The sequence below is a fragment of the Gouania willdenowi genome, chromosome 9 (genome assembly GCF_900634775.1).
Source record: "Gouania willdenowi chromosome 9, fGouWil2.1, whole genome shotgun sequence".
Taxonomy (NCBI): domain Eukaryota; kingdom Metazoa; phylum Chordata; class Actinopteri; order Blenniiformes; family Gobiesocidae; genus Gouania; species Gouania willdenowi.
Genome location: NC_041052.1, coordinates 29,048,404 through 29,293,280, shown reverse-complemented (window position 1 = coordinate 29,293,280; position 244,877 = coordinate 29,048,404). Strand labels below are relative to the sequence as shown.

The 244,877-nt window shown below is 39.6% G+C and overlaps 5 protein-coding genes across 9 annotated transcripts; 2 read left to right on the top strand and 3 right to left on the bottom strand.

Moving 5' to 3' along the window:
• The first annotated feature begins 8,247 nt into the window (after window positions 1-8,247).
• Window positions 8,248-10,113, top strand: LOC114469806 (purpurin-like). Its single transcript, XM_028457625.1, has 6 exons — window positions 8,248-8,319; window positions 8,423-8,537; window positions 9,247-9,383; window positions 9,466-9,578; window positions 9,663-9,875; window positions 9,961-10,113. Exons 2-6 carry the CDS (start codon window positions 8,424-8,426, stop codon window positions 9,969-9,971), a joined length of 588 nt encoding a protein of 195 aa, XP_028313426.1. The 5' UTR covers window positions 8,248-8,319; window position 8,423; the 3' UTR covers window positions 9,972-10,113.
• Window positions 10,114-12,158: 2,045 nt separating this feature from the next.
• On the bottom strand, window positions 12,159-24,921 carry idua (alpha-L-iduronidase). Its single transcript, XM_028457475.1, has 14 exons — window positions 24,659-24,921; window positions 22,028-22,168; window positions 21,836-21,918; window positions 21,601-21,708; window positions 20,820-20,915; window positions 19,580-19,782; window positions 17,278-17,457; window positions 16,998-17,214; window positions 16,704-16,913; window positions 15,715-15,836; window positions 15,463-15,588; window positions 14,139-14,215; window positions 12,449-12,549; window positions 12,159-12,336 (listed from the first exon to the last, which is right to left on the bottom strand). The coding sequence occupies exons 1-14, from the start codon at window positions 24,793-24,795 to the stop codon at window positions 12,242-12,244; spliced, it is 1,896 nt and encodes a 631-aa protein (XP_028313276.1). The 5' UTR covers window positions 24,796-24,921; the 3' UTR covers window positions 12,159-12,241.
• A 2,266-nt stretch (window positions 24,922-27,187) lies between these two features.
• Window positions 27,188-55,176, bottom strand: LOC114470337 (poly [ADP-ribose] polymerase tankyrase-1). Of its 3 annotated transcripts, XM_028458495.1 has the most exons (29): window positions 54,658-55,176; window positions 52,418-52,642; window positions 49,201-49,296; window positions 48,874-48,910; window positions 48,392-48,467; window positions 44,879-44,899; window positions 40,870-40,964; window positions 40,708-40,774; window positions 40,187-40,373; window positions 38,487-38,608; window positions 38,255-38,346; window positions 37,984-38,062; window positions 37,731-37,902; window positions 37,524-37,603; window positions 36,541-36,686; window positions 36,271-36,436; window positions 35,880-36,099; window positions 35,614-35,723; window positions 35,240-35,428; window positions 34,795-35,041; window positions 34,622-34,704; window positions 34,387-34,507; window positions 34,179-34,276; window positions 33,902-33,976; window positions 30,629-30,734; window positions 30,329-30,515; window positions 30,062-30,218; window positions 28,230-28,261; window positions 27,188-28,062 (listed from the first exon to the last, which is right to left on the bottom strand). In XM_028458495.1, the coding sequence occupies exons 1-29, from the start codon at window positions 55,136-55,138 to the stop codon at window positions 28,047-28,049; spliced, it is 3,783 nt and encodes a 1,260-aa protein (XP_028314296.1). In that variant the 5' UTR covers window positions 55,139-55,176; the 3' UTR covers window positions 27,188-28,046. The 3 variants fall into 3 exon arrangements, with proteins under 3 accessions (XP_028314296.1, XP_028314294.1, XP_028314295.1); XM_028458493.1 differs by having other exon boundaries at window positions 27,188-28,261; window positions 54,658-55,175; XM_028458494.1 differs by lacking the exon at window positions 44,879-44,899 and having other exon boundaries at window positions 27,188-28,261; window positions 54,658-55,175.
• Window positions 55,177-86,137: 30,961 nt separating this feature from the next.
• Window positions 86,138-150,737, top strand: htr7c (5-hydroxytryptamine (serotonin) receptor 7c). The gene is made up of 2 exons (XM_028458496.1): window positions 86,138-86,908; window positions 149,318-150,737. Exons 1-2 carry the CDS (start codon window positions 86,433-86,435, stop codon window positions 150,054-150,056), a joined length of 1,215 nt encoding a protein of 404 aa, XP_028314297.1. The 5' UTR covers window positions 86,138-86,432; the 3' UTR covers window positions 150,057-150,737.
• Window positions 150,738-211,836: 61,099 nt separating this feature from the next.
• atad1a (ATPase family AAA domain containing 1a) lies at window positions 211,837-229,128 on the bottom strand. 3 transcript variants are annotated; one of them, XM_028458546.1, is made up of 10 exons: window positions 228,977-229,128; window positions 225,795-225,995; window positions 225,558-225,656; window positions 225,364-225,484; window positions 222,706-222,906; window positions 222,179-222,285; window positions 221,996-222,085; window positions 221,211-221,261; window positions 218,070-218,248; window positions 211,837-215,852 (listed from the first exon to the last, which is right to left on the bottom strand). In XM_028458546.1, the coding sequence occupies exons 2-10, from the start codon at window positions 225,966-225,968 to the stop codon at window positions 215,723-215,725; spliced, it is 1,152 nt and encodes a 383-aa protein (XP_028314347.1). In that variant the 5' UTR covers window positions 225,969-225,995; window positions 228,977-229,128; the 3' UTR covers window positions 211,837-215,722. The 3 variants fall into 3 exon arrangements, with proteins under 3 accessions (XP_028314347.1, XP_028314349.1, XP_028314348.1); XM_028458548.1 differs by having other exon boundaries at window positions 225,795-226,021; window positions 228,973-229,126; XM_028458547.1 differs by having other exon boundaries at window positions 228,973-229,126.
• Between the last annotated feature and the right edge of the window lie 15,749 nt (window positions 229,129-244,877).

Below are 244,877 nucleotides of genomic sequence, written 5' to 3'. Positions count from 1 at the left end.
ATTCAAATTTTTACTGAAACATCAATAGGAAGAGTTATTGTGTTGATGCAGTGTGATGTTAGTTTATATTTCATAATCTGTTTTAGTAATAACCGTGTTGAAAATGGTTTATCAGATATCAGCAGGTAAATGAGGACATGTAACTAAATCAGTCAATTGCCATTTTATTACATTTCATGCATTTTACATATCAAGAACAAAAAGTCTTTTATTTTTCAAGTAAACTAAATAAATGTTTAAATGACATAATTAGGTAAACTAGCATGAGAAACAGACAGATATGTAAGCACTGTGAAAGCCATGTGTACTGTGAGAAATGCATCTCTGTCTGAACAAGGACAAGAAGCGTTTCCAGGCCGACCACCATGTAAAATAAAGAGTTTGTGATCCACAAAATGAGGAAAAATAAGTAAAATATTATATGTTCTAGACCAGGGGTTCTCAACTCGTCTCACCCTGGGACCCACATTTTGCCTCGTCATCCAATCGCCTCCCAATTTTATTTATTTATTTTAATTCAACCAACCAAATTTTTTTTTTTTTTTTTTCAAAGTTAGCTGTTGAAAACAAGCATATATATATATATATATTTTTTTTTTTAAAAAAAAACATAAATCTATATCTTTTACTCTGCAACATGCATTTCACAGCATGCCTGTCAAAAGAAAAGTTTCTTTCAAAATAAAAGACAAGTCCAACATGACAGACATTAAGTAGTTCTTTTTTTGCCCAGCTTTCCTCGACCCACCCAGTACAGGTCCTTGACCCACTTTTGGGTCCCGACCCACAAGTTGAGAATCACTGTTCTAGACTTCACTGTGCCAGTTCCATTAGTCAATATCTCATTGTTGCAAGAAAACAGCACTAAAAATGTTCTTATGTATGTATGTATGTATGTATGTATGGATTTACCAATTAGTTGACATGTTGGTTATTTATTATGTTAAACTAAAACAATATTTGAGCATTGAGACCAGATGTATGAAATATGATACAAATTAAAACTCATGAATGGAAATTGATATTTGACTTTTTGGTTGTTCATAGGGACCAATAAAGGCTCCAGTTTAAAAACATTGGAATTTTTTGTCAATTATTTAATAATTCAGGCATTACAAGGTGAAGTTTTTTTGACTTGACGCTTTGATGTCTTCACTTGTCGACCAGCATGTTTGCCTTTTACAACCTTCCATATTGTTTGTACTGTGAACAACCAACATTGCATGATGATTTACTTTGTTTAAGAAGTTTATCCACAGCTCTCCACTGTGTGAGAGACATGGTGTAGTCCATTAGTGGGACATCTGTAGTGTGAGCTCAAAGACATATGTATCAATACTAGGGCTGGGCGATATGAACCAAAACTCATATCTCAATATTTTTTCTCAAAATGGTGATATATGACATAAATCTTGATCATTTTAACTCAATAAAATTTTACCAGAACGATCATGTGTTCAACACATGCTAATCACTCATTTCTTGCCACACATAAAACATGCATATTTAACCAGCACATTGGTGGTTAAATGAATCTGTTCCCACACATTTAAAATCTCTATTTTCTTCTAGAATAGTGTTTTTGTTGGTTTAGATATCTTACCAGGGATTTAAAACTTAAGGTTTGTCACAGGTGCAGGAAAGTTGATGGTTTGTAGATGTTGCAGGAGGTGAAGTAGGGAAGGTGCTGAGTCAGCACAACGTGATTTATTTTAGGTTAACAAATTGTTATATCTTGATTGTCATTAATCATTAATAGGTTCTGTAAAAAATTCCTACATCAACCATCACTGAAACCAATGAGCTGATATACTCCACAGCAGCAGTGATCCTAGAGACGCTTGGCTATCGTAAGAGCAACCATGGGATGAAATACCAACCATGGAAAAGAAGGCTGGAGGCTAACATCAAGGCAGCACTAAGGGAAGTGAGTCAATTGACAGAGGCCTTGAAAGGTGCAATGAAAAAGCACGTACCCAAAAGGTACAGCCAGATGCCCTTACCTGAAGCATTGGAAACTGCCAAACAAAGGCTCCAAGCCTTGGCCAGCCGCCTAAAGAGATACACGAGAGACAACGAAGCCAGACGAGTAAATCGTCTGTTCGCAACTCAACCAGCGAAAGTGTACGCTCAGTGGCAGGGTAACAATAACAGAGCAGACCCACCAAGGCTGGAAACTGAACAGTACTGGAAAGGCATATGGGAGAAGGAGGCAGCACACAACAGTGATGCACAGTGGCTGGTGGATCTGAGAGAGGACCACAGCAACCTCCCTGAACAGAATCCAGTTACCATCACAGTGGCAGACGTCCAAGAAAGAGCCTCAGGTATGAAAAACTGGACAGCATCAGGCCCTGACATGATACACGCCTACTGGCTTAAGAAACTCACGGCACTCCATGAGCGCTTGGCAGCACAAATGAACCAGCTGCTGAGAGATGAATGATTAACCGAACGGCGCACAATCCTGATCCTGAAGGATCCCTCAAAGGATACAGTCCCATCCAACTATCGCCCAATAACCTGCCTCTCCACAACGTGGAAGCTCATGTCTGGCACCATAGCGGCTAAGATAAGCGGGCACATGGATCAATACATGAGCACAGCTCAGAAGGGAATTGGCAAAGATACCAGAGGTGCCAAACACCAGCTCCTGGTAGACAGAACAGTCGCTCGAGACTGCAGAACCCGACATACTAACCTGAGCACTGCCTGGATTGATTACAAGAAGGCCTACGACTCAATGCCACATACTTGGATCATTGAATGCCTGGAGCTATACAACATCAACAGGACTCTAAGAACCTTCATTGCAAACTCGATGAGGTTGTGGAAAACCACCCTTGAAGCCAATGGCAAGCCACTTGCACAAGTCTCCATCAAATGTGGCATATTCCAAGAAGAAGCCCTGTCCCCACTGCTGTTCTGCATAGGCCTGAACCCCCTCAGCCAAATAATCAACAAGACTGGCTATGGATACCGACTCAGGAACAGGGCCATCATCAGTTACCTCCTCTACATGGATGACATCAACTGTACGCTAAGAATGAGCGAGACATCGACTCACTGATCCATACCACCCGGATATACAGTGCAGACATTGGGATGTCATTCGGACTAGAGAAGTGTGGTCGGATGGTGACTAAGAGAGGGAAGGTAGTCCACACAGAAGGGGTCTCACTCCCAGAAGGAACAATAGCAGACATTGAGGACAGTTACAAGTACCTCGGAATCCCACAAGCAAATGGCAACCTCGAAGAGGTGACAAGGAAAGCGGCTACGGCCAAATACCTCCAATGAGTAAGACAGGTCCTAAGAAGCCAGCTCAATGGCAAGAACAAGACCCGGGCAATAAACAGCTACGCCCTGCCAGTAATCAGATACCCTGCAGGAATAATAAGCTGGCCAAAGGATGAGATACAGACCACAGATGTTAAGACGCGAAAGCTCCTAACCATGCACGGAGGGTTCCACCCCAAATCCAGCACTCTGAGACTGTACGCTAGCTGGAAGGAAGGAGGCCGAGGACTAGTGAGTGTGAGAGCCACTCTCCAGGATGAACCATCCAAGATCCATAAGTACATCAAGGACAAGGCTCCAACAGATGACGTGCTCAGTGAATGTCTCAGACAATGGGGAACAGAAGAAGAGGTGCTGGAGGTTCCGTCATGGGAGGACAAGCCCCTACACGGGATGTACCACCGAAACATAACTGAAGTGGCGGATATCAAGAAATCCTACCAATGGCTAGACAGAGCCGGACTAAAGGACAGCACAGAGGCACTCATCATGGCTGCACAGGAGCAGGCCTTGAGCACCAGAGCAATAGAGGCCCAGATCTATCACACCAGACAACACCCCAGGTGTAGACTGTGCAAAGCGGCCAATGAGACAGTCCAGCACATAACTGCAGGGTGTAAGATACTGGCAGGGAAAGCTTGCATGGAGCGCCATAACCAAGTGACTGGTATAGTGTACAGGAACACCTGTGCAGAGTATGGGCTGGAAACCCCAAGGTCAAAGTGGGAAACACCTCCAAAGGTGGTAGAGAATGACCGAGCCAAGATCCTGTGGGACTTCCAGATACAGACGGACAGAATGGTAATGGCGAACCAACCAGACATTGTGGTGGTGGACAAAGAGCAGAGGAAAGCCGTTGTGGTTGACATAGCAATACCAAGCGACTTCAACATCAGGAAAAAGGAACACGAGAAACTAGAGAAATACCAGGGGTTCAGAGAAGAGTTGGAGAAAACCTGGAGGGTGAAGGCATCAGTGGTGCCCGTGGTCATTGGGGCACTCGGGGCAGTGACCCCCAAACTGGAGGAGTGGCTCCAGCAGATCCCAGGAAATACATCAGACATCTCGGTCCAGAAAAGTGCAGTTCTAGGAACAGCAAAGATACTGCGCAGAACCCTCAAGCTCCCAGGCCTCTGGTAGAGTACCCGAGCTTGGAGGAAAAAAGAGACCGCCCGCGGAGGGTGAGGAAGAGATTTTTTGATTTATATATATATATATATATATATATATATATAAATCAAAAAATCTTTTAGAAGTTATAGGGAGCCATTGCAAAAGAGTCAAAGAGCCACATTAGGCCCCAGAGCCGCAGGTTGCAGACCTCTGCCCTGAGAGAACCACAGCTGAACATCTGGCCTGGCATCATAGTCCATCAGTTCTGGTCCCTCCATGGCTCCCCCGAGAGGACACACTGTGCACCCACTGCACCCAGGGCCAGGTGGAGACTGAGCTGCACTTCCTCACCTCCTGCCCCAGCTACCAGGACCTCAGAGACACTTACTTCCCCCTGATCACACACACCCACAAAGACCTGTCTGACATCCACAAACTCCCCTACCTGCTCAGGGAAGTCCAGCAATGTGCAAGATCCATTGACTGCTGTGACAGGAACTCTAACGACCTCCAGCCCCCATAGACCCCACTGTCCCATTACATTTATGTATCTATAGTATGAATACATACTTATGTAGGTGTTTGTGTACATGTACTGTATATATATATGTATGTGCTTGTATAACCGGGTGCATATGTGTGTGTATATCAACATATGTAAAATTCTGTACATAACCTCGACTTGTACAACATTTATAAATTCATTGTAAATTGTGTTCTACATATATATATATATAGTGAAAGCCTATTTTATTATTTTATTTTTATTTTATTGTTTTGCACAAATTTTATAACATTTAATCAACATTTTAAAAGAGAGAGAGAGAGGTGAACTCTGTGGGAAGTGATGAAGCGCTCAGCCACTCTGTATAAAACAACGTCACCTTATATGAACTCGCACGGATGCGACCAGATTAAAATTTTCACTCGCATACACTGAAAAAACATTTGCATATGAGACCATATTGGTGGCAGTCTCGAGCCCTGTCTGGTGTCAGTTTAAACACTGATCTGAACAGATTTTATGAAAATAAAAAGCCTGTGCAGTGTCTCCAGCAGTAGAAAACACACATGCACAAAAATGTTAAAAACACAATAAGAAAAATATTGATTAAAAATCAGAAAAAAAATAAATGAAAAAAAGAAAACGATAAAAAAATTGCGATATATCGTGAAATCGATTTTTTTTTCACAACCCTAATGTAATTTGTACTGTGTCATTGTATAAATCAAAACCAGTTTAAAAAAGATATATTTCAATATAGGCAATATTGTCATTTTTGATATCGCCAAAATAGAAAAGTGGATGTATTTATACAATCTCGATATACCCGTACTGCCCTGCAGCTCTAATCAATATACACTGACCTGTCTTTGGTCACAATGAAGAAAGCCTTTGGTAAGTGGATGAACTGGAATGTGGTTTAGATGACATAGGTGTGTTAGTTCTTCCTCTGCTTTGATGTTGATAATCAAAGCTGTGGTGCCACTACTTCATCTGTTTCTAATATAAGTCAGTAAACATTAACCAACTGTTTGTGTAATGGTGCTGCTTTTGTTTGGATCTTCTTAGGATCAGTAATCTTTAGGTGTCATTTAAGACTTAGTGTTACATAAGTCAACCCAGTCACACTGAACCTATAAGGACCTTTTAGCTCTATTCCAGACCAACCCAAACAAAGAGTCCGCAACAGGATTAGTTAAACCTAGCTTTTGTTTGGCAGCACTTCCTGTCCAGCATGCGGCTTTACTTAGCTCTCACTAACTGTGATATAAAAATAGCTCCTGACAGATTAATAAGGGACATTACTTTGTTTTTGGTAGACAATAGAACATGGCTGGTTGTTCTTTCAATAGGTTCAGAATTAAGTTCAGTAAAGAAAGTTCATCAAATTCTTATTATACTTTTAAAATTTAGATTTTTTTTTAAAATTTTTATAATATTAATGTGTCTTATTATTCATGGTTTTTTTTTCTATATATTGTAATTATATGTCCAATAGCTCCTATTTGCCCATAATAACATATATTTAACTATTTCAAAGCCTCTTTTTTTGGAACAAACATCTGATTTCAACTGAATCTAAATCACACAAAAACACAACAGTGATGAGATAAATCAGATATAAATAACTGGGACATTCAAGATTATCACTAGAAACAGTTTGAGAGCAAAATGACGTCTAAATGATAAATATTAATAAATCAATCAACAAACTTAATGTGTATTGCTTTAATTAACTACAAGAACTGATACTAAAATAATACTGTTAGATATAAACTTATAAATGTATATGTTTTTATCTCTTGATGAGCTCATGTCTTTGACAATCACAAATGTTTGACGTACAATAACAAAAGCAGACACATGTCCAGCCATGTGCTGGGCCAAAGGGAGGAGGAACCAGTAAACAACATGGAATAAAAATGATTAATTTCTGTTCATCAGTTAATAAATCAATTGATTAATTCACCAAAGCAAAACCTCTGATGTCTCTCTGAATGTAATCTCAGGTATTGTATCTTCATCTACTCTAACAATGAAAAACATTATCTACTGCATATCAATTAATCATATTACAGATACCATTAATGATCTATTAAATAAAATTAAAAATGTATTATTTTTCATTAGGCCTCTGCCTTTTTCAGTGGGTTGATCATATCTATTGATACAAATATATAACTAATATTCAAAACAATGACTTAAACCTAGTTTTTTAAATTGATAGTATAATTCTTACAAAATGTTTACTGAGATAACAGGCTGTGGTTTATGAGACAGGGCGACACATTGGGAACACTGGAACCACTTCATAACTCAGCTTTTCTTCTCATAACAATCCTATAAAACAATAACTTCACTGTTTTTACTACTTTTTATTAGAGAATAAATGAAGTGTAACCCTGTAAAGCACAGCGTCCACAGTCTATGTGGGACATGTGATTATCTTCAGCACACAATGCATTTGATAGCCATGTTTTATTTAGACTTTAATAAGTGGCAGATACACTGACATTTATACACTTTCTATTTTCTATACTTCAAACGTTGCTTCCCAAGGAATGCAAAACACTTTAGAAATAACACAAATACTGGAACTTTTATCGATTAAACTTTCTTTAAAACATTCAGATCCTAAAATGTTTTTTTTTTTTTTTTTTAAATGGATCCTGAAAAATGTTAAAATGAATATAATAATTCCTTTCTATTTTTAAAAGTTATCTAACATTTACATTTTTGCATGATTCTCCCACTTGTATTTGATTTGATTATGTTTTCTATTTACAATCATACTTGTTTCCACTCCAATAAGAATGTAAAAGTCATTTTTCTACATACACTAACAGTCAAAAGTTCAGACACACTTTCCCATTGAACTCTATGGGAAAGATAAGAAATAATGTGAAACAGACATTTTTCTGCTCTATTAATAAAGGTTTACTTTTGGGTGAGGAGAACTTATAAATGTGTGTTTTAAAAAAAATACATTATAAAAAACCTTTGTATAATTTCATATGATGTCCAACTCACTTCAAACTAATATTATTGAATGTTTACATGTGACATCTAAGCCCAAAATATCCCCACCTGCTCATCTAAGCCCTGCTGAACATGGGACCAATCAGGCCACGTCTGCCATTACATTTATTCCATTATGTAGCTCTACGAACAATTACATAAAGCCTAAACACTGCTGAATACCAGAGTTCATCAGCTTACAGCAGGGATTTGGTTAACTGGATTAGCAGTAGATTTAAACCCTGCATTTAGGTTTAAGAGGTGAAAATAAGCAGTGAGCTCATGTTTGTGTCTGGTATAAAAAGACTTGAGCAACGTCTCTTCACCACAATCTGAACGGTGCAAGAACTGAGCTGAGACCTCTGAATCACTGCCCTCCTCAGGTAAGGACAGGATTCCACTGCTGGATCTATTAAAGCTGCTAGAAACACTCAGAAATATTGATTTAACGTGAGTGTAACATAGATCTACGTTGCTGTTCAACAGAATGGACTTCCAGATCTTTGCACTGCTGATGGTGTTTGTGGCCTGCGTGGAGCAGGGACTGGCCTCCTGTGTGGTGGAGAGCTTCACCGTCAAACAGGACTTTGACCCAGGAAGAGTGAGTACACAGCTTTGACTGATTCATAGATCGCTCTTTATTATCAATATGCAAACTAAGCAAAAAACAAGACGAGGAAAACCAGACAGATGAATAGTCTACAAATTAAAAGCACTTATTATTTAAGTCATTCCCCCTCCCCAAACTATAAAACTACATAAAAGGAAATTGATCTGAGTGAAGTTGTAAAACAATTCAAACATTATCATCCAATAACGCAGCGGTATCAAACTCATTTTAGTTTAGGACCAGTTTTAACTCAATCATGCCCTTATCTCTGCCGGATCTACACTTCAAAAAATCTTGATTGTATAAACTATTTTTGTGTAATTTAAAGGAATTTTGTGCAATTGTTTGTGAGAAATTGCAAGATTTTGTAAAAAAATGTAGAGTTCTTTTTTCAATTTGTAATTAAAATCATTGCATTCATGTGATACATGCAGAGGAAAACTGCCAAGTCCATAATATATTGAGGCGTTTCATTGGATTTGTGAATTTGAAATATCTACAACTGGATTATTTGGTAATTTACAGAATAATTCTTATTTTCTCTGTCAGTTTGACTGTTTCTTGTTGGCCGAATTTGATGCTCTAAAGGGTCAGATTAGGCCCCCGGGCCTTGAGTTTGACCTGTGTAATAAAACAATCCAAAGTTAAAAGCAAAAAACTAATATTATTCTAATAATGCTTTCCCCGTCTCCTCCCTCAGTATGCTGGGAAGTGGTACGCACTGCAAAAGAAAGACCCTGAGGGTCTGTTCCTCCAGGACAACATCTCTGCTGAATACACTGTAGGTGATGATGGGTCCATGGTGGCGTCCTCCAGAGGCAGAGTCACTCTCTTTGGGTGAGCTTTTATTTCTCAGTGTGGAACGTACACTATATCCCAGTGTGTATCTTTGTTATTAATATATCATGTATACATTTAGCTTTTGGGTTGTGTGTGCTGACATGGCTGCTCAGTACTCTGTGCCTGACCCTGGGAACCCAGGCAAGATGTTCATGAACTACCAGGGACTGGCCAGCTACCTGTCTAGTGGAGGTGAGCAGCTCACTGACACATGAAGTCATAAACACTGGCGTCTAACGTTGGCTGAAGCATTACATTCATCTCCTTCTCGTTCAGGGGACAATTACTGGATCATCGACACAGACTACGACAACTATGCCATCACCTACGCCTGTCGCACGCTGAAGGATGATGGAAGCTGTGAGGACGGCTACGCTCTGATCTTCTCCCGCAACCCCCGTGGCCTCCCCCCCGCCATCCAGAGAGTGGTCCGCCAGAAGCAGGAGGAGATCTGCATGGCTGGACAGTTCCAGCCTGTGCTGCAGTCTGGTACACATCAACAGTTTAAAAACAATCCATTCCAGTTTAGTCACAAATGTGGAAAATCTTACACAACTCTTCCTTGTTTTTACAGGAGCTTGTTAAACTGGCCTTCAACGAACAGGATCAAACAACGACGCCCAACATGAAACCAAAGATTATGTGATAACAATCAAAATTATCTGATGAATCCAATAAAACAGCCCAGAAATGTCTCATTGTAACGGTGAATGAAGCAAGTTTCTAACCTAATCTAATCTAATCACTGGTTCAAATCAACCTGGGTCATTATTGTCATATGTTGAGCCAGTCCCTTAACCCTGAGCTCTTGTTGTACGTCGTTTTGGGTAAAAGCGTCTGCTAAATGAAACTGTAATCTTCCAATTGTATCTGAACTATTATTTCAAAGTGGAAGTGAAATGGTTCCCATTCACACCAACAGGAAGCGTCCACACAGGATGATCAATCTGTTCTGGTGGTAATAAATTTTGTAAAGAAACTTCATATTCTTGTTGTCTTTCTGCAAACTTCAGCATCACTAACAGCCAACAGAATTATGTGGAAGTCACCTTTTAAAACAGGAACAAAACAAAACCTTGATTTGCTGTTTTGTGAACTTAAGACTGTTAGCACTATTAGCCACGTTAGCCCTTTTTACCTTTGGTTTAAAATCTGAATATCACAGAAGGATTTGTTTGACTAGAAGTTAACTAATGGAATTACCTGTTTTTAAATGTACAAGAAAAAAACGTGTGTAATATACAGATTAGTGTGGAAATGATCTAAAAGTCATTTTCAGTATTTATATATTTCTCTGTATTAGGGCTGCACGATTTTGCCAAAAACCCTAATTGCGATTTTTCCGACAGATATTGCGATTTCGATTCGATTTACGATTTAAAAAAATATTTCATACATTTAAATCCATATGCGTTTTTTCCAACTTCCACATCATTTTTTTTATTCCGTTTTTTAGAAATATTAATAATTTTTTTTCAGAAAATATTAGTTCCTGTGACTCCTGTGAGGAAACAAAATACTCATAAATAAAAAATCCATAATTAAACAAAAATGTATGTAAAAAATAAAGAAATTAAAAGGAAAATATAAGTTGTACAGCAAGGAAACAAAATAAATACCAATAAAAAAGAAAACTATAATTAAACAAAAATGTATGTCAAAAATAATGAGTAAGATATAATTAAAAGGTAGATATAAGTTGTAGTGACATGGATTATTCTGATGGCTCCTTTTTAATTATTCATGTCATATAAAGATGTATGAGAGCAGCATTAATGTCACTCAATTTCCCCTCAGGGATCAATGGTTTATTGAATCTGATCAGGTTTATTGATTACGTTTTGATCAACTTTATTTAAAATAACCTAATTTAAATGATCCTGATGACATCATTCCAGATCGTAATGATTAAATAAAAATAAATGTGTGAGACACATCACGTGTAAGAAGTGTTTTTTCACCACTAGGGGTCAGAATATTTTAAAGTATCAGAAGTTATCAATAATCTACGATGTTTCAGACTCTACTATCCTTGGTATTTATGGACTCGTCCACAACAACAGAACAACTTTATCCACAGATCTTCTGTCGTTCTGATGAGATGTTTAAACGCTCTGAGCAGGTGAAGCTGATTAAAGCTGATCATGTTCTCACGGAGCACAGCAGCGCTACATGAGGAATGGACGGAGCTTCACACACACGTTAAGTTAAGAGGTCACTGGTCTGCTCTGATTTAGGAGTCACTGATGATTTGCATAGTTTTTGGCCAGATTAGACAGTGTTTAGGTGGTGTTTGAAGTGGCCAGGATGAGAGTGGCAAGAATATTTCTGCAAAAAAAACATTCTTTTCCTCACAGTGACAGTGTTTAAACACGATTCTGTCCATTTCCGCGTTCAACAGTAGATTCCGTGTTCATTGTTCGATTTTGTGATTCTATTAACGTGGATTTTATAAGGCCCTAGTGTAGTTGTTAGCGCACTCAGAGACTCGCTGCAGCAAAAAGAGAGAGAGACTCGCTGCGGAGCATACAAGTGTGTGTTCTGTAACCATCTCTGATTGGCCAGCAGCCCAGGAAGGCAGTTCTCTGCAATTCTGATTGGTGAACATATTTATCACTCAAATGATGGAGACTGAAGAAAAAACCTCCAGCATCTGAGGTTAGGTTATCACAGTAGTGAAAGCCTTAATATGGATGTGGTTAAGGTTAATTGTTCAGCTTTATTCTATATTAAGAATGGACATCTCATGATTGAGCCCAAATAACCCAGACGTTTAAAGATAAAGTATTTATTCATATAGCTTTATAAAAAAGGATATTTACAGTGTAAAAACAACATTCCAAGGTGGAGTAGATTTATTCTGAATACCTCTCAGGCTGTGAGTATAAACCAGGCCTTCCCCAGTAATCCACAGCTCGGACTCTGTAGAGGCCGCTGACCTCCTGGTTCACTACAGCGCACACAGCACAGCATTATTATTATTAGCATTATTACAGGTGGATCTATGGAACACTTCACAATTGTAATCTGTATTTTCTGAGAGTCCTGTAATAAACAGTTACCTGGTGAGTAGACAAAGGAAGTAAAGATGATGTCCTTACGGTTGATTCTGCTGAATTTATTTTCTTCTGTGGAGAAATCCACTTCAAATGTCTTGATGCATCTGAACAGAAAAATGACATAATGTGTTTTAATACTTTCAGCAAATCTTACAAACATAGAAAAAGTTTGTAACTAAGCAGTTCTCATATTGTAGTGGGAATGCCCAATGCAGTCAGTGCATGTTTTGGTCATTGAATTTTCTGTCCAGAAAAGTAAATCAAAAAACAAAGAACGAGTGGTTATTTGATTTTTTTTTTCAAATTGAAAAACTAAAGTTGAAATTCCAGGCATATTTCTTTATTAGGATCAAGAAGGGATAAACAAACATTTAAAAATTGGTTGATTTTCAAATTTTGTTTCTAAAACCAAAAAAACAGAAATACCAGAGGACAAAAACAAACAAAAAAAACGCCCGTTTTTCAATATGGTGAGTTGCTCTTGCAAAATAAGAGCACATACTGTATGAGGACACTGCTTATGGCTATATTTTCACTGCTGCTTAAAATGTCGTTGGAACTGTAAATTAAACATGAAACCATTTTCTGTGCAAAACCTGTTGACCTTTCTTGCTGAGAAACCCCTCCCACTCCCACTTTGGTGCAACATATTTTGAAGCAATTTCTGCAGGTGAAGAGCCTTGTTTTGCAGTTTCAATAATTATTTCAGAGTACGGTTCCAAAGACATCCTTAAACAGCAGGAAAAATATAAAAATAATTCATCTGTTTTGGCACCAGAAAAACAGCCGTGTCCTCATATACTGTACGTAGGGTTGGGAACCTCTGGGTACCTCACAATACGATACGCGATACAAAGCTCACGATAACAATTATCTCATGATATGACGATACTGCGATTATCGATATATTGGTCAGAAAACAATCTACAATAATCTATGACATAACAAGAAAAAAAAAGATTAAGTAAAAAAAATACAATTTTTATTTTATATTTCTGAAAGACAATAACTTGAAAAAGTGTCCTATGAACAGTGACACTATTTTAGTGCAACATTTCTGTAAATAAATGTCAACATACCAATGTAAATGAATAAGTATCTCCAATAGTGCTTTCTGTAAACAAAAAATAGGGTCTTTCTTACCAGTGACACCAGTATAGAGCAATATTCCAGTAAACAATATTTTGGTTCCAGTGATAAAATTTCTGTGAAGACGTACCTGCACATTTAAGTGAAAAAGCAGAAAAGGTTTTGAAAATAAATAAACAAATGAATAAATACATTTTTTTTTTTTTTTAAATCGATACTTAGCGGGAGCATATCGATAATCCATTGGGCAGAAAAATATCGCGATATGTCGCCGTATCGAGATATCGTCACACTCCTACATATACGTGCTCTTGTTTTGAAACGTTCCGGGATCACCATATTGAAAAACTGGTATTTTTTTTGTTTTAGTCCTCTGGTATTTTTGCTTCAGTTTTTTTGGTTTTAGAAACAAAAATTTCAAAATGTTAAATGTTTGTTTTTCCCCTCTTGACCCTGATAAAGAAATATGCCTTTAATTTCAATTTAAAAACAAAAATAGTTTTTTGCTTTCAGGTTTCCTTTTCTAAAAGGAAAATGACCAAAACATACCCTGAGCCAACGCACAGTGTGCAGAGGAAATGAAAGGTGAGAACGTCACACTTACTTTGAATTAACACAGTGGTCAGACCAGACAATGAGGACTTGGCCATTAGTGATCTTGATGAAAAACAGTCCATTAACCTGATAAAAGACAAATCATACACAAGGTTAAAATTAAACTTAAGAAATTTTAACAAAAGTCATTATAAATGTCTTCTAACAGATTCTAAGAATGTGATTAAAATGTAATTCTCAGAGTATTTCAGATGCATTTTTTTTTTTTTACATAACTCCGTATTTTGGGAGGAGAAAAAGTCCAGTAAGTGATGGTTGTCAGACTATGTGAACAATAATGCAGTGTTGATCTCACAAGTCGGTGATTATCATTCATAGTTGTTAGAACTATATACTTTATATAGATAAATCCATAGATCAATACATTGCAGACCATTTGCTCCAAAAAAAAAATCAAAAATTTAAATTGTTTACTGACTTTTTTGTAAAAGTTTGGCACATTCCATTGTTAGATGGAGTCCAATAGATGGATGTATAGAAATATTTTTACTTAAAGAGTAACTAAACTCCAAACCCATATGTATTTGGGTATTAATCAGTGCTGTTGATATTGATCCTAGTACAACTTTTTAGTAAAAGCATTTTAATTTTGCGTATTTTGTTGTAAAAGGTCAGAGTGACTGCCCTCTAAGGGTTGAACGCCAGTTACTACATTTTAATTTTACTATTAGCTGAGAACAGATTATGCAACATCATTGGACCATCTGTTGGCCCCACCCCTCCAATAAAAGCTGGGAGGTGGGAGGAGATTTAACCAAGGGTTGTCATTGGGCAACACACTTTAACCACATTGCTTCCAATAGATTGTACATGGTTGTTGGTGGTGGTCAGAGGGGCTGTAGGAGCGAATTGGTAGTTATGCTCTTGTAACTACAATGTAGCTTACCACCACCTCTATGACTGGTGTGAATGAATAATGTTTCTCTAACGCACTTTGAATCTCATCAAGAAAAGCGCTTTATAAATGCAAGTTATTATTACTATTATTTATTATGACAACAAAAATGTACACAATAGGAAATACAAGATGACAACCAAGATACAGAAAATTAGAGCGAAATGACAACAAAAGCAGAATATGATCAAAACAAAAGCACAAAAAACTAAAATATAGGAAAGGACTACAAAAACACACAAAACCTTTGTTATTTCCTGTATTAATGCACAGATTGGTCATTAACATGAATGCTGATAATTGGCAAACTTGACAACAATTAAAAATCTATTTTTCTATCCAACCACATGGCTTAGAGGTCAAACTTTTGTACTTTGGAGGAACTTCCTGACAGTGTCTCAGACCGTTTAGCACTGACCTGGTTTGGCTCCGCCTCGGGTCGATCACACACATGCACGAGAAAGACGGAGGGCAGAGGAAGTCTGGCTTTCACAGTCAGAGTGTCTCCTGGAGGAACATCCCAGGGGCCTTCAGTGTGAGGGTCCTAATAGAATCAGTCATTATCAGCAGACCCTTCAACATTACTGAAAACCACATGACAAAACCAACACAAGTAAGAAAATCCCACACAGTCACTTTCAACACGTCCAAACCCAGTGTTCTGCTATACCTGCACGCTCCTGATGTGTCGGAACTGCTCAGCTGAAGGGAAGTCAGGGCGACCCATGCTCTGCCACAGCTGCTGTGGGTTACTCACATTATTGTCCATGTAATAAGTGGCATACACCAGGCCTGAAATGCAACAATATGAGCAGAGAAACACCAAATAAGTCCCTTTACACAATTTTTACCATAAACTGGATAACAAAAAGAATGATGAATAAAGTTTTAACATTCAGCTACAAGCACAAAGAGTGTTCACACCAGGATAGAGGGATTAGGAGGTTTACCAGGACAATTATTAAAAACAGAGATCTAAAGTGGGATGGTATTATCTTTGGATGTAGACGACACAATTCACACTGAAACAACCTGTGTGCACTACACCTAAGTGAAGTATTATACATAAAGCTGTCATTAAGAGTCGTTTGCTAAATTATGACACCTTTGGAGCTATGTTGGCATTTTTTGGGTTAGGTGAAGAGATCTAGTGGAGTCAGGGTAATGAAGGGTTAGGGTAAAGAATGACACTTAATGACAGCCTTCATGACACCTTATTTATGCCAATGACAGATGTTTTTTCATAATAATGACAGCGTAATGTTAGCCTTTATGTATGAAGGTGACCGTGCCTCAATAGTAGAGTGGGTCGTCCAATAACCAAAGGGTTGGGGGTTCGAATCCTTGGCATGGCACTTTACCCACATTGCCTCGTATGAATGGGTATGAATTATGGATGAATGTTAATGGTGGTGGTCAAAGGGGCTGTAGGTGCAAAATAGCAGCCACACGTCTGTCAGTATGCCTCAGGGCAGCTGTGGCTACATTGTAGCTTACCACCACTGGTATGACGTATGAATGAATAATGGTTTCTGGACGCGCTTTGCGTCTCCTTAAAAAAGTGCTATATAAATCTAAGCGTGTGTGTGTGTGTGTCCGTCCAAATGTGTGCATTCAACAAAAACAGGTCAGAAACCTGCTATGGTGCTCTACACGCACCCTTCTGAGCACCCAGGCCTTGGATTGAGATGGTGACATCATCAATGAGGGTGGAGGAACTGTTATCGTTGCTGTTGTAGACCAACACTGCTGCCTGCCAGCTGTCTGAGCCGCCTGGTGCCACTGGTTTGTGACTACTAGCCAGAACTCCCACTGTGTTGTTGTGGCTTCTGTCTGAGTTTATAACCTGAGCCAGGACCTGAGTGTCACCTTTAAATGACAGAGAGAGAGACTTTAAAAACACAATACAGAATTAAAGGCATCACTGGACATGTGCTTGTGTTTTGCGGTGACCCAGTAAAGCCAGAAGGCCCATGACAGTGAGGACTGGTTTCCTGATGAGCTGCACATGTGGTGGCTGCGTGTTGTTGATCTGGAAGCGGGCGGTGAGCGTGCGCTGGGTGAAAGGATGTGGGTGGTAGCTGAGGAAGGCGTTGTCATTGCTCAGCAGGGTGTAGTTGATGGTGCTGTTGGGGTTTGCTAGCAACACATCCTGGTGCTGCTTTATCACCTGTTGGGAACATGACAAACCTGGTTACTGTACACTGGTCTCTGTGTTCATGCAGCACCTCACCTTCACGACCATTGCAGCGTAAGTCACATCAGCCCTCCACTCCTGAGGCCTGGACCATCCTACCAGCGGATCGGCCTCATCGTTATAAACTGGGACCCTGCTAAATGCTGGGAATCGCTCCTGGATCTCTCCCACAGTCTGGATCTCCTGCTGCAGGATGGGCAGGGAGCTTCCTCCTCCCTAAAGAATGGGAACAGGAATGTAGCTTGTTGTTCTCAGCTCAGACTTAATCACTAAAGGACTGTTTTTAGGAACTCTAACACATTTAATCTAGGGCTGCACAATTATGGCCAAATTGATAATCACAAATATTTTGATCAATAATGTAATGAAGATTATAATCACAATTATTTATCATGTTAGGGAAAAAAATCTGTTTATATATCACACAACTTTTAAACAAACAATATGTGTACAGTTTACAGTGCAAAATGAAGCTTTAAATAAGAAAAATGATTCGAAAAAATGAACCCAAGAATTTAAAATGTACCAAAGGCTAATAAAATAAATACATTATTATTACAGAGCCCATATTTTAAATGTAATAATTGCCGACAATCAAATCTATTCAAAATCTGAATAATTGTGCAGCCCTAATTTAACCAGAAACCATGTACCAACAACTCATCCACACTTAAAAAACATAATATACACACATTGAAAATGTTCCACATATACAATGTGGCCCTTCAGTGTCTCTGAATTTTAACAATCCTATATAATAATAATAATAATAATAATAATAATAATCTGTACGCACACAAGAAAACATCTTATTCAGAATTATTACATTTATTTCAATAATTGGCCTACTGGTGAGAAACAATCTTTTTGGAAAAAGAAATCTCCCAAACATTTGTTGATTTAACATATATCAGTAATACAACATATATATCACACATACAACTCACTACCACAGGATTCACAGAACTCTGCAATGTTTGGTTGAATTTGAATTAGCGTTTAATTCGCCACGCTAATTCTAGTTCTATATTTTGTTTTCATGTTTGTCAAAGCTGAACATCCATTTTCAAATAAGTACGTGGTGGGGCATCAAACACGTCTGGCTCGCGTAAAGCATCATATTTGTGTTTTTTGATGGGATTGTTTTTCTGTCACCACTTACAGAGATCAATGTGTAATTTGTGGCAATACATGGAGGCTCCTGACTGCTGGTCTATTTATATTTGCATTTCCACAGTTGTCACACTGTTATTGACGCTTATTAATGTACCCCCTATGACAATTTGCATTCCCCACTTTGTGAACCTAGGCTCTAAGAGGTTGCAAAAGAAAAATCCATCCTAAATATATTCATCAAATAAACCTTTATAGACCAATTCCCAAGCAGAACAACTGTGGTGAGAAACTCTGTGCACACTGTGCAAAGTCTGTAAATCCTTCTTGAATGTGTGTGTGTGCAAAGCTCCATCTGGGTTTTCGCTGCCTGTAGAAAGATGAGACTGCACACCACCTGTTAGACAATCACTTAAATTAACTACGACACAATTCATCAGGTGGGGTTAAAGATTTGAGTTTACCAGAGTTTGGTCAGGAACAAAATAAATCATTTGTTGGAATGGAATGCTATATCCTAACATTGGAATCAAATATTAACCTGCACCAGTTATAACACTAACAAACTGCTCACAGATGATATTATACACCTTACTGAGATCAAATCAGACATCAGGTTTTTAAAATGAATATTTATTTACATAAAGATTGTGGGATCCACAGGTGAAAAAGACAGGCTGAATAACTAAGATTGATTTGAAAAGAAGAGATATACAGTAGTTGATCAATTTGGTGGTATACATTTTATTTCTATCTACACTCACAAAACACCTTCAATAATTTCTGTTCCAAGTTCACGACATTGTTCAAAGATGTCACACATCATCTTTCTCTGTCTGCACATGGTGATCAGTACCAGATTAATACAAACAAAACCTACCAGGAACCTGGATTGATTCATGGTACGCTGAGTCAGCTTTTTGGAATGGAAAGTCCTGCAAATTCCCAATGTTAGTCTGGTCCTAGGTTAGATTTCTATTATTATTTCTATTATTAGAACAGGGCCCAGCTTGTTTTAGCACTTTTTCTGTACTTTAAAAACAAACATGCTGTATGCACATCTACACATGACAATAAAGTATATTCTATTCTAGAACTTGATCATGATTGATCTGATCCATCATGTACTTTCTACTGCAGTATTATTCTTACAATGGACAGAACTTTTTATGAGAGGGGAAGAGGTTAGAGTTTGTAGCAGATGTGGAGAAGTTGAGGTGCAGACCTTTTTGTGCAGGGCGATGTAGTCGATCCTGATCCCCGTCTCTCCAGTGAAGAGGTTTGTGCCGTTGTAGCAGTGCTGCAGCAGGGCCCAGCAGTATGGGGACCGAGGAGGGGAGTGACACGAGTCCCCCGGACCTCCAAATCTAAGGAGGCTGCTGGCAGCACGGAGGCCTTCAGAACAGGCGTCGTAATAGTTCAGAAACCCTGAAATAAAAGAATCTGGACTGATCATAGAGTCAGTGGTTAGAAATATTGACAAAATGAGGGGGAGATCTGGATAATGAAGGTCTGCCTGCTAGACAGGGTTTCTCATACTTTTCAGCCCACGACCCCTCAAATAAAGGTGCCAGGGAACGGGGACCCCTACTGTACCTGAAGGTGGTTGAACACAGACATGAACATTGAACAGTCATGTGGACACAGGGCCATCTATAAGGGGAAAAAAGAGGAGAGCTTTTTGGGGCCCATCCATAAAGTCAGCAAAATGATGGTCCATTGTTCTATGAATCTGTGATAAACACATTTATCCAGAAAGTTTAGTATTATTTGGGCCATCATCTTAAAGATGTAAATCATTGTTTTAATCAAAAATAAAATGGGATAAAAGTGACCAAAAACGGTGGAAAAGGTGGTGAAATGTGATTTTAAAAATCACAGAAATTGGTTAAAAGTTGCAAATTAGTGTCCAAAAACGGACACAGAAAAAGTGGTAAAAAGGGTTTAAAGTGTTAATATTTGCTTATAAGTAGCAGAAAAGTAGGAACAATTAGTTTAAACTTGGAAATAATGGGCATGACAACTTGTGAATGTGGTTCAATTTGCAAAAATAACCCTGAAATATGGTGCAAAGAAGTTAAAAAGGGCAATAATGGGTAAGCATATGGGACATGAGAAAAGTGCCAAAAATGAAATTGAAAGTAGAAATACAATGTGCAGAAAAGACATTGCAAATCGATGTAGAAAGTGGCAAACATGGGAGTAATGTAGAAAAAATTCTTAGAAATAGGTTAAAATATGGCAAGTTTGGTGTAGTTGCAGAAAAGGGTAAAAATAACCAAAATGGGCTCAAATTGTTAAAAAAAAAAATCTTAGTTTCCTAAAGGCATCTGGTGACCCCCTTTCAGTGTCTCACGACCAAAAATGGGGTTTCGACCCCAAGGTTGAGAACCACTGTGCTAGGATACACACTATAGTAATATGAGGCTCCTCTTCAGGCCACCTACAGGAAAATATGAGATTACCTTGAATTGACATGGTGACATTATCAAAGTCATGGTTGTTGGGTTCATTCCATGTTTCAAAGTTCCACTGGGAGACGAATCCCAGACCGAACATATCTATGAATCCCAAAAAGTGACACAGATCAACATATATACAGGAGAACCATGCAGAACAGTTACTTTAAAAATAGTTACTTAGAGGCATGTGTAATATTTTTGTGTCATATTAGTCACATAAGATTATATGAGACCTGTGTAATAGATACTGGTGCCTTTAACAAAATGCATAATACAATAAGGGGCAGATTTACTAAAGGTTTGCATCTATAAAAAAGTGCAAACCCCCTGTTTTTCATGAGCAGATATGAACAATGTGACGGGGACTGACACAGTCTTAAATTATAAGAAATTACGTTTTTAGGTCCATTTAAGTAACAGCACCTTCATTTATATATGTTTTGTTGATTACATCAACTGAATGGTTTGTGCAGCAGACAGGGAAGTCCATTTGCTGCTCTATTGCACAATCACCTCAATTCAACTTCTTCAATGTTGAAGAATGTTCTTCAAGCTCATTTAAGGAGAGCTGTCTCAACCATGTCTGCACTGCAATCTGAGTTAATTCCCCTCAGCAGGTACGGAAACAGTACCACCTCAGCATATACTGTTGGCAACTGATTTAGCTCCCTTTATTTGAGATCTTAGTACATCTGCTTCTAAGAATTCCAACCTGTTTTTAGATTACAATGTGCATTTTCCTTAAAATTGCCAAGGTTTATTAAAAAAATAAGCATCCACTCACCAATGTACCTCCTGGATAACAAATAAATCATATTCCTCCACTTGACAACTTGTGATTTGTCCTCAAAGTCAGTGAAGTAGTTGTTAACACTGCCCATCAGTTCAAACCCTGAAAGAGAAGAGTTACATTAAAAAGTGTTTGAGCCTTATTTCTAAAGGAAAGCATTTGGGAGATAATGCTAATAAAACAGGGACCTGAAAAGATCCACAGACTGTTTACCACTGTGACACTATACCTGGTTGGAGCCCATTGACCCACAGAAGCTCTATTAGCTGATCCAGCTTAGTGAAGTCATACTGAGGCTGTGCTGCAACATCTCTGGAACAAAGCAGAAGAAAGTGTATCTAGTTCACATTATGTCTGTCCATCTACTGTTAACAACCTCCATAGAGGAGTGGTCCTGTCTGTGATGTACTGTGTGACTCACTGTGCTGAGATCAGCTCTAACATCCAGTGGATCCTGACCTGCTGGATCCCTCTGTGAGGCACTGAGCCCACATAGGCTAGATTCAGCTGCTGGTCCATGCTCAGGTCATACTGGTCAGCCTGGGTGTGAGGTAGAGGTGGACTGGACACACAACAACACACACGTAAAGGTCAAACAACATGCTAAGCCCGGACATTTTCAATAAAATGGATCTGCCAAATTCCATCAATGCCCTGGTTTTCATCATCTACTTGATGTAAAACACTTTTACTCAACAACAGAAACTTATTTTCAGCTTCCAGTTAGACTTTTAATTCTATCTAGTCTCATTCTAACCCCTTTGACCACTGCTGACACTAGTGATGGGAAGTTCTGCTCTTCTCTGAGAGCCGGCTCTCTTAACGTGGGTTTAAATGAAGAGATGGCTTTAGTATTGTTGGTAATTAGAAGTTTTATACTTAAAGGCTGACATTACACTGTCACTATTATGACATGACAGTTGACATTAGCATGAATAAGGTGTCAAGAAGGCTGCCATTAGGTGTTGTTTGTTCCCCTAACCCTAACCTAAACTAACCCCACTAGATCCCTCCACTCAGAGCTGGTGTAGTGTAAAATAATGAAAGTGTCTATTTGTACAGTTGCCGTACGGACAACCCCCGGTGCTATTGGTACAGTTACCCAAGTACAAGTACGTAGCGTCTTAGGGTTAGGTTATAACCCAATATCGCAACAATTTTTAGGGTTAGGTTTTGTCTTAGTCACATGACCTAAACTGGCCAAATAGGGGCGCTGTGTACGGATAGAATGTCGGTATATTGATACGACAAACGTACGAATAGCCACTGCCTAAAATAATCCTACGCGTGAAAGTTTCCTACGGGCGCATGCGCACTAATAGCGTAGTAAATATTTACACGTATACGTACAATATTTTGCTACCTTAAATGTTCCTCTATGATAAACCCTAATGCTAACCCTAAACCTAAACCTAACCTAAACCGGATGCACATGCCCATTGTCGACCATAGGAAACTTTCATGGTAGAGTTATTTTACACTACACCGGCCCTAACACTAAGCAGACTAAGCGACTGCTTAGGGCCCCGCGGTAACCAGGGGCCTCCCACACGATGGCTGTCCATCACACTGTTTTAAGCTGTTATTTACAGTGAAGTGTTACCTACTTGTAAAAAACCCCCATCCTTCAAAAAACACTGTCAACATCACTATCAATATCAACCATGAGGTTGGAAGGAAGATTTCCTAAGATAACATTATAAAAGCCTTTGCTTCTCAGAAAACAGGAAAATATAACATATAGTCATTAGCAAGAAGAAAGAAAATAAAAAAGTGGTTGGAGATTATATTTTTTAAGTTCTAAACAATATTTTAATTATATTTTTCATTTGGATGATAAGACTTTTTCAACATTTCTTTTGAGGCTCCTTTTTATGAACAATTACATTATTCCACAATATAAATACTACTCATTTATTTTGTTGCAATCAGTGTTTTTATTTATTTTTTCATATTTGTAATAATGTTTAACTTTACTTGTTTTTGTTTTAAAGAAAAATGTCTTTTTGCAGTTATTACCTTGTTCATTGTGTTTCTGCTAAGTTGAATAATTTAGAGCTGGAAGCGTATTTGAAGGAATCCCTTATGCAAATACATTATTATTGGCTTATTAAAATTAATCTTTTGTTGTAATTATTTATCTTCCATTAGAGTGGCTTTACATATATTTTATTTTACCCTCAAGGTTAAAGTGGTTCATGATAGTTAATATCATTTAAAATGTTTGAGGAGCAGTTAGTGAACTATGGCCTTCATGTTTGTAGAGAAAAAAAATAAGTCATTAATTTGGTTTATAATAGAATACAGTTTCTGCTTTTGTGTTCCTTAACTGTCCATAATTGGCAGTGTGGGGCCCCCAAAAGGTATCCCGCTTAGGGCCCCAAGATGTCTAGGGCCAGCCCCGCCTCCACCAACCCCAAAAAATGCCAACATAGCTCCAAAGGTGTCATAATTTAACACTTAATGACAGCTTCATGACAGATTATTAATGCTAATGACAGATAACAACAGCGTAATATCAGCCTTATGTATAAAACTTCAACTAAAATCTTACGGTATTGTTCATAGAATAAAACTGTAGCCCAACACAGCAAACACACAAGGTTTGTGTTATAATGCGACCTTTTGCATTTAATATTTAAAAAGAAACCTAATAATTGTCTCATCTTGTGCAGATACAAACGCTTTCTTACTGTATTTGAAAACTTTAATGTGCACACAAATGAACAAAACAATTCAATTCAATTCACACAAGCAAAAATGAACTAAACTCAGTAAACAAACGGTACAAATATTAATGCTATTTTGTTATTGGCAATACAAATACACATTTTATGTTCTATACGTGACTAGTACAGTGAGCCTTTAATTAATAAATACATTTTACAGAATCATATGAGCTAAAGTGATTAGCTACATCTGTTCCCGTCCTCACGTGAGCAGATGAACGAGCACAGACAGAATAAAGCGGAGAACCGGCTCTTCTCATTCACTATCAAGCATCGGCTCTATTGGGTTTGTTTTGCTAATCACACATGACAATGACACCTACCAGAAGCCAGTGCTCCTCCAGAACTGTCTTAGTTCTCCTGTTGGCTTTCCAACATCAACTGTGATGACATTAAAAGCTCCATAACTTGGTGAAATAACGAAAACCAACAAGAAAACAGCAAAAATATTCCACCGCATCACAGCTTAGCGCCTCACATGAATGTACACTTCTGAAAGAACACTTTTAACTCACTTTCTAACCAAAATACTTAGCACTTGTCAGGGTAAAAATACAACACGGCGCTTTCTCATGATGGTGTCACATGACCGCGATGACGTTGAATCACTGCGACGTTTGTAGTCATATTGAAACAAAATAAACGAGTATTATAATATGGCTCTTTTTTGTTGTCCTGCATGTTTTTTATTTCCTTCTTTTTTTCCCCTCAAGGAATTCATACCACTAATACACGAATGTTGCACACGCTTTAGGAACATTTAGCAACAAAACACGTTTAAAAAACCTGTGATTTTTTTCTTCACATTACTTCTGACCAGATTTACAGCAATATTTGTGAAATTTGTGATTTTTTTTTCTCGGAAAAAATATGTCAATGTTAAATCTAAATGTTACAATTAAATATTTAGCTAATATGCAAATTTACCGTTTAGATTTAGATCTAACATTTAGCATTTACATTTAGATTCAACATTTATATTAAATGTAACATTTAGATAGATTTAATATTTAACATTTAGATTTACGGTTTAGATTTAAAATTGACATATTTTATGAGAAAAAAAACATCACCAATTTCAAAAATATATTTTGTTTTGTAAATGTGGTTTATTCATGTGCAACTTTACAATCAGCGGCCGTTGAACAATCACCAACTTTTGCACAAAGGTTAGTTCAGTGCTATTTACCATTACGATTGCAAAAAAAAAGAAAAAAAACAATAGGTGTCGCTACAGCAAGATTCTAAAGTTACAATAAAAACTCACAACAAATCAATGTGTGCTGCAGATTTGCAACTTTTAACAGAAGTTAGCCCCAATAATGTAGAAACCTTTACGCTGTACGAGTCATGTGTAAAGGTTACTATTGCAAGTCATGAAGTCAATACTCTGTTAATGATCAAAAACAACAAAACTACTTAAACCTATCTCATCCCATACATTTTGCTAAATTGACACAAAACTAAAACTTGCTACAGTACATTTTCAGACTGTCCTACACAACAATCAACACAGATTTTTGATTTATCAAAAATCAAGGTTATAGTGCATCAAAACGTTTGACTTTAAACAGTAATGTATTTACAAGTATTTGCAAATTCTTGATAAATACATTTTAATTGTTTATTTAAAAAAATGACAAAACTGGGTCATTGTAGATGATGTTTGGAAAATATCAGAATTGTATCTCAAAAACTGAATTTTTGAAATCTGCCTTTAATCGCTAACAGCTGCTGTCTTGCACACAGGTGACTGTCTTAGTCAATTAGGGAGGCTACAGGTGACATTTTCATGAGATAATTAATTCAGTAACATAGAGGCTGCGTCCGAATAATCCCTCCTATCTCCTTTCCTATCCACTGTTCCTTCTCTCCCAGAAGTGTTTAAGTGGTAGCCATGATAAAGAGTGTCCGAGTTCTCTTTAAGCTTAGAAAAAGAGGCTAGGAAACACTGATGCATCCTATAGCCTAGGAAACACTGATGCATCCTTTACCAAAGGAGACAAGAATATGCTGACCCACAATTCCTTGCAGCGACAACGCACACCCGAGCACATATGGAAACTCATGATGATTGACAAGTAATAGATATAAGTTACCAATGCAATAATATGGCTTGAACAACTTTAAATAATCTAAAACCCATATATTATATGTAAAACATATTATCAGATTATAACTGACTGAAGAGGGATCAGAGACATTTTTAGCCACATTTATTCAACATAATTCATATTTGTGAGTGGAAGGTGAGTGTGAGCAACCGTTGTCAATGTGACGTTCTTTTAGTTTAACTTTTTTTCCTTGTAGTCTGGTAGCCTCTTTGATTTACATTCAAACCTTGTGATTTTTGAGATTATATCAGCAGAATGTGTTATAAATGTGCTTTTAGTCCATTTTTGGAAATGTGTAGTTTTTTCACTACGTAATACCTAAAAAAATAATAATTTAATGGGTTTTTGAATGTTGATCTTCTTAAATAGTTTCCGAATAACTATAACATCCATTATTTTAGGTCAGTCCCACTTCCAATCCAACAGTTGCCATCTGACTCTGCTGTCTGGAATATCAGGAGACAATCTGCTTAATTTCATTATGTAGATTCTCATTTATCAATTGTTCTAGGAACTTTTTTCTTGTAATAATTGGTTGCTTTTGACTACCGTATTTTTTCAGGTTACGTTTGTTTATAGCATATGCAATGTCTGATTTGCATGCCTGGGGTTAAAATGTTCTGGTTGTCTTTACAATTTACTGTAGTTGATTATAATGAGTAATGCTTTCTGCAGTTAAATGATGCATTCCTCATATTCAGGTGGGAAAAGCGACCACACAAAAGGCTTACAACAAAGTGTCTGCCAAGGGCTGTTAATGAAACATTTATTTAAAAAATGATAATCGAGGCATGAGCAAAAGATTTTGATGTCATTTACAGTTAAACTCAGAGACATTGTTAAACAGAAACAGTTATACACATCCATTTACACAACCTGTACAAATGTTGAATACTGCAAGCTTGCAGTTTCACACCACAATAACTTAAGTAGGCTTCTATGTAAAAGTGCAAATCCTTCGTCGTGGGATGGCTGTATAACCATGGCAACAAAAATTGTAATTTGAAGAGCTGACATGGAAAGCATTGCACATACGTGTCAATGTATACTAGATCTACTGTGTAAATATTAGTCTGTAAAACAACTTTTTAACCTGTAAATATGCCTTATATAGCACTGCTTAGCACATGCCCACTTATATACACATCAGTATCATGATTATAACAAAATAGTCTCTGGCATTGTGAATTGAGAAAAAAAAAAGAAAAAAGCATCATATCAGTCAAGTTTGTCCAGTCCTGTAAAAAAGTTTGCACAAAAAAATAAAACATACAACTTTTCATTTCATGTTTTAGTGTTCTGGGGCTAATTGTTTAAAGGTAACTATTTGAAATTCAGCATAGCAACATAGCCATATCACCACTACACTTGGTAGTGTTACAGGTAGGAACTGAAATAACAGTTTCCACAAGCTATTATCTATACAGAATGGCCTTAAGAAGGGTTGGTAGCAGTCCGCAGATGTTCTAGTTACAGAGTGATAACAAGCTTCCTCCTGAGGATTGAGAAGTGAAGGATGAGGAAGTGCTCAAAGGACCGTCCCATGCACACTACTTGGCATCACATGTTTCTGTACTAACATGCAAATAAAACCCTGTCAGTTCACTTTGAGAGTGCAACAGCATAACTATACAGCATAACTGCTAATGAAGTACTGGTCACCATGGTTACTACAAAGGGGGCCAATGGAAATGTGTTTGGAACATGAAAGGCGATGTAGGGTAACTAAGACTTCTGCTCTGCTCCTGCTGCAGACTGTGCTGCACTCTCTGGCTTGAGAATCTGGTAGGTGATGAGGTACTCTGGGAATGCCTGAAAGGAAACACATTAGCCAATCAGACACTTGGACCAAGGCACTGCCATGGAATCCATGTGCCAACCCATACGCCATGGCTGTGACATGATAATAGTACACTGTACATAAGCAACAAGAATGTATAACAACAATCCATCCACTCGATCAGTGGTTCTCAACCTTTTCAGCCCGCGACCCCCACTGTAGCTGAAGGTGGTTGAACACAGACATGAACACTGAAAAACAGTCATATAAAGGGAATAAAGGGGACAACTTTTGGGGGCAAAATGATGGTCCATTGTTCTGTGACTGTCAGAATCACATTTATTTATCCATCTAAATAATATCTCCTGTTATCCAGAAGTTCATTATTATTTGCGCCACAATATATAATCATCTTAAAGCTGATTCCTTTGAAATGCGAAAAAATACCTAACTAGTCTTTTACTATGGTGTACTGCCGGAGGTCATTCATATACATTAATGTATACAAGTCCATCCTTCATCCTATAGACCCCTATACAAATGGAAATAATCGCCGAGTGCGCACAGCCAATAGGCCTCGACTTCGTGGAGCGAGGACTGTCAAGTGAATGCTGTGTAAACTGTACACAGAAATTAGGCTGAGCAGTATAGCGTCATGGAGGAGCGCTCCAAAACTCCAAAGTTACCCATTCCACGACTGCCAACATATAAAGCTTCTACTAAAAAAAAAAAGTCCAATAGAAAGCTTGTGGATAAACGTCTTTGTGGCCGCAACAGGATTTGCTTTTCAAAGGTGGAGGGACTTGATGCTTTTAAAGAAATACAGAACAGACCAGGATTTGATAAACATTTCTCATGGACAGGTAATAAACATGTTTTAATCAAAAGTTATGACACTTTAACAATAAATGTGAAGTTATGCAACTTTATGTTTTGCAATGCGCGTGCACAAAGGTAGAGGTGTAGCTTCTGGCAGATTGGCAGATAGGCAGAGGAGGAATTAGAGCTGTTGGGGGCGGGACATTGACATCAGAAACTCCGGATAGCAGCTTTAAAGATGTGGTGGAAAAGGTGGTAAAATTGGATTTTAAAAACCACAGAAATTGTTTCAAAGTTGCAAATTAGAGTGGCCAAAAACGGACAGAAAAAGTGGTAAAAAGGGATCAAAATGTCAATATTGGCTTAAAAATGTCAGGAAAAGGTAGGAACAATTAGTTAAAACTGGCAAATATTGGGCATGTCATGAATGTAGATTGGCAAAAATAAGCATGTCATTTGGTAAAAAAAGGTTTTAAGTGACAATAATGGGTCAACATATGTGACGTTATGTGGGAAAAGATGTCAAAAGGGTTTATAAGTGCCAAAATGTCATGAAAGTGGAAAAAATGTGCAGAAAAGACATTGAAATTTGAAGTGGAAGTGGCAGAAATGGGAGTAATGTAGCAAAAATGCATTAAGAGGAGCTAAAATATGGCAAGTTTATGGAAAGTTTAGCAAACTACTCCAAAAGCAAGTTTGGTGTAGCTGCAGAAAAAGGGTAAAAATAAGCAAAAATGAGCTCAAATTGTTAAAAAAAATATTTACTTTATTAAAGGCATCTGGCGACCCCAAGGTTGAGAACCCCTGCACTAGACACTAGATTACCTTTGAGTTTATGTTGTGTACATTTAAACGTTTACTGTTGTGCATTGTGTGTATTTGTTACAGCATGCATTAGTTGTGTGTGTTTTTTTTTTGCATAGCTTTGTATGTTTGATAATGTCTGTGTCCATAGCTTATGTAGGAGGTGTGTATTGTATAAAAGCATGCATACTTAGTTATCCTTTGTTTACCTGCTCTCCTCTGTAGATGACATATTCAGCATAGGCAAGGCCATTAACACTGGGACGCCCGATCACTGAATGGTGTCCTGGGGGAGCGTGTGCCATCTTCATGGCACTGAATTGTAAGAAGGACTTGCCTAACGTCACTCGGCAGAACAGCATTTGCCTGAAAGATCATAGAGGGTACGAATGCTCAGGAATGAAAGAAAAAGCCTTTGTTCAGATAAATATTAACACCAGGTTGATATCTAACAATAAGTCATGTGATGGTCCAACCTGTGGCAGAGGTAACATGATCTGTCTTTGTGCGTTGGGCAACCTGTGCCTCCCCCGATGCCATAGACGTACTGATTACTCTTTGAGGAATTCTCTGCAAAATAGATTCCTGCTCCAAACATCCCTCCAATGTAGGCGTGGCGCTCATCAAAGCCTTTGTGGATTATTGCATTAATGAAAGGGGAACCTGAGGGATAAAAGGAATGAAATATTTCAAATATAAACAAATACTGAAAATAAACTATAAAACAAAACAAAAAAGCCTCATTGACACAAAATAAGAAATGTAGATGTGGCTACCGTGAAACAACATCCGCTCGTTGTGGTGGTTGTGGTTTTCATCAGCAATCTCCTTTTGCCGGTGTGTGTAGCGTTCTCTAAGCTTTTTATTTACCACCTTTTGAATCTGTGGATTTAAAAAAAATGAAATATTTCAAATAAGATGCTGAACTGAGGTCACACTTAGACATTTGTAACCATTTGTACTAGGGATGTCCATTTATCATGGGGCCATCATGGCTTAGTTGGTAGAGGGCTCGTTCTTTGATGGAGAGGTTGGAGGATTTGCTCCATGTATCACAGTGTCCTTGGACAAGACACTAAAACCCAAAGTTGATCCTAATGATAGATTAGCGCCTTGGATAGTAGCTCCGTTCCATTGGCGTGTAAATGTGGCTGATATTGTTAAAGTGAGTGTAAACCCCCAGGTTTCTGCTGATCTGCCACTAGGGAGGACATTTTAAAAAAATCCTTGATTATGGCCATTGCTCCATGAGTAGTTAATATACAGCCAGTCACAGCAGCCCCGCCCCCACAGTGCTGCACAGTCAATGAGGGCTGTGACAGGAGGAAGTACAGATCCCACCGACCAGGTTTAATAGGAGAGGCGGGGCCAACGGTGACAGTTAGGGACAGACGGTGGTGCAAATGATGCCATATATTCCGTCTCAGCCAATAGCTAAATTCAATTGCAATAGCTGGCGTTCAACCCCTAAAGGCAAACTAAATGCGCAAAATTAAAATATTTTTACTAAAATGTTAAAAGTTGGACTAGGATCAGAATAGTTTATTTTGCCAAGTACAGTTTAAAAAAAAAAAAAAAAAGCACATGGAATTTGACTTGGTAGTTGGTGTGCAAAACAAAAAAATAAAAACACAAGCCAGCAGCAATAATAATAATAGTGATAAATATAAAAATAAGTGATAAATAAAGGATAATGCTTCGGTGGTAAAATAAAGCACTAAAGCCTGTTTCACAGCATAGGGTAATCACGTTGTGTGTGAGCAAGCGCTACTGACAAGTTTTTTTTTTTTTTTTTATCTTTGTTCTAGCCTTACTTTAAAGCTAAAAGTTATTTGTTGAATTGGTGAAGGGTCATAATGAATGTAGTTAGAGGGTTCGTCATCCTTGGTGACTACTACTCCACTAATAAACACTCACACACACTGTAGAGACAAGAAATAACATTTTATTCAAAAGACTGATTCCAAGACACGCTTTTCAAATTTAAATGAGTTATTATGTGGGACCTGCAGTAATATTGGAACAAACACACAAAAACAGGAGGACGTGCGCGCGCACACAAGGAGGATACACACAGTAGAGTTTTAATCATTCCGGAAAAAAAAGACCTGACCTGAGAGAACAAGGCCTGAACCTGTCTGATCGGAATGAAGCCGATGTCTCTTTAAGCCCGACGGGAGCCTGTATTAAATAGAGGGTGCGGCTAATATATCGGTTTCTTGATTATGCAGATTAAAAAGAGAGTTAAAATAACCAATGAACGCCTGGAAGTCCCTTTTGTGTCCAAGTGTGCAACAATTATTACGGCGGTACCGATTAAAAAAGGGAAAAAAGAGAAACAGAAAATCCCTCCTACGTTGCTGAAAAAGGAGCGTAGGGGGCGCCGTCGCTCCATAGGGGAGCAAAATTACAACGTCAGGGGCCACAACGCTCAACAGTAGTGATGCAACGATTCACTCAACTCCCAATACGATTTGATTCATGATACGATTCTTTCACGATTTATTTTACAAAATGGGACTGTAGACAAACGATGATTGAAAAATATTCCTTTATTTTTTGGGGGAAAAAAAAAACTAGTAAATACTGTACTATTTTCCTTTTATTTTTCATTGTCAAAAAAATCCCTTGATAGACTATTAAAAACAATGCAATTTAACTAAAAAAAAATCTTGAATGAAATAAATAAAGGAATAATACAAATGAAGAAGTCTATTAATTTAAATTCTGGTTCTATAGTAAACAATCCAAAACTACATAATAGTTATTTTTCTTTTTAAAAGTGCAACTGAAAATGTATTTTGTGCCTTAACAATTGGCCTTTAAAAAAAAAAAAAAAAAAAAAAAACAGTTTGTTTGGACCAGCAGAGGGAGCTGGTTAGTCAGTTGCCATGCAGATATTCTAGCAGTGAAGAGGAGATGCTATGCTAGCAGACAGAGCTAATAGAAAAACGTGACTTTTACAGATATTCACGTAATATTACAGATATTCTTTCGGTGCTAAAAGGGTAAGGAATCATTTATGAACATATTTAAGAGTAGAAGGCTGCCAGAAAGAAAGTAGTAGCAGATTCCGCCTGCCGCCTCAGCATTTGGACAAGGATAAATATATATAGCATCCCTACTCAACAGTGCTGGAGAGAACCCTGCTGATCTTATCAATTTTTTCCAATAGGTTGGCAATTAGCATTTGGATGTGCTCGGCTGATTCTTACATGTCATTGTGACATGATCACATGCTCGATAACTTGCTATAGCAGCAACTATGGAGCATCACAGCAGAAAGATGCCGACAGTAAAAACTAAAATAAAAGGCTTAAAAGTTGAACAAATATTTGGTCTGATTTTCAGTTGGTTGACAATGTACGAGAAGCAGTTTACTCCCCCAACCCAGCGAAGACTTTGGAAAAAGACCATGTTTACAGATGCATTACACAAGGAAAGCGAGATACACAAGGATAGACTGCATTGTGACTCTTTTGCAAATGTTCTGGGATCAACATTTCATATTTGGTCAGGACACTGCACCCTCTCTTTTGCACAATTGCATCTAACGTTTGACGTCATAGAGAGACTAAGAAACATCTTCCTTCTGCAGGGACAACTTGAGGAAAAACATTTTTGGATGATTTTTCCATCATTAGTAAAATAATAAAACAACTCTCCATTGTGTAAACAATGACTGGACATCTGTGCTCCCTCTCTGATCTAAGACAATATGTCAGGAGATTAAATAACGTCTAAAAGTAATCATCCGTTATCTCTTATCCCTTTTTCAGGGAATATAAGTATTAATTATCACTAAACTATTTGACTATTGACTTAATGTGTTCATATTCTGGGAGAATTCATAAATGGAAAGTAATGCTTCTGCATCTGTGGGTTGCAGAAAAGTTTTCCAACAAAGCAATCCAATTAAAGTGTCAGATCAGGAAATACCCAAAACTGAGGATCGAAACATTAACAAAATTGGGATTGGGAAGGACACATATTTTAAGGCTTTTTCTGCAGACAACAAAAAATAGATGAATAAACAGTGATGGTCAAACCTTGATGATGTTGTATCGACTGAAGACACCACCTGCGTTGCCTCCGTCTCTGTGCTCTCTGATGGTGCTCTGCATCTAACAAAGGCAAAACAGAGAAAGAATTACAATAATGTATCAAACCTGGTTTTTAAACTCTGTTGGTCCAATATACATGGTTTGTGAATAGTTTCACAAAAAAAGGGGTGGGGGTGGGGGGGGGGGGGTTACTAATTAGGCACTCTAATTGAACACACATACACACGCACACGCGCGCACACACACAAAGAGATAATCTCACCTCCTCCTCCACAGACTGGTACTCCTTATCATCAGGGGCAAGATCTATGAGGATTGTGCCCTGATTGGCACAGTGGAATGTCAGGTAGGCGTTGGCACCTGAAAAAAAAAAAAAAATTTAAAAAAAAGAGTTCCAATGTAAGACAGTTAATTAATTTGGACAAATATGACAAGGCTTCAATGGAACCAAGTGGAGAAAAAGCCCTCACCTTGCTGGCCGCCCAGCAGCCTCTCAACACCTTTGATAAGCTTGTGTCTGTGGCCATACGCATTAATCCCAATCTCCTTTAGCTCCTCGTGACCCATGTCGGCCAGTACGTCAAGTGTGATCTGAAAAAAATGAACACAACAATATATAAAAGGTTGTTTTGCCCTGTTCTGGTAGAAACCGTTTAGCACCAAACAAAATAGTAACAAGGTCTATAAATCAAATCATCTACTGACCTGTTCCCTCTCAAAGATGTCTCTGAGGTGCTCCAAGCCCAGACTTTTCATGAACTGACTGATGTTCATGTCCAGCATTGCCACTGAAAAATCATGGAAAAAAATGTGTTATGATCAAAAATCTTCCACTGAATAGCTTTAGATGAAAAGAAATGATTCCAAACAAAACATACTCTCCCCTTCCTTGCGATCTGATCCTGTGGCTCCATCTGCCACTCCGGAGGTGCTGGCGGCAGATGCAGCAGCCAGCTCAGTGAGGGGCCCAGCCAGGTTGTCGATGCTGCTGGCGGCTGACAAACAGGATGGTGTGGAAGCAGGTGATATGACGGAGGCGCTAACGATGGTGGCCTGAGGCTTGAAGCAGCTGGGCAGGGCGTCTGGTGGCATGGCGTCCATCAGCAAAGCTCGGATGTCATCAGCCTGCCATGACAATAAAAACAAACCCTGGTTACAAAGATCAAAAAAACAGATGGCTCTGGTACAAATATGTATAGGCTTCTATAAACTAAGGTGTAGTGCTCCTGCAATATGTCAAATATAAATTAAAAGAAGGTTTTATGTTGTGTTAAACATTCTCAGTTCTTCTTTGTGTAAAGATAACCTGTTTGTTACATTTACCGTGGCCAAGTCCAGAGCTGTCTGACCCTCCTGATTCTTCATGGTGGGGTCGGCTCCATGAGCCAGCAGCAGAGCACAGAGCTGCGTGCGACCCTTTTGGGCTGCTTCATGGAGAGGTGTGAACGCCCATTTGTCTGTAGCATTCACGCAGGTATTATACTTGATGAGCAAAGCTGCGATATCCACGTGCTGAAAGAAAGATGCAACAACAGGGCACAACTCAAATTAAATTACACCCCATGACAATGTTTGATTTATCTGCTTTTTATTGTTTGATTTATCTGCTTTTTATTGCTTGTGTGTTAAAAACCTCATTCAGAAATCAATTTGCACACAAAGAATGACATGTTTGACAACATGTTATCAAAACTGACCCCATAAGATGCAGCGTTATGTAGTGGGATAAGACCTCCTTTATCCTGTGCATTGACATCAGCTCCATGCTCCAGCAAATACTCTGCTACCTCTAGGTTGTTGTATCCAGCTGTGGAGGACCAAGACAATGTCTTAACATCTGATATACCAACATCAATACATTTTACGTTGTTTACATATGTTGAGAGGAAGCCATTTTTTAAATGAGGAATAAGCTTCAGTGGAAAGTACGACAGCCTCACAGAAATGTTGGAGCAGCCCATACCTGCGAGGTGGAGTGGAGTGGAGTTACGACCCTGGGTGTCCCTGCAGTTAATGTTCTCTGGAGAACAGAGTTTCTGAACTCGGGCCAGGCAGCCCTTCTTAGCAGCATCCAGCAGAGCTGCATCACCCCTCAACAAGTCCTGGATGTCTGTGTCTCCATCCTTCACCATGTCCAGCGGCATGTTCCCATCACGGTTCTTCTTGGATGGGTCAGCCCCATGCTGAATGTTTAGGAGAGAACATTACTATTAATTCTTTTTCTAATGTACCACTGTACAATGTTGAATACGTAGAGATGTTATTCTTTTACAATGTGCCATTATAGCAACAACCAGTGTGAGACACAGTTGGACAAAAAAATAAAACCTAAGACCATTTCAAAGATTCTTTACTTTAAGCAGAAGTTTGCAGATCTCATATTTTCCTTTGGCTGCGGCCTCGTGAAGCGGTGTGAACTTCCAAAGGTCGGCAACATTCACAGATGCGCCATGCCGCACTAACAGCTCGGCTACTTCATAGTGACCATAAGAGCATGCATTGTGGAGGGGAACCAAGCCACTGGTGGAGGAGGAGAGGTGTTAGAATTTTGGTTTTAGAAATACACACACACACAAAAAAAAAACAAACCCTGAAATAGTCGTAGTAGTTATTAAGAAGCTCACCCCTTATCTTTGGCGTGAACATCTGCTCCATGATGGAGCAGGTACTCAACAACAGCCACTCGATTGTAACCAGCAGCAAAGTGGAGAGGAGTTGAGTGGCGGCCTTCTAAGTCCCGGCAGTTTACATTCTGGGGTGTGCAAAGTTGCTACCAAACAAAGACAACATGACTGATGTAAATCAACAGTCTAACAAAGCAAAAATAATGCAGTCAATTCGTAAAGTTGTAAACCATTACCCTAAGGTAACATTATTTACTGCTAGAAACCTCTCAAAAGACAAAAAGTGTGCAATACAACCCAGGGTTGGGGCCAATTATAATTGTAATTGCGTAATTGACAAATAATTACAATTATGGCGTAATTATAATTGTAATTTTAAAAAACCTGTTGCTGTCGTAATCACAATTAAATTGTAATTGAGTTTAGAAAATGTACTTTGTAATTGTCATGACAATATATATAAAAATATGTCAAATATAATTGAACGCAAAACTGGGGAACCATGTTACAGCTCTATGAACAGTTCTACACATATGTAGTGAACAATGATCAAAATATGTTTCATATTAAGCTTTCCCACATTTTACCATTAAAAAAACATTAAAACCTATAATTTCATTGATTAGGAAGCCTAACAAGGTAACCAATAGATAGGAATGAAATTAGATGATAATCGTTTTTAGTGGATTTTACAGCTGATATAGGACCCGTTATCATAAGAGATGCTAACAGGAAGCTAAAACAATGAGGAATGTTAAATTTTATTAGGTTATTTATTAAAGGCTCAGTAATTGTTATTAATTGTAATTGAACTGTAGTAAGAGAACGTAACTGTATTTGACTTTCTGAGAATAAAAAATATTTGTAATAGAATTGTAATTGACCATGGATAATTGAAAACATAATTGTAATTAAAAAATGTAATTGATCCCAAACCTAAAACAACCTCAATAGTATGTAAACTACATTCATTGTGTTCTCACCTGCACAGTGTCCAGATCTCCTGCTTTGGCTGCTTCTAGAAATCTGTAATCCACATCAGAATTTCTCATGGGAATGTTCTCTGTAGAGAAAAAAACGCAAACACTTTTACCCAATATTTAAACTAAACAATGTTCATATTCAAGGTCTAAATCTGTTGTGTGATCCAAACTGTGTCAAATTTAGGCAGAAAAAAAGCGATTGCTAACCATTAAGAATCTGTTGTACGGCTTCATTGCCCATTTGAGCAGCTGTGAATCCCTGTAATGAAATAATTGAAGGGTCGGCGCCGTAGCTCAGCAGTAATTTGCAGGTCTGTATGTGACCGGCCAGCGCCGCTCGGTGGAGAGCCGTTTGTCCCAGAGTGTCCACAGCGTTTACCTGCAATCACAAGAAAGCAGCACAAGTTTGGCTTGAGTCTCTTTTTAACTGATAAAACAACACAAATGTGCTGACACAAACCTTTGCTCCATGCTTCTGCAGCACCTCTAGGATGTCGTTGTGAGCTCTCTCAGCAGCCACGTGCAGTGGAGTCATAAAGCTAAAGAACATCAAAAGAATTTTCTGATTCAATTTGGTACTGGAAAGACACTTTTAAAAATCCCATTTTTATAGTTTACATCCTCCTCGTAGAACTCTACTTCATTCAAATACAATCATAATAGTTGTAGTGCAGATTTCCATGAAGTAGATTTCAATAATTTCACCTTTAAAAACAGAAAGTGAAACCTACTCTTTGTTCTTATCGTTGATGTTGGCACCTTTACGCAGCAACAGCTCCGTCACCTGTTTTCTCTTAGGGTGAGGCGAGGCCACCGCACAGTGCTGGAACATTGAATTAGTCATATGTTAAAGCTGTGTTAATCTCATTATACAATACATTTAAAAAGGCTGGCAGGTTAACTTAATTCACAACATTGCTGATGTGAAAAAAATCTGAGCTGGGAGGTGTAAAGAGCACTGACCAGAGCCGTCTCATTAGTTTGAGGATGTTTGAAGCTGATTATCTCCAGAACAAGTGTCTTCTTTACTTTGGCCATGTCAGCTTCTCGGGCTGCCTGCAGCAGGGAGTGACCTTTGAACTCATCTACATAAGAAAAAAAAGAATAGATGAAATGCTTACTAGCTTTCAATTCATTCTGCAGTAAAACAAACAGGATTGTCAGTTTGGCCCCGTCCACAAGGAGTCAAATCAAAAAAGCTTTCCCCTAAAATGGGTAATTATGTGTGTGCCTACATGAAAAGGCAAAAAATGGTATTGTAAACATACCAGGCCTCTATGTGGCGCTGGTCAGCACCACAAAATGTTTATGTGTCCAGATTATATACAAAGTCAATGGATAGATGCGTCCCAGAGGCGAAATCTTTCCTGTGCGGCGGTGCGGTCCGATATGCACGTCAGGAGCCTTGGCCTTGCGAGCACGCTCCCAATTTTTCGTCATAATCGCAGATTCGCAAGAGTTGAAAATATTGAACTCCTGCGACTGTTTCGCATGACGAAAGCCAATCAGAGCCTTTGTTGAAGATGACGTCAAGCCGTCAACACGGACACCGGTCTGTTCACCCATTCAACCATGAAGTAGAAGCTGTGTGTGACCACCTGGAGCTGTATGAGACGACCTTTATAACCGGGACCAGACTAGAAAGGATTTGGCGTGGAGGAGAATCAGCGAGTAGTTTTTATCTTTGAAAGTCGGCACTGAGCTAGGATAGCATTAGCAGCTAATCACACCAGCTTTTTTCACTGGTGGTTTATGTTTATGAGAGGAGAAAAAGGAGCACAGCTCCTCACTTCAGCAGGCAGTGAAACTCACCGAGTTGGATGTGTCGCTGGTGGGCGGGGCTTCACTTCAAACAAACATATGAAGTGAATGCAGCAATTTTTTGATCCTGCGAAACGTTTCGTGACGCCGACTCATCCTGTGCCGCAGAAGACGCATTTGGTGTGAATGGAGCATAACGCTGCCACAGAAATACACCGAAACAGAAAAGGGGAAACTGAGTGAACGGCAGCCTCTATTTGCAAACATGTCTGGATTAGGAGTGGATGTTTTTTCTATTTTTCTACATTTGGTCACAATGAGAACCACCAGATTATTTTTAAGGCTGTGCTGCACTTTCTGCATGACATTGGAACGTACAGGAGGATCTAGTCGTTACGACCAGTGGAGGGTAGTAATACGGCTTGTGGCGTCCACTCTGCCGTAAATACAGAGGAAGAAGAAGACACTTGAGGATACGCATAAATCAGGACATACAAAAGAAAAGAGGAAAGAGATGGAGACAAAGACATGACCGGAAATTTTCTTGTGGACCGACGACGAGGTAGAGCTGCTGCTTTGTTGCTATTATTATTATTATTGTTGTTGTTGTGGGGGATCGGACATGCAGGTTAAGAGAGAGGTGAGGCTATGGCGTCATTCTTTGCAGAGTATGCGTATACGCCGTTCGCACGGCGCCCCAGCGGGTGGCGTTCACAGACTTTCCCACTCTGGGACCTGTTTTTCAGAAGTATTTTATTCGGCTTTCAAATCGTCGTTGCTGTGTGGACACAATGCATAAGGATAGAAAACTTCACCGTTTAAACTAGAACTTGTCTCCATGTGGACGGGGTCTTATTCAATATCGGTTTCAATGCATCTACTCCGCCAGAGGGAGAACTTACATGTCAGCCTTTCTTTAAGTTCTGGGGTTGGCGCCATGTCTACTGCGCTCTTGCTGTGGCAGTTGAGCAGAGTGGGGTCTGCCCCGTGGCTCAGCAGCAAAGAACAAACCTCTACTCGGTTCTTGGATGCAGCCTCGTGAAGAGGAGTGAATTGCCACAAGTCCATTGCATTCACACAGGCTCCATGCTGTGGAGAGATAGCAAAATGTGTTTTCAAAATGTCCCAAAAAAAAAAAATTAAAAAAAATCAAAAGATCAAAACTATTCCTAACTAAATCGGAATTCAGAAAATGAGGAAAGACAAGGATATAAAATACATGTTTGAAGTCTTGGGGAGTTTTGTACAATTTTCTAAAATGTAAAATCAGAATGAAAAAAAACTAGGCTGTAAACAAAACAAATCATTGTTTCCCCCAGCCTATATTATATCCTATATTCCAATAACATGTATAACACGTTTAGACCAAGCAGTTACTTGGCTTATGAATCAAATGTAAAATAGGTTCACATTACAAGCTTACTTTTAGCAGAAGTTCAGTGACCTCAAAATGGCCATATGAGCAGGCATTGTGAAGAGGAACCAGGCCACTGTAGGAAAAAAACCCATAAGATAGTTGTGAACCATTCTTCTGGCACAAATGAAAAATTGAAGGGTAATTCTAGGAAGAATTTAAATGTCTCACCCTTTATCCTTAGCATGAACATCTGCACCATGCTGGAGAAGGAGCTGAACGATGCGAACTCTGTTGTAGCCTGCGGCCAGGTGGAGTGGTGTGGACTGAAAGAGAGGACAGCCCATCAACAAGGCCCTGAAAATTCATCGTCAAGTGCTTTCCATGGCCACAGGAGCAAGGGACTGATTAGGGGCCAAAACCATAGTGCTATAGTCAACTTTGATTGGTGAGTTGCAAAAGTGATGATGCATGATGGCTCAATGGAGGTTTTGTGAAAAATATTACAGCTAGTAGCCATCTTATATCCAACTTGAGTACCAGTAAATGATGGTAGGAAACCTCAATTTGATTACCCCCAAAATTGAAATGTGAAGCAAGCAAGCAAGAAAAAAAACAAAGCAGCATAAAAAAAATATTCAAACTGACTGGTATAGGTTAAGGTTGGGTTACAATAACATGCTTTTTATTACGGCTATTCTTAAGGCTTGTTCCAGAGGTTAACTGAACCGTTCTTTGTAGTGGAGCTGAAAGTAACATATTTTCCGGGCTATTGAACGCACCCCAATAATTTAGCAATTTTCCAAAAAAAATCCACGCAAAGGCTGCACCGTCACACTGGCCGCACTCTATGACTCGGCCAATTAGGCGGGCTGCAATACTCCCGTTCATTTTAACGGAGATTTCCATGTATTCTGATCAGTTTCAAATGATGTGTTTCCTTAACATGAAGTCACCTCCTCACTGCCCAACGTCTAAAAAAATCAGTCAATTTACAGCTTTTTATGGTCACTTTCTACTGTAACCAGACTGATACACCGCTTTCTCAGTTCTTCTTGCGGTGCACTACCACGGAGCGATCACGTCGAGCCTGAGTCAAAATATAGAAGCGATCACTTCTGAACAAACTTTGCCATGATGAGGGCATGTGCATGACAAAATGACTGATCAGAATGATTCAGTAGGAATGCGCTCAATTAACAACAATTTAATTGGTCAAATGTGTCGGAGCTCAATTTTTTGGCGGCATGAAGCTTGTAAAACTGGGAAAAATCCACAAATTAGCTGCGTCATTGTTTAAGCCGCAGGGTTCAAAGCATGGGAAAAAGCAGCGGCTTATAGTCCGGAAATAACAAGGTTAAAGTTAGGAAAAAAAAGTGAGCTCGACGGAAAATTAAGGCACAACTTTTTGTCACCAGAGCCACATGAAATAAAATGTTACAAACTTTTCCAAAACACATGAAACTGTAGCAAAGTTATATGATCGTCAGCCATCCTGGATAAGTCCCATTGGTGATTTGCCACATTAGATTAAATCAAATATAAAAGCAAAACTAATGGAGGCATCTTTGGCACAATCAGCTCATGTCCAAATGAGAGTCAGAGACAAGCTTTGAGATCACACTTTCTGCACAACACTAGATGATGATTTAGTAGGTAAAATATATAAATATATCAACTATATCACTAAGTTAATGAATTCAAAAGGGTGGAGAACAATATATTTTAAAAGTGTATACCGTACATTTAATCTCTGGCATAATCCCCTTCATTTTGGCTTTTATTTCATTGTTTTTATTTTTTATATAAAAGTTCCATTAACGGGATAGTTTGTAGAAATTCAGTTTCAAACTTTATCCTTTTTTTAATTAATTTAAATTTGGGATGTGGATTATAGTCGAGATCCACTGACCGAGAGAACATATACACTAAATATATGCAAGGCAGTTTATATATGAAACAACAATTTTTTTGTACTAACTTGACATAAGTTAAAGGAGCAGCTACTTAGCGTGGGATGCAAATACAAAACAACTAGTGGCTACATTTGGTTCATGTTAACTCGAAAGACTGCATTGTGAATAGAAATGACCATATAGTAAATCCCAACCATAACACCGCAATGAAGCTGCTTCATGAGCATTTAAGAGGCTATAGGTATGGTGTATATTTTAGAACATTCTTGGGTATCAGGAAAACATCTGTCATTTGTCAAACCAAACGGACACATATCTCAGCAAAACCTCAGTCAAACCAAACGCCGTCAAATGTCACGGCCTCAGGCTTCAAAATAAAAGTAATCAGACTCAACAGCACAAAGTTGTATTTTGAAGAAACTTGAAATACACATGACGTCATCAATATGTGCTGGTTTCGATACGAGAGTAAGTTGAAAGCTGTTATTTTCTATTTATTTTTAAAGGTTAAAGCTAATATCCGGAATTTCTGAGAAATCTATGTTTATGTATCATTCTTTTGAAATACAAAAAAATACCCAACTAGTCTTTTACTATGGTCTACTGCTGGTGGTCATTCATATACATTAATGTATAAAAGTCCCGCCTTTGTGCTATAGACCCCTATACAAATGCAAGAAAGCACCGACTTCGCCCAGCCAATAGGCTTTGACTTCCTGGAGCGGGCCACTATCAATCAATGTGAATGTGCGTGCACCGTAACAACAGCAACCAGGTATCACTGAGCAGCATCATGGAGGAGCGCTCCGAAACTCTAGTTACCCATTACACGATAACCAACGTATAAAGCTTCTACTAAAACAAAAGTCAGATACAAAACTTGTGGATAAACGTCTTTGTGACCGCAACAGAATTTATCTCGGAGCTGCTTTTCAAAGGTGGAGGGACTTGATGCTTTTAAAAGGATTTCGAACGGACCAGGATTTGGCGACATTTCTCATGGACAGGTAATAAACATGTTTTAATCAAAAGTTATGGCACTCTAACAATAAATGTGTAGTTTTTGTAGTTATACAACTTTTTTATGTTTTGCAATGCGTGTGCACAAACATAGAGGCGTAGCTTCTGGTAGAATAGCAGAGGCAGGGGAGGAAGTAGAGCTGTTGAAGGCGGGATATCAAGACGTTCTCTAAGAAACTCTGGATAGCAGCTTTAAGATATATCTTAACCTTTTTTAAAATAATAGGAAACAACGGCTTTTCATCTTACTTCTTCATGTGTACTTCTGGTTCCTTCAAAATAAAAAGCCATCCCATGTTTTGCGGCCTGAGGCTGTTGAGTCTGATGTCTTTTATTTTGAAGCCTGAGGGTGTGTCATTTGACGTTGTTTGGTTTGTCGGAGGTTTTGCTGAGATAGGAGTCTGTACCTCACTCCGAGACCAGAGTATGTCCTAATATTTACACCGTATATATACATATATATATATATATAGGAGAACTGATGAAACAGCTTCATTTCAGCCAAGAAAAATTGGTGTTAGGATGAGTAAATCTTACGAAGCTAACCTCATTGCCAATCATATTCAATTACAGACAAGCATTTCAGAGTCAAGCTTACAGTTAAGGAGGGGAACTCCTTTTGAGCTCCATGTAGTGGCTTTTTAATAAGACACCTAGGTGAGCCATCCAGCAGCAGTGACAAAACTACATCCATTCAATTTAAATCAAAGATGCATTATTCAGGTTTATGATGGAGCAAAATGTGGTAATTATTACAGCATCACCATAGAGGGTAGCAAAGCAATGGAATGACGTGGAATGTAATCCATTCAATATAGCATACCAACTGAGCAAAAAGAAGGTTTAAAATTTTATAACAAGTTCAAAATTGTTTTTAAAAAAATGTATACAGACAGGCCATCAGGCATGCATGAGCAATAATCAACATTTAAAATAAATAAAAGCCAAATCTGGTCTATGAGCAGATGATTAAAGGGGGGGAGGTGTGGGTGAGAGTGCAGACAGCTGAAGAAAGCAGGCTGTGGATATTTTCAGCTTTTGTCCGAGTCCAAAAAGATGAGTGATCACCATTAACACCAGCACCACACACTCACTTGATCCCATGCCACACTTTCACAAACACACCCTCACAACACAGGAGCATTAGGGCAGGATACATGAGTGACCCGAACACCCAGGTCCATGATGTGCAATTAACAGGTGACAGTCAGCTTATTGGTCAAATGAAAATGATGGATTATAAAAATAAACAAAAAGATCACAACAGTGCATCAATCAAGTGGCTGTTATCAAGGTAAACTTACCAGCATTTTTTGGGACGTTGACTGATCGACAAATGTTGCCAGAGTCACACGGAAAACAAAATAAAACAAAAATTACAAAATGACAGTATCTTTATACAGCAATCCCTCTTTCACTTAAAGCTAATTTCGGCACAACCACTACTACAAAAGAGACAAAAGAAATGGGAATAAGGGTAAGTAGTTCGGTGTAATGAGGGTCAGCTATCTAAAACAACTAACATAGCAGCTTTTGAGAGATTACTTGATTTTATTTTGAGCCATAAAGATTAGCAATGGTGCTTTTGCTTACATTCTTTTAACACTGGAAGAACACTTAGTTTGGATGTTTTGTCATCTTAAACTTACTTCAAATTTGTAATAATTGTAAATGCAGAAAGAATGAGATAAATAACACCTCAACCGTACAAAAACGGTGTCAGCATTGACTCGGGTCGGAAAAAGAAATAATTGTTCCTGAGGACCTTCAATTTTTGGCGTGTGCCGTTTACAACAGTAGAGGAGTAGCAGAGTCAAACACTGATCAACTAACCTTACAACTGTTAGCTACAACAGATAGAACTGTGACATGTAACCGTAACCCTGGACCAGTAGCAGTCAGAAGATAATGGGTTACAGGGTCATTGCAAAAGCACCATTGCAATCATGCAAGCAAATAAAGTCATGACATAAAAGAGAGGTACAATGTCACCTTTTTATAATACCATTCAACCCACCGTGACGTAACTAGTGCTCACCTCAACTGCATTAAGAAACATGCAGGTACATCAGCACGTCAAACAAACAGCTCAGGGTTGAGCTACATTTACATTTATAATGCAATAAGAAATAAAACTCGAGCAAGTTCCTTTACTGTACAAATCCAACTATTATTGACGGAACATATGATGCATTTGAGTCCATGGTTTAATCTAGCGATGCACCGAAATGAAAATTCTTGCCCGAAACCGAAAATGAGGGAACTAATGGCGAAATCCGAGTTATTACTCCAATTATTAGTACCATTGCATTTATGTGTACTAACCTCACTATAATCAAGGCATTGCAATAACACAAATTAATATTAATGCTTTAAAGAATAAATCAATTAAGTTATGAAAATATTAGGACCGTGAAAATTAGCACGTTAACAATTTACGTCAGTTTTTTCATATTAACGCATTAAAATCAAACTGACGCATTGATTAATTTGACCACCGCTCCTTGCCTAGGCACAGTACAGAGCAGAGTAAGTAATGTGCCGTTGTCTCACAGAAGAAGACACTTCTGTTTCCTGTAGCTAATGCTGCAACAGCCTGAGCTAGCATTGAACACTCAAAACACAAGCTTCTAAATGGATAGTTTAGCTTTAAGCTATTGCCAGAAGAGGACACACTTATGTGTGTGCAGTATTCGGGTTCAGCGGCGGTGACGTCAGGCAGACCCGGCGGGCTACGGCAAACAACTCTGGAGGAGAAGTTTGGTGCGAGAGGGGGAACGCTTTCCAAACACATTAATGACAAGTTAACCAATGCAACTTCTTGTTGGATAGCTACAAATTTCCGCCCTACAAATATTGTTGAAGAGTGGGATTGCGTCAGGTACTTCAAAATGTAAAGGGGGACACCACTTATAAACTGCCATAAAAACCATTCTTTCCAAAATCGACATGCTGTACAGCAGACCCCAGATGACAGGTGGTTATTTTGTTTGCAGAGGGTTTTATACTGCCAGTCAACACAAACTAAAATGTTTATCTTGACTCCCACTCATGAGTACATTAAATAATGTACAGGATCATAACTGACTGGGCTGTTGAAAGATGATAAAGTGAAATATGTTATCTCATAAAAACACAAGATCACAGTGAAGTCTGTTTCTGACAGTCTCTCACTGTGGGCTCTGCTCTCCTTCTCCTGCGGTCTGTGCGCTTCCCCAGGCGGGTTCTCTGCATCCTTTGCAACGTGGATTATTTCTTGTGCACGCTGCTTTATTCTCACATTCAATAAATGATAATCATAACGCTATGAAATGCCGAGGATAACAACAGATCTGGTTGAAACGTGCTGACAGACTCTAAAGCCTAATTTTCCTGTATGCTTCCGATGCAATGTTAGGATTTTTTTGGAGGCACGTGTAAGGCTCTGTAGGGTGTGTAGGGGTCTGTGTGACGCAGAATCATAAATCACATTATAGTGTGCTTCGTCTCAACCTCTGCTCAGAAGATGCTTTACTAGTCAGATCTATATACGTCCTCACCGTAGACACTATGGCAGCAAGCGAGTGCTTGCTGCAAGTTTTGCTTGCGTCATCACATTATCCTATTTCAGATGAGTGGTTTAGATGATAAAATACTCTTTTGGGCCATTTTCGGCTGAAAGTTTTCGGTGCATCACTAGTTAAATCTTTTATGATGTACATGAGTTTAAACTAAATACATAAAAAACAACAACATATAAATGTGTATACAAGGCCCTTTCATTACAATTGCACCTACAGTATTAGGTTAATGTTTCAAGCAGAAAAACAAGGGGAGAAATACTCTACAGTGCCTCTGCCATGACTGTTTTTTCTCCAGCCCAATGTGGCTCTTCACCCAAAGGAGTTTGACACCCATTGGTAAAATAATCATGCACTGACCCTCTCCTGTGCCAAAACAAACTACATCATAAACTCAGTTTTGATCAAGTCAAAATTTGTGCCATGAAAACAAGAATAATTTTATTGTACAGATAGTGAACATAATCTAACACTTCTAACCACAGCTGTCTAACAGTGCAAATATTAGCAACATTTTTGATATATTACTTTTCCTAATACTGCTAATTGTTTTGTTTGATTCTTTTCAATCTTAGTTTTACCAAATTAACCTAATCTTTTTACACAGAACAATAAGAAGAAACTAAAACTTCAAATAGAGAAAGACATTTATGTCACAGCTATTCTGCAGCATTTGAAAGATTCAGATTGAATGACCTCACCTTTCTATTTTTATTATATTTCAGCACTAACTGATATCACTTCAAGTTTTGACAAATATGGACTTCAGAAGAAAAACTGTACAGGACATGGATGCTTTTGTACATAAACCCAGTTCAGGATTAAACAAAGCTTTTTCCCAGCATCTGATATGGATAACCTATTTGAGGCATGAATAGATATCCTACTATCAGACAATGTACTTCCATAAAAAAAAACACCAAAAAACCCCAACAAGTTTTAACAATGAAACAGAGAACTCAGATTTGTAAGATAAACCTATACACATCAGTGAGAAGTAATAGGGCTTGTATGTGTAAGTTACATAATTTGAGAAAAGCAAATTATGCCTAATACTCCTAGACAAAATTCAAAGATGCAAATGTATTGTACACCCTCTAATCAAACAACATACACTAATAATTAAAACCACAACAGGCTGCTGACTAACTTCCTATCCAAGCTTGAAATCCTTTATGCTTTTCTTTGCCTGCACAATAAATTGTAATCTGAACAAGACGTCTCGTGTGACCAATGAGGAAGATGAGGATTGCTTACCTTGCGACCATCACTGGCATGACAATTTACATTTAGTGGAGTCAGCAGTGCCATCAGTTTCTCTTCATTTCCACTCCTGATATTACATGATTGGGGGAAGAAAAGTAATTCATTATGAAGCATTCCTGCCAAAATGCAGTTTCAATCAGCATGTGGAGGTATGAGAGTTAAAGTTTTTTAACCACTGCACTGTTACAAGAGATCATCAGGTATGCTGTGGAGCTTCATTTATTTTTTAGGAACACATATTCAACAATTATTGCAATCACTTTGCTAATGTCATTATTCTTTTTGTAGCATAAAAATAAAATATTCTTCTTTTATGCCAGTAAGGAAGATCAATAATGCTACAATGTGGTCAAAATTGTTGCCTGGTGTGCACTTTTTCCAATGATCATGATTGATAAAAATAAGAAAACATGTTTATCAAGGAACAAACCATATTAGACAAAGCTTAGCATTTTCCACAGAGATCAACTCACCGTGCTGCTTCCAAGAGTTCGTCCTTCTTGTATTCGCCTGGATAAAAAAATGCATGCTGACGTTAGAAACTACAATAAATGTTTGCTTGGTACATTTTTTTTTGTGAATTAGAAATAAATTAATATTTTTCCATATGCAGCTGCTTATGACAATGATGATAGTGATGAGAAACATTTTATGATGTGGTATATCCATGGTTCCATATTGTGTTAAACAAACTTAAGCATAGTTAAATGAAAGGATAATATTTTGTCAACTAAATCTATCTCTAATGATGCATTTCATCACTGGCTGTAACACATTACAAGTGTAATCGGGAGACTGACCAGTGAGCACAGCCTTGGCAGAAGGGTCTGCTAGATCCAGAGCAGATTTGCCATCAGTGTTGCGAATGTTGGGATCAGCACCATGTTGGAGTAGCACTGCATTTAAGGCAAGAAATAGTTTATTATTACTTTCCTTGTTCAACAAAATGAACTACGTAAAAAAAAACAAAAAAAAAACAAATGCTCACTGGGCTGTATTCTCCCACTGCACGTAAGTCAAAAAAGCTACACAACAGCAGCACTGTTTTTTTGCTGTGTGCAATTCTGCCCCTGGACCTAAAGCTGCAGTATGTAAATTTTTTGCCTTCATTTAGCCAAAAATCCATAATCACCATTGGGCACATTGTAATTCTAAGTGTTTTGAGTAGACAGTGGACCTCTGTACCTTCTCTTGGCTCTATAGTTAGACTTTAGAAATCCAAAGGGTGATGCTGGATTTCAGCCAATCAGAGATCTTTCTACAAACAGAGTGCCCCATTAGGCATTACCATTGGCTGCTCGACTGAAGTCAGAGCGCACTCACATACAATCGATAGTAAAAGTGCAATGGTGGACGTTCCAGCAGAAGTCCCCATCGCAGCGTAAAGCACAGCGGTAACACGGCAAAGAAAGCGGTAAAAAGATAGAGGCGTGGAGAAGCAACAGAATAAAAACTTAAACATATTCTGGATGAATGGACTCACGAAGGTCCCTCTTACTCGGTATGTGGGGCGGACTGCGCTTTCAATATGCACGCAGTCTACACCACATACCGAGTCAGAGGGAGAGTGATAACAGACGGGATAAATCGCGTGTAAACCTGAGAGAAGAATATCCAAGGTGCAGAGAACAGATGCAATTAATTTGCAGTCTGGGTGTGGAGTGTCTACTCTGCTCAGCTGGGCTCGCTGCGGCAGTGGCTGTGAGCGTCTAGTTACTGCCCTCAGAGCAGCGTGTGATATGTGCTTTCATGTCTCTAGAACATCAGAAAATTCTCCAATAACACATGATAAAGTCCCTACATTTGCCACTAGTCTATTGAAGAAAAAAGTCGCCAAGAGTTCCACAGTTGTACGTGTTCACAAGGATACCAATAAGAGACGATAGGATTTCAGACAGGGAGGGGAGGGGGGGCCGTGGTTGTTTCTCACGATGCCACATACTGCAGCTTTAAGTCGTCACTGTATGCCTTGATCCCAGTTACGCACTCTGGGTAGAATGACCCTGAAATGTGGATGTTTCCATACAAATCTGGCCTAATGTGGTTCTCCTGATGCCTTAAGTTCTTTTCCTGGAATAATTGCAGCGCCCTGGGAAGGTGAAACATATCGCACTAAAAGTTTGGACACGATTACATGATGTTTTTTAATTCTAATTTGTTATTCCGAATTAAATTATTCTGAATTAGTCTTATACTTCGTGTTTACATGGAAATAGTCATTCTGAATTGAGGTTTACATAGAAAACAGGTTTATTCAGCTTTATTCAATTCTGCTTTTGATCTGGGAGTTGGGAAGGGTTCTGATTGAGGGGGCAAACGCGACGTATCACGTCTATCGGGAAAAACACACAACAAACCTTTTCTTTTCAGCTCCAACATAGAACACCACATGATAAGAACCGTTTTCACTTTTATTTTGATTGTAGTTTTTAAGCAGCATCTGGACAATAACACTGTTTCACCTTCATCCTTGGAGCAGGAAAAGAAACATCCATGTCTACTATGGCTCTTCTTAAATAACTAGTCCCGACTCCAGTCAGGGCGGCCATCCTGGACTATGTCGTCACCACCACATCATCGCAGCAAGTTGCGCATGCACAGAAAGACCGGAATTAAGTGTTTACAAGATAGAGGAATTATTTAATTTGAAATAAACCAGCCACCTAATTCGGATTTAAGTTTAAATCAGAATTAAATTTGCATTAGGAATTAATTGTTTACATGCCAGTTTAAAGAGGATTTAACTTTTATTCTGAATTAAAGGGCCTATATCATGCTAAATCAACCTTATTTCATACCTATATCATTATTAATCAACCTAGGCCCTAGTGGTTAAGGACGCTGGGCTTGTATTCGGAGGGTTGCCGGTTCAAGCCTCACCGGGGCCGTCACTGTGGGATGTTGAGCAAGTCCCTTAACCCCGAACTGCTCCCCAGGCGCCGCAAAATGGCTGCCGACTGCTCCTCAGGGATGGGTTAAGTGCAGAAGACAAATTCCAATAATGTACTAACATTACATGGCCAATTAAAGGCGAAAGCCCGATTTAATCTTAATCTTAATCTTAATCTTATTGAGCTTGTAACCTTGTTACAATGTTAATTTGTTATCAAAAACACCCACAAAGTATTATTGGGCTTCCTTCCTGCATCTCTGAGCAATCCTCACTAATCTTGCTTTCTAAGCTACTGCTCTGCCTTCTTCTGAAAAACGAGCGGCCAGACTTTTGTGATGTCACAAAAATCTGAATCGCCCCTCCAGGAAGTGCCTGCTGCTGGCCGCGCCTCCACAGTGAACATACACGCACACTCTCTTGGAGCTAAAGGCATGCAAGCTACATACACGAAATATGTTCTCTACATTGAACCCCTACCTGAGGAGCAGTGGGCAACAACGACGTAAAACCAAGGGAGAAGTTCCATTTTTAGTATCTGTTATATCACCTCGTATCTCCTTAGACTTGATCTGACGTGATTGTGACACAATGCGACACAGCGGTTGGACAAAAAGGATTATCACCTTAGATGCACTATTCCTTTATAGTAGTTAATAAAGATAAGCAGGAGAAGAAAGTGACTTAGCAGCTTAAGACTCTGGTGTTTGAAGCAGCTGAATTATTCCGCTACTGCTGCTGCTGCGATAAACACAGCCTTAAGTGCTGCGACGGACTCACAATCACAACAGCCGCTTAAATAGCTATGCGTTTTACTGTAATGTGCAGTTTTTTTGGATGAAAACAATAACAACAGTGTGTGGATAACAAAAAGAAAATTGCTTTGGTGATCACTGGTCTGCCTCGTTAAAGCGAGGCATGAAGTCAGCGTCTACAGACACGTCTACTCATGAATATACATAAATAGGCTCCAAAACTCCAAATTTTAGAATTTGCCTTAGCAACATCTTGATTAGGTCAAGCAAGCTTTTCAGAATGAGAAGTCTTGTATTTCGTGTTTCCTAGCCTGAACATTGGCATGATTTCCATTGCTTGAGCTTCTTGAAATAAACACCAGAAACACTTACCAATGCACACATCGATCTTTCCTTTAATGGCAGCCTCGTGTAATGGGGTGTAGTTCCAGTTGTCTCTGGCATTAGGGTCTGCACCTTGACACAGAAGAAGACTGACAACTTCGGCGTGCCCGAAAGAGCAGGCGTTATGTAGGGGAATGAGACCACCGTCATCTCTGGCGTGAACATTGGCTCCTGTCTGCAGTAGGTGCTCCACCACATCTTTTCTACCAAAACCTAATGGAAAAATATCAGAAGTTAACATCTCTATGTTTAATTTGTAAGACCACTAAAACTTTATACAATAATCATCTTAATATATTACGAGTTTCTAGAATTATTTGAACTTTTGAACCTATGGATGAACATGTTATACTTTCTTAAAAAGCCATAACCATGCACATACTGTAAGTGGCAGAAATGAAAATATCATAGAAAGTACTTTTAATTAGGACCATATCGGTAAGTAAATGCTCTAAAAATTTTGGTCAGTAAACCTCAAAGTGACTCAGACCAATGTCCAAAAGCAGTTAAAGAAACAACGTAAAGAATAAGCTCAAATAAAAGATACAATTAAATCAATTTAGGCTGTCACAAGTTAATAGACCTTTTTAGGAGTGTTACGAACCCCCTCGGCACTTCTATCCAGCAGCTGACAGAACTAAATACTGACAGCAAAAAAAAAATAATAAGTGAAGTGAACTTGAATACAATTTATTTGTATTAGTTTTTATGTTTTTTTTTTCAGGATCTTGTTATTTATTCTCTTCAGTTGTAAAATATTCATGTTTAAATTAAACCAGTGGTTATTTTGCACTTTAAAAAATATTTTGTGGTTTTATTGGATTTATCAATTATATTTTTAGGGATTCCATAGAAGAAAATTCTTGTTGAAGGTTCAAATGTATGTAACACATTGGTTAATAATAAATGGGTCAGTTTTTCTCATACCCACTGTTGCTCACTATTGTTCTCTGTTTGTGCAACATCACTTGATCAAACCTCTAAGTCTTTTACTTCCACATTACAAAATAAGTAATAAAAGTATGTATGATTCATGCTGATATTGTATCGGATTGATATTGACAACCTTACTATGCAGCTCAACTCTTCCTTCTCCCTACTGGGTTTACTGGTACAATGCTGCCACTTTCCCCATAACAAATAAACTGCATCTGTGGCAGGGTTTCCCTCAAAGCCGTGGCAAGTTGACCCAACATTTTGAATTACTACATTTACTGTGTTGTCTTCATCAAAATGTAACCAGTGTCAGAAATTGTACCTGTACTACAGCACCTTTAGACCTTGTTGAGAATATTTGTGAATGACAATAACTTGTCATGAGGATTTGTTTATGTAAAATGTAAATAAAGATGCACTGTCACATTTTTGTTCTGTATACAACATAAAAAAACTGGTCTTGACAATAAGTGACATTTCTTACTAATAATTATTTGGTGAATGTGACGATACGCCCGATGTAAACAAATTGTTCAGTTATTAGATCTCAGTACATCATGAAAGGGCAATTGACTAAACATGCCGCATTGAATAATGGAACCACGATAACACAGATCAACAACTTGAAGGAAAAAGTTTCAAGAACGTGTCTATTCGTGCTATTGGTACGTTTACCAAAGTACAAATACGTAATCTTAGGTTTAGGTTATAATCCTATATAGCAACAATTTTTAGGGGTTAGGGTTAAGCTTAGTCTTAGTCACGTGACCTAAACTGGCCAATGACTGACCTATCACGTGACCTAAACTGACCAATGAGGGGCGCTGAGTACAGATAGAATGTAAATATATTGATACGGCAACCGTACGGATAGCCACTGCCAAGTTTCCAACACCTTGTTAGATCTGTGCCACGGTTAGAATACATAGAGCAGATGTAAACAGTGTTCCAAACCGAAAAGTGACGGCGTTAAATTTATCAAGTTATTTGGTTGACATAATGTCTGTTTAAGTGTGTAAAACTATTAATAGTTTAACTTCTTACAGGTTTGCTTTTGCTGTGTTGACACCCTGGGCAACTAAATGCTAAGCTAGTCTATCTAGTTGGTTAGGGGTTAAAGACAGACCATTACAGCCACACAAACTACACGTGTATTAAAATTTACCGTACGGTTTAATAATGGTAAAGGAACTAAAGAGCAAACATTGCCATTGTAAATAGAAAGCTAGTAGTAGTTTACAACGGATTTTGGTGAAAACAAAATCTGACGTGCTGTTAGCTTAGCGCTTTACCCGCAGCGAAGTGAAGCGGTGTAGATTTCCGTCCTGCCATGTCCTTCGCATTCACGTTAACGGAGTCAACTAGCCTCTTCACCCGAGATACGTCTCCGTTACGACAGGCCTCGAACAGCTCTCTGAAAGCGCCACCGTTTCCACTGCTGCCATCCGTGGGGCTGGAGGCTCCAGAGCCGGGGCTTGACACTCCGCTACCACCGCCAGACGTCGTCGTGTTGCTGGAGCTCGCACTGCTGGCGAGCACCGCGGCGGGAGGGTCCGGGGAGGCCAGCGCCGTCTCTGCGGCTCCACCGCTACATTCCCTCTCTGTCTCCGATGCTCCAGCCGCGGAGGTCAGAACCATTGATGGAGACGCCGGCGAAGCCCCCGATATTGAATTGTTTCTCGGTGGAGAATGTAACACACTCTGTTGTTGTTGTTGTTGCTGCTGCGAAGACCGTCGAGACACCGCCATTACACCAGTCCTCATCGACGGCATCAAGCAGAGCCTCGTTTCCGGCGAAATAGCTGTGGTTTCCTGTCAGCAACGAGTCTTTCCCTTATACTGTACAATGTACATAAACAATATAACTGTATATATAATGATAATAATAAAAATATATGTATATGATGTCAATAATGGTCTTCACGACAGGGGCACACTTATTTCAATTCTCCTGTTAATATATCCATCCGCAACACAAAAAGGCCCACTATTTATACCTTCAACCTCATTTTGGTTGCATTAGTTTATTGGTGTTAATTTTCGATATTCGGTATACTTTGGGGGTGGGGAACCATAATTTATTTTGTAATAACAGAAACCATTTGTCTGACCTCGGCATACTCAACGTAATATGACAAGTAAACGTAGTATATTAATATACGCAGCGACGTTTACTTATTTTACCTTTACTAATACAAGTTCTAATAGTAAAATACAATGTTTTATAACCGAATTCTTTTTATAGCGAGACACATAGTGAAATAAAAGATGACTATGCAAACTACCTTTTATTAAGCATTAAATAATTTAAGCTGCAGAATTAAAATATTAGAAATAGTGCAACCTAAAAACTCAAACTAGCAAAAATCCATGGCTTAAAGGACTTTTATATATATATATATATATATATATATATATATATATATATATATATATATATATATATAAATGCAAATATGAAATAACCTTAGGGTAGGCTGTAACCTCATCTATAGAGAGTTTTCACGGTGCGTCATCAACCTGGAAGTCGCCATATTGGAGGTACTCAACAGGTAAACAAAGCCACACACACAAGCAAATCCTGAATTTAGAGAGGAAATGGTGAATTATTGTATTTTTGGCTATACTAATCGGTCAGATCGCAAAAGATATTTGGCGTTTTATAGACTTCCAAAACTTATAACAAATCAAGGAGAACAATGTCAAAAATGATCAAAGGAGGCACTTGTGGCTAACAAAGCTAAACCAGGACTTACAAGGCAAAAATCTGAAGGCTAGGTTTGTTAGGTTAGATTATTAAGGTTAGCTTGATTAAAAACGATATTGCATTTCTTACTTTGGCTTTCACAACACATCTGTCATTGATGTTGACTTGATACTGCATCTCCCTGCATCTCACGTCACATCATTTTTTTTCAAACCTAAACTGCTGTGATCATTAGTTAATTTTTTCCAGCATTGTGTTCAAGTGCTCATTTGTCTGTGAAGTTTGTTTTGAATAAGTTATTTGAGGTTGAAAAATGGGATTTTACGTCATAAATGACGATGATTGACAGCCGCTGGTCTTGCGTAGCTCTCTTTGTGAAAAGCAGTTACATTGCGAAGGAAAGCTGAGACGCCATTTAAAGGTGCAGTCTGCAACTCTTATAAAAGTTACTTTTTGTCATATTTGCTAAAGCTGTCACTATGTAAGGACAGCTTTACATGAAAGCAGTAGTTTGTGTGAAAAACAGGCTCATTCAGTCCCCCCCGCTGCTCCTGCAGCCTTTGGCAGATTGCCAGAATGCACCGCGACTGAGCAAAAAGAACCAATCAGAGCCAGGGTTGTGTTTGATGGGCTGTCTGACAGCTGTTGCTCACAGGCCTTGCCCCTTTCCCGGCGCTAGAGAGCCGTCTTTTAATTACTGCTGCTTGATTGACATTATGTTTGTAATTGTTACACTAGAACTCTGTAGTGCATGTGTTCAAGTGCAGCCTCCATGTGGCACTGAGTTGTTGCTGCTGCTGAGGTGTGTGCACATTGAGAAAGAGAAGCGCTGCAGTAATATGCTTTTAACAGAGCATGTTATATTACTGTGATGTTGCTGTCTGGCTAACGTTAGCTTGTTAACTCCTCTGAGGGAGGGACTTTGGAAAGTTTGGAGGCAGGGCAAGAGAGCAGCAGGGAGGAAGTGGGAGAGAGGGATCTGAAAGGCGCGGACTGCACCTTTAACTAGTTATTTGAGTTGAAGTACTGTATATCATGATTTTGTACTAACCTCTACGATCTGAACAAGCAGTTGGTAGAATTTCCAGCGGGAAAGATACTTATGTTCTTGGCATAGCTGGGATTTGCGTAAGTCATCAGGGCTGTGCGCTAAATGGGCGGGGCATGTTACCAGGGCTTCTCCTGCCCGACCCTACTGCGGAGATTCTGGCTTCAAATGACATAAAATTTGCAAGATAGAAGTGCCCCTAAACGCTGTATTTTGGCTTCAAGAATATTGAGTTGGAACAGCTACAGTGCACGCCCACTGATTTAAGGTCTTTCGCTGTGTATGGGCTTGACAAAAACCAGGTAGTTGACGATACCAGGATACATAATAGATGGAGGACTCTCCGGGTCGTCATTGATTCAAGACAAGGGAGCCGACTCGTATGGATCTGCAGCACCAATAACTTTTCAAAATATCCTTCCCTGTACGCCTTTGCATCTATAATGTATTTTGAGGAGCTTTTCTGTGGTTTATCCATTGCAGAGGTTTACCTCCGAGTGCCTTCAACATGGCCGCGCATACGGCTTACTGCCCAGAACGTGACGTCGGTGAAAACCCTTTAAAGTACAAAATATCCAATTAAGTATCTTTTCAGATGTTACGGCAGAATTTACGGTTGACCTCATTTAGTGACATGATTCATTGCTCTGGTTGAATGATGGAATCCAGGAGAAGCATTGATGATTTTATATAAAAAGTTTATTCTATTGCTAAGTAAAAAGGTACAAGATGGAACAAAGTGAAACAAAATTAGCGTCCGTCCAGGCGGACGTCCGAAGGAAGTGCCGCGCCCCCGCTCCAACAGTTTCAAAGCTTAAGCTTTTTATACAGATAAGAAAAGGTCCCAACAGTGAGAGACAAAAGGGAGGGAGTCAGATGCCCATAGTGGAAATGTTGGAGGATGATGAAGATGTTATGAGAAGGTTTGGCTCCAGTCTTTATCTGTCTTGATAAGTGTGTGCGTCAGTGTATGTCTGCATGTGAGCAGAGATTCTGGCCTTGGCAGAGACTGTGCTGCACTGAGAATAATACGATCTGTACTGTTTAATCATGATTCAGCTGTTCAAAAGTGTAAAGATTAATGGAGTCGTCATGTATTAAAACATGACAAATTGTACACATGAACATACATTTGAGGATATGATGATGAATATAAAAATGACCATAACATTCCCCACTTTTGGTCGCCTCAACGACCAAATCAAGAAACAAAATTATTATATTCCACCTTTGCTGTCTGTCAGGGTTAACCATTAGCATCGTTATTGTCATACATTGGATATATTCTTCTTTTGTGAGGCACAGATATATCAAGAAAAATGTGGAAATAAACTTCTTCATCATTATTATTAATGGCATGAATCATCAAAAATCATCCTTTATTACATCTAGATAAGCAAAAATCATCATTTGCATCAAGGACATCACTCGTCTTCATCGGCTGAGTTCAGTGGTAACTGGGGTAACCAATAGCATCATGAGTGAAGAACCTTGAGTATTTTCCTCAATCGTAGCAGAAGGGTTTATGACTGTATTCCTGCAGCTAGGTGTGAGGTTGTCCTCCCTCAACCTAGCTATGAGCATTTGGTGTGGCTTATAAACAAAGCTAGGCCCTTGTTCTAGAGCGTTTTCTTGTGTGTGTCTCAGTGGCCTTGTCGGTTCCCCCTTCATTGTTCGGTCAGCCTCCGTCTCAGCATCAGCTGGTCTCGGCAATCATCTTGGATCCATGTCGCCCGCTGTGCGACCTTCACTGCCGTGTGGGTCGTTCATTTCGGTCGGCGTTGTAGATGATTGGTTGTTGTCTGAGGAAGGGTAGTCTCCACACACCTGGCAACCTCTCTTGGTATCGGCTGGTACCTGAACAGAAGGGGGGGAAAAACACCAAAACAGAACTCTTGGGATTGGCTGGTACCTGAACACATGCGCGATCCCACTACTGAGGCTTTAGCTGGTACCTGGTACCTGGTAGGCTTTAGCTGGTACCTGGACAGAAAAAAAAGGGGTGGGGGGGAAAAACACTCACCCAAAATAAAATAAAATAAAATAAAATAAAATAAAATAAAATAAAATAAAATAAAATAAAATAAAATAAAATAAAATAAAATAAAATAAAAAATAAAAAATAAAAAATAAAAAAAATAAAAGTTTAGGGGTGTTAGGTTTAGTTAACTAACTAAATGAATAGTTAGTATGGCCAGGAAGGCAGAGACAGGTCAGAGGTCAGGATCTGAGAGTTTTTCAGATCCTAAAAGGTGCTGCTGCACAATCACACAATGGTTAGGTGTGGGTTAGTGAGCTTTTAGCCATGCTAGCTCTGTAGCCCATTCGCACGCGAGTGGGAAAATATGAGGCTGAAAGAAAAGCAGGAAGTATTAATTCGATTTTCTTTTCCTGGAGTAAGAAGAAGCATAGCTGGAGTTGCAGTGATTATCTGTGGTACGTCTACTTACCTGGTGAGAAGCAACAATTTGAGAACCACTGTTTACAAGGGCATGCAAGTCGGACGGAGAAGGATATGCAAGTCAGACGGAGAAGTGTGGAGTGTGATTACATGTCTTCTCAAGATGAATACATACAATTGGGAGACATGGAGATGTGAGAAAGCTAAATGAGTTTAACCAAATAAATAAATAATGTTATTTATTTATTTAAATTGTTTGTTTCATTTTTCGTTGCTATCTCTTATTTGTGAAGGAGAAATCTTATTCTATCCTTTATTTATTCTGAATAATGTTAACACTCCACACCTATTCACATAGCCTAATTCTTTTATAGAGCTGAATTTGTCAGTTCATTTATTTCATTCATTTCCCTCATAATTATTATTTGAGATGTAATTTACTTAATTTTGAAGGTCAATTGGTGGCAAAAGTGTCTCCTATTCTGTGTCTGAACCAGAGTTCAGCGAGATTATTGGCCCTTTAAGGTTAGACAGAATTAAAGTTAAGTTGAGTCGAACAATCATATTGTCTTTTGCTCTCTGTATTTATCCCATTCGTAGGGGTGACGAGCCCCAGCACGGTTTGGAGAGCTTCCTTAAATGCTTGGAAGTTACTTAACTTTAAACTATCTCTTATTTCAATCAATTATCAAGAATTTCAGGAGGACCCTTTTTAAATCTCAGGCGACCCAGATTGGGCCACCAACCCAATGTTGAGAACACTTAATTTTTCCCTTAAAAGTGTCTAAACCCAGTGAAGGTGTTTTATGGTCTTGCACGCTAAGTGCTGTTGGAACAAGAAGAAAATGGTTGGAGGGTTTTGGGGTATATTATTTTCCTATGATAAAATATAAATCAAAAATCAGAGGGACGTTGGCCCCTCCCTTCCCTTTTTTACATAAGAATACATTTGGATTCTTAAAACCATATGATAAATATCATTGGAAAATCACTTATCTGATCATTTTGGATGTGTCTCCGTTTTCCTCTCTCTTGTGTCCGCCTGCCTTTGTGCCCTCCAACCTCCTCGACCTCCTTCTCCTCAGCCATAAAGGTCAAAGCCAGGGTCAACTGTACGCTCCTTTTGGAAATTTGAAGATCTGTCCCCACTTTTGCAGTTGGATTGGAAGTCGCTGTAGTCTCTGGAATAGATATTATGTTAGAACATCCACAATATGTCATATTGTCACGTGTCTATTTCAATCTATTTCCCCTTTGCTTCCCAGTTACAGTTATGGACAATACTTCCCTTTAATTCTCATCCTTCATCATAAGAAGCAGTGACCAGGCATGGCGGCGAAGAGGAAGGATCGGAGTCGAGAAGGCGGTGGCATTCTGTTAGGAAACACTCAGAAACAGAAAGAGAGGAAACCATTAAGACTTAACTGGATAATTTAAAATATCTCTTTTCTTTAGTTGGATCTGATTCGTCTCCTTACAGCGACCTGTATTTTGGAAAAAGCTACATAATAACAACAACTAAGACGAAGACGTAGACAAGTGCACACCACAACGAGTATACACATATAACAACAAAAAACATGGACACTGAACATAAACAGTAAGGTCAGTCAAGGTCAAAGCCAGTCATTCCACTGAAAGTGGTATCATATATAAAAACGTCGTTTGGTGTTTTTAAACACCCAGAAAAAAACCTTTAAAACCTGGTAACTTTTTAGAAGGCCCAAGGCCTAAAACCTTAATTTTTAACAAGCAGCAGTGTTTTCTGAACACCCCACTACATAATTGGCAAAAACAGGGAGAAGATCAAGTGCATCAGAACCCAGGAGGAAAAGAAGGTGAAACAGAGGAACATGTGTAGTCAAACAGCCATTCATCGGTCAATCACTCAATGACACGTCCACGGCACATTCGCACTCTCTCAGGCATACGTAACGTGTCATCATTCAGTCACTCATGCACCGCACACGTTCATGCCTCAATTTTCACGTCCATGCATTCACAAGGTTTTGCTGCATAGTGTCTAAGTGGAATATAGGTCTCATCTAACCCACCAGTGGCGATAGCCAGTCCACCTCCTCTCTCGGGGTCAATGAGCTCTTATTGCCCCCTCATGCTTGGCAACCTTTTAGTGTTAATTAATTGCTTTTTACTGGTATCGTCTGATTACTAAGAGGTACGCTCCTTTTTACTTCCGCCTTGGCGGAGTCTACACTTAGAGTATTGTCCCTTGCAGTACTGACAGTCTGCTCATCTGCTGATCAGGCAGGAATCGCATGGCCATGCCTAACAACAAACTCAACCGCGGTACCAAACCGCGGGAAACTCTCAACAGCTGCAAATTCCAGAAACTTAAAACAAATATCTGAATTAGCCGGAGACCCTCTCAACCTGGCCTTATGAAAATATAAAGTAGGGAGAATTTCCAGGGAACCTTCCAACTTCTGACTTTATGAAAAATATAAAGTTGGGAGGAGTATGGGGGAAGGGTAACCTCTCAACCTGTGACTTTATTTAAAATATAAAGCTAGGGAGAATTTCAAACTCGACCACTCGTTACTCCGGAGATTAAAAAAACCCTCCGAATTAGCAGGAGAATTATAAACCAACGCAGACTGTCAGGACTTTCTTTTGGGCACTTCTTAAGATTGAACGGAGCACGCAACCTCTAATAACCCTCACTCTAAGGGAACGTAGAAATTTGTTCAGAACGGTCTTCGGTTACCAAGCATGTATCAAATCAGGTGGACCACTATCCCCCGAAGAGTGCTTTCCCTAGCAAGGTGTATCCTTTTTCTGCACATTAAACCAGGACTTCTTGTTTGAAAAGTAATTGCCTATGTACTCATAGCAACTAATGGGACATTTTTTCTCAGGAAAAATTTGGTACCCCCCCCATGCTGTCGAGTGGCTTTGGGCCGGCCAGACAGTCCGACGCGGTTAAGGGGGAGGCGCGCAAAATGAAAACAATGAATGTTGAACTAGGCTGTCTGTCGCAAGCAGCTTCAAAAAGGGTAAGGTACAGATTGTTTACGAGGGTATCGGTCAAAAAAATGTCAAAATTTAAACTTGTTGAGGCTGCAGTCCTCAATCTCTGTCTCAATTTTCCTGAAATTGAGTAAAAAATAAAGAGAAAAAGAAGAATCGTTCAGAAATAACAAAGGAGAAAAACGTGTGAGCTCAAAAAAATCATGGCCAATAAAATAATAAAAAATTAAAACTTCAGCTCCAAAAGCTGAGGCAACAGAGGGCTCTGTCTTCAGCGGATGTAACCATATCTTGCATTGTGGGGGGCCTCCCCTCAATCAAGAAAATAAATGAAAGAAAAGCAAACAAAAACAGCCTTATCAGTAACACTATTTTCTTCCCCTTTGTTTGTTGTTTTCTCATAAAGGCCAAAGCAGTGTAAATAAATGAGCAACATAATGAATAAAAGCAAAGATAAATGATGGGCACACTTGATCTCATGTGGCAAACAGAAGGGTTCTGTGTGAAGTTCTCATAGTTATGAATGTGGGTGTGTGACTGTATGTCTGGTCTGTCTGCGTGTGAGAGAATAAATGAAAACAAAATAATCTAGTGCACAGTCAGAAGATAGAGGGGTTAGTATTGTGCGAAGGAGAAGCTTGTTGGCTATTTGCTAGTTGTCCCCCTCCATGCCAAAGTTCAAGGCTAAAGTGATTTAGCACTACCACCAAAGGCTGTGGTGGACTTCTTGTGGCTTGGTATCCTTGTGGCTTTTGAAACAGTGTCTTTTTTTGGTGAAGATATTCCATCAGACGTGTGACCAGTCTGCAGTTGCTGCCCATCATTCAGGCAGTAGTCGTGGCGTTTAACTCGCAACTCATTGGTGGGGGGAGTGTCCACTCCGACGCCCACAGGTTCTCAGTCTTTGATGATGGGGCATTGGCATGCGGCCCATTCATAGACGATGAAGAGTTGACTTGGGACTGAGCGAGTTATTTCAGCATTGCTTTGCTGAATGGGAGTTGAGTCCTTGAGTCCTGAAAGGTCACACACCTTTGATTGTCCATTTCCTTCTGATGCTTGGTCCTTTGAATGATGTTGACATTCCATTAGCGTAAGAGTTGAAGGTGATTTCATTCTTTCATTGAAGATGTCGTTTCTTCAGGGGGGCAACCACAAAGCCAACAGAAACTAACAATTTAAATAATAAAAAAATGATAATGATGGTAACAGTAATATTAAAATAAAATAAAATGAAATACTGTATTCATCTGTGTGTGTGTGTTTGAGTGTGTGTTGCTAACCCATCAAACATGAAATCAAAATAAAATTTAAAATAAAAATAAAAATAGTGTCTGTGTGTAATGGCACTATTCTATCGGCAGGGGAGAAGTGAGAAATCACAATGTTGTGTCACAAGTGTGTAGTGCACTAAACTGGCCAGTGAGGGGCGCCACCTCTCTCTTGTTTGAGTGTGTGTTGCTCATGGGTGTGGTTCTCTCTCTCTCTTTGCGTGAGCGTGCCTGTGCGTGTGCGTGCGCGCGCTTCCCTCTCTCTCTCTGTGTGTGTGTGTGTGTGTTCACACGTCCAAAAAAAAAGAAAAACACAGCAGCGACGTGTGTGTGTGTTTGGCTCTCTGTCTTTCTCTCCCTTTCTCAAAAGCTGACACTCGTCCAAATGAAAGCATTAAAGCCAGGCCAAAGGGAGAAATCTGATTCCACGTTTAAACAAAATAAAAACAAAGATAAAAAAAAAAAAAAAAAAGTAAAACTCGCCTGAAAGCATGATCTGAGTTCACATCATACCAAGATTGTATATGCGTATGCATATATTATTTGTTTATTGGGTTGTTCATCTGTTTGATTCACAGAAACACAATTTAGGTTAGATTCGGGGTTTTAATCTTTCGGTACAGAGGTGAACTCAGATCATGGCACCGCTGGGATGTTTTGGAAACCTTGTTGCCCGTCTATCTATGGTCAGGACCTCACAGGCTGTGGGTGTCCGAACAAAACCAAAGTAAATAATGACCAGCCGTATTTTATGCCTAAACAAAATATCCGAGCCCGAAGAAAACCAGAGAGAACCTACAGCATTAAAAAGCAACCACATGAGCCTTTCTCATGGCTATTCACTGCGTCAAAACACAGAACAGCTGAGGATCAAAATCAAAGCTCAAAGCTGAAAATCAATACAATGCTTGACTGGTTCCAAAAAAAAATCAACACAGAGCAAATATATATGTAAATGAAAATTTATACATATATGTTTATAAAGGCAGCTTTACCTTAGTCCGAATTGGTGTTTGAGGTTCAACCGATGGTTCGTGCTCCAGTCTCTGTCCGAGGGCGGACCACCGCGGGCCAGCCCCGGGGCTTCAAATGTGTCGACCCAGTGCTGGTCCACGGTCGACACCCCACAGAGCAGAAGATGGATTCAGTTCGTCGACGCCAATTGTTACGGCAGAATTTACGGTTGACCTCATTTAGTGACATGATTCATTGCTCTGGTTGAATGATGGAATCCAGGAGAAGCATTGATGATTTTATATAAAAAGTTTATTCTATTGCTAAGTAAAAAGGTACAAGATGGAACAAAGTGAAACAAAATTAGCGTCCGTCCAGGCGGACGTCCGAAGGAAGTGCCGCGCCCCCGCTCCAACAGTTTCAAAGCTTAAGCTTTTTATACAGATAAGAAAAGGTCCCAACAGTGAGAGACAAAAGGGAGGGAGTCAGATGCCCATAGTGGAAATGTTGGAGGATGATGAAGATGTTATGAGAAGGTTTGGCTCCAGTCTTTATCTGTCTTGATAAGTGTGTGCGTCAGTGTATGTCTGCATGTGAGCAGAGATTCTGGCCTTGGCAGAGACTGTGCTGCACTGAGAATAATACGATCTGTACTGTTTAATCATGATTCAGCTGTTCAAAAGTGTAAAGATTAATGGAGTCGTCATGTATTAAAACATGACAAATTGTACACATGAACATACATTTGAGGATATGATGATGAATATAAAAATGACCATAACACAGATTATGCAAATAATAAAAACATTCTTACAAGAGCTTTTTTTACAACATTTTTATTTCCATAATGGGTGACCGTGGCTCAGGTGGTAGAGGGTTGTCTACTGAACGAGAGGTTGGAGGTTCAATCCCAATACCTAACTATATGTCAATGTGTCCTTGGGCAAGGCACTGAACCCTAAGTTGCTCCCAGTGGTCGACTAGTGCCTTGCATGGCAGCTCTGTCCCATTGGTGTGAGAATGTGAGAGTGAATGAGCTGATATGGGACTACTTCAATGTAGGGATAAAGCGCATATAAATCAAGTCCATTTACCATAATGACCTTTGAGACGATGCATGTTTATTAGCAGGGGTGCACATACAATACATGTTTTTGGTCTGGTGCTCAAATGAGCACATAGGGTTGTTTGCGTGGTGCTCACTTTTAATTACAGTTCCCATAACCACCTCACAGGAGTGACAGAAGCATGTATGGAGAACATGACATTTCATTCAATTAAACTGAAAATTAATAGAAAAATGTTGAGTAAATGTCTGTTCTTTAAGGCTCAGAATTTTAAACTTTAAAAATCAAATGAAAAACTTTTAATCACTTTCTATAGTTGCTATTTCAAAAGGCATTGAAAGCTCCTGACTGTCTTCATCTACTTCAGACAGTAGAGGACGTGGATGTACAACAAAGTAATGCTTAATGCAGAGTGACATATTCAAGTTGTTTTGAAAATGAAAGCCCATATGATGCAGTCTTAGGACCAATCTATTAGTGATGACAATAAGAGACGACTCTTTTGGCTACCAGATGCTTGAAGCTTATATTATTACTAAATCATCTATTTACACACTTAAAATTGAAAACTTATATCAAGTATGAATTATAAGGTTTTGATATGTATAGGCTACTTAACATTGACCAGAGTGCTACAATAAAATATTAAATAAAAAATATTAACAGTTGAGTTAAATGGCACTGATGGATATAATGCCCTCATCTAAGGTTGTTTGTGGAGCCTGTGTGAGCATGTATAAAAAAAATCTCTGATTGTCTGAAAGGTTGCGTTAGGCTCCTGGATTTCAAAACTTCATATACAGGGCCAACATCTGGCTTCTTACTTGCCTAATGAAGCCAAAAAAAACCTTACATACTGCAACTTTAAGTGCAACCCTGTTTTTTGACACTAAACATAAATGTGTTTTCTGTAGTTGGCTTTGGCATGACGAAGTGGTGCCACATTTGATGTCTATATCTCTGCAAATAACTGTGAAGATTAAATAGGCTAAATATATAAATGCAGTGCTGTTTGTGGCCACAAGGTGACACTATGATATAGGAAATCACATATGCAGACGCTTAAGTTTCAGGTTGATTTCTTCTTAAGAAACATAAACAAAGAAAAACCGTAGACATGTTTTACCTTCCCTTCCTGTTTTGATAACTCCTTTGGCATTAGTAAAGGTTAATCCATAAGTGTTATCAATAGTTTTTTACTGTTAAATAATCAAAGTGAATGGATGAACCAAAATATAAACCAGATATTAGAAAGACATTGCTGGAAGTATATTTAAAACACTTGCATTTCTTTGTGGCTCAAAAAACCAATAAAAAAAATAACAAACACTAAACAAAACGACAATAAAAACTCCATCACTAAAGCAGACAAACTGTGCAGCTGTTCCTGTAGTATTCAACAGAAGTAGTTTTAGTGCCAACTATTATCTTAAATGGGTCATTGGGGGACATGTTTCATTTAATGGCATCAATAGGTTCAATTGTTGTAACGGGATAAATGGGATACAATGGATCAGACGAGTTCTTTGGTGCAATCATTGAGCTTGGAAGTTCTCCATGCTTTGCTGGTCTACAACAGGGGTCTGTAACCTTTACTCTCAAAGGAACATTTAGCCTCATCTCACCTGGATTAAAGTCCTCCTGGAGCCGAAAAAAATACCATCTCAATGAAGACAATACAGTGTTTTCAATTCTATACAGTTCAAATTATATAGAATAATGTTTGATATGATTTGTATTGATCATGTAAATGGAAACTTAAAAACAGTTTAAAATAAATTGACATCAAGAAATAAAACGGTATCTTGCATCTTCAAATTCTTACACATCTCAGTTTAAATGAACACAATGTTATATAAAGAAGATTTTTTTTAGTTAATGTATTGGAAAGGCTACAAAAAGTAACTTGAATTTGATAACACATGATCATGTGTTCAACACATGCTATTTGCTAATTTCTTGCCACACATAAAGCATGCATTTTTAACCGGTACATTGGCGGTTAAATGAATCTGTTCCCACACAATTAAAATCTCTATTTTATTCCAGAATAGTGTTTTGTTGGTTTAGTTATCTTACCAGGGATTTAAAACTTAAAGTTAGCCACAGGTGTAAGGAAAGTTGATGGTCTGTAGATGTTGCAGGAGATGAAGTAGGAAGGTGCTGAGTCAGCACAATGTGATTTATTTTAGATTGACAAATTGTTTTATCATGATTTTATTTGTCATTAATCATTAATAGGTTCTGTAAAAAAAAAAAAAACTACTTCTTTTAATAGTTTTTTTTTTTTTTTAAAGCTATAGGGAGCCATTGCATAAGAGTCAAAGAGCCACATTAGGCTTCAGAACCGGCGGTTGCAGACCCCTGGTCTACAACATGTTCCTGGAAGGTAAAAGAACACAAGTTCAGCATTTCAGCATTTGGCTTTGTTCCCTGGAGCGCACTGGAGGCATTTTATCACCAACAGTGAATCCTCCTGCTGCATGTTGAAAGTTGCTTTATTTGACTTTACCTTGACCTTGTTTGTTTGTTTGTTTTTCTTCTCTTCTCTGCTCTGGAAGGAAATGTCCGTTTGGTCATGTTGAAACATGGTGCTGCGTCACCTTTAATTGTACACACCTGCCCTGGTCAGTCATCACAGGTTACCTGATGTTGGCTGACCATAGATGCCAATTCTACATCATTGAGGGATGGGGGATGTTAACAAGTAGGTAGCAGTTTGCTGTAAATAACAGGTTGAAGAAGTGTGATGGACAGTCATCGTGTGGGGGCCCCCGGGTGGCCTCGGGGCCCTAAGCAGCCGCTTAATCCGGTTAGTGTTAGGGCGGGCTCTGAATAGCAGTGTAGTGTCTCTGCTTCAACCACATCTCCACATATTTTTTGGGCCGGAAAGGAGGCAACATCTGGTGCATTTACAGAAATGAAAAGCAGATTGTTCAGTGTGGACACATTGGCCTCTGTTTTGAGTGCACAGCACAGGCCGCATGGGCAACCTAAAGGCCGAGTTGTGTATTTATTCAAGGGGTGGACAGGAGGTGTGTCCTCCCTGCTAGAAAGGGTACCTTTCCACTCAGGATTGCTGCAACTTCATTTAGGTAGATCAAACTCTTCATTACTTAGGGCCGTGGGTTCAGTAAGATAAAGTCCGCTGCACCAGCACTGCTGCACCCATGAGTGGCTTTGGGTTAGAGGTGTTTGCAAATTCATTTTTTCTCTCACTGTCTCGCAGTCGTGGGCTGGTGCGGCCTGTGCCTCTCTGTGCTGTGTTGACTGTCAACAGTTAATGATTCCTGTCTTTAAAGCTCGGGAACTCCTTCAGGAGTATGGGACTGGTTGGGGCCTCAACAGCATGAGTCTTGTGTACGGCAAGAGGTTTTTCATCACCGTAGAGATGGCCAGTTTGAGGGATTCCAGGGAGACAAAAAAAATGCTCAAAACACCTCTGCTTTTTCGATGGCCTCCATCTGAGACACACTGACCCACTTGAAAGTGGAAAATTTTTTAAATTCCTCCCATTGGCAATTTATGTTCACACAATGGGATTTCTGAGGAAAAGTGACCTGCACAATTTCCAACACATCCATAATCAGTGCCACCTCCACCAAAAAAAATCCCCTCTCATTTTAGTGTACACTTCATGCATGATAAGGTGTGCATACCAAATCCATTATTTTAGTTAATAATGACAATGTAATGGTGAAAACAGTCTGGAGGTACGACAATAGCCAGCGAGAAAACCAGATTGCACATTCAATCACAATTCTTCCAAAAACATGGGAGTGTCCAAACATTTCAACCTACTGTATTATTATGAATGAGGATAGAACTTTCTTACAAGCCTTTAAAGTAAGAATGATCATGGTACCATGATCAGGATCACTGAGTCAGATCACTGCAAATATCTTACAAAGTGGTTATTTGGTGCTTGGATAGAGGTTTGCGCAAGTGCTCTTGTTGGAGTCTATTAAAGGACATACTAACAAAAACTCTCCTATACATAAATAGCTGGTAAATAAAATCCATATAAATTTAGTACAAACAGTAAGGATTTTTTTCTTTGGTAGATATTTTTTTGTTGTAACAAGGCTTCTTGGCAATACATATGATGCCATTGGAATACCAGTTTATATCCTTTTAAATGGTGCCACATTTGTAAGGAATGTGCATTGTGGGATGAGCAGCAGAACTGAGTTTGTGAAGTCCACCCATGAAAAATTGAGGTTTTTGATGGTGTAATGCTCCCCCCTTGCTCCCTCTCCCTTTTTTGTTTTTAAATCCCTTTGAATGTGCTTTTTGTTCTTTTATAAACCTTGATTAAAGGAGCATAAGGCAGAATTTGTGAAAAAATGAACATTCACTTTAAGCCAGTGGTGGGCCGTCACGGCCAGCACGGCCTACTCTGCTGACATCATCAGAATATAAATTTTTTTAATTATATTTTTCCACTATGTATTAAATTATTCCTCATAGTTATATGCTTTGTTTAATAGCTTTCCTCTTGGTTACACTGCTTCCAGCCTCAAGTTGAGATTTTAAACGTTGGAATATATTACCATTATCATTAGGGGGCAGAATAAATATTGTTAAATGAATATTTTACCTAAATTTCATATCTATTTCAATCTATACCAATATTTTTAACAAAATCGTTCTTCTCACACATAGACAAGTTAGTCTCATCATTTATATGGAATGGGAAAAGTGCACGCATCTCAAAAAATATTTTGCAACGACACTGGGAACATGGAGGATTCTCACTGCCCAATTTTCAATATTACTATTGGGCATCCAATATCCACGCAATGCTATATTGGCCTCATACTTTGCATAACAGTAGTTTTAAATGGTTGATACTTGAGAACATGTCATGCAGATCTACCTCTTTGCATTCTTTGCTGTGTACAAAGTTACCTCTCCCTCAAACTTTATGCGGATTTTCCACAAATACAGTTGATAAACATTCTTTCAAGATCTGGGCTCAATTCAGAAGAAGTTTTGGTCCAAATAAGTCATTTTACACTCCTGTAATGCAAAACCATATGTTTGTCCCTTCCGTTGTTGATGACTCTTTTGCAGTGTGGTTTGCCCATGGCCTGACGACACTGATGGACATGTTTGTTGAAGGACTGTTCGCCTCATTTCAACAAGCGAAAGCGATTTTTCAAATTCATGATTCTCATTTCTTCAGATATCTTCAGCTTCGCAGTTTTGTGTCTGCTTCACTTAATCACTTCCCATCACAACCACCTGAAAACATCTTGGACTTGAATGCAAACTACAAAGGACTTATTGGTAAAATCTATGCTATTATTAATTCTTATGATCTGGAACCATTGGCTCGTGTCAAAGGAAAGTGGGAGGAGGAACTTGCAACTGTAATGCCTGAAGATGTATGGCAATCTGTGATAGATATTATTTATTCTTCTTCAGTTTGTTTAAGACATAGGGTAATTCAATTTAAAACTGTTCACAGATTGCATTGGTCAAAAGCAGTGTTTGGTATAACGGCGTTTAAAATAACAGCGTTATGTAACGGCGTTTGTTTTTCAGTAACGGGGTAATCTAACTAATTACTTTTTATGCCGTTACAACGCCGTTATCGTTACTGAATGTTAAATGCGGTGCGTTACATGCATTGATTGAATAAACTGTGATCTGAAAGCATCCCTGGCTTCTTACTCAGCTGTAGTGAGGAGGTGGGTTAGAAACAAGGTGAGCGATTATGATTGGCTAAGGCGACGTCATGTTTCATGGTAGCCAATCAGAGCCAGTGTTTTTATTCACGTGCCAGCACACACACACACACACACACACACACACATTGCAGATTGGATGAAGCAGCAGAGATGGTGAGCGTGGAGCAGTCTGATGAAAAGTTGTCATTTTTAAGGTGGCGATACAAACACTACTTTAAATTAATTGTGGTCAAAAACAAGAACGTACATGTGAAGTGTACATTATATCAAGGAGTGAAGACTTTGTCGACATCCGTTGTAAGCAACTCAAATTTAATGACGCACCTCACAACGAACGACACACATCTAAAAAATCCGAATTCTTTGACATATAGCAAAGTTTTTTTTTTAACAGTAACGCAAATAGTTACTTTCCTTGGTAATGAGTTACTTTTATTATAGAGTAATTCAGTTACTAACTCAGTTACTTTTTGGAACAAGTAGGGAGTAACTATAACTACCGGTAATTACTTTTTTAAAGTAACGTTCCCAACACTGGTCAAAAGTGGAATTGACGAAATTTAGAACCCAACTGTGATCACTGTGAAACTGAACCAGCAACACTATCTCACATGTTTTGGTTTTGCTCAAAATTGACACACTTTTGGGAATCCATATTCAGATTTCTTTCTGATGTATTTCAGATTAATGTTCAACCGGACGCCACAATTGCAATATTTGGCATTGTACAATCCATCCATCCATTTCAAACCCACTTGCTCCTGTTTTACAGGGTCGCGGGGGGTCTGCCGCTGCCAATCTCCGGCTCTCATTGGGCGCTGGGCGGGGGTACACCCTGGACAGGGTGACATTGCACCACAATTTTCTAATTTTAATCAAAAGCAAAAAGAAGTGATTGCGTTTACTACACTTATTGCGCGAAGGCTTATACTGCTTAAATGGAAAGACTAATACCCTCCATCTTTTAGAATGTGGTTTGTTGATCTTTTATGTCATCTAACACTGGAGAAGATACCATATTCTACAAGAGGTTGTGCCAGTAAGTTGTTCACTCTCTGGCAACCCATCTTGGATCCAATTAAACTGGTGGATCCCTCACTTATTTTATCTATGTATTCATATTTCTATTCTATTGGCAACTTTTTTTTTTTTTTTTTAAGGTGCAACATCGTGGGAATGTTCTGTGGGAGGGGGGAGGGAGGTTCTAAGCAAAAAAAAAGACATCGTTTTTTTCTTTTCTTCTGATTTGTGTTATGTCTACAATAAAAACACTTTAAACAAAAAAAAAAAGTTAGCAAACAGTTTGCTTGTCGCGTCCATGAGGTCCCGCCACAGCCACACTGAGTAACACACAATAAAGGTCCCATATCATGCTATTTTTCTCCCATCTCCATTTGTTCTAAGAACTCTAAAAACATAGTATTTGAGATTTATTTTCCTAAACTTGCCTGTTTTCCAGAGTTTTAGCCTCTGAAAAGTCACTTTCTGAGCAACTCCACATAAACAGGCTGATTTGCGGCCTACTTATGCATATTCATGAGTGGGCGTACCTATAGATGGAACACTGAGTTCATCCTTACGGCACGGTGAGGTAGGGCCAGAGGACGGCCCGCCCTCCTCCCACCCACTCCGTAGCCGAGCTCATGCTGCTTTATAAACATGAGACAGAGCGTGGGGATGGGGCACGCTGACATGCTCACCTTCGTGGGCGTATCTGTCAATGTCAATCACGGCAGACAGCTTCTTGGAGGTGCGGCTTCTCCAGCTCAGTGCCGCGTAAAATTTGTCAACAAAGTGGGAACGTGTCATCAAATTGGAGCGAGGTGTTTGGGCTCACCCTGTAGTAAGAAAGGAGCAAATCACCCTCTAACTAACGATTGAGGGAATCAATGAAAAAAACACCATCATCTGCAAATAGATATCTCCCTATATCCCCTGGAACCCTATAGCAAAAATATCATTAATCATCATTACGTATAACAATAGACTGATGACACTCCCTTGAGGAGTTCCATTACCTACTTCAAACTGACTAGACAAGTCTAATCCAACCTGGACCTGAATCTTTCTCTCTGTGAAAAATCCCATATCCATTTAACAGACATACAAACACCAAAGGCATGAAAAACATGACCAAAAAAACATATGGTAGGGAGGTCTGATGGTAATCTCCCTAGAGACATTTTTTCATTTTAACACACAAATTAAGCAATATTGAACACTCTGAAGAGTACAATAATGCAAAATACATAACTTTCTTCAAACAAAAAAAACATGTATTCACACCACTCAAGTTGTGGTTTGTGAAAAACAATTACAATATATATGAAGAATTGTGACGTTGAAGTAAAAGTACATAACATTTGTTGTACTGTTTTTCACTTTGTTTTTTAATCATTTGTCTTGTTTCTTTCCTCTTCTGGTCTGAACAAGCCAGAGCAGCTTTCTTTGTTGATCCATGTGCCTTTTACCAGACACTCTTTCTTCCTCCACTGCTTTTGCTTTGTTCTCAGCTGCACTGATGGATGGCTGGCTTTAGTATTTCATCGTAGGGTGAAATAACTGTCAAACATCAACAGCACTTACCTAGGGCACTATAAAGTTGAATAAAATCATAAATTTTTTTCTCACATTCCATTTTGTTTGTTTTCCCAAATTCTGTTTTTCACATAAATTTTTTTTTAGAAATATTTTATAATTTTTTCTGAAAATATTGGTTTTCAACTTCTGTGAGGAAAAAAAAAGAATAATAATAAAAAAAGAAGTGTAATTCAGGACTTTGCTTTAAAATCCACACAAAATGAGTGATTTCAACATTAGGCAGTGATTACAGCATATGAGAGAAGAGCCTTTGGGACAGGTAAAGTTGGGTGCTGGGAGGGCACAAGAGTCTCAATGTGGTTTTGGGTCTCAGTTAAAGTCTAAGGTTACAGATTGAGATGTCCAGTCAGGGAGGGACACTGCTGCCTTTGGTCCGTATATAACACGCAAAGATTTTTTTTCCAGTTCGGAGGGGGAATAGCGTGAAGAACGAACATGGGAAGGTTATGAGATAACCGCAGGATTTTGACTCTGAATAGCTGAGAGTGAAATGGCTGTAACGGGTCTCAGGAAGCCATTTGGACTGTGTTGGATTACAAGTGTTTTCTACAGAAACACAAGACAAGAATACTAAAATACCCACACGTCAACCACTTACTAAATACAATTATGTGATTAGAATCTGGTAGGTCGACCTTTATGAACATTGAAATGCTGTGAACATTCCTACTAGTGCTGGGCAATATGGACCAAAACTCATATCTCAATATATTTTCTCAAAATGGTGACATATGATATAAATCTCGATAATTTTATCAAATATAGTCTGACTAGAAAGACAATTCAGGGTTAAATTTGCTGATGCAAAATGCCACACAGGGACATTTATTAAGAAACAGCTGATCAATATGTGACACTCATTAATCATCTAACTGAGCTTTACATGTTGTTCTGAGAAGTAAAAGCAGCGACTCCTAAAACTAGTATTTTGATACAATATAGAAATATTATGGTTTTCTATATCGCCAAAATAAAAAACTCGATACATCTTGAATCTCGATATATCGCCCAGCCCTAATTCCTAAATTATAAAACAGCCTAAATAAAACATAAATGTTTATATGAAGCACGTGTTTATTTAATATACTTACAGTTTATATACAGTCAACACGTTGCATATTTACTGTTAATTTCACGTTGCTTGTCTTTAAGTTAGATATTGACATTTTATTTTCATTACATATTTTCTGATAATTTTTCATGCTCACTCATGTGGTTCTCTGGTATTCACTAATGAACGGGATACTTGACAGGTATACACTAAATTATGGTTAATGATGCAAAACTAATAATAAAGATAAATACATAAATGATTAAAGAAAGGGTTTATTGGTCACTGTGGTGTCTGTGTTGTTGTTGTTGTTCCTGTGATGGCAATTGTCTGTTTGTTTTTGTGATGTTTAGGGAATAAGATAAAAAAATAAATAAATAAAAAAAATAAGGAAGACGGAAAATAATTAATTGGGAGCATTGATGATGTCAGCATAAAATATATATTAATAGATAAATTAGGAAGAGATTAAATAAGACGCTGTTAACTGTGAAAATAGCATTTACTCTGGAAAAATAAAATGTATAACTAATGTGGGGGAGCTACCATCAGTTAGAGAGTTTATGTTGGACATGAAAAATAAATAAAATAAAGATTTCAAAAAACATAAGGAATGAAAATGACACATAATGATTGCATTTTATTTTTTCATGTCTAAAATACGTTTCAGAAGAGAGTTAGGTTAAACAAGTTTACAGTTAATTTTTTTTCTAAAACAGTTTATTTTTAAGCGAAGATTAGATTGAATTTGCTATGACATTTAATAGAAGACATCAACGAGCATTCCAGTTTATTAGATGAGATATTACTGAAATTTAAAATCCTGTATGGGACAGATGACCATCTGAACAGCACGGCCAAAAATGAAGTAATCTCCTCAGTGATGATTAAATATAAGATAATACTCAAAAATATACTGTTTCTCTGTTTGTCAATGTTTGAATTCCAGAGACTGAGATCATTTGGATCAAACACACTGAACAATGTAACTTATGAGAAAGAAAACATTATTAAAAGTAAGATTAATCATCTAAGTTGTTATGGATTAGAGTGTAAAGTCTTTACACTGGCTCCCAGTCAGAATAGACTTTAAAGTTCTGCTGCTGGTGTATAAATGTGTGAATAGGTTTGGTCCAGAATACATCAGTGACATGTTAGTCAGGTATGAACCCAGCAGGTCTCTCAGATCTATGGACACAGGTCAGATAGTGGAGCCCAGACTGTACAGTAAACATGGTGATGCTGCGTTTAGTTGTTATGCTGCAATGAAGTAGAACAAACTACCAGCAGTGCTGAAGTCAGCGTCCAATGAGAACATTTTTAAATCAAAGTAAAGGCACTTTTTTTCTCTACTGTGTATGATTGAGAGAGAGATTTTTGGTCATGTTGTTGATGTAATATGTTTGTTGATGATTTGAAATGATTTTACTGATGATTTTAAATGTTCTTATTGATTTTAAACAATTGAATGTTTTGTCATATAAAGCACATTGAGTTGCCTTGTGTATGAAATGTGCTATACAAATACATTTGCCTTGCCTTGTTAGGATCTGAATAACAACATTTATTATTGGTATTAATAATAAGAAAGAAAAACACCCAATACACTAATTTTTTGCTGTTAAAAACAAGCGTGTGCAAGGACACACATTCAGCTGTAGGTCTGAAGGCCTAGTGTTAGTGTTTAAAACAAGTATGAAAAACTAGCATGTAAAACAAAACCAAACATTCTCACAGAGGTGAAAAGTGTTTCTCTCATAAATCCAATAGCGGATCCACATACAGTTCCAAGTAATACGCTTTCTGCTTCCCCGTTCTCCATCTGTTCCCTGTCCTCCTCCCATCAACGTGAGTCTTGTTTGGACTGGGCCGGGGAATCTTTCAGGTTGGAGATCTCTTCCCCCTGACTTTGAAGAACAGAATGACTTTCCACTAACCCTCTCTTCCTCCCATTCCATCTTCTTCTCTTCTCTATCTTTGTTTGAAACTTCTAGAGTAAACCTGATGTTGGAAAGCACTCCTCCTGTTTTTCGACCATGGACAATAACTTCTCCCTTTTCAGCAAACTTTCTCGCTCTTCCAAACATTTACTTAAATCCTGTTCTGATTGGTCCAGTGAAAGTATGAGTTCAGTGATGTCATCACTCTTGTTTTGAAGGATGGATTGGGTTTCCCTATTCACCATATTTGTCCGCTCTTCATCCCACTGATTGCTTTGCTGTTGGAAGTTCTTTAGCGAATGTTCTGGATCCAGTTTGAGCTGAGAGACTTCCTTCTCTTTTTGTTCCACCAGGAAAGCTTGGAAACATCTCTTCTTCTTTCTTCGTGCACAATCTTTACACTCATGATCTGCTCACCCCACTGAAGGTGTGAGTTTGTCCTCCTCCAGGTTTTGAAAAGTGAGAGATGTTTCCTGGTTCAGGATGATCTGCTCAGCCTTATTGTTTTCAGTTTAGAGATGTTAATCTGAAGCAGGATATCATCCTGTCGACATTATTCCAAGTCAAAAATAGACACAAGATGCATCAGTGATTTCACCATTAGTGACCAGAATATTTGTATTAGAAACTATCAAGTTATCATTAACCTACGATGGCATCGGTGGTTTCGTACAGATCCTCTGTAGCACTGATGAGATGTGTTGGTCAAAAAAGGCTCTGGAGTGGGAGGGTGCGAGGCAGGTTGTGCGTGAATGAACGGTCCCGGAAATATTTTGCTTCCGTTCCTTTTCGACTGTAACAGTGGACTCCATTTTTATTGGTCGATTTCATGATTCTGTTAACGTGGAAGATGGCCCTACTTACCTGATGAGCGTCTGCATGTCTTCGCGGTCAAGTAAAACCGGTCTAGTTCACAAGCAGGTCCTATGCACTCACATATTGGTCCGCGGAGTAATATGTAGAAATTAAATTTTTGTGGATGGCGGATATGTGTGGAATGAATCAAACCTCCAGTGTGCAGGGAGTGGGAAACAGCCTATGATGTCAACAACAACAACACCCCCGCCCCTTTAGAAAAAACTCTTTGGATCTATACAATTCACGTAAATGGCCTATTTTGAGTTCAAAATGGCAAATTTCGCCGATAAGCGACTGATTTGCATGTATGATTTAAACACTGTCCAAAGGCTAAAGTCAACTAAAACAAAACAGAACCTGACAGTTACATTGTAAAATGAAATGTTAAAAATTGTCATGGCAAAAAGGCTGAGTGATTTTTACTGTCTCAAACTTGTTTTTGAATGTCAAACAGTAGGAAAACAAATGCAAACTGAAGAGCTTGTTAGTCTGATGAATGCACATGCAAATGTGTCTCTTTGTTAAATGATAATCCGACATCAATAAAATTCAGTGGCAAAAGTTTGACTGTCCTAAATGCATTCATAGCCAAAGAACTTGAGTATTCAGGTCACCAGTCAGGCTTATTGCCAATTAGTCTTACTCCAATTTTACATAATCACAAAAATGCTCCCAGAGGTTTTGAGGTGACAACTTTTTGCTCAGGCTCTTTTGGAATAAATCAGTGGCACACAGCACAGGCAGAGGGTTCTTCTTCTTAAACAGTAACTACTGAAAGAGAACGTCAAGTTTTAAGGACGTCACTCAGAAAGAGTTCAAACCCTTTATGATTAAGATGTGTATCACTGGAAACTATGAGGCACATCTTGTGTTATTCATGGAAGTGAATATACTGTAAGACCCTGTTTACACAACATTTTGCTTCTGTTTGCGTTTTTGTTTCAAAAAAGTTCCGCATTCACACAGCAACATTTTCAAAACGATCTCCATTTACATGAGACCGTGGGAAACATTAAAAAACGATGTAGTATACATGCCAGGCCAATAGATGCTGGTGTGATTTTGCAATGACCCAAAATAAGAGCAGAAATTAAATGTATAAAACGTCTCGAAATTTGTGTGTAACATAAACACTAATGCAAAAACAATTAGTAACATAATTGATCATGTTTACATTGTTTAATGTTGTAAATTCATGATAAAATCAGGCCAGTGGCCACTTTCTGCTTCATTTTTGATGCAGTACCATACATGAACTGCTGAAATCCGAAATGCAGCTTGAAATGTTCAGCACCCTCTTGTAACTTAAAGTAAGAGAGAGGAAAGTTGCTCAAATTAAGCAGTGTTATTATTTATGATGTTTATGATGTTCACTCACTCAATACATGTGCTTTAACATGGGAAATACACTTTGACATGGAGGGATGTCAGTTGTAAATCACCAAGTTAGACAACAGGTAAAAAGTATTTAAAAGTCCAACAACGTAGATTATGGCATTAAAGTCTCTAACAACGTTACTCCGCCTTCGCTGAATGCTGAATGAAAGCACAGTCCCGGCAGCCCGTGGATGCCGATTTTGTCGGGGAGGGGGAAGTAGATTGGAACAGCACCATTCAATCCACCGCTTTATACCCAGACAAGTGTGCACTGATCGCCGTGTTTGCTCGTTCGCTGTTTCAGCCGCTTGTTTTCTCGGTGCATCACTACAAACATCAGACTAATGAGTCTACAGAGTATCTGCAGTGCCCGCCATGTTGTAAACAAAACATTCAGCTGCTACAGGAAGGTCAAAAGTCATTGTACTGCTAGTCCTTTAAAACTGTTTTACTTGCATTTTATTACCCCCCTTTTTTGTCACAGTGTTTTTTTTGGCACTTAAAACATTTATATATTATGTAAATTATATTAAGAATTTTGACTTTTGACAACTTTGCGCAATTTGTGTCACTTTGCACCCATTTTTATGATCATTTTTCAAAGTATTTCCACACCATTTTCACTGCTTTTCACTCATGATTGCTGCATTTTGACCATTTTCCCCCCATAACTTATTTCTATTGCCACTTTCACTCATGTTAGCTACTTTTCACCTCTTAGATTGTGGATCTTTCTCAGGTCATTCCTCAAACGCAAGTATCCATATCAGTGAAAGTGTGCGTGTCATCATTTATGAACAAGATAGACAAATGACTTTGTCATGTTTTCATTATGACACTTTCCATAGCAAAAAAGTCAGATCTTTGTGACACTACCTGAAAATGAGACAGCACTATTTGCACAGCCATTTTAAAAGGACAGTAAAAGCAAATGACTGTATTTAATGAGGTAACTGAGTACAAGTGAATTCTTACAATTTTATTTTTACTGCATAATGCTCTTTACAATTGTAATTTCTTTACCGCATTGTGCAAAAGAAAAATACTACTTTTGGATAGAGCTGCGCACAAATAACATTATCGTCCATTTGAATTGTTCAATTTAGGCAAGATTGTCTGGAAAAAACTGATAAAAAAGGTAAAAAGCTAAAGCTTGACAGATTTCGACACCTTGTTGAACAGTTTTGTATGTAATGACTCAAGCAACTAAATGAGGACTATTAGATTTATAGGGAATGACTAATCAGCATTCATAAGTATAGTTCATTTTGACTGACATGACAGATGCAAATTATAATGTGAATTGTTTGGAAGCAATTGAGGCATGTCAAAAAGCATTTGCATTTTTTTTAGAAGGAATGCCAAACTGCTGCTAAGATGTGCACAAAGGTATAAATGTTGTGGAGGTTGAACTACCAGTTATGAGACTTTTAATTCTGATCAGAGAAATGCACCAAAATAACTGAGAAAAAATCAATTTGAGAGCTTTAAAATAGCCTGAGCAATTTTACTGAAACCTCAAATTAGACAATTATTGACAATAACCATCCTTTCTAAGCATGTGAATCTCCATCACTGACAACGATTCGATACGCACCTCGATACACTACCAGCAATATGATACACTGGCAATACATTGAATCCCCTGCCAATGCAATTCACCCCTGTTCCCAATTTGATATGGTTTGATATTGATTTGATGGCGATTGAATTCTACACAATGCGATACAGTGTGATTTTGGGCGATACAATGCGATTCAACATGATGCAAAGAAATGATACCAAACATTTTAATAGTAAATAAGTAGCTGCAATTCAGTAGTACTAGAGCCAGATAATTCATTGTATTCCTTATAAGCAGCAAATTTAACAAAACAGTGCAAATTTAGCTTAGAATCTCTACTAGTACTATGCATCACTTTATGCCACTTCTTTTTGGCCTCTTAAAAAGCACAACAAAAAAAGGTCAGAAAGGTTAAGATTTGGAACCAGATTTAACACATTTAGAACCTGTTTACCACACTGTCGGAATGTAAACAGTAAAACAACATCACTCTCAATGAGACACTTTCAACAGTACAATGTCCATATTCCTGTCAGCCAGACATATACCTATATGAACTCTTCAGCAGGTATTAGGCTAATACAATTGTGAGAAACAGAAAACATTAACACATCTAATAATAACAATAATACAAATAATAAAAACCTTTCACCATTAGGTCTTTCACAACTGCTTGTGCAAACTGTTATTTGTCACTCGTCACAGCTGCTGTAAACAGACCCTCACTGAGTTTTATTTAACGCCCTTAAGACAAACAAAAGAACAAACTAAAATGAAATAAAATACACTTTTGAAAACAGATCTGGCATCAGTTTTGTCTTTATCACAGGTAGAGGGAGCTGTCAGAGTGCCACCTTGGACAAAGTCATTTCTGATACTTTTCTCACCAGTTTTACTAGAGCTCTGATTCCAATCTGCCTCAGAGGAATCTGAGTTAGGGGAGCAGCGGCGTTGTATTGATACGAGTTGACGTTTTTAGGTGCGTATAAATCTCATCTATAGATGCCGCTGCTCTCGCTGACCTCCATATTGTTGTAGCTTTGTTGTGGTAGAAATGTGATTCCCGGCTTCAGTCCGTGTTCAAAACAAAATGCGATGGATGAAAAAAATTGATACAACCATATGGATTTCACCAATGCAGGTACGTAGTGACCGATGCATCTTGATTTCACATGTAAATTGTAACGATGCACGCTGAATGAATCAATGCACTCGCATCACGCACATTCGTATCTAGATACCGATTTGCATTGATTATTCTCCACATCCTTAATCTTTTCCTATCCCATCTCTTCTTGCTGTGCACTCCAGATTAAAATTATATAAACTTTTATATGCAAACGTTATAAGTTTAGGGTTAGGTTTCTGTTTAATTCAAAATCATCAGGCAAAACTAAGGCTTTAGTCACAACATCCAAAACTGTTTAATTTTCCTGTTTTATATAACTGGATACTTTACTGAACTGTTGTACATGTATTTTCTCCATTAACAACAGTAAAAACTGACTAAATGCTACAATTTTCTCAGAAAGCTTTATGGGTCACTTCGTATCTAAAGCATTGCATGAAGAAATGTGTGCTTGACTTTATCAATACAGGGAAAATTACATTCAATGTAAAAATGTTTTTTAGTTGTTTAGGACAAAACAATAGCCTAGTCAGGCTCAGGCTAACTTTACTTACCATGTCTGCCTCCACTTGCTCGTCATCACCAGTCACGGCCTTTATCACCACCAGCTCCTGATGCTGAGTCTGCCCCCCTCCTCACTCGTTTCCAGGCACAGCATCAGCAGCACCTGTTGATGCTGATGTGGTGAAAACAGCACCAAATAGGTCATTATTTTCACACATTTTGCAGCCTCAACGTCAAAATGACTTCATCTTTTTGGCCCACTGTTTCTCAGCGTCACCTCGGCTCCACAGCCTGGTTCATGTAGTGATTGACAGTACTATCAGGGCTCTCTGAGCCTGTCAGCCCATAATTGATTCACAATGACAAACAATGGACCAATAATATGTGTCGATGGTTGCTGGCAACACACTGCTAGCCCACTGTAGCCACAGATGAGTGGCTGGCAGTGTTGGGAACGTTACTTTAAAAAAGAAATTAGTTATAGTTACTCACTACTTGTTGCAAAAACTTAGTAACTGAATTACTCTATAATAAAAGTAACTCATTAGCAAGGAAAGTAACTATTTGCGTTACTGTTAAAAAAAAAAAAAGTTGCTATATGTCAAAGAATTCAGTTTTTTTAGATGCGTGTGTCGTTGTGAGGTGCTTCATTAAATTTGAGTTGCTTACAACGGATGTGGACAAAGTCTTCACTCCTGGATATAATGAACACTTCACATGTACGTTCTTGCCTTTGACCACAATTAATTTAAAGTAGTGTTTGTATCGTCACCTAACCCTAACCCTAACCCTCACCTACAACTTTTCATCAGACTGCTCCACGCTCACCATCTCTGCTGCTTCATCCAATCTGCAGTGTGTGTGTGTGTGTGTGTGCTGGCACGTGAATAAAAACACTGGCTCTGATTGGCTACCATGAAACATGACGTCGCCTTAGCCAATCATAATCTCTCACCTTGTTTCTAACCCACCTCCTCACTACAGCTGAGTAAGAAGCCAGGGATGCTTTCGGATAACAGTTTATTCAATCAATGCATGTAACGCACCGCATTTAACGTTCAGTAACGATAAAGACGTTGTAACGGCATAAAAAGTAATTAGTTAGATTACCCCGTTACTGAAAAACAAACACCGTTATTTTAAACGCCGTTATTCCAAACACTGGTGGCTGGCCGGTCCAATTGGAGGGAACTTAGAAAATAAAGAAGCACAAAAGTCGTCTGATAGCCCATGTCAAAATAATCATTAAAAAAACAACAAAACAAGCAGACGGGTTAGGCCCACCAGGACGATGCCTAGTATGCCAGATAGCCAATCCACCCCTGCTTGGGCATCTCAAACATGCGCCAAAAAAGACACTTTTGCTGGTTGAGAAGCTCTCCTTATCCAGGATGCAGAAAAAGACAAGCAGCTCATCTTACTGGAAAGCAGGGTTGCCAATCTGGAGCATGAGAATCAATGATGTTATCATTACTCAGCTCTCATCACTCCCACCACCCCAGGACATATGCTCGGGCAGCGTCCGCCCGTGATGGAGGTGACCCCGAATATCTGGATGTTAGCTCCACGGAACAACAGGTGGCCACTTTCCTGCAATCAAAGGGGATACGTCTGCACTGCAACAACATCAAAGCTTACCACCCTCTCTCAAGGAAAACTGGCTGTCATCATGAGGTTTGTCAATAGGAACACAAGGTTGCACTGCTAAAACTAGGAAGGGAATCTAAAGGATTCAACGTTTACATCAATGAGCAAGAAGGTCCTGGGTTCAAGCCCTGGAGTGGACACTTGGGTCCTTTCTGTGTGGAGTTTGTTTGTTCTCCCCATGCTTGCGTGGGTTTTCTCGAGGTACTCCAGCTTCCTCCCACAATCTAAAAACATGACTGGTGAATTGAAGTCTATAAATTGCCTGTAGGAGTGAATGGGATTGTAAGTGGCTCTCTGTCTCTGTGTTGCCCTGTGATGGACTGGTGGCCTGTTCAGGGTGTACCCCCACCTAGTACCTGATGACAGCTGGAGATAGGCCCCAGCAGACCCCTGCAACACTGAAAAGGAGGAAGTGGGTTTATATATTTTTTCCATGATAATGTTCCTCATTACATATTTTAGCATCAGCGTATATTTATGTCACAGATCTTGATTGCAATCAAGTGGAATTCTTTTATAATATTTTTTACGTGATGACTAATGCTCAAATGGATACAGATCAGGCTTAATGATGCCCAAGAGCACCACAGTAGAGCATGAATCATTGAAGAGGCCATCAAGATCCAAATATCAAGCGTGCTTCATTTGACATATTTTCATGCTAAAGAGGAGAAACAAAATAACCACAAACCAAAAAAGTACCTAAAAAACTCAAGATTATTTAAAAAATCCTTTGCGAAAAATGAGAATAATAATTCTGTAATTTTGAGAGTAAATGATTAGTGACTTACTCTGTGCCTAAAGACTTTTTAGGTTACGCCTGTCTTCTTCTGGCCCTGGATAAACAGACTGGAGAGGTCCAGATAATGCTGATTGTTTAAAATAAATGGTTACAATTCTAACTCACAGCCTCTTCATTCAGAAACCTGAACTATATCTACATTTTTGTCCCTAGTGTAAATGGACCAACGTTCCCTGACAGCAAAAGGACCAGGAGAACATGATGGTATAGATGAATAATCTGATGTGACAATCAGCACTGACCTGTCAGTTATAGTTGCAGTTATTAGCAAGTAAAATGCCATTGCTGTAGAGTAGCATAAGATGTGGTGCAGGGGCCAGCTATGAAGTCCTTGGGGGAATTGTGTGGTGGGAAAAGGACCCGGCCCCTAAAGAGCCAGAGGGGTACAAACAGCGCAGCTGCCTGGACAATGATGCAAGAGGCTGAAGTCGTGGGAATCTCCCACATTCTGCATATCCTCAAGGTCACTCAGTAGAAATGCTTGATTTACTTTCTGCGCTTTAATTTGCCATGGCAGTATCAGCTCAGCATATGATGAGACCTTTGTTGGCATTGGTTATTTTTCTCTGGTTCTTTAGTGTTACTTTTTTAATAGTTACATTACATACAGTACTTCAAAGGCAGAAAGCTCATGCAACCGTTTCCTCATTTTCTGTGATGAATAGTCTTTTATTATGCGTGAAAACTAGAATGAAGGCCTGATTAAGTAATTGATTAACCTATCATAGACAACTATTTCATGTTCAAATTAAAAAAAAAAAAAAAAAAAAGCTTCTTTTCTGTCCCTACCCCCAAAATAATCGTAATTATTCATATGATTAATTATTCAGTTGTAGTCATTTGCTCTTTACCGGTAGTTGATTTATAAAGCACTTTAAATAGAAAGTTTACGATCCACGAATATTTGATCGTTGAAATTGCTCATAGGTTTTTCTGACTTTAGATGACCCTTGGACAATAACCCTTCGATATAGATTTTTGTTTTGTGATTGTCACCTATAGACAAAGTTAGATTTTTTTTTAAAATAGACTAAATGTAGTTCGTGGTAGAAATGCACTAAAAATAGCTGCAGTAAAAGTCATGTTTTTGCTGTCTTAGATCCTTTCAAACCTCATAAACCACTGCTACAGCCCAGAATATGACCAGTTTGTCTACATGCAGCTGTCAGCTCGTTGAGTGATGCGTCATATGGATAGGTGCGGTTTACGCAGCGCGTTTTCTTGGTGCACAGATGATATGAGCACCTCTGGAGCACTTGTATTTTCATCCTGTAACTTTCCTAACAATTCATTTACTTAACCGTTTATTCGCTTCAGTGTTGTTCTTACCGTTCATAGAGTTATTGGACAGTGAGAGCCGCGGTCCTCAACACCAGAAGAGCGGTTGGACAGCTTCAAATATGCGCGTACTTGGAGTGCGCTGGGGAGGCGTCCCTTACGTTTCTATTGGAATAACGTCGTGATGATTAATACGTCGGGAATTGAGCTTTCTTTTAACAATAAAGAGGATTCATTCGAAGTTACCAATGGCACCCTACACCTCCAGCTCTTTTACAACACCCTCGCCAGCACCAGCAGCCCCACGGCCATGGGGAACGAGTCGTGCGGGGAGCAGCTGCTGGACTTCGGGCGGCCGGAGAAGATACTTATCGGGGTAATGCTGGCAGTGATCACGGCTGTGACGGTGATGGGAAACACGCTGGTAGTGATCGCCGTGTGTGTGGTGAAGAAACTGAGACAACCTTCTAACTACCTGCTGGTGTCCCTGGCGGTGGCGGACCTGTCGGTGGCCATAGTTGTGATGCCCTTCGTGATCGTTACAGACTTAACGGGGGGCAAATGGCTGTTTGGGGATTTTTTCTGCAACATTTTCATCGGAATGGATGTAATGTGTTGCACTGCCTCCATCATGACTCTGTGCGTGATCAGCGTGGACAGGTGAGTTTAGAAAGTTAGCGGCAGGTGTCGCGGAAAATAATGTCGGCTGCACAGGATGTGGTGCCGAATGTAAAAACTCACTCATTGTTTATAGCCGTCATATTTTGAACATTTATCTCACTTTCCTTACATTTAGCTAATTTGTCTTTCATTTGAGACAAAATAATAGCATGTTTTGTGTCATTGTTAAACAACTGTAATCATGAAAAATAAATTTAAATGTAAATATTAAATCTAAATGTAAAAGTTAAATATACACGTTAAATCTAAATGTTAAATGTAAATCTAAACGTTAAATCTAAATGTAAAAGTTGAATATAAATGTTAAATGCAAATCTAAACATTAAATCTAAATGGTAATTGTAAATCTTTTTTTAAAACTTTGTTTTTATTTGCAATTTATAAATGAAAGAAAAGCCCCCCCAAAATCAAACAACAACAACAAAAAAAGAACAACAAATGAAAAGAAACATATTAAATATAACATAAAATTAATTGAATTAAAAAAATAAAATAAAATAAACAAAAATAAATAAATAAAATAAACAGAAAACAAAAACAATAATTCAACAAAAGGTAAACAATATCAGGGAAATTTTCGGGGTGTATTCTCAAGTGATCTAGGTAATTATTGTTGGCATTGTTACTTTGTAAATGGTCCACTTCTGCTAGTTCCTTTCATGGATACATTCTTTAAGCTTTAGTTGGTAAGTCAGCTTTTCCATCATATTTTATCATCAGATGTCCTGGATTATCTCAAACCAGTGCTCTTTCTCTGGGGATTCCACATTGTACCAGTTTCTGGTTATAACTTTTTTGCTTGCCATCATACCTGACATTTATTTGTACGTGTTCAATTTTTCCCAGGTACAATACAACACAGTTATTTGGAATAGCATAGCCCATTATGTCATTTATGGTTGTGTTCACCATCCTCCAGAAAGGTTAAATGTAAATCTAAATGTAAATGTTAAATCGGTCACCAAGGGTAAAGCTAAATGTTTAGAAATTATACAAAATGGGCTGGTCAGTGCATGCCAATCACGAGGCTCCGCCCATACTCCACACACCCCATCTTCAAGGTCTTCTGCATCCTCAGTGTCTTCATCATTAAAAGTGAGTTGACATACAGCATGCCGGTACTCACAGCAAATCATCTACGTCTGTTAAACTGTCTGAGGGCCGTTGTCTTCAGCTGATGTGCAGCCCGTACACCAGTCATTACCATTCTTTGAAGTTCGTCAGTTTGTCTCGCAATGTCTCGCTCTTCCACTCTCCTCACTCACTGAGCCACTTTTGATGGTGTGGGAGGGGCCCCGTGATTGACAGACACGGTCCTGCCCACTTTACATAATTTCTTAACGTTTAGCTTTACACTAGTCGGACGATTTAATATTTAGATTTAGATTTAACATGTAGATTTAGATTTAACATGTAGATTTAGATTTAACATGTAGATTTAGAGTTATATTTCACAGATTTATGTTTAACACTTACATTTATACAGTGTACACATTTTTAATGATATACAACATGTTGTTTTACATGAATTTCTGTCTCAAATGAAAGAAAAATTAGCTAAATGTTCAAAATATGTCGGCTATGAAAAAGTGACTAAGTTTTTACATTCGGCACCACATAGCACAGGTTATCTTTCTTTGTGGATTCTAGATTTAGAGGACCTGCTTTTTATGTTAAGTTCCCCCATTCATTATTAAATTCATCCTATTTCAATAAGGTGGATAAATGTAGTCTGACTATTTTATTCATCCTCATTATTATTGTAACGTTTATTAGAGTCAAAGCAGCTCCACGCGCATTCAGCTCCTGCCTTTTATTTTAAACGTGGGCTATGTCTTTTTCCACTTTTTTGTCAGTGTAAACTGAAAATGTGCTGTAGATGTTTTGTGTCTAAAATCGATTGTGGGTGGTGTTATTCATTGGTAGACATTATTTTCAATTCAGTACGACTCCTCAGCATCATGAGCAATATATTACAAATTATTACTTAAAACGTGAAAAAACCACCGCTCACTTAAAAATCATAAAGTATTTTTTGGGATCGGTAAACTTAAAATTGCCTAAATAAAATATAAGACTATATATCTGTCGGTTAGGGTTAGTTAATTTGACAATTGGACAAGCTGTTGCAGTGTATAGAGAGAGAGAGCGAGAGAGAGAGAGAACCTTTTTTTTAACAAATTAATAAAAATATGGGGTTTTCTAATGTTTATTTTTAGTTAAAAATGGTAATCATAATAATGATGATGGAAATTATCTTGTTTGGAACATTAACTGAAAATACAAGGGTTAATCTTTGACCCACACCAGGCAGGAGATGACCAGAAATGATAAAAATTATAGAAATAAATATTTTCAGGATACACTAAATACTGTTTAATTCCCCTTATTTACAAAATGAGATTGTTTAAAACATGTGTTAATACTCAGTCATCCAACATTATGCTATATAGTTGTTTTTTTTATAGAATTGAGCAAAATTCTACAGTCGGACAACGGGGGTAATTGGTAATTAGAATAGAACTCGGCCGATATATGGACTTTTTTCAAGATCGGCCATTGGCCAATTTTATTTATTTAGCACTTTAGAGTAGCCGTTAAATGAAAAAAGAAAGAAGATAAAAAAAAACATCCATTAAGATGTATAAATATACAAAAAATAATGATAATAGTAATAATAGCATGTGCATGGGAGAGGTAGAAGCCAATAGGCTTACAAATAAAAAGCCGATATAATAGAATAAGGATATAATATAATAGTGCCTGATCAACAATCCTTATCCGATTATTTCCTTATTATTGTAGTGCTTTACTGCTACTTACCCGTCCTGTACTTTTTGTTTTACCTGGTTGTGTACGAGTATATTTAAAGTTTAATAAATGTGAAGAATGCTATTGGTGTATTTAATTTATTTTCTAATATATACATTTATATCATAGTTTTTCAATTGACTTTCATAATCAATGTGCTTTAAAAAAGAAGTATATCGGCCTCAAATATCCCATATTGGTTGACCTGTAATTATTTTACCCTCTAATTAAAGTGAAACTGAAATGTAGTGATTAAGAAGTGTGTATTAAACTGGTAACTCGTCAGATGATTCAGTTGATTGCAGTTTTAGAAACGTTGGTGACCCCTGTCCTAAAGAATACCAACATGTTAAGCTAAATATCTAAGTCAGATATATCAACATGCACATTCAAACATTTTAAACTTAAAGGTTACCTGATTGTGCTTTATACAAGGTTCAGTCAGGTAACATTTGTCATGAGTCCTTGTCATAGCGACAATTACAAAGTAACTGCTTCTGCAGGAAGGCAAGGTTAGTGCCTGCCATGTTGACTCCTTCACTTACTGTTCCAGCACTGGTGTCACACACTGTGGGGAATTCACTAACATTGCAGCACAAATAACAGCGCGTATAGACGTGGTTGAGACCGCCCTATTTAAATGAATATTTTGCTAGTTCAACATGGAGAGGTGAGTGCACATAAGCACAAAATTATATTTGAAGAAGTTCAATTGGAGGCAGCTGGACTTCTCTGTCTTCTGCACAAACATTTAATAATGTAGAAAACAAAATAAACAAAGAAAAAAAAAATATACATATTTTTTTTTAAAACAACTATAAAACCTTATGATATTTTTTCCCCCTAATTTAATGTGGCTGTTCCGTCAGGTCCTGTAACTTTGCTTTAGACAGTCCATGAAAAACAGGCAGATTTGGACAGAAACCCTCCTATTGATCTGTTGATGCCATTGATCTGAGTTAATTTAGCAACAGAATCTGTCAATCAGTCGATCGGCACCATTTGAAGATGTTCTACTGAGCATCATCCAGCAGGTCTGAGCTCCAGAGCAGTGATTGTTATGCACACTCTCATATCTGAACCTTGTGCCATCACTGCGTAAATAGGGTTGGGCACCGACAAACGTTTACATCCGGTTCCGGAACCGTTACTAAGATGTTTGCTTTTTCGATTCTTTTTTTTTATTCCTAAATGCCCGCACTAGTTTGTTTCCGTGGCTTGCTATGTTTGTGTACGCGGGGTTTGTATAAGGTGCGTTCAGAACACGACTGTAGCAACTGCAGTCTGTGTGTCTGGCTGCGGAACCGCTGACCATAAGGTGACAGGGGAGAGAGAGAGAGCGCTGATCATTCCTTCTCCGGCCGTATCATAGACAGAGACGCTTCTACGGTTTAAATGATCAACTTAAGGAGTTAATAAAGGATGTGTTCACCCAGAATGTAGGCTTATTCCGGAAGTTACCAGGTTTAATTTTACCCCACTAAATGAGGAAGTGTAGGACCGTCCTCTGCTGCTGCTGTCTCTCTGTAGCGGGGGAGGGGCTGCTGCTGGAATTACAGACAGTGACGGCAGGGGGAGTTGTTGCTTTAAAAAAAAAAAAAAAGATTATTGATATGTGCACTCCATACAACTATGGTAAATGGTAAATGGACTTGATTTTATATAGTGCTTTATCACCACACTGAAGCAGTCTCAAAGCGCTTTACATATCAGCTCATTCACCCAATCACTCTCACATTCACACACCAATGGGACAGGACTGCCATGCAAGGCGCTAGTCGACCACTGGGAGCAACTTAGGGTTCAGTGTCTTGCCCAAGGACACTTCGGCACAGGTACTGGGATCGAACCCTCAACCTCTCGATCAGAAAACGACCCTCTACCACCTGAGCCACGGTTGCCCTGTGTTGTTACAATATAAACAATTCACACATTTACTCATTTATATAAAACATGTAAATTATTTACAGTCATATACATTTACATATGTACATACAGAAAAAAATACTTGGGGTACTTTTACTTTAATCAACAGATTTAAGGATTCAAAAATGTCCAAAGTTTCCACTCACTGCTTTTTTGTTTTATACTCCATGTAAAGAGGTCTTGTATTAGTCTATTTTCTTTTTAAAGTGGTGCAATTTTTGTGGCTTTAGACTCCAATTACTTTTATTTATATAATATTTTGCCTACAATATAAACAGGTTGAAAATCTAACTATTTTTTGTAGTTTCTGTTTCCATTGTATCCAGAATAATAATCATTCTCAGCTAGAACTATTGATTGATTTGTCACATGACTGTTCCAGGGTTTGAGTTTGTTTTATATTGTTTCACATCTACCTGGGCTGCCAACTTGTGTGTAGTGTTATTTCAGCAAGTTTCAGTTTTACAGTTACATTTGGAGACCTTTGTAATTGAATACCCTAGTTAGAGTACAGCAACCAAATTAAACTGTTATCAACTAAGTGAATTAATAAAAATGGCCTGTGCGAAGGCTTTTTCAAATGAAAAAATTCTCCTGTGAAATCTGTGAACTGTTGACCTGCACAACTCAAGGAATATGAATCGAGAATCGTTTAGAAGTGGAATAAAAATTGAGAATCGGAATCGTTAAAATTTGTTTCGCAGCTTTTCAACCCTAACCTACGGTAGTATGGAAGTGTTTCCCAACCTTTTTTGTTCCATCTACACCCTTTGAAATTTTGTCAAATCAGGTGTTCATGTCATAAGTACCCCTCCACAATTTCATATACTGTGTCTTGTGTATCAGCAGGCTCTCCTGAACTCCTTCTTGCATCTTGAACATGGTTCCCTAAGGGTTAATTAAGTGTGTTAATTAAGTCTGCCCCTGCGGTAATTCAAGGAATATGATTGTTCATTAAAGCATTTATAAGGTGTTTTTAAGGTGAATGAAAAAACAGTTGGTAGCTTCATAAAGTTTGGAGGTCTGTAAGCAAATGATTTTGTAGGAAGTTAGCAATCTCTGTGCAAGAAGCGCCTTAGCTGTCGCGTCACGTGACGTACTTCTTAGAGGCTGAGTTCCTGTCATTCCCAATAGCTTCTACTTTGTTAAAATACCACCCACAGTTAACTGTTGTATATGTAGTAGCAAGGAAACAGAGGGCTTCCTATTACTGTCAGGTACCATGCTGGAATTCACTGTGCTGTTATAATGGAACCAGTCCACATGCCTTGGTGATGATATTATTCACCTGAGGCTATTGAAGTGATTAGAAAACCTGCTTTGGATCAATGACAGAATACTTCTGGCAATATAATTTATATTTGGCAAAGCTACCTTTAATTTTTATGAATGTAATGACAAAATATGTTCTAAAAATAAATTCATGAATGTTGACATTGGACATTTTCAAAAAGTGTTAATGTTGCTTTTGTTGAAGAAAACAACCTAGAGCTGGATAGGGATTAATGGATTCATGATTATCTTTTAGGTCCATGTCACACTGACTGAATTACTTACAATATGCCCAATGAATTAGCTATATGGGATCATGACCACTATTATGTGCATATAGTCACATCCTTGAGGTGACACTTTTACTTCTTGTTAAAATAGTAAATGAGACGCCTGTAAAAGTTGCACAGGTCACATTGTTTCTCTTTTGTCATATAATTGGCATGAAAAAAACACATCTGATTAGATGGCCATATACGTGAGATTCCAAATAAGCTACACTTTTATTCACAATACCTCTTTGCAGGGCAATGGAACCTAGCCACACATTAAGTTAAATATCATTCTTCATCCATCATTGATAGACTAAAAACCTGGGTACTCATTCACTCCATTCAAGACCCCATTCTGTAATTCAGGTGCAGCTCTTTGGAATCCAAACTCATAAAACCTAACTTAATAGCTTATGGCAAATGAAACATTTCCACTGCTCACGCAATGAAATAAACATCAAATGATTGGTGTAACTGTTCAGCCTCAGTAACTTTAATGAAGACAGAAGCTCATTGCTGTATTGCTGATGTGATTATTTCTCTCCTGTTTTCCAGTCAGGTGTCATTACCTCAGTGCATTGCATGTATAATTGTGCATATTTCCTGTGTTCGAGAGACTCGAGTATGCCTGAGAAGTTCATTTGATCATAGCAGGAACTTGATCATTGATATTATGCTTTGATAGCTAGAATATTCCAGTCAGCAGTGGTAAATCTTTTACAAGTGTTGTTTTACTGTGTTGTCAGGTTTACTGGAATGGACACATTTAAAAGATGCAAAACAGTCCTTCACAGAAGCTGTTTAGTTCTCAGTGGATGAAGCAAAGCATCCTAGGCAGTGACGTGTCGTCAGGGTAGGCAAGGCAGTGCCTACCCAAGGGTGAATTGATATTTTAATTATTTGTTTTAATTATAATATAATTATAAATTATTTATTTTTCCATTTCCAATAGTCTACAGTACCTATAAGTTTGAAAGTGTCCGCATTTTGTTCCTTTCATAGCCCAAATTACTAAACAGCGCTATTTCCTGGAACAGCTGCACAGTCTTTTTTTTCACTCCGCTGTAAGGCAGAGGGAGGCCACGCCCCCTCCCAAAGGCACGTTGCTCCTCTGCCTCCATTCCCATAGCGTGTTTTTACGTGTTTGCGGATGCGCAGTCAGGTCCCCAAGATGAAAACCATTTACGTTCAAAGACAACGTAGAGAGCTGCCTTTGCACGTAACCGCGCTATGCTAAATGCTATACCTAAGTTCACAGTACATTAGTGAATAGATGCCACGTGACCGCTGCTGCTATGTTATCTAGCTAGTGGGCGGGATAACACTACAGGCAGGATGACAGCGCCAGAGAGACCAACACCTGAGCTACCAGACCTTCAGCAATGGTAAAGTCAGAACATGTTTCATACTTTTCACAGTGAATGGCACAAAAGGAAGGATTGGCTTTGCGGATGCTCCTCACTGAGGCTGTTCTGAGTTGTTGTCATTTTCTCTGTGTTTCCAACACAAACAACGGATGCGCTGCCATGTCATGAGATGTTGGGAGAGTATGGAGGCTACATAAAATATTTTTTTATGTTTCTTTAATGTTTATGATGTTGATTTTGTTAGATGGCTAAGTGCTTGTTCATGTGGATCTTGTTGGGTTTTTTCTTTCTTATTATGAATTATATATTTTGATAAGCACATTGAAATGACTTTGTTGGAAATTGTTTTATACAAATAAAATTGATTTGAATTGAATTAACACTTGACAGCAGAAACATATGAAATTGTCATTGGTGGTCTCGATTTGCAACGTGCCTAACCAACCCTTGTAGTCACGGCACGTCACTGATCCTAAGGCTAAAAGTGACTCTTCATGACATCATTCTAAGAAAAATCTTAGAATTCCTCTATCTCTAAGATTTTACTTAGACGTTTCCCATGATAAGATAAAAGTAATTCACAAAGCATCTTGGGCGTTGAGAGAGCACCTAAAGAGCAAAACTGCGAAGAGGAGCGAGGATGACTTTTATGAAGCCTAGGAGTTTTTTAAACAAACAAGATGGCGTGAAGACATAGAGGAAGGAGAAATATTCTCCGCATGTTTAAAGGGACCATGTTAAGCTAAATGGACTTTTATGTGCTTTAAACATCATAAAAGTTCTATTTGGGCTTCATACACATCTGTCACCGCTGCACATCGAAGGCTGTTGTTGTTTCTGCTACTGCCGCTGTTGATACGTGTGGTCGTTTTCATGTCAACTGCATCACCGTGTGGCGAGGAGAGACGGACTCACACTCAATAGCAGCTTAAATAGCCATGTGTTTTACTGTAATGTGCAGTTTTTGGCAGAAAACAATCACAACTGTGTGTGTTTAGCAAAAATAAATTGGCTTTGTTGATGACTGATCCCCCTCATAACAGAGCGACCTGTCTATAGACACGCCCACTTATGAATATGCATAAGTAGGCCGCAAATCATCCTGTTTGTAGAGTTGCTCAGAAAGTGACTTTCCAGAGGCTAAAACTCTGGAAATCAGCCAAGTTTGGCAAAAAAACCCTCAAATACTATGTTTTTGGGGTTCTTAGAACAAATGGAGATGGGTGAAAAATAGCATGATACAGGACCTTTAACGACAGTGACTTAATAACAAGCTACCAGCTTGATCGTGCAAGGTCAATATTTGTGCTTGACCTCATCAGGGATGAGCTACATTTTCTCACCCAGCGTACAAACGTATTAACGCCTGAGAGTCAAGGTCATTACAACATTGCGATACTTATACAGGAAAAATGCAACAGTGTAGCAGTGATGACGTGGGTCTTTCCCAACCCTCTGTTAGCAAAGTGCTCAGTTAGTCCATTACAGTGCTTTCAAAGCCTAAAATAATTGCACGATTTGTTTGCTCCTTGTGACCCTGAAAAGGAGCAAGCGGGTCAGAAAATGGATGATAGATGGATTTGTTTGCTTTATGCTGGATTCTTACTTGTTTCAGGTGAGCAAACGAACATTCATGGGCATAGCGGGTTTCCTTGGTGGTGTTGGTGTTATCGATGGCACTCACATCTGCATAACTGCACCATCACAAGATGAGGCCGTTTATTTCAACAGAAAGCTGGTGATCCACCAACTGAACAGTTTAGTTTTTGAGTATTTAAAATTTTAGAACATCATACAATTATTAATATCACAGTAAGCAATGTTGGCAGCCATAGCCTTAATGGTAGACTCCAACAATCACCTGTTTAAGAAGAACTTTGCAATCTCCGGTCTCGCTTTGGATTGCAGCCCATAGCAGCACTTCTCACACTCAACTACCAGGTCTTCCTCTTCCCGGAATCAATTTCCTTCTTCATACTCTTATTTTCCTCCACATGTCCACAGCAGGCACAGCTCTTCTGTCCAGTTGGGCTTTCTATTTCTTTCTTAAAGAAAGTCATTTTGGTCATTCTGCCAAATCAAATTGCTTTTTATATGAACTCTAACAATCACAGGAATTGCTGATAGCTGCATTTGTGTCCACCATTAATATCCAATACATTAAGTGGTAAAATTACCAGCATGGACATTAAACATAACAACAAGCGAATCAATATAATAATCGGCATGTGAATGAGATATGTTCAAACATTTTTAAGCTGCGTACAAATTCATTTAATTTTTCTGAGTTTCATCATCATCATAAAATAGTTTCCCGATTACATATTTCTTAATGCAGTCCAAATTATTTGATCAGTTGATTTTACTGTCCAGTCATTAATTACTAGAAGTACGATTCTTTTTTGGATCACCAATCACAGCTTTTAGAATTTTGCATCCTACCTAACGGTGTCAATCACACTTCGGTAAGATAAAAAATGTCCTGTCCCCTTCTTGACCAGAAAATTCCTACAACATTGCATCCTGACACTTGTAAAAGTAAATGGTCATTGAATAATCTCTTTGGCTCTAAACCTAAATGAATGTCAAAGCCAAGAGTGTGGTCATTGGTTGCTTGCTGACGACATATAGTTGCATCCGAATCTGAAATGTTCTGCAAAGGTTAAATTGCAAATTGAATTGATTAGGTACCGCCAGTATATATAATAATAATACATACATACATTTTATATAGCACTTTTTTGGGACACTCAAAGTCGCTTTACAGAATTAAGGCATTATTCGTTCACGTCACACTTAGTGGTGGTAAGCTACTATTGTAGCCACAGCTGCAGGAAACAGGAAACATACCATCCTGAGAGTTGCAGATGTGTTGGTTAGAAAGAATCTTTATTCTATTTGAGTTGTAATTATTGGTTTTGTTAACTATTTCTGCTGCTTTCAACTAAACACAGATGGAATTGAAAAGAGAGTGTTTGGGGTATGAGTCACAGTGTGAATTATAATGAGAATTCATGAGAAGGCAGTCAAATCTTCTCTATTGACAACCACACTTTGAGGACATACATATAAAATTGCTGTAGAAGAGTATGACCTGTAAATAAGACTCAAGACTGATCGGATGCTTTATGGAAGTTATACAGACACTAAAGTTGATGTTCTGCATGGAAGTGGTATTGATTAACTATCATCACTCCTTCAAGTTTCCCAAGGCTAATGTGCACTATGTGTTGAGAATGTGATGTAGAGGACTCTGGTGTGTGCAGCCAATTCATTTCTGATCCTGTGGGGACCTGACAGGGTTCGCTCAAAGGTCTCAGAGAAACCGCTGCCATTCTGGAGCAATATTGTATATTTGATCATTGAGCCACTTGAAATACACGTACGCTGAAATGTAGGGTTTCATAATGAATACAGAGCTGTCATATAATTTGATTTTTCTAAACCAGGGGACAACAGCAAACGTGAGGATAATTGCCACACATTACCCACTACTGAGACATTAATTATGAAACACACAAATACATCTACATATATACACTGTGTGTCTGTATTCTTTAGCAAAATATTAAGTTATTTTAAAGATATTTTATATTAAAAGAAAAGAACTATTGTGCACTGTGGACTATTTTTGCTGTGAAACGTGATGAGCAGGATGACTGGCATTTTGATGGAACTAGTGCCCTTTCTAACTAATGACTGCTGTGCACAACTGTTAACCCTCAGGCTGGTTTAAGACCACTACAGTTCTGTTTCTGGCCTAAGAAGTGTCAGAACAAAGATGATTTTCAGTGTACAGTCATTGTCAAACATTACATACACTTGTAAAGAACATAATGTCATTGCCATCTTGAGTTTCCAATACTTTCTACAACTTTTATTTTTCTGTGATAGAGTGATTGAAACACATACTTCTTTGCAACAAAAAACATTCATGAAGTTTGGTTATTTTATGTATTTATTATGGGTCAACTGAAACTGTGACCAAATCATAAAAATTCATAAAAGAACCAAACTTTATGAATTTTTTCCACAAATATGTATTAAATTATTCCTCATAGTTATACTCTTTGTTTCATAGTTTTCCTCTTGGTTGAACTGCTTCCAGCCTGAGGTCATCTTTTTTCGATGAGAGACCTCCGCGGAATCTGTTCTGCCGGAGTATGTTTGGGGGTTTAGACTACTTTTCCATGTTGTTCTATTTTTTGGCTTGCTTTGCCATGTAAGCCATTGGGCCTATTGCCACGATGGGGACTTTTCCTGCTGAAACGCCTGCTATTGCATCGTCACTACCGATAGGACGTGAACTCGCTTTTGTCGAGTAGGCAATAGTAATGCCCAAAACAGCTTATGGCTCACTTTGTTGGCAAAAAGATCTCTGATTGGCTCAAAAAGAGCTCCTTAATTTCTAAAGTTTGAACACAAAGCCAAGACGAAGTGCAGAGGTCCAGTTTCCTCCCAGAACACTTTGAAATACAATATGTTGAAATATACTGCAGCTTTAAAGGTCAGATGGCCACTGTCACTGACCTTTGTTCTTGTCATATGTACACGCCTATAGCTGATCTTGTCAACTTGTTGTTCAGGATCCAAAAGTGGGTCATTGTCATTTGCCTGGGAAAAAAAAGGAAAAAGAAAAACAGAGTATTTCTGCTCTACAGTTCAGAGTATATTCTTATCACACATGCATCGGTCCCAATCTCTTTTTTTCTGAGCATTATGGTGTGGTTAGCAAGGAGGCCCTGGGTTCGAGACCCAGGCACTGAAGGTAGTGCACCTTGGATTGTTCTATGTCTAGTTTGCATGTTCTCCAGATAGTCCGTCAGAACAGATCTAAACAGATTATTAAAACAAATAGAATTAAACTGAAAAATTCAGGTCTCTGGTCCTGAAGAGAGGGAAGGTGATCAACCGGTTCCACTTCTCTCTAGGAGGTACCCGCATACCATCAGTCACAGAGAAACCCATGAAGAGCCTCAGAAAAACCTTCCATAAGGGCAACTAATGATCAAATGGAGAGCTGGCTGACAACAGTCGACAAGTCAGGTCTTCAGGGGAAATTCAAGGCGTGGTTATACCAGCATGGCATCCTGCCTAGAATTCTGTGGCCATTGCTGGTATACGAATTTCCCATCTCTACTGTGGAAGGACACTAGAGGAGGGTTAGTATGCATCTGCTACGTTGGTTGGGCTTACCTCGAAGCCTAAGCAGCATCGCCCGCTACGTTAAGAAGAACAAACTGACGCTCCCCATCAACAGCCTTCATGGTTACCAGAGTAAGGGCGGTGCTCCAATACAGGGAATCCAAAGACCAGAAAGTATCTCAAGCGGGCATTGAGGGGAGGACTGGCAGAAAGCATACTGCATCAAGTTCATTCAGTCTGTCTTTGATGTTCTGCCCAGCCTATCAAACCTCTTCTGTTGGGGCAAGGTTGATACCCCAGCGTGCCCCTTGTGCCAAGGAATAGGAACTCTGGAGCACATCCTCAGCAGCTGTCCTAAAGCACTCAGAGATGGTTGCTATTGCTCGCACCATGACCAGGTGCTGAAGGTGGATGCCGAGTCCGTCAACAATGCCATCAACCAAAATAAGCGCTTGCAACCAGCAAGGCATGAAATTTCATTTGTGCAAGCTGAAGAACAACTACCTTCCCGACCGAAAGCCCAAACAGGCCTGCTGGGAGCAGGGAAGGACTGGCAGCTAAGGGTGGACCTGGGAAAACAGCTTTGATTTCCTGAAAACATCATAGAAACCAGCGTCAGAGCAGAAGCCAGTAAGAGGAACAGAGAGAAATACGCAGAGCTGGTGGAGGAGTGCCGCAGACGGGGATGGCATGCAAGGTGCTTTCCCGTTGAAGTAGGAGGAAGGGGCTTTGCAGGAAAGTCACTCTGTCAGACCTACAGTGTGTGACCTACGTGCTCCGGGCATCACCGGAGCACGCAAAAGAAAAGCCATCAATACAGCATCCGAGGCTGCAGAGAGAGCCTTAAGATGGCTGTGGATTATGAGGGACAAGCAGTGGGCGACAGCTTCTTGGACACAGGCTGGGAACTGATCTCTCCCGATCGGGTCGCCTGGGTGACCGTGTTAGGTTTGTTCAGGATTGATCGGTGCTCTGGACTCTGAGGCTGATGGAGACGCTTCTGTAAGGAGGACGAACAGGCGGAGCAGAGATCAGAACAGCCTGGATACAGCCTGGATCCAGGCTGTTCTGATCTCTGCTCTGTCTACAGTAAAAGTCAGCCAGTTTGTAATAGTAGCGTAACAGCATGAAGTTGCCAAATCACCACTTTGGATCTGTTCAGAAGCGATCGCGTCCGTATTCTGACTCAGAGTCTGACTCGCTGTGATCGCTCCGCGGTAGTTCACTGTAAGAAGAGCAAACGAAGCAGTGTATCAGTCTGGTTCCGGTAAAAAGTGACCATAAAAAGCTGTAAATGGACTGATATGTAGACATGGGGCAGTGACTTCATGTAGTAAAGGAAACTTATCAATTGAAACACGGACATTTCCCTGAAACCTAACTTAGTACAGCAGCCCTGTTGTGATTGGCTGAGTTATCTGAATGGCACCCTCATCATCCAATAGGGTGCGGCCTATGTTAGGCTGCGGCATTTGTGTGGATTTTTCTTTGAAAATTGCTAAATTATTGTAATGCAGCCAATAAAACAGTGCACTTTATAGCCCAGAAATTACGGTAAATAAAGAAAAATCTCAAACTCCGCCAATGATATTTTGTGTGTTCTTTAAGAAGTGAGTAATTGTTGTTTACAACATTTTCACTATTTTATATTATAGACAACAGCCTGTTGTAATATTTTTTATTTAAAATATCAGCAATGTTATTTGGGTTTATTTGTACTAGTTAGTGTCCTGCAATGGACGGGCGCCCTGTCCAGGGTGTACCGCCGCCCAGTGCCCAATGAGAGCCGGAGATTGGCAACGGCAGACCCCCGCGAGCCTGACAAACAGGAATAAGTGGGTCTGAAAATGGATGGATGGATGTACTAGTTAGCATCATAGAGTGCTAGTTAATTTTGAGTTTTGAGATCTGCACAATAAACGTTCTCAAAATCAGAATATATGTTTTAGTATTTATTTATTTAATCAATTTAGCTCTACTAAGGGACTATAGAGACCCATTCAGCAACACTTTTGGATTTTAGGTCATATAACCTACTATAGGGCGGATTCACTAAGATCTGAAATAAAGGGTAGTAAACCAGGTGCGTCCCTTCCTTTGGTGGTGCTGTTTCATCACCTGCTGTGGGGAATTCACTAACATTGTGATGCAAATAAGTGCACATGTAAATGTGGTTAAGGCCGCCAAATTTAAATGAAAATTTTGCTCATTTAACGTGGAGAAGTATGTAGAATCCTCTCTTCACTCTGTTTCAAAACCGAAACCAAAACTTACCCTCTCTTACCAGTATCTTTTGAGAACGGTCTTCGCGACTTTTTTCTCAATAGTGACTAGTGACAAATGTATGGACTTTGATATTTGAGAGTTTTTTGATGTTTTAAGCTGACATGAATGTCCGTGTCAATCAGTAGTTACTGTCCTGAACAGCGGCGGCTGCTGTCAGCTCATCCCCCACCAGAGAGCTCACACAGACGGCTGTGATCTCAGCTGGCAGCCGCTCTGAGCGGCAGCCGCTCGGTGCAGAGTGACCATCACTCCTCATCCAGACTGTAAAATGAATTCACCTTGGATAAGCTTTTCTTAGGTTTACATGCAATTCATCCCGTCTGTTCTCACTCTCTCTCTCTGATGCCAGTGTGTGTGGCGGACTTTGCACAGTCACGGGGATCCGCGATGATGCAAAGCGGTTCGTTCCTCCCAAGTATGATGAATTCATGTTGGGTGTGGGATACATATGTATGTGTATATACGTATATATGCATATGTGTGTATCCATAAAATGAAGAGTCCATCCTTAAGACTGCTCTACTGTAAAGTGCCTTGAGATACCATTGGTTATGATTTGGCGCTATACAAATAAAGATTGATTGATTGATTGATTGATTGAGATTGATTGAAGTATGTTTGTGCCTTTAAACTGTTGCTTCTCCAAAACCTCCTGCATTTTTCTGCTTGATTTGCCGTCTAACTGTTGTTCTTAAGGCCGCGATGGGGACTTCTGCTGGAATGTCCGCGATTGCACTTGGTACATGAATGCGCCTGACTTCAGTCAAGCAGCCAATAGTAATGCCCAAAACAGCTCATGGAGCACACATGTTTGTAGAAAGATCTCTGATTGGCTGAAATCCAGCGTCACGCTCCTGGATTTCTAAACTTCATTTCCAGGGCCAACAGAAAGATAAGAGAATCACTGTCCACTCAGAACAATTTGGATTACAATATGCTCAAAGCACCAAATGATGCCAAAAAAAAACCTTACATACTGCAGCTTTTAAAAGAAAAGCATTGTGTCGACTAAATGATGCCGTCGACAAATTTTAATGGTCGATGACCTCAACATATTGCAGCAGTACTAGTATAGTCAACTCTCTAAAATAGTCTGTCACAGCTTACTGGTCCACAGCCTATATATGCTAGTATGTATAGCACCCAGCACACAGAGTGGATTCTGTCAGACTGGAGAGGACCAGGAATAGCTGCTCGCCTTTCACTTCCCAGGTCCCAGCACACATTTATTGCACAAAGCTTGGTCCTTCTGAGGTGAAGAGTGAAGCTAATGGAAGACCATAGCCTTAGTGTTTGGGATTGTCTCTCTGTGGTTGGCTAACTGTGTACTTTGTGTGCTGTCACTCTAACATAATGTTACATACCATGTGTGAATGAGCTATGCAGGCAGTGTGTGTGGTCAGTCTGGTGGACTCCCAGTAACATAAAATAAAAGCTATAAAAAGCATCTCTGCCAGCATGCCACTCACAATGCTTCTGTGTGCCATATGCCAGTGGTTAATGATTATCAGCCTTTAAAGTTGCCACTGGAGGGCAATCATTTTCAGCAAATGTAATTAACCTGTGGCTTATGGCAGGGTAGATCCTGCTCTGACTAACACTCCATCATAGGGCTTAAAATGCCAAACACTCCACTTAATCACTCCTGGGCCTAAATGTGTTTGGGACCTTGAGGAGAACTGGAGTAATAGGAGAAGAAGAAAAAAAAAGGCAGCACTCCAGAATGACAAACACACACTGAAAGAAAGACCAGTGGAAGAGGAGGAGAAATTGGCCTTCTAACTGTGATTAGCACATACGTACTGTTTTAATAAATGCTCCACAAAAAAAAAAAAAAAATTCTTGCTGGAGAGTGAAGAACAAAAACAACTAGAAAAACAGCATTTACAGGAAGAAAAACAAATACAAATGAGAATGCTGGATGCTGAAATTGTCACACAAAATGTCAAATGTTTTACATAGCATTCACAAAATATTGTATCGAATGGGAATTTAATAAAACAAAATAAACTGCAGTAAAAACAACAACCCCAAAACATATATGACAAATAAATTACAAAATAAAACTCCTTTGCCTCCTTTCCACTCGGGGGCAGTAGAGAAACTTTGTCCCTCAAAAATGAAACATTAAGTGTACTAGTGCAGTGCCCGTAGGAAGTGTGTATATATTTAGCACTGTATAATAGGCTAGCATACTTCTGCAGCTTGCTGACAGAGAGAGAGAGAGAGTTCGAACTCCAAAATTAAATTTCTTCTGTTGATTCTCATTTTTTATTTTTTTATTTTGTCATTGAAAGAGGTTTTTACATCTCAAAATAACTTCACTAAATCAATCGATTCTTATTTGTTCAGCGCCAATTCATAACGCTTGTTATTGCAAGACACTTCACAGAAAGCAGGTCAAATACCTTACTGTTTGTTATCTAATTACTTCATGACTTTGATGTTTTTTTTCTTTTTCTGTTAGATATTAGAATATCAAATTCAAACAAAAGACTGTTATGTGACGTGGAATTGCTAGCTAAAGCGTCCAACCCTCCTCCTTTATCCAGGTTTGGGACTCTGAGAGAACCTATGACTTCATCATCAGCAAAGGAGCTTTCTTTATTCAAGAGAACCTGTGACATCATCAACATTTTTTTTTTTATCATTGAGCTGTTCTGCAAAGCAGCATTTAAGAAATAATTTATTAACGGTATCATTGCAGTCCAAACAAATCTGACGTTACACATCCTTGAACCAAGCAGCAGCCATGTTGAAAGTCTCAGCTCTGTCTGTCCCTGAACCGCAGAGATATTTGTGTCACAAACACACAGACAGAGATTCCTTGCTTTACGGATAGATAGATAGATAGATAGATAGATAACGAAAGCAACAGGACCTAGCTAGATTTTCCCAAGTATTCCAAATCCTGGGGTAGGAATAATGGAATGATAATAATATAAAATTAAATGATTCCAATGCTTTATAGCACTCTCACAATAATGGAAAATCTCTAGTCATGTTTTAAAGAAGCTAAACTTCAGCAAGCTAAGTCACTGCATGTTACTGCTTGGCACATGATGGACCGGGTTGTTGCCTCTTAGGTGGAGATGAGCAATTTATGATCTAAGGGCCCATTTTTTCTGTTGGTTTACTTTGGCTGTAGGCTACTCCACTTTTCTCCAACAGTCCAAAAACATGGATGCTACACACTCATTCTGTCTTGTTGCCTTTGTCAGGTCAGGTAGATTTAAACACGTCACTTAACAACAAAAGCAAGGCTCGTGTCCCCTACTGGAATCAGACTTAGTTTTCACATTGAGCTCCTGATATTTATTGCAGTTTTGTTGAAGCTAAAACATGGAGGATTGTAAATTTGAAAGGGAATATGTTTACTTGTTTTACGGAATCAAAACACATACATGCCTATGTCTTCTGGAATAATCATTGATGGTTTAGAATTTCACCTCAATAACAGCAGATAATGAGTGGATTTCAGGGATAAATTCTGCCCCCCCTGTAACCTTGGTCTCACCAAAAATGATCATATTGCTATTGATTTTATACAGTATGTGTGAAAGATAGGGTGTGCCTGTGAAAACATACTTAAAAGGGATCTCTCACGCTTCACATCCAGATCCTATATTGCGTAGTGTTGGTGAAGTTTATTTAAGTCATATACATATATTTATTTATATATGTACTGTATATTACTGAAAAAAAAAAAAAAATATATATATATATATATATATATATATATATATATATATATATATATATATATATATCACCATGTAATACAGTGATACACAAGTTTAGCAGTGTTTTGCATCCCAAAACATTTTTAACCACATTACCTTTTTTTTTTTTTTTTACCGCCAGTGCGGGTAATACATTACATTTTCAATCATTTTAAAGTAAAATAATAATGATTTATTCACAACAAGATAGAGTTCTTAGTCAGATGTCTGAGAAAAAGATGAAGCTGCAGGAATGTAGGCTATGTTGCAGTAGAGCAGAGATATGCAATGTAAATTTCCAATCTATTATACAGTATATATAGATGTGGTATTGATCAGGAGTACTAAAGTAGTAGAGTCACTGGTGTGTCACTATTGAGCGATTTCATATACAGCTCATCCCCACCTTCCCACCCAATAATAACCTTTTAGAGGTGCTGCTGGTGTGTCCCAGGAGGGGAGGCCGATGCATACACTGCAGCAGGGAAACATCAGCAGCCACAGATGACCTCACACAGGTGATGAGCTTATAGTAATGTAAAGTGACACATAAGATCCACGCTCTCAGATCAAACGGCTCACTTTTTGGCCATCTTGCTGAAATGTGGTGGACAAAACATTTCTTGTGAGCTCCGTGCGATGAGACAAAATGTGGCCTGTATGTTTTCAAAGTATGTTATGATTTCAGAAAGAGTTTTTTGTTTGCCAAATGGGACAAAACAATACATCTAAACTACTGTCCACTCTACTACCAGTATTTTGCGCAAAAGGATACAAACCCCTCATTAAATGTAAAATGCACTCCTTTAGAGCGCAACTTCTACCAACAAACATATTTTAGAGCATCATTAAATATAAATGATAGAATCTGGCATTTTTAGTTAATTATTGATAAGTGGTGTTTGTACTATCTACCGCAGCTCTGTTTCCATTCTGCTTGAAGGTTTGTTTGACTTTGACTACAGAAGCACATCAAATGAAATGTATAATTACAGTCTGATCTTGTGATAAGATTGAGTTGTGTGTGAGTCTTAACAGACTGAAATGACACAGAGCAGGAAATGATGTCTGTTGTGTTCCACATGGTTTTTCCCAAGCTATTTAGTGATTTATATGTTTTCTGATCTTTAAATTGTCTAGAGCTGAATCTTATTTTGTTTAAGGCTGATGCTACAGTTACATGGGTTTATTTGGTAGACTTTTCTTTGTATTGTGAAATAATCTGATGTGAATGATGACTTTGATATCATTTTATTGAAAGGTACTCTCAATTTATTTGGCACAATTTTCTTCAAATTATGGCATTTTCCTACTAACCCTGTAATCTGCTGTATTCCTACCCTGCCACTGGTGCAGAAAGAATGTTTGAAAGGCTCAACCCTGCACTGGTGGCTGGTAGTTTCATTCTGTCAAAAATAATTGGGAAATGGCATTGAATCGGACTGATGTTGAGAAAGAAGCCAAGAGTGACTGCTGCATTTGGACATCCTAAAAGCTCAAATAGCAAGCTTTTTCAGACTGGCCGGCCCACTGTGAATCCGTGTACCCTTCGTTCTTTGGTTATTCCAATTTAAAACCAAATCAAAATAACAAGAAAACAGTGTGGTTATTTTGTTTTACTGACTTAAAACCAAAACAGAAATACAGAAAAATCAAAAACCAGACAAGCAGCATTTTAAAATTAAATCTTGTGTGATATTTGGATATTTACGGGAAAACTATGGACAGGCGCTTCATGTTTTAAGCTCACCACACAGAGGAGACCCACAGATGGGGGCGGATTACTCTGCTGCATTTGGTAAAATGATCTTGTAGGATGTTGGCAAAAGAGGCATAATTTGTGTGTCGATGATGTATTGATGCTGGAAGTCCGAATCTGTGAATATCTGCCATCTTTACCGAAACAAAAAAGTTATTGTCCAAATAGTATCCAAATATACAGGTGACTGACTATCGACTGTGAGGCTGGTGTGAGGAACAATAAATGTTAGAACCTCTACGATTTGACACTTTTGCAAAAACAATTACAGCTTTTTTGAGGGCAATAAACTCTGGTCCTCTGAAAAATGTAGGGCTTGGTTCAGCTCAAGCGAAGCATGGTGCGGTCTTTAACCATGTGAGAAAGCAACCAGGAGCAAACGCAGGACTTTACATTGAAGCACAATTGTAACTCCATCAGTGATGGCTGTGCTGTGTGCCTGTCGTCACGGTAACAGACACAAGCACACATTCACAACCCAGTGCACCAGCAGCAGCACTCACATATCCATCTATCTATTCATCCGTCCATCCGTCTATCTATCTATTCATTTTCAGAGTGCCTTTGTCAGCAGACAAAAAAAAACAAACATGTCACTTTTCCTCACTCCCTTCCGTATTTCTTCCACATAATTAATTTATTTCACTCATCTCTGTTTTCCCAAACTGTTCACATGATCAGCGATGGCTGCACATTTGACTGCTCTGTTTTATCTGCGTATATATTGTCATATCTTCACATATTACAGATCCTTAATGATAAGTTACCAGTGATGACGGCTCTGAGCGCTGATGGATGGATGTGGCATCGTGTGATTATGGGTTATTTTGAATTATTATTAATGACTTTTCTGCTGGGATTGTTTTAGGATTTCCTTTGGAAAACATAGGAAGAGAGACCAAATATAGGACGTGATGGGTCGACTGTCAGTAGCGTCACGGCATTGGAGGTTGAAGTATTCTGTCCAATCGGAGACTGATCGTTTCGCCTGCGTGACGTTGTTCAGAAAGTTTGTTGCGCTTGGCAAATAGTATGTATGAAAGCGGACCAGAGCAAATTAAAATGCAAAAATGTTGCAGATTCACCGCCTGAATCACACCGAGTCCACCGGACTATATGTGTGGAAGCACCCTAAATCACATATCATGTTTTACGTAACATCGCGTCCTAGTTTCCTTTAAATATCCAAATATCACTCAAACAGAACTAGATTTAATTCTAAAACAGAAAAACGCTGCTTGTCTGTTTTTTGTATTTTCTGTATTTCTGTTTTGGTTTTTAAGTCAGTAAAACAAAATAACCACACTGTCTATTCATTATTTTGATTTAATTTTAAAATGGAATAACCAAAGAACGAAGGGTACACGGATTACTGAGGCACCCTGAATCAGTGTAGTATTAAAACACCAGAGGAATCCTGTCTTGTTTACAAGGTCAAAAGTTTTACAAGATAAACTCAGCATTTAGGACTCCCTCATACACTACACATTGTGGACAAGTCTTTAATTTAGCAGGAAAAACATAACAATTTTACTTCATGATGTTTGGAAAACACACACTAACAGAAAAGCCTAACTGACCAAACTCTTTAAACCAGGAATCTCATCACTGTGAGGGAACATCATTAACCTACAGTTAGTCCTGAACACGCCTGGCTGTTCCTTGTGTGACACTTGTGTGATATAAAAGAAGAGGGCAGTCATGATGCTTCCCATCATTTCCTTCACAATGAAGCATATTTTTTTTCCCTTGGAAATCGAAACTTGAATGAAACCAAGCCATTAGTTGTAGCCACTGCTAGGGCACTACTAAACTGGGTGGCTTCATGGTTAGTATGTTTGCCTCACACCAAGAAAATCCAGGGTTCGAGCCCTGGGGTGTACACTTGGGTCCTTTCTTCTTAAGTTTGCATGTTAGATTGGAGTGACTGTCTCTAAAGTGCCCATGGTAGTGTGTGTGTGTGTGTGTGTGTGTTGTACTGGCACCCTGTCCAGGGTTTACTCCGACCTAGTGCCCAAAGAGAGCTGACTCTGAAATGGAGCAAGCAGGTCGGAAAATGGACAAAGTCATAACGAAATGATATTTTTGATTTTAACCAGCTAACAGTTCATTGTCAAACAAGCCTCAGACTGTTTGAGGTGCAGGGAACATGTTCAAAAGGTAGAAATCTTCTGCTATCTGAGACAAGTGTGCTTAATGTAGGTTTCAATTAGTGACTTAACAGTAAAAAGCTCACCTACAACACAAGTAATGACTGAGACCATAGTTGAGAGACTTACGTGTAAGCATTTAAAAGCATTTATAATGCCCATACCTTCTGTGACTGCTTTAGACAGATGTCTGTCAGGTGATTGCAGAACAGTCTCTATTTAATCCTCTTCTGACACACACTGGACGCTGCACTTCAGCACTAGAGGCATAGCGCAGGCACACACCGTAATTTTCAGTCTATAAGCTGCTACGGTTTTTCCCACGCTTTTAACCCTAAAAAATGATGTGGCAAATTTGTGAATTTTTTCCGGTTTTCAAGCTTCATGCCACCAAAAAATTGAGCTCCGTCACATTAGACCAGGTGGACCAATGAATCTGTTAACATGAAATCGTTTGAGCTCCCATTGAATCTTTCTGATCAGTGATTTTGTCTTGATGCACACTTGTCATCAGAGATAGAGAGAGAAACAGCGCTGCAATAAATAAGAAACGTCAGCCAGTTTGTAATAGAAGGAAACAAACAGCATAAAGTTGTTAAATCACTGCATTAGTCTTGTTCAGGAGTGATTGGTGCTCTGGACCCTCAGGCTGATGGAGAAGCTGACTTAAGGAGGACAGACAGACGGAGACAGAGCAGAGATAGTTTGTATCCAGGCCGTTCTGATCTCCACTCCGTCTACTGTAAACGTCAACCTGTTTGTAAAAGAAGGAAACGATGTGCAGCATAAAGTTGCCAAATCACACGTTGTTTGTTCAGAAGCGATCGTGTCTCAGAATCTGGACTCAGCGTGATCACTCCACGGTAGCTTACGGTAGGCAGAACGGAGGGAGCTTCATGTGGAGAAGGAAACTTAACGGTTGAAACATGGAAACCTCTGTGAAACCTAACTTGAGTCCCGTTCTTATTGGCCGAGTCATTTGAAGGGCACCCTCATCAGTTGGGGTGGGAACCTCTGGGTACCTCATGATACGATACGCGATACAAAGCTCACAATAACGATTATGTCACGATATGACGTTACTGTGGTTATTGATATATTGGTCAGAAATCAATCTACGATAATCTGACATAACAAGAAAAAAAGATTAAGTGAAAAAATACAATTTTTATTTTACATCTCTGAAAGACAGTACATTGAAAAAGTGTCCTATGAACAGTGACACTATTTTAGTGCAACATTTCTGTAAATAAGTCTCAACATACCAATGTAAATGAATAAGTATTTCTAATAGTGCTTTCTGTAAACAAAAAATAGGGTCTTTCTTATCAGTGACACCATTATAGTGCAATATTCCAGTAAACAATATATTGGTTCCTTCAACAAACAGTGACAACATTTCTGTGAAGACGTACCTGCACATTTTAGTGAAAAAGTAGGAAAGGTTTTGAAAAAACAAATTAAAAATTGATATTTAGCGGTAGCATAACGATAATCGATCTTGCGGAAAAATATTGCGATATATCGCCGTATCGAGATATTGTCACACTCCTACTCATCAGCCAATGGAGTGCGGCCTATGTTACGCTGCGGCCTTTATGTGGATTTTTCTTAGAAAATGTACTTTGCATTGCACTGAAAGAGCAAGAACAAATGTAAAACAGACATGTTAGGCCTACATACATCTATATATTTATATACATCTACGTATTTACAGTATTTAGGTGACCCCAAGGCTGCAGTGCTATGAACGAACTTCCAATGAACCACAGATGCCTAAAAAAAGAAAATTGCTATGAATGTACGTTCAAATAAATATCGATAAGATGACATTAACTGATAAAAACATATGAACTTTGACAGCTATATATATATATATATATATATATATATATATATATATATATATATATATATATATATGTATGTCTTTTTAAGTGGGACAATTGGTGGCTGGCGAATACATTTATATTATACATACATATATATATATATATATATATATACACTACCGGTCGAAAGTTTTAGAACACCACACTTTTTTACTGAAAATTGTTCAGTGCATTGTGTCATTGCACTCTGAAATGAAAGCATAAAACTAATAAGCAATTTTACTTGAAAAAGAAATCATAGAATCCATGAACAATACTGTTCACCTGCGCTGGAACCACAGTGTGTTCCAACACTGCTTTTATGCAGAAGTAACCAAGAAAAGTTGGAACACCTGTAGGAATTAGTAGCACCAGCGTTTAAGGTGATTCAACAGTCATTGCTGCAGAACAGCTTTAAATTGTCTAAAACTTCGTGTACCCTGGAAAAGGCCTATTTATTGGCATTAAAACATGTTCACACACACCACACGCTAATAAGGTGTACAAAGCCCAAGGAATCAGGACCGCACGTCTGCAGTGCGTCAGAATGCACCTTCATTCCATTTAGCATGTTTTCCTCTAATGAATATGCATAGTAGGCCTCTTTCCAAGGAGAAGCAAAAATATAGGAGTAGGAAATGCAAATAAATGATTGCAGGGGATGCAATGCGATTCCTGAAATCTGGAATTGTTTGCGGTGATTGTTTTAGTATGAAGAAATAGTACAACGGAGAAGCAGGTGGAAACACACGTAGTTGACAGAAAACACACTGGAGATGAATAAAAGGCTCCAGTGTGTGTGTGTGTGCGTGAGAGAGAGAGAGAGAGAGAGAGAGCGAGAGAAAGCTGGACGTGTGGCCCGGGGGCACGTTGGATAGATGGATGGATATATGGATATGACCATGGATTGATGAAGCTTTGGATGCACTGCTGCAGTCTGTGTCTTTCTCTCCATATTTTGACTATCAAAGACTCGTGTCGTGTTGATGTCAAGCCAGAATCAGCGGATCAGATGTGTAATTTATGTAGTGGTGATCACTGATGGTGCATGACACAGCGCTGCTCAGACCTACTGGATTAAGGTCAGTAGATCATCTTCGACTCATAGTATTGTAGAAGAGACTCTTACCAAACTGACGCTGTCACGCTGTTCCACTGTCACTGAGTTCAATATGTTCACATTTAACAGTTCTAGAGAGGACAAAATGTGTTACATTTCATTATATTTTATCTGTGCTGTCCACTCCTTTTTCTGCAGAGACGGTCGGTGCTGCATTGTGGAGCTGATCAGCTGTGCGTCTCAGCTGCTGCTGCAGCTGCTGCTCGATAAATGAAACTCTGACAGACGTCAGACTTCTGGTCACGTTGGTCACAGTGATCTCCAACTATTTTCATACTATGTCCAAAGCCACAGTTTGGTCCACTACAGATTAAATAATAAGTGAAACAAGCTGTCATATGTGGAGGTTGGTGAAATGCGAATGAGAGAATGGATAGCAGAAACTGTTCCCACACATATTTAAATGAGACTCAGCTTCAGTTCGGACTCGCTCATATCAGCCCCATAAGGCATTAAACAATTTATATTTAAAACTGCGTATAATGTAGGAAGCTAATGGTTCTGTTTCACTGCAAACATCTTTGTCTCCTCTGTATTAAAGCAGGACACTGCGGGATTATTTCCTCAACCTTCCAGTGCATCACGCTCGGTCCCGCTTTAGTTTAGAGCTACAGGTACTGTATTGATGACAGATGATGATTATGCGCTGATCATTTCTGAATGCAAGAATGGAAGAAGTTAATAAAATCAGGCTTTCCACCCAAACAAATGTTATTTTTTGGTTAGTATGAGGGGGAAAAAAGAGATTTAAACTGTGGCTCGGATAGAAAATTGTGCCTAATCCTCACGCTGCAATAATCTGATCAAATCAACCTGTTCTATTGCTTATCAACAAAGGCGTTTCAAATTAAATGTGTGCTTTATCATTTTCACAGATTTCAATGGCATTTACAAGCATTGGGAAAACTCCAAGTTATGTGATTTCTAGACAGCCCCCCAAAAATGAGATCATGGCCCAGTCCGCCTCCTTTGCTTCAGACCGCCTTTATTGACAGACTATGCGGTCTACTTATGCATGGTGGGCGTGTCAGGAGCCTGGACTGGAGAATACACGCAGGAGTAAATTCAGGCACGTAAAAAAGCACTTATGTCCAGACCAGAGAACAGGGCCCAATACGATTAGCCATATAAAACACATTGGGATATGAATTCCAAGAACATTTTTAACAATATTTGAACTTAATTGACCTTTCGCAAAACTCCATCTATAAACAATCATTGTCCAGTCTTACGTCTGAGCCACTCTTACTATGTTAAAAAGCAGTAAAAAAGAGCAGTAGGAGGCATATGCCGGATACCAGGTACTCCAAGAATTTGGCTGGGGGAGATACAATGGACTTCAAAACATCTCAGGGATGTATGTGTCAGTATGTGTGTATGTGTAATAAATGGTAAATGGACGTGATTTATGTAGCGCTTTCTTCCTTCACTGAAGTCCAAAGTGCTTTACACATCAGCTCATTTACCCATTCACACTCACATTCACACACCTATGGGACAGAGTTGCCATGCAAGGCGCTAGTCGACCACTGGGAGCAACTTAGGGTTCAGTGTCTTGGCCAGTACATTTCGACAGGTATAGACTGGGATCGAACTCCCAACCTCTCGATCAGAAGACAACCCCCTCTTCGATAGTTGTAATGTCCCCTTTGTTGTTTATTTTAATATTTTTGAATATATCCCTCCACAGTATATTGTAACCCCTTTAGCCTGGATCTGGAGGATACGCAGGTATTGCTCCAAAAGGAGTATAATCTTTTGGAGCAAATATGACTCAGAAAAAGAAAAGAGTGAGTGGGTGGTTAAATGTTAAAAGCTGAGTTAAACACTTCATGTTCATGTGGATCTTGTTGGGTTTTTTTCTTTCTTATTATGAATTTTATATTTTGATAAGCGTATTGAGATGACTTTGCTGTAAATTGCTCTATACAAATAGAGATGAATTGAATTGAAACAGGTGAGTTTTGATAAGTGATTTGAAGAGAGGCAAACACAACCTCCTCACCTGTACACATGGGGTGCTTCTAGCGACCAAATATCACATGGTGTTTTTTATTGTGTTTGTTTACAAGATTTTTATGAATATCGCATGTTAAATCAAATCAAATCAAACTTTATTTATATAGCACATTTCATGCATGAGGCAACACAATGTGCTTCACAGTCAGAAACAAGTCATCTCAACAACAATCACTGTCTGTCTGTGTGCTTCGTGATGGGGAGGGTCATCACGGCAGCACAATGTCATATTTCAGACAATAATTTATTCATTTTCAAAAATGTTTTTTAGAACAATTGAATAATTTCCCACAGCCCACCTGGCAGTCTCTCACTAGTGTGCCACGGCACAGTGGTTGAAAAACTATGGTTTGATGCAATGTTATTACAGTTTTTTTTTTTTTTCCATTTAGTTATTCCAGTCATGTACACACTAAGAAGATTTCATCCAAAACACTAAACACTTTGAATTCCATTCGTGATAAAAGGAACTTCAGCTATGGCACAGTTGTCAAATCACCCTTGAGCAATGCATGGAACCAGAGAGCTGATAACTAATGGGGTCATTGTGAACTGCGCAGCGACCTACACTCAATGAAATACTCATGTGTATGAAACGAACAACACATCAACGCAATCTCTGGTGAACATTTGTAGTTAATTATTTATTATTGACCAAAGGAAAAGCAGCATCTGATAAAAACAAGCTCAACACAAAGGAAAATTGGTATTTGTCACTTTCTTTTAAATTGCCTATATTTTGAGGTCAAAGTCAGCAACATCAAAGGGATAAAGTTGGAAACTTACATTTGTGACCTTTTCAAAAGGTTTGGAAGTGCTCAGATTGATTTGTGGCTGTGTATTGCGTTCAAGGTTAGTGATGCTATTTATAACCACAAAGGTCTAAGTTCAATGTAATGGATGGCAGAGGCCTCTAAAGGTGGATCCTACCCTTTTTAGTGTACACTGTACAGAAAGTAGTCATCACACATTACTTGTGATTAATTAAAATGAGCAATCTATTACCTAAATTAAATGAACTTTAAAGTATATTTAAAAAACTAACATATTCGTTTTGAGCTAATAAACCTCAAACAAAAATACTAGTTGTGCATGTTGTGTAAATCTTTTAAAATCATCAGTTTGCATGACTTCATTTTTGCTGTTATTCCAACAAGTACAAAGAATCAATTTCTTATGTCCCCTCACTCGATAAAATACTGAAATCCAGAATTAGCAAAACGTTTTATCAACATTTTAACTACAGCAATTACAGCTTCATGGTGTACTGCTGCAATGATCTTTAACAGTATCACAAAAGCTCAAGAAACCTGCTGCTTAAGTTGTGAGTCAGATATAGTTTAGTCTAGTTGTGTCTGTTCAAGAAGCAAAATGTCACAATGTTAAAATGCAAAAGCTTTACTTTTGTAGTCTGTGTGCTGGATGATTACATCAAGTGTGTCCATATTGATGCTTTATCATTGGTTCAATGGCATCATTTATCAGTTTCCTTCTGAGCATATTGACACTGTTGCATGCTGCTCACCTCTGAGTTACCATATTTCTATATAATAATAATAATAAAATGTTTTATTTAAAAGTGCTTTTCGAGACAGTGAAAGATACTTTACAGCATAAAAACAACAGCAAGTACATTGATTGAAGAAAATATGACTCAGAAAAAAGAAATGAGTGAGTGGGTGGTTAAATGTTAAAAGCTGAGGGAAACAGGTGAGTTTTGTTATCTGATTTGAAAGATGGGAGGTTGGTGCAGTTGCGGATGTGGCTTGTGAGGGAGTTCCAGAGGGTGTGGGCAGTCCCCCTGGTTCTGTCCTTGGTCCTGGGGACAGTGAGGAGGTTTTTATCTGAGGAGCAGCGGCTGCGTGAGGGAGTGTAAGGGTGGAGCAGGTCTGTGAGGTAGGAGGGGGCCTGATTATTAAGGGCTTTGTGGGTGAAAAAGAGTTTGAATTTCAAGCGCTGAGGAACGGGGAGCCAGTGGAGGTTTTGGAGGACGGGGGGTGTGGGTGAGGAGGCGGGCAGCTGTGTTTTTGGATGTATTGGAGTTTATTTAGGAGTGTGGGGGTTGTACCAAAGAGGATGCTATTGCAGTAGTCGAGACGGAATGTGATATAGGCATGAATTAGAGTTTTGGCGGCGAGGAAGGAAGGTGAGGGGCGGAGACGAGAGGTGTTTTTGAGGTGAAAAAAAGCAGTTTTCATGATTTGTTTGATGTGGTGGTCAAAGGAAAGGTTATTATCAAAGATGATATCAAGGTTACAGCAGTGAGAGGCGGGACATAGGGTAGAGTTATCAATAGTGAGGTGAAAGTCTGAGGCTGTTTGGGTGAGGGAGTTTGGACCAATGAGGACTATGTTTGATTTGTTGATTTGACATTGGAGTGTGAATTTGGAGAGAGAACGAGTGGTAAGAAGGGCGGAGGCAGGTGAGGAGTGGGCAGGAGTGAGAGAAATGTTTAAGGAACTTTAGAGGGTGTTACTTTTTGATTGGAAGAATGATAGGAAGGAGTTGCATTTGTCTGTGTGAAATGAGTGGGGGATGTTGTCACAGGGTTTGAGGAGTTGGAGAAGAGAGCCTTTTGGTTATTGGAGCTGTTGTGGATAAGACAGTAGGTTAAGAAGAGAAGTAGAAAAATCATGACGAAAGATAGATTTCAGGTTTCTAAAACAAATGGTTCACTTGTCCTTGGGGTGGAGGATGGGGAGGTGAAGGTCCATGGTGATAGCCAGATGATCGGAGATGCAGAGATCAGTACTGGAAAGTTGCTGGATGGTGAGATCGGTGCAGCAGACTAAGTCCAGGGAGTGGCCATGGGTGTTTGTGGGGAAGTTGACTTGCTGAGTGAAGTTGTGGCAGTCCAGAACAAGGAATTCGGATGTGCGCGGATGAATAATCCATCACATCACATCACATCACATCGTCGTCGTCGTCGTCGTCGTCGTCGTCGTCGTCGTCGTCGTCGTCGTCGTCGTCGTCGTCGTCGTCGTCGTCGTCATCATCATCATCATCATCATCTGTCATTTATGGTTCACTTGTTATTTACTCTTGTAGTGTGAGCAAACTGTGGCTTTACATTGTGTTAAAAAAGTTTAATCAGTCTGACAGAGTTTGTAACGAGCTGCAGCAGCACACACACACACACACACACACACACACACACACACACACACACACACACACACACACACACACACACACACACACACACACACACAGCTAAAATGTGAACATATTAGTAACTCTGACCGATAAGTTTCGTTCAGGAGTTGTGGGGGGAGTGTGGAGCTTCTCGCGATTTCACAAACTGTAGCTTTAATGGAAAGGCAGTTTTGGTTAAAAAAAAAAAAAAAAAACTATTATGCAGTTTTGTATTGTTTACTATTGAACCAGAATTTAAATGAATAGGCTTCTTCATTTGTATTATTCCTTTATTTATTTCATTCAAGATTTATTTTTAGTTAAATTGCATTCTTTGAATAGCTCATCAAGGGATTCTTTTAACAATGAAAAATAAAAGGAAAATAGTACAGTATTAAATAAAGGAATATTTTTCAGTCATTTAAGTACAGTCCCATTTTGTAAAATGAATCGTGAGAGAATCGTATCGTGAACCCAGTATCGTGAATCGAATCGTATCGGGAGTTGAGTGAATCGTCACAGCCCTAATATATATATATATATATATCAGTGGCGTGCCGTGAGCACTAGGGTAGGGTAGGCAGGGCGTTCCAAATCGAGACCACCAATGTCAACTACAATGACAATTTCATATGTTTCTGCTGGTAAGTGGTAATTCAATTAAATCAAGTCAATTCAATAAAATTCAACTTTATTTGTATACCGCAATTTACAACAAAGTCATCTCAATGCACTCATCAAAATAAAAATTCATAATAAAGAAAGAACCCAACAAGATCCACATGAACAAGTATTTAGCCATCTAACAAAATCAACGTAACAAAACATCATTAAAGAAACATAAACAATTATTTAATATAACCTCCATACTCTCCCAACAAGATATATCTCATGACACGGCAGCGCATCCGTTGTTTGTGTTGGAAACACAGAAACACGGAGAAAATGACAACAACAACTCAGAACAGCCTTAACGAGGAGCGTCCACAAAGCCAATCCTTCCATTTGTTCCATTCACTGTCCAAAGGCAGCGTAGAGAGCTGCCTTTGGACATAAATAGTTGTCATCTTGGGGAATTGACTGTCCATGCGCAAACACATAAAAACACGCTATGGGAACAAAAGCAGAGCAGCAACGTGCCTTTGAGAAGGGGTGTGGCCTCCTCCTGCTTTACAGAGGTTAGGAAATAGCGATGTTTAGTGATTTGCGTTATGGCAAGCACAAAATGCTGCCACTTTCAAACTTATTGGTATTGTAGGCTATCGAAAATTGAAAAATAAATAATTTATAATTATATTATAATTAAAACAAATAATCAAAATATTAATTCACCCTTGGGAAGGCACTGTCTACCTTGTCTACCCTGACTGCACGTCACCGATATATACACACATATATATATATATATATATATATATGTATATATATATATATATATATACAGTATATATGGCAAGCCCTTCAGGAAATTATATATATATATATGAAAGACTTAATATATACATGAAAGACTGAATATATATATGAAAGACTTAATATACAGTATATATAAAAGACTTAATATATATATGAAAGACTTTATACATATATGAAAAACACCACACAGAACGACTGACAGACAGACTTTTATTCTGCTGCGTTTGATAAAAATGATCTTGTATCATGTTTTCCACCTCACACCGATAGCAGAGGTGTAATTTGTTTGTCGATGACGATTCGTTTAAAAGATTTTATAACGTGCAAAATAAACTGCCCGTAAAAATGGTTTTTGTAAAATTGTCAAATGGTAGAAGTTCTAACATTTATTGTTCCTCACACCAGCCACACAGTCGATAGTCAGTCACCAGATTATCTGGATACTATTTGGACCGTAACACCATGAAACAAAACATAAATGTGAGCAGCTTTTTATGAGCTAAAACATCCACAGACTGAATAAAAACATGAGCAGGACCAGAAAACTGCTGAAATAAATCCTAAACCATCCTTTTGTGTGAGGAGATGTATATATATATATATTACAAAAAACTTTATTTACATTGTTCCATCCTTACAAAGTTTCAAACAGTCTTTTTAAATTGGGATGATCAGGTGGTCACATTACCTGACGTATGCCTCATAGAAAACACTGGGCAATAGGCGCGTAGTATTTCTACGCCCCCAGAGGCATTTGTGCAGGAAGTCTACACATTGTGCAGTGGACAAGCATATTCATTCTACGCTTTGGAGTGAGATTGGGTTGAATAATGTGTGTCCTACATCTCTTTAGCAAATCTGCCATTGCAATATCTCAATCTGCTAAATCTCCAGACATCTGTAGCATCCAATATTCTTGAAATAAAAACATGGAGTACATACAGTATAGCAATAAACATAGGCTATAGTATGCCAGCTACAGTATATGTGACCTATTTAAAATGCCAACGAAGCAAGTTTAAAATACAAAGTTTTCTGAGTATGGATTGTTATCTATACAGGCCTTGCCTTGCCTAAAAACAAGTGACAAGATAGACATGTGCTTGTTTCATAAAGTGAGCTGTAATTGTTGGTTTTGAAGGAACCTTGTATTCAAATATCCAGTATAGAATAAAATACAGTATGACATAGATTTTTTTGTCAGGACAGGTTTTCATCAAGGTTTATGCTTAAAGGTTATAGTCACAAACCATTACTTACACAAGTCCACCGAACTGTGTCCTGTTCATCCTGTGTCTTCTTTGAACACTGTTGTCTTGTATGCTTTAATGTCCTATGCTATTTATTATCCATCGCTACAGTGGGCTAGCTCAGTTGATTCTTAACATTGTTGACACTTATTGACCCATGCTGTCATGGTAGGCTTTGCCTAGGTGACCACAGAAGGGACTGACAAAACAAGAGGACCTATAGCCATATACTATACTATGACTTTATCCTTACCCGCTTGTCACAAGGAATTTGGATGCGTGGACATATTTGTACAGTACTTAAATAACATATATAGTTTACCTCCTGCTAAACCTACTACGGTGTGTTAGTGCAGGATTTGAGAGATGTGTAGTTTTCATGGGTCCTGACTGATATCCCTTCTTGCATTACCACCTGCTTTAAAATGACCACTGTCACAGCCAGGGCCCCCTGTCAAAGCCAGGGGGCCCTGGCTTTAAAAAAAAAAAAAAGAACTGAAGCTCGTGGCGCGGGCGGCATCAGTGAAGGGTGATCTGGGGCGCCGTGGGGGGCTAGGTTGGGGTGCCTGGGGGCCGGCGGGGAGACTCCCAGCGGCCCCCTGGTGCCTTATGCGGCTTGGGGTGTGGTCGTCCTCCCTGGGCGGGCTGCTCCTGGTGCTGCATCCGTTCCGGGTCCTTCTGGCCTGGGGTCGGGCCCCTGCTGGCTCTGGGCTCGCCGGCGGGTGCCCACTGGCTGCCTGTTCGGCGCGGTTCTGGTCGTCTGCTGGGTGTGGGCTTCGGCTCCTCCGCTGGGGCCTCGGGCAGGGAGTTCTCTGGGCCCTCCCCTCGGGGGGTTAGGCGCGGGGGTGGGGTGGGGGGGTGGGGGGGTCGATGGGGTGGGGGGTCTGGGGGTTGGGGGTGGGATCGGTGGCGTGGTGCGCTGGGTCCTTGGCTCCTTGGGGCTTTCTCGGGTGTGTATGGGGGGGCGATGGCTGCCTCTCGGCTTGGGATCTTGGGGGCGTTCGGGGGACTGCTTGGCCGTGGGGTGGTCGCCGGGGGCCCTTAGGCTGCCTGCTCTTTCTGCTGGCCTGACTGCTTCTTCGGGCCCGGGGGCGGCTCTTGGGTTTTGCAGTGGCGGTACTTGGAAATACATTTGTCATGGATGCACTGGCCTTGGGCTGTGGGATAACACTCATACTGGGCTCAACCTTAGACACGTTGTTCCCAAATACCTGTTTTATGGAATTTCCACTCACCTCTTCCTCTGTTCACAGCCACCACCATTATTCCTAAACCACACACTGGTCACCAAACTGGCTTGACAACACAACAATAAACACAATATACACAACCACAATTTCACATCGCATCACTTAAAACTATTCCTCACCCATTCCATATCCTATCTTGTATCCCTCTTCCCTGCTAACTTCCCCACCCCCCTCCAACCCCTCACCTTGGTGTAACACTGCCCTCTCTTTTTTACATCCTCCCTTTAATAAAGTATTTCTTACCCTTCCCTAGGGAGGGCTGGTGACGGTCACAATTATGCAATGAAATAAATAAATTTATTTAATTGCAATAATAAAATATGCATTGCTGTCAAAAGATTGCACTTCTTGTAGTGTTAACCTTCGAAAGCATGTGCAGACAAGGTAAAAAAAAAAAAAAAAAAAAAATGACCACTGTCATTCCTCTAATTCCTCCCCAAGTACTCCTCTGTTACTTGCATGGATGACTACTGCCTTGTCGCCCTTCTGCTGTACCTGTGGTGGTCATGAAATGCTGTGACAGCCGAGTGATGAGTCACATTAGGAACATGATTCAGCCCCTCACCTGGAGAGATGATGCAGAGCCAAGAAAATCAGTGTGGGGGGATATTATATGATATATGACCCCCCATAGTTTTAGCCCTAGATATCATAGTATGTTTTATTTTGTAGGTATTTTGCTTCATAGAAGTATCAGGAGATTCTGGTAAAAACTATCATTATGTATCAATCGGCTGAGATAGAAAATGCCACCCTCACGGACATTAGTAACAATTTGGCATCATTTGATTAACAAAATACCATGCGGAGTAGAGTTATTTTCAATTTGCATGCACAGATCAAATTTGATCAAATTTCGTAATGTTTGGTCGGTTTGGTGTTATTCCTGTCTGTGGGTTTAGGCTTCTCTCTTGGTTTCTTTGGTTTCTCAGGACTCCCTTGCTTGTGTGTGTGTGTGTGTGTGTGCGTGTGCGTGTGTGTGTGTGAGTGTGTGTGCGTGTGCGTGAGAGAGAGAGAGAGAGTGAGTGAGAGCTTGGCTGTGTAGATTATATCTTAGCAAGACAATGGACTATTAGACTGGTGACCTTTACAGCATGAGCCCAGCCATGTACCCAGAGTAAGCTGGAAAAAAGAATCAAGAATCTATAATACTGTGTCAGAGGTTTCCTTTTTTTGTAATTACCCAGTGGAAAAGAGAAAACATAAGGTGGACCATGGGTGGGGGAGGGTGGCTACTGGTCAGGTTCTGGGTGGTCTCCCTAAGGAAATTTATAATGGTTTTGCTACAGTGATATACATTCCTTTCGTCTCATTCACAGGGCCAACGTTGAAAAAGTTCTGATTCCTCCCTCGCTATTCCACATTTTATAAAAAGTGAGCTCCAAAGGGGCAAGTTAGATTTTCCCCCCTTATGTGTGCGTGTGTGTGTGTGTGTGGAGCAAATATTTCCCCAACATGGTGCCTGTTCAACCTGGAACTTTGTAAAAGGCTTCCAAATGCCCCAAGTTTGTGCATCTGTTATTTTGGAGTATTTTGGTCATTTCAAAATTTTTATTTCACTTCTGGACTGCCCGAAATGAAACCTGTTCATCTTTTGACACATTTCTTCGCGACGCATGTGTGTGTGAGAACCAACGGAGGCGATTAGAGTCCCAGGTAGAGAGTCACACACACACACACACACACACACACACACACACACACACACACGCACGCACGCACGCACGCACACACACACACACACACGCCGATCAGGTGCGCTTCACTATCAGTCACCGTCTACATGACATACATGCAGGCGTGTGAGTGATGAGTGTATAACGGACCACCATTTAGTCCGGTTACAGTCTGTGTCACGACACCCGTTCATAGGGTGGTAGTGACTGTAGTGTTACGCTCTGAGTCAGATCTAAGTGTTTACATGTTACGTAGACGGTGATACATAGTGAAGGTCACCTGATTACTGCAGCTTCACTAACAACACACCTGCCACTACACCTAACTACTGAAAATAGATAAGTTTAGTGAAAATTAGGCAGGTGCACGTGGATGGACTGGTGCGCATTCATTTAGAATGGATTTCCCCCCCCAAAAAACTCACACACACACCAAACGACGACAAAAATGTGAAAATGACTCAAAATACACAAAACTAAATATTTATACAAAAAATACACAAAAGTCAACAGAAATGCAAAAAAACTACACTAAAAAAAGATAGAAAATGACTCCAGAATCAAACTACAAATGCAACAAAAAAATGCACAAATGATGTAAAACAAAAAAACTAAACAATGTTTATACAGGAAGTACACAAAACAACAACAGAAATGCACAAAAATATACAGAAAGGCTCTATAAACACAGAAAATGACTCAAAAAAACATATATTACAGAAACATACACCAAACAAAAAAAAAAATATAAAAATGAGTAAAAAAACCCAACATATTTATCATGCGCATGTCCCATAGAATTAAACCAAAGTATTCAAAAACAATGGACTATTGTCTTAAATTGACTATTTCTGTGGTTAGAAGAGATGAGGAGGAGAAGGAAGTGACTGTTATTGATTTACTGCTGCTGATGTGATAAACACACACCCTGAAGCAGCATTTGTTGGACTCACAATCACAATAGCTGCTTAAATAGCCATTTGTTTTACTGTAATGTGCAGACATGCCGACTCATGCTTATGCATGAAGGTCCCAAAACAGCCTGTTTCAGAAGCTGCCTGAAAGTGACTTTTCAGAGTTTTGGGAAATAAATCTCAAATACTATGTGTTAGGGTTTTAGAACAATTGTAGATAGGTGAAAATAACATTATATTGTACCTCTAATGAAATATACAGGATAATAGTTTATGTAATAAAAAACAAAACAAAAAAAAAAAAAACATTTAACTACCATTTATCAGCCTGGTATAGGATGATGTTATTTGTAAATACACACAGACAGATTTTATGTGTTGTTTCGCGTTATATTACTCAACAAAAATGTAACAATATTTTGACATTGTTTTGACATACAAATTTGTATTGTCTATTTTTTGTTAAGTATGCTATTGGGGTGTTAGTGTGTTTAAGAAAGCATTCAATACAATAGATCATGACATATTACCAAGAAATATAGAACAGTATGGAGTGAGAGGGGTTGTATTGGAATAGTTGTAAAGCTACATCAAAAACAGGCAGCCTTTTTGTCCAGATAGGTAATTTCAAATCATACCACTCAAACATTACTTGTGTCCTGCAGGGGTCAGTACTGGGTACAAAGCTGTTTATTTTATACATAAATAAATTATGCAAAATATCAGATGTATTCAAAACTTGTTGTTTTTGCTGATGACACAAATGTTTTTTTTTTTTGCAACAACTGTTGGATAAAAAAGTGAGTAAGCTAGAATCTTGGTTCAATAAAAACAAACTATCAATGAATTTGGAAAAAAATAAATGTATGTTATTTGGGAACCAGAAAGTAAGCATACAAGTGAAAATAATGATTGATGATGAAATAATCAAAAGAGTATTTGAAAACAAGTTCCTTGGAGTACTACTTGATCACAAACTGTTTAGAAGGCCCACATAAGATACACTAATTTATAACTGGCAAGAACCGTGGGAGTTATGGGTCGTACTAAGCACATTTTGAATAATAATGCTTTATTTATATTGTTCTGTTTGCTGGTGCTGCCCATAGGCGGAGTTTGAGATTCTTGCCAAAGGGGGTTCAAAAGGAAAAATATAATTAGATATATAGACCAGCTCGAGATTCGTGCCAACCACAATGTGTGTAAGATATACAATAATGCAGCACGCGTGAGTTCTGAGATTTGTTTAGTCGTAAATCTAGGTTAGAACACTATCAGCAATCCATCACACTGTGCTTTTCATGAGAAGTAGAGAAAGCAGCAACTCCTAAGACAGGTATTTTGAAACAAAATAAACTATGAAAATAAATATATCGATAGAGGCAATATTGTAATTTTCAAAATAGAAAACTTGATATACTGTATCTTGAATCTTGAAATGTTGCCCAGCCCTAGCTCCAGCACAGCTTGACTGATAAACAAAAAGCCTAAGCTCTGAAGCTGCAAACGTCCTCCCTGGTACCTTTTTACTATACTTGTGTTTCTATATTATTTGTTTTATTACTGTTGTATTATGTTTATATAGCACTATGTTTCTTTTATTGTATGCTGCCGACCCAGAGGAACACATTTTGCTTTTATGAAAACATTAAAATGACAATAAAAAAAACCTTGAACCTTGAAATTCATAATTTCAGTTGTGTGGATCAGGGTTATAATAGTTTTGTAATTTTCTATTATTTTCAGTTCTTATTTTGTTTTGACTTTGCAATTTTGAATTCAGTTAGTTTTTTTTTTTTTTTTAAATGCCTTTTGTAAATTTGGTTGATCATCAGGTGCAATTCTCAAAACCAATAGAACATCTAGAAAATCAATTATACAATTTGAAAGAATGTTTTCAAAAGACTGATGAACAGCTTCGCACAAATCAAATACAACAGGCCACAAGATAGCAACAAGTACAAAATGTGTGCAATACTGCTTCTGAGGCTAGTGTAGTGTGTAGGATAAAATCACCTGTTTCCACTACAAGGCAATTACTTTTTTCCTTGACTCACTCATCCATCCATCCATTTTCCAACCTGCTTGCTCGTTTTCATGGTGGTGAGGGTCTGTTGGTGTCTATCTCCAGCTGTCATTGAGCGCTAGGCGAGGAAAGACCCTAGACAGTCTATCGCATGTGACACAGTCATATTCAGAGAAATCCCAAATAGGACAAATAGTCACTTTCTCCTAACTTATGTTATAGCCATTACACAAGCTGGTGCTTATAGAAAGTCAACACCGTACAGCTGCTGACTGCTGTAACCCACAGCTGCCGTAAACCAGCAGAGCCAATAATAATAGATTAACCAAACAAGCTATAATTAAAATACACTATACAGTTTAAGTTAGTTATTATTAAAAAATCATCATTTTTTTTCAGTTGACAGAAATGTTTTTTTAAACAATTGTTTTAGCTTACTATGTTAACCCTGGTCTGGATGTAATTTTGTCATTAAGGTCATAAGAAAGGTCATAACGAAGCCCCTGCAGTATATAAGAGTTTATTGCATAAAGTCATCTCTCTTGACGTATTAGTCTTAGGGTAGATATAAAGGATGTGGAATACGCCCATTGTGCGACAGACCTTTTAACCAGAGACATTTTGCTATGAGATGTTGGGTGTGTTTTCCAGAAATAGAGTTATGTGATCCATATATAACAGCATCGTTAAGATGAAGATCAAAGATAGATGTAAGTATTTGAGTGCTCTCTAAGAAGCTGGGAAAACCATGGAGCTGAAAGACAATCTGCAGGCTGCCTATATTACAAAACTGAGGTCAAAACACCAGGGGGGGTTATGGGAGAACATCATAATGCTGTCCAAGTCCAGCGAGACAGGCATTCAAAGAGTGGACTAAAAAAAGACCTGCGGTAAATAATATGTGGAATGGGACTGGTGAGGCCCCTTTCCTTCTAAACACAAAATAAAATGCATATAGTGCACTTAGCTTTGCCTTAAGGAACAGCGAAGGATGGATGAAGCCAGATAGTCCCAGGACCCAGAAGTGAATGTTGATCAGAAACCGCAGCTGCCAGACAGAAAGTAATGTTTCAGCATTAAAATTGGACAACATGACAGGACAGCTGATGGCCAGGGAAAAGAAGTTCAAGAGTAGTCAGAACAGAGGGCACATTATCCTAGTTTTATTAAAAGGTGATGAACATCTTTTCGAAAACTTTTAATAATTTAGCTTTAAATCAACAACTTCAAATATAACTATTAGATTTACTATGTTTTGATGAAAGATGTTAAATAGTATATATACAGTACTGTGGTGTGCCTAGGCCTTCAGTGATGTCCTACACTGAATGAATCCACGTCTTTATACCATCATTATGACGCCATGTCTCTCAAAACCATACATTTATACAGAAACAAACGGCTACTTTATTTCCGGAGCATTTAAACTCAATACATCCATATTAACAAATAAGAGTAGTAAAGTAAAAGTTATGTGATCGCTTGGATACTGTCACAACTTAAAAATAAAAGGCAATTAGTCTACAAAAGTCCAGTAAACAGCACATTGTCGCACCCGTAAAGCAGTTTCATTCATTCATTTCCGACAGTGGTGAAATGGTGTAGCCTACTCCTTGAACGTTTGATATAGATTAAAGCGAAACAATTCAGTCCCTTCACTGAAGTCACAGGTGCGCCAGGTACCGGCACATTATGGGCTCTGCCTCGACAGTAAAGCGCAGGCTGCGCCCGGCGCGGCACGGCGCAGACTGCCCCGCTAGACCGTCAAGACAGCGCTTACAAAATAAAATCACAAAAATATCGAGAAAAAAAAAAGGAAGAAATAAAAGCTTTGTACTCATCAAAACGACTATCCCCGCTTATTTGAACACAAAATTCATCCTCCTTTCTTTCCTCAAGAAGACTTCAATGACTGTTGTACAGTTTATCTGTCCATCTCAGTTCCACCAATAAGTCCTTTTCTATCGACATGGAGGCTAGTGCTGAAAGCAGAGTCTCTCCTGTGAGCCAGGGATACCGCTCGTAGTTGCTGCTTTGAAAGTGGCGCACAAACCCTTTTCCTGGCTGGGATAGGTTAGCTAGCGCAGGGGTTGGATGACCCATCCTCACAATATCAAGTTTTTCTTGAAAGGTCCGTCTTGAAAATGGCGTTGCATGTGTATCAGCGACCAGGTCAATCTCTTCTCCTCCTTCAGCCATTGTGGGTTGAAAAAAAACAGCTTTACAGTTTTAGCTCGTTCGAGTGGCTAACGGGACACCAGCTTCCATTTGGTTAACATCACTCTACTTTGCATAGCGCTGCCTCTCACTAGTGCGTATCCAATCAGAGGACGTGGACGTCAGAACGTGTCACGTTCAACATGATACCTGCTAGCTGGCCTTGATGTCGCCAACTCAAAATCTGATTGGTTATCACAATCTGTCTGTTTCAGTTCATTTAAGTGTACAGGCGCCCCCACTTTTAATTCTGAAGGCCTCGGGAAGATTTTGTGGAGCCTGGCAACACGTGACAGCTCAAATATGATTGGATGAAAGCTATAAGATAAATATACAATCCTGGAAGCAGCACAACCAAGAAGAAAGCTATGAAATGAAGAGAAAAGACTATGAGGAATAATTTAATATATATTTATGAAAAAAATATATTAAAATGAAATGTATTTTCTGATTATGTTTAGGCCAGCAGAGAAGGCCTTGCTGGCCCTGATGGTCCACCACTGTATATATATGACCGTGGCTCAGGTGGTAGAGGGGTCGTCTTCTGATTGAGCTCCCAGTTAATACCTGTCTATGCTTCAAAGTGTCTTTGGACAAGACACTGAACCCTACGTTGCACCCAGTGGTGGACCAGCGCCTTGCATGGCAGCTCAGTCCCATTGGTGTGTGAATGGGTGAATGAGTTGTGTGTAGCGCTTTGGGACCACTTCAGTGTAGGCATTAAAGCACTATATACATCAAGTCCATTTACCATTTACCACTATGTGATTTGAATGCCCTGTTACTGTATGTGTAATGGATTTAAAAATTAACTCATCAAACCAAATAGGTGGATAAGCAGGAAAAGGCTATTTATCTCAATTTGTGTTAATGAGATTTGTCTTAGCCTTGTTATTAACATTTGTTCATTAATATTTCAGCAGAATATATTTAGGTGTTATACATTAATCATTTGTTAGTTGTTTGCTCATTTTTTACGTCAGTTACTTTTATTGAAAAACGGTAAAGATAAGGCAGATCAGTTCTCTGACCTTCACAAGAGAATATGAGACAAAATAGGATGAAGAAGAGCATGAATCATCACTATTTTTGATTTCAAGCATGTATACCGTAATTTGTTCTAAAAGTGTTAGACTATTCATAGTTACTCAAGAATAAGATATATTATATAAATAAACTTTGTATTGTGTGCTGAATCTGGATATGTAATGTATGGCATAATTTTACACCTGAATATTTTGCATACAAGTAGAGTTTTACTTTACTTTATTTTTTGTATTTCTATGTTGTGTGTATTCTGGTTAATGTATTATGTATGCTTTGGTTGTTGTGTGTGTGTGTGTTTTTTTGTTATATTTTATTTTCTGTGTGAATGTTGTTTGTACATCTTATCTAATCTGTTTGTTGTACTTCAGAAATGTCATGCATATATAGTCTGTGATGTAGACCCCAGGAAGAATAGCACATATGCAATATAGCTAATGGGGATCTAAATAAAACAAACAAACAAACAATAATATTTTACATGAAAATATTAATAATTAAAAGTATGGAGACCAGGTAAGGCCATATACTGGAAGACTTACTAAGCCTATATGAATTTGCTTGGAGATAAGCAATTAAAAATTGCTTATGGTCAGTCACTGTAGGTTCAAGCCCCTGCGTTAACCCTTAACCTTTCTTTTAGCTCAATGATATCCTATACAGGGGGTATATGACCTTACACCTAACCTAAGAAATACTCTAGCAGCCCCTGTGACCATGTAGAGCTGGGGCCGGGAACTTTCGGCCTCCAGGCCATATACAGCCCACAGGACCATTTCTACAGGGTAGCAAGGCAGGTTTTTACATTATATAAATGTACGTTTTCTAAGATAAAAAAGATGATTTTGTGTGTTTGAGTCAACGTCAGGGTCAAAGAATGTAGCATGTAATGCAATGCACTGGAGTGATTGACACGAATGACAAGTGATACATTATGTCAATAAAAGGAAAGTGAATGCAGAATGCAACATATTCCAGGAAAAATTGACTAATGATTTTTTTTCTTTGTTGGAGTGAATGGCTAACAAGTATGCCTCGTTTGTGCCGAGGCACTGGGAGTGATTAAAAACGCAAATTTCGAGCACCAGTACAGCTTGAACATGCTAATCTAAAAGAGTTGAGAAGAAAAATGCACTTGATAAAATGAACACGCTTCATCAGAGTTTGGGTTCCAACAGCAGCTTTCACACAACCACATATGGAGAGAGAGGATATTATTAAGGCTCAAACGATTCCTCGAGTTTTTCAAGTAATTCGATTACCCCCATGCAATAAAAAGTACAAGAACATGTTTAAAGATCAAACTAAGTTCTTTTTTTTAATTATTATTAAAGAACACCATTTCAGAATAACGTGCATGAGAACAAGACATGGTGTGGCTAACCTGGATAAATAAAATAAAATAAAATAAATGTCAAGGATGTCAATTCGATGAGGTAAGTGCTTGTGTCAATACATCCAATGTGTCAGAGCATTCAATAAAGATGCACAGTGGCTTATCTAACACTGCTGGAGGACGACGCGCACGGGAGACCAGAGTCGGCGCCATGCAGTATTAAATGAGTCGCACACAACCCCCCCCACCCACCAAAATCTGGGCAATTCTGAGCGGGTGGGTCCACAACCTCCTCAGTAAATGGACTTGATTTTATATAGCACTTTATCACCACACTGAAGCAGTCTCAAAGCGCTTTACATAACAGCTCATTCACCCAATCACTCTCACATTCACACACCAGTGGGACAGGACTACCATGCAAGGCGCTAGTCGACCACTGGGAGCAACTTAGGGTTCAGTGTCTTGCCCAAGGACACTTCGACACATAGTCAGGTACTGGGATCGAACCCCCAACCTCTCGATCAGAAGACGACCCACTACCACCTGAGCCACGGTCGCCCCAGTAGTAACGGCTATAATGTAAACAAACTTGCAAAACACGACATTAGCCTGACAGTCAAGGATACATGAGGTTTGTTTGTCACATACATATATACTACTACTGAATAGTACTTTATGACATGTAGTGAAATAGCATTAGGGTGTTCAGCTTTATGTGCACAGTGTGCAGCAGGGGTGAAAGAAATAAATAAATTGTAAATGAGCATTTAACGACAACCTAATGCTATATAAACGCAGCCACAAAAACAATGATAGCTAACACCTCTGATGAAGTGGTCGCTACAGACACGGGCATCAGCAGACTCTGATCCTCCCGACCGCAGACGTAGGTTTAAAATCCACTTTTTACGGTGTTGTTCTGTGAGCTTTTTCATTTCTCACCTTTGTGAATGACAATTTTCGGTACTCTATAAAATCTATTGTTTATCCAAAAATACTAAACATGGACAAAGCTGCATTCAATAGTTTATAGATTTACTTATGAGCAAGTTTATTGAATTTGTTGTACAAATCAATGTTATTTTATCCCCCACAGTACATCACAGTGGCACATAGACAGCTTTGTCCGTACAGGTCCCTCATGCACCATGGAGGAAGTTGCAGGTCTTATCTCATTGCAAAAGAGAGCTTGTTAAGGGATATCTCATAGCTGTCGCAGAGCTGCTTGCATTTGACAAAGTGAAATTATTTGTCCAAAAGAACCATTGCAGACAGGATTACTGATAGGGCCCAAAATATTACACTGAAGGACACTGCAAGTGACTTTGAGTATTTTTCTCTGGCCTGTAATGACTCAATAGACCTAACAAACATGGTCTATATGTATTCTAGTGGCTAATGCTATACTAGCTCAGTGCCGACTTTCAAAGATGAAAACTACACAGAGAACTTTTACCTGCTACTACCACCTCCTCACTGATTCTCCACCACGCCTTTTCCTTCCTAGTACGGTTCCGGTTATAAAGGCTGTGTCATACAGCTCCAGGTGGTCACACACAGCTTCTACTCCATGGTTGAATGGGTGAACAGACCGGTGTCCATGTTGATGGCCTGACGTTATTGTCAACAAAGACTCTGATTGGCTTTCGTCATGCGAAACAGTTGCAGGAGTTCAATATTTTCAACTCTTGCGAATGTGCGGATATGCGTAAAATCGAGAGCGCGCTCGCATCGGACTGCACCGCCACACAGGAAAGATTTCGCATCTGGGACGTATCTATCCAATGACTTTGTATGTAATCTGGACGCACAGACATTCTGTGACGCATCCGTTGTGAAAGCAGGGTAAAGTTACTGTTTGATCTTGCTGTCAAACTCAACAGTTGAATTTAGTGCTGATAGAAAGAAGATCAAGTAGGGTAGTGTAGGGGTTTTGGCCAAGATGGTAGAAAGGACATCTGATGCAAGAATTTCTGTTGGCAAGTATTTAGAAGAACTTTTGCAAAGAGAATCACTACTGGTAAATAGAACTGACTTCCACATCCTATTCTATGTTCAAAAAATCAACTGAGACAACCAATGACAATTTCATATGTTTCTGCTGTCAAATGTTAATCTAACAAAATCAACATCGTAAAACACTAAATAAACAATTATTTAATATAACCTCCATACTCTCCCAACAAGACATATCTCATGACACGGCAGCGCATCCGTTGTTTGTGTTGGAAACACAGAAACACGGTGAAAATGACAACAACAACAACTGAGAATGGAATTCTGTGACATCATTGGAACATTGTGTGTCATAAACAAGCACTGTTGGCTTCACCCCTCTTATAAGAACAAGCACCTGTGGGCTCTGTAATCTGTGGTGAGTAGGTTGAACTGAGAGAACTGTGAATAGAGAGGTGTGTTGGGTATTAAGTAGCTAGTTAGTGAGGATGCATAGCATATTCAGCCTCATTATTGTTATTAGGATAGTCTATATCAGGGGTCACCAACGCGGTGCCCGCGGGCACCAGGTCGCCCGTAAGGACCAGATGAGTCGCCCGCTGGCCTGTTCTAAAAATAGCTCAAATAGCAGCACTTACCAGTGAGCTTTTATATATATAGATTTATTTATTTAGCTATTCTTGTTTAAATCACACTTACATGTAACTTAGAAATGACAATACATATATATAAACACTTAAAATGTAAAGTGTTTTTTGTGTTTAATACATACTTGCCAACCCTCCCGATTTTCTCCTGATTTCTGCCCGACATTGTCCGGGCGGACCATCCTTCACTGAGCGTCGTTTCCAGCCGGACAATAATAACGATTACACCGCATAAGAAGAGGACGAAGACTCTTCTTCCTCTTCTTATGCGGTGTAATTATATTATTGTAATAATAATATTGTTGTAATAATAATAACGATTACACCGCATAAGAAGAGGTGTAATCGTTATTATTGTCCGGCCGGAAACGATGCTCAGTGAAGGATGGTCCGCCCGGACAATGTCAGTGAGGAAATCGGGAGAAAATCAAATCCAACCATGTGTAGGGAAGTGTTTCTGTTATGGTTATAGCCGTTGTTGTATAGGCTATGTTTAATTTTCCTTTTGTTGATTATTTTTATTTCAAGCATACATTGCATAGATTGATAATTGATAATTTATGCAATGTATACCTTTTTTTGTTTAATTTTATGTTATTTATTTTATTTATTCTACTACTACCACCATTTACCATTTGCACGGGTACTGTGGAATCTGTTCTTTACTTTATATGTGTTTTTCAAATAAAAGAACACTGTGAAATTGAATTATTTCATTTTCTCTTTAAAAAGCAAACTACCCCCCCCCCCCGCTCTTTTGAAAATCTCCCTAATTATTATTTAAGTGTGTATCAAACTGGTAGCCCTTCGCATTAATCAGTACCCAAGAAGTAGCTCTTGGTTTCAAAAAGGTTGGTGACCCCTGGTCTATATTGTTCTTTGGATATTTCATAGTATAGACTGGGCATGTCTCAACTGTTCCAGGAGCCCTAATCAAGGCATTTTTTGAATTTTCCACCTTGTGGCAGGTCAGCTAAAATCAGAGGCTTTAGTTACTCTTTGATCATGGTTACATGTTCAAACATGGCTATCCCGATGCCATTCCAGGCTGATTAGGGGAGTGTTAAAGTCTTGACACGTCAGAAAAAAAAAGTTTGACAGGTCGACCACTCATCCCACAGAAAATGACTGTCTAACTAAAATGTGAATTTTATATGCCTGATTGAGACTTTGAAGTGTGTTTCCTCCAGTGGAATATGTACGTTAGAAAAGGTAATGTGACTACTTAAACTTTTAGGAGACCCAGATCTGCTTTAAATTTCTTGCAGCTGAACCTTCTAACTCTGCTGTCTGGTCTTTAAAAGATTTAACAGATACATGGCAATGCAGTACACTGAAGGGTAGTTTTAATTATTTAATGTAGAATATTCTGTTTGCTGTAAGGTGCTGCTGCTGATAGCATCGCTCATCCATCACTCTGTCTTTTGCTGAGCACACACATTGTAGAAACTGACTGGGATCAAACCTAAGCAGCAACTGCTTTTTAATTAATTGACTTTTGTAAAATGTTTTTACTTGCTGTCATTGTGTCATTTATATTCTCTTATTGTGTTGTATAATATAATGGCCAGCAGATACTTATGTACCGGTAAATAGAAGGAATGGATTCGCATTGTGGTCATTATATACACATTTTGTATTGAGTTATTTATCATCTTATTGATTTGTTTGGGTAATTTTTAACATAATTAATTAATTAATTTTGCTTGCTTTTAATCATTCTAACAGTTCTTATCACCATCAGTTTTAGATACAGTAAACTTTGTTTTAAAAAGCAACTCTGGATGCCAAAAAAAAAAAAAAGACAACACGCATTATTTCTTGTCTGAGTTACAGCATTGTCACCAGGCAGCAGAAACTATATTGAGTTAGTTGAATGCAAAAACATTAATAAACAATATTTGATCACTGTCATTTGAGCATAAGTGGAACATTTCTGACAGTTTTGTTTGTTGTTGTTGTCCTGGTTAAACATCTCTGGGGTCAGTAAAGCCTAATTGTTTCGTGAGATTCCACTGATGTTTTTAGATTTTGCTGAAGCAGAAAACTGTGTCATGATAATCTGCACTCTGTCATTCAAACAGGCTAAGTTTGAAGGATTTTGAAAAGATGAGATTGTGTCCATGAACAGCTTTAACTACCGGATGAAAAAAGCTTGTTACAAATACACCAACATACAAAACTCTTGTGTTACAAAACACCAAAAGTAATTTCTGTATAACTAAGTAGGAATGGAATGTTGTATTGCTTGGCATTAATTATCCATACTTCCATCTTTGGAGTGCACTCGTTTCAACATCTGCCTTCTGTTTGTTTAACATTGCTTAGGCTGTGTTTAGTCCCCATTTGCCTAAGCATAAGTGCATTTCTAATGAGGGTTAAAAGCTGGTCAGCACGGCAAGAATTACAAATCCTTACTAAGCACAACTAACTTGACTCCGAAGAACTGTAGTAAATACAGGATAAAATTTTATCAAACCTGAATTCAGTATGTGTAGCTATGTAAATGCTACTTTTTTTCCATACATGAGTAAATGAAAGAATAACACAAAGAAAAAACACGTCTGTGTAAAGTTTGTTCAAAAAGTTAGAGCAGAACAGTGTTTAGATGATTTATTGTAAGCAAAGACAGGCTTTTAATAAAAGAGCAACTCCCACATAAATCCTGACAATTCAAACCTGAGATCACCTCACATGGACACACCTTGAGGGGTTATGCTACGATTATAGATTACCTCTTATCACGCTAACTTCCGGGATTTAATCAGTGTGTGCTGGACTACAACGCTCGCTGAAGCTTCATCACTATGGCAATTAATGCTTAACGGCAAACCTAGTCACGACCAGGTTTTTCTCTGTCTTGGATGTTAGCGAGTCCTAAAGCCCCGCCTCCTGACCAATCAGATATCTTAGAAAAGGACGTGCCCATTGTTAGATGATCCTGGTTGGTGCAGATCTGACAGCTCAGTTTAGGAAAGAAAATTATTAATTATAAATGCAATCCTTTCATTTACCGCTGACATTAGGGATGTAACGATTCACTCAACTCCCGATACGATTCTATTCACGATACTGGGTTCACGATACGATTCTTTCACGGTTTATTTTACAAAATGGGACTGTAGACAAGTGATGACTGAAAAATATTCCTTTCTTTTTTTTTGGGGAAAAAAATAGAAAATACTGTATTATTTTCCTTTTATTTTTAATTGTCAAAAGAATCCCTTGATAAACTATTCAAAACAATGCAATTTAACTAAAAATAAATCTTGAATGAAATAAATAAAGGAATAATACAAATGAAGAAGAAGCTTATTAATTTAAATTCTGGTTCTATAGTAAATGCAAAACTGCATAATAGTTCTTTTTTTTTTAAAGTGCAACTGAAAATGTATTTTGTGCCTTAACAATTGGACTTTTAAAGAAAAAAAACCGTCATTGCACTGATTTACGTCAGATATTTGTTTGGACCAGCAGAGGGCGCTGGTAACCCAGTGGTCGGTTGACATGCAGCTAATCTAGCAGTGAAGAAGAGAAGCTATGCTAGCAGACAGAGCTAATAGAAAAATGTGACTTTTACAGATATTCACGTAATATTAGATATTCTTTCGGTGCTAAAGGGGCAAGGAATCATTTATTAACATGTAACATTAACATGTAAGAGTAGAAGGCGGCCAAAAAGAAAATAGTAGCAGATTCCGCCCGCCGGTACACTGCTGGACAAGAGAAGGGATAAATATAGAGCGCTCTGTGCTGTTTAAAAAAAGTACTGCGATTCAATTTTCAAAGTATCGATGTCAATCGTGATACCTATGAATCGATTTTTAACTGCCTTACGATTAATCCTTACATCTCTAGATGACATCCTTTAGGGAAGATATAGATTTATATCTAATGGACTGATTTACAGTCAGCTGATGAAACCTGTTTTTCGATCCGTGTGCGTGGACGACTAAAGTCATTAATTAATTCATTAATACGCTGGGGCTGACATTAGCAGCAGGAACATGCACAATGTGCTCTCATCCCAGTGTGTGTGATAAATAGGTGTAGTTGAATAGAAACACGTGTGTGCTGTAATAAAGTTTAACTGCAGAGCGCTGTCTGTTGTCATCCAATGGATGAATATAATAAATAATTTTGCACTGTTGCACATTCACAATGTCAGCAACGTCCTGCCTGAGTTATCTCATTCCTGCCTTTTCTGTAGCAACAGGGTTGTCTTTGGTGTGAATTATGGATTTTATTTATTCATTTTAAACTTCACCAACATGGTTGGTACCAAGTTATGAAGTGGATCAGATCTGAGCTGCTGATCTGATCTGCTGTGCGCTGCACTAAATCACTGTTGCTCTTCACTGTCATCATGAATTTATATTCATTATATTTGTTTAAGATCATAATCCTCCATTCATTGTAAAGACGCTCAGTCTGCCAGTTCTCTCCATTGATTGGTCAGAAGCTGCAATCTCCAAACACGTGGCTTCAATTAGTGTGTTGTGACAGTTGTAAGACAGCTCCTGTCTAACAGGGAATGTTTGGTTAGTTGAAGCCAGCTAACGGAGACTAATCCAATTTAGATTCGTAACATAGGCCCTTAAAAACAACAGACCCAGGTGATTAACACGTCACAAGCATTTGAAATAACATTTCAGAGCTAAGATTTACAAATAATGATTTTCTTCCAGATTGTGTGTTTTTTCTTACCTGTATGGACTTATAGTGCTTTTCAAAGACACTTAACATTGATGTACATTATTATTTCTCTCCACACACAGTGGTGGTAAGCTGCTATTGTAGCACAGCTGCCCTGGGGCAGACTGACATAAGCGAGGCTGCCATAATGCGCTATCAGGCCCTTTGACTACCACCAATATTCACGCACATGTTTGAAAAGTGCCTTGCCTAAAGACACAATGACAATGACTTAGCTGGAGTGGGATCCGAACCCCCAACCCTTCGGTTATTGGAAGACCCACTCTACCCACTCATACATCCATTAACTACCATACTACTACTACTACTACATAAACTAAGGAACTTGCTCCTTGTGAGTGGTTCGTTTTTGAACCAATTTAGTAACATCTTTTATGAATGTATTATTTTTCAAGCTTAAATAAATATTACCTATGTTCATAGCCAAAGTATTTCAAACTGTAATAGATAATATTTATTCATTCTTTCACAAATAGTCTATATGTTTATTATTCTCAAACAAGCCTGAATATGTATTGTCTCTTCCTTTTATTCGACCTGAATTTTAGATATAATATTGATACATGTATCTCTCAGTATGCCCTTATTATTAAATGATCTTTTCATGAGTGTATGTGCTATTGAGGGTTGCAGCACAAACACACCAAAGGATTGACCATCTGTATTTATAATATGTTCACATTTACACATTTACCAGTTTAAGATGGGACAAAATGTATTACATTCCATTATATTTTATTTGTGCTGTCCACTTCTTTTCCTGGGAGGACGGTGGACGTGCAGGAGCTCTGCACATCGGCTGTAGCTCATTAAATAAAAGAAGTGTCCATTTGTACGGTTGCCGTATGGACAACCCCCAGTGCTATTGTTATGGTTACCGAAGTACACGTACATAGCATCTTAGGGTTAGAGTTAAGGTAATTGTTTAGGGTTAGGTTATAACCCAATATCGCAACAATTTTTAGGGTTAAGGTTAAGGTTAGGTTTAGGGTAAGGTTTAGTTTTAGTCACGCGACCTAAACTGACCAATGACTGACCTATCACGTGACCTAAACTGGCCAAATAGGGGCGCTGCGTACGGATAGAATGTTGGCATATTGATACGGCAACCGTACAGATAGCCACTGCCTTAAATAAAACTCTGATGGACCTCAGACTTCTGTTCACGCTGATCACACTGTTTTTTTACAACATAAAGCCACAGTTTGATCACACTATAAATAACAAGTTAAACAAGCCATCATCTATGCAGAGGTTGGTGAAATGCAAGTTATAGTATGGATACCTGAAACGGTTCAGACACATACTTACACATACTTAGAAATAATGCTTGTGCAGGCTTTAGAGCTCAGAGGTACCGTAATGAGACAGATGATGATGACTGATGCGTTAATCATTTCTGAATACAGGAATGTAAGAAGTTCATAAAATTGGGCTTTCCACACAAACTAACGTAAATGTGTCATTAGTATAAGGAAAAAAGAGAGAACTTAACTGTGGCTTGGGCTGAAAAAATGTGGCCGATCCTCACGCTGCAATTATTCTATTAAATAAACCTGTTACATTGTTCATCAACAAATAATGCCTTTCAAATTGAAACATTTAATGGATTTCAATGATATTTACAAGTGCTGGGAAAGCTCCATGTTTTATGATTTCCAAACAGCCCAAAAACAACTACATCATGGTGTGATAGGTATACTCTATTTACATGCGGTGGGCGTGTCAGGGGTCTAGATAGGAGATACATGCGTAATTGCAGACAGACATGTAAAAAAAACGCTTGTGTGCAAACAGGAGAATAGAGCCCTTTGTGCACAGTCAATCATTTAAAATACAAAAATGAACACAATCCAATATCAAACAAAGCCCTTTTTAAAAACATTGTTAAAACTAAGTAATAGAGTGAGTTTGTAGCAATGACTACTGCCATTGGCGACCAGTGTTGTGCTAGTTACTGAAAAAATGTTAGTTGCCATTAGTAGTTACTTAATTCACAAAGTAACATACACCAAAAACTTAGAATTAAAGAATGTCATTTGTGTCCGTACAGGAAGGTACGGGAAGTATTAGTTAATTAATTAATTTTACTCTAACTCATACACAAAATTTGTTCTCTGCATTAACCCCTCCACCAGGGAGGAGTGGCCATGGTGCAGCACCTGGGGAGCAGTTGGGGGTTGAGAGACTTGCTCAGGATCCCACAGCATTGACTCGAGTGAGACTTGAGCCTACGACCCCCTGATTACATGCTCAGTGTCCTTAACTACTAGGCCACCACTCCCTCTGGTTTGCTTATTTGTTCTCAACAAGTGGCTGTGGGAAGTACAATAACAAACAACACAATGAGACCCACGCCAAGAAGCACAGCGAGTACACAGGGCAACGTAGGACTCAAAAGCTAAATGAGCTAGCATCATCCCTACAGACACAGCAAGCCGTATTCTCCAAATGTCGAGATACACATGAAGGTTTGTTTTATTTTTATACATATCTTCTTCAACTCTTTTCAAAATTTTTTGACTGCATTGTTTCTGAAAGAAGAGTATCTCAGTTTTGTTAGAACTATACATATGATTTTATTTTAAGGGGCAGTGAAGTCAAGCTACATCATCACTTGGGAAATTTCAAAGGCATCCAAGCCTTTCTCAGAGGGTGCATTCATCAAGACCAGCATGCTAAAGGCAGCGAGCTAGTGTGTCTTCACAAGTGACAAGCTTTAGCTAACATAAGCTTATCAAGGCGTACAGTGACAGAGAAAGTTGAAGAACTTTCTGGTGATTTGAAGAGTCAACTAAAAGACAAGGTTAAGTCCTTCATCGCATTGTCTATTGCTCTCGACTGGAGTCGCACTGTCCGTGTGGCTACCGACAGTGCACCTTCTACGGTAGGGAGAAAGGCCGAACGTGTTGTGTAGTTGAGAGAAAAGGTACATTCGGCTAATCCAGTGCAAGTATTCTGGAACTTTCACTGTATACTGCACCAAGAGGCTTTGTGCTGCAAGAGTCTGAAAATGGACCATGTTATATGTGTTGTTTTTGACACTGTGAATTTTATCAGAGCCAGAGGACTTAACCATAGGCAAGTGATGCTTTTTTATTGGAAAATGACATTCAACATGGCCGAGTTCATGCAGGGTAAAGGGAAACCTGTGGTGAAATTGGACGACCCAGAATAGCCCTGGCACCTTTCCTTTTTAGTGGACATTACCGAACACCTACATGTCTTGAATGTTAATACGCAAGGCCACAACAAACTATTACAATAGTGTCCGTGCGTTTCAAAGTAAACTTGCGTTATGGAAGAAGCAGCTCTGCAAGTGCAATGTAGCCCACTTTCCCTGTCTAAAATATCTGCCTGTCAATCATCACAGTATGGATAAGTATACAAACTTGCTTTCCGGACTCATGCATGAGTTTGACATTTGATTCACGGTTTTCATTGAACTGGAAAAGGACTTTGCGATTTTTTGCTCTCCATTCACGACAGACGCTTCCGAGGTCCCAGAGGCGATACAAATGGAACAGATAGAACTGCAGTATTGTGTGCTGTTGAAGGATAAGTACGCATCTGTGGCAATCAAATCATTCTATCAATCCTTGCCACCAGAGTACCCAATTATCACAGCCTTTGCAGTTAAAATACCTTGTATGTTCGGGACAACATATTTATGTGATCAGGCCTTTTCCATGATGAATATTAATAAATTGAAAGTGCGAAATTGCCTGACGCACGGACATCTCAATGATGTTTTGAAAATAGCCACTATCCAGAATCTGTCTCCCGATATGGACAAGCTGGTGAAAGTTAAAAAGTATCTGGCTTCCACAAGTAAAATATAATTGAAGTAGGCTTGTCTTCTCATTTATCATAATCCTGTGTGATATGGGTGGGAGGGAATAAAAGGGGTTGAGGTTGACTGATGTAGGCTGTACAGTAGGCTAGTGCCATAGGCATGGGTGTGTGTAAATGTGGGTTGAAGTTTACTGGTTATGACTGGCAAAGATAATGTGCCATCTGTTATTGAGCCAATGTAATATTTTAAGATAGGTCATATTTGGCTATTTTTCCAAGAACCATTTTGTTTTTCTAATTCCTACTGGATATTCAGTCACTTGGCCTATTGTTGGATTACTTTATTCTGGCACTTACTTTCTGTGACTCGCTTTGGCCTACTTGGCCTAGCCTTCTTTTAATTGCCCTAATAATGCATTGGCATGTTTTCATGTGCAAGCCTTCAATACATTTGATCTAAGTAATTTACAGTTTACATTTGTGTTATTTATAGGAAATGTTTTGTTGGCACCTCATGTATTTTGTTGCATTTCTATTTTATACATGTAGGTTACTTGCATGGATTGGACAATGTTAAGTTTTTAGAGGGTAACTAGCTTTAAGCTGCTATGTAATTGTAGGCCTCGTTGTGAGGCCATTGTGGTGCCAATGCATTTTCTTTCTGATATGTAGGCCTTCATGAATCATTTCAAGCAGCATATGTATGTGTTGAGTCAGTGTTTGGTTTTTCAGGCAGAAAGTGTAATTCGGCCCCCTGAAGTCCCCTGACCAATTTTACCCTGGCATCCCTACCTTACAGCTTAAAGACAAAAACTATCAACAATGTACAACATAAACATAAAAAACCTTCCAAAGTAAATAAATTAAAGCAATCTGAATACATTTTCACCAACAAAATGGCTATAAAACAAAACATAAATTATGTGCATATAAAGCACAAAACAGCTGCTCCAAAATTAAAATGAGCAATTTTTCAACCTTAGCACAACTAAGAGTTGCACCTTAACATATGTAAAGTAAGCTGTGCGTATTCCAAGTGCAGATCCTGCTGTTGTATATGCTTATAAAAATAAATACGAAAAATAAAAATTGCAGCATTTTTCTGAGCCACACAATACAGTGCATAGGACATGGTATCAGGTGACACGACACAGGCTAACGAGCTGCCTGAAAGCAGGTGACTCTACAGTGGCGACAGGCTGCATATTTTCAACAATATACCATGCAATAGCTTTGCTGATCTGTCCCTGGCTAACAGTGCGGTTAAAATCTAATCAGAATCAGAATCAGAATTCCTTTATTAAACCCAGCGGGAAATTGCTTTTGTTACAGCCACTTAAGAAAAAAAAACACAAATAAAAGAATAAAATGTTTAACAAAGACAAAAGGAAGAATACACATTAAATAAGTGTATAATTAAGTAAAAGACTGTCAAACATATTACATTACAGTAGTAAAAATAAAGTAAGATAAATACTACTACTACTACTACTACTACTAATAATAATAATAATAGTAATTATACAAATATACAAATATGATACAGATATTTACAACCATCAAGCTGTTAGGTTGCAGTGATGCATTAAACATTATACATTACATTATATTTGATTGCTACAGGCAGGAATGATTCCCTGTGGCGTTCTGTTGAGCACCGTGGTTTGATCAGCCTGGTGCTGTAGGTGCTCCTGTTACTGACCAGCACATCATGGAGTGGGTAGGACTCTTTGACCAAGATGCATACCTGTCAAGTTTTGGATTTGAAAATAAGGGAAATTTTTTGGCGCCCACTACCAGCCGTCCCACCACCCCAACCAAGCTCCAGTATCCAGAGGTGGACAACAAATCTAAAATACCCACATGTCAACCACTTACTAAATACAATTATGTGATTAGAATCTGGTAGGTCAACCTTTATTAACATTGAAATGCTGTGAACATTCCTACTAGTGCTGGGCAATATGGACCAAAACTCATATCTTAATATATTTTCTCAAAATGGTAACATATGATATAAATCTAGATAATTTTATTAAATAAAGTCTGACCAGAAAAAACAATTCTGGATTAAATTTGCTGATGCTAAATGCCACACAGGGACATTTATTAACTAACAGCTGATCAATATGTGACACTCATTAATCATCTAACTGAGCTTTACATGTTGTTCTGAGAAGTAAAAGCACTCCTAAAACTCCTAAGCGACTCCTAAAACTAGTATTTTGATACATTATAAGCTATAATATATATATATATATATATATATATATATATATATATATATATACATATGAAATATTATAGTTTTCTATATCGCCAAAATAGAAAACTCGATACATCTTGAATCTCGATATATCGCCCAGCCCTAATTCCTAAATTATAAAACAGCCTAAATAAAACATAAATGTGTATATGAAGCACATGTGTTTATTTAATATTATAATATTATATATTTATTGTAATTTCTCATGCTCACTCATGTGGTTCTCTGGTATTCACTAATGACTTATTAAACACATTTGTTGCAGAATTTACATTCTTTGATACTTTTTTAAAGCAGTGAATATTTGTGGAGCTTGTGATTGGCTGATTTTTCATGGTGACTTACGTCCTTCCTTCCGCTGTGGTAGATGTTAAAATCTCAGTTATTAATCTAACAGAACGTGAAACTGTGTCACATCCTGCTGCTCTTTATGAAGATAAACTCTCTGTCACATTTTACAACGTATTTACACCAGTTCTTTGTTTTTTTTGCCAGAACATCTTCATTCATCATCTCTGTTCTGAGTTGTTTCTGGGTTTGTTGCCGCTGTCGGCACTAATCGCGCAAGAACTGCCACCAAGCCAGGCCATTTCAGGTGGCAGTTCTCGCGAGGCTAGTGACGGCGTTCAGTTTAGTAAGGTATCTTTTAATTATTACTACAGTAAAATACGGGATATTTACGGGAAAATAATAATACGGGATGATGGCGGGAAAGAGGGGTAAAATACTAGAGTTTCCCGGCCAAAACGGGATACTTGACAGGTATGTCAAGATGGCCTTCACCTTGGACAGGGTCCTCCTCTCTGTCACCAACATCAGAGAGTCCAGTTTAATCCCCACAACGTCACTGACCTTGCGGTTGAGTCTGTTGGGTCTGTTGGCATTTGCGACCCTCAGTCTGCTCCTCCAGCAAACAACAGCGTAGAGGATCGCACTCGCCACCCCTGACTCATATAACATCCTCAGTATTTTTCTGCTGATGTTGAAGGACCTCAGTCGTCTCAGAAAATAGAGGCGGCTTTGGCCCTTCCTGTAGAGGGAGTCAGTGTTCTTCTCCCAGTCCAGTTTATTGTCAATCACTACTCCCAGGTATTTGTACTCCTCCACAATGTCCACAGGGCTGACTGTCCTCTTGGTTCACCTCAGGTCCACAATCAGCTCTTTGGTCTTTGTCACATTGAGCTGTAGATGGTTCCACTCACTCCATGTGACAGAGCTGTCCACAGCAGCCCTGTACTCCACCTTGTCCCCTTCCCTAATACATCCAACCACTGCAGAGTGGTCTGAGAACTTCTGGAGATGACAGGTCTCAGTGCAGTAGCTGAAGTCTGTGGTGTAGGTGGTGAAGAGGAAGGGAGAGAGGGGCCCCGGTGCTGCTGACCACTTTGTCAGACACACAGTCGCTGTTGTTCCGGTGCAGAGGCTTCCCTCACGTCCAGTGTGTCCACCAACACAGGGTTAGTTTAGAGCTTCGCCGATTCATGTATCTTTTGGAGGCAGATTGGTAAAATAATGCACGTATTTCCACTTTGAGAAGCTCGTCTTGCTCTTGCATTGACGCGCCATGAAGCGCACGTTATAGTAAACAAAGACACATCGACAATGCTTCTTCTTCTGTTTTACTGTGGTTGGCAAAATTATATAGCTCCACTGTTAACGGAAAGTATACTGCAGCTAGCCAAGTAACAGACAAACACACCATACTATAAAAAAACAGCATTAGCATTAGCTAGCATTAGCCTAGCATTAACCTAGCATTAACATTTGCCTAGAATTAGCATTAATGTGATTGTGAGAATCAGCAGGCATGGGACTACAAATGAGGGAAATTTCATGTTTTTAGGGCAAAAGGTGTGACCAGGAGGACGATAGAAAAACATGAATGTTTTAAGATTAAGAAGGACTAGCCTGACAAATCTTTAATGCAAAAGATTCTGCAGATTTGTGGGATTAGGCCCACTTAAGGCTTGATATTTCAAAAACCAATTAACCTGTCACTAAAAATGTGAAATTGTGAGCGGCTAGACATACAGTATACATACTACTTTTGAGAAAATTAAAACTCTGGATTGAATATTTTGGAAGTTATGACAATTTGTTTGCAAAGATTTTTAGGTAAAAATTGGATCTGCTCCACTCTAAAGGTAAGTTCACCCTGAACGCAACTACAGCGACTCTGGCGACTAAATTACATTCAAAATCAATATAAATCACGCAACATCAAGTGACCCCCCATTGACTCGCTTGATTCTAGCGACTCAGTCGCTCGTCCCGAGTTACTGAAAGTCGCTCAAAGTTGAACATTTTGAACTTTTCAAGCGACTTTGAGTGACGCTGTGTTGCGACTTCCAGCCGGAAATGAGTGTCCTCCCACATCACTCCCCCAGTCGTCACTGTCTGCAGAGCCAGAGTCTGCAGCGGCTGTACACTTCAACTTACTGGATCCAAAATGAAAGTGGCATACACCTTGAATAAGCCTTTTACATCCTAAATATATCTTGAGTGAATTAAAAAAATAAAATAATGCGTCCTGCATCCTCACTAATGAATTATTGTTTATTAGTGAAAATACTTTTTATTATAAAACATACACACCTATATGTTAAAACGAGTTATTACGTGACCCAGAAGTAATACCTTCAGCTAGAAATCAGCCACTTTCTTGTTGCCAGCTCTGTCATTATCAAAATAATCATGTGTTGCTTTTCTTTGGCTTTGATTTAACTTTGCAGTTAAGCAAGAAACCAGCAATCAAACGGGCACTTCAGTGCTTTCAAACAGATGCTTGGGATGTTAGAAACATACAGATAAAATCAGGTCCAACAGGTGCTAATTTGTAAATGTCCATTTAAGCTTGTTCTGGTTGTATGCAATCATTAACACAAAACTCATTGATGAAAAATGTTTTGGTCTCTAGGGGCGATCTTTTTGGTTTGTTTTTGATTCAGTGGGTAATCAGGAGATAAAAAAAGCTTTAGGGACCACTGACCGTTCACCTCATCTATTCAGGACTTTTTCAGTAATGTGAAAAACAAATTGTTTTCAGTTCAGACTTTCAGGCTGGATCTGTCAACAGATTTTATCAACCGTTTTGTTAGATTCAGTTTGTAGAAGACAAGTACAGACTTTAAAGTGCTATTTTAAAATAAACAAAATGTTCCTTTTTTCATCTGGGATCAGCTACAGCACTCTTTGCAACCTTGCACAGTTACTGGTTGCGTACAGACTACATCTGCTCTGCCAGAGCTTTGTGTAAACCACAAACCAAAGATATGTTGGTCAGTTTTTACTTCAGTTTATCTTTGAAGTAAAATACATTTCCTGATGTAACTTATAGCTTGATTTTTGAATTATCTCTGGGTTTAAAGCTGACGGCATCAGACATTGCTCTCCTCTTGTGCACACAGGTATCTTGCCTCAGTGAATTGCCTTTCATTTTATTTGAAAATGTAAATATCAAATCAACTGTAGCTCAAGATTACTTCAATTTAGTTTCATGACTTTGTATGGCCTTCATAGTGTCTCCTTCACAAATACCTGCCCTTAGTCAATTGTTGATGATTATTACTGTGCTGTGGAAGTCAGAAGTGACAAATGTACTCAGGAGCTTGTTATCTTCTGACAACAGCTGACATGTGCAACTGATCCATGTACAAATTACTTATCCTAATAATACAATTACAACTGAAGGCTTTTAATTAAACTCCCATCCTCCTGCTGCACTCAGGTACATATCTTACACAGATCTCTTTTCATGTTTGCAGTAAGAATGAGTTTATGCTTTTTATGTTATCTTCAATGGATTACATGTATAACTAGAATATTTGCATTTCCTGAAGAAAATACAAGTAAGGATGCCAGTGCTGGTCCGTGTCATTGAACACTGTATTAGCCATGCATTAGCACTATCCTAGTATTAGCCTAGCCAATGAACCCTCTGTGAAGATATGATGAACATTGTTGAAATAGGTTGAATGATCTGAAACAATCCAAATAAAGTAGGAAAAAAAAAGCTGAAGAAAGTCGAAAATAGTTGAAAAAGCTTCAAATGTGTTGAAAGGGACAGCTGAACGTGTTAAAGGTTGAGCAATGCAAGCACTGACAGAACATGCAAACTCCACAGAAAATTGGATTGAATCATCAGAGCTTTCAGTCAATTTGTGTGTGTGTGTGTGTGTGTGTGTGTGTGTGCATGTGCGTGTGTGTAAAATGTTGACAGGCAGTATCTTGTGTCACACAAATCCCAATTGTAGGACAACTCTAAGGTCTATTGAAGATTGTGAGAATCAGCAGGTTTGAGACGACTATAGACAGAAATGTCATGGTGTGAGCAGGAGGACAAGAGACAAGTGTTTCAAATGTTAAAGTAGCAGCCTGACAAATCTGCAATGCAAAAGAGCCTGCAGATTAGTGGGATTAGGTCCATTTAAGACTTGATATTTCAAAAACCAATTTCACAAAAATGTGGAATTGTGAGCAGCTAGGCGGATATACTGTACCTACTACTTTTGAGAAAATTAGGACTCTGGGTTGAATGACAATTTGTTTGCAAAGATTTTAGGTAAAAATTGCTCCACTCTACCTTAACAAACTCTCTATTCTAAAAATGGAATCGGAGCTGAAAACTGATGGATTGCAGGTCAAACAATGTTTAAGATGGAGAAAGGTTGATGATTACAGTTGAAAGACAATGTACAGTTGAATGGTTGAAATCCTTCAACTGATTTATTGGCTGAACAGCTGAAATTCCCTATCAAAATGAATGGGGAAATTTTTTAACAAAAAAAATTAGATCGTTACTTGAGGCAGGTGACATGAATATGTGCCTATGTTGCTATGGCAATGAGTGAAGCTGTCCATGTAAAATAAACTTGTCTTATTAGATATATTATTTAAATGTCAGTGTCACTAAATTTAGAACAGAAATTGTCTTTTAAGTTTTCTTTTCAAGGTAATCTAGTTCTGCTGAAAAGCTTGAGGAAGCTCAAAGTAATGGCTTTTTTTGTCTTTTTTTCTTTCAGGTATCTGGGAATTACCAGGCCTCTTACATATCCAGCCCGGCAAAACGGTCAACTTATGGCTAAGATGATACTGGGAGTCTGGCTGGTGTCGGCATCAATCACCCTGCCACCTTTCTGTGGCTGGGCCAAAAATGTCCACACTGCCGGTGTGTGCCTCATTAGTCAGGATTTTGGCTACACCATATACTCTACAGCTGTAGCCTTCTACATCCCTATGCTGGTCATGCTGGTCATGTATTACAAGATCTTTAAGGCAGCTCGCAAGAGTGGTGCGAAGCACCGCTTCACGGACATTTCACGACGTGAGCGTCTAGAAACAGTGGCGAGTGAGGCGTTGCGAATGCAGGGCCTTAAACCGGCCGGGGTGGTAGATGAGTGTGCCGCATTATCCCGCCTGCTAAACCGTGAACGCAAAAACATCTCCATCTTTAAGAGAGAGCAGAAAGCAGCCACGACACTGGGGGTTATTGTGGGAGTCTTTGCCGTGTGCTGGCTGCCGTTCTTTATCCTTACAACTGCCCGGCCATTTATCTGTGGAGTGGAGTGCAGCTGTGTGCCCATTTGGCTGGAGCGCACCCTGCTGTGGTTAGGCTATGCCAACTCTCTAATGAACCCCTTTATCTATGCCTTCTTCAACCGAGACTTACGCTCCACTTATCGTGACCTTCTCCGCTGTCGTTATCGTAACATCAACCGTCGGCTGTCGGCTGTGGGAGTGCACGAAGCACTGAAGGTGTAAATCCAGCTCATTGATGAAGGAAAGATGGACACAGCAGGCCTGTAGAATTAAAGCAATTGGACTGACTGTCTATGGCTTCCTGGTACCATCTACAAAAGAAGAGCTTGATCACTTCACTGTGGGTGACTCAGACTTTCTATTTTTGGACAACCATAATAAAGACCAGAAATGGATTCTCGATGGGCTATTCAAGTCCACACTGCTTTTAAGGATATGTCCTGACTCACGTGGGAAAACAAGACAAAGGAAATGACTTGGAGATTTAAAACATCCTTTGAGAATTCTCTAAAATAATACAAAGAGATTCCTGCATATGAGACTTTTTCACAAAGAAATACATCTATTTTGTCTCATTAATCTTCTCACCTTGTCACATACAGTATTTGTATATACTGTAGATTATTCCCCTGGGTGTTTAAAACTTTAAATATGGTTAGTGACAGGATTTACATTATTTTATATCAAGTAAGATTGTGAGAGTTTATTAATCATTTCATAAAAGTCAATAGGATCACCCTAGAAGTTTCACTGCTGTTTAAAATTTAGGGAAGTTTAAGGGAAGAGACTTGACTGGAAAAAAGATCTGTAGCTTTACCTTGAAGGTCTCCTACACAAAGTCATAACCATCTCGCTAAAATATAAAAATGTTTTTGTTCAGCATTTGCAACACTTTTTTATCCAAGCAGCCACAAAAGTCTGTCAAGTGTGAAAGAAATGTAAAATATTCTATCATCAATAAGATACTTCTCCACATTTGACCTCTCATTTTTCTGAAGTGTTGCAACCTAAACAATTATCTGCTCTGATTTTTCACAGAACTTATATTTACTGTTTATACCAAGTGCCAGTCACTCCTACATGCTGGTTCATACTGTTAATTGATCATAGAGTCAACTGTCATATATTGAGCAGTGTGTGTATTTCTACCTCAATTTCCAAGAAAACTGTACATTACCTGAAACACACGTACGATGTGTTCATCTGTAATATGATTGTTTTTATGTTGTGTAATATTTGTCTACAATTGGGTAGGTGCAATGTGTTCTTTGTTGTTATTGAGAGAAATTATCAGGGCAAATTGATTGCCGTCGCGGCTTGGCAAAGCATTTCATCACCGTGTTAATAAAGAAACACTTCAAAACTTTACCCTGGCATACATTTGTAACTTAATAGTAGCAGCAGTAATCTCATGGATTTAAAGAGTTTAACTTTAAGCTGCAGTATGTACATTTTTTAAAAATCATTTGGTCAAACATCCATTATCATCTTTGAGCATATTGTAATCAAAGTGTGCTGAGTGGACAGTGAATCCCTGCTCCTTCTCCTGGTCCAGTAGATGAGATTTAGAAATCCTGAAGTGTGACACTGGACTTCAGCCAATCAGAGATATTTTTTACCAACAAAGCGATCCATGAGCTGGGCGTTACTATTGGCTGTTCGAGCTGCTCGAACACGGCAAAGCAAGAGGAAAAAACAGACTGAGATGGAGAAGCAACAGTCCCGCTGACTCGATGTGTGCGGCAGACTGTGTGCAATCCGCTTTCAGTCTGCTCCACGTACCGAGCCAGAGAGAGAGTGATAAGAGATGGGATAAATTGCTTGTAAGACTAAGAGAAACATTATCTAAGATGAAGGTAACAGACGCAACGAATTTGCATTGTGGACGTGGAGTGTCTTGTCTGTCTGCTCTGATCAGCTGGGCACGGCTGTGAGTGTATGGATCGGCTGTGACTGTGAACCTCCAACTGTTCCCACAGCAGTGAGTGATAGTGCTTTCATGTCTCTAAAACAACAGAAAACTCTCCAATAACACAAGATATAGTCCCTACATTTCTCACTATTCTCTATTAAGAAAAAAGTTGCTAAGAGCGCCACAGTTGTTTCCTTTTAATCACTAACGGTGGCTGCCATCTACAATGACCGGTTCAGGATAGGAGACATCTGGGAAGTGCTCTTGCTGCTTATATTGTGGTTTCACTGAACACAAAACACATGCAAAAAAGGTCATTAAAACGGGTTGGCCTCAACCACGCGTGCATGTGTACTGATTTGTGCTGCAGTCTTAGTAGATGAGGCGTAGCGGGAAGAATTTAAGAACACAAAGATTTTGCACCCTTTATTTGATATCTTAGTATAATCTGCACCAGTGCCCACAGTCAATGCCTCCCCTGGTGGCGGCTTTGACGACTTGTTCCACATCCACATTAAACCTGAAGCCTCTCTAACTCTTTGTTGTTTGTTGATGGCAGGCCACCTAACCCAGTGGTCGTCTGACTGTGGGGAGTCTTGGCACCGGGTTGGGCTCCTCCTCTTCACTAGGTACAGGACCTATGGGCTGCTCTACCTACTTCCAAGTCAGCCATTTCATTTTGACTTGATGGATCTTCATGCCATGCTGGTTTCAAGGGCTTTGAGATTCTAGGCGGCACTTTTTGCGTTACAATAAATTCCACCACACATAGAAAAAGGCACTGCACATCAGTATTAATACAACAAAATAGGATAACTGCTCAAAATAAACTTTTTTTACAATTTAGTTTTTAAACAGAGACCACTTTGTTGGTTAATTTAACTGTGAGATATTTAGAAAAGGTATATCAATGACATGAGAAGATATTTACTACAATATTTACATACATATCAACGATGGTTCACATTTTTTCACCAAAACTAAATTTTTTTATGTATGACCATGGGCCATGCATATAGCAAGCAAGCAAAATATTATCCTCCATGTATAATAAATCTGTACGACTGAGTACATTGACAGTAATAAAAAGGGACATGAACCCCCAACTGTCTCTATTCAATGCTTTAAAGAGCAGTATTACGATTTTGTTAAAGTTTTATTTGTTTTGTGGGTGATTTGAAGGCAAAGGTATCAATAGTACTTTTTTTGCCTAACAGCGTAGGCCCCTCTATTACATCCACTGACTTTATAACAAGCTGTATAAAGCTTGTATATGTAGCCTTGGGCTACAGGTCTAAAATAGATGCATGGCGTTGTCTTTGCTTGGCCTCGGTCCTTGTTTCACTTTTCCTCCTCTTCATTTCTTACTTCTTTTTTCAAAGTTTTTGCTGCTTTTACGCTGCTATTGATGGATTAATAGCACATTCTAGGCTCACTTCAAACAGCTTGCCCATACTCCCAGTGAGCAGGTCAAGTCCAATCAATGGGGGGCAAGAGGATGTACGGGAGTGGTTTTTATTTATTCATTCATTATTGTTTTAGGCTCTGCAAAGTAGTGTAGTAGTTTAATGTGGCATTAACAAATAGTACCAATTACTTTTAATATACAAATACTATAAGATAAGGGATAAAAAAAACACTTTTTTTATCCATGTTTGGTGCCCCCTGGATGGACGGCACCCTCAGCATTTGTCTATACGGTCTATGCCACAGGCCAGTAGTTTGGGGTGCTAACCTTTCTTGCCCTGGTTACTGACCCTCCAGATGTCTGTTGTCTGGACAGCTGTTATCATTCTGTTCATGGATGTCACTGACTTAACCAAATTAACTAGTTTTAACACAATTCTTGATGCAACGTAAATGGACTGGACTTGATTTTATATAGCGCTTTATCACCACACTGAAGCAGTCTCACAGCGCTTTACACATCAGCTCATTCACCCAATCACTCTCACATTCACACACCAGTGGGACAGGACTGCCATGCAAGGCGCTTGTCGACCACTGGGAGCAACTTAGGGTTCAGTGTCTTGCCCAAGGACACTTCGACACATAATCAGGTACTGGGATCGAACCCCCAACCTCTCGATCAGAAGACGACCCTCTACCACCTGAGCCACGGTCGCCCAACGTAGACACATTATCAGTGATTAGGTTGGCCAAACGTCCAGCTTTATGCCATACTGACAGAGAAGACAGAAGCTGCTGTCAAGGACTTGTTAAATAGTTTACTTAGCACTAGTCATTTTAAGGGTTAAAAATGAGACTTTTGCACTTTGTTTTGATAGCTTTTAATGGAGCAGACTACATACTGGAGCCTAATGTAAACACTTTTTTAGAGTTATCTGCCTGAAAATAGCTGATGGTTTAAGAGTAGATTTGTGCAGAAAACAACTGTTTTGTATGTGAAAAGTATTAAATACTGAAAAAAATGGACTATATTTTTTGGATCATATTTTCAGAAAAGTAGATTATATTATCGCATAAAAATATTGTACCTGTGACAATGAACGCAACTGGACTGCATGAAGGTCTACAGTGAAATAAAAATATCTGCAAACATAATTTCTTGTATTTTTTATTTTTTTTTGCCTTACATACAATGCAACTCTCAACTCTATGATATGGGTTTGCTATGGCTTTTTCCAGCACTGAAAAATTACCTTCTTTTCGGTGTTGAAATGACCACCCTATCAATGTTGTACCTGAAGTATGTTTTGGGGCAAATAAAATAATTACTGTTCCTGGTTAAGGAGTAGAACCAGGATTTTATGTTCTAAATGCAGGATTGGTTTGCTTAATATTGCAACTTCCCACAGAGTGTTGGATAGGACAACAACCTTCTTACTTGTTAGTCGCTTTATTTCGGCCGTAACCACACCACAAAACAACAAAAGGCCTAAAGGGGTTAAGGTTTATCGGCTGCTCCCTTATTCATCCACATCCAACAGCTACTCTCTCTCACACACACAGGGCATTTCCTCCTCCCTGACCCGCCCCCTCATCCACTCACAGCCGCTCACATCCCAGCTCTCCCAAAAGATGCATTCAAAGAACACACTATAATCAGAACCATCATAACAATAACATTAGAACACTACAACTCCAACACACTGCAGGGATCATGTTACAGTATGATAGTTAATACAGCTATGAATCATCTACTTAACACCGAAGGATTAATTTACAGATCTTTATAATATTGATCAAGTGGGAAACCTTACAAAATAAATAAAATGCTTGTGATGTAAAAAGTATTAGTTCTAAAAAAAAAAACACTGAGGAGGGATTATTCATATGAACAAAGTATGTTCTGTCTCGTAGGTATGATCTAAACCAACCTAGTGCTGTTCATTTAATCTTAATAAAGCTCTCTAGTGTTTACAGCAATAAATCATGGTCAAATATATCAAAAGCAGCACTACTCTAATTGGTACAAACAATTTGTTTGAGGCTTTAAAATCATTCAACCATGTTTCAACTGAAACATTTTCAAGCTAATTTATTGGAAAGTACATTTTGGAGTAGTTTAACTTAATTCAGCGGTAAATTCATAGACCACATTGCTACAGTATATAGCTGTCATTGCATTTGCTAATGAGATGCCTGATGTGTACTTAATGAGGACATTCAATTCATTTCAATTCAACTTTATTTGTATAGCGCAATTTACAACAAAGTCATTAAATGCTCCTATCAAAATATAAAATTAATAATAAGAAAGAAAAAACCCAACAAGATCCACATGAACAAGCATTTAGCGACAGTGGGACGAAACAACTCCCTTTTAACAGGAAGAAATCTCCAGCAGAACCAGGTTCAGAGGTGGCAGCCATCTGCGTCAACTGGTTGGGTTAGTGGACAGAAGGACCAACAGAACAGGATAGAGAGATAGAACATCAGAGTTTCCCAGACTCGTTTAGCCGTGAACCACATATCAGCAGCCTCACTGTTGTTATCCGTGTACTTTATTATTTGTGTTGTGTAACTATAAGTACACGTGTTTAACTTCAGCGCCTCATAAAAAAAGTGTTTTTAATCTTTCTTCTTTAAGAACCTTGAAAGGCATTAACACTCCTCTAAGCTTTATTGGCTGAAATGATCCCAAGAGACTTTGTTTAATGTGCTTAGCAGGTATAACCCCAAACACAACACTCTTTATCCAACCGTGCCCACAATTAATTTATCACTTGCTAATGGTTATTTTAAATCTTTCGTGATATGCATCGAGCTCTGCAGCCACAAGCATTCTAGATGGTTTCAGCCCATACCTCTCCTCCAATCTCCTCAATATTCTTTTGTGGTTTTTTTTTTTTTCAAGCAACATTTTACTTAGCAGATGTCTCTTTGTCTTTTGCTCACAAGAGATGATGTCATTATAACAAAAACCACGTGGGTGTTTAATGAATGTATTATTATTAGGAGAGAGCCTTTGTATGTTGACAGATGACAGGAAAAACAATGCCAATAGAAGAAAAGAAAAACTGTTTGTCATTAAAGATAAACTTTTAGCATACACACAAAAAACTAAAGATTAATTATATCTCAAGTGGTCAACAGCCACTGTACTGCCAGAGCTGATGTTGCCCCTCCCGTGCCCGAGAGGAGTGCGAATGGAAACCCTGAGAAAAGAGTACAAGGGACGGAGATGAGCTTTCCATTTGTATTGCTCTGCTGCAGGGTTTATTCTGCCCTTCTGCCCCTTGGCGTCCTAACTCCTGTTCAATGCGCCCCTTGTGGCACATCAAAGTATCGCACCATATAGTTATCTGACAATTTATTGCTTACAAAAAAATGAGTAGGGTCTGTTTTTAACTACTAAAATTAACATATGAAATGCATTCCCCCTTTAGCTGTTTTTTTAACCACTTTTTACTATTTTTTTAAATCATGTTTTAACTATGAGTCTTACACTCTCCCCTGCTTTTATAAATGTCTCCAGACATTCGTCAACAAAGCAAATTAATACACCTGTGGATAACCAACACATGGCTGAGTAAAGTAAGGAAGAACAACAGTACTTTGGAGTGGGTAACCTGGTATCAAAGAGTTCACGCTTGGAGGCCACTGGTGATAGGTCGGCTGTCCCAGTGCATCATAGGTGAACATCTCTCTGGCCCTGGCGGTCCGCTGAGATCTCCTGATGGTGATCTCCGGATGTTCCTCCTCTTGTGGCGCCTGCACCTCCGGTGGTCTCTCGGGTGATTGTTCCTCTGCTCGATGTTCTGGATCAATCGTGTCCTGTACGGTATCCATCGTTGGCGGTGCTTCTTGCCTTTGTGCCTGTATGTCTGGTGGTGGGCGAAACTCACGAGCAGTAGCATTTAGTCTTTTGTCAGAGGGATGACTTTGCTCAGGCTGTTCTCTCCTGACTAGTCTGTAGCAAGGAACACGTGTGTATGTGTAGTCTTCATCCACTGAATCACATAACGCTTCAGTGTTTTCCGGTGTCTTCGTCTTTGTTTGTTGTTTACTTGTCTGTTTGATTTGACTTTGAGCTGGAATGTTCTCAATAGGTAGGTCATTGACAGGAAGCAACAAGTTTCGGTGTAGCACACGTAGTGTTTTGGAGCCTTTTTCTGCTTGCACCTTGTACACTGGTCCCTCATCAACTCTTTCAACTACTCTGTGCACTACCTGTTCCCAGTACGAGCGCAACTTGCCAGGCCCACCTCTCTCTGATAGATTCCTGACTAACACTCTGTCCCCTGGCTGGAGAACTACACCCCTGACAGACTTGTCATATTGTTTTTTTCCTTTTGCAGAGGACTTTTCACTATTTCTCTCTGCAATATCATAAGCAGTACGCATTCTCTCTGCCCATTTTTGTGCATACGCCTGTCTGTCAGTTGTCTCTGTGTCTTTCTGAGGAGGAAACAGTAAGTCTACAGGTAAGCGCGGATGCCGTCCATATAAAAGAAAAAATGGAGAGAACCCAGTGGACTCATGCCTTGCACAGTTATATGCATGCAGTACATGGTTGAGATGGTCTTTCCACTGACTCTTTTTTTCTTCCTCCAAGGTGCGCAGCATTTGCAGTATTGTACGGTTCAGTCTCTCCACCGGATTACACTGTGGGTGATATGGCGTTGTCCGAGAGTGTCCAATACCAGCTAAATGCTCAAGCCTGCCAAATAAACTGTTCTCAAATTCTTTTCCTTGGTCGTGATGGATTTTATCAGGGTAACCAAAACGAGGAATGAAATCATGAAAGATCTTCTCAGCTGCGGTTTTCCCTGATTTGTTTCTTGTCGGATATGCTTGCGCAAATCTAGTGAAGTGATCTACAAGCACAAGTATGTACTCATAGCCTTGACTTTGTTCTAAATGAAGATAGTCTATGGACAAAAGTTCAAAAGGACTGCTAGTGGAAATGCGTCCCATTGGTGCTCGCTGCGGAAGAGTGGGCCGTTTTTGTTTAATACAGGAGCATTTTTTGTTAACATAGTCCTCTATCTCCTGTTGCATGTTCGGCCAGTAAAACCTTTCCCTCGCAAGATGAGTGACTTTTTCAGCCCCAATATGAGACATGTCATTGTGTAGTGACTTTAATATGACTATTTTCAACTTTTCAGGAATGACCAGCTGTTTGTGTTTATCTGTCTTCCTGTACAGAAGTCCATTTTCCACTTCTAACTTTGTCCATTCATATAGCAGTCTTTTTGTTTCCTTTGTCATGTTTTTTCTGTCTTTCTCGTTTGGAATCCAGTTCCTCATTTTCAATGATATCACTTCTTTTATCACTGTGTCCTTTTGTTGTGCTGTTTTCAAGTCGGCTGGCTTAAAACCTTGCACATTCCCCTGCGGTGTTTCGTCAATGCAGGTGTCATCCACTTGTAGAGCTGCGGTCCAAGGCACATCGTCTTCCTGAACTGCTTTGCTGCCTTGCCACACAGCTGTCACGATTTCGGCTGGGATGCTGCCTATGTGGTCATTCATACTTTCCTGTAGCTCTAAGGGGTAACGAGACAATGTATCGGCATCACTATTCATTTTGCCTGGCCTGTATTTAATATCAAAATGAAAATCAGCCAACTCTCCCACCCATCTGTGTCCAACAGCGTTAAGTCTAGCAGTGCTAAGAACGTATGTTAGAGGGTTGTTATCTGTATATACGGTGAATGTGGGCACGTAATACAGGTAATCTCTAAACTTGTCGCATATAGCCCACTTTAATGCCAAAAACTCAAGTTTGCCCGAGTGAAGATGGTAATTTCTCTCAGCTGGCGTTAACGTTCTTGAACCATACCCGATAACACGAAGCTTGTTGTTCTGCCTCTGATATAAAACTGCACCTAAACCTTCGTTAGATGCATCGGTGTGAAGAACAAACGGTAGGTCAAAGTTGGGGTAAGCAAGGACAGGGGGATTTATTAAAATCTCTATGAGCCTAGCTACCACCCTTTTGTGTTCGTCAGTCCATATAATAGGAGTTTTAGAAGGTAGCTGCCCTTTGTCTCCTTTCCTGAGTTTACCTTTGCTTTTCTGTGTCTTGTTCTTACTAACATTCGTGTCAGTGTTCTGTTTCTGCAGTAACTCAAATAGTGGTTTGGCTACACGTGAAAAATCTTGGATAAAGGAGCGATAGTAACCTAGGAAGCCTAACAGTGACTTGACATCTCCTACAGTTTGTGGCTCTCTGTCTCTAAGTGCCAAAACAGCTTTCAAGTCCTGTGGGTCCATCTTTACTCCGTCTCCAGACACTAAGCGCCCCAGGTAACGAACCTCTCTTTTGAAAAGTTCACATTTGGTGGGTCTCAACTTGATTCCGTGTTCTCTCATGCGACTCAGAACTTGTCTCAGGTGGTTTACGTGGTCCTCAAATGTCATTGAATAGCACAGGACATCATCAAGATACGGAGCACAGCATTCATCTCGAACGCCCTCAAGCACTCCCTCCATACACCTCTGAAATGCAGCAGGTGCGTTTGTCAGTCCAAACGGTATCCTGATCCATTCATACAGCCCCCACGGCGTGCTGAAAGCTGTAAGGTGCCGGGACTCTTCACTGACAAATCCTTGGTGGTAAGCGCTTCCTTGGTCTAAGATGGAAAACCATGAGTGACCACCTAAACTGTCGAGCAAGTCCTGTATTCGTGGCAGTGGGTGGCGATCGGCAATAGTCTTTTTGTTTAGTCCTCGGAAATCCACACAGAGCCGTAAACTTTGGTCTTTCTTCCTCACGCACACCACTGGTGAGGAGTAGGAGGACTTTGACTTGCGGATCCACCCTTGGTCCAAAAGGTTTTGCACATAGTCCTTCACTTCTTTGTAGAGAGGTTTAGGGATGGAGTTGTAACATTTCTGGACTGGGTTGTCATCCACTACACTAATCTTTAGCTGAAGATCTGGAATTAACCCTATGTCCCCATCCTCTCTTGCAAAGATGTCTGATTCCTCATAAAGCATTTCACACGCTATCTTTTGCTGTTCTGGGTCAAGATGCTCTAAGTTAACTGGAGGATGCCATTTTTCTTTGGCCTGTGACTGTTCTCCACTGCCAACTGGGTCACTAGTTTGGTTCACCTGAGCTGCACACATTAATGTCTCACTGTCTGTAGCTGAGCCATTATTTACAGGCCTACACTCAGTGATCTCCTCAATGTGACCTAAAATGGTTCTTGCTGGCAGAAAAATGTCATGTTTACTTTGGTTACTGACTGGTATTCTAATAGCTTTGGATGAGATATTGGGTGCGTTAACTAAAGCAGGAAACAACTGTAAGCCTTCTGGTAAGTCTGGTTTCCATGTAGGTTCAAATAAGACTGTGTCACCCTGTGGTCTCGACTTGACATGACACCTAATCTCACAGATTTGGCCACTATGAATAGTCAAACCCCTTTTACCAACTCTGACAGTGTCATTTATCATGTGATCTTTAGTTGGATTCTCACTAATCACTGATACTATGGTCTCTGCGGTGTGTCTGTGTAATTTTAAAGCTTCAGCCAGTAAATCACTCAAGCTAACACTGCCTGGTTTTTCAAGACTTTCCAAAATGATCTCCTCGATCACGTTAAAGCCTAAAAGAAGACCACTAACACAGCTCTGACTGACTAAAACTGGTACCTGGATGGCTACTTCACCATGGTTAGGACTTTTGATTTCAACTAACAGCTCGGCCCATCCATCAAAAGGTACATCCGTCCCATTAGCTGCTGTTACTCTAAGAGGATCATTTGGCAAAAGATCTTCTAGAGACTGAATCTGAGTGTCTGGTAGATTACTTTGGAGCCACAATTTGGTTACGATGGTTACTTGGGCCCCGCTGTCTAAAAGCATGTCAGTTTTTACACCATTAAGATAACAGGTAAGTGTACATCTTTTTCCAATAAGCTTAGCTACTCTATTACCTTGTCTTTTTCTTCTTTTCACAGGTGAGTGGGTCTTGGTAAAAGTCTTTTTCTGATGGTGTTCTTTGATATGGGACGCTGTTCTGGGTGTGGTCGCGATCACTGGTGGTCCCACCCCAGTGACCTCTTCCCGTTTCCCGATGACATACTTTTGAGCAGGCAGCCAACAGCTCTGTGTCCTTCTTGTCCACACTTAAAGCAGTGATAGCAGCGATCAAGTCCGTCGGTGATGCAGGATTGGCACTTACGAAAAGGTTTGGTCGTCTTTGGTGGCTGCACGGTGCTCACTGTGACGGTCTGCGCCGGCTCTGGAGCTCTTGCTGTGGGTGTAAAAGCCTTTTCCAGAGTTTTAGTCAATGCCGCAACATGAGTAGTCAGTTCGTGGATAGCTGTGCGCTGGGCTTGCACTTCTGCTTGGGTCTGGAGAACTGTAGCTTTAACTTCGGCTGCAGGCTGGACTACTTGTTCTCTTTCCCCTGGGTGAGTGGCGTTGACAGTCAACACCTTGGTCCTATGTGTCTGACCTATGCGTGATTGTCTCTCTACCTCCTCCTGAACTGATTTAGTCATTACCTCTAGAATGTAATCATCTGTTACACTGCTATTATTAACCAGTCCCTTTAAATCTCTTCTCACATATGCATATTTTTCACCTATGCCTTGGTAAAGTGAGTGAAGAAACACGCCTTGGACTAGCTTTTTGTCATACTGAAAACCTGAGTTACTCTGCTGTGATGAAAACACTACACGCTGTTTTAACCCCATTAAACGGTACATGAACTGCTGTGGACTTTCACGATCAAGCTGTTTTGCATTACTGAGCTCCTGGAATAACTCTGAACTACTTTTGTCTTTTAAGTGTGTTCTGAGAAAGCGCTTAAGCTCTCCTACAGTTAACTCGTGTTTTGTCGAAAGCATATCTTTGAATGTACCGGGTCGGATTATTCTTAACACAGCTCGGATTATCTCGTTTTCAGTGAAGTTTTCAGCTAAACCCTCATCAATCTGTTTGCAAAGGACACCATAGCTAACGTCAGACTCTGAGTCAGATATTTGTCCACTGTGCACTTTAAATTCACGTCGTGGAAGCAAAGCAGCAACATCTGATAACTTTACTACGTCAGAGCCCTGACTGCTGATGGAGTGTTGACTGTCCATCCTGAGTTGCACAACTGCTGCCGCCACTGGAGGTCCAGGCATCTCCTCTGCTTCATCTGGCTGCCCTTGCTCTGTTTCGATGGCTTCTGGTGACTGCTGCAGCTCCTCGATGAGGTCGTTGAAGATTAGCAGACGGGACATACCTTCATCCTCCAGACTTTTCAACTTGTCGCCTCTCACAACGGCCATGATGAAGTCATAGAGCTCAATTGCACATGCATCGCCCTCTGGTGCGTCTTCTTCCACCTCGTCCTTGATGCTGGCTGCCAACTGGCGAAGCAAGTCATCCTTAGCAGAGTTGATTAGCTGGTGCAACTGCTTTTGGATGTTGCGCTGCAAATCTAGACGAGCCGCCATTTTTGTTGCAGTGAATGGTGTGTCGATCTAGGATCTGATGACAGGTTCAATGTTGGATGATTTGCTGCACTTTAGAACGCAGAATTCATCCCGGACGAGCCCCCAAAATGTTGCCCCTCCCGTGCCCGAGAGGAGTGCGAATGGAAACCCTGAGAAAAGAGTACAAGGGACGGAGATGAGCTTTCCATTTGTATTGCTCTGCTGCAGGGTTTATTCTGCCCTTCTGCCCCTTGGCGTCCTAACTCCTGTTCAATGCGCCCCTTGTGGCACATCAAAGTATCGCACCATATAGTTATCTGACAATTTATTGCTTACAAAAAAATGAGTAGGGTCTGTTTTTAACTACTAAAATTAACATATGAAATGCATTCCCCCTTTAGCTGTTTTTTTAACCACTTTTTACTATTTTTTTAAATCATGTTTTAACTATGAGTCTTACACTGACCTAAGGAAGAAAAGAAGGAAATGAATCCCTTTTATGGTGCGCACCACTTCCAACCACACATGCACGCATGCACACTCACACGCACACACACACACACACACACACACACACACACTGGACACAAGTCAGCACCCATGAGTTCACTGTTACAACTGCTCACTTTTATTTGAATGTTGTCCATCTATCTGAGTACTCGGTAGAGTTTACACACAAATACAATGATGCAGTTTTCACCGTTAGCAGAATCAACAAAAACATTTAGTGAAGTATCTGAAAAATACAAGTCGGAGGTGTTTTCGTGCATCCATTCAACCAGAATTGAATTACTTGGATTTTGTTCTTGATTTTTTGTACTTTGCAAGAAAGTACAATTAAATTTTACGAGCAAAATAAAATAAAATTTGGCTATTCCCTCTTTTTTTAATTATATAACAATTTATCATAATTTTGGGCTGTTTAAAAAATATTTTCTATCGCTCATCAGTACACGTTTATATCTGTGTTCTCATTATAAAAATGACACTATATAAAGGGAGCACTACCAATCCAGTCCTAATTTTAACCATGACAAAAACACTAATTAGAGACCTGAGGGTAAAATCTACTTAAATATGGTACTGCGGATTATTGTGACTTAAAGCGTTTCACATTCCCAGAATTAGGAAATAGAATCATGACCAAAGCTGCATGTTGACACTTTTTTGTGTTAGCACATGGAAAAGACTTTGGGCAATGCCTGCATATAAGTCCAGTTATGTCAATAGCTGTAACTACTGTAAGACTTCCTTTGTGCCTGTGAGGAGTGCATGCTCTTTCAGTCATTGTGGCTCACATGATGCACTGTGTGTCATCAGTGAGTCAATGGAAAAGATGGATGGATGGATGGATGGATGGATGGATAGAATGTAAATATTATTATATTCTACTTACTACTCTTTTCCAGTCACGAGAGGTGTCAATTGAGTTGTCATTCATTGTATGTAATCTATGTATGGATTGTTATATTTTTCTACACCTTCACCAAAGGAACAATTGAACAAATGAAATTAAAGATAGATACTTGATTAATACCAAAGGGATTTTTATTTATTTATTACAGCAGCATTTAATAAATGCGATGCATTAATGAAATTACATTTATTGTATTTATTGAATACAATTAATATTATACAGGTTAGGCCAACACTTGTATTGCTTAAATATGAATTAATACTAGCTATTAATTAATTAATTATTTACAATAATGTTTAAGTACGATGTTTACCTGTGTTGGAGTATATTCTTTAAAGAGGACAGCAGATGAGTCTCCATCAAATGCCGCTGAAGTTCTGACAGGTTGTGGAAAACCCTGTGGGGAATATTATATTCCTTACTTTCTATTTCTAATCCACACATGGTTATAGACTGATGAGAAACATAGCTAAAGCTAAGGGAGAACACACAAACAACATGGCTTGAACCTGTGATTTGTGTTTCTTTTGGATGACGATCCACGGAAATTGCCAACAGACAAGGTCTTGCTGAACCTGACCATAAACAACTACAACACACAACACAGCAGTGTGTTACATGTGGGGCAGCAATAGAGCAACTGACATAATGCTAGGCTGGTGTCTGTTGATGCTGACACAATGTACACAATGATATGTTCTGTATTTAAATAGGTTTTTTTAGACAAAATATTTTACCTACATAAACCGTAACAAGAATCTCAGTTAACTCCATCCACTAGGCATGGTAATCTGATTTATATGGTCGATATATGTATCCATCTGCTGGATTTTCAACTGTAATTTACCCGTGAAAGGTGCCATGTTCCCTATTTTTAACATGTAAGCTATAAATACAACAGTAACCCTCTCAGTTATATGTTAATCCAATTTATAGTGTATCCTCAAATATCAACCTCCTCCCACAGCAATCACCAGAAGCCAATCAGAATCCAATCCTGACATGAGGGTCTGCCATCAGCCAATGCCAAGAGTCAGACAACAATAGTCTTTCTCCTTTTTTACAGTTTAGTTTCTTTTGATTGCGTCATTTTCTTGGAAAACAAATGTAGGATTTTAAAAGCCATCGATTGACAGGTGAGCCCACCTACCTGTACATCGACATCTCTCTGATGTCATCACACATCACATGACAGTTATTTATAACCTGTGGTAGATAGTGTGTAGTGTAAGCCAACAGTCTAACAGAGGTCAATGCTTCACATTCATTCACATTGTTTGAGAGTCTCAGTCATTTCTGAAATTGTTATTTTAGAGTTTTTGATTATTTTGCAATTTTTTAACATAGTGCTGCCACTTTTATCTCACAACAGACCAGGAGTCAGCAAGATTTGGCACCCATGCCAATGGTGGAGCACCATAGCATGTACACTGGCATGTTGGCACCTCTCTGGGTTATGACGATCCCAGCTTTGTATGGCCTGATTTCTTTGGGTGACAGGAAAGCTGTGAGCAGGTATTCTCACACATGAAAAATGTGCTCTGAAAGCAGTGTTGAGTGTGTTGTGAATAACAAAAATATATATAAAATATGAGTAGATGTGCTTTACATGGCTGGAATAAAGAATACAATTCCACTTATTGGAAATGTTCATATTATTGTGTTATAATTTGACTTTATGTCATTTTTGAAAATGGCACAATCGTTGAGAAGAAAATTTCAAACTGGAACTCCAGGTCACAAAGGTTACCGACCTCTGCAATAGACAAATCCAACATCTCAGCCATACGCTGCATTGTGGAATTGGGTCAAAGGTCTAAACAACCCAAATATGGCTTTGAATAATGACCAACAACGATTAGTCAGCATTTCAAGTGAAAAAGTGCAGCAGTTAAAATAATTTTCACACAGGAAGAGGGTTGACAGTTACTGGCTAAAGGATAAACTTGTAGTACTTTCTTGTGAAGCCTGAGACCAAAAGTGGCTGATTGTTCCTTCAAAGCAAAGACAGATGTCATTTCTAAAAAACAACAGCTTTCTCTAAAAGGTAAGCCTGAAACTGTCCGATCTCTCCTATGGGTGGGGGAAAGAGACGGAGCCTGTTTGTGGCTGTGTGTATAGATATTAACAAGATATAGTGTTTACCTGAAAGGAACTCACAGACAGAGAAACTGAACTGTAGTGAAGTTAGTTGAATATCGGACATTTGATAGACATTTGGCTGAAAATAGCTTATACATCTGACTGTCAAACAACCACCAAATAGGTTAAAAAATATCTTTTTAGCCAAAGGTCTTTTGAATTCTAATATCAACCTAACCACCGTGGTGGACCTGTGACCTAGTAAACAGTTCTCAAGTTGGAGGCATATATAATAACATATCCATCTTTAACAAGGCTGCTGACCAGGTAAGGGTTCAAGACAGTAGCGGCTTGTTAATAGGAGGCGCTAGAGTGCTGCCCCCATCAAATATCTGAATAAAACATTTTAATGAAATATCTTAAAAGGTACTTGTAGTGCAAATGTATATAACAAAAAATGTGTTTAATGTATTACCAATAAACAAAATATGTCAAGCTATCTATAAAAAAAACACAATAAAATGACTTTTTAGAACAATTTTATACCTTAAGGGCATAATCTATGGAGAGTCGCTATTTGGGACAGGCTATAAAGCACTTTCATTGACTCCTGTTAGCTCTTGCTAGGCAACAGTGTTCCGTTGGTGTATGGTTTCTCTCTCTCCATGGAGGTCAAAAGATGAGGAAATCTTGTGGTCTCCCACTCACAACGAAACCCTCCATTTTCCTCTTCTGTCAGGATTGTCCACTGGATTTCTCCCACCATCCAAAAACATGACTGTTAGGTTTATTGTTATTATTATTATTATTATTATTATTATTATTATTATTATTATTATTATTATTATTATTTTTCATTTTTTTTTTTGGTGAAATATAGCATATTTTGTGTTTTTCTCATGAACTTCTCATGACAAATATTGCATAAAAACATGAAATATATAAAACTGTAATGAAAAACTTTAAATTCATGGTTAGGTCTGAAGTTCTGATCAGAAAAAAGTGTGATTTTTTTTTATATATGACATTTCTATTGTACTTTAATGATGGTTACCATTTTAGTATCTATGCTCAGAGTGTAGGTTTTTTCAATAAATGTTCCAATGTTCCTATCAATTACTGACCTACTCAAGGCTATAATAATTTCATACCAAATAGTGCAATTTGCACCCTATTTTTGTAAATATAGCATATTTAGGGGTAGATTCACTAAGCTCTGAAATGTGTGTCCCTAAATCCTTTGGTGACGCGGTTTCTTCACCTGCTGTGTGGAATTCACTAACATCGCGGCTCTTATATGTGTGCGTATAGAAGTGGTTGACACCACCCTATTTAAATGAACTTTTTGCTCGTTCAACGTGGAGAGGTGAGTGCACAGAAGCACAAAATGACATTTGAAGAAGTTAAATTGGAGGCAGATGGACTTCTCTGACTGCTGCACAAACATTTAATAATGTAGAAAACAAAATAAACATAAAAATGCTGTTTAATAAACTTTAAAAGCTAATGTTATTTCCTCCCCATAATCTAATGTTTCTGCTCCGTCAGCTCCTTCTGAGTTCCTGCAGCGCTGTGTCACACACTCTCTAAGATGTGAACATTGTTCCATCGCTGCGTAAATTGACGCTACCATCAACGCGACACAAGAGTTTGACGGTTAAAACATGTAGAGTAAAATGAGTTTTAGGGATCTGTAGGAGACCCTGGCCTGAAGACAGAAGGCTGTGCCCTGAAGTGTAGGGGCACAACAAATCAGCGATATACTGAGGGGCCTGACCATGCAACGTACAGGAAGTCAGGACTAAAATTTTAAACTCGATGCGAAATTTGACTGGAAGCCAATGAAGACTTGATGGAATGGGGGTAATGTGCACGGAGCCACACTGGACTCCAGCTGCGTTTCTCTCCTTCACATTCTGCATTTTATTTCAATGGCTGTTAATATTGACAATTGTTTTATTTAAATTATTTTATTATACTAGAAAGGATAACCGGAATCTTTTCCATCTCTGCTGTATTTTGTGTCAACATTCAGTGCAGCGATGATCTCTGTGTGTGTTGGCACCTGCCTGTGGGTCGTGCTATTTTCCGGTGCTAAAACAATCACCGCAAACAGTTCCAGATTTGTTGAATTGCATTGTGCCCACTGCATTAATTTATTTGCATTTCCTCCTCCCATTTTTTGCACTTTTTTTTGTGTCAGTGTACTCCTAGACTGTCATTTCCGGATTCAAAGATGGCGCCAGCGTGTACCGGCTGCCGTCTGCCAGCTCTGCTGGAACTTCTGTTTGTCTGTGTCCTGATCGTTCTTTTGTGCCAAAACATCGATGCAACAGTATTGACATACGATCGTCAGGCACTAATGGACCTAAATCATGCACATGAGGTACGTCTGAGCTGCCCTGAGGATCAAACCTCCAGACTTCCTCCACACTTGGCCTCGGTGCCTACCTACCTGCTGCGTGCACCTGTCCCGCGTAGGAAGCGTGCCAAGAGGCGGGGCAGACGCGCTGGACTCCTGGTGAAGGTGAAGGCGTACAGGAGGTCTTGTCCTGGGACTGCTCCGGGATACCCGCTGTCAAATGGATTACGGTGGATTCAGCCTGTGGCTCCCGTGCGTCCGATCACCGGCCTGCGTCATCTGCCGATCGTAACGCTGCTTCACCGGCGCCTTCCCAGACACCGTGCCGTGGATTATGGATGCCTTCGCCCGCTGCAGCGCGACTCTCCACGGGCCAACACGGAAGTGTCGCTGCGCCTTGGATTACAAAACGCCAGATCGCTGGCAAATAAAGCGCACATCCTGAAAGATGTTTTCATGTCCCGCGGGTTGGACCTGATGTTCATCACAGAGACATGGCAACGGGAGAACGAGTACGTTCACTTAAATGAGCTGCGCCCTGCAGACTGTTCTGTGTTTGGAACCCCACGGATCACGCGTCGCGGAGGAGGATTGGCGCTCGTTTTCCGGGACGCATTCAGCTGCAGACTGTTGGACACGAACGCGTTCAACTCCTTCGAGCTCCAGATGTGCAAGGTTGGAAACGAACACTCTTTTCACTGTGTTTTACTGTACCGACCGCCTGGTCCTGCTCGTATATTTTTAGATGAGTTCTCTGAGTTCATGTCATCTATTATAACACTTGAGAGTGTTTTAATCCTTGGAGATTTTAACCTCCATGTTGATAACTCCACATGTCCTATGGCCACTGAGTTGATGACTCTTATGGACTCTTTTAACTTTGTACAACATGTGTCAGGTCCAACACACACCAAAGGTCATACTTTAGATTTAGTTTTTTCTCTTGGTTTAAAAATAGACAAATTAAGCATAAATGATTTACAGTTAAGTGACCACTGCTGTATTTTATTTAACCTGTCAATCACTCTGACTAAAATCCCTTCCAATGTGAAAAAACAGCGACGCATCCTAAATGAAGCAGCTTTCAGTGGGTTTTCTGCCTCCTTTGACCCAACTTCCTTCGCTAGCTGTGATGATGTTGACTCTTTTATGGCTAACTTTAATAATCACTGTCTGACTCTGTTAGACACAGTAGCACCAGCTAAAAACGTTGTTAGCACTCATAAAAAACCCTGTCCATGGATGAATGAAACCATTTTTAACTTCAAAAGAAGCTGTCGGAAAGTGGAACGGTTGTGGAAAACAACTAAACTGGAAGTGCATCGACTCCATCTTAAGGAAAAGATAATGGAGCTAAATGAAATAATAAAGCGCGCCCGCTCTACTTATTTCACTAACCTTGTTCTACAAAATAAGAGAAACCCCAGAGTCTTGTTCAACACTATTGAACATCTTGTTACACCCCCACCGTCCCATGTCCCTGTACACACAAGGGATGATTGTAACACGTTTTTAAACTTCTTTGTAAATAAAGTAGAAGATATTAGGGCCAGTATCACGACTCCTTTGGTCAGCTTGTGCACTTCTGTAGCTCCCGTCAGCACATGGTCCTCCTTCTCTCCTGTTAGCCTACAGGATATTCAGGATCTAGTGAGAAAAATGAAACCCACATCGAGCCCTGTGGATATTATTCCAACCTCACTGCTTTTAAATGTTTTTGATGAAGTCGGTCCATGGTTGGTGAAACTGATCAACCTTTCACTTAAATCCGGCACAGTCCCCAGCTACTTTAAACACGCCCTAGTAAATCCCATTCTCAAAAAGCCTAATCTTGATCCAGGTCAGCCTATAAACTACCGGCCCATATCTAAGCTTCCCTTCATGTCAAAAATGATGGAAAAAGTGGTAGCCAAGCAGCTAACATCAATCATGGAAGATAATGATCTTTATGATAAATATCAATCTGGTTTTAGGTCGATCCACTCCACTGAAACTGCCCTTGTGAAGGTTTCCAGTGACGTGATGATGGCTGCTGATTCTGGTCGCTACACAGTTTTAACTTTATTGGATTTAACATCTGCTTTCGACACCGTAGATCACAACACACTGATCCATCGTCTCAAATCAGAAATGGGGTTTTCCGGTACTGTACTACAGTGGTTTGCCTCGTATATAAATGGTAGAACTTTTAATGTGGCTTTTAATGATGTAATGTCCAATGTGTCCACCCTGTCATGTGGAGTACCCCAGGGCTCTGTTCTGGGGCCTGTTTTGTTTTTACTGTACCTGATGCCTCTTGGTCGGTTGATCCGTGGTTTTAAAAATGTTTCTTATCATTTTTATGCTGATGATATCCAGTTATACTGCTCTTTTAATGACTCAGAGTTTCACTTTTTACCTGAGTTCTTGGACTGTATCTCATGCATCAAAAACTGGTTTTCATCAAACTACCTCCAGATAAACCCCAACAAAACAGAAACTCTGATCATCGCCCCTGATAAAAAGATCCCACTTATTAAGAACTCTCTCGGTGATTTGGGTTCATCAGTGAAATCCAGCATCAGAAATCTTGGGGTTGTGTTTAACCAATCGATGTCTTTGGAGGGCCACTGTCGTCAACTGACTAAAAACTGTTTTTACCATCTGAGAAATATCTCAAAAGTGAGGCATCTACTGTCCAAACCTGATCTGGAACTGGTCATCCATGCTTTTATTTCGTCCCGCATTGACTACTGTAACTCAGTTTTTACCTGTTTTAATAAGTCGACCCTGTGTAAACTCCAAATGGTTCAAAATGCTGCTGCCAGACTTTTGACCGGTACACCCAGAACATCACACATTACCCCGATACTTTCCTCCCTGCACTGGCTCCCTATCAATTTCCGGATTGAATATAAAATACTGGTTCTAACATTCCGGGCTTTGCATGGCCAGGCTCCTCTATACATTTCAGACATGTTGTGTCCCTACACTTCAGGACGCAGCCTTCGATCCTCAGGTCAGGGTCTACTAAGGTTCCCAAAAACCAAATTTAAAACTAGAGGAGACCTGGCGTTCCAGGCTGCAGCCCCCAGACTCTGGAATGGTCTGCCCCAGTCTCTCCGGGAGATGAACTGCGTGGACACTTTTAAAAAACATTTGAAGACTTCGCTTTTCAAAAAAGCTTTTAGTTAACAAGATTTTATTTTTAATTTTTACTGCCCTTTTAGGATGTTACACATGTGATGTAAATGTATGTTTATTGTTTCTGTGTACAGCACTTTGTGATTTTATCTGCGAAGAGCGCTTTATAAATAAATACTTACTTACTTACTTACTACCCCTTGTGAGATTCACCTACCTTACATATTCATCAGAGGGAAACGCGCTAAATGGATTGTGAGCACATTGTGATGCGAAGAAAACATGCAGTCCTGATTCCTTGGGGTTTGTACCCCTTATTAACACGTTTTAATACCCTAAACCTTTAGAGCTCTATTCTCCCATGCGCGTAAGCCCAAAAAGCCGCGCAGCAGCGTTGTTTTTGGATGCACGCTATTCTCCCCCTGTACTTAAGACAGTCATTATGTGCCTTCATCCCAGTTACGCACTGTGGGTGGAGCAGCTCTGAAATGTGGGTGTTCCCATTCAAATCTGGCTTTACGCGCATTCTCTGGTGTGCGTAAGTCCTTTTCCTTTTACTCTTTTATAACCGTGAAATAAGTGCAGCGCCCCAATAAGGTCAAACATTATACTGCACTAGAAATATGGACTTAGTTACATTTGAAGCCACACAGACTTGTGCGCCGTGCAGCAGCAGCTGTGATCACTCAGCTGCTGCTGACAGACGCAGACTTCTGTACACGTTGGTCAAAGTGATTCAACTATTTTCATACTATGTCATCGTCAACAAAGATTCTGATTAACCTTCATCATGCGAAACAGTCGCAGAAGTTCAATATTTTCAACTTTTGCGAATGTGCGGATATGCGAAAAATCGGGAGCGCGCTCGCACGGCCAACGCACTTGTGGATCGGACCGCACTGCCGCACAGGGATGATTATGCATCTGGCTCATATCTATAAATTGACTTTGTATATAATCTGGACGTACGGACATTTCGTGACGCATCCGGTGTGAATGCAGCATTAGTGTTTTTCTTGTTGAAAAAATCAGTGGTTTATGACAAAAAGGGCATAAACAAATGAAACATATAAAAATAAAATGAAAACCTTCATATTTATGGTTAGGTCTGAAGTTGTTGAAAAGATCTGATGCGAAAAATGTGGGAAAAAATATTTATGTATGACATTTTGAAGACACTTTTAGGAAGGGTGTCGTTTTATTATAAGCTCAAGGAGTGTTTGTGTTTTCAATAAATGCTCATAGCTCTAAAAGTAGAAATACCTTAAAATCAACGTTCCTATCAATTATTGTCCGACTAAAGGCTGTAATAACTTCATATCAAATGTTCCACTTTTGACCTTATAGTTGAAAAAAATGCTTATTTTGTGTTTTTCTCATTGAAAAAAAATTGGTGTTTCTTCATGACAAAAAGGGCATAAAAACCTTTTAAAAAGATACAAAAATATTTTTATCACCAGCTGCTACTGGTTCAAGAGACAACACAACAAGAGACAGGTTGCAGATTTTCTGGCTCTTTATTGCACTTTATTTATGCAGAGTTCTGTTAGCTCGGCTCAGCTCTGCCTCCATCAGATTGTAAAGGCTCAGTAGCTCTCTGGCAGCTGCTTACCCTGACTCACCTCTGCTAACACACGGACAAACATCACACCATCATACATTTAATTACCTCTTTTGTCAGCATTTGATGCTTTTTCAGTATCTGGTGTTTTGGTAAAAAACGTATCCAATATAGACAGCGGATCACAGATGCATCATGTAGTACCATAATTACAGGCATGCACTATCTCATTTATCCTGTTTCCATTTGCTCAATGCATTAGTACAATTTGTGCAGTCCTTCATGGCACAATGCATGCCGGGCATTTTAAGAATTTAAAAAGCTTCACTCACAATATACAGACAGTCTTTGGTTGCTTGTGCCTTTCCCTGACTAAATCTTGCACATGCATAGTTGAATTGTTGGATTTGTCAATTGTTTGAAGGCATTTTTGATTTGCTAATGAACACTGAACTCTACGGAGCCCTGGAGGTGACATGGATAAAAAAAAAAAAAAATGAGCTCGTAGTGCGAGTTACAGGGTCATCATCGAGTTCATCACAATGGCGTCATCCACAGTGCTGGATATTCATCCGTTTAATGATTTTTACTTTGAAATCGAGTTAAAATATAAAGATATTAAGGATTTGCTTGCTAGTCGGCACAACTTTCACCTTAGTGACGGACAGGAACAACAATAATAATAATAATAATAATAATAATAATAATAACGCATTGGATTTTATTTAGTGCTTTTCATAGACACTCAAAGCGCTTTACATTGATGTGCATCATTCTTTCACTTCACACACAGTGGTGGTAAGCTACTAATGTGGCCACAGCTGCCCTGAGGCAGACTGACTGAAGTGAGGCTGCCATAGTGAACCATCAGTGCCTCTGAAAACCACCAACACTCACTCACACACCACATTCATACTGGGGTGTGGAAAAAAAAAGATATATATATATATATATATATATATATATATATATGCTTTCAATGTGTTGCAATGTTTATTTGATGCACTTTATTTTATGATGGCAGTGTGTAACACTGGATTTTCTTTTTTTTAGTGAAAATGTGCAACAACGCTAATAATAAATAATCAAATGATTAATTTATTGTAGTTAGTTAAAGATGACATTTACTGCTGGTATAAAACAATACAAATTATGTTCAAGATTTATTTATTATTTTATTATCATTCATCATTTAGGTCTATTGTTTCAATTTATTTGATGTATTAGGTATATGTATATGAGTTGTTTAAGGTGTATTAAGTTTAGTATTAAAAATAGAATTATTCTTATTTGTTCATTTAGATTTTGTGCATTTTGGTCAAACTGTTCTTTTTTAGTGTTATGGATGTTGTGACCCAGGACACAACTGTTTTTTTCCACACAAGCTCAGAAATTCTGAACAGAAACCAGATTCTGAACAGGCAGGACTAATCTCACTGGGGTGCTGTAGACTGGTGGGCAGTGGCTCCCGTGGTGGCGCAGGCTGGATGATGTTCAGTGAGACGGCAGGTGGGAGCTGGCCCAGTAGGGTCAATGCTATTTTATGAGAAGTGGCGCCTACACATGCTGAGCAAGTATGTGTTGTTGCTGATCCATTGCTAACTATTCATCATTGTGGGTGCTAAAGCCCAGCACCCCACAATAAATACATGAAATAAAGTGAAAAAAATTGGTAAAAAAAATATGATATAATGCTAAAAGTTAACTGGAAACACTAATCACTCTAAATTGTCGCAGGTATACAATATGTGTCAATCCTAGTCACGTAAAATGACACAAAAACACATTTTAGACTTTTTTTGGGAAGCATTAACACAATAAAAGGAGCAACAGAGAGTTGGAGGAGGCACAGTAGAGTTGTGTGATGGAACTTTGTTGCAGGGATATTTATCCCAAAATTGCAGACAGTGTTCTTTTTAAACCAACACTATATATGGCCTACTTTTGTGAGTTATGATCATTTGTATACACTGAATTACATCACAGGGCACACATCAAACTACTAACCTCATGCTACTTCTTACTGTATACTGTCATAGAAGAGTATCTACAATTATTAATGAATCATTTTGGCACTTAAAATTTCAAAAATATTTGTATTATGACACATCTTAGAATGGAATTTGTCAATACAGATTAGTTCAAACTGCACTTCTGATGATTTCTGCTGCACATTCAGGTGCAAAACAACTTTATAAATGACAATGAATCTCTTTCACAGGCTGTCTTTATTAACTATTATTCTCAGTGGAGTTTTTGTGTTTATCGTGGTACGAAGGAAATACTTTATTTTGTACTTTGATCAATCCAATAAAAGTGTCCATGGTGGCCATGAACAAGGGCTTTCTCCAAAATAGGTTATGATTTTGCATGGAAATAGTAACACTTTGAGAATGTAAAATCTTCTCCTGCTGATCAGATGAGTCATTGAAAACACACATCCTGTATTGATTTTCCACTGTGAGATCCAACTCCTTACTCAGACATGGGTGATGACACACTAGCGTGACATTCATAGAGCAATTATGACCTTTACGTGGGCAGCGGTGGACTGCAGAGACTGAGTGCAACTCATGCAGCCTAAATGACCTTCAAGACTCCAGCTTTAAAGACATCCATGGTTACCTGCCTCCATCGGAAGATTTAAATGCTCACTGACACAAGTTTTGGTTTTCTTTTTTCTTTCAGCCAGCATGTGGCATCTTACACAGTGGGTTGATTTTTGCCTATTGATTTAAGACATGTGGCAGTGTGGGTTATGTGTTAAATATAATGAGAAAAATTGATGAACATTTTATTCTTTTTTTTTTATTTTTTACTTTATTTGCACATGCTGTCAAAGGTCAACACTACAAGAAGTGAAATGTTTTTAAGACAGCAATGCATGTTTTGTTATTGCAATTAAAAAAATGAATTTATTTTATTGCATAATTGTGACCATCACCAGCCCTCCCTAAGGAAAGGTAAGAAACACTTTATTCAAGGGAAAATATAAAAAGAGAAGGTAGTGTTACATCTATGTGAGGGAGAAGGTAAAAGGGAAGAGGGAGTCAGAGTAAAAAATGGAAAGGGTGGGGAAGAGTTGACTGCTTTAAAGTGAGAGTGAGATGTAATGTTATAGGTGTGCATACTGTGCTTATTGTATTGTGTAAACAGTTCGGCAAGTGTGGAGAAATTGAAGGCAAGGCAGATTTATTTGTATAGCACATTTCATACACGAGGCAACTCATTGTGCTTTATATGATCAAAAAGTGCAAGAGACAACAGCTTAAAATCAATAAGAACATTAAAGTAGGCAACAAAACATTTAAAATCATCAGTAAAAACATTTAAAATGATCAACAAACACATTACAACAAAATGACCAAAAATCTCTCTCTCAATCATATGCAGTAGAGAAAAAAAGTGTCTGTAACTTTGATTTAAAAATGTTCACATTGGATGCTGACTTCAGCTCTACTGGCAGTTTGTTCCAGTTCTTTGCAGCATAACAACTAAAAGCAGCATCACCATGTTTACTGTGAGCTCTGGGCTCCACTATCTGACCTGTGTCCATAGATCTGAGAGACCTGCTGGGTTCATACCTGACTAACATCTCACTGATGTATTCTGGACCAAACCTATTCACAGATTTATACACCAGCAGCAGAACTTTAAAGTCTATTCTGAGGCTGACTGGGAGCCGGTGTAAAGACTTTAAAACTGGAGTAATGTGTTCTGACGTCTTTGTTCTAGTTAAGACCTGAGCTGCAGCGTTCTGAACCAGCTGTAGCTGTTTGATGCTCTTTTGGGGGATTCCTGTCAGAAGACCATTACAATAGTCCAGTCTGCTGAAGATGAAATAATGGACCAGTTTCTCCTGATCTTTCTGAGTCATTAAACCTTTCACTCTGCAGATGTTCTTTAGGTGGTAGAAGGCTGTTTTTGTGATAGATTTGATCTGACTGCTGAATATCAGATCTGAGTCAATCAGAACACCAAGGTTTTTGACTTGGTCTTTAGCTTTTAAAGATCGAGACTCAAGATACTCACTGACAGCTGTCCTCTTTTCCTTTGCTACCAAAGACAATCACCTCCATATTGTCATGGTTTTGTTGAAGGAAGTTTTCACTCATCCAGCAGTTTACTTTTTCTAAGCAGTCACACAACACCTCAATGGGACCATAGTCATCTGGGTTCAGTAATAGATATAGTTGTGTGTCATCTACGTAGTTCTGATAATCAACCTTACAGTTCTGTAAAATTTGTCCTAAAGGAAGCATATAAAGGCTAAACAAAAGGGGTCCAAGAACAGAGCCATGAGGAACCCCACAGAAAATTAGTAATCTGTCAGATTCATAGTTTCCAATGCTTACAAAATAACTTCGCTCCTCCAAGTATGAATTAAACCATTGCATTACTTTTCCATTTAGTCTAACTAATGTTTGCAATCTGTGCAACAAAACTGTATGGTCTTCAGCAGTGTTGTGCTAGTTACTGAAAAAAAGTAACTAGTTACCGTTACAAGTTACTTCATTCACAAAGTAACTCAGTTACTAATTTGATTACTTAATCAAAAAGTAATGCGTTACTGGAAAAAGTAACTTTTGAGTTACTTAGAATTAAAGAATGTATTATTTATTTTGGGTCATTTGTGTCTGTACAGCGTCATATCAGTGCTGTAATAATATAATAATCCACTGTTATAAATAAATGATGTGCATATAAAGCACAAAACAACTGCTCCAAAATTAAAACAGTAATTTTTCAGGATTTGCACAGTAATGAAATGCATATTCCAGGTGCACATTTTGCTGTTGAAATTGATTATGAAAATAAATGTGGAAAAACAAATTCACAGCATTTTTCTCAGCTACACAATGCTAAACGTATCAGGCTAACAAGCTGCTGTTAGCTGTGACTCAGCAGCAGCGACAGGCTTCTTATTTACAACAACATACCGTGCAATAGTTTGGCTGACCTGTCCCTGGATAACAGTCACAGTCCGTTAAAATCCAGCCGCAGCATTAGCTTAGCTTCATGGATGCATCTTTTGGAGACAAAAATAATACGAGTATTTCCACTCTGAGAAGCACGTCCTGCTCTCGCCTTCTTCTTCTACTGTTTTACCGTGGTTGGCACGGCGTCCCGCAAAAATATGTAGCGCCACTGTAAACAGGAAGTACACTGCAGCTAGCAAACGTAGTAACGGACAAACGCACCATATTGCAACGGTAACAAAAATATTGCGTTACAGTACTAGTTACTGTCAAAAGTGACGTTGGGGCGGTAACGCGTTACCTCCCAACACTGGTCTTCAGTGTCAAATGCAGCACTTAGATCCAATAGAATGAGAACAGATACTGAAGCGGGTGACACAGCACCCAGCTTAGTTACTTACTTACTTACTAAGTATAATGGTGGTGGCCATGAACAGAGAGAAGGAGTGAGTGGTTATACATAAAACCGGTATTTGGGATTAACGTGTCCAAGATTAAGCCCAGTACGAATTTATCTCACAGCCCAAGGGATGCCAGTGCATCCATGACCAATGTTTGTGCAAGAACCACTTCTACAAACCCAAGCGCTGCACGGGCCCGAAGATGCGACCAGGCCGGCAGAAACAACTAGAGCAAAGAAGCCCCAGGCCACCCCCCATGACCGAGCAGACGCCACAGAGATCCCAGGCCGAGAAGCAGCCACCGCCCCCCACACACACACCCGGGAAAGCCCCAAGGAGCTTAGGACCCAGCACACCCCACCACGGACCCCAACCCCCAACCCTAAAGCCCAAAGCCCCCGCCAACGACCACCCCCCCAACCCCACCCACGCCCCAGCACCCAGCCCCCCGCCCAGCGTGGCCACCAGGTGAAAGCCACAGCCCATTTTATTCTAAAGCTTGTATAACATGACCTTGTGTTGGCTAGTATTTTCCATTAGCATGGCTTTAGGTAACAGATGCTCATTGATTCACTGAAAATAACTGACCACCTCCTCATTTCAGTGAATCACCAACCTGCAAAGTGACAGAGGTTTTTACGTAGACAGGCTTGTATCTCTCAAAAATAAGACTGTAGCTGCTCTCAGTGAATGAGATTTTTTCTTTTCTTTTTTGCCTATTGGTCTTTGTTCACTCTTTGAACTTCCACTTCAAATCTGCCATACAAGAAAATTGTCAACCTATTCTAAGAAGAAATTAAGTTACGGTGGTTTTGTGAAAAAAGCATGGCTCAATCAATGAAAAAAACATTTACATGCATTTAGTTTTAAACCCAAATATAAAGCTTTACAATAATAACACATTTTTCACCATAATATGAAATCATATATTGGCTAAAGGGCATTCTGCAAAGCCGCTCTGCATTAAAAGCCTTAATAAACAGAAACACAGAACTGTATCATCAAATAAAAGACATTACAGGGATGCTACAAACTATGTGGCGCTAAAAGCTTTTCTAAATTAATGTTGTGGGGACGTGTGTGATGAATGGTTTGATGGCATTAATCATCTGTGAGCTGCCTCCCACCCTCCAGAGCCATATAGAGAGAGAGTTGTGACAACTCCGTTCACTCCAATGGTTCATTTTTTTTACAGCAATGGCGGCTCATGGAGCCTCACAACTGTTCCCGGAAGTGATCAGTTTACTATGGTAGCCCCTTTGAATGGTAAGATGTTGTTATTATTATTATTATTATTATTATTATTATTATTATTGTTGTTGTTGTTGTTGTTGTTGTTGTTGTTGTTGTTGTTATTGTTATTGTTATTGTTATTGTTATTATTATTATTATTATTATTATTATTATTATCAGCGTATCTAAACCCATTAACGTGTGCATTAATGTATATTAGTAGATGATCCCCCACTAAACGAGTAAATTTTTCTTTTTCTTTTCTTTTTTTTTTGTGATTTATTTATTACTGTTATCATTATTAGGTTTTTTCATTGTGAGATAAACTGCTGTTGTTGTCATGTTCAAAAGAACAATAAAAAAAATTATAAATTCTTCTCAGAAAATTAAGGGATCATTAGCAGATATACAACATTTACTTCACACAGTTTTATTTACCCACATAGGCTACATAGCTTCTTTTTTTTAATCAAACAATAAGCTTTTCAATTGTGTTATTTGAGGAAAAAGTGCAAATTAAGGGTTTGAATATGATCACCTCACATATTTTTTTATTGTTAAAATCTTGATTTTTATTTTATTTTATTTTTTTTTTAGATTGCTCCTGCTGACTTAGGCTAACCATTTCTTTCTCCTCTCTGGTTCGGTTGGGAAGCCGTATATTTTCACTCTTTTTCGGAACGAGTGGAGCATCCCCATGCAGCACAGCAAACTGCATGACAAGTTATTAATGTTTCTAACATTTATTTAATGCATTTATCTTGGTATACATTGTAAGTGCATAGTAAAAAATCTAATGTCTATATTTATGTGTATGAACATAATAAATATGTTTTATGTCCGGTCTGGATGTGGTGTTTTTTAATGACCCCCCCTTTTTTTTTTTAAAGAAAAAAAATTAATGTTGGCCTTAACTATGTCAAAAAAAAGCAGGTAAGCTGTTTACGCTTATCAATAATACAAATTTACTTTAGGAAAAAAAACTATTTATGGAACTACATAAACATATATTGTATATAAACATACATATGATGGTGTACTGTATAAATACTGTCAATCAATGCAGTTATTGACGACAAAATACCGAAAATCCCAGTTATGTCACTCGGAATCAATGGATTCGAATGGCCCGCCATTAACATCCATGAACAAATTCAGTGACGGTCAAGTGTTTTAAACTCCCATTGTCAGAACCCTCTCTCTAAAGAGCTCTGCCTCCCTCCTACTAAGCAGGGGAGGGGCCAGGTGGAAGCCCCTCCCACTTGTGAATGTGCACACCTGATTCCTTTAATGACACTAACCTGTCACTGTGAGTGAACTGGGCTTGTTTCGCAGCCTACAGTAGAAAGAGTTCTTTACCCTACCCTTTATGTGCAAGACTATTTACATGTTTGGATGGACAGCTGGTAAACATCTGTGGCTTGGACAGTTGATTTAAAAGTAATCTGGAAACTTGGACTTAAACATTGTTTCGCATGGGAACTTAAGTTGAATGCATTTCTTGTACATTGTAAATTACGTGTATTAGACGATGTGATTGAGACTGCTTCCTGTCCTCTCACCGCAGCGCTGTGCTTTCATAACAGTGCTCGTAGCTAAAGGTAAAAGGCAATGTTTGTTATCTGAGTGTTTGTTTTTTTAAAGAAACCAGTGTGATTGTACTTGCACCAGAGGTCTGCAGGAGCCGAGGATGCACTGTCGCGAGAGGCAGATGTAAGAGACAGAAAATAGTGCCCCTTGGAAGGCGAAATGAGGTGAAAAAGCTTATATCGGTCACTGATTGTCTGTAATTATGTTTATATGTGAAACTATAATTATTTTTGTTTATTCTTCAAGTTTTTATGGTGACGACACTTTCAGAAAGAAAAGAGAAATAAATCACGCATAAGGAAACTCGACATCTGGGTTATTGACTCCAAGAGACAGCTAGAGTCATTGATTTGTAAAGTTTGGCAAATTGTATATTGTTTAACAGGCAATTCAAGGAATATTTATTGAGTTTAATGTACTTAATCAATTTAAAGACTTATTAACCTTATTTCAGGTGTCATGTGGGAGTGGTGGCCTAGTGGTTAAGGATGCTGGCCTTGTAATCAGAGGGTTCCTGGTTCAAGCCTCACCTGGGCCATCACTGTGGGATGTCGAGCAAGTCCCTTAACCCCGAACAGCTCTCCAGGTGCTGCAAAAATGGCTGCCGACTGCTCCCCAGGGATGGGTTAAATTGCAGAGGACAAATTTCAATATGTATGTGTAACAACATATATACATGACAAATAAAGGCTTAAAGGAGTTTAAAAGTAGATTAGGTTAATGTGAAACACAATGAAGCTAAGACAAAATGGTTAAAAGTAGTTGTTTAAAATACCTGTGTTAAAGTATATTAAAGGTCCTACAGTATATCATGCTATATTAAGACCTTCCAAAATCAATTATATGGGTAATAGTTTACATTTTGCAAAATAAAATACTAATTTGTAAGAAATATGACTTATTTTCTTTCAACCCAGAAGTTGAAATGCACAGTCTCTCTCCCTGTGTGAGTGCCTCCCATTTCATGACATTGCCTGAGACCCCCGGCAGCATGGGCAACAGGCACGCCCACCAAACTTTGTAAACAGTTCCAGAGAAGACATAGTTTGTGAATCACTACTCCCTCTCACCCCCACACACATTAGCTCAACAACAGTCGGTCAGGACATTCGATAGCCAGTGTGAAGGTGACAAATACTCGTCTGGTACGCAAGATTATTATCCTCTGTTAATCCTAAACTGTGCATATTCTAATACTTTCACATGTAAAGACAACAAAGTGATTATGGCTAACATTTTGCTAGAGGGTTATTTTACTTACGGCTGTGACCTCTCCATCAGTGGGTTGTATTGTGGGAATCGCTCTGGTTCAAAGACCTAAGTTATTGGACAATCCACTTTGGAACTGGCCAAGGTTCACCAAGCAGTCTTCTGTAAAGTGACGGTCACAGACTCAGATGCTGGATGGTGTGTCACATGCTCCCAGAGATAAATTTCACCCACTTCTGACGAGTAGACTCTTCTTTAGGAAGTTTGAACAAATTCCGAGGACTTTCGCAGTCGAACACACATTTTCAGTTACCAGACATTGTCTTATTGTACGAAAACAAAGACCGTTTCTGCTCCCCGTGCAGACTGGATAAGAAAGGACAATGGTCATCCAAACAGATGTTCTTTGGTTGCTCACACGCCTCTAGCGCCAGAGAGAATGAGTGTGTATGTTCACTGTGGAGGCGCGGCACCAGCAGCATGCACTTCCTGGAGGGGACGGTTCAGAATTCTGTTGACGGCCGGAGAAGCCGCTCAGAGAGCAGGATTATTGAGGATTTCTCAGAGATGCAGGAAGTGTTATTGATAAGGAATTAACGTTGTAACAAGGTTAAAGCTAAAAAAAAAAAAGTTGATTTGCATGATATAGGACCTTTAAGTTAACTTACTTTTAACAACCTGATTTTGTTAAAAATGCGTGGTTAAAAAAATTATTATAAATATTTGATTTGTTTTTTGTTAAGACTTGACATATACTATACACACTGTTGCGTGGGGCCATGACATTCTCCCCTAAATCTTTTCTCTTTGAGCAGGTACCTCATTGCTGGCTATTTAAGGCCTGCACTTCATTCTGTGAGGAGAGCTGGGACAGACTGGAGAGGATGCAGGGCTGGGCTGAGCACATGCTTCATTTTGTTGTATTTAGTTAGTTTATTTTAGCTTGGCCTGGGAGCGACCGGTAGTCAATGTTTTCGTTTATATATTTAGTTTAATCCCAGTTTTCTAATTTAGGGAGGGGGAGCAGGGGTTGGCCTGCCTCCCCCTGCATTTTGTTGGTTTCAGCTGGAGCTTCCAGGTCCTTTTAGTTTTTCACTTTTGGTGAGTTTTGATTTATTTAATTAAAAACTCTTAAATGAATCTTTGTGTCATGTCCTTAATTATGTTCTGGTCTTCTTATTTCAAGCCATTTGTTCTTTTTGTACTTTCCTTGAGGAAACCATAACACACACTTATTAAAGGTCCCATGTTATGCTATTTTTCACCATTTGTTCTAAGAACTCTAAAAACATAGTGTTTGAGGTTTATTTTCCCAAACTCGCCTGTTTTCCAGAGTTTTAGCCTCTGAAAAGTCATTTTCTGAGCAGCTCTACACAAAGAGGCTGATTTGCATTTTACTTATGAATATTCATGAGTGGGTGTGTCTATAGACGGGACACTGACTTCCTCCTCACGGCACAGTGACGTAGGGCCAGAGGATGACCCGCCCTCCTCCCACCCACTCCATAGCCGAGCTCATGCTGCTTTAGAAACACGAGACAGAGGGTGGGGGCGGTACATACATAGACTGTAGAAAATACATACATAGCACTGTAAGAAGGACATTGACATGCTCACCTTCATGTCTGTTTACATGTCAATCACAGCAGAGAGCTTCCTGGAGGTGTGGCTTCTCCAGCTCAGTGCCGCTTCAAATTCATCATCAAAGTGAGAACGCATCATCAAATTGGAGCGAGGTGTTTGGGCTCACCCTGCAGAAAGAAAGGAGCAAATCACCCTCCAACTAACGATTGAGGGAATCAATGAAAAAACACTTGTGTATGAAGCCCAAATAGCACTTTATGATGTTGAAAGCACAAAAAAGAAAAAAAAAAAAAACAGGGGCAGTAGCAGCAGCTTAAGCTGAGTCACAAATATAAAAGTTTTATGAGGATTAGAAACAGATAAACAGATAACAGGATCACCATGACCCAAAAACTGACCATAAATCGAAAGAGTGTAGAATGTAGAATAGTCAAATGTGATACCTGTTCCTTCTGTGTTACTCACTACTTCACCTGCCACTAGCAGTGCAGCTGGCTTGCCTCAGATATTCAACAGGATGCAGTGTTGCTGTGGTGTGGGCGGTGCGAAAGTTGTCACACCTCCAAAAGTCCATGTCAGATTTCCAGATTTCTTCCTAATCTCTTTTTTTCACAGCTAAATCTACCTTTGCAGTCTTTGTAGTGACAGCACAGTAATTAGCTGTAAAATTGAACTGATTGTGTGTGTTTTTTTACTGCTGTTCAGGAAAATAAAATAAATGGATAGCAAAATGACACAGTTTGTTATAGTATTGCTATTAGGTAAAAATAACAAATACCGTCATATTTCTCTATCCACTATTTTATTCACTGCTCTGTATTGATTTTGATATCAATGTCCTGATATGACACTAGTATTGGTGTATTAGTGTAGTTTGTACTGATTCTAGTAAAAAATTATGTATTAATGAGGACCTTTTGCAATGGAAAATCAATGTCAGAAGCGTCATAATAACACTTGTTTAATGTCCAAATAAAGTTGATTTTATGAATTTGAATCATTATCTGATCTATCGAGCACAGCCATCTAAGACTATAGAAACCAATGTTTTTTTCTATATGCAACAATACCTTCTTCTCGTTTCGTTTTCATTTCAATGATAACTATAAGAAGCATCACATTTTTATTATGTTATATATGCTTCCACTGGGCAAATTTTCAATTTTTACACTATACATTCTTAACTACATGACATTCGAGACCAGCTTACTCTGTCTTAAGCAGGACAAACAAGTTGTTTTATTTGGCACAAAACCCCCCAGAGTCAATTTTTCAGAGCATTACTCTGACACCTAGTACCACAGTGAGAAACCAAGGTGTTGTCTTTGATACTTACTTACCCTTTCCCACTAAACATCCAAAGTCCACGGACCAAATCATGTTCATAACTCGTCGGCAATTTCACATATGAAATTTAAACAGCCTTGCAATTCCACTCTCAGTCACAGGCGTGTGTATGTGCTTCTGTTTATTAAAAATCATTATTCAGCATTATTCACAGTCAATAATGATATATCCAGGTCTGGTCAGGTTAATTTAACGAATGCACACACAACAAGAACGTCAAAAATGCATATTAACATTACAATACCCCCAAAATGAATAGTATTGTATGCTCTTACAGTGCAAAACAGTTATTAAAATGTATTTTAATGCTGTATTTTGTCATAGTGTTTCAGAAAATTATTTTGTTAAACGTTTCAAATAACTGACAATGTACCTTTGTAAAATGATGTGGATAGAAAAGATTAATATCTGGCTTTATTCAACGGTGCAACATACTGATCTCACCAGTTTTCCTGTGGTTACGGTAGCTGAATAGATAAGGGAGAGCACTTAAAGCATCAGGTCTAGGGAATGAACCCACCATGGGTCACTTTTCTTATCTGTCGTTTTGGAATGTCTAGAATACGTCGTTTTCGGACGTCCAAACAAAGTCCGAAAAAGACGTTGTAAAAACTTTCGTTCTGCACCCGCCAAAGACGTCTTCTCAACTTCAGGCCATCACGTCATTTCAACGTTGTTTCAACGTTGGTCTACTCAGCAGGTTAATTCGTATTAAATATATATTAAACTATATATTAAACAAATCTCAAGGACACACACAGCTTCCCTTAAAGCTACAGTATGTATGTTTTTTTGGCTTCATTTGGTCAAAAATCTCTAATCATCTTTGAGCATATTGTAATCCAAAGTGTTCTGAGTGGGCAGTGAATCTCTTCTCCTTCTCTTGGCCCTGTAGATGAACTTTAGAAATCCAGGTGCGTGATGCTGGACTTCAGCCAATCAGAGATCTTTTTACAAACGGTTTGGGGCATTACTATTGGCTGTTCAAGTGAAGTCAAGCGTGTTCATGTATCATTTATAGTAAAAGTCTCATGGCAGACGTTCCAGCAGAAGTCGCCATCGCTGCGTTAGGCACAATGGTTATATGGCAGATCAAGAGGAAAAAAGCAGACTGAGGTGGAGAAGCAACAGTTTAAAGGCACAAACATAACCAGGAGATGACAGCAGCTGCTGTTCAGGGCAGTAAATACAGAATAATACGTGCATTTGTTTTAGAGTCTCTAAAACTCTCCAGTAACAGAAGATAAAGTCCCTACATTTGTCACTAGTTTCTACTGAGAATACAGTTGCTTAGAGCTCCACAGGGAGGTGAAGTTTCGGTTTTGAAACGGGGAGCGGAGGGAGGATTCTACATACTGCAGCTTTAAGAAGCTCAACAGCGTCCACCTTGCACCTCACAGCACAGAGAATGGCCAAAGTCCGACGCTAATGGCTATGCTTACGGCAGTTTGGCATGACAAGATCCCTGCTTCCAACTGTGCATCCGAAACATGTTCCTTTTTGCTTTAGCTGGTGTTGGGCACAGAACCTCCTCATGGACATTTCGGATGATTTAGAGACTCTTAAGTGTTGCAGATCTAAAGATATCGTGGAATGTGTAACACTTCACTCCCTGGTCACGTACGTTGGCAAGTCGGTAATGGAGAAAACGCATAAAGGTGTTCGTATCGCGTTTTTCGTTTTCTGCACTGAAGAAAAAGAGCTTGAATTTGAAAAACAAGGCGTTTTCCATTTTGGTTTTGGAAACAAATATCAAATAATGAGTGTTTTTTTTCATTTTTCATGTTTTTGTTACATAATGAAAATGTAAAGAACAAATGATACACAGATTCTTTAACTTTGTGTGGAACATCGCCGGTCCCCTTCCAATTCTCCTCTCAGGTACGTTTATCTCACTGAACCAAGGCCCTGAGTCGGCAGCAGGCGGTATTAATTGGAGGGGCATTAATAAAACTGTGGGGGGCACAAAAACACTCCGCTTTTGTGAGCGGGTGGGTCTACAACCTCCTCAGCAGGTTGCTATTGTTGCAATAGCTTTACTATTGCAACATCACATCATCAGTAGGGTATAATGTAAACAAACTTGCAAAACATCTTCATGACGACATTAGCCTGACAGTCAAGGTTACATGGGGTTTGTTTGTCACATACATATATACTACTACTGAATAGTACTTTATGACATGTAGTGAAACAGCATTAGGGTGTTCAGCTTTATGTGCACAGTGTGCAGCAGGGGTGGGGGGGCCAGAATAGGTAAACTCCCACTTTGAGCCAAGGTGAACTTTCAAGCCCCACCTGCACCCATTGTCCCCCCAAATAATGCTGACAAATAACACATTTTCAAATTTATTGAACAGGGAACAAGAAACATCATATTTCATAATGAATTTAAAAATAATCAAAAACCAAGTTAAACTGATTACCTGGATAAAAAAACGAATGTAAAAGTGCCGTAGGAAACAAAAGGAAATTCAGTGCAAGAATGAAATTAACTGTCAGGGAACAAGAAACATCATATTATAAATCAAAAGCTATTAAAAGTTTGTTTATTGTTCCGCTCCACTTCACATGCAGACGCATATCATTATTTTTGCACTTTAGTTCCATGTTACATTTAGTTCCTGGTTGCATATTTAACGCAGTCTTTTAATTTTTAGGCTTATCCTTATTACTTTCTTTATGTGTAGGCATTTTTTTTAGTGTTCATGATCTTTATTGTCAATGAAACAAGGTTTTAAAAAAATAGGCATGAAATTAAAATTCCATTCCACTCCCCACCAGGGGACGCACTACACAATTTGAGAAGCTGTTCTAAAGACACCTTGAATAATTTACACAATTCAAAATAAGGATTTAAAGGAAGGTGGGTTTGCTTCCTGTTGACCATTAACCTTCTAAGTGGAATTTACCACCCAATTACATGTCCATCCATCCATTTTCTGATCCACTTCCTGCTTTTTTCAGGGTTGCAGGGGTCTAGTGGTACCTATCTACTGGGGCAAGGGTACACACTGGCAACACACACAGACAATGACATGCACTCTCATGGACACTTTAGAGACTCCAATCAACCTAACAGTCATTTTTGGATTGTGGGAGGAAGCCAGAGTATCCGTAGAAACTCATGCAAGCTCGGGGAGAACATGCACACTTCACATCGAAAGTGTCCACCCCAGGGCTTAAACCGTTAGCCGACATGCTAAACACTATGCCAGTGGCTCTCAAACTTCTTTTAGTTCAAGCACCCCCTTTCTCTTCTTTCTGAATCCAAGTACCCCTTTGTCCGACAACAAAATTTTGCTCAAATACTATCAAAAACAACTATAGAGCATATAGTGAAGGAATGAATGAGGTTCACAAATATAGTATAAAAGTTTTTAAGGAGCGCAGCAGTGCAATGACGTTTGATTTTCTTGCTTGCCGTAGCAGCTCAGAGGCTGCATTGTTTACTCATAAGTCAGTTGCATATGTTACGGGTCACACGAATGAATGACCACAATAACAAATATAAATACCTGTAAAAGTAGATGTAACAGAAGAATCAGGACAGGATGTTCACACAACGCCCTCCAGAACGCTTCTCTTTAATGAGCAAACACTGAGGTCAGTGCACGTTTGTCTGAATATGAGCCAATGTGTCTGTTGGGGGTGTTGTGCATATCTACCCCTTCTGACAAAATCGGCATTCTCACCATGAGAGTGTGCTTGTATTCAGCAATCAGCAAAGTCGGAGTTATGTTGTTAGAGACTTTTAATGCCATAATCTACGTTGTTGGACTTTTAGATGCTCTTAATCCTTGTGTATCCTTTTTATGCTATCCTCCCTGTTGTCTAACTTAGTCATTTACAACTGCCAGAAAGTGTATCTCTCCATGTTAAAGCACATGTCTGATACATCATAAATAACACTTCTTCATTTCAGCAAATTTACTCTCTTTCTTGAATTTTTTTTTTTAGAGAAATGAGAAATATATATATATATATATATATAAACAGTTGGTAAATTTGTTTTCATTCGTTATTTGTGAAGCAAAACACTCCCACAGAAACTTTGGCAGTCAAATTTTTTTTTTACTCTTCATTTTTGTTACTCTTCATTTGGGAATTTTTTTTTTAATTTTTTTACATCATATTGTGAGGTAATTATTTTGTTACACCCCTATAAAAGACTGATAATACACATTTTAAAGAGTATAACTTTGAAAATAAGAGGAATGAAACAGTAATTAGTGCTTCCTATATTTTTACCATTTCGGTAATCTCCCACCTGGTGTGGGACCAAGACTGAGACTTGTATTTTCAGTTCAAGGTCTAATCAAGCTAATTTCCATCATTATTTTGTTCATCATTTTTAACTATAAATAAACAGTATAAAACCTCATATTTTTAATGCTTTTATTTGTTTATTTTTCCATTGTATACAGTACCACCATTAGAATACAAAACAATAGCTACTGACATTGCTGTTATCCAATTATTCTCTCAATGAATCTTCAAATCCCTAACACATTTGATGTGAGCTGTATAGACTTATTTTATGTTATTGTGTTTTTATATGCACTATTTACGAGTGCACTATTTAATGCATGCTGTAGACCAGAGCTATTCAATTGGCGGTCCGTGGGCCAAATCCGGCCCATTCCTCAAACTCAACCGGCCCTTGGCCCATCTATCCATAGTTAGGGAATAAATAGTTTAATGTCCGCTAAAAACTCTACAAGCGGCTTTGCAACATTTTACGGCACTTTGCGATGCTTCACGGCACTCTGTGATAGTTTGCGGCACTTTGTGACGTTTTACGGTAGAGCTGCTTACAGAGCAGATTATGAGAAGGGTCTGTTGCATATTATGGAAAGGTACTTCAGACAAATAGCAGGCCTGGCACATTCAAAGGTATAGCACCAATGTCCGACGGCACTTCTAGATGACCCACGCCAACTGTGACAATCCACTGGGTTAAGAAACAGTCATTTACCAATGCGGAAGCAGAATGCATAATTGCCGCTCTCGATGAGGTGGTAACAGACAACAAAGTGAAACAACAGGTAATATCTTCTATTAAGGGAATTCCTCTGTCGGATACCACAACTGCGAGAAGGGTGGATGTTTTAGCCACATACGTTTTTAGTTTATTTATTTATTGCACTTTTTAACCAGCAGGTGCTGTCATTATTATTTAATTAAACTTGAAGCTGATTGTGTTTTTTATTACTTGTACAAAAAGGGGAAATACTAAAACCCGGAAAAATTTCAGAGACATAGGCTAACGGAGACAAAGTAAATTCTCCCCCATACTGCTTGCTCAGGATGTAATATCACCAGGTTTATCATTGTAACAGTGCTACTATCTTTACCAGGGAGCAAATATTTATTTCTGGTTATTGTTTTTTGGAGTTTTATTTACCAGTGATTACTGTAGTTCCTACTGCATATTTACAAGTTTATACATATTATTTCATTATTGTGCATGGTTCATGTTATGAACATATAAGTAGGCTACATCTGAATGAGGTAACCCTTTTAATAATAATAAGTTGAAAAAAAATACAACTGGTTTCTATGAGTTTCTGAGTAGTAGGAACTATCCATCCATCCATTTTCAGACCCGCTTGTTCCTGTTTTCAGGGTCACGGGGGTCTGCCGATGCCTATCTCCGGTTTACACTGAGCGCTAGGCGGGGGTACACCCTGGACAGGACGCCAGTCCATCGCAGGGCAACGCAGACACAAACAACTCACATTTACTGCTACAGGTTGATGTATGGTTGATACTACAATCAACCATATAGTCATATTTTATTTTATTTATTTTTTGATTGTGGGAGGAAGCCAGAGTACCTGGAGGAAACCCACGCAGCACAGGGAGAACATGCAAACTCCACACAGAAAGGACCCAACCCAGGACTTTCTTACTCCATTAAGTCTAGAAAACTCTGGAAAACCATAACCAGGAATACACATTTGTTCCCTAGTAAATATAGTGGCTTTAACAACTGGTACAATGATAAACTTGGTGATATTACAGCCTGTGCATTCAGTACGGGACAGAATTTACTGTGTCCCCGGTATGTCTCTGAAATGTTTCCATGTTTTAATATCTCCCTACAAAAAGCAAACTGGTGCTGTTACTGTTATTTTTGTTATTTCTTGCGCATGAAGCGAGCAGGTTTTTTGTGACTGTGCCCTTTTTTAAAAATATATAATAGTTATATTTTTTTAAAATGTCTTGCACAAAAAGCCAACAGGTGTGTGCCTTTTTTTAAGTTAAATCTGATTTTAGTCATGTTGTTGTTGTTGTTGTTGTTTTTCAATTTGTTACACAAAAAGCCAACAGGTGTGTGCCTTTTTTTAAGTTAAATCTGATTTTAGTCATGTTGTTGTTGTTGTTTTTCAATTTGTTGCACAAAAAGCCAGAAGGTGTTTTTACTGTTATGTAATGAAACCAGGAATTGGTCATGTTTTTCAGTTTATTTATTTCCTGCACTTTTTAACCAGCAGGTGTTGTGGTTATTAGTTAATTAAACTTGAAGCTGCTTGTATTTTTTATTACTTGTACAAAAATCCAACTGGTGCTGTTTATAGAATTTAAAGAGTTCAATAAAAATATTGAAAATGTGATGGTGCAACCAAATGACATGTAACAGCAATATCAGCCTCCTATTAAAAGGATAAGAGAACCAGAGATTCGCTCGGCGCCTAGCAAAAACTCACAGTACCCCATAGACAAAAAGAGGTGCCTTATACACCACACTTACACAGGCCAACAATGTGGGCGAGTAAAGAAAAGTACGAAAAGAGAAAAAAAAATTGTATAATGGTCATCAATAGAACATCCCACCCAAAAACTCACACTTCACACATGAAGAACAGGACGATCACCTGACTGAACTCCTAGAATGGGCCCAAGTTGTGCCATGGACTCAATCAAGCGGCACACTGGTTTGATGACTCTGCCAAATCGTGAGGTAGGTTGGCCATCTGCATCAGTTGTTTAAGGTGGAGTGGCACGTGGTGGTTGCGGTAGGAGAGCTGTGGAAGTTGTCGGGGGGTCCAGAATGGCGACAGGGCCACCAGCATCAGGCAATGCTGCTACAGAAGGAGGTGGTGGACAGTCTAAATCAGGGGGCTCATCAGTGTGGAACTGCTCACAAACCCACGAGGCAGTGCGGCCATCATCCCAGCCATCAACACTCGAGAGAGAATCAGCAAGGGATGGCTCAGCTGTTGCAGCAGCAGTGTTCAAATCAGACACATCATTCCAATCAGATTCAGGGGGGGCATCAGTCATGTTGAGGGCAGGCATGAACATGGGAGCATCACCATCCAAGGCTTCCTCCAGCGGAAGGAAGTTGACCTGAAGCAGCAGGTTACGGTGAACAACACGTTCGTTTCCCTCCGGATCCCTGATACGGTAGATATGTAGAGCAGGTTTGGAGGCCACCACAGTATGTACAACAGGCTGCCATTTGTCAGTGAGTTTACGTTTCCCTTTGACGCCTTTGTTTGCCAGCAGCACCTGATCACCGAGACACAGGGGCTGACCTTTGACTCGTTTGTTGTACTGGTCACATTCATGTCTCTGCTCAGCTGTGCAGTTCTTCTGAGCCAGGGCCATAGCACTGTGCAGGCCTTCGAAAAGTGACTTCACATAGGCATCATAGTCACACACAGTCACATCACGGAGCACTTTCTTGAAGAGGAGGTCAACCGGCAACCTAGGAATTCTCCCGAACATCAAGTAGAAGGGCGCGAAGCCGGTGGTCTCATGAACAGTGCAATTGTATACAAAAGTCATGGTCTGGATCATTTGAGGCCACTTTTGTTTGGAACGAAGGGGTAGAGATTTCAACATGTTGCCCAGGGTGTGGTTAAACCTCTCTGTGCCACCATTCCCCATAGGATGGTAAAGTGAGGTGTGGGACTTGTCAACTCCTGACAACTTCAAGAGCTCAGCAATCAGCTCACTCTCAAAGTTTGCTCCCTGGTCGGAATGGAGGCACTGAGGGAAGCCGTGGATGCAGAAGAAGTTGTCCCAGAGTTTTTTGGCCACTCTCTTGGCAGTCTGGTCCTGGCAGGGAAAAGCATGTGCCAACTTCGTAAAGTGATCAGTGATCACAAGAACATCCACAGATTTGTTGTGATTGTTCTCAGCTGACCAAAAGTCAATACACACAAGCTCAAGAGGGGCAGATGTTTTAATGCTCTCCAGTGGGGCTCTTACGGATGGCTCGGGAGTCTTGCTGAGAACACATCTGTGACAGTGCATCACATGATTGCGGACATCCTTCTCCACGTTATCCCAGAAGAAACGCTGGCGGACCAGAGAAAGTGTGCGGGGCTGACCTTGATGACCAGCGTGGTCGTGAACACCTGACAATGCATCTTTCTTCAGGGTCTCAGGCACAACAAACTGGAACCTCTTCTGTTTTGTCAAGGGATCTTTAGTGACCCGATAGAGGATTCCATTCAGAAGTGTTAATTTATCCCATTGCTTCAGGACTCTCAGAGTTGGCTGGCTCTCATTGCAGCGTTCACGTCGGGAAGGTCTACGTTTCCTGTCAACATAATGAGCAACCCTTGAGATGACTGGGTCCCGCTGCTGGTGTGACTGAAGCTCAGCAAAAGACAAAGTAGGCATCAAATCCTGGCCAGAAGGTTCCAAGGTGGTGAGCTTTTCAGCCATGGAGGCTGCACGCTGCCGGGGAGCTGAGTCCCATTCTTCCAAGGAGGAGAGAAGAGAGGAGACATCATCTTCAGACATTGAGCCTATGATAGCAGCAGAGTGAGGAGGACCCCCCAGAGATTGTGGCTGGCACGTTAGTCGGAAAACATCCTGCACACATCCATCACTGACGTCACATACTTGGTCCAACAGCTCAGAGTAAGGTTCACACAGCAGCCGCTGCCTCAAAGGCTTCACAAATGGGTCTCTGCTGAGGGCATCTACCACCACATTTCGCCTGCCGGGAATTTGTTTGATCTCGAAGGAATATGGGGCCAGCTTGGAGACCCACCGCTGCTCACATGCATCCAGTTTTGGTTTGGTCAAGATGTATGTGAGAGGATTGTTGTCGGACCAGACAGTGAAACGATGACCCTTTAGCCAGTGGCTAAATTTATCGCAAACCGCCCACTTCAGAGCCAAGAATTCCAGCCTGTGGGCGGGATAGTTGGTTTGACTGCGGCTGAGCGTTTTGCTTGCAAAGGCGATGGGTCTTGCCTTCTCCTCATCAGCAGGCACTTGCGACAGTACAGCACCCAGACCGTCAAGTGAAGCATCGGTGGAAAGAATCAAGGGCTTATCAAAGTCTGGGTGTGCCAACACCACACTGTTGAGGAGCGTGTTTTTCAGATCTCCCAATGCTTTCTCACAGGCAGGAGTCCAATCGTGAGGAGTCAGTTCTTGGAAGGTGCCGGCTCATCTCCAACTGAAGGAGCCTTTGTTCCTCCTCTTCTGCCCAGCAGTCAAAGCGTAGAGTGGCTTTGCGATGGAAGAATGAAATGTTGATAGTAGAGCACCATCCCAAGGAAAGATTTTATCCTCCGCTGAGATGGAGTGTGACCGTCATCATTCATGAGGTCTTCCTTCATGAAAGCTGAGATGGTCTTCACTTTGTCCTCATCGACCGAAACACCACTACTGTCCACCACATGACCAAGAAACCTCACAGACTTCCGCAGGAAGTAGCACTTCTTCTGCACCAGCTTCAGGTTGTTGGCTCTGAGACATGAGAAGACGGCCCCTAGCCGTTTAAGGGCTTCCTCCTCAGATGGAGCAAAGATGAGCAGGTCATCTAGATAACAGAGGAGGCTGGAGAAGTTCACGTCACCGAAAACACTGATCATCATCCGCATGAATGAAGCAGGACTATTGCAAAGGCCCTGGGGAAGTCTGTTGTACTCGTACAGGCCCAAGGGTGTCGTGAAGGCCGTGTACCGCCTGTCAGACTCATGGAGGGGGATGTTACAGAACCCTGATGTGAGATCCATGGTGCTGAAGAAGGCGTTACCACCAAGGGCAGCAAGACAGTCGGCTTGGTGAGGTAATGGGTGGGCATCCTTGGTGGTCTTGGCATTAAGCCAGCGAAAGTCAGTGCATATCCTCAATTCTCTTGATTTCTTCCAGACAAGAACCAGCGGTGTAGCATATTCACTGACTGACTTACTGATGATGCCTTTCAACTCCATCTCAGACAGCACCTCTCTCAGTTTGTGATAGTGTGCTGGAGGGACACGGCGATAGGGCAGCCTGAAGGGGCGATCATCAGTGAGGTGGATTCGGTGGACAAACTCCTTTGCCTCTCCACAGTCCAGTTTATCTTTGGAGAAGATATCTTGATAAGTTAACACAAGTTCAGCTAACCGCTGTTTTCATACATCAGACACTTCACAGCCTTCAAGGTTGATATCTGCTAACCCACAGTCCTTAAGCTGTTGAAATGGGGTCAAAGCTTCATCTGTGTTGGGAAGAGTTTCAGTTAACTAGCTGGTCTGTGGTCTACCCACACCCTGGAACAGTGGGAGGTCCTCCACCGCCACACAAGGAAGCACATCTGCCACTTTAGCATTGCAACGTATTGTTACTGGTCTCAGTGTTGGGTTAAGGATCTTCATTGGGACCCAGCCATCACCCCACATGGGTGCCACAACCCGTCCAACAATGATGTCTTTACAGGCTGAACCGGAAGAGGTGGGTTCCACAATGATAGCACTCCCAGGTGACACAGGAGCCAGGCAGCTTTCCCCACACCAGATATTCCCCCTGAGGGTCAAGAGTGATAGCCTGCCGGAGCCTGACTCTGCCAAGTTTGTCAGGCAATTCAGGACCAGACCAACGAGTAATGCAGCTGAGTAACTGAAGGAACTGCTCACAGTCTGGGTCTGAGGTGTTGGAGTGGATGAGCTCCAAGTACTTCTCATCAGACTTCATTCTCTGAATCATAGGCCTTATGACATTGCTTCCAATGATAAGCTCATCTCTCTGCCCTGGGACAAGAAAAGTAGGTGCAATGAATTTGGATCCATAAAGTTCAATTTCTAGGTCATAGATGCAGCTGGGCTGTGTCGTAAGGCCACCACAGCCGATAAGGACCACCTTCCCGGGCACAGGCTGAGGGCTCGAGAGAACACCAGTGGCTCTAAGCTTGGACTCTGCCTCTACACTGAGCGTGCATGACATGCTCCCTGAATCAAGCATCCCCTTCAAAATAGGATGACCCCCGACAGACACCGGAGCATAAAACAGTTCACTAGCTCCTTCCACTCTATGTGAACCCACTGAAATAACCGTTTTGTCACTAGAAACATTACTACAGCAGCTCACATAGATTGATTGTAAGTCTTTTTCTTCACTGAGGGTGTCACCAGTACCGCCCGTGCAATCCCTCTCTCTACACAGGCTAGTTTAAATTAGCAGGGGAGGGAGAAGGTGGTGGCATAGCTGAGGAAAGAGAAGCCTGTGGGCACTGACTTCTGTGTTCTGTTCATCATAGGAATGGGATCCACACAAGGTTCCTGCTGCTTAACAGAAGGTTTTCCTTGCCGCCATGATGAATTCATGTTGTATGTGTATATACGTATATATGCATATGTGTGTATCCATAAAATGAAGAGTCCGTCCTTAAGACTGCTCTACTGTAAAGTGCCTTGAGATACCATTGGTTATGATTTGGCGCTATACAAATAAAGATTGATTGATTGATTGACTTCTTATGTGACGGGACTGAAGCAGTTGAGGCACAATCTGTAAAGCCTGCAGTGTGCATGGGTGGAATGATCCCGGGAACCACAGACTTTACATCCAAAGGGCTCAGAAGCCTGTGGGTTACGACGTTGACTACTCTTTTTTTTTTTTTTTTTTTTTTTTTTTTTTTTTTTTTTTTTTTTTTTTTTTTTTTTTTATTTTTTTTTTCTCACCTTGTTTGCACATGCTGTTGAAGGTTAACACTACAAGAAGTGCAATCTTTTAACAGCAATGCATATTTTATTATTGCAATTAAATAAATGAGTTTATTTCATTGCATAATTGTGACCATCACCAGCCCTCCCTAGGGAAGGGTAAATACTTTATTAAAGGGAGGATGTAAAAGAGAGAGGGCAGTGTTACACCAGGGTGAGGGGGGTGGGGGGGGGGGAGTTAACAGGGAGGAGGGATACAAGATAGGAAAACGAATGGGTGGGGAATAATCAATAAGTTTCAAGTGATGTGATGTGAAATTGTGGTTGTGTATATTGTGCTTATTGTTGTGTTATCAAGCCAGTCTGGTGACCAGTGTGCGGCTTAGGAATAATGGTGGTGGCTGTGAGCAGAGGAGGAAGTGAGTGGAAGTTACATAAAACAGGTATTTGGGAACAACGTGTCTATGGTTGAGCCCAGTATGAGTGTTATCCCACAGCCCGAGGCCAGTGCGTCCATGACAAATGTGATTCCAAGAGCCGCTACTGCAAAACCCATGAGCCGCCCCCGGGCCCGAAGAAGCAGTCGGGCCAGCAGAAAGAGCGAGAGATCTAGGGGCCCCCGGCGACCACCCCACGGCCAAGCAGCCCCCCGAACGCCCCCAAGGTCCCAAGCCGAGAGGCTGCCATTGCCCCCCCCATACACACCCGAAAAGCCCCCAAGGAGCCAAGGACCAAGCGCACCACGCCACCGACTCCAACCCCCAACCCCCAGGCCCCCCAGCCCCCCACCCCCCACCACCACCCACACCCCCGCGCCCAGCCCCCCGAGGGGAGGGCCCAGAGAGCCCCCCGCCCGAGACCCCAGCGGAGGAGCCAAAGCCCACGCCCAGCAGACGACCAGAGCCACGCCGAACAGGCAGCCGGCGGGCACCCGCCGGTGAGCCCAGAGCCAGCAAGGACCCGACCCCAGGCCAGGAGGACCCGGAATGGATGCAGCACCAGGAGCAGCCCGCCCAGGGCGAACGACCACACCCCAAGCCGCATAAGGCACCAGGGGGCCGCTGGGAGTCCCCCCGCCAGTCCCCAGGCACCCCAACCCAGCCCCCCCGGGCGCCCCAGATGCTGATGCCGCCCGCGCCACGAGCTTCAGTTCTTTAAAGCCAGGGCCCCCTCCAGAGGCCAAGCCAGACCGCCCCGCCGGGATGTGGCCCCCTAATCCCACCCCGACACTCTGCCTCACGGGGGACTGCCCAAGCAGGGGCCGCACCAGAAGGTATGCAAGGGCGCGGCACGCGCCACCCGCCCCAGAAGACCCCCGCCAGGACCGGCCCGGCCAGCCGGCCAAGCACCCCGGGCCCCAGGAGTACCCCCAGGGACCAGGACCCCCCAAGGGCAAGCCCCCGGGCCAAGCCCCCCGGGACGCGCCCCCCACCCCAGCCCAGGTCCCGGCCACAGCCCAGCAGGACCGCACAGCCCCAGACGGCACAAGGCCAGCAGCCCAGGGCCCGCCGCCCCCCGGACAGCGCAAGCCACGGGGCAACGACGTTGACTACTCTGACGGTAGGCTGATTGACGATTGCCTGGTTGAAGGCTGACTGGTCTTTGGTTGGCTACAAGAGAGGCATTGCACAAGGACAGAACTTTGTCAAACATTGCCACAACCTGCTGAACACCAGAGTCAGTGGTAGGGGAGTCAACAGCAGTATGAGTCAGGTTAGAGGCGGCAGAAGGCGGTTGGGACAAAGAAGCAGACTCATGTGGGCACACCTCAATGTTGTCTGTCTGGGGCTGATTGCAGGCCAGGGCAGAGAGTGACAGAGAGATAGGAGGGGGCTTTGGGTGGTGTGCTACAAAAGCAGCCTGGGACACGCTTAGCTCAAGAGGGCTCTGGCCGCAGGCAGACAAACCCACCATGTGTTGGGAGTGGGCTGCTGTTCGTCTCATATTTCTCATGTGAGCATCCAGACGCTCCTGAACCTCAGCTGCAGTCCACTGCTCAGGTGCCTTTAGTTGGAATCCCATGGCAAGTCTGGGATCAGGACAATGATTAATAAACATCAACACCACCTCAGCACTGGAGTCCTTCACAGATTTACCCCACCTCCGGAGACACTCATCGATTGACTTGTTAAGACGAATCCAATAGTCTAAAGCACTCTCACCAGCACGAGGAATGGTGCTATAGAAGTCCTTCATAGGCAAGTTAGAGAATGAGAGCTGACTGAAGTTACCTTTCAGTATGTTGAACACGGCCAAATCTGCAATCATGTCTCCGAAATCATCAACAGATATGACTTGAGTGGCCTTGGGGTCTGACCGGCTAATTGGCGTGGAACGAGCAGTGGGGGTCAAAGGTGGGATAACTGTCTGATCAGCTGTGTATTTGGGAACACTGGGGGACATCGTCCAATCACTACCAGCAACCTGTCTGCTCTGACCCCTCCCAAATGTGACATTATGCAAAGTAGAAAAAGTGTGATTATCAATCAATCAATCAATCAATCTTTATTTGTATAGCGCCAAATCATAACCAATGGTATCTCAAGACACTTTACAGTAGAGCAGTCTTAAGGACGGACTCTTCATTTTATGGATACACACACATGCATATTTACATATATACACATACATATGTATCCCACACCCAACATGAATTCATCATGGCGGCAAGGAAAACCTTCTGTTAAGGAGCAGGAACCTTGTGTGGATCCCATTCCTATGATGAACAGCCATCCACGTTATGCTGTGTTGGGTGTGTGCAGAGGAGAGGGTGGAGACAGAGCCGCTGAGACTCTGTAACTCCACACTAAGGATCCCACGGACCTGCAAGACAAAAGCCAGAAGGAGTACAGGAGAAAACACACAAGGGAAGAAGCAGACATAGAGGGAGTGTTAGAGAGAGGAATGGGACCCTCTCCGGTCCCTCTCCAACCTAAATGACCTCTCTCTTAACGCCCTCTCCAACCTCTCTCCAACCGAGCATGCCAGACCCCCCCCCCCTCAGATTAATGCTGAGCTGTATTGCTGTGAGAAGGTCCTGGGTTCAAGCCCTGGGGTGGACTCTTAGGTCCTTTCTGTGTGGAGTTTGCATGTTCTCCCCGTGCTGCGTAGGTTTCCTCCAGGTACTCCGGCTTCCTCCCACAATCCAAAAACATGACTGGAGTTTCTAAATTACCCGTATGAGTGAATGTGAGTGGTTGTCTGTCTGTGTTGCCCTGCGATGGACTAGCACCCTGTCAAGGGTGTACCCCCACCTAGCGCCCATTGTGAGCTGGAGATAGGCACCGGCAGACCCCCGCGACCCTGAAATAGGACAAAGCAGGTTTGAAAATGGATGGATGGATGCATTGCTGTGTTGGTGTGTCTCCGATTGGAGGAATTAAAGTGAAAACTGGAGTTAAGAACATTGTAGCCCATTTTACTCAACGCCAGAAGAACTGGAGTGGTGAACAAGAAAATAGGTTTACAGACTGGTGGCAGCAATCCCCACCTTCGGCTCTCGGGTTGCCATGGCTTCCAGCATGCTACGTCAGTGGCTGTGAGCGGATGTCCGACGTGTGAGTTATTAAAAGTATTTGGACTTTAATCTCAGTGTGCACTGCAGCCAGTTGATAAGGATAAGAGCAGACAGGAGTGTATTTTTTTTTTCTCCTCCTCAACGTTGCTTCAATTGGACATTGTTTTCAGCATGTCGCTGCAGTCATTGGTGGACGATGTTGTGGATACCGAGTTGCTAGCTGACGATGCACAGCCCTCAACAACGAAGACTGTGATTCACTACAGAGTGGATTTACGATAATTTTTCCATGGTGATGGCAAGGACAAAGAAAGTTTTTCTTTATGGAAGAAGAGACTTGAGCTTGCAGTTAAAGAATGTGCAGATGGACAGCAGCTAGATATGGCTACAATACTATGACTATGATTATGTCTTTATTTGTGGGACTGTGCTCATATTACCGCTGGTTTGTGAGAAACTTTTCAATCATCGCTGCACCGCTGCATGCACATACACAGAAGGGAGCAGTGTTCAAGTGGACAACTGAATGTGAAGATGCTTTTCAGACACTTAAACATGCTTTGACTCACCCACCGATTGTAGCTCATCCCATCTTCACACAGCCCTTTCTCTTGTACACGGATGCTTCACAGGACAGCATTGGCTCTGTGCTGGCTCAACGTCAAGACAACAAGGAGCGTGTTGTTCACTGAAGTTAAGAACATTGTAGCTTGTTTGTATGCACAACAGACTCAGAAATAAAAATCGCTCCAACATATTGGAAATTTGCTGCAATTGTGTGGTATTTTGTAGATGTACAAAAAGAAAGTAATGGACTATATGCACCATTTTCGCATTTGGCGTAAGGATGCAATAATATTTCCGGTTGTGGCATTCTGAATGCGTAAGTACCAGTGTTTATAGTTTAAGTTGCTGCTGCAGCAACAGCAGATGTGGTCAAAAAGGACCAGGGCGCTAAGCTGCCCTCGTCGATGCCGGGTAGCTTTTATTTACGTTGTACAACTGTTTAAGTTGTGATTGTGTTTGCAACTCTGTGTGCGGACGCGTCACATGCGTAACACCGGAGTTCTCGGTGCAAAGTGGACTCAAAGCGGCTGTTATAAACAGGAAGTTACGTGTCTCGCACTTTTTCAAGCCAATGTGTTTTTAGTCTGTATAAAGTGATGAAACAAAACAATGAACACATATGATCTGTCTCATAAAGATAAATAAACATTTGAGTCGCTTCTACTGGGAATCGATCCTACGTCAATGAAAAAAACTAAATCCATATGTTCGCTGCATAAACCACTCAGCCACTGATCAGCTGTCAGCACACTATTTTAATCTCTAAATAGCGTACATACTGGAGTTTGCGGGGCAACGCAGTACTTCCATGTTTACTTGTGACAGCGGTTACCTGAATGTACAGACGGAGAAGCTATCTCAATGATTGTCTTTGTTCACAAATGACTCTAAAAACCTTTTTTAAACAATCTGTTGAGCCAAACATCAGCCAAGTTTTGCTGGCGACCACAGAAAAAAAAACTACAAGCCCATTTACTGTCACTGTAGAGTGAATTACACAAACATCTGACTAAACATAATTATAAGAAGTGATTTCATTGTTTGTACATTGACTTGAACGTGTCGTGGTAAAAGTTAAGCAAGTAAAATGACAAACACACTTGAATATCATGCAGAAGAAAGTCTTACTCATGGAAATGTATGCTGCTCACTTTCATTGACCTCCTATTATGTGTCCCGTGAGTGTCCAACACCTTATAAATTCAGCTGTCCCATCACAGGTTTAATCACAGCACACATATGTATTGTATTCAGCAAAACAAGTTGAACAGACCAGTCGAATAGTCGACTTTAGTGTTGTCTCGCAACTCTGTCCACGTGACTAGGCAGCACAACGTCAAGTGTTTCTCGCCCCTTCCTTCTTTGTGCTAAAACTGCAGCTGGTAGGCAGATACTACTGCTAATAGACATGCTAACTTTAGCTGTAGTGGTAACATGTCTGTGTATTTAGCATATCTGGAAAACATCAGCAGCGCAGGACGGAGGCTCCGTTAGCGTAGGAAGACCGCTGTTGTGCCAAAATCTGTGACCCGAAAAAATCTGTGATCGGAGGTGACGACAATTCCAACCCCTGCGGCTTCTGGGCAAACATTTACTCCCCCTTAAACACGTTTGTAAATCTTCTCCAGTCTTTACTTCACCCACCGGAGCATCATATTTAAGGGGGAGTAAATAGCTTCTTAATAGCTACAAAGAGGTTTAGCACTGTTGTTCTCTACCGCCTAGAAGCTGCGGCGGTCACAGATTTTTTCGAGTCACAGACTTTGGCACAACACCGGCTTTGGTGAAGGAATCCGAAGCTACTGTAAAACAGCCCAAACAAAGTCTAAACGCCCGGCTTTGAGGAAGCCTCGGGGCTTAACAGTTACCGTAGACTCATGGTAGGCGAAGCAGCAGTGTTGCTGGGTTTATTTAGCTTCTATAGCATGTCCCGTGTCCCAGGGCCTGGCGGTGTTGTGCCGAAGTCTGCGACCCAATAAAATCTGTGATTGCTGCGGCTTCTGGGTGGTAAACCTCTTCGTAGCTATTAAGGAGCTATTTACTTCCCCTTAAACATGACGCTCCAGTGGGTGAAGTAAATGCAGACTGAAGAAGAATTACAAAAGTGTTTAAGGGGTAGTAAATGTCCCCAAGAAGCCGCAGGGGTTGGAACTGTCACCACCTGCGGTCAGATTTTTTTGGGCCACAGATTTTGGTAACACCAGCACTCAGCTGCCACTCGGCTTGGCTTCGGCTCTTGGTGACGTCATCAACTAATCAAAGTAGATTCGACAAGTATGTACATAAAGTCGACCTTTAAAATGATGTAGTTGTTCAACCCCTACTATGAGCTCATATTATGTTGTGACCTGATTATTGTAAATCCACACAAATAATGATGTTGTGAGAAGAGTTTTATATATATATATAAACTGATCGAAGCATTATTTCTCGTCAATGTCAACTGGTGAGCCACTTCTGACGATCGCAACATCCCACAGTTTACAGAAAATAATAAAATATAAACCTATTTAATTACACTAAACGGTAAATTTCATAGCTGGCTAAACATGGTTATGGGGTGCATTATACACTTCTGTATCATATATTATTTTCAACTTGAATGTAAATGTACGTGTGACACAATAGGAGGTGCAGAGTGGTGGCTTGAACTGCTGTCCTCGCGTTTTTAAAAACAAAGCTTTGTTCACTTACACGTTGTATTACACGTAAGGAGAGACACAAATAGTAAAATTATACAACTAAAAGACGTGATAATAAAAGGCAAATATTGTCTAAACCTTGCGGCTAGGTTGCTAGCATAGCACAGTAGTAGCATTCAGTGATCGCCCGAAGTAAACAGCCTTCCTGATGTTTCAGGGAAAATTACATCATGCTCGTGTGTGCGTAGTGCCCATTCGTTCTTCAACCCATGTCAACTCTCTTCACTCATCACTAGCGCCATCTGTCAGTTCTTGTAGTAATAACACAACTGCAACTTAAAAAAACCTTCTGAATAGAGCAGATATTGAAAGAACTAACATAACCAAGTGTAAGAAATGATTAACCAAATCAGCAGCATATATAATGCGAGTAACCTATTCTAAAATTTGTTCTCAGGTCCTTACAATGTTTAACTGAATCCCTTTTATGTGTTCAATGTCTCGCTATTGTATCGGACTTCTCTGCATGAACATTTGGCTGTCATCTGGAAACTTCAGGTCAACTCCCTCTGTTGACCAAGAGTTGAAAGCACTGAGACAATGCTGGTGAGAAAATTGCATTAATTCTCAGTTTTAGCCCCACAAGTCATTTGCAGCTATTTATTAACACTTCTATTACACATTCGGGCTACCTCTCCCCCCATTTCTCTCTACATGTTTTTCCATTAATCTGCATTTGCTATTTGAGTTTGACCAACACTCAGGGAATATCAGACATTAATTTGCCTTTTCGCTTGTTATTATTTAAAAGCATGAAAGCTTTTTTTTAAACTGATTTAATTCAGTTGATTTTACCTGAACAAATATAGCCTGGATTGCTTGGAAATCTGGCATAACTGCATATGGAAAAAGCCTAGCTCTACGATTGTAAAATAAGAAAATGTAATCACACTAAACATTCTTGAAACAACACGAGGTTAAACTTCATTTTTATTTAGGCCTTTACTGGAGATAATCATGAGTAGCAAGAATAGTGCTTGATTGTGTGAGTTCAGTTATTAAATGGGTTGAACTTGAATAAATATCTTCTTTTCCTCGAGCAGTTGACACATTTGCACCACTGGCTCAGAATAATAAAAGACGCTCATGAGTCATTTGATAAAGCTGCCTTCAGCTAGAAGTGAGTCATTCCCTCAGTCTCATGTTTCAGAGAGATGAGCTGGCTCCTTACCAAAGTCAGTGATTCATTGGTGGTAATTTTCCCACCCTGACCACCTTTCGACCAATCCCTGGACCAGTGGATATGTGTATCACATGGGTCTGGCAAAGGATGCCAAATAATTATCGTTATTGTTGTTTTTTACCAAAGCATTTTACCATGATTGTGGTGTTTCTTTGTTTCTCTGAGAAGAACAGAGAGAATGAAAGCAGTAGAGGAAGGGAATGGAAGTGTTACATGACTGACAGCAAGGCAGCCAGACCTTTTCAGTGAAGTGTGAGCAATTATCTAACCAAATTAAAAGCTACTTTATAAATGGACTTGACTTATAATTAAATAAAATTGTCTGTGAGTGTGTGCATGTGTAAATTCTACATCCACAGGAAATTTAGCTTTTTTGTTTTAACAAACTACACTTCCTATTAAACCTACTCAACTTGTTTGCCTATTTTGAAATATCATTCATGGCAATTGAGTATTCTTAGTCAACATTTTTTAATTGGTAATGGAAAAGTGAAGACAGTGTACAGAAAAAATGAAATGAACAATTAAATGATAATACAATACCTGAGAGTGCTTTAAAAAATATATGCAGAACCATGAAAAGGCAGGCATGGGTGATTAAATTAGAAATGATAAAAAGGCTTAATTTTATCGCTAATCAAATATTCAAGGCACTTTATCTTATCAGCCATATTTGCACTTACATACAATAAGCGACAGAGCTGCAATGCAAAACATTAATCCTTCATTTTCTTGTGGTTATAACTTTCAAAATAATAAACGGCTAAAGTTGGTGTTATTTAGTACATTTATTAAAGAGAACAACTGAAACATGTATGATCAGACAGGTCAATGTGTAGTAACTATGCATATCAGCATTTAAAATAATCAATCAATCTTTATTTATACAGCGTAACTTAAAACAAAGGTCATCTCATAGCGCTATCAAAAAATAAAATTCATAATAATAAGGGGAAAAAAAACAACAAAATCCACATGAACAAGCATTTAGCAACAGTGGGAAGAAAAAGGCAGAAATCTCCATCAGAACCAGGTTCAGAGGTGGCAGCCATCTGCTTTGACTGGTTGGGGTTAGTGGACGGAAGGACCAACAGAACAGGATAGAGAGATAGAACATCAGAGTTTCCCAGACTAGTTGAGCCGTGAACCACAGACCAGGAACTGCCACCATCAGCTTCACGACACCTGAAACAGAGCAGAGAGAGAAGGGTGAGGAAAAGACACTGACTGCAGAAAAACATAATACATTATTATCAAGTCAGCCTGTCTTGGCCTTGGGCCTCACTCCCCAGTGGCCTAGTCAACACTTATTATAAAGGCAACTAATCTCTTCCCGTTTATTAGTAAGCTAACAGCGACTCCAAGGTCTGTAAATGCGACCGTTCACAGACGAGCCCATGTCCACTCTAGTGGTTGGGTTATGTTATGATTCAGTGTAAATAGATCCAATGGGTCTCTTGCGTGCCCTGCGCCCATTTGTTTCACTTTTGCTTGTCACCTGTGCGCTGATCTGATGTTGACATTAACAGTAGTTAACAAAATCGGTGCTCACCGCTAAAACACATGTAAATGTGTAATTTCTTTGAGAAAATAAAAAAAGATTTTCACTCTTGGGTCGGACTCGGACAAGAGAATTCGGCCCAGTCTGCACTTCCAACTGAGACACGGTTATTTATTTACTCACCGTTCATGTGACTGTTTATTGCAAGACCTGTGCACATGCCTCTGCATGCATCTGAGGAACCAAACAGTAGTTTAGTCCACTGTGCTTGTCTTCTTTCATTCTTTTTTATCTCCAATATTGGGCCGCCTCTCCAAGCCATCGAGAATGTGCAACAGCATCTTTTGATGACACCATCGGCATCATTTGACTTCACGTCTGCAGAACTGCGCGGGAAATTTATGCCAAGAACAGCAGTACAAAATGTCACACACAATCTTTTCAAGGCAATAGGTAGAAATGTGTGTGGACTCATTCTCTTCATCCATTAGCATTAAAAAATCTTAAAATCAATGTTCATTTTTTCTCAAATCCTGCCCTATGCTCATTTAAAGGAGATAATTTAAACGCTCGGTGGAAGTGGATCAGCTACCGAGCAGGCGACGTCTGCCCCCCTGTGTGCGTTGCAAAACAACTTCACAGCACAGATCCTGGAGAGATACAAGTAAATCTGACGTTTTTATGGGCCTCAGTTGTCCTCATGCGTGAGGCAATAAATAACACTTACAAAAAAAGCCTTCAAAATGACTAAATGTTGTCCCTTCTGTGCTTATTATGCCTTCACCCAATTTCACCTATAATTCATCACATTACAGGTCCAGTCTCCTCCGTACAGACCCCAATGAAGGCTGGCTCCACGCGCTGCGCTGACGCCTCAGTACAGCAGAGAAGTGCGTATTGAAACTATGCTATCTTGTTTGGTAACATGGTTTACCAGCGGGGGTATACTGTAGTCTGTGGAAGGAAAAAAAAATGTGGCGTTTTAAAAAAATACAATTGCTTAATTTAGTTTATTTTTGTTTTAATAATGCATTTTGATCTGTTTTGAATGTGTGTCTGCTTATGTTCACATGACACCTGAGGTTTGTTTAACAATTATTTTCAGACTTTTGCTGTGCTGCAGCATAAATTCACACACTCAGATCTGCGTACACAAGGTCAGACCTGATGTGAGATCTGATCGTAGCATATGCTCACGTCAAAATTGATAAATATCAAAGCTTGCGTGAATTTGGTTGTACGCACGTCATACGCACAGATCTGATGGTACGACCGATTGCTAAATGAGGGCCAATGTTCAAGTCAGATTTGGCCTAGAGATTCAATAATTCCTCCAAAAGCTTGGCCACATACTGTACCTTAAAGAGCCGAGATTCTCAAATCCTTTGGGCTGGCCCACAAGTCAAGTATTATTCTGCCTTAATCTAATTAATTTGACACTTTGTAATTAATTAATCTTGATAAATCTAAATTAATCATCTAACAATATTTGACACGAGAACCAATGTCTTTCCAATTTTAATGTATTTTGGTATATGACTGAATCAATAAAAAAAGAGCTTAAACAACAAAATTGTGTTTATTATTTTCATCGCTATATTATTTATGAATAAATAATATTGCACATTATTTATTCATAATGTGCAATATGAATAAAAAAAATATTGTGATTGCATTGTTTACAAGGCACGAACTTGAATTTGAGTAAGCTAGATTCATGCATTTTTTTGTGCACAAGTTTAAAGCTTGAGTTTTAGCTGTGCTCTCCCATGAGGTTAACTCCTCCACTGAGACACTTTTCACTTCTGCCTTCATAGAAATCTCTGTTGGTGACCCCAGGAAATCTGTGTGCTTAGACACAGAGCAGCTGCTCTCATAATTCCAATTGGAATGTGTAAAGACCCTAGACTTCCCAGCGCAGCTGAAAATGAAACGTTCCAAACCTAAACCTGAGCCTTGATTTAATGACACTACCCGCGCTGTCAGACGCCTGTGCAGGAGAGCAGAGCGAAGCTGGGAAAAGGACAAGCTGCAAGTTTCTTTTGAAAGAAAGCCGATAATGTTACCAGTGGACAGTGAAAAATTAGAAAAACAAATATTTTTTTTTATTATAGCCACAAATTGTTATAAACCATAATCTTAAACAATTAATCCTCTCAATGATGGGCCTCGATCAAACAACATTAATGCTTCCGCTGAGCTCTGTAACACATTTTTGCAGTTTTTATAGATAAGGTGAATCAACAAGGGCACTGATGGGTTGGGAACCGGAGGGTTCAAGTCCCGGCGCAAACCCAAAAAATATGGAATTTGTTCTGGTAGCTGGAAAAGTGCCAGGGCCCCTCTCGGGCACTGCTGATGTGCCCCTGAGCAAGGCACCGAACCCCAACACTGCTCTGGGACAACAGATGAAAAATAGCCCTTAGGCTGATTCAGAATGAGAATTCCTTTATTAATCCCAGGGGGCATTAATGAAGGCATATTTACAGAAATGTACATTAATGCACTGTCCCTATAATAAAAAATAAAAAAACAATAAAAAAAGCTCTTAACTAGTTTTGTTTTTATTTGTGTGACAGAACTTTTAGTGTGAACATTGACTGTTTTACATCTACTGTTTACATCACACCTTTCTTACGGGGTTCCTCAAGGTTCTGTTTCTCAAGGTCCCCTACTTTTTGATTTGTACCTGCTACCTCTGGGGTCCAATATAGAAATATGGCATCTCTTTTCATTGTTAAGCAAATGACTGTCAGATTTACATGCCCATAATACCCATTTACTCCTGCTCTGTCCTGCCCCTTCTGAACTGTCTAACTGAGATTAAGGCATGGATGTCTTTTAGTTTTTGTTTTTACCTTTAATGAAACCAAAACTGAGGCTATTCTGTTTGGTCCAAGTAACTCTGAAGCCCTGTTTAGTCTCAACTCTTTGGACTGGTATTTGAAGGCATCTGTGACCAATATCTGAGTCAATGAAGACTATGGACTAACTTTTCATAAGCAGATCAGCTCTGTTTTTTGAAAAAAGCTTCTTACAGCTGAGGCTTATTGCCAACCTTAAACCTATTTTAGGTAGGAAAGAATTGGAGATGGCTGTTCAAGGTTTTATCAGAACACGGCTGGTCTATTGCAACTCTCTTTATGTCAGGCTTTGCCAGGTCACCTCATACTCGTGCAAAACACTACTGCCTGGTTTTTAACTGGTAAAAGAAAGCAGGAGCATATAGCACCTTTTCTCTCTTCACTTCACTTCATGTACACCACAGGGTGGATTAGAAATCATTTTATTGACATATCAATGCTTAAATGGCTTCAGTCCCAAGGACAAAAAGAAGTCCAGAGGGGATTGTGGCAGCTCCAAGGCTATGGAATGAGCTATCGTTAGATATGAGAGAGGCCTCTTCTGTTCCCATTTTGAAATCTCTTTTAAAAATACTTCTATTTACTGTGGCCTTTAATACAGTGTGAGTTGATGTCTTGTTTTATTAGGAATTTTCTTTTAATGGTAGTATTTTGCATTGTTTTATATCTAGGGTTTATGTTTTATTGTGCAGCACTCCATGTGCTCTAACAATAAATTGGATTGGAATATTGTTCTTAAATTTTGGCCAGATTTTTCTTTTCTGATCATCAAATCAATAAAATCTCATACATTTTCACTAACTTTAAAGTTGAATAGAAATTTGTTTTAAGGTTCTTATTTTGATCAGTGAAGAGCACCCAAAAGCCAAAATATGTAATTATTCAAAGTGTGGACAAAGTCAAGAGGGTCCAGCTGCAGAACCTCCATGTCCAGCTCCTCCACGTTCAGCAAGTTACATCATGAAATGACGCACTCAGCTCCAGAAGTGACATCAGGAAATGAAGAAAAAAATACAAAATAAAACCGATAGCATTGCCATGTCGGCTAGGCATTTCCGGAAGGTTTCTCTGCGTTTGTTAACCGGATTCCTCAGCAGTGTTAAATTGAAAAATCAAAGTATAATGCACCTCATCTACAACATATAAATTGATTAGCATTTCCGTGAATGATTTCGATCATTTGGATTTCCTCTAGAGACACAATTGTTTTATTTGTGCTGCAGTCCTTTCACAACCTCTTTGTTTTAACTTTAAAACAGGGATAAATGTAGGATAAATTCAATGTTTAAAGATTCACAGCATTGTTAATACCTTAATACTTTAAGTACAACACATGAAGGTAAAATATCACTGTGACCAACGTGGACAGAAGTCTGCGTCTGTCAGAGTTTTAATTCATCGAGCAGTAGCAGCTGAGTGATCACAGCTGCTGCTGCACGACGCACGAGTCCGTGTGGCTTCAATTGTAACTAAGTCCATATTTCTAGTGCAATACAATGTTTCACCTTATTGGGGCACAGTACTTATTCCAGGGTTAGAGGCGCGTAAGAGGAAAAAGACTTACGCACAACGGAGAATGTGCGTAAAGCCAGATTTGAATGGGAACACCCACATTTCAGGGCTGCTCCACCCACTGGGATGACGGCGCACAGCGACTGTCTTAAGTACAGGGGGAGAATAGCGCACAACCAAAAACAGCACCGCTGAATGGCTTTTTGGACTTACGCACATGGGAGAATAGAGCCCTAAAAGAAGATCCATTTATCAATACAAAACTGAACAGGCTAAAATAATGTCACACTTTCTTTGGTTTATACAACAGCGTTCCCCCCACTGGTCCATGACAAAGCCAAAGCAGCACTGAACTGATCTGACCGTACATACAAACAGTTGATAAATGAGGTCCACTGTGTTGACTGTAGGGGCGTAACGGTTAAGGAAGCAGGCTTGTGATCTGGGTCATCACTGTGGAATGTTGAATAAGTCCCTTAAACCTAAACTGCTTGTGTTGTACTTTGCTTTAAATGGTAAGCGTAGAATTGTGTTGTGTGTGTTCCATTAACTAAATTGCGTTCGATATCCTTAACCTAAATCACCGCCCAGCTGAATAATAAGAGAAAGGCAGTTTGGTGCAATTTAATAAATATACACTTTACAGTACATAGTTAACATTTAGCACATACACCATTTTACAGAACTGTATATTGCCATAATGAAAATAAGGGGTCGCGACTTGCCACAAAAGATATTGCACTGCCTGTAACAGAATGAATTCAATGCTGCAATCATCCAAACGAGAAAACAAAGGCCTTAGAGGAGACACCCTGATATCACTGGTTACCATGGTAATAACATGACCTTTAACAATCACGAAATACTTATTCAAGGCCAAGCAACAGTTAACCAAATATCCCTAAAAAAAAAAATCAATAAGGGGAAAGTGCATTCCCACTTTGACTCTTAAAAAAACGTTACATTTTGATACTGTTTTCCCTTCTCTAGAGAGATTGTGAAAAACGAATAATTCAAATTTTCCAAATAAAATCAGTGACTGGAGTAGAGCTGCAGTGCCACCGTGTGGCAAGAAAAATGGTCTGCATCAGTCAGTCTGGGGGCCTTTTATTAGGTTGATCTAACACATGCTGTGAGCATGTGTGACTGTTGCAGCAGCGGAAGCCAAACAGCAAAATATAATATAATAGAATATTGTATCCACGTGGAAAATCAAGAATATTAGCATGTCTAAATGTTCTGGTAGTAATTGAGACTTGAAGCATCGATTACGATGGACTGGCATTGACTACGTCTCCTGTAGTTGAAAAGACATGCTTGTTTGGGACAAATGTAGCAGGGATGGAAAGGTATGACCACTCGTACCATCAGCTTTAGATCTTGTAAAATTGTATCACCATATATTGTCGCACAATAAATAGTTGTGAATGCTGTATATTTATGGAAAACTCATAAAAAGAAACGACGTTAACAATCTATATATATATCTATGATATATAAGAACTTCAAACAGGACAGAGTATCTTTTGCTAACTTTTAAGGGGGGGGGGGGGGGGGGTGTAAAAAAAAAAGAAGCACTGAAGATGTGATAAACAACATAAGCAACCAGTAGCCTTGAGTCACATGGAGACGGTCTATTTACAGAGGGTATTAAGCTCATACAGCAAACACACACTGAACAACAACCAGCAGGGAGCAGTTTTTGAAAAACAGTATGAAAACAAGAGAGCCATTAAAGATATAATAAGCGGGTTTGTGATATTGCTGCTCTCGTTGACCCTCATAAGGATACTTTATTCAGATTATCATTTTTAGCCCTAGTGCAAATTTAAAGGTTTCTATCAGAAATGACAATATTCTAAATCCACAAAACAAACTGTGATGGACTGTGATTCAAAAAGCAATATTTGTCACTAAAGCTCCATTTGAAACAACAACTTGCATTGACATCGTCAGCATAACTGCAGCAACCCATGAAGCTTTTCTAAATTTCTAAAACATACACGAGAAGCAAAATGTGCAGCAAGACTTTTTGATGCAATAACTTTTACAGCTCGACATAACGAAAATGCACAGACCTACATGACGAAACTCAGATTTTCACCTTTGTTGCCTGAACACTTTAAAATCAAAAGAGGCTGGTTACAGTTAAAATTTGAATTTCTCAGTGAGAGATGACAAGTAGATAATAAATAAGCAGGGGTTTCAACATGTGTACCCATGATGAACAGAAGCATGCTACATTTATCTTTCCCTTCTATCTGCAGAACAATGTGGGTCCATCCATATCTTATTAGTTTAAGTGGATTTCATGCACATATACATACAAATGAAATGTTTAGGAGCCTAGAGTATCTTCAGATATCTGCTTCATGTTATCACCAGGGAGTCCTGGGCTCATGGGAAAACTTCATACTTGGCCTTGGCACGATTTGACTAGAGCACATAGAAAAACTTTATCTTAGTTGTAAAATGCATTTTTAACATTAGTTCCAACAAGCATATCACAGCCTCTATACAGTAATCCAAGAGTTGTACTTTCCTTTTGAGAGAAGCAATGTGTACTACATGGTTTGGCTGGTGAGGCTTTCAATAAAATACAGTTGATGCTCAAGGAAAAATAGAGGTCGACCGATATATCGGCCAGCCAACATAACGGACCAATATATGGACCTTTTTCAAGTTCGGCCACTTCGAGCACTTTAGAGGAAAAAAGAACATAAAAAAAACACCCATTCAGATGTATGAATATACTACAAAAAATAAGTGATAATAATAATAGAAAGTGCATGGGAGAGGTAGAAGCCAATAGGCATACAAAAAACCCCCGAAATAATAGGATAAGGATATAATGTAGTAGAGCCTGATCAAATATCCTTATCCGATTATATCCTTGTTAACCTAATTACTAGATACTTTAACTTAAAGGGGACTTCAAGTTTTTTTGACATGAGGCAACTTGAGTGTCCACCAGCACAAATATAAAATAAAACCATCCAGTTGTGTTGTAAGACTAACACAAACCACAAACAGAGAAAATTGCCGTTTCAAATTTTACACATTTGTAACATCACAAGCTAAATCGAGAAAGAAAATACCCTCCTCTCCGCTGGTAGCTCCACCCCCAACCTGACGAAAACTTTTGAGAAAGACCGCCATTGTTTGTCTCGCTAGCGAAGGAGTGATGCTGGTGCCGCGCCTCCTGAGTGAACATACACTGTAGTGTATGTACTATTTGTTCATGCAGAGGTGTACTCCGCTCTTGTGGTTCGGCGCATTGGCAAACCTGTTCTATTGCCTTGTATCGCTAATCTGACGTGTTTGTGACACAATCCGACGCAGTGGTTGGATAAAACAAATATTAATCACATTAAATGCACTATTCTTGTAGTTAGAAGAGCAATGGAGGAGAAAGTTACTTAGCAGCTATACACTCCGGTGAGAGTTTGAATGGCTGCTGCTGCTGCTGAGACGAACACGGACCCTGAAGCACTGAGATGGACTCACAATAACAATAGCCGCTTAAATGTCCATGTGTTTTACTGTAATGTGCAGTTTTTTTGGCTAAAAAAAATAACAGTGTGCGGATAGCAAAAGTAAGTTGCTAGTGATCAACTGTTGTGTGGAGTCCGCGTGAACAGACATGCCCGGTTTCAGAATTGGTTGCTTTGGTGATCACTGATCACCCTGTAAAAGAGCGAGACATGAAGTGAGCAAGCGTCTAGACACGCCCACTCATAAATATGCATAAGTAGGGCCCAAAACAGCCCGATTTCAGAACTGCTCAGAAAGTGACTTTTCAGAGGGTTAAACTCTGGAAAACAGGCGAGTTCGGGAAAATAAACCTCAAACACTATGTTTTTGGGGTTCTTAGAACAAATGGAGATGGGTAAAAATCTGCATAATACGTCCCCTTTAAAAAAAGAAGCTTGAAGTAGTTTAAACCGACTACTTTTACGTTGCACATTGTATTGTGTTGTCGTGCTTTACTGCTACTTACCCGCCCAGTACTTTTTGTTTTACTTGGTTGTGTACAGGTATATTTAAAGTTCTATTGGTGTATTTAGTTTAATTTCTATTATATACATTTATATCATATGAGTGTTTCAATAGTCTTTCATGATTGATGTGCTTTAAATAAGTATATCGGCCTCAAATATCGGCCTTCGGCTGAATTTTTTTTTTTTTTTAATCAGTATCTGCATCGGCCTTTGAAAATCCCATACCAGTCGACTTCTAATGAAAACCTTCCATAAACAGTTGCTACGGTGACTACCATTTAAAATAAAACATTGTAGTTATTGAACAATTTGAGTGCCTCACTATTTGAGTTCTCACCAAGTGTCCAGAAACAGCTGCTCTTTAAACGCTATGTAACATTATGTAACTGTACACAAGCAGTGATTCTGTGCTAAATGAGAGCATGCTGAGTAAATCCCTCCAACAGGGTTTTCCAACAGTGACAAAGTCTTTACTTTGTCATGTGACCGATTATTCAGTCCAAGGGAACCTCGGCCACACCCGGCAACATTTGGGCTGTGGCGCGTTTAGATTCCTTCATTTTGTCCAAACCAAAGAGGAGGTCCAGCTGGGTGACAGGGCGCAGAAGCTCTTCACCTACAGGTCTGTGGGCAAAGAAAAGAAAAGTTAGAGGCCATCAGAGGAGGCAAAAGTACGAGTCTTCAGTGCTTAAGTAAAAGCATAGACACGAATAAAAAAAAAAAATGACGCTACTAAATGTACTTAAGTACTCTTTTTCTCTACTGCGTATGATTGAGAAAGAGATTTTTGTCAGGTTTTTGTTGACATAATGAGTTTGTTGATGATTTTAAATGTTTTTGCTGCTGATTTCAATGTTCTTATTGTTTGTGAAGCTGTTGAATGTTTTTTGTTGCACTTTTTGATCGTGTAAAGCACATTGAGTTGTGCATGAAATGCGCTGTACAAATAAATTTGCCTTGCCTTATACAAAATAAATGTTCCTTGAATAATAAAACAGGATTTTTGAACCAGTAAATTCTATATATTTTATTTATTTTTTAACTTAGAATACTGGTACATGAAACAAGTTAAATCTGTTTCCTTTGAACACCCAGAGAATTGAGCACTCATAATATATAAAATATGTCAAGAAAAAAAAGGACAAATGCTCAATAAAACCACATTTTTTAAAACTTGAAAATGTTAACCATAAAACTAAGGGAATCTGCCTAACAGAAAAAGCTCAAACTACCAACATTTTTAATTTAGTCTCAAGAGAATCACGTTCTCCAGGTTTCTGGCGCTTCACCTCCATGTTAGCACATCGAGGAACACTAGCTTCACCTCCATGTTAGCACATTGACTAGCACTAGCTTCACTGCCATGTTAGCACATCGACGAGCACTAGTTTCACCTCCTTGTTAGTACATTGATTAGCACTAGCTTCACTGCCATGTTAGCACATCGAGGAACACTAGCTTCACCTCCATGTTAGCACATTGACTAGCACTAGCTTCACTGCCATGTTAGCACATCGAGGAACACTAGCTTCACCTCCTTGTTAGCAGCACTAGCTTCACTTCTATGTTAGCACATCGAGGAACACTAGCTTCACCTCCATGTTAGCACATTGACTAGCACTAGCGTTACTGCCATGTTAGCACATCGAGGAACACTACCTTCACCTCCATGTTAGCACATTGACTAGCACTAGCTTCACTGCCATGTTAGCACATTGAGGAACACTAGCTTCACCTCCTTGTTAGCAGCACTAGCTTCACTTCCATGTTAGCACATCGAGGAACACTAGCTTCACCTCCTTGTTAGCAGCACTAGCTTCACTTCCATGTTAGCACATCGAGGAACACTAGCTTCAGAGAGCAACTTTTGTGTATTTTAGGGAAATTTTGGCAGATTGTTTGTGAGAAAATGTAGGATTAGAAATAAATTTTGAGTTCTTTTGACATGTGATTAAAAATTACTGTAGTCGTGAAAAATTAATTCCATTGAATCTGTGTGTTTTGAAGGACTGAGATATCTACAACTAAATTATTAGGTAATTAACTTTTTCCTGCGAGCCAAAATCGATGCTGTATTGGGCTGGATTTGGACTCGCGGCCTTAGGCTTGACACGTGGTCTCTAACGAAGCTCAGCTGTCATGTAGCATTAGCCTTACAACTGGCTGAAAACACACCGACTACACCCTGAAATAAAATCACAAGATCATTGCAGGGTTCAGGCGGGAGAGTTGATTACTAGGATTAGCTCATGTTGAACATGATGTGTCTCTGATACTGTGACTCCAGTGAAGCCAATATACATGTTCATGGATTGTGGAAAAACACCTTGGTACCCACAGAAAAAAACCTGGGTCATCGTGGAAGCTCAGTGGAAACATTAAATAGTTTATTAATTTTGTTATTAGGGGCAGCTCATTGTAAAGCAGCTTAATGTGTCCATTGATTACAGAAAGCTGCTGTGAGCCTCCACCTCCAGACGCTCATGATGACATGAGTGTGTTCTTGGATGAGCTTTTATGCTCAAAGTTCTGGTTGTGAAAAGGTAAAAATATTTTTTCTTTTTTTAATTTTCACTTGTTACTTAGCAACAGCTGAACAACAGATTGGATCTGATTTTCTTTCATAATAAAGCTGCATATTTATGGTTTTTACAATAGATATATACAGCATCCTGATTTTACCACTTTCAAAACCTAGGTTCCACATGAAGTTAAAGATATTTTAGAACTGTGTCTGTGTGAAAAACACACTGGAGAATGACAACAGGCTGCTAGAAAAGCAGAAACACAGAGGCCTCCAAGGTTAGAGGGAGCCTGTGAGTGTTTCAATGTGAGTCATACTTTTCTTCCTCCTCATTCTCACAGTCCTGCAGCTGCTGTGCGATCTGCTTCATTTGCTCCTTGCGAACGTAGTCGCGGACCCGGTACATGGCTGCGTCTCGGCAAAGTTCTCGTAGGTCACTGCCGGAGTAGCCGTCTGTCTTCTGAGCGATCTCCTTCAGATTAATGGCATTGCTCAGCTGAGAACAGAAGTCAAACAAGTCGTGTGAAACAATTTGGGAAAATCTAGGGCTTCACTGGCTTTTACGTTGGCCACATTTACATGGTAGCTTTAATTCCCCTTTAATTCAGCTTAAAAGTAAAATCCTCTTTAAACTCACCTTGTAAACATTTAATTCCAAATTAAAATGGTAATTCCAAATTAAACTTAAATCCGAATTAGGTGGCTGGTTAATTCTGAATTCAATAATTCCTAGATCTTGTAAACGCTTAATTCTGCTTAAAGTTAATTCCGGTCATTCTGCACATGCTTGTCCTGTTGTGATGATGGGTGATGACATAGTCCAAGATGGCGGCCCGGACTCGAGCCAAGACTATTTATGTAATAAGGGCCTCTGAAGACATGGATAATGGCTGCGTCCCAATACTCACACTTTCACCTTGAAGCCCCTCATTTGCACGTTCTCGATGAGGGTGTCAGTGTATAGGGTGTCCCAATTCTCCAAAGAGGTCTTTTACCCGCCCCCTATGCGCCCCTGATGCTCATTTCGCCAAAGCCCGCATCCAAGCGGACTTCGGCAAAGCATATTAACCATAATTCTTTGCGGTATAAAGGTTTCGCGCCAAAGTCACTGATATCACGTGGGTATTGTTTATACGTCTGCGCGTCCTGTGCCGGAAAAATGTGCTATTAAGTGTAAGTATTGAATTATTACACTTTTCTTATGCTGTATATGTGTAAATACAATCAAGGTTGCTATGTTACTTGGAAATAAGCATAAATATCTGATGAAGCATTACTGTGATTTATGCACCGGTATTTACGGACATTCTCATGCAAACAATTTCATAACTTTTTTGTACAATCATTCATATAACATCCAATTTAAACTTTAGACTTGTACAATAAACTTAGGATGTATAAAAACTAAACTATAAAAACATAAAACTTACCAGATACCAGTTAGTTACCCACTGTACATTTAAAATTAAAATTATGTAGCTACTTAAAATAAATTACTAATAACCAATATACATTTCTTTTAACGTGTGTGGATAAACTCATATTAACTGCTTCTTTTCTTTCCCACAAGGCCTGATGTAATGACCTTCAATTTTATTTGGTGTACTTTTAAATATTTGTGACCCTGTAATAAAGTCTTTTTCTATTTTTGCAATTATCGAGTGCACGGACTGTATCTTTTAATGACGTTTAAGCTGCAGTTTTTGGCTAGAATTGTACACTTTTTTTGCTTCAAAGTTTCCGGTTGTGTACAATTTTCATTTGAATTTCCTCAGTCCTCTGCTTGATGGAATGTTTACAAATCTTAATGAAATATGCAAATTTATCTTTATTTGCGGCACTGAAAATACAACAATTGGGCATTAAAACCTTAAATCTGACTTGCTGCTACCTGTAGAAAATCAATAAAATTATTTGTACAATGAAATAAACTGTGAACCACTTCTTTATTGATAATTGTTCAGTATGATCACCATTTAATCAAATAAAGTAACTGAACAGAATATGCATCCCTATTTAATTTATATTTTATTCTTGAAATTGATCAAAGAGTTGTCACAATATTAAAATTTCACACTTGAACTGCATAACAAATAAAATCTAACCTTAAAACTAAATGTAATCATGTTCAGAGAGATCTGCTTGTAAAGTAGTGGAGCAGAAGCCTGGGCAGAATGTCGCAGATATGACGCAGCGCGCGCAAATTGATGACGTAAACCGCATTGTCTCAATTCTGCAATTTTTGCACACTTGAAACCTGCACACTCGAACCCTTCTTGCACTTCTAACAAGTGCACACTTCGTAGAGGGGCGTAGGGTGCAGTGTGAGAATTGGGACCGGGCCATAATGAAAAGTGTTGATAGACGGAAGAATAAACATGCGGACATTCACACAGACCTACTACAAATAGGGATGTCTCGATCCGATATTGATATCGGATATCGGTCCAATATCAGCCACAAAACAAATATTGGATATTATCGGACTGCATCTAAAATCTCTGATATAAGCACACAGGTTTTTGTTGTTTTTGTCTCCGCCCTCAGTGGTTCCCACCATATACTGACTATTACTACTATTGTTCTCTGTTTGAGTATCACTTGATCAAGCCTTTTATAACATTCCATACTACAAAATAAGAAATGAAAGTACGAATGATTCGTACGGATATCGCATCGGATCAATATCGGCCATTACCCAAGGCTGCATTATTGGTATCGTATCAGAGGTGAAAAAGTTGTATTGTGACATCCCTAATTACAAACACACAGACATCGGCAAACGGAACACGCTACATCGAGGACATGAAGCCTTGTACCAGGATGGAAGATACTAAAACCCCAAAACATCTGGAAACCTTTCTGAGACATACCCATACTGCATGCACAGGCTGTAATATCACCACGTTTATCATTGTACCGGTTGTTAGAGCTACTATCCTTACCAGGGGGCAAATATTTATTCCTGGTTATTGTTTTACTGGGATTTGTTTTCCAGTAATTATTTCCTCTGTCTCTTCTCCTGCTCAGCTGACCAAAGTGAAACAGTGTGTTATTGTCGAGCTGCTGCTTCAAAACTACAATCATTAATAAAAGTGAAAACAGTTATTATGTGGTCTTCTATGTAGCCGAAAATAAAAGGTTTGTTGTGTTTTTTTTCTTTCTGACAAACGTGATAACGTCACGTTCACCCCCTGTCCAATCAGAACCCTTCCCAACCCCCAGACCTAAAGTGGAATTGAGTAAAGTAAAGCAAATAAACGTGTTTTCCATGTAAACTTCAACCAATGTGGCTCTCACTAATTATATAATTCAGGACAGGTGTAATTTCCTGGAATTCGATTTAATCATGGAAACAAACATGCTCTGATTTCTTAGAAGGACCATGGGAGCAGGAGGATTTACCGGGTAATCATTTTCTGCACGGTTGACAAAGATGCAAATAAATGTCTACTTACATTTTCTCCTTCTAAAATGAGCTTCAGGATGTCTTGTCTTTGTCTTGTATTCTACAAAACACAGATGATATTTTAGTTGTTTTTATACAGAAAAAAGTTCAATGCAGTGAAGCCAGATCTTAGATTGGGGATGGGCAACTGTCATCACAGCGGGGCCACAAAAATGTGATTGTCTGATCCACATTCATGCCAGTATTAAGAATAACAACCAATCTGAGCATTAACACAGGAAAGAACAAAGGGTTTTTTGTCGTCATTTATAGTTTTTTTGTGTATTTTTTTCTGAGTGTTTAGTCATTTTGTCATAATATGTGTTTTTATTATTTCTTGTGTGTTATAATTGCATTTTGTTTATTGTCAACCTGCGCCTTTTTGATTTTTTCAGTATTTTTGTCGTTTTGGGTATTTTTTCTGTCACTTTGTGTAATTGTTGTTGTTCAATGAGTTTAGGTGGTTCTTTTGTGTGTCTGATGTCCTTTTGTGTGTATTTTTGGAATCTTTTTAGTGTTTTTGTTGCTGTTGCCTCATGTATTTTTTGTGGACGTTCTGTGTATTTTGCTGTTGTTGAATGTGTTTTTGGAGTTATTTTGTGTATTATGTTGGGCTTCATATCACTTCCAACTGCTTGAATTACAAATTTTAGTGGATTTGTCTTGGGGGCCGCACAGAAGTAGACCGAGGGCCACATGTGGGCCCCTAGGGGTCCCTTGTGTGTCTCAAATCAACACCAGACATGCACATTACTCTTCACTACATTTCTCAAAGCTGCATCGTTTACATCTTACTGGTAAGCCAACATGAAAAGTGGTGGGCATCCTACGCAGAATGGCTGGATCCACGTCCTGTGGTCGGTTGGTAGCTCCCATTACCATCACCTGCATTCACATGTACAGTATGTACACATTTAACACATTACTCTACGGTGTTCAAATGTGTAGGTACCACATGATGAGCCCTGGGTATGTCACCTGGGTGGTAGAGCACGTGTCCAGACCGTCCCACAGGCTCATAAACATGGCCTTCATCATGGCTGTGGCTTCATGGTCCATGCTGGAGCGATTCCTCAGAAAAGAATCTAAAACGTCAGACAGTGAGTATTAATGGAAAAACAAAACAAAAAAACTAAAAACACACAAATATAGGCTTTACATAAAATATATTGCTGGTTGAAGAAGCACTGAGGTTATAACTATTGTGTATTAATAGCAGGAGTGTGTGTGTGTAAGATTAGCCATTCCATTGAAATGGAAACAGACAGTGACCATTGGCTTGTATTCTAATAAACATTGATACTCTCCCAATAACAATAATGCATTTCTGATCACCACACACAAAAAAAAAAAAAAAAAATCAACAGATGCATCTATATACAAAAGTTGAACTTAATAGATTAAAACCTTGGGGACAAATTGCCTAAGAACCTCCTATTGAACAGCTTCCACTGCTAAAAACCAAAGCTGGAATCAAGTGATTTGTGGTGATTAGTTCGACTCACCGATCTCATCGATGAAGATGATGCAGGGCTGAATTTTGACCGCTAAGGTGAAGACTGCTGCAGTAAGCTTCTGGGACTCGCCATACCACATGTCTGTCAGTGTGGAAGCCTGAAGGTTAACAAACTTACACCCCGAGGCTTTGGCTGTTGCTTTGGCAATCATTGTCTTCCCACATCCCGGTGGACCAAACAATAAAACACCTGTACAACAAAAAGATGAGCACTAATAACGCTGATGCACACACCAAAAACAACGACACAAAACAGACATTTGGATTTCAATAAAACCCAAAACCAATTTTCTTGCAGGTAGGCTGCAGCCACTTTGGACTCGTAAAGTAAACCAATCATCTTAGCTGTGGGAGTTTTATTATTTACAGACTTTTCAAATGTTAAGAAAATGAGCTTTAGGTGTTTCTTACATGTTCTCATGCATTCTATTTTAACAGTAAATTAACATTTGAAGTCAACTCCAAAAGTGCATAGGCTTCTCAAAGCTTGAATTGCGTTGGATGTTAAAACTAGATAATGAATATATGACTGTGTATTGATCAACTCCAACTCCATGCACCAAGATTTTGTCTAAAACATAATTTAGAACAGTGGTTCTCAAACTTTTTTCAAGTACCTCCTTTCTTTTATTTCTAAATCTAAGTCCCCTCTTTGTCCGACTACAACATTTTACTCAGACTTCTGTGAAAAATAATCATAAATATGGAATGAATGAGTGATAACACATTTTAAAGAATCTAATTTTGTAAAAAAGTGAAAAGAAACATATTTAGTGCCTCCTGAATAGATTTATTTCTATAGTTTTTATAACTTATAGTCATCTCCCTCCTGGTGTGGAACCAAGACTGGCACTTGTATTTTCAGTTTATGTTCTAATTAAAATAATTTCTATCATCATTTTGTGTGTTTTGAGTGTAATTTTGTAACTACATTTTTCTCTTATTTTGTGCTCTTGTTGTTTTTGTGTGTTCTTTGTATTATTTATATTATTCTCTCTCAGTGAGTGTGTTTTTGGTGTCATTTTGTTGTTTCTGATGTTGTTATGTATGCTTCTCTGTTATTTTTTGTGCATTTTGTAGTGATCTTGTGTATTTTTCTCTCATTTAGTGCGTCTTTGCTCTTGTTTTGTGTGTTGCTGGTAATAGTAAAGTATTTTTCTCTCTTAGTGTGTGTTGTTGGTGTCATTTTGTTGTCCTTTGTTTGTCCTTTTTATTATTCAGTAAATATTTTCTCTTATTTTGACTGTTTTGTTGTTGTTTTTTGTGAGTTGCTGGTAATATTTAGCATGATTATTATTTTTAACTAAAAATAAACATTATAAAACAACATATTTTTAAGTATTGCATTTAAAAATAATCTCTCTCTGTCTCAAGTACCCCTGTAGTGTCATCGTGTACCCCTAGGGTAGGGCTGAGGGGTATTCCATAAAGGAGGGTTAACAAACTCTGGGTCAACATACCCCGCGATGGGAAACTATGGGTATCGGATTCCATTACAGCTGGTATGAAGTAGGTCAATCAACCCTGACTATGTAAACCTTGGGTTACTTTCGTTCACATGTGCGATAAAAAGCCATCACCAATGGATCAGAGATTACTTGAGCTGCCATGGCAACCACCCAGAAGACAGTGATTTATTCACCCAGACAGGTGAAATAAGCCGGCGTTTGAGGAATATGAGCCTGGTCTAAATGTGTGTTCACACTTAACGCCACTTCAGTGACTATAGTGGCTTAAATCACCCGAGATTAGTCGCGCTTTTTGGTAAAGGATAGAGGAAAAATAAAAATAAAGATAAGAGAGGAATTACTGCAGTAGATTGACTTGGGATGGTCTATTTTATTGTCATAATGAGTAAATATTGTAGAATAATTCCACATTAGCAGTAATACAAGTTTGCAATAGCAGCCCAATAGCTCTTTGCCGCGCTAGCTTAGCTTGATTTCTAGCTTTAAATGCTGCATACTCAGTGGTGTGGTGGTTTCTTATGGTGAATAAGGTAGCATTTTGTTTGCAGCTTTCTCTCTTTTTTTGTGTATTACTGCCGACATGCTAAGCTAACTGTGTCTCCGTGTCCGTGAGTGTTGCTCTCCTGTAGCAGAGGCATGCGCACGCAGGCACATGCAGCTTCAGAGCTTTCAATTGTGTCTTTCTTATCCATTTACACGTATAATTTACACCACCATTAACACCAGAGCGCTACTGTTTACCTTCCTCCTTTAGAAGTGCAACGTTGAAAAGGGTCCGATCTGAAACGCGGTGCAGTGTTGTGTTCCTAAAGTTATGTAATCAAATACACCGGTGCGGCAGTATATTAAAAATCATAAAAATATATACCAGTATTGGATATGAACCAGGTATACCGCCCAGCCCTACCCTAGGGGTACGGGTACCCCCATTTGAGAAACACTGATTTAGAAGCACTGTCAAGATTTGTGTAACTGCTCTTAAAAAAAAAAAGTCATATTTTAGAAGTGATTCTCTATCTTCTTTCTCCAAAACTTTTCTTTGTCATATCACTTGTTAATCATTATTTTTACATCCTACGTACAGTATATGCATCAGCAACAATAGGGCAAAGCATAAGCAATGTATGTATAACATCAGGGAACATTTGGATCTTTACTCAGTCATGATGCTACGTTACCCTTTGGAGGCTGGAAAAGTTTTGATCCGGCTAAAAGGTGTCTTTTCTGAAAGGGCAGGATGACGGTGTCCTGTAGCTCATTGATAACCTCGTCCAGACCTGCAATATCTCTCCAGCTCACCTGCAGGGAACAAGAGTCGGACACATTTTCTCTGACATCTGCTGTGAGAAACTAAAGAAACTGCAACTGTTACCTTCATTGTTTGTGGATCAACTAAGTGAGATGCAATGTTCATCTCGTACTCTGTCAGTTTGACGCCTTCCACTCCGATCCGCTTCATTAGCTGCTCTGCCTGAAAAGTGAAAGCCAAAAAGCAGCTGAAAAGCAGCAGACAAAAAACAGTGCCTTGGATGCGTTATGTGACATGGAGAGAGAACACATCCCAACAGTGCCACTACAGACATTAGTGATGTGCCGTAACTCCACGTACCCTTTTCTTTGCTTGGTTCTTTTGTTTAGCGGTTGGGTCCATCGCCTCCATCACCCATTTGATGCTGTAGTACGTGGCTGCACCAAAAATGGTTAACCTGACTAACATGCCCACCACTTCATTCCTTGACAGTGGTCGCATTAGAGCCTCTTTGGGAAGATCTTTGAGGAACATCTCTGCAGGCAGCTGTCATTCCATTGGCTGAATAGGGAAGGGAGAAAGAAAGGCTGAGCAAATGTTAGATATAGATATATATATATATATACCTTGGGTTATATATATATATATATTTCTTTTTTTAATAGCTTATTGTGTTTTAAAACACTTGTTTGAAGAGTTGCTGCTTTAGCTGCTTCTCAGAACAGCATGAAAAGTACAGTTAGATGGATTACTGAGTGCATCCTAACCAGACCTTCCCCTAAACAAGCCACACTACAGAACTCACTCACACGTGCAACTGTTTGGTAATAAGCCTTTTCACACTCACGTACTGGTGCACTACTTCCACATTAGGTCAAAGGTCAAGAGGGATAAACTTGCCATGGCTGACGTTGTAGGACGCGAGTCTGACAGCGATTTTGATTATTTTACCCATTTGAGCGTTGATTCCTTGAAAGATTTTTTGCACAAACGTACATTGATCTCAGAGGCAGAAAGACCGAGTTAGCTGCTAATGCTAATGCTGCACACGAGCTGAAAATTCCTGAATTTTCAAACTGTTTCAGCTGATGGCGTTACTCCAGTTAACTTATCGACCTGTTCATCTTGTGCACTTCCTTCAAATGTGTAAATTTAATTAAAAATAATAGCTTAATAAAAATAATCATGGACCGGGTTAGTGAATGGTGGACCTCGTAAATTTACCTTTTCAAACTGAGAACTCATACTGTCATTTTCACACTTGAAATTTTTTTGCTTGTAGCATCAATAGTAATAATAATACATTTTATTTATAAATGCTTTTCAAAAACTCTTAAACAATTACACAAGTCAGAAAAAGAAACCAACAACAATAAAATAAATACAAAAAATACATGACAATCAAAAGTTGAAAGCTTGAGTGAGGAGTGTGGAAGCAGAGGAAGTCTGTCACTTTGATACTGTTTCTCTCATCGGTTTTACTAAAGTGCTCAGATATGTATGTATGTATGTATGTATGTATGTATGTATGTATGTACTGTATGTATGTATGGTAGTCTGTGTTTTCATTTACCAGGGGTAGAAGCGAGGGGACAGCCCTAGCTCCATTACTGCTGCTCTCATCGGTTTTTAAAAGTGCTCGGATCGGCCGAAATTGGCATCAGTGGAAAACCTTGGACACCTCCTCGAGTCCTAATATGTGTAATATTAATAATATAAACACTAATGATCTCTGGAATACCATTAAAAATGCTGTTAGGTTGGAAATATCAACAGAATGGACGAGCTTGTTTACGTTTATATCCCTCTCGACCTATGACCCCCGCAGTTCCAGAGTGGGAAAATTGAACCCTAAATTGTCTTTCAGGTCAGACTTAATTTGAATTAAAATTATCAAAACACATCATATCCCAATTTTAAGAAAAACGATGGGGATATGAGTTTTGGTCCATATAGCCCAGCCCTAAGATGTCGTTAGGTTTGTATACTAGTGCAATAAATAATCATAAGAATTGTTATTCTTTTAGGGTAAAGATGTCATACAGCGCCAACTATCTGGACTTGCTGAGACTCTGCATGACTTGTAAAATGTCTAACATATTAGGATAAGAGACCTCGTGGAAATCTAAAAGGGAGAAATGCATTTTATCGCTCAATGTTTCAGGTTTCCTATCAATCATGTAATAGGCTCATTGATAAGGTCTGAACAATTGGTAGTCGATTAATCAGCCTGTCAATCTGAAGAATGTCAAGTAAAGGCAGAACAGATGTAGAGGGATACGGAAGCGTAGAGCTGCCCCAGGTGAAAATATATTTTGGATCACTATATTGTATGAACAATATAATTATATTGTACAAACGATAGTATATTGTACAAACATGATATTATATTATACAAACAATATACCTATATCGTACGAACAATATAGTATATTGTACAAATGTGGTAGTGGATTTAAGCCAGGAGTAAAAGGAGTAAGAAAGTTGACGTACATGTGCACATGCGGTGATTGATGAGTGTCAAAACATGGATTCTCCACTACTACGTTTCTGTGTAATCTTTGTGTGTCTGAGGAGTGCCTTTCCCACATGGAGGACGAACATCATCTTTTTCTAGGGGCCTAGGGTAGGCCTTTTTTTATGACAGCGTGGGAAGGGGGTGTGTGTGCGCTGTATTCTACCTCTCAGGTCATCATCAATCTGTTTTCTGAACAGCTTGCTCATTTATGGGTTGCGGGGGTCTGCTGGTGACCATCTCCAGCTGTCATCGGGTTCTAGGCTGGGCGGGGGTACACCCTGGATAGTCCCATACCCTCAGAGTGTTCATAGTATTAATAATATCATCCACTGAAAGAAGCATCATGAGGATTTCTCCATGCCTCAGCCCAAGCATGATATAGAATTTGATCAAATCCGTAGGTTAGATCATGACACTTTCGAACAATGTAATTATATTGTTTGTATAATATAGTTATATTGTCCAAACAATATAACATCACGTTTGTACAATACAAGTATATTGTTTGTAGAATATAATGTTTGTACAATATACTATAATGTTCATACAATATACTATCATATTTGTACAATATAATTATATTGTTCATACAATACAGTGATCCAAAATATATTTTCACCAGTGGCAGCTCTACTAAAGAGAGAGAGAGAAATTCATTTGAGTACGTTTAGTGCCAGTAGGTCATTCATTTTAGCTCATTCAGTCTTTCACACAGCAGCCCACTGATAGAGTTCATTACTGTGCTTTTTTTTCTTCTTTTTTTAACCAAATACATCGATTAATTACACATTCAAAGTGTCTCTGTGAGTCCAAGAAGCTACAGTTATTTACAGTTTATTGCCGCTATGAGGCAGAATTCACAGGTTAGCATAAGCTAAAGTCAGCCGGTGCTAAACACAAAAACCTGCTGCTTTAACTTTAAAAATGGACTTCACAACAAACTGAGATTATTTATTTTTTGCCTGTCGTTTGGCTAAAACACAAATAATAATATCACTAATAATAAAAGAAAACACTTACTTACTCATATATGAACGTACTGGTCAAGATGCTTCATGGTGTTACACTGTTTGTGGCTCGGGTAGGAACAACCATAAGCACTGGGTTTCCTGTTGGCGATGCACGCGACCTGCCACTGTGGGGCAGAAAAACCTCACATTTGGAAGCAGTCATTATGTCAGCTGTACAGAGAAGAATTATCAACCAAAAATGGAATTTAGACGAAACTGCCTGTTATATATCGGTTCTGGTGATGTAAAGACGTATGAGGAAGTGATGTTTTGGGGGTGGAGCCAAAAGGAACCACATGTTTGGTAATGGTTGATTGTGCCGGTGGAATAAGGAACCCAATCTGTACCCAACTGCTAATAAATTAGGGTCACAAAGTAAAGTAATTCAAGTTTTCTAATGAGTTTTCTAATATTAAAATAGATAGCAAAAATAACTACACACATACACACACACACACACACATATATAGATATAGATATAGATATAGATATAGATATAGATATAGATATACACACATAAATGTCTTTCCTGCCTCAGCTGCAGCCTTTGCTGTTCAATACATTATTCTACCATCTTGCAATCAGGCAAATGTGCTGACTGCTACGCTATACTGCCTACTTGTTAAATTAATGTATTTTTCAACGTCATTGTAATACAAACTGTACATTATTCCTCATCTACACCAGCTAAACTGTTAAACACTTGAGTGAATGCTCTACACAAACATTAGTTAACATTTGAGTCTTCAAGGAGCTGATAACACTTAAAGCTGTACGGATAACAAAACCTGAAATTAGTCCATGGGCCAAAGCCCAAAATTGGTGTAAAAAAGTGGTGTACCACAAAAAAAAATATTTTTCTGAAAGCTTATTATCTGTAGATTGGAATCATTCTTTCTGGATTTTCATTTTGTATAGCTTTCTACCAATAATATGATGCTAAAAACAGGTCCTATCCACAAAATTGTGAGTTACATAGGCCAGGTCTCAAAATTTTTCTGGTCAGTACTACTACGAAAAACTATATGAAATAATTATTTTCTGGAAGCTTATTACCTGTAAATTATAATTGTTCATTCTGTATTTTCATATATTGTGTCATTCTATTATTCATTTCATGCCAAACACTATTCCAATAATTCCTAACCTTCATTAAATTGTTTACATTTTCATAAGCTATCAACTTCCTATGGAAGCCCAAAAGAGTCATAATTAAATGTTCTTTTTCATAGTCATCATTATCTGCATCATCATTAGTGTCCTGCACAGTGTCCTCATCCACGCTATGTCGTTCATATTTGAGCAGTCTTAAACTCTGTATTCCTCTGTACATTTAAAACCATTCACTAAACCCAGCCTCATTGGCAGCTGACAGGATCATGTGCATTTGCGTGATATGAATTTCAGGATAGTTTGTGAAGAGTCAGTCATGCAATAAGTACGTTTAGTTAGTTGTTCTGTTTTATTAGTACATTCTCCATCCTCTAGCATCCATCCACGAGAGTCCTGTTGTGATGGAAAGTCTGAAGTTTGAAGTTTGGCTTTGTTTCCATATAGTAGTTTGATAGATCAGAATATTGACAAAGGCAATTGTTGCATGGAGGTAGATGTCCAGACTCAATAATTCCAGAGTTTTATTTCATTTATTGGCTTATTCAGAGCTACCAACTTTTGATAAAACCTTGGAGTGAGATTCACCAGGATCAACCACAATTTTGTCGTTTAGGGCTATGCATTAAAAATTTGCTGGTCAACTGATTTGGTTTAGGCGATTCTGTTCTCCTGCAACTAAATGATTTTGGTGGTTCTTGCTGGCGATGGATAGTGCCTATTAACTTAGGAACTTCCAGAAGACCAGCATGTTCTGCCCAGACCATAGGGCACAAACAGGTCTTTAAGATATGCAGGAGCTTGATCATGTAGAGCATTTTAGGCAAACAAGAGGATTTTAAACTATTCCAATTTTTACAGAAAGCCAATAAAGGGAAGCCAATACTGGAAAAATATTATCTCTGTTTGTACCTGTTCATAATCTGGCTGCAGCATTCTGAATTAACTGGATACTTTTTAATGAGTTATTGAGACATCCTGACAGTAGGGAGTTACAATAACCCAGTTTAGATGTAACAAATGCATGGATTATCATGGACACTATTTGCTCTGATAATTTATCTCTGAGGTGTTTTGGACCAAATAAAATCACTTCAATTGTATCCTGGTTTAGAAGGAGAAAGCTATGGCTCATCCAGGATGTGATGTCTTTAAGAAAAGCCTGGAGTTTTAATAAATGATGAGTTTCATCTGATTTCATTGACAGAGCTGTGTGTCATTGGCATAGAAATGGAACTTTATACATATGGTAAATGGACTTGATTTTATATAGCGCTTTATCACCACACTGAAGCAGTCTCAAAGCGCTTTACACATCAGCTCATTCACCCAATCACTCTCACATTCATACACTAATGACTAGTCGACCACTGGGAGCAACTTAGGGTTCAGTGTCTTGCCCAAGGACACTTCGACACATAGTCAGGTACTGGGATCGAACCCCCAACCTCTCGATCAGAAGACGACCCACTACCACCTGAGCCACGGTCGCCCTATATATATAATGTATATAAGTGGGTTCTGTCTGATAAGTAGGGTTTAACCCAACCTAGCACCATTTCTTTAATACCAAAAACACTTTCCAGTCTCTGCAGCATTAGATGATGATCCACTGTATCGAAGGCTGCACTGAGATCTAAGAGCACCAGAACTGAGACCAACCCTCTGTCTGAGGCTGTGAGGAGATCATTGGTTACTTTTACTAAGGCAGTCTCTGTGCTGTGATGGGCTCTAAAGCCAGACTGAAAGCTCTCGTCTAAATTGTTCCTATGTAGGTGATCACACAATTGACTTGCAATGATTTTTTCAAGAATTTTGGAAACAAAATGGAGATTGGATATTGGCCTATAATTGGACAAGTCACTTGGATTGAGGGTAGGTTTTTTAAGGAGAGGTTTAATTACAGCGGTTTAACCTGTTACTAAAGATGTGTTTATCCAGTAATCCACCATATTAGTGCTGATTAATGGAAGTACATCTTTAAACAGTGGAGTTGGGATTGGATCAAAAAGACAGGTTGTTGGTTTAGAAGCAGTAACTATTGAGCAGGACCAATTGAAGTGAAACTATGTAAATAAAAGCTGCATGTTGGGGTTATTTCAGGAGCTGTTTTGTTAAAAAAATTATTGAACACTCCTGCAGGGTTGACATTAGCTTTGTTTCTAATTTGTTAGAATTTTATCTGTAAAGAAGTTGATGAAGTCGCCACTGCTCAGGTTGATCGGAATAGAGGGTTCAACAGAGCTGTGGCTTTTGGTTAGCCTGGCTACACCGTTGAATAGAAACAGAGGATTATTCTTATTTTCCTATATTAAAGTTGAGTAATAGGAAGTTTTTTTTATAAGCTAACCAACTCTTTCTCCTGGCTATATCAACTTCTACCATGTTTGAAGAGAGCCACTTCCTTTCCAATGCCTGTTTTAGAAGACGCGATTCAGAATTATACCAGGCAGCAACCTTTTCATGACATACCACTTCTTTTTAAGCAGAGCAACATAATCCAGAGCTGTGGGCAGTGACAACATTGAACTGTTGACAAGATCATCTATTGTCTCTGTCGTGAGACATTGATTGCCACTCTGTTGAGATAAGTGGCCATACCGGTCTGTCATTGGCCAATCTTGTTAGATCTCGGAAGCTGGATGAGATGGGAGACCACTGAGAATTCCAGGTGCCACAGTAGGGGACAATCACTTCAGTGGTATCTGTCATTGTGTCCTTGGGCAAGACACTTCACCCACATTGCCTAGTATGAATGTAGTGTGTGAGTGAGTGTTGGTGGTGGTCGGAGGGGCCGATGGCGCGCTATGGCAGCCTTGCTTCCATCAGTCTTCCCCAGGGCAGCTGTGGCTGCAGTAGTAGCTTACCACCACTAAGTGTGGAGTGAAAGAATAATACCTTAATTCTGTAAAGCAACTTTGAGTGTCTATGATGAAGCGCTGTATGAAATTAATGTATTATTATTATCTTATGGATCAGAGGTAAGCAGTTATGGAACTAAATCTTTAAATCTAGCAACAGATTTTTCAGACAGTGATCTACTATAGTGTACTCTTCTGTCAGAGTTTAAGCAAGCTGCTATTCTGAACTCAAAGGATAACAAAAAGTGATTGGAAAGAATAGGATTTTGAGGATATATTGTCAGGTGATCAATATCTAAACCATACGTTAGAACAAGGTCCAGGGCATGATTAAGATAATTAATTGGTTTGTATATATTTTCTGTAAAGCCGATTGAATCTAATAGCAAAGTTAATAATTTATTTAGGCTGTTGTTTTCATCATCAACATGAACGTTAAAGTTACCTACTATGATAGCTTTATCATTGCTCAGCACCAGATCAGTGTGTCACAGTGAGGTGGTGGTGTAAACCTAAATGCAGGGAGAGATAAAGACAGCAGGCAGGCGTATCGTTCTACGAACCAGTCCATGTTTACTCCAAAACTCAAACAAAATCCAACAGGGCACAAGGAAAACCAAGGAGCAAGGAACAAACGCAGCAGGACATGACAATACACAATCGTCCAGCAAACATTTAGTGTTCAAGCACTCAGCTAAATAGTGGAGGAGGCCTGATCGGGTGGAAACATGAGAGAGCTAATCCATCACAAACCAAGCACACAGACATCACTGGGAGGTGGAGACACAAGCCGGAATCCCTGGAACACAGAGACAAGAGTTAACACTGGAAAACAGAATAAACATAAGGGCTAAACACAAACTTATCAGAACCTAACAGTGAGAAAGTCAGGGAATTCAGAGAGAAACTCTGTATATGTACCAGGAGGACAGTAAACTATAACCAGTGAGATGGGTTTTTCTATTTTTTTTTTGGGGTTACGAATTTCAAGAAAAAGGCTTTCGAATGAATTATGGTTAAGTTTGGTTTTTGGGGTGACTGATAAGCTAGAGTGAAAAACTTTTGCCACTCCCCCTCCCTGACTGCCCTTACGGGGAATATAGTGGTTTTAGCATCTGCGCTCCATGTAAATTAGGATGGACACCATCTTTTTTTAATAGATCAGCACGTTTCCAAAATGGATCGCAGTTATCAATAAACGTGAAATTATGGAATTTGCAGCAGGATTGTAGGAAGTTGTGCTGCTGTAGGAGGCGACTAAAGCGTTCTATACCTCTGTTTAATGAAGAAAGAGGACCAGAGATAAATATTGATTTCCCATGTCTTCAGAATGTTAAAGAGAAGATTAAACTCGTTTATGGTCCGTATTGATTTACGTCGGTCGATATTGTTTGTCCCTACATGTAACACTATTTTAGTGACAGTTGCTGGCATTTGATTAGGTTTGTCTAAAATAGTATGAACGGTAGCAACTGGAATGCAGTGAGTGATGGCATTAAAGAATCTGATGTTCCTACTTATTGAATCACCGATAATGATTGTAGTTTGAGGGAATAACGTGTTAGGAGTGTGTGTATGCTTGGCGTTGAAACGGTTCTGTGTCTGACGGCGAGAGGGTCGCTGATGTAGGGGATCCGCGAGGACGGCTGGTGTTGAGGCGGGCCAGCGATAGATGGAGTGGGGCGGTGATTGTGTATGTAAGTAGAGTGTGCCTCCTTACTGCTGCTCTGAGAAGATTCAAGCTGTGGAGGAGGATTTAGGCCGATGGGAATTTGTTCCAGGCGGTGGTAGAGGCGTTTACCTGGCGTAATTTTCAGTCGGCTTAATTGGACTGAGTTTGTCTCAATTATGGAGAATAAGTGGAGGAGGGATGCCATTTTTCGTGTCTGTCTCCTGTCCACCAATGACAATCTCAGCCCACGATGGCTGGCGCTGTGTTGAACAGGACAATCCTGATCCCAGATTCTCCAATGGAATTGTGTCGTTCCACAGAGTACTATGGAGGAAAGATGACAGCGCTATTGTCTGTTGTACGACCATGTCCGTATACTTGGTGAGAAGTTCATCTTTCTTTTTTAGCTCTTTAGAAATGCGACAAATTTTACTACAGTGTATGTTCACTCCCTGTCCAGGGTGTACCCCTGCCCAGCGCCCAATGAGAGACGGAGATTGGCACCGGCATACCCCCGCGACTCTGAACAGGAATAAGTGGGTCTGAAAAAGAATGAATGAATGAATGTATGTTCACTGTGGAGGCTCCGCTTCGGCAGCAGGCACTTCCTGGAGGGGGTGGTTTAGACATTGTGACGTCAATTCAGAAGATGGTGGAGAAGCAGCTCAGAGAGCAGTATTATTGAGGATTTCTCAGAGATGCAGGAAAGAACCCCAAAAATATTTTGGGGGTGTTTTTGATAAGGAATCAATATTGTAACAAGGATAAAATCTCAAATTGATTTGCATGATATAAGACCTTTAACATTTATTTTTTCACAAATCCTGCCCAATGGTCCTATAACATGTCAGTTTTAGCAGTTCGCTAGTGATTGTTTTTGACCTATTATGTGTCAAGAATGCATAATATGTAATTGACTTTCCATAGTCATCCCTGTTGTAAACCCAATAACATCACCCTGCCATATAAAACCTTTGTCTTCCTTGCGCTAACCACAGTTCAGACTATGGCTCGCAATGAGGTGCTCTTAAAAGTATTGCAACAATGTAATCCTGTGTCCTCTAGATCCAACAAACACCCTATTTAAAAAAAAGATTTGTTTGTGCACCATTTGACTGTGTGACAAAGCTTTTTTCCTTCCACTGTAAATGTTTTTGGACATTTTGGGGGAAGAGTAGTGCCAACATTCTTGAAGAGAAGATGTAAGCTCCTCACGTCACTTTGAAATACCTCAGTGCTGTTCCTGGCAGTTGTTGGCACTTATTTGTGATTGTCTAGTGCAACTTTTATAGATGACGTGTTACTGATGTAACACTCCAGAAGACAATATAAATATTGAGATGTAGATTAAAAATGACTAAACGCACTGCATGTTCTCAAAAGAAATGGTAATTTGAAATCAGATATATAGAAAAAAATTGGAATTTTTGAATTGTAAACAATGCTACAAACCATTGAGGAAACAAAATATATATTGATTGACTCTTGGAATTTATGAAAAGAAAGTCTGAATAAAAGTTTGAGAATATATAAAACTCTGAATATATGAGAGTTTGAATGTAAATATTGAAGTTTCAATATATATGGAAGTCTGAATATTGATATGAAAGACATAATATCTCAGGTCTTCCTGCTCAGTGTGCTTAGGTTGAGTGATTATCTGCCTCATGTTTTTGCACCATTCCCAATCAACCCCCCCTCACTATTTATGAGTGCTTGGACACTGAGTGATTGCTGGATCATTGGAAATGTTACCCTCCTCATATGCTACTGCGTTTTGTCTCCTGCTCCCTGTTATCCTCCTGCCTTCTTGAGCCTTTTTTGATTTTTGGGGTTGTGTTGGTTTGCTTATTTAATTGGTTCTTCTATGAACGCTACACCTGCCTGCTGCCTAAATCTCTTCATGCGCTGTATCATGACTATATATACTGTATATATATATATATATATGGGTGTGTGGTCCTTAGGCAAGACCATTCACGCTACTGCCTACCTCATACAATGATGAGAGACAATGAAATGAATGATATGCCGGCTCAGACGTCGCCTGGCCAAACAAGGTCTGCGTCAGGTGCTGGGGAACCAGAGCACCTCGATGTAAAATGGGCTACTGGAACAAGGCGGAAATGGGTGAGATGCAAGAACAGGGCTCTGATGGAATGCTACTACTCCAGTAACCCTAGTCAGAGGGGCTACATGCAGAAGATGTGGGAGAAATGGTTACTTCGAAACCCACAATCCAAATTTACGGCGAAACAACTCGTAGCTCAGTGTTCCAACATCCACAAACGGCAACTGCTATCACAACTTGAGATTGACGAGGTACAACACCAATGCTCCGGCAACGGGGAGCCAGGACACCAGGTCAGAGGGGAGTTAACACCAGCCCCCCCAATGGAGATTGGGTACGAAGCCCCAATAAGTGCAATCACGCTGAACAAGGCAGCGACTGACCTGAAAAATAAGATTGTGTCAAAAATGTCCAGCAGGCAACCCCGAAGCCAATTACAGAGGATAAGAGAAGTATCGTCAGAAAGTCTCCTAGAAGATGTGAATGCAGCTCTCAGAGCAATTCCTACATCAACCATCACTGAAACCAATGAGCTGATATACTCCACAGCAGCAGTGATCCTAGAGATGCTTGGCTATCGTAAGAGCAACCATGAGATGAAATACCCACCATGGAAAAGAAGGCTGGAGGCTAACATCAAGGCAGCACGGAGAGAAGTGAGTCAATTGACAGAGGCCTTGAAAGGTGCAATGAAAAAGCACGTACCCAAAAGGTACAGCCAGATGCCCTTACCTGAAACATTGGAAACCGCCAAACAAAGGCTCCAAGCCTTGGCCAGCCGCCTAAAGAGATACATGAGAGACAACGAAGCCAGATAAGTAAATCGTCTGTTCGCAACTCAACCAGCGAAAGTGTACGCTCAGTGGCAGGGTAACAATAACAGAGCAGACCCACCATAGGTGGAAACTGAACAGTACTGGAAATGCATATGGGAGAAGGAGGCAGCACACAACAGTGATGCACAGTGGCTGGTGGATCTGAGAGAGGACCACAGCAACCTCCCTGAACAGAATCCAGTTTCCATCACAGTGGCAGACGTCCAAGAAAGAGCCTCAGGTATATAAAACTGGACAGCACCAGGCCCTGACATGATACACGCCTACTGGCTTAAGAAACTCACGGCACTCCATGAGTGCTTGGCAGCACAAATGAACCAGCTGCTGAGAGATGGGAACCACCCTGAATGGTTAACCGAAGGGCACACAATCCTGATCCTGAAGGATCCCTCAAAGGGTACAGTCCCATCCAACTATCGGCCAATAACCTGCCTCTCCACAACGTGGAAGCTCATGTCCGGCACCATAGCGGCTAAGATAAGCGGGCACATGGATCAATACATGAGCACAGCTCAGAAGGGAAGTGGTAAAGATACCAGAGGTGCCAAACAGGTAGACAGAACAGTCGCTCGAGACTGCAGAACCCGACATACTAACCTGAGCACTGCCTGGATTGATTACAAGAAGGCCTACGACTCAATGCCACATACTTGGATCATTGAATGCCTGGAGCTATACAACATCAACAGGACTCTAAGAGCCTTCATTGCAAACTCAATGAGGTTGTGGAAAACCACTCTTGAAGCCAATGGCAAGCCACTTGCACAAGTCTCCATCAAATGTGGCATATTCCAAGGAGACGCCCTGTCCCCACTGCTGTTCTGCATAGGTCTGAACCCCCTCAGCCAAATAATCAACAAGACTGGCTATGGATACCGACTCAGGAACGGGGCCACCATCAGTTACCTCCTCTACATGGATGACATCAACTGTACGCTAAGAATGAGCGAGACATCGACTCACTGATCCATACCACCCGGATATACAGTGCTGACATTGGGATGTCATTCGGACTAGAGAAGTGTGGTCGGATGGTGACTAAGAGAGGGAAGGTAGTCTACACAGAAGGGGTCTCACTCCCAGAAGGAACAATAGCAGACATTGAGGACAGTTACAAGTACCTCAGAATCCCACAAGCAAATGGCAAGCTCGAAGAGGTGAGAAGGAAAGCGGCTACGGCCAAATACCTCCAACGAGTACGGCAGGTCCTAAGAAGCCAGCTCAATGGCAAGAACAAGTCCCGGGCAATAAACAGCTACGCCCTGCCAGTAATCAGATACCCTGCAGGAATAATAAGCTGGCCAAAGGATGAGATACAGACCACAGATGTTAAGACGCGAAAGCTTCTAACCATGCACGGAGGGTTCCACCCCAAATCCAGCACTCTGAGACTGTATGATAGCCGGAAGGAAGGAGGCCGAGGACTAGTGAGTGTGAGAGCCACTATCCAGGATGAAACATCCAAGATCCATAAGTACATCAAGGACAAGGCTCCAACAGATGACGTGCTCAGTGAATGTCTCAGACAATGGGGAACAGAAGAAGAGGTGCTGGAGGTTCCGTCATCGGAGGACAAGCCCCTACACGGGATGTACCATCGAAACATAACTGAAGTGGCGGATATCAAGAAATCCTACCAATGGCTAGACAGAGCCGGACTAAAGGACAGCACAGAGGTACTCATCATGGCTGCACAGGAGCAGGCCTTGAGCACCAAAGCAATAGAGGCCCAGATCTATCACACCAGACAAAACCCCAGGTGTAGACTGTGCAAAGAGGCCAATGAGACAATCCAGCACATAACTGCAGGGTGTAAGATGCTGGCAGGGAAAGCTTACATGGAGCACCATAACCAAGTGACTGGTATAGTGTACAGGTACATCTGTGCAGAGTATGGGCTGGAAACCCCAAGGTCAAAGTGGGAAACACCTCCAAAGGTGGTAGAGAATGACCGAGCCAAGATCCTGTGGGACTTCCAGATACAGACGGACAGAATGGTAATGGCGAACCAACCAGACATTGTGGTGGTGGACAAAGAGCAGAGGAAAGCCGTTGTGGTCGACATAGCAATACCAAGCGACTTCAACATCAGGAAAAAGGAACACGAGAAACTAGAGAAATATCAGGGGCTCAGAGAAGAGTTGGAGAAAACCTGGAGGGTGAAGGCATCAGTGGTGCCCGTGGTCATTGGGACACTCGGGTCAGTGACCCCCAAACTGGAGGAGTGGCTCCAGCAGATCCCAGGAAATACATCAGACATCTCGGTCCAGAAAAGTGCAGTTCTAGGAACAGCAAAGATACTGCGCAGAACCCTCAAGCTCCCAGGCCTCTGGTAGAGGACCCGAGCTTGGAGGAAAAAAGAGACCGCCGGCAGAGGGTGAGGAAGAGTTTTTATATATATATATATATATATATATGTATATAAAGGGCTAAAAACATTTCAGTTTTGGGCTCAGCATCTTGGTACATTATTGACCAGTTGTAACATTTTGGGTTTTATTACATTTTTTTTTTACATTCTGGGTGTTATTACTTCTTAAAAAAATAACAACAATTTTGGTCTCGTTACATTTTGGGTCAGCTCTAACAGGGCACCTAAGGATTAAGGTGTACATGAGGGTGTTTTGGTTTAGGTGTTAGTAGCTCTGTGGAGAGAACAGTTCTGTGAGTCTAAGCCAGGATTTTGTATTGTTTCATTTACCATCAGGATTGATTTATAGAAGAAGCCACACCGCTTTTACTGTCTGCAACACCGACCAACCCCCCCATTTCTCTGAGAACCCACTCCTCCTCTCCCTCACCTTCTCTCCCTTTGTCCTCTCATTTCATATCCTCTCTTGACTAACCCCTTCCGAGATACAGGAGCAACATTTACTTTAGCTGATTAAAACCCTGCTTGGTCCAGGCCGTAGTGTAGACACCTTTTGGAATAGATGCTATGTGATTTTGTCTACTTACTTATAACACGATATCACATGGTATCTTTTCTAAACAAATGTATTAAATGTTTCCAACTCCATGCAGAAAAATCCCAACAATGCCTGTTATCGACTGTTTCACTTTGCATTTTCAAAGCTAATGCGTCAGGTCTTTCCTGAGGCAAATTTCAAATAATAAGCATGTCCGTTTCATTCAAAACAAGAGATAATGAATGTTGTTCTTTTTTTTTTTTTTTATCTTGTAATGAATGTTGTTCAATGTTTCATGATTTATGCCCTGAATGGATATTGCTTCTTCTGCACCCCTACATGGGATTTTATCGCCAAACACAATCTAACTTTTGTTTGTTTTTCGATAAGCAAGTGGTGTTTCTGGATGGAAAAGTCTGCGTGCTGCAGATCCCGCTCAGATGGTGTCAAGCAGATTTATTTTTCTTCCCAGCACTGGAGCGCGGACAGCGCTCAGCTCAGCTAGGACCCCCAGGTGCTTTCACCAATCTATCAAGTCTATTGGTGTTTCGTGTAACTCGAGGGAAACTGGATGGCAGCTCGATCAAGCTCACTCTCTCCAATTATTTTCTTACTGTAGTTTCTGTGCAACATTTTCCAATAGAGCTTTGTCAATGTTTGGTGGCAATCTAATATTTCTCTGCAAGATATCGTGCAGAGAAATATTAGATAGCCATGTACTTATCAATTGACTAACACATCTGCATTAAGAAGGCGGCTTAAAGTGTATATGACACCATTTTTCATTTTGATGCTAAATGCACACCCTAAGTAGTGTATCCACCAAATATTTCACATTATTTAATTTTGCTTTTTGCATGTTGCCATTCTGCTTTTGGGAGCATTAACAACCAAAAGGATCTTGAAAAACCCAAGGACTTCACCTTCCTATGCCTATGGAGTTAGATAGCATTATCATTATTATTACACAAACTACTCTCAAACTACGACGCTCAAATTATAATTTATTTTAAATTCAACTCAGGCCACTTTCATATGTGGCCCTAAATCAAAAGAGGTGGGAGAGCGAACTACTGAAGATGCATTGCCATGTTGGGTTTAGTGTCCAAAGGAGGTGGCGTGTGGCAGGCTACATTTTGGTGAGTTTTGACAGTTTATGCAGATTGCAGTGTAAAGTGCTTGGAACAAACTGTGACACAAAAGTGAATAAACAAGAGACAGACATAAGCTACTCATTAATGGACTTAATGAATTGTTTTTTTAATGCTTGGTTAGTCAATTTAAAATTTTCAAACTTATGAGTACTTTGTTTTAAAGCTCTGGTAGCGGTCTTGTAGTCTTGTATGTAGTGGCTACATACAAAAATTTATTATAATTGTGTGCTAATGTATTAAAGGGATCCTCCACTGTTTTTACAAATTTGGCCTAAAATCTTTGAAATGTACTATTAGAAGATATATGCCTAACAAAACACATTATTATGCACCATAATCATTAAATTGCCTTTTAAAAAATGGGACTACTTTACAGTGTAAACAGCCTGTGTTCTGCCATCTTGAAATCACATGATTGATGATGTCACACAGCCCCACTGCTAGAGTGAAGTATTCAGCCTGCTTTTTAGATCATTTTGCCAGCTTTTTCAGTCAAAGTGCCAACTTCTGCTGCTTTTAGTTGCTAAAGTTAAAGATGCCAACGACCCCCTCTTTTGTTTACTGAAAAAGAATAAAACAATTGGGACCCAAAAAAAAATCTGACCGCATGGCACACCTTGGACCACTGGCCAACAGTCCAGTCCTTCTTCCCCTCTTTTTTTTTTCTGCAAAAACTGAAAAGTAAATGGTAATTTCTTCACAGTATTCAAATTTTTTGAATTTTTGTTTTCATGGGTTTTATGAGCTGGAAGCCCAAATTATGTAAAAATAAACAGAAAAATACTTAAAATCGTTTAAATTGTGAGCCCTGAATCTATAATCTTTGAAAGTTTAACTTTTTGAATGGAATTGTGGAAATTAAACGACTAAACAACTCCATGATATTCTAATTTTTTGGAAAGGGTCTGTATATGCATAAAAAAGTTTCTGCATATGTATATTAGTAAAGGGCAATATTATTGGCCGATATTTGCCATAAAATTTAATATCTGTTGACATCAGTATCGCTTTTTTCAATGATATTTAAAAACCGATATGATTTGTTTGAGACAATGCAAGTTGAGTAAGTTTTTTTATTTTGCACAGATGTTAATTGGTGCATACATATCTAGTGGGTATCACATTAAAAGTAGTCTTACTGTAACCTGTTATTTTCATTGAGATATAGAACGAGGAGAACCCCACTGCTGACAACGAGACATAGAAAAGCCAGAATGGAGTTTGCAATAATGTACCTGGGTAAGCCTCAATCCTTCCAGGATGAACGTTTTGTGGACATGTAACAGTGTCAAGTATGTGTGCTTGTAAAATATTTTGTTATAATTACTCAAAATCTGTCATCTTAAGTTTATTTTATTTTATTAGTTCATACCTAACAAGTTGGGCCTCCAAATCAGTATGTGGAACCTTAATTTATGTGTGTATCCCCACATTCATTTTTTAATGTGGCACTTCCACCTATTGTTTTTACACACCCTTACCTCTGCCCTTTTGTTAACAATCTCTGTGTGAGAGGGGCATGTTTATGGGAAAAACTGACTGGGGGATTTGTGAGTGTGTTTCTGCTGCTGTCAGAATAAAACATCTTTAAACACAATGCAGAGTCTCGAGCGGTTACAGACAGATGAGACAAAGATAGAGCTTTTTGGTTCTCCTCGGTGTCCTGCCATAGCGTAGCTTCTCATTCAGATGACAACGTATGATCCGAGCTCACACGGCAGGGCAGCCTGAGTCTGTGTGGAAGTCGACTGAGAATGTTCATCCACCATTCTAACTATCCTGCGTTGCATTCTTTTATCAATTTTTCTTTTCCAGGGAGAGTAGCCACAGTTCCATGGATTATAAACTTCTTGATGATAATAAGCACAATGGACAAAGGAACCTGAAGAGCTCTGGAGATGGTCTTGTGGCCTTAAGAATGTTAATATTTTTCTAGTTTTAGGAGGGTGCCAACAATTTTGTCCGGTATTTAATCATCTTTGAGCATATGTAAACCAAAGTGTTCTGAGTGGACAGTGAATCTCTCCTCCTTCTCTTGGCCCTGTAAATGAGCTTTAAAAATACAGGAGCGTGATGCTGGATGTCAGCCAATCAGGGATCTTTCTACAAACACGTGTGCTAAATGAGCAGGTAGTAAACGTGCATTGGCAGACATTCCAGCAGAAGTCCCCATCACAGCGTTAGGCACAACAGTTACATGGCAAATCAAGCTGAAAAAGGCCGACCGAGCTGGAGAAGCAACAGAAAAAAGTCTTCAACACTGAGGAGGAACGGACCACTTTGCGTCCTCGCGTACCTCCGTGACTGTGCAGGGTCCTCCGCACACACACACTGGCTTCAGAGGGAGAGCGACAACAGACAGGATAAATTGCGGGTACACCTAAGACAAGCTTATTCAAGGTGAATTGATTTTACAGTCTGGATGTGGAGTGATAGTTGTCAGTCCGCTCAGAGCGGCTGCCGCTCAGTCAGCTGAGATCACAGCCATCTTTGAGTGTGCTTGTGGCGGGGACGAGCCGAAAGCAGAAGCCGCTGCTCAGGGCAGGAACTACAGTGATACAATATGTGTATCATGTTAGAGTTTCTAAAACACCAGAAAAATCTCCAATAAAACAAGATAACGTCCCTACATTTGTCAAAAGTATCTATTGAGAAAAAAGTCACTAAAAGTGTTCACAAAATATACCGGTAACAGAGGTTGAGTTTTGGTTTCTGGTTCAAAATGGAGCTGAGGGAAGATTCCACAAACTGCAGCTTTAAGAGTTGATGTGTGTGAGTCAGTTTTACAGTCAATAGCAGGTGTGAGGCTGACCAGACATTCACCACAGCTTACACTGAGCTCACCAACAACCAATTTTTAAACATACTGATGATTATGTCTGAACAATTGTCCAATATCAGTTCTTGCCTTTGTACTCCATCCATAAGCATCAATCATCAGCAACAATCGACACAGTCAGGTTGGTGTCATGACTTTTGCTTCATTTAGTGCTGTCGTAGCATACGTTGAACCTTATTTTGTCCAGTATATGTTGTGAAATATGACGTTTATTTCTTCTGGACCTTTCACTAATATATAAGATTTCCAATATATAATTTCGTACACAATTCCTGTTTTAAATAAGTGTTCACCATGATGAAGCAGCTCTAGTAGCTTCAGTAAGAAGCCCATAAAGCTCATATTTATACAAGCTTGATGACCCCTTGACCACTGACGTTACCAGCCCTAGTGCACGATTGCACAAGGGTTTATTACAGTTATTGCTAATGACTAGTGGTACTACAGGGGTTGTATAAATGTA

What these genes read in the sequence shown, in the direction of transcription:
- LOC114469806 (XM_028457625.1), top strand. Translation starts at nt 8,424, where the DNA reads ATGGACTTCCAGATCTTTGCACTGCTGATGGTGTTTGTGGCCTGCGTG. An exon ending in GGCAGAGTCACTCTCTTTGG is followed by an intron (nt 9,384 to 9,465) that starts GTGAGCTTTTAT and finishes GTATACATTTAG; the next exon opens with CTTTTGGGTTGTGTGTGCTG. An exon ending in CAGCTACCTGTCTAGTGGAG is followed by an intron (nt 9,579 to 9,662) that starts GTGAGCAGCTCA and finishes CTTCTCGTTCAG; the next exon opens with GGGACAATTACTGGATCATC.
- idua (XM_028457475.1), bottom strand. Translation starts at nt 24,795, where the DNA reads ATGCGGTGGAATATTTTTGCTGTTTTCTTGTTGGTTTTCGTTATTTCA. An exon ending in TTAGAGCTGATCTCAGCACA is followed by an intron (nt 21,919 to 22,027) that starts GTGAGTCACACA and finishes GCTTTGTTCCAG; the next exon opens with AGATGTTGCAGCACAGCCTC. An exon ending in GGTCAATGGGCTCCAACCAG is followed by an intron (nt 21,709 to 21,835) that starts GTATAGTGTCAC and finishes CTTCTCTTTCAG; the next exon opens with GGTTTGAACTGATGGGCAGT.
- LOC114470337 (XM_028458493.1), bottom strand. Translation starts at nt 55,138, where the DNA reads ATGCCGTCGATGAGGACTGGTGTAATGGCGGTGTCTCGACGGTCTTCG. An exon ending in ATAACGCTGCATCTTATGGG is followed by an intron (nt 35,429 to 35,613) that starts GTCAGTTTTGAT and finishes TCTTTCTTTCAG; the next exon opens with CACGTGGATATCGCAGCTTT. An exon ending in CGAGCGGATGTTGTTTCACG is followed by an intron (nt 30,516 to 30,628) that starts GTAGCCACATCT and finishes TTTATCCCTCAG; the next exon opens with GTTCCCCTTTCATTAATGCA.
- htr7c (XM_028458496.1), top strand. Translation starts at nt 86,433, where the DNA reads ATGATTAATACGTCGGGAATTGAGCTTTCTTTTAACAATAAAGAGGAT. An exon ending in TGCGTGATCAGCGTGGACAG is followed by an intron (nt 86,909 to 149,317) that starts GTGAGTTTAGAA and finishes TTTTTCTTTCAG; the next exon opens with GTATCTGGGAATTACCAGGC.
- atad1a (XM_028458546.1), bottom strand. Translation starts at nt 225,968, where the DNA reads ATGTTCCTCAAAGATCTTCCCAAAGAGGCTCTAATGCGACCACTGTCA. An exon ending in ACTTTTCCAGCCTCCAAAGG is followed by an intron (nt 222,907 to 225,363) that starts GTAACGTAGCAT and finishes TTTGTTGTACAG; the next exon opens with GTGTTTTATTGTTTGGTCCA. An exon ending in TCATTTTAGAAGGAGAAAAT is followed by an intron (nt 218,249 to 221,210) that starts GTAAGTAGACAT and finishes TTCTGTTCTCAG; the next exon opens with CTGAGCAATGCCATTAATCT.